The following is a 224,861-nucleotide window of genomic DNA, read 5'->3' as shown; positions in this document are numbered from 1 at the left end:
ATGCCAAGCCAGATGCACAATCACAGCACAAACATCCTGAGCCCCCGGTGAGAGATTTGACATCCATTAATGAAATGGCTTCCTCCAGCCAATACTGTTTTTGCTGGGTCTCAAAACGTATGCCGTGTTTCTTGTACCTTGTGCTATTATTTAGTAAATGGCTGTATCTGTGCTTCCAGCAGAGCTCGACTAATTTGGCTCTTTCAGTCTGGAGTAGCCAAATTATCTAGCAGCAGCAGTTTCTATGCAGGTGCTTGTACTGTTGTGCTTATCCTTTTTTATCTATTCTGCTTTTTGGTAGGAGAAAAAACCTGGCACAGAGGCTGTTGCACTGCTCTATCTCCTGCAGTTCATTGGTGTTATGCCCTCCAGAAAGAACAGCATCCCCACCCACAGAGGTAAACCTCAGTGAGGGATCATCCTGCAGCAAGGATGGCTTCCCAGCCCATACAGTCATACAATTATACAGTCAATAAGTAAACAAAGGTTAAACAGATGTTTTGTGTAAAAGATTATCATGACAGAAAGATAACCTACAGTAAACAGAAAATACTCACCAATGTTGAAGGTTCACAGTAAACTCCACAAAGGAGCAATCTCCAAAGAAAGAGATCCTACCTTAGCTGTGGTCAGCCCTTAAATGAGATCTGGGAGAGGTGAAGCCAAGCTCCACCCCTTCCGGTAGCACAGCTGAATTACCTCCACCTGTGCTCCCGCAGCTGATTCATTGCTTGCCTCAGGTGGTTAATCAGGCTGTGATCAGCAGTGATACACCAACCTTTTTCACATCCTCTAAGAAAAGCCCCCAGAATGCTCTCACAAAATCTGACTTAGCTCTAAAGAGCTGAAGAGTAGCCTGATGGGTCCCTCCATGTGAGCACATTCAGCTTTCTTTGGCTGGGATGAAGTAGGAGAGGAAAAACTTGTACTGAGGAACACAACCTCAACAGCAAATAGTAACGCAGGGTCTGGAAGTGAAGTGAGGAGATACAGCCAAAGTTTTGAAAGCAGACACTTGTTTAATGATCTGACATTAGCAGTGCTTGTTAAAGTCAGTCATTTGTATCTAATTTGCTTTGTTGCTGCAGTAGTTATCAAGTTTTCTCCTCATAAACAGTTTTAACATATAAGACTGCGTTGATAAAAGCCAACCACGTTTTCCTCTGACTATCAGCCACCTTCTCCAGCTGCTTTCTGATGTAAAAAGGAAGACAAGGGAGAGGATGAGCATACTTCTTTTATCAGAGTGACTGATACTGCCAGAGCTCTGCCTCTCCAGTTAACATGTGCTGCGTGTCAGAGCAGTTATCCTCATGGTGAAAGATTTGGTTCTAGAGGTTTGCCTAGAATAGAACTGTAGTTGATTACCTCACTTCAGTAACACTAAGACAGTACTTCTATTTCTAAGGTCAGTTCAAACAAAATGAAGTTACATCTTAAATGTTTCATCCTACAGTACTAACACGTTTAGAAATAAGACATTTATTCTTTCTTTTAAATGCTCAGGATCATGTAGCTGTTATGATGGTTTAGCTGTTAGTACTCCAGAGCTTTTGCTGTCTAATCCTTGAATTCGGAGCACTGAAAGAAAAAATTCCCAGAATCACAGTATCATTAAGACTGGAACAAAACACAGTGATCGCATAGTCCAACCACCATAAGAAATATGCTCCAGACCTCTCATCAGTTTCATTGCACTTCTCTGGACACGTTCCAGGGCCTCAGTGTCTTTGTTGTAGTGAAGGGCCCAAAACTGAACACAGCACTTGAGGTGTGGTCAAATTCAGCTGCATGGCTGCCTGCAGAGCAGCCCACCCGAGCAGCATGAAGCAAACTCCTCGGACACCTATTCCTCTGGTTCCTGGTGACTTATGTTAGCTACGTATGAAAGTTTGTGCTTGCAGAGGACTGGAAATGAAGATAAGTGAGCTGAAACCATCCAGCAGTGTGTTGAGTCTAATAAACCTCCATTAGCTGCCTCAGAAATGCGCTCTGCAGGCCACAGAGGGGAAGGCTTGAAGCCATGGCCAACCTGCATAGACATGGCCAGCAGCATGCTCCAGGCATGTATTGGTTTTAAATGTACAGATGGAAACAAAATGTACAGAAGGTATACAAGTGAATAAGTAAAGGAAAAACTCACCAATGGTGGTGCCTTGACTGAAGCAGCTGAGGCAGTCCTCCCTGGTGAGCGATCTCCAAGAGATACTGCTCCAGTGGGAGTCAGCCCTTAAATGAGGTCTCAGAGGGGATGGAGTCAAGCTCCACCCCTCCCGGGAGCACAGCTACATCACTCTCACCTGTGCTCCCACAGCTGACCCCATACTTGCCTCAGCTGATTAATCAGAGGTTCAGGCTGTGATTACCAATCTCCCATACAAGGCCCCACTTATGCCCCAGCAGCACGCACACAGCACTGCAGATTACTGCTAAAATTAAGAGAAGTTTTTTGTTTCTCCAGCTGATCTGTTCCATGCCGGAAGCACTGGCATCCCCTGCTTTCAGGCTCACTACCTAAGGAAGTTGGTTATTTTCCAAAACAGAGTGGCTGTGGCAGGAGGGTAGAGGGGGAAGCAGCTGCAGGAGGCAGGAATGAATGTGCTGGGACATGAGCAATTGATTGCTCATTCCTGGGCCGGGCTTGAGAGTCAGCTGAAGCCAAAGGTGCCAAATGACATCTAATTTCTGACTGAGTGGTATTAATAACCATGGAGACAAAGTACCTGGTATTTGGTAGAGAGAATTCAGATCCGCCCCAACTTCTCTGAATAAGAGTCAGCGCTGAGGAGACCCTCTGCCAAAGGAGAAGTGTGGCTGTCCCTAAACAGAAGTCACAGAGCAGTTGCTTCCACTTTTAAACAGCCCTCCCTTTGCTCACAGCTCGCCTGCCTAACCAGCACCTTCACACTTACCCAGTCCACAACACTGCCCTCCTCCATGTGCCTCTCCCCTTCCCCAGCCCCCAGCCCTTTCTCTAGGCACTGGACCTCGCACTCCCTTCCTGGTCCCAAGGGTGGGAGAGAGGCCCACACCCACCTGGGGCCTTTGCCTGCCAAACCTGTGCTCAGTTCTGAATGGATCTTTAATAACAAAAATGCATCCAGAAGACGATATTTAAGTAATAAAACTTAAGGAACACTTTTGATATTTACATTTCCACATAAAACTGAGCACCGCGGCCCCATGTTAAGAATATCAGTTCCTTTTAGAGTTGAAAAAAACAACATTAGAAAAAGAAACACAACTGTTTTCTTATTAATCTAACACATTTCCAAATGGAGACAAGTTACGTTTACCATCCAAAGGCATGATCCCAGTGTTTCACACCAACACATATTTCTGCATGGAAACAGAAGGCTCCTTCAAGACCACCACGTGCGTGTGTTAACAAAAACTCATTCTCCACAGCTCTTCAAACAGCAGTATTTAATCACTGTCACATCAAAAGCACTTTGTAGCTCACCAGCATTTTCTGTTTTTCTTTAAATATAAACCCAGACATTTCTGAAAGTAGCAGCTCACATCCACAGGTTTCATTCATAAGTGATCCCCTTTATAAAGGGAAAAGTCCACATACTGTGTAAAATTCTTTCTATTATAATGAAATGCAGTAAGCAGAAAAAACTTGTGTTGCTTTGAACTCTCTTATCCCATAATAATAAACTTGCAAAGCAAAACATTTTCACCAAATCTTATTCAATCTTCATTTACAGATACGTTGGACTTTTCACTTGGATTTATCAAGTGACAAGTTATCATCTCAAGGTATCATCAACAGGGGGGGAAAAAAATCAATGTGATTTGCTATTGAAAAACTCCTCTCCAACTTCATACGTGCATTTACAAGAAATGGAACGCTTCTTAGACGTCCCTTCCATGTCTGAGATACAACTCAGGAATTAGTGCTTTATTTACCATGATAGAATAGTTTCCTTTCTTCCTATGATGCAACTAGGAAGCTAGAACTGTTGCATAGATGCTTGCTGCAAATATAACACTACAAACACAACCAGAATTCCTTATTCTTTATCCTCATTTCCTCCTCTTCTACTCACTGCTATTGACCTCACAAACCTTTGTTGCCAGAAAGTTGTATTGGGACTATCACTCTGGGTATAAAGAAGTGATGTAATTATTTAGAAATGTTAAATAAGAGCATTTCAGTGATAAATATTTTATTAGTGCTTCTTATTTAAGAACACTGAGCAACATATTGGGAGTTTTTGAAGTATTCTCAAGTTTTATCATCAGATCTTTTAACCCCAGACACCACAGTTACAAAACAAGCACATGCTACAGTAGAAGATATGATCCCAATAGTGAGGTTCAGTATTGCCAGCTGAGTTCCATAAGGTAAGATTTGAGTATGGTGATGTGTGGGTTCTATACAGATGTGTAAGGAGATTACAGGAGCTCAGCCAGCCACGTAGGAACATGGTTGGCCAACAGAGAGTTACTTCTCAGCCAGCTCCCAGCAGGCAGGTTGGTCAGTTGTGATACAGGACACCCTGGATAGAGCCAATACCAGCATTTGTTGAGATGACAGAGCCTTTGAGTATTCTGTTGTGTTTCTGTCACTCTGCAGTATCAACAATATCACTCACCCACTCACTCTATGCTGTGCAAAAATATCCATGACCTTAAATGCTTTGTATAAACTCAACAGGGATTGCTGACAAGGGTATGAGAGGCTCCGCTGCTAGTAAAGAACACACAGAACCACTAACAGGAAACCAAAAGAAGTTATTTTGAAAGAATGGAAACAGAAACTGGAAGAAACAAAGCAAGCACCAGGCTCCACAAAATTAGGAACAGAAAGGCTCACTGCAAAGCAGGGCATAAGGTATCTCACTCCACATAACTCAATGGCAGAAAGCTTACAGTATAATGCAGCGAAGAGTACCACATAACTAGCAAATGAAACAATGTGACACGATGGAGAACCTTGTGCAGGAAATAATACAACTTTTTATTCATATTTTATAGTTTACTTTTATTTATTTTTGCTTTAATAATGCATATTCTGTTCACTCTGTGCAAAATTGGGGACGGAGGCTGGCGCTGAAATCATCTACTGGAAACCAAGCGGAGATAAACATTCAAAACCAAAGGGGAGGCTACTGAAAATGGGAAAGCTAAAAAGCCACAGCCGATGAAGACAGAGATGCTCTCAACTGTGCCACTGTCCCGCCACTTGGCAGGGACCCGGCTGTGTGCAGCAGCCAGCTGGACCCGGCGAGTGTGACCTCTACCGGACACCGGTGACGGGAGATGGGGGTAGCTACGTGACGGAGACCTGACCTGCAACCAGCTCCCGTCGGTGTGTGGCAAAGAAAGGCACAAATCATTGCAAAGACCAGATTCTTATTCTGTTGGTTTTCTTCTCCTAAATACATTACTGTACACCACGGTAAGTTTCATTGTAGGGAGTTGGGGGACATGAAATTGCATATTTAACAACTTAAAACCGTAACAAGAAGTAGGCTGTTCTATCTCGAAGCAAAAATAATCCCTCCAGCCCCAACGTTAACATTCATTCCTGGCTATATGCAGTACAAACATTTTAAAATCTGTGACAAAAGACAATTAAAAAACAAAAATCAAAATCATAAAGCTTGTAAACAGATAATCTGAAATACACTTTATTTATGGAAAAATATCATCAAAATAGTACCACTATGGACTAAACTGCCTGAGTTTTCATTTCACCTATGATCTTGAAGTAGAGAGCCTTTAGCACAAGAAGATCCATCTCAGTCACAACCGGTGCCACGCAGCACCGCTTCACGTGGAAGATTTTTCCTCACTGTTGGTATTTTTGTTGTGCTATCAAAAACGGTTGTGCTAATCCTTCGATAAAGGGATGCTGAGGCAATTCTTAAATCATTTGGCACAAAGTTATTTTGGCTGGGGCATAAATTTGAGTCTCAGTCATGTAGAATAATGCAACATTCCATCTATCAAGTATTCACTTTGATTGAAGAGCTTTCTTGATATCATTAACTTCCATCTGAAAGAAAGAAAAAAAATGTATTTTTGTTGAAATGTGATGTTTTAACAAACTTAAGGTAGGGTTGGTGCAGTTTGAAAAGCATGTATTTCATTTTGTCCACAGGTGTCAGCACTGGCTTTATATCACCCTTATTTCCAGACTTCACAAATTGAGGCGACCTCCTCAGCTGTACAAGGTGACTGGTCACAGCTTCCTCCCTTCACAGCTAGATAAGCACAGTCATTGAACATGTCCCCAAACCTCTCACACTCTCTCAGTTCTCAATGATGATTGTCATAGCCAGGAAATAACTCACTGATCAAGAACTGTGCCCATGCACCAGCTGCTGTACTTACAGCACAACTTAGCTGCCACTGACTGCGAACACCCATAGCTGATCAGCAAAACCTATTGGCTCTCTCCTACAGGAATGGTTCTTGCTGTGAGGGTGGTGGCCCTTTGCACCCATGAAGTCTGTGCCCAGGTACCCTAAGGGCTCTGATGGACATACAGCAGTTTGATAAAGCAGGTGGCTGAAGTTTCCATCACCCCCGGTTGTACATCTGGCCTCTCTGACAGAGGTTGGAAACCCTAAGGCAGGGGTGTGGATACACTCTCAGTGTTCAACTGCACCAAGTAACCAAGTAAAGCTTTCTTTAATACACGTGCTGAAACCTGTGCTACTTCTGGCTCTGGAAGTGCCGTTCAAATAACACAACTTTTGTTTGATAAGCTGCTCTTTTTTTTTTTTTTCCCACAAAACAGAAACCATCGTTGCAGGTCTGTGAGTAAAGATTTTGAACCATCCTTAGAGATGGAACACAGACTTCTGAAACTCTGGCCTGTTACTGTACATCACTGACTGCTATTCAAATATTCATCGATTCTATTCAAATAGACACATCTGGAATGCACCAGGCCCAGCGCTGCCACTGTGTGAGAGAAGGGTCTGGCTCTGCTCTGTGCTGCCTCACCTTCAGCACCGGGTGCAAGTTTGGGTGCCACAATGTAAGGAAATAAAGCAATTAAGAGAGCATCCAAAGGAGGAAACGAAGATGCTGAAGGGCCTAGAGGACAAGACGTATGAGGAGCGGCTGAGGAGCAGCTGGGGCCCCTGTGTTTGCTCAGCACAGAGCAGAGGAGCTGAGGGGAGGCCTGATGGCGGCTGCAGCTCCTGACAGGGAGCGGAGGGGCAGCGCTGAGCTCTGCTGTGTGTGACAGCGACAGGGCCCGAGGGAACGGCATGGAGCTGTGCCAGGGGAGGGGCAGCTGGGGGGCAGGGAAAGGGGCTGCACCACAGGGCGGTGGGCATGGAACAGGTTGTACTTCAGTGATCCTTTTAGGTCCCTTTCACCTTGAGATACACTTTGATTCTGTTTCAGTTTGAGCTGAACACGAATTGTGTGCTACTAGAAGCCTAGGTGGCTGCCTGCATAAAGTCCTTTACACAGCCTCGGAGCACAGACATTGATGACTCCCTGTTCCGCCACTCTTTGTCATCTTCCCAAGTTCCTCTAAGCAGGAACAGCCCAGTGAAATTACAATTCGATTTTCTATTCCTAGTACAAAGATAAAGTACAGTTGACCTATACCACAGAAATATAAGACATAATCAATACTAAAGCTCTTACCAAGTACATTACTCTTCAAAATCTGGAAAAGCAGATTCAAAGCCATTCCATACCAAAGCTGCACCGTCTATGACCCTAACAGAGGTGCAGCTGTGTTACCCTTACACAGGAAGGGCAGAACACTGCTTGGAAACACCAAATCAATATGATAACTTAGGTACTATACAAACAATGATAGCAGTAACTGGCTCTTAATCCTAAAGCCATCTTTTATATTATTTAAGATGCTTTAGTGAAGGCAACCTGAATTCAGTCTATAAAACAGACATGAAAATCTTGCAATGTGAAATATAAAATGCAAAATATAAAGCTTTGGGAGAGGGTAAATCATTTAAAAATGCACTATTCCACTTGTAGCAAAATCAAACCCCTAAAATTGAGACCAAAGAAATATCATGCTTGGAATCCTGTATTGTGTTCTTTTGCTTGGTATTTGTCTACTTGGGCTGATGAATTTTTAGATAATTATTAGGTGTTTTTTTCAGTAAGAATCCAAAACTGCAATACATGTGATGCAGATTGGCAATGCTATGAAGGGAATAGGTATCTCCTTCCAGAAATGTTAATAGCTTTCGATTCTCTGAGACCTAAGCATCTTATCAGAGTTTTATGTCCTGTACCTGGGGCTAAATCAAACCTACCAATATTTCCACAGCACTATAAATAAAGTACCTGCAATCGTAGACGGATCTTCTTTTCTTCATCCAATTCAGACAGCAACTGTTTAATCTCTTTTCTGTTAAAAGAATGCAATAAAAAACGTGGAGTAAAAAAAAACTAGTAAAACACAAAGGATCTCCTCCTGGAGACATATTTTTCCTTCCTTCACTAGTTATTCCTTTTTTATCGCCAAAGAACTAATTCAAGTTAGTACACTCATGTATTACATACCATAGAGAAGTAACACTATCTATAAAAGGGCCGTTTCTTCTCCTGCAAGTTAATAATATGAGCACTACATTTCCTTCTAACAGCCCTGCTTCCACAGCTTTTGCCCTTAGCTAGCTGTACCAACATTTTATCAGTACCCGGCTGCCTTTATCTCAAACAAAATGTAGATGGGCTGGTAACATGAATTCTCCCCATCCTGTAATGTATTTAAGCCAGTTAAAAGCTTCTTGTGCCAACAATACAATGTAAGCTTCAACTTCATTTATAAACCTTAATGACTCCTAAGCAGGGATTTGCTGTCACCCTTCCTGCACAGGAAGGGGAACACTGCAGTACTTACTTTTGCTGGTCTTTCATCGCTTCAATGATAGTTCTTAGCTCCTTAACTTGCGTTCTCAGCTCCTCCAGGGCAGTCTGACCTTGGCTCAAGTGTTCAGTCTTTGGCTTTCCTTCTGCACCAAGTAGGGATGGGGAATTTGACCTGTGGCCTGTTGTTCCCATAGCAATTGAATGAAATCCAGGTGATGGTGAAGGGGATAGAGATGGTTGTACATTACCGCCACTAGCCAAAGCGCCTGGTTTTGGAGGCAATGAAGTTTTATTATCAAATACCTGTCAGAAAATAAAAATTAAAGTTAAAAATGGTGCCAGGAGAAAGCTTTATGAAAACCAGACCTATAACAGATACTAAGTATTTTGCTGCTCTGTAGTAACGTTGAAAGTCCATAGTCAAAGCATGACAGATGCAACAATTAGGTAAATTATCTTTGTAGTTATACATCAGAGGGCGCCTAGCTGGGACCTGTTATTTCACACAGCTTCAGTGGGAGTTTCCACAGTTGGCTAAAACTAACCAGTAAAAACCATTCCCAAGATCTCAGATCCAGCAGTATGATGAAACAAGGACAGATATCCACTGTTTCTCACAGAAGATTGTAGGGCTACACCTGCATTCACCGAGGTCTCCTGCAAAGCACAACAGTGAGGCCAGAAATCCAAACTGCACTTTCTGCAGATTCCATTCATGGTTTTCAGTTAAGCACTGAAGGATTCTTCCATTTCTGACACTGTCTTAACATTAAAAAAGAATGCATTAAATGCCGCTGTTAGTATTACAAACATATCCAACCATTCCACAGATTTGCTTGGTGGTATCATATGAAAAGAAACACAAAATCCGATGACTTCAGAATGAAAATATATGAATACAAAAGAGAACAGTGGTATCATTTTATTTTCTGTCTTCGAGTAACCAAAGCATCTGTGAATCCTCATAACTACCAATGGCTCTTTATTCGTACAGGAACTTCAGAGAAAACTGCAACATTCATATGGTTACCCTGAACATTTCTGGCTTAGCTCAAAAGGATCCCATGCTTCTTGAACTGCAATACAGTGCCCTACTCAGTAGACAAGGTATAGGAAACAGCTACCGTATAAGATCCATTACTTCATGCATACACAGAACACTGTATAAGTACAATTGTCACGCTGGCAAGTGAGTCTTAATTGTTCATCATATTATTACTTGGTAATGCTGATGTGTGCATTATATGATACCTACCAGACCTAAGTAAGTTATGATTTTTGGGCCAGAATAAGAGAAAGAACAGACAGCCCTTTAATTCTCTCATGGGAAAAGAGATACTGAAACTGAACAGCAAATAAGATACTGAGAACAAACAGTATGCAAACATATATACGGTAAGTGAAGACTTGAGGACTAGGGCAGTGGTATTACCTCAACAAAATAACTGAGAGAAAAAATAGCAGTCAGATGACAACTAAGAGAAAACATGGTGGGGAGGGAAGAGCAGGATCTGTACCACCAAGTCCTGTAGAAAACTGTTTTCTCTACTACATGAGAGTGACTGAGTGCAGAACCTGCTTCAGACAAACACTGCATAGAGGGAAGTCCTCTGTGAAACAAATAGTGCGATCAGATACAGGAAAATGGCATTACAAATCACAAGGGAGATGAACAATTCTGGTGGCTTGAATGCTTGACTCTTGTGATCTTAATTATGCTCCTTTAACGTTCTATGCATGTGTATGTGTGTCTGAGCGGTATGTACTTGCAACCAGATCCTTCATGGATAATAAGCCCTCTATCAACCGATGCAAGTTTCCTTTGAACTGAAAAGGGATGTTAGGCAGCAAGCGAGCAAGGCACAACTGCAGCCGTCCACACTAAGCATGTTATGCCACAACTTATCTGCCCATCTGGATCAAAACGTCAGGCGGACACTTTCTGATAGCAGTCTTAGTGTTTTAGAGGAACAGCATCTACACTGTTGTCATGCCAGCATATCATTGACAGAAGTTGGCCCAAGAATATTCATTAATTCAAGCATACCCAGAAGAGGGAGCTATATAGCAAAACATTATCCTCGTAACTTGATCACAGAAGTGCATGACTGCATCTTTCAAACACTTTTTGAAATACAAGTAATATTCAGAAATATAAATACTACAATGTAATATTTTTATTAGTCAAGGTATCCTTATATACTATAGCAGCAAACTCTAAAGCCTGATCAAAATATTCCTTCTGTAGTATCGGATAATTTCAGTTTTCTACCAAGACAGAGTAAGAATGGCACAAGACAATATGAAAAACACAGTTATACCAGTATAAAAAGTGACCGTACTTGCAAATTCTAATTCATGCACTGTTAGATTGGCTCGCAGAGTTGTATTTATTTGCTCTGCTCACAGACACGTCTCATGGAAACTCAATTTACAGCTGCAAAAAAAGCCCTTTGTTTCTAACGTTTATTTCCCCGGCTTCTCTGATTCTACGAAGCGCAATTACACTAGAAGGATTTTTTTCATACTATGTGTACATACTATGCACAGAGTTAAAATGGGGGCATTTTAACTCTGCAACTCACTTCAGGCTTTTCAAACAGTGAACAGCCTCACCATTTTTACATTTCTTTAAAGGACTGGTTACAAAAGCTGCTGCTGTGTTAATACTAAAAGAAGTAACATTGAAAGTAACTATTTGAATAATGCTTTCAAAAATTAAAATACCCAAGCAGAATGGATGAACAGGCAACCCAATTAGCTCACCTGTGATATTGTAACAGTTCTTGATTTCCTCGACACTTCAACAGCTTTGTGTGTAATGGAAACATGTTCTTCTTTCTCTTCTTCAGGACTTGGTGAGTCAAAGAAATCTGGGCTTGAAAGGGATGACTATATAGAGAGAAGAAAAAAAAGTGGATATTTTCAGTGTATAAGGATTTAACACAGGAATAAGAAGAGCATCTACGTGGTGTTGGTTTGGTGGTTTTTTTGGTCATAATTTCTGAAGTAACAACCTGAAAACCAACACTTTCCCTCCTTCCTTTTGTTTTTGTGTGTGTGTGTGTTTTGTTTTACTTCCAAAGCTAGATGAAATGAGAAATTCTTAGAGATCTGGATTTGTCATGAATTTCCACCTTTGCGTTGCATTATGCTATAAGACTAAAGCATCTTCCTGTCTAATTGGCTAGGATGCTCTGCATGCTGTGGGGCGTCAGCTCTGCCACTGCTTTGCCTATAGCGCAGGTCTTGCTTCGCCGCTCTGTGGAGGAGTCACACTACTGCCTATGCTCACTGATGGCACAGTATAGGTCTGCCATAGGCCTCTTTGCAGAGGTGCAAACAAGAAAGGTTTTCTCTGTCCCTTGGATTTGACCCATGGGGAAGAAAAGCCTCTGAACTTCTTTCAGGTTTCTGTGTTTGTGCTCATAAACAAATTTAAAAGATTTTTTGTTTGTTTTTTATTAGTTTCACAACACTCCTTTTCGCTTCCTCCCACTTCCTTTTTCTTCAGCCTCACAAATGTGGCTATCATCAGGAGTTGATCTCATCCTCGTATTCCAGAATGCAGAACGTGTGGAAAAAACAAGCCCTGATCCCCACAGAAAAAAAGACTGAAAAACTGAGCAGCAGATTCCAAAGCAAGGTTTCTGAGACCAACTGGTCTAAAGATACTAGAAATTTAAGTCACCCCTTGTATGGGAGATTGGTAATCACAGCCTGAACCTCTGATTAATCAGCTGAGGCAAATGTGGGGTCAGCTGTGGGAGCACAGGTGAGAGTGATGTAGCTGTGCTCCGGGAAGGGGTGGAGCTCGACTCCATCCCCTCTGAGACCTCATTTAAGGGCTGACTCCCACTGAGGCAGCATCTCTTGGAGATTGCTCACCAGTGAGGACTGCCCCAGCTTCTTCAGCCAAGGCACCACCACTGGTGAGTTTTCCTTTGCTTATTCCTTCTGTACATTTGCTACCATCTGTATATTAACAACCAATACACCCCTTCATTTACAAGTGTGAGCCTAAGGCAAAGAAATGCACAATGGTTTGAGGAGAGCCGCTGAAGACCAAACAACAGTGTGTTGTCCTCAAACTCTGCTAACTGGCCCCAAGGGAAAATCCTTCCTTTGGGAAATGCTTTTAAAATCCCTGGTATTTAGCACAAACTAGTTTATCTCATAGAATTTTTTTTATAGAGCATTTTTCTGGCCTCAGCCATGGCTGGCAAGGAATACCTGGCAGCACCCAAAGGAGGGGGCACAAATCTCACAAGGGAGGGAATGTTTTAAACATTAACGTTCAAAACATTGGCAGCCTTTAGACACAAATTTTGCCGCATCTCTCTGCCCTGCTGTACGTGTGAAGGACTGGCTGTGTAAATGGATTAAAAGCATCAGGGAACAGAAACACAGAGAAGAAAAAGTTCAGGAAAATGATCTTTTTAAAATAAAAGGAAAATTACACTTACAGATGTGAAAGACTGGGAGGGCGGTCGCCTGCCAGTAGCTTTTGGTCTGGTTGTAGTTGGATGATTAAGCTTCTCAGCAATTGGTACTACAGAGTCAAAACCTTCCAAGTCTTAAAAATAAAACAGAATTGATTTGATTTTCTGGCAACTATTCAGAAAAGGGGAAAAAAATTGCTTTTTTCTTTTAATTTCAGAGAAATCGGATCCCGTTTTCCCCATTGTATTACAGTGTTCTGAGCACATTTAGACACCATGATGTCACTAAAAGAACCTGGAAGTCAGAGGCAGCTGTAATCCAGTTTCTCTTGCTATGTACAATGGCCCTCCACCTTAAACACAACAAAGGAGAGGGGAAATGAGCAGAGGAGCCTTTGGTTTTGTTTTGCATATTGAGAGCTAAATGACAACACGGGTCCTGTGGTTATGAACAGTTTCAAAACTTCCATCTTGCTATTCAAAGGATTAGTAGTATTTTTCCAAACACCTGGAGATAGAAGACAGCACACACACACGTTGTCTCACGTGCTGTACAGCCTGCGCTGCATCGGCAGCAGCACACACAATTGCTTCTCTGATCAGAGAATGAGAGTTCTGGAGCTGGAAGGCCTCTGCAGGTTCCTAGATGCCTGCAGCTGGAGGCAGCAGAGCTTCCAGAAGCTGCAGATGAGGGGATTATCTCCAGCAGTCCAGAGGTTACGATAAGCAAAAACTGCAGGCTCCAGAAGAGGTACAATGCCCACGACTGTTTTGTGGTTAATGAAATGCACTGGGGAGCTGCTTGCTGGACCTCACAGGGAACAGAGGGCAGCGTGTTTACGTGAAAGAACGATGCAGAGGCTGAAGGAATACTGCAGCTCGTGATTATGTGCCTGAACCAAATGGCTTAACACCTTTCATCTATTTTTATGGCTTATATCATTTTCGGTCACCTCAATTTCAGAATGCCCCATTGCGTATGTGAAACAAAATGATTGAGAAAACATACAAGAGATCCTCTAGGCATGAAAAATCCAAATTCTGTAAAATTTCTTTCAGGCATGAATCAAATGCTACAATATTTATTACTCAGGGACCATTTTTTGTTGCATACCTGCAGGAAATATAGTTTGCAATTTAACAGTGCTCTTAATTTTCCAAAGTGCTGCAGAACAAAGAGTGTCTGAAGTTCAAGCATTACCGCTGTGTTACAAAGATGGTACAAAATTGCATAAGGGAAAAACAAACCCGTGTTTGTGCAATAAACAATGCACACCGAAGGACACTTAAATGAATTCAAGTACTTCAAGCTAGGAAACAAATGGGATCAGACGTTCTTGATTCAGCAATATTTTTCCATCCACGGGAGATTTATAAAAAGGTTAAAAAAATAAAGAGAGACCTCTTTCAATAGCCCTGAAATAGTTTGAGGTTATTCATCTCTAAACATTACTCTATTTTTGGAGCAACTCTTCCTATATATAACCAGTGACAACACTGTCCTCTGCCAAGTATTTCTCTCACTGCTTCATTGTTGCCTGTTGCAGCCCATGCCATGGGGTATCAACACAGTCAGTCAACAGCAATTTGGTAAGCCAAAGCTTTGAATGAATGCGAGCATCAGGTGAACCTACAATGCTTTGAAAGGAATAATAAGCTGACCCAAACAGATCACACAAGACCTACAAGGAAGCACACAAACCTCCAGGGTTACAGGAGGAGAAATGGAAGTAAAAAACTTATTCTCTGCAAGAAACATCAGCCCAAAACATAGGAGTTGATTTCCACAATAGCCAGCTTGAAGCTGATGTGTGAGACAGCCAAACAACTTGCTTAAGACCACACAGCCAATCAACAATGTATTTGTATGCATCGTCTTGAAATGTCACGCACAATTTCTCTCTAAGTTAGAGAGTTCTACTGTCTCTTCCTCTGTTCTTACATAAGATAGATATCTACCCTAAAATGGGAATCATCAATGAAAAAACTAGTGACGGTATTAACAAAAACGTGTTTCTTTGGCTTAAATAAACTGTTACCTAGACTTCTATGTCTGATTTAAAAAAACAACAACAAAAAACCTTCATGTTTCCATTGCAAAATGTATTGATAACAGCAGCTGTTTTTGTTCAGAAGACCCAGAGGCACTCGCAGATGGAATGTACTGCACACCTTTTATTAATACCAAGATACACAAACATTTCTTTGCAAAGCTTCTACTAAGATGAAATAATGGGAAGAGATACGACAGTTCTCCATTTCTTCTACTTTTGAATGCATTTCTGATGGCCAGAAAAATAAACTAAAGCAGCCTATACATACAATTTTAAAAAGGGAGAGAAGCAGAGCAGAGGTCGAAAAGGTTCCACTGATAAAATCTACTGCCAAACTGGTAAAATCACAAGCCATTCAGCTGACACCATTAAGTGTAAGGGACAACACTTGGTACAACACTAAAATAGTAAACCCATCTCCAGTAGCTTCACCTGCTCCTTTACCATCTCCTCCTAGTTTGTTCTCCTTATCCTTTCTGCATCAAAGACAATCACCACCTTCCCTCGCCATCGCCACTCACAGAAATTCCCATCTACTGTACTGGTGAAGAAAATGAGGAACAAAACCACACAAAAGACCTCTGCCTTACTATCATCTATACTGCAGCTTCAGTAATTAACTCAGTTACAGAGGTTATTTGATTTTTTTTTTACTGCTAACAGAAAGCAAGGCTATTTGGGTCTGGCTACATTACACTTCCCAAAGCTACTAAGTGCATCCATCTGATCCTGAAGAGTATTTCTCCAGCCATCAGACATTGCAAGCTTAAATTTACAGACTGAGAACGGCCAAATGAGAGGCCATTAAAAGGCCATGCATTCACAGGCATATTAATTGTCGGTAAGGCAGTAACAGCATCCAACTGAATGGAAGGGTGCGTTGGTCCAGCTTTCTGCATCTGTTAATAGTAACCAGTAAAGAAGGCTCTCTTAGTCACACAGAAGACAGGAGACTCCCTTCAATTAACAGTGGTAATCTCTAATTAAAAAAAACCAAAAACCCTGATTAAAGAATAGGTGATAATTGTTGTACAAATAAACAGATGAACTGAGATTTATTACTGCCTTGGTGATCAAGCTGGCAATTCATGTACGCCAATGTGGTACACCCAACAAAACACCCGGCTTACTGAGCAAATCCAGCTATAGGAATACATTGGAGAAACACTGACTGTGCGAGAATTATTCCCTGGTATCTCTCTGTGACATTTAAGAACAGGATTTTTTTGCCATTCTCGTGTTTGCTTAGAGACACGGCCACGGTGTTTTCAAACAGTATCCGGATCCAGCAAAACAAATGTCTATTGGAGGAAAAAACTCTGAGCTGTTTAGATTTGTACCTTCCTGGAAAACAGCTTCCAATCCCTCTGGAAGAATTCCCAGGAAGGAACTAAATGGCTGCACTTCCTTCCCTGCTCCCCTCCTACACGCATTCATTTACTGTTCTAGCAAAAATTGTGCCTAGGCCCCAGGTTTTTTTTTTCAGTCTTTGGGCAAAGTCATTTCTACATAATGAAGACGGAAAGCTTTCGGAATTAGCAGAGAGATTTCACCTTGGGAAAAGCAAAATGGAAAGCGATGGATAATATCAGAATCAACATATTCAGAATGCTAATGGCAAGATTTCGGAGAAGAGAAATACAGCAGGGATGGAATAAATGAGGCCAAGGTGGCATTCAATTCATTTGAAGAAGATAATGTCACAAAAGTCACAGAGGTAAATTTCATTTCATTATCATATTCAATACATTCAGAGGATTGACAACAGGCTAGTTAAATGGTGTACTGTCTTCAAACACATTAATCCTGAAAGCTATCCTGCATCAAATGAGACGGATACGGCAAGTGAGATCTTCTGCATTAACGTCAGTTCAATACACGCTGCTAATTAAAAAGCAACTCAGCAGAGAATATGAATATTATTGGGAATTTTCACAAGCCCGGAATTGTTTTAACTACTTCAAGTACCCAGGTTCTGCTCATCTCTCCCTGCTGAGCAATATTCCGCCCTTAAAGGAACGCTGCTGTGCTTTCAGTCAGGGTCAGGCAACAGGATCACACCCAGGATAATCTTCTGACTCTTTTTCTTAGGATTTGGGTAATTCACTTTTAGCAGGAGGGTTCCCTGGCCACAGAGTTGCTCTATGTAAGACTGTCTGGGCAGCCTGCCCATATGGCTCTGTCCTTGGTGGAAAAACCTATGCTGGCTTGGGCTCCTTGGACAGCCATTGGACAGCCACCTTTCCTAAAGCATGCAATTTGATTTTCACATTTCAGCCCCAAGCTTTATTGGCTTAACAGCAGAACGTAGAAAGCTGCCATAACGATCTTAGCGAAGCACTTGCCAGTGTCCTCGTAAGGATTTTTATTTTTAACAATTCAGAAGATGCCAAGAAAGAGCTCAAAGGTCAAGAAAACTGAGCTTGAAGAAATGGATATGCTGTCTTCAGGCACCGCGGTTTGACAGACATGGAGAATGATTCAAATTTCTGTGCGACTGCTTTTTCTTCGGCACCCTCCAGGGCAAAAGACTTAATTAGTTTACGTAATGGACCATTACCATATCACTGATTACAATATTTATAATTCACACCTAGCTTTATGGGTAATTTGGATTCGGTGACTTTTGCAGTTCTGCTTTGCTATATTCAAATAAATATGAACAGCAGCATAGAAAGAAAGAATTGTTCTAGGCAGATCACAGTCTTCACTACAGCAGCTGTATTTTATCCCCCAATCCTTATATTCAGCAGTATTTCCCTCTTCCCAAATTTTACTCTGTATCTTCAGGCAACAATACTGTGCAGTGACCTGTGATTTAAGCACAAAAATCACAGAACCATAGAATGGTTTGGGTTGCTCCATTCTATAACTTTTTACTGGAAAAATTCTTTGCCTTTTTCCCCGGTGTGGGCCAAGCCTTATTAGATCACTTTATTCCAGTAGAGGCATAGTGATCATCTCTCAGCAAATACGAGCACTCATTTGTTAGCACGTGTTGAGTTCTGGAGCATTAGCAAATACAGCTCAAAGAAACTCTGAAGAAGTTGTTTGCTAGATAATTTCAAGTGGGGTATTTATAAGTACCTTTCCAGGCATGCTGGCACCAGGCTTAGGCGAGGGACAGAAAAAGAGAACAGCTGACAACAGGCCTTGAGTTGGTGCTCCATGATCCACCAGCAAATGCTCTGAGCAGCAGAGTCTGAGGAAATGCTGAAGAATGTACTCATGCCAACCAGCCTTAAGAAAAACTCTTAAAACTCATACCAACATCATACGTTTCGGCGGGAATCAATGAATACATGTGATTCTCCTGTTAGTACTGATGAAGATTATTAGCTGCTTTCATAAATACTATCCAATACATGTGAAGAGCCAGGAAAAATACTGGGAAGATTGTGTCCACTTGGCTCTATGTGGTAGGTATCTGTGCAGATCAGCCTCTTGCAAAGCGCAGAAACTGCTTCATGTGTGGAGTAGCTGAACATTCCCACAGCAGAGACACTGTTTTTATTTCTTTATGGCTTATTCTTTTAACCACTTTCCTTGAATCTGTGTTGCTATAAATAGTAGGTGGCATCAAAGCTATAATATAATATACAAGACTTGCTTCAGGGTTTCAATATTCTGCAGTGTGAGTGCATCTAGTTAAAAGAGTTGGGATCATCCTGATCCATAGAAAGAGCTCAATGCCAATAATTAATTGGAATAGTTCAGTAATATTCTGCAATCATTAGCGCCTGAGCCAGCAATCTATTACATGTGATAGCTGTTTCTTTTTGTCATTGCAATGGTTCTCAGAAGTAACAATTCTTTGTGTACATAGGAAAAAAAAGCATAATCTAAAATTCAAGTTGAGCAATAGGACATGAATTTAAACCAATTAAATCAATACAATTCTGCACAGAGACTGCTCTTGTGACAGCAAAAGAGAACTTACTTTCAGTGTAGCTTTTGTTGCCTCAGAAGCACTTGAAGTTCCAAAAGCTGCTGTCATTCTGCAACAGTAGTCCAGACATGAGATTTTACAACAGATCTAACTGTTGTGACTGAACTACAGGAATAACAGAGGCAAGTTTTGGGTGACATGTCTGTGCAAGATCCACCAAAAGTCAGTGAGTGCTTTTCCAATTTCTATGGCTTGTTTTTTTGTTGTTTCAGATGAGAAAACCATCTGAGTGGCAGCTAAATAACATTCTTTTTTTTGACATTTAAAGGCATCATATTGGGATTTATGCATTAAACTGGGATGACACCATCTGCCTGTAAGAACGTATTAATGAAACCACGGCACAGACAAACAGTGTATGCGTACTGTACACTTCACTTACGTCACTCAATGTTCTTACAGGAAAATACAGGAACTATAATGATTTCTCATTTCAGTGCTATGGTGCAAGACTTTCTGTCACAGTACATTCTATTTCAACTTTGAATCAAAAAAATACGTAACTGCCAAGTACACATCAGCTGTTCAACCAAGTATTTATGTTTGTTATGTGCTGTCAACCAAAGCAAACACGGGACAGGAAGGAAACAGAAAATAAAAGGCCTTACCCTCATGAAATGAAGAAGAATTACCCATGGCAAAGAGATGTGAATAGGAAAAGCTGGATGAAATATGTGTGGAAACTAAAGTAAAGGCATCACTGAAAACAGGGAGAAAGAAAAAAGAAGTGAGGAGGAATGGGGCATGGTTCCTTTTAAATATTATATTCTGAGGGCTAGATTTCCTGTGGCTTTTGGTAAGGAATGCGGAAAGAAGCAAAGGCATGAACGACAGTAGTAATAGCTGCCATTATATTTACAGTCAGCAGAGATATTGCTAACCAGGTCTTGCCTTTGTCAGTACAGCCTGCAAAATCGTAGTCAATGCTGTATTATCATCAATAGATTCAAATGTCAAGTCAGAATTCAGCAAAACATGCTAGTGAAACCAAGCCATGCGCTAGCATCTGCACAAAAATAACCTTTCATAAACGCAACTGACAGAATGTTATGTGCAGTATTACACATCACCTTAGCCTTACTCAAGCAGCTGTGGCCTTCTTGAGTAAAGCTGAGTGAGAACGTATCTAAACGTGATTTTAAAATCATGGGGCTTTCTGGTTAGGTAACACTGACCTACTGACACCCACATTTTTAGGGATTTGTTATTTCTTAGAAAACAGTAAGGTAACTTTTCCAAAGCAAGCAGTGTTTTGCTGCTGATCTGGAATAGGGGACTTAGATAAGCCTTGATCCTACATTCTTCAGTTCCCTTCTGTGTATTGTTTTGCAGCTACTGCTTACATTACCAGCTTTGTTGTTGCTCATCACTTAATTACTTGGATTTTGAGAGATGACATATGGAAGGACACTGTATGTTCTTATCCTTCCTCCTCTAGGAGGGCTTTTAACCAGCTATAGGATGTAAGTGTTGAGTAACTGACAGATACTGCCCAATTACCTCACTGTGACGAAGAAGTCATGAAAGCACTGTCTTATCCATTTGCAGACCACGGCTCATCCTTAACATCAAGCATAAGCATGATACAGGGTGAGGCAACTTGCAGCTAAGCACAGTTTTCACCCGTTTTCTCTACGAGAGCTGAAGGCATGCTGGAACTGTATCTGTATTCATGAAGAAATAGACAGCATCCCTGTCATCACAATGGGCAGATATCTGAGCTACTGTGGAGGCCACTTAACTTCAATCTTCTGCAAAGGCAGCAGCTAAGCCTGACCATGTCTGTCACAACGGTCCCCTCCGATTAACTGTGTGAAATTGGATTAATGAAAAGACATACAACAATTAGATTTAACCAGATGCATTTTGACTGGAAGGATGAACATGAAGAGGAACAGGCTGCCTTTCCCACAAAGTGAGTACACTGCAATTGGGCAACCAGTAACATATATTTCAGCCAGCTATTACCTGAGCTCTCACTGCCCAATCCACTACTGCTTAGGAAAATATTGGACACTATATGCAGTCATCCATTGTTTTTACTCATTACTCATCTAGCCAAGAGACTTCACCAGCCCACTGTTTTCTTGTAAATAAATGAAAGATCTAGCATGTTTATCATAAATCTTTGCAATTACAGTGCCCTGCACACTGTCCTTTCCTCAGAGTAAAAGACATTAACACACTGTAAATTGTTTTGGCTTATTGAGTTTTAATTTATCTCTCTATCCTCACTTCAAAGGTTATTTCTTCAGCAGTATTTTAACAGGAGCCATCAAAAACCTCCTGAAAATTCATATGGGTTACGACCTTCGGGTCAACATTTATTCTGGAATCATCACTTTTTTTCTTTTTCTCTTTTAATAAGATGTCTAACAGGCTAGAATGACATGACTTGCCCTTGTAAATGCCATTCTGGTTTGACCCCTATCAAGTTATACCTATCTAAGTATTCACACTATTCTATCCTTGGGCTCAATAGGTTTCCCCTTTAAGTGGTAACAGGAGGTCACAAGCCAAGCTCTTTGCAACATGTTGTATACGTGGTTTGGTTTATGGGCTCTTGTTATCTCCTTTTCTCCACTGAAAAACAAACAGCAACTAAGTTCTTGAAATGAACAAAAACCAGAAGAAATTCATTTTTCTGCCCACCTTTTTTATAGGTTGTTCAAAACCATAAAACAAAAGAAAGCACTGTATGCTTTTATCCTGATATCAATTCCAAAGTAACCAGCATGAGAACTATAAGAGTTAACTTCCATAGCACAGTTATTTGCTATTAGCAATCAGCTCTCTCCTTCAGGAACACAAAGGCTTGCAGAGGCTTTGAAGCAAATTTATAAACAGAGCTAGTAAGCATTAAATGGCAGAATGCGACCGCATTTCCATACCATGCTTTCATATTAATATCAACAATAAAGAATATTCATGCAATTTATCTCAAGCTTCTATCTTTCCATGTTTATTATGAAGACAAATCTAACAACACACACTACTTGGTTCGACAGAATGTTACCATCATAAACCATAGCAACAGCAGAAGGTTAAGAAAAAGTAAACTTATGGATGCTGGAATGCTCATAAATATGAAATTAAATTAATTTAGCATTTTATTTTTGCATCTCAAGTAAAAATCACAACTTTAAGCTATGCCTGCAAGCACGAAGAGAAGGCAGGTCTGGCTGTTGAAAAGTTACTGTTTTACGAAATGGTTACTAGTAAAGCAGTTTGTGTATAAACCTCCACACCAAAACAACATTTAATGCTGTCAGCAAAAGGTAGCAATGCTTACGCATTCGGGGTACCCTGCTTCTGCCTTTTACAAGATGGGTTTTCTCACGGCACAGCTGCGACTGCGGAGAGCGACAGCAGCAGCTGTCACCATTGCATTTCTCGGTGGAGGTGAAAATGGCTGTCATGGGTTTTGCTTACAGCCCTGGGACAGGAGGAGAGCACCTTGCTTCGGAGTGCCACTTACTGCAGCACTCTTCTCTGCAAACATCACCTGCACGGCAAACTTCAGGAAGAAGGTGGGAGAGAGATGGTGGAAAAACAGCCTATCTTTACTTCTTTCAAGGTGATTTCTTGATTAAACTGTTTGTGTGGTAGAAAAATTGGATACTGTCCTAAACAGAAATTCAGACTTCTCTTAATCAGTGTTTTCAGTAGAGTTGATTCAGATTGGCATGAATTTGATCTCTACTCCTCTGCATTAGAAAATGCAAAGATTACATCAAAAGCACCATTCTGCAATGTTAAAAATATGGCAAAACTAACATTATATCTGTTATGCAAATACGACATCTTTGGCCTCTTCACTTGTTTCACTTTTAAACAAAAACAACAGTTCTCCTACTCCATATAGCTCAGTGTGCGTTTCTATTTGTGTTTCTGAACAGCAACAAACAAACAAACAAACAAAACCTTTTAAAGTACACCAGACATGATTCCATAATTCTGCAACAAAATATTGACATAAATCACTCACGTTCATTGCCAAATTCTCGGTCTGCTTTATGGATCATAACAAAGTCTCTAAAAAGCAGAGATATACTGCACCATAAACTGCTTAGGCAAACTATTAAAAGCTCTATAACTTACCGATGTCATTGCTTCTTTCGGAGGAGTCTTTCTCCAGTGTGCTGGATACCGAACTCCCCACTAATTCCACTTTTGGACTATCACTCCTGCATTTGGATCAAGAAGACGACAGATTTTATTGGAGTTTGTGCATAGGTTACAGTAAATTGATAGCTAACTTGCAATTACTACCGAGAGAGGGAAATATTCTTCCTTTGTAGCAGCAGAGTAGCAGCAGTGTGTCAGAGAGAGCAATCTCCAGTAAGCAAACATACCGTATGGATTAACCTTATCTCATTTCTCCTTAACACCTGTCAAAAAAGCCTATTTTAGACACCGCAGCGACAAAATAATTCTCCAAATGTTCACAGCATCTCAACGTGAAGGAAATCTAAGGGCAAAGGGACAGCCTTCACTATCTTACTTGTAACTGTTTCTAATTAATTAGCTGAGTAAATGACAGCGATGGGTGATCCAAAGCATTGCAGACAGGGAGAACCTTCATGGAAGCGTTATATGTCCCAGCAGCTCCTACTCATAAATGCAGCTTCTCCAACAAAAGGAGAGTGTCATTTATTTTTGCACATTACCTATGAGACTAGACTATGAAAATGGTTTTCACAGATCCAATGGAACAAGATCACCTACTGTGCCTGAAAACGCCTTTGGAATAGCTAAGTGTCAAGAGCTTAGATACCTTGTGGAGATGAACCTTACAGAAATTCTGAGATCAAATGAGAGATCAAATATAAGTGACAAGGTTATCCTTTCTTCATAAAACTTTCTATTCCCACAGTTACTAAGTCTACTGAAATAACCTGACTATTGAAACAATTAAGAAAAAACGGAGCAGTAGTAGGTGAGCAGCACAGCACTGCACAGGTCTCACAGACAAATCCCTGTGGCATTTTCCTTGATAACAATGGTTCAGTTAATGCAGCAAATTGTATTTAACGTCATTAAATATCAGATGTTTTTCACAAACACCATATTTTTCTCTCCACAATAACTATTCCCAGCATAGCACTGTAACAATTAAGGTGAATGTAAGGTACCGGAATTATGGGTAAAAATATTGATCACCTCCGGAACAACCAAGGCAGACATGCATTTATATGAACAGCAATTGAAAGTAAAACACAGGTGAACTCCTAATAGTCTGATGGCAGACAGCCCGAACCTCCACTCATGACAGCAGTGCATGAGTGAAAAACAAGGCACCTAGAAACCCTGGAAGGCAATGGTAGATAAAGAGTCTAAACATTTGTTACAGATTAAGTGAATCTAATTAAACAAGATAGATGGGACGGCCAGCTTATGACCTGAAAAAGAACACCCTTGTTCAACACAACTATCAATTTGGCAGGCTGTCTGCAACAGGGAAGGAAGCAATACACTCCTGCAGCCACAAATTAATTGCTGAGATGATAAACAATGTGATCTACCTGATCAATTAATTTTCCTATCTTTTGGTCTTTCACCTATCAAAAAAAAGCATATGTATATATATAAACGCAGAAGAAACAACATAGTTTCTTGGCTCACACGACAACGAGCATCTGACTGCCTACTCTGCTTTGCACACATGTATTTCCCAGCAAATTGAGCGCAACATGTGAGTCAGAAGCACTCTAGGAAATGTGTGAGCACTCTTTTGGGGGAGACTCTTAAGATGTTGCGACTCAGGGCTGAAAACCACAGCATTTCCCATTTGACTACTGAAGATGGCAAGATGCATGACATCACCAAAAAAAACCCCAAATCTACTGCCAAAAAAAAATTCAACAGGCCTATTATGCTAATCTGCACCCATATGAATACAAAAGCCATTCCTTCTCATACACAGCATCTCCCTCTCTCTGCTCGTGCCCATGCAGATAGGCTGTCAGCTTGATGGGACATGTGATGAGCCTTGAAAGAAAGCCCACGTTAATAGAAGTCCCCTTGCAAAGTGATTAATTGCCATCTGGAGCAACTCCCTGACCCATATGGCTGCACAAACGCTGGTGCTAACATAAGGGAGGTGCAAGAATTGGCTGCCAGGAGAAAAAAAAAACCTGCCCCTTTCAGCAGCAGAGATTCAAGATTGGTTTAGACTGGTAGTGAAAATGCACTCGGTGAAGGTCTTTAGGGCTTGCCTTCTCAGGAGAATTGACTGATTCATCAGTAAATTGTGTAATCAGACACACATCTAAATAAGCTGCGAAGCCTTTGCAGCAAATTGACAGCTATTCTCCGTCTCACGTGTTTTTTCATCTCTCCATTGCCCTTGAAGTCCTAATCTGCCTTGAAGGGAGGAAAATACTGTTAAAAAGGAAAAACAATTATTACCACAAAAAGCCAGTGAGATGCATAAGACTGAAAGCACTCGGAACAGAAAAAACCCTCTTCTGCTAACCAGCAGCAATGGTAGTCTCAAGGGAATAACTTTATAAATCCACAGCACCTTTCCCCACTAGGTTCAGCAAAAATTCCGCTGCTTCTATTTTTATTCTAATAGCCTTAGGTCTTTCAGATTCTGGAAATAGATACCAGAGTGCCTGAAAAATCTATACTGTCTTATTAAACTGAACTGACTCAACACGCCTTTATTAAAGTGCCTTTCATCTGGAGTGTCGCATTTCTTTTTTATTCTGTTAACTTTCTGTCCTCATCCTGCAAGACACCCTTGCAAGCTAAAGCTTACTAGGCAGAACAGCTGTATGAGATAGATTCATTAATTTGGATTAGCTGATAAAGCAGGGCATAGTGAAAACGCTAGCACTATGTCCATAGGAACAGCATCATCATCACTCTAAAAAAATCACTTTTTCTTCTACTTTTGTAATCTATCTACTTTTAAAAGCAAAACTCTTTCAAATATAATGGTTCTAAATAAAGAGAATGAAGTATTTTTCTCTGTGCTGCAAACAGCAGTGTTTGGATAATAAAACAACAGGACTGCAGTTCAGATCTGCTGTCTCAATTAGGTAACCAGAAATCTCAACTACCTTTAAAAAATACGCAGTTTGTTTACTAACATAATTCTGTAGTTAGAAAACGGGAAAACGAAAGAGCAGTAAAACACCCACCCACACCTCGAGGTAAAACACTATTTAAAATCTTCCATGAAAAAGGCAGAACCAAATAAGAACTGCCCTGTTAGTTATCTAACCAGTGTAAAGCATGGTAGGATATGTACCGCTACTGGTCTTGCCGATAAGACATCACTTAGCTAAGTCTAAAGGCCATAGAAAAAACTGGGTTTTTCAAGCATGGCCAAGAAGCCAGCAGACCTGGGTCACGCTGTGGAAAATCTGGGCAAGCATGTCCAGAGCCAAGGAGACCAACAGAAGCTGTGGTAGCAGTACATGGCTAGTAGTACACAAAGCCGAGGCACTTCAGTGAGATGAAACCAGCAGCACAAGGCAAGCATCAGCTCTTTATTTTATGTGTCTCAGATTTCATGCTGAGAGCACTTGTTTAATGAAGCGTATGTGGAAGAATGAGGGGAATCGATGCCTAGGATTTTTATTTTATTCCATTCTACCCTACTCTCTATTCCGGTAGTTAATCCGCTGTCAATATATTTGAATTCCACTAGTTCCATGGCAGCAAATTATTATAACAGTTCAATAGTGAAGTTACTTCTGTGCCTGCCTGCAGTACTGTTTCTTCAATGCATCCAGTTTGCCAAATTTACACAATTGCTTTTTTTCTGGTTTTCATCTATTTCTGCGCACTTTGCATAAAGAAAGTCTGAAGTGCGGCGTCAAGAGCCTAGCAACTATGAGGGAGCCATCGAGACACAATCAGGATTATAGGTGGGGCCTCAGCTTTTCCCAGTGCGAGCACAGATGTGATACAAGCCCAGTTTTCCAGTGCTCCTTAAAAGGCTGTAACCACCTCTGATAAGGAGCATCATGTAACTACAGAATAACAACCAACATCAGAGATTAAATCACTTGACAGAAGAATTCCGAAGCAGCATCAGCTTAAAGGACATTCTGAGAAGACACGTGTACCATGCTAAAAATTGATCTACAATGATCAAGGGAAACAGACTGAAACCAAGCTGGCAGCGCTTGATACGTACATTGTCTAACACCATTCCTCATTCAGTACAATCCAAGCTTTGGCACCGATTTAATGCTCTGGCTAAGATGGAATAATTTAGGCAGACTAAGTAAACCAACAGCAGCACAACACGCTGTAGATATTTCTCACATATTCTGCAGTGGAAACGGTGACGTTTCTGTTCCACTACATTCATCAGTGGAGATGAACCAGTAACAACCTGGCTAAAGCTGCTGTTCTTGAGGAGACGGCTACAATGCAGCCAGATAACTAGAAAGATTATTTATTAACGTTATTTTTCTTTGCAAATGGTGGCATTAACTGCAATATCTAAATTCCATAAAGGTGCTTTTCCCTTTAATTCCAAAAGCACTGGACAGAGAACAAACAATACCTTGCATGAGTCGCAGGCACAACTGGTCTTTCTGGCCTTCTTGGAGGCAAGGTACCAGGTCTGTTCACAGGGTTTGCTTTGGGTGGCCGTGGTTTCTTCGGAGGTATTGCAGGGACTGAAGGCTTCTGCAAGTCTAACTGTTTTTGCTCTCTCTCTGATCTTTCTTTATATCAATTATTTCCAGAGAAAAAAGAACAAAGGTTATTAAGTGGAATTTATTTGTGCTACCACATCTATAACTGAACAGTAGCAATTCAAGAGCAGATAGATACATCACATACAAGGAATAATCTTATTTCCTTCTCATTTCTGTCCTAAATCATTCTTTACCTAAAATAAAATGTTTGCCACAAACCAGTCTGCACTGCCTGAACGTCGTGCATGTAATTCCTCGTGGCTGAAATGTGCACACATACAATGAATGGCATTTTCTTTTTTTAGTAACTCATTGGTTTCAGAGCGTATGTGAAAAATAAGAACAAGAAATTAAATATCATGTGGAAAAATTCCCCCCGAGTGCAACTCATATTAAATGCTTACAAAACCAACATTAAGTTAGAAGGTCAGAAAGATGATAATTCTGGATTTTTTATTGGACAAATAAGAGAAACAGGATTTCTGGGGAAAAAAACATTCAACCACATTTTAAATGAAAATATAAGCATTAAAATTCAGACATGTAGGGCAGGATGTAAAGCCCCTCTGAAAAATCAGACATTTTATCTAGACTTTGAAGCAGACATATTCTGATTTTTTCAGCTTCCCAGATGAAACCTAGATCACATGCAGCACAGACTGTTAGGAGTTGCCACAGCACTAAGACTCAATGCCATACATACAATGTATGTCAAACACATTACACACTAATAACTGTTAAAAATCATATGCTCTAAATTCACAATGCAAAACAAACATAGAAGAAACTAAACATATTTGCCACAGCATAGGAAATCTGATTCTTCTTGAGGATAGGACAAAACTTTCACTCCCAGTATCCTACTGTGTCCATACGCTATTTCCCTTGACAATACTGTCTGTGATGTGTTGCATATACTATTAAGTCTTTGTATACACCTGAGAGGTATTAAGAATATAAAAGTGTGTTTCTTGATGGGTTCTCTGTCAGTCTGAAGGTATCATGGAATATAAATCAATAGAAACTTCTCTTTTCTGAAAATGCTAGCAGAAATACTGAAATAAAATATTAGCAGAATGCAATTGACCGTGTTTATCTAATAAAGAAACAGCATTTGAACACCAGGATCAATTTATTGCTGTTCTTTTTAAGTTATCCAAACACTATCCACCATATGAATGAACTACACATGGTGTAGGAATACACAAGTGGACTATTATGTAATCTTACAAATACTTAAAAGTATGTGGCATCACATCCTACACTATCTACACATCTACACAGTCTACACTAGATTAGGAATAGCTCAGTATGTGATTATTATTCACAGGCACGTATCCCTTTTTCAGTACACTTTCTGTTGTCACAGTTATTGGGTCCTTTGTAACACCAAAGCTTTACGATTATTCTGTGTAATTTTTGCACATTTATTCCTATGACTATTTATACTGTGAAGGTGTCTAAGATTCTGAACTATGTACTAGAGATGGGCTAAGCAGAGCACCAGCATGCAGCACAGTTTCCCATGCTCATCCATACTGCCAAACTAAACAATTCCTGTCACTCCCTGGCATTTAAGAAATGTAGGCATGATTCCTATTGCCTCTTTTCAACATTTAGAAAAGTTACAGATATTTATGCCCTGGGACAGCAATATATTTGAACCTCTACCATTCTGACAGTTGGCTTTGCAAATCCAAAATGGAAAGCAAAGGGTTTCCATTCCATCTTTCTCCTAAGATAACCACAAGAAATAACACATATAACCAGAAGTAAAGCTATGCAGATAGAAGTGTTAAAACATCTGTCAGATTGCTAAGAATATTTATACAGAAACAGCTCTTGGTGCAAAGTCTGGATGTTCTGGCACTAAATTATAATTGCACGTTATACACTTAGTCATGTTCATACACGTGCCTGTTAAAAGACTGCAAATTCAAACACTTTGAAGTTAAGAAACCCATAATTAAACCTGTCTGTACAATCTAACAGTCCACTTAAAACATATGAAATGACACCATCTTCACTTAGATGATCAATATAACTATTTTCCCAAACTATTCAGAACACACCATGAATTTACACTGAAACTATAAAAGGTTTCATTCACTTGTCACTGCTCTGTGTGGTACTATATCTCATTTCTTGCAGTGTTCTAAACCTAGCTTTGAAGACTTTTTGTCTTATTTCTTCATAGGCTCCCCTGTGACATTTGTGGCTCCGATAATGGAATGATTCATAAGTGTTAATGACTATATCTTTGCAACTCCTCTCTGTGATGCATAAAAGGAGGATTGATGGTTTTCAACTAGAGAACCAATGCACACAGAAGTTAAGAAAAAAAAAATGCACTGATAAGAGGTATGATGCTTTACCCGGGTTTTACTGAGCACATAGCTTTAGAAAGTATTTTTTGTACTGAGGGCATATCTCCCTTGGACTTCAGCTAACGCTGAAATGACTTAACACCTTCAGAACGGTGCAACTGAAAGCACTGAACTTAGCTCAGAAATAACAGTGTGATCCTTTCCAAAATGTATATAATCAGAAGGCTAACAAACTAACAATATACTTAATGAAAAGTATCTATTGAGGGGTTAGGAAACAAGGGTGTGCACCAGCCTCAATAGCCCTGTCTGTCTGTGGAAGGTAAGCAGCAAGGTACATTTCATACCTTTTTCTTCTGTCCGATTAGGGAGACACTCTGGCCTTTCAGGAGGCACCTTTTTGACTTCCTGTTTTCGATCTGTGGTACCTGTCAAAGAATGGAGAACTTACAATTCCAACCAAGCCAACAAGCCATCGCAAAAGTCGACACGAGACACAATTTTGCAATTTCTAAGGCTTTTTACAAACTCCTACTTTGAAAGTTTCTTGCTAAAACTGACCATAAATCTAATTTCAAATATTTGCTTACACCGTCCAGGACACAATTACAGATTTTTAAATGTGGAGAGATTTTGTAGCCTTTCAACTTTGTTGATATACTTAAGCCAAGAGCAATTAAACAGAGAGAACAAACATTAGGATTAAACCAATTAATTGGGAATTTCCGCTAAGAAGATCCTTAACACGGATATAAAGTTTTATCGTACATTAAGTTACAAAAAAGCCTATTCTATTGTACCATCAACACCAGTTGTTCACTTCCACACATTAAAAGAATGGGAATAGAGTACCAACAGTATTCTGTGTGACTACTTTATGTGACAGCTTTTGGCCTAGAGGTGTAAGCCTCTGCCTTTTTCTGCCTCTATGTTAGAGACCCTGACACGCTGCCTTCTGTTGCCATAAGGAGCATGAGAACTAGTGGCAGCAACAACGGGAAGACTTTGCAAAAATTTCCTGGCATGTGCAAGATGCAATCTTCCAGTCCCCATATTACAAGAAATATTTTATTGGATATTGGCTTCATGGCGTTGGCTAACCACTAGGTGCTAATACCATTTCAACTTAGCAGTGCTGAAAAGCGCTTTAGGTAACACTCTTAGTATTCCAATAAAAATAGCAGTAAATGACATCCAAGAAAAGTAGAGGAGGCAGGGCAGGGAACACAAGGTTTTTTGTTGTTTTTTTTTTGCCTCAGTCTATTCAGCTCTACGTAGTTCTCAAGTAAATTTACATTTTCCGAATGTGCAGTCACAATTCTCTGCTGAAGATGGTTCCTAGAAATCAGCACTCAGTGCAGATTGCAATCAGTGGTGATTATCGGCCATTGTTTCTTTATATAACTGCGCTGTTGGACGGGCAACACTTGGATAACCTATCACATCAAAAAAATAATACTGATTTGCCATAGAACTACATCGCTCCTGAGAGGAAGAACTCTCCATAGAAACCAACTCAAGCATTTCCAAGCAAGGTTTATGCTAAGCACAAGTCATCTTCTTGATAATCTTATACATAGTAGTGGGTTTGAAGAGAAAAATCTCATAGGCCCAAGTTGTTAATTACAGTAAGATTAATGATCATCATCAACACACAGAAGGACATTCTCTGGTAGTATCTAAAACAATGGATCTACAAGCACTTATGCTTACAAGCACTTAGGCTCAGGTGTGCTTCCTGCTTGGGTTGTGACCCTGTTTTAACCAGCTGCCAGGCTCCATGACCCTAACTAAGCTGCCCAGAGATGGTTACCTAAAGGAAAGTCTAGAAAACTTCACACAAGGGACACCCTTTGGTTTAGGTACTTTAGTTTGGTTTAGGTGCTGCTTGTCCCAGAGACCCACTGAAATCCTGCTGCTTCTCAATGACTACTTAAAAAATGCCCACTTTTAACTTCAGTTGTCCAGTTTTCACCTTGTTTTGTAAATTATCTCAACATAGATAGCTCTGGCAGTCTATTGCTGAGTCCAACTTGGAAATGCAGCTAAACTTTTAGCCGTATCATAGTACAAATTAGATATTTCCTTTACACTTGTACTATAAAGACCAATTCTATATCTCTGCAATAGTTTTATCCTCTGTGCCAGAATATGTTTCTATTTCCTTATTTAGAACGCAACTGACAGTTCTCAATTTATTCATCATATTATGACTGTTTAACAATGCAGAAAACATAGTTGAACTTATCAACAGGAAAGCATGATGTGGGGATGTGGTAAAACACTGCATCATCTTGGTAAAGTGATTATCTGATAAAGTGATAGCAGAAGATGATTTCCACCTCTAAGTACACATCAGAAGAAAGTCATGTACATAATCTGTCAGGACTAGTCAAAGGCGTGGTATGAAAACAAAGAACAGCAGCAGCCTTGGTTACTTTCTTCATTTTTACTTCTGAAAGCAGGCACATGATGGTAACGTGGCTAATGTGTTGGATGTAAACATTTATAAGTAGGTCCAAATACTCAAAATAAATCAAGCAAATGTCAAACTTAATATTAAGTGAAATATTTAAGTTAAATACTGGGAGGAAGTTTTTCACTCAGAGGGTGGTGACGCACTGAACAGGTTGCCCAAGGAGGCTGTGGATGCCCCATCCCTGGAGGCATTCAAGGCCAGGCTGGATGTGGCTCTGGGCAGCCTGGTCTGGTGGTTGGCAACCCTGCATGTAGCAGGGGGGTTGAAACTGCATGATTATTGTGGGCCTTTTCAACCCAAGACATTCTATGATTCTGTGATTGATTCTATGATTTAAATAAATAAGTTGGTACATGCACAATAAATTTGAAGTATTATTTCCCAATTTTACATCAGAGAAATGAGACAATAGAAGAGCATAAATTGAAATAAATTTAACTGTTCTTGTAGCTCTTCCAAAAGGCTGTAACCTTCTCGTACATCTTTAATATGTAGCCACCACTAGATGGCAAAGTCACACTGCTCACCCTCGACACATTTGGATCAAAGATCTTGAAACCAAATATGCTTTTTGGTGACTCCAGACAGTGTGAACAACAAACCACAGTCGTCAATACGCAAACCAAATATTTATTGTCCTGATTCTCTAGTCAAAGAGCAGCATGACAGAATTAAATCATTTAAATTATAACCTATAGATTCTTGGCAAATTATACTCTGGTGTTAACTTGTTTATTCTATTAATGGATCAAGGCTGTAGGAGAGAGAAATATACTTTTGAAAGCACTGCGAGTGGGAACAGACCACCGTGACAGCAAATAAGATCCGCTGTGCTTGTTTTGTTTTTTCTAACATGCACCAACAGTGGGGAAAGTGGCGGAACCACTGCAGAACTCTAAGGAACTGGGTTACGGGATTAGGGGATTCCAGCCATAGTTATGCTTCCACCACAACTCCAACACCAATGAGAGCGCCTCATGCCCCGTGATTTGTGATTTAACATGAATGGAATAGGAATGCAGTTTCTGAGGTCAGAGTTGTCAAGTGTGCAGATATTTCAACTGTTTCTGAGCTCCACAGAACAAAATAAACCATGCAGATTTAAGAAATCATGCGGATTTTTGTATTGAGAGGTTATTTTAAAACTGCAAATAAAAGTGGTTCAACTCTCAATATTTAGACACGATTCAGTCTACCATAGTTCAAAAACAGCTTCACTAACACTCATACGTGTGTAAAATATAATCAGCACCTTCCTACATTTGCAACACAATTATCTACGTAGCCAGATTCAAGACAATTCCCTTCACTTTTACGTTTATCAAGTATTACAAAACAAGAATCCAACTATAACATAGAACCTGGAGACAAACAGCTGGCTCCAGCATTCATGCAGATCTGCAATACCAAGATTGCAACTTTGATGGGATCACTGAATTACAGCCAGATTCTCTAATACTGTCTTACTTATGGAAAAGACCTCCTTAGAATAGATAGATCTATAGGAAGAAGGGAAGATGGTTTCCTGCTGCATGCAATATTAGGCTCCAACATTTTTTGTCTCTACTGCAGACAAGCACACAGAATTTCTAATAACTGAAGTATCACACTTGCTAACAATTAACAAGGGACAAAATACATTATTTTTAAATGGTGCAGATGGTTGCCTGCAACACATTTAAAAAGCACATTGCAGTCTTTTGGGGTTACCTCATCCCTTTGCAATCTGATTCGGATTATTAGTTGTTGTCTGTACATTTCCTGCATATCAATTTTGATTCAGATGAATTCTTTTTAATTTGAATGCGTTGACTTAGATTGAGATGTCTTCACTGGCATGTGCTGCACAGAATCAGCTGTAACTTACCTAATCCTTGTTTGACAACAGGAGCTGATGGAGGTGGTGGTTTCTTCGGTCTCTAAAATTTAGTAACAGAAGAGGTCACTTCAAAATGCCTGTGAATCACATTCACTCAAAGGCTGGATGCAATCACACACTGCTTAGCATTAAGACTCACAAGACTTCAGAACAGAGACCTGTCACAGACTTCCCCGAAATGACTTCATAAAATGAACTTTAAGACAGAAAATATCCATAACAAATGAAATAGAATCTTTCTACTTTGGCAGTTGAAATGTCCTGCTGAAGGGAAAAAACAGCTGTTTATGCTCCAGATCAGAGAAAAGTATGAACTTCGGTTTACTGAAGAAACCTATTCCTGAGCTCACTACCTGAATCACCATCTGCATTCACTTTTTCTCTACACTCAGTTTCTTTACCCAGTTGGTTTATTCTCTCCCCTCTCCGTGTTCCCACTCAGTTGTTTTGTTTTCTTCCTGTCCTACCAGTCCCAGCTTCCTTTCTGGGGTTTTAGTTTTAGTCTGTTTCCATCACCTTCTCAGTTATCTTATCCAGCCACAGAGCCTTGCAATTCCTCCTTGCTTCTCCATGTTTCCTGAGCTGTTTCAGTGCTCCTTCACACTATCTCCCTCTCTGATGTTAGCCTGCCTTTTCAAAACAATACATTTCCCTCACCAGCTTCCAGCTGAAGCAACTTTGTCTACTGAGCCATTTTATCTGCTCTGCGGTATATCAACATGATTGTTTTAGTTTCAATTAGGAGAGAGCTTTGCAGTGAAACTTTCCCTCACCAGTTTCTTCTGACCGTACTTTGGTTCTCCTCAGAGATAAATTTCAGGGAGCATGACGTAGAATCTTTTCGGGTGAGAACTACCCGAAAGAGATGCTAAGGTGATCACCTCAAGTATTCCAACCACTAATGTTCAGACAGTCAGTGGGACCAGACCTGAACTAGTCTGGAATAAAACAGCAAAGTAGTGTTGAATCCTTAGAACCAGCCACTTCTCTTCACCATCATTATGAGCCAGCCCTCCCATCGGTGGAGGCTGGGACTGGGCAGCAAACACTGGGAGAAACGGCCACATGGGGTAAAGGAATGAAATGGAAAACTGGGAATGTGGAGATGGTGAAAGATCCCAGGCTTTTGTTCAACAAGCAGAACTACTGCAACACATATTGTTTCAGACTGTGGGATGGAATCCAAGGTTCCTGGATCATATCAGAAAATACCTGGCAAAACCACTGGAAAAGCATCCATTTCCTTCAATTTTAACACTGATTCAAGCAAAGAAAGGCAGTCTATAGTTCTAACAGACACACAGACTGGTCTGAGCCATTTCTAAAATCAACAAAATTTCATTCTCCATTTTTAAAGAAAAATCCAGCTGCAATTTCTCAGTGCCTGAATGCATGTGAACTCCACAATCTATAATCTAAAGAGTAAAAAAGATGTACAATGTATTGGTTTAGAAACACTGAATAATTTAACGACCAGAAAGGATGGATAAGAATGAAGATTTTCTTCTTCTAAAGTACAATTTGAATGCTCACTGTGTCTTAAGGTTTATAATTTCTGCCTCTTTTGAAAATTGCTTTTTTATTACTAGGCCTTAAGCCAGGATATACACCTCTGATACTGCATATTAAACTCCAGCAGTTTTTGCTGCTCTTCTACCTTCATTTTCAATAATTATTGTGTTAACTTCCGTGAGTTGTTTAATAGTTCTTCTATTAAGCTTTCCAAGTTATTTAATTATTGCCTCTGGCATCCAATTTTATTGCCAAAGATTGAAGCGGTGTGTCAGTAAGTCTTGGTTTTATCACAGAAGGCTTATATTGTCATTGTGAAACACTCATCAAAAGTCTGACTGCAAGCTCATAGTATCACACTGGTGACCAAAGGAGTTCCTAAAAATGGAATGGACTTTTGAGGGAAATAATCCACTACTTCATTGCAGGGAGCTGCAAGATTTCTAAGCATTGATTGGCAAATAATAACCATCTCTTTCAAATAACTAGAAGCTGAAAAAGCTGTTTTACACTTCCTTTCAAATAATTCTGAGAGAGTAAAGTAACATGTCTTGGAGATACCAAAAGCTCACTACTATCTTTCGGACCTCACAGCTAAAGTTTAAACCCCATCATACTTGAAGAGTGCATGACTGCTGGCAAAACAGGATGTTCTACCAAATAAACAAAAGAGAAAAGTTAATAATTCTGATCATCACTGCATCGCTTGACTTGGCAAACTGCACTGGGATCACCAGTTTTTCCCAAACTCAGGACACAGAGCAGAGGGTTGTCAGGACAATAAAGTGGAGACTGACAGACAGGACAGGTCAGTCATACACATGCTCTTCACTGACATTTTGTAACTGAGAAATTTGTTCTCTTATTTTTTTCTTTTACTTCTCACTGACAAGTATATTTTTGTCTAAATCATGTATCTAAAACAACATTTCAGCTCTATTTTAGCTCTGCTTTCTACAGCGAAACTGAAAGAACATACTGCTTACCTCTTTTTCAAAATCGGAAGGAAGAAGCTTGACGAAGTTATCTGGAAACACTCCTCGTCTGCCATTCAGTTCTCCTTCCCACCAACCCACATCAATACAGTCCTACAGAACAGTAAAATAACATGAACATTACAATGAATGTGCTTCTATGCTGAACAGATTCTTGTGCTGAAGTGCTCTTTTGCATAACACCCTGCCTTTTTGCTTGGACATAACAATTTACTGGAGTGCCAGGTTAACGTGGTAATCTACCAGATAAAAACTTCAGTAATTGCCCTGCATTATATGACCATATGGAACAGCTAGGAAAGAACAATAAGCATGCCATAAGAGCTCAAGAGCTTGCCTGTGTCTAAAGCAAAACACTACTTCAGCACTTGATCTGTTAAAAAAGCAAGCATTTGAACATTGTATGATATTACTTCTCTCTGACTTCATTTTAGAGACAGACAATAACTTAATTAAGCATCAGACATCCCTAGAGGTAATAAAGCTCATTCATTTGCCACACTTTCATGGAAACCTTCACACATAAGAATTACTTCTGAAATGACAAAATTTGATCACAGCCCAATTAAGAAGGCATTAAACACCTGATCATTGTAGAGAATCACCTTTTACCACAGCATTTTTTTCCAGCAACAATGCACTGTGAGTAGCAAAACAATTTGCAGCTAAACATTCGCAATTGAAAAAAAAAAAAAAAAAAGGACTCCTATATCAGTAATTTTAAGTAATGAAAAATCATAGAATCATAGAATTACCCAGGTTGGAAAAGACCTTGAAGATCATCAAGTCCAACCACAGCCTAACCATAGTACCCTAACTCTAACAACCCTCTGCTAAATCATATCCCTGAGCACCACATCCAAATGGCTCTTAAACACATCCAGGGACGTTGACTCGACCACCTCCCTGGGGAACCTATTCCAGTGTTTAACTACCCTTTCTGTAAAGAAGTGTTTCCTAACGTCTAACCTAAACTTACCTTGCCACAACTTGAGGCCATTTCCCCTCATCCTGTCACCTGTCACCAGTGAGAAGAGACCAACCCCACTCTCGCTGTAAGCACTGGAAGTGAGCAATCAGGTCTCCCCTCAGCCTCCTTTTCCCCACTAAACAGTCCCAGCTTCCTCAGCCTCTCCTCATATGGCTAATTTTCCAAGCCCTTCACAGGCCTCATTGCCCTTCTCTGGACCTGCTCCAGTACTCCATATCCTTTTTGTACTGAGGTGCCCAAAACTGAACACAGTACTCCAGGTGAGGCCTCACCAATGCCGAGTACAGGGGCAAGATGACTTCCCTAGTCCTGCTCACCACATCATTCCTGATACAAGCCAGGATGCCATTGGCCCTCTTGGCCGCCTGGGCACACTGCTGGCTCATATTCAGCCGACTGTCCATCAGCACACCAAGGTCCCTTTCCATCAGGCAGCTTTCCAGCCACTCCTCCCCCCAAGCCTGTAGGGTTGCCTGCAGTTGTTGTGACCAAAATGCAGGACCCGACACTAGGCACTGTTGAAACTCAAAATGAAGTACAACTAGCTTGGTAGTGAACAATGAGAGCCACAACCACCGTAGAGAAGGCTAAAATTGCTGCATTTGCTAAAGAGAATACTTTCAGTTCAGTTTTTCCACTCTTCTTTGAAAGCTCCAGCTGAACCCAGTCAGCTGTTTTCCAAAACACAGTTACAGGAAAGTCACCCATCCTCCTCTCAGTCCTGAAAACATTTCAGCCAGTTTTAACAATTGGCTCCTGACCAGGCTGGCCAACCTTTTCAGCCTCTCGAGCAGTAAACTTAAATCTTCTTGTGGCTCAGAGTCATGCAGTAAATACTACACATCTGAAAAAATGAGGGAAAGCTTGCAAACAGAGCACAGATTGGTTGTAAGTCACCAGGGATCCCCCCTGTCAAAGTAAGTAGGGCTGGATTTGCAGCTGGGATCCCACATCTGGTAAACATCAAGCTTAAGTAACCACTGTGGTCCCTCCCACAGCTTCAGATCTGGATATCTGCACCAGTATGGAACATCCAGCTGCCCTGGTAGCAGAGCCACACGGAGTTGCCCAGAGTTCAATATGTTGGATGCTCCTATGCTAACTTTTCTAATGAAGCCGTGTGGAAATTCCCCAAGATTTAATAAAGTGCCCTTGCTTTTCAGAAATCTACCACTGTTCCTAAGAAATCAGTAGAAACGTAGCAGCCGTGTTCTCTGAACACTCAGGGTTACTGATGTAGGTCTATCAGTCCTAACATGGAGCATGGTCACTGTTCTAGGTCAGCCTGTGGTGAGGACTTTCCATCACTTGCTGCTGCAGAAATGGAGTGGGTCTTTCCCTGTTAAGACTTAGTGTGGGCTGTGGAAAACAGTATGATGAGGTGCAAATCTGGCTCATTACAAAACAATCACACCCTCGCTTTTCCATAAAGTGAGAAAAAAGGAAAAAGCAGTGATTCTGGAACACTGGAACAGAAGAATAAGCAGAAACAGAAGAGTGTGGATATAAGAAAAGAAGGCAAGAAAAGGCAAGTAGTTAAGAAAAAGGGAAAGGCAACAACATGCAGTAAGGAATTAGATAGTTTTATTTAGAGAGAACAAAGGTAGAAAAAATGGACAGAAACAGAAGAAACAGGCCAAATTCTACAAGCCTCACATATGCTATGAGGAAATATCCCTCCAAATACAGCACTGGCACAAGACATCCAGAATCTTTTATGTTCTTGCAATCTAAGAACTGTAGAGACACAAATGGAAGTCATGGCGTGACACTTTACCTACACAATTTGTGAAGCCACATCTGTTGTGCAGTGCATATAAAAACTCAGGAGTTTAAAACGTCACTTGCTCAGATCAGTCATGGTCACAGCCAGATATAAAGGGTAACTGCATAATAAATATTAATTAAAAGACAGATCTGAATTTCTTTTTCAACTTGAGCACGCAGAATTAACACATACTTTAAAAAAAGTCTTTCTGATCTTCATCATCTGCCTAGGAAAACATCATAGTGGTCATTTACAAGGGTGAAAAGTTTTGATGGCAAGTGCTTAGAAGCACATACACACTACAAGAGCGGAGAAGGAGAAACTAAGAGGAAATGATTGACTCTTTGTGTAGGGGAAGTAAGCAGTAGTTTAAATAGATTCATTTTAAGAAATAAAAAAATGAATGGTGAATGATAGGTCTGTATGATAGCACATGCAAGCAAGACAGCCTTATCATCCCTGTATATCCAACGGAGTCATTTGGTACAGCTACTGCAGGGATGTCAAAAGAACACAAGTTAGCTTAATCAGGTATATTCAATAACATGAGCAGTCTTAAAAATGCTGTTCATAATAACTGTGCTGGCTGGCATTTTTCTCTCAGTTATAATCCTAGGATCATAGAAAATCCTTAGTTGGAACTCGGGATCACGTACTGAATACATAATGTTTGATGACATTTGAGAAACAAAATGATCAGCAATAAAGAAGAGCATAGCTTTTGTTTTCTCTTTTAAAATGATTTTTCTGTCTAGGTTTTTCATTTAGATTAATTAAATCACCTCATCCCCTGAGAATACATGCTGGTTAAATATGCAAGCTAAGTAACATCATTTTTGTATCACATTTGCTTAAGACAGGTGTATTTTTTTCCATAGTTTTATTTTTCACTCTGATGTGATACATTCCTGGTTTACAAATGTAGGCACTGAACAAACTTTCCATTCTGCTTCTGGTAGTTTTCCCTTGTGCTTAATCTGTGCTTTTCTCCTGCATCCTCCCTGTTCTTTAGCAGGGTGCCTGTCACTAAAGATGCACACTTTTTCCAGACCTCCCTGGGAGTTCTTTAGGAAACATTTACCAGTTTGCTTATGCCTTTGTTAGTGAACAAGGCTGATCCTCAACCTGCCCATGTTTTCACAGTATTATTTGCTGCATGAATGCAGCAGTCCACAAAGCCACAGATAATCAGCTAATCATGCATGGTACAGGCAGGCTCTGTGAGGGATCCTGTCCTTACCTCAGACAGCACCCCTCATTCCTGATGTGGACAAGCCCTCCTGCCTGGCTTTACCAGTTACCAGGAGCAGCTGAGCTCACCACTCGCTTGGCTGTGCATCACATGGTATGTTTTGTAATGCCCTCCACCACCTGCCACGCCATCCCGAAATTGCCAAAACATTACTGACCCAATTTAGATTTAAAAAAAAAAAAAAAAAAATCACAATATTTCAAGTTTCCAGAGATGAAAAGCTTGAGCTTCTACTGCCAGCACAGCTTAGTGCCAGCTGATTACCCTGCTGAATAATGCACATCACATACATTCTTTTTTAGGTCCGATGTTTCTTTATGCTCTTAGGAAACACAAACCTTACTCCCATGTCTTCGTTCTACTGGTACATATGCATTTTGTCTTTAAAGCCTAGTTGTTTTCATGAAGACAGGGCTTGCATTTCATGCTTGTTAATCCAGAACAGCTGCACATTTGCTTGTCTCTCCTCCCCTGCTTGTCACTCAGACTTACACAGCCTATCACCACAGACAAGTAAATTCCTTAACAGTTTCTCTTTAATTTCCTCATTTACTTTATTTGCCAGAGGAGGCTGCTGTGTCACTGAGCAAAAGGACAGAAAAGAGATCTGAAGGATTAAAAGCTGCACTTGAGATCAGGTGAATTATCTTGGCAGTGGCACCCTCCTCCTACCTACAACTGCAGGTCTGCTACGTTGCAGCAAGCTCTGCAAGTCCACTTATGATGCTGACTGCAGGAATGTCTTCATCACAGACAGACCCCCATATAAGGCCAGATGAGCTGGAGCTGAACAAGCTACCTCAGAAAGCAACAACTGACATTATAGCTCTGCAGTGCAGTGAAGGTGGTGTGACCAGAACCACACAGCAGGCTGTCACGATTGATTAAATGCTGACTCCATTAGTCCTACACAATTCTATTCATGCTTCTCATGCTTTTCTTTCTTCTTCTTCTTCTTCTTTCTACCAGAAAAGGAGAATGCAACTAGCTTCTGTCAACATGCTGCCAACCATTCTAAGAGCATACATGGAGGAACTAAAAACCACCAGTCATCTTCTTGACAAGAAGAACAGCAGGAGAAGACAGTCTTCATGCTATTAGAAGACATGCAAGCTGTGAATAAAACTGTAACAGATTCACCTGGGGAAAATCAACATTTTATTCCAGAAGGGAATTTTTCCTCTTTTGAGTGAAAAGATACTGGCATTGCTTGATCTCTTACCCATATGCTATGCTGTGTTAACAGGTTTGTTTAGCAGCAGAAAGACTGCTGTTGAACCAGAACAAACCTTGCACTGTTCCTTCCCCCAGTGGTCACTGTTAAGCCAACACAGATTGAACAGAAAGGCAGTGTAAGGCTCCTTAATACTGCATAACCTTACAAATACTCCACTCACTACACAGGAGCAGCTGTGTCTAGATACACACAACCAACAAGAGGCTGTCCCTGATCACCTGCTCAGTTGAAGAATACCAGCGGTTGCAGGACAAGGACGCAAATTGTCTTTCAGTCAGTTACTATCACCATTTCTCTTTGGTGTTCAAAAAGATGCAAAACGAGGTTGGTGAGACTGAGTTGGCAGTCCTCTGCTCACGCAATCTTCAATTTACTAGCTGAGACCATGTTCAAGACTACAAAATTAAAAGATGTGGATTCATGCCTACCAAGTCACAAGCCTCTTTTACAATAGAAGGACATGAAGCTATTAGAGTGTCCAAAGGAGGACTACTAAGATGGTGAAGATTCTGGAGGGCAGGATGTATGAGGAGCAGCTGGGGCCCCTGTGTTTGCTCAGCGCAGAGCAGAGGAGCTGATGGAGGCCTGATGGCGGCTGCAGCTCCTGACAGGGAGCGGAGGGGCAGCGCTGAGCTCTGCTGTGTGTGACAGCGACAGGGCCCGAGGGAACGGCATGGAGCTGTGCCAGGGGAGGGGTGGCTGGGGGGCAGGGAAAGGGGCTGCACCACAGGGCGGTGGGCATGGAACGGGATGCACAGGGCTGTGGGCACGGCCCCCAGTGCTGGAGTTCAACACTCTCAGATACAGGGTTTGATTTTGGGTTAGTCTTAGAAGCAGCAGTTCTGTCTGTGAATGTGCTCGTAATATAAACTCAAAATGGTTATTTTTGAAATTGTTTTGCTAGAAGTCAATAACACACTGTACTTGTAGTGTCAGACACTAGAACTATTTTTTCTTCCATGTACTATGATTGATTTTTCTTTTTCTCCACTTATAGCCACTCAAAGGAGAGTTACAGCGTGCTGTGTCCATTCTTAATCACCAAAATAAAAACCAGTAGCTACTTGGCTGCGTGCTCAGTCTTAATTATAATTTTCCTCTTGCCCGGGCTCAGAAGGACACTGGACTTGCATTTAGATCTCTGCTGAAGTTGTCTGCAAATGCTTCCAATGTTGCTCTTTCTGATGTCATCAGCTGCCTGACAGCTGAGCAACCCCTGAAGCTGTACCAAAATGAGAGCCTGAGCAAGTCTGGAAGGGGCTACCCACAAAATCTATTCAACCATTCCACAAAGTACAGCGCCACTATATGTGGTGGTGCATTGGGATGCACTGAAGGTTCATGAGAGGTGAAGGAACTCTCGTACTGTCAAGGCAGGCACCCACTGCCTCAACCATATTTTCCACTTATTTGAGGATGCAAAGATGATTCCTGTCTCTTTCTCAAGCTCTTCAATAAGGCATCATCTCCCTCCTCTCTCACCACCTTTGAATTGTCAAGATTTCAGGGAGTGCCACAGCCCTGAGTTCATCTCTCCCCTCCACAGTTTTTCTCCTGTGCTTAGCCAAGGAAAAATCTTTTGCTTGTAAAAGTAAATTAGAGGTCTTCCTTATTTCCCAAGGTCCCAAAGAAAAGTAACAATCAATGTATTTCTTTTCTCCCCTATGTACCCCTATAGCTGCAGCTGTGTAAACACATAAGGAAATAAATAAATAAATAAAGGATATCTTCAACCTTAAGCAAGACATTTATTTTATTCTATTTTCTTCTGAGGGAGCAAAACATTGCAGTTGGCCTGCTGAACAAACTGCTGCTTCGTAGTGCTGCTAAAACACGAAGCTATCATTTAAACATCACTTTATAACTGCTCAATATTTCAGCTTTTCTGATTAAAAGGTTTTAATAAAGAGACTTGTGGTTTCATCACTCTTGTCAGGATAGAAAATAGTTCCAAGTACAAATAGAGCAGGTCCTCAGAAAGGATAACTGCAAAGCTCCATGGTATGGGCACTCTGGGAATGCTCAGATAGATAGCAAGTTTTCTGCTTACACAAGTGCTCACACCTGCACTCACAGTCATCAGCTACAGACATCTAAAAAAAGTGACCTAATCATTACTTTCTCATAGATTCTTAGGCTTAAAATACGTAACTGGCAAGATAAGATTACAAGACAAAAATTAAAGATAATCCAGAATAGTGAGGGAGAGACAACACAAAGAGTGTAGTTCAATAAGCATAATTTTCACGGTAGGATATGAAAGCTTTACAGACATCTCCACCAGAATATGCAGTTCCTTGAACAAATAACTAAGTAAATATCCCAGCAGTTGGGAATTGTATTCGTCAAATGCCTGTTTTCCTTCTGCCTGTATATAGTTGGATCTCATCAAGAAGAATGCCGAGCTTGTAAAATCTCATTATTCAGAAAGCCATGAATACATCTTAAACTTGTACTGAGAGCTTTCATGTGTCAGCTCTGCTGTGCTGGCAACCACACATTATGCTATTACTGCCCTCACTGTAGGCATCTCTCCAGCAGCCTTTCCCACTATCGGTAGCCAAACTTATAATTTAAAGAAAAATAACATACATTTAAGGTTAAGGTGAGCAAGTATGTCTCCTCAACTTTTCAAAAGGCTATATATATATACATATATATATATATATAAAATGTACAACGGCTTCTGAATTTGAGAACTAAAGGCCTCATAGAAAGTCAAATCTCAGAGCCAAGTTGGCTGCCATTCCCTGCGCCCACGCAGAGCACCAGCAGCACAGCACTGCTGCAGGCCTCTGGGGACCAAAAGGTCCCAGCTCTCACAGGCCTGGAGAAGGCCACAGAAAGGGCTCTGTAAGTTTTAAAGCTGATGTCTGACATCACTGAGCAAAAACAATACTTTTAAGAATGGTTCTTTAAAATCTTACATTTCACTCTACAGTTATGATGCTGAAATGAAGCCATGTTACTCTCAAAATCCAACTTTATTCTGAAAAGTCAGAAAATAACCAATTTTGTAGTCTTCATAAAACTTGGTAAAATATCTGTGAGTGAAGGAAAGGTTTATCCAGAGTCTTACATTACATCCATCTTGTGCTGTTGCCTAAGACAGTATTCTCCACAATCCAACTCTGTTATTAGGCTCAGTTACAGGGAATGAGACCTTACGATCCTGCACAACAATTTGTTATATAGTTTTGAAGACCATGACTATGGTTTAAAGCATCTGGTTAGTAACTAAGTACTCCCAAACAGAAATATTGTTTTAAAATTTGGCTATATGGCAGAATTAATCTCTCAACAACTACCTAATCCAAGATCACTTAGATGAACAAGATAGCAAATTAATCTTCTGAGGCAGTCCTGGAGAGGCCTTGCTTCCCTTTTACGTGCTCTCTCCCCCAGATACTCATAATTTAGGAAATATCAGAGGAAAAGTATGAGAAGAAATATCCCAGTCTGGTCCATAATCCAGAGCAATTTATTCTGCTCAGGTCCACAACCTGTGCCCTGGAAGACTCAATTCCTGTGCTAATCTTTCACAGCTCTTGCCAGCTCTCCTGCCCGAGCAGTAGGGAAATGTACATGTGAGACACTCAATCGTATCTTTTAATGCTTAAGAACACAAATAGGCTTTTTTTTTCCCCCTGTATCCATAAGCTCTAAGGCTCTACTGAAAATTTATTGTGTCAACACTGTATGGAAGGAAACGAAAGAGACTGTCAGAATTTAGACATTATTTCAGCTGTGGTTACACTGTCTTTCCAGTTAGTGGTTTTTACTGGAAAGCATAACAAGAAAACACTTCTTTAGGAGACATATCCTGTCCAAGAACTGGTCCAAGTTCTTGGGCCTTGCAAAAAAGAAACTGGCTGAAAATAATGAATGACCTAAAATACACAGGGCCTCAGAGCAGAGAGGGTAACTGACCAGAGACAGTTTGGCTGTGAAATCTGTTTTAGGCCATGTCTAACCTTTCGACTTTAAACTCCGTGAGTAAATAGTTTAATCAGTAATGAAGCTGAATTGCTTTGATGAAATATTTGCGCAAACAGAGAAAATTACACTGCTCACTGAAGGAAACAATCTCTTCTGGGGATTCTCTCCACTTGTTCAGTCAGCAGAATATCGTGGAGAAATAAATAAGAGCCAAGTCATAAAATTCTAGCACTACAATAGATAGAATAAAACTAAATTAGCCAACACAGGCACAAAAGGTGGTGCTGGTAACAGACACGATGTATGTCTCTGATGAGCCAAAATACATTTTTTAATGATTTTTTTTTTTGCACTCAGAAAGATTATAGAATCATAGAAACATAGAATGAATCATTTGAAGAGTTAATTTAATGCCATTATTACTTACATAACTGACATTTTAGGAATAGGGTCCTAATTACAATAATTATCACTTGGCACTGTATGTGCATATTTCCCTTTAAATGGCTTTCCTTGCCCTGGCAAGGTTGGACTTAAGATAAAAGTCAGCAGGCAAACTCACTTCACAGAATGAAAGAAAGGATGAATCTAAGCAGCGAGTTTAATGCCTGCATTGTGAGCAATAATCACAGTTTTCCAGATGCCTTGGCATTTCAGCAATATCCTTTACATGCACAGGGCATAAAAAAAAACCCAACCTCACTCTTTTTATCTTAAAATATGTTATCTTTTAATGCAGCCAAGCTAATATAAAAAATGCTTACGAAAGTACCCTCTTTTTAGATGATGTTAATCTTGAAGCACTACATGCATGGGGGAACCTGTCACTTCACCTACATAGTTCAGCATGAACTTATTCCTAGGAACAATACAACCCCTTCCTTTGAAAACACTACTGTACCAACACAATCAGTGATAACAATGACAGGAAGAATGAACTTCAGTGCATATTTAAAGAAAAAGAATACCAACAAGAACTTCTAAGTGCTGGCTGCTCCTCTCCCTAGAAAAGAATCATTGCCTTGATAGTTTATTTACATATTCACCTCAATAAACAGTGTTTCAATCACGTTTCTAAGTCAGAATAATCAAGATTGGAAAAGACCTCCAAGATCACCCAGTCCAACCATCTGACTATCACCAATAGTTCTCACTAATCCATGTCCCTCAGTACAGCATCTAAATATTCCTTGAACACCTCCTGGGTCAGCAACTCCACCATTTCCCTGGGCAGCCTGTTCCAGAGCCTGACCACTCTCTCAGAGAAGTAGTATTTTCTAATGTCCCACCTGAATCATTCCTGGTGCAACTTGAGGCCATTCCCTCTCATCCTATTGCTGTTACCTGGGAGAAGAGGCCAACCCCCATCTCACCACAACCTCCCTTCAGGCAGTTGTAGAGAGCGATGTGGTCTCTCCTGAGCCCCCTCTTCTGCAGACTAAACAATCCCAGTTTTCTCAGCCGCTCCCCATAAGACTTGTGCTCCAGATGCATCACAGCTTCACTGCCCTTTAAAGGACATGTTCCAGGGCCTTAATGTCTTTCTTGTGCTGAGGAGCCGAAAACTGAACACAGTATTTGAGGTGCAGCCTGACCAGAGCTGAGTACAGAGGGATGATCACCTTGTTCTTTCTGGCTGCACTACTTCTGATACAAGCTAGGATGCCATTGGCCTTCTTGGCCACCTGGGCACACTGCTGGCTCATGTTCAACTGTTTCTACACAGACCTCACTCAATGCTCCATTTTTAAACACTGTGGCAAAAACAATCTGCTAGATATAAAAAAGCTAGATATAAAAAAGGGTTAAAAATTTACTTACAAATGTTTGAAAGTCTTGGTCAAGGACATGGTTCATACAAGAAGAGAACAATTACTCACATTCTGTTTTCCCTATAACTCACACAGTGTATCAAATTATTATAGCAATGAACATATTTATTCAATCACCACCATCCATACAAATTTTATATAGCTTACATGAGGAAACATTCATTCTTTCACATGATGACGTACTATCCCCAGGACACAAGCAGCGTGTCAGAAGGGTCTTATCCTGCAGGACCTAGTCCAGTTATCATCTTTCATGGCATCACAATGTGAAGCCTAGCAAAAATTTCAGACCTTCTTACACACATTAAACTAAAATCTTCAGGGAAAAGTTTCAGGTATGGGAAAAAAGTTTCATGCAAGAGCTAACCCCATCTCAAAAGGTAGCCATCCCATCTACCATAAAACCGATGCCAACTCATACACTTCTGCATGTCTAGTGACCATGCCAGCCAGATGCAAAGCCAGAGGAATGGAACAGACCCTCCCCTCCCAGCAGCAGTCTACCATTCATCATGCTAAGTTTCACACTCAGCATGCACACTTTACAAAATAATCTCTTGTGAGAAATGAGCAGCTTTGGTACAAGTAGATTTCTCAGTCAGCTGAGTGGCTGGGATGTCCAGAGGGAAAGCGGCACTGAACACAGCACAGAGGGCAAGGAAAAGAAAGCCCATTACGTTTGGCTATTAGGTCTGATAGAAGACATTTTGAACAATTCATTGTTATCTCAATAGAGAGAAAAAGGTCACCTTGTTCTCTCTGAGAACCCTATTTCTGAAGGTACGTAGTAAGTGGTTTTACATATTTTTATTGCTCACATGCTATCCTTCAAAGACATACAATCATAAAAGCTTTCTTAAAGCTAGACCTCATTTGATGTTCATTTACCTTATTCCTTTTGGTTTCTGTATGCAGGATTGTTGCAAAATGCTCGAAATATCTTGTACTAAAGCCTGAACTGAGGGCATCTGTGTGACCAGAAACTTAGCGCCAACAAAAATCCACTGTGCTGCTCTGATAGAAAGTCATTTTTATGAGTTTTATTAAACCAGATCATATATTTTTCCATGTGTAACCTAAGACTTTTTGCATTGATATATCAGTGAAGTAATTTCTGAAAAGGAGATGGGAGATTTTATCTGCCAATCAAAGACAAATAAGATTGATTATCTAAGTGACTACTTTGAGGCAGAACTGACTCCTTCCTTCCTTTAGAAAGGTACAGCTATAAGCAACTGGATGTTTTCAGCTTTGATATTTTCTTTCTTTTTGAATCAATCTTCAAATCTTATCACTTCTTGTTTTAAATGGAAAATACTGAAAATTTCATCTTAATATGGAAAAATAATTATTGCTATCCACTTGCCTACATTAAAAGAAAAACCACAAGTCTTCTTATTTGTACATATATTTCTACAACCACTGTCACGTATACGTGCTGTTTGCAATTAAAAGCATACAGAAAAATTTGGCAATGAAGAAAACAAAAAAAAATCCAAAACCAATACAAACCCAGGAAACAGGCAAGTTTCTACCCCAGAGACATCATAATATAGCGAAATGTTAAATTAAGTATCAACTATCACCCTCCTCTAGCACACTGTCCGGTTTCTGCTCCTTCCCCTGCTTATGGCCTCACTGAACTGGCAAGACTCTTGTAAATAGCACTTACTAATTTCATCCCTCCAGGAGCCTGCTGCATCCGTCAGAGCAGCTGTTTTCCCTCACAGCCCTACCCAGCCGAGTTATCCTTGGCAAACTCTCAGCTGAAGAAAGTGCTGTGGACAATTACCTCCTGGACAAGGATGAACATTTAAAGATGTTGCAAGGGACAAAACTGGGAGAATTTTTTTGGCAAAAGAGATACGCTTGGGAAACTGTCCATAAATACAGTGAGGGTGAAATTAAATGCCTGAAGACTACTCTAAGAATTGGAAAATGCCAAGTTCTCTGCTTAAGAGGAGACTCCATGCTCTAACATGGACAAACACACAAAGTAGCCACTGTAACAGTGAAAATGTGACACTGAGAAAGAGACTAGAAGGAATAAACTTAATTTCATTGTCTCCTTATACCCTTCTACTTATCTGTACTTAACGTGATTGTCTTAACACTTGATTGTATCTGGCTAGGGGCTGAGACTCACCAAGCATACAGCGTTTTTAACCACCAAACTTGCAGATCATTATCTGTCATTGTTGTGACAATAATGCAAATTACACCATCACCAAATGCAAATGCTATATTTGCAAAAACTGACTGCCATTATGCTAATTTTCAGAAACTAGGTTTCTGGCTCTTTTTTCCTCAACACAACACTAAGCACTACAAATTATATTGCCATTAAATGTGTAGACCAGAAGATTTGCCGTGAAAGTCCCTCACCAGTGATAGGCATTATCCCAATCTGTCTTTCACAATACCAATACACCAGCTTTCCCAGTAGTATCTGAAAATAATCAAAAAGATTTTGGAAGGCTGTAAGTCATTGTTGCTCTCTACCACCTCATCAGTTCTCCATACCATTCCACTGCTATGATAATCCACTGGAAGCCTGGACCCCCATGAAACTCGCCTCCTCAGAGAAGTCATTTTGCAAATGAGAAAGGCCTGAATTAGCAGAACTGCCATTCCTATGGTCCTCCACTTACTCCAGCTCTGATAATAAGGATTCAGGCAAGGATACCCTTCTACTGTTGTCAGCTTTCAATCTCGCAATGATCTTTGAAGTAGTTTATTTTATTTATCTATTTTCATTCCCGGGAACAAAGTAGTCTTTACTGCCTAGAGCTCAGACAAATTGACTAAGTGGAATGCAAACTTTCACAGTCTTGCAAATAAAACTGTCTTCAAATGAACGCTGAGCTGCCAGAGTGTACTTAAGGTTTTTACTTCAAAACTATTTAGCTGTTACTACCGATTTCTCACATAGGTTATTTTCTATATGCCGTTCAGATCTCATTCATTTTTTCAGAATTTATTATTGCTGCTAAGAAATCTACAGTCCATAAAGAGTCTCTATTAGGACTGGAAAACAGCCTACAGCAGCTACATCTAAAAGCGCTAGAATGAAAAATCCTACAAGGCTTCCAAGATGACAGTAGACAAAGTCATGCAAAACTTCTGTTGCTTAAAGGAACTCTGTTTATTACAAACACAACCTCAAAAATCAATACTTGACTGTCACAGAACACATAACACCCATTTGCCACCGTGCACAGTGCTGTCACTACCTATGATCTCATACTATCCAAATGCTGCCTAAACATTACAAACATTAGAGATTACAGAGAATAGTCTATAGTGTCAATCTCACGGCCTCTTACCATTGATGCCTCATCAGCTTATGAATGTATCATTAAACTGTGCAATAATCAAATTATTCTATTTTGCTTTTTGCTCTTTCTTCAAAAGGCACATTCTTCTTAGACCCCCTTGCTGCAAAGTGAAGGTTCCAAGTCTATACCATTTTCTTGCCAGCAGGACGAAGTTTTTGCCTTCCTCTAGAATTCTGAAGAATATTTTCTGACCTCTAATCTTAAAATATTTTGCACTAAGGAACAAAAGATTATTGCTTGGCCACCCTCACTTCCAATAATCAATCAATAAAACATTTCCTAAGCACATAAAAAGGCATTCACACAAAAAACTTTTCCATATATATTTCAAATACATTTACGAGAAGACATTAGTTTCTCCTTTTGCTCTTCTTATCTCTTTATTTTCACATATGAGGAAACAACCGTTACTACCATATGTTTGTACTCTATCCCATCGGGTATTTTTTGTATCATGTAGTCCTATTCAATTCACTGAAAAATGACTCGATGTGTTGATTAATTTGCAAGTGCTCCTGGCTATCAGTCAGGCATAATGGCATTCTTGCATTTGCATATCCCCAAATATACTACCTTTTGACCAGTAAATGATCAGACTTCTGACTCACGTATTTTAATAAAACTTATCAGCACATTCTTCAAATGACAATGGAAGTCACTTGTGATTCAGTAAATTGGTTCAAAAATGTTTACTGGCTACTTCACAAACTAATTCCAATTTCCCTATTGTGGAGGCCTGTACAGATCTTACCAGTTTTTAACTCAGCCTCTCAACATCCACCAAAAGAGCTAGAACTTAATATTGATCCTACAAACACCTGGACCAAAAAATAAAAAATAAAAACAAAAAAGATCAGTCTCTTCTTTACATTGCAGATCTTGAAAAGTGAGTTTTATAATTAATTTCACTGAAATTTCATCTACAGGGTGGGCTTTTAAAATAACAATATTCAATTTTGCGTTTACTGATACCATCCTTCTGTAATTCTCCCTGTAACATATTTTAAGATGAAGAATGGACTAACAGCTTCCTTGCATACATATGCTTATATGTGTATGCACAAGCACACAGGCTCTCCTGGTACCAAACCACTTAGCTCAATTAAGTCACTGCTCTTTCTCTTCATACATATTAAGTGCTATCTCATCTTCCCGTTTTTATGAGGCTTGCAATGCATTCTGAGAATTTTCACAGGATTTCTCTCCCATTCTGTTGTGATTCGCTTCCTATTACTTCTGCTCCTTTCACAAGTTCTCGCCAATGTTTTCATTTTCACATAAATGTAAATTCAACGCAAGTTAAAACTGTGAGCCTTCAACACTCCTCTCTGTCTGACTGTGTGAAAACATATTAGCTTTGTGAAGTACTTTTTATACTAAGAAGGATTTACCACTTTCTGGTTTTAGTGATCTCAACAAAACGACAACGTATCTGGGGTTTTAGGAAGTACTACTCCCACTGATTTCTTTAAAGTTAACCATCTTCTCTCTGTGAGTCTAAGTAATTGGAAAGAATAAACTCTGTCTAATGCTGTCTACCACAGGAAGCAAACAGTGGAAGTTTCTTTCTTGCAATTAGATCAAGAGAAACCCTGTCATCTGATGGCAATGTAAAACCATGGTAATAGTTTTTGAAGTGCTCCATACACTTCTATTTAGTTCCTCTCTTAATCAGTGTGAATCTCTAACTCTGCTTATGGAAAAGATGCCCTAAGCACGAGGCTCTGAGCTCTGGGTAAGAGGCAGCTCTCTGGCAGAAGCCACTTCTGGGCAGAAAGGTGAAGCTGTCTTTGTTGCTGATGACTGAGGTAAAAATGCTATGAAATCTGCTTGAGAAGCTCTAGACTACAATAAAATTATTGTTTTTAAACAGTAAAAGCACAGAGGAGACCCCATTGTTTTCAAAACTGTGTGGCAAAGACCTCGACTCCAAGTTCTGTTTTGCTTTTTTTTTTTTAAAAATTATGGATTAAAAATAGATGGGAAAAGAACAACAGCAAGGTCTGCAAACCATAAGAGTCTGCAAAGTGTCTTCTTGTTAAACATTGTGTCCTCAATATCTCAGATTAGTTCAGACGAAGCATAAAAAAGTACCCAAGGAGAAATGCCAAGCCTTCTTGCATTGAGATCCCCCACTCTCTAGAGGCATGGTTTTATGTAACTGTTCATGGACATGCAACATACCATAGAAAAGAGGGCAAAAAATATCTGCAGTGGCTTGAAATTATCTGATTTACTGAGTAAAAGGGCAGCAGGATATACTAAAAAACTGTACTCATCAACTCAGTCAAATCATGAGCTCAGTTACTATAGAAGACTATTAAGTTTCCACTGCTAGGACAGAGGTAGTGAGAAGAGAATTGGAAAAAGTAAGCAAATAAAACCTGGCACTGAAAATGCAGTAAAGCAACCATCTCTCTATCTGCGTGCAGTGAAGAACACTGCTCCACCTGGAGACCAGCCATTCCTGGGAATTAAATCAGCCAGGACAATAAAGTATAAAGTGGACAGGAACAACTTTTTAAAAGCCATTTCTGTGCTCAGAGATGCTGTTAAATTATTACATTAGAACATTTAAAATCATGCAAAGCCAAACAACTTTCAAGATAAGCTAAATAAAAAGTCACTGGGGGCAAGCGCTAGATTGTTTGGAAGCATGACAAAAATGTACTAAGAAAATGAAATAATAAAACATCAGGCTTTAAACAGCTTGAAACAACAGCTTTACACAGAAAACCGACTCATTTTAATTAACTTTAATCTACGTGAAACAAGAGAGGTGCCATTTTTATAACTAAAAATATCAAATCAGTTTGCACATAGAATGAATACTGGTATTCAGTATTCAGACTGACCACAGCATTTCTAGCTGTGTTGTTCAAAAACAACATCTCCTGTATTTTATATATCCAGTATTCTGGAATTTAAGGACAGTTAGACCAGACCCATTTGGCAACTGCACATTTTTCACAATCCTGATAAACACTTGAATGAAAAAAATAGCGGTGGGGAAAAAAACAGATGAGAAATGCGAGCACATACACATACATCCACACTGTAGACACACGAGAGTTTCTCAGTGTGAAGGTCTACTCTTTCCATCTAAGTGAATGTCACTGCAATGATGTTTGTAAGAAAGATGTTGATGCTTTTAGGCTTAAGTAGCCACTAACAGATATTTCATACAGGCAAGTTCTTTCAAATTTCCAATTTATTTTCCTACAAATGCCTTGTTATTTTTGCTTGGTTACATAGTGTATTGGTTGTTAATATACAGATGGTAGCAAATGTACAGAAGGAATAAGCAAAGGAAAACTCACCAATGGTGGTGCCTTGGCTGAAGAAGCTGGGGCAGCCCTCACTGATGAGCAACCTCCAAGAGATGCTGCCTCAGTGGGAGTCAGCCCTTAAATGAGGTCTCAGAGGGGATGGAGTCGAGCTCCACCCCTTCTGGGAGCACAGCTACATCACTCTCACCTGTGCTCCCACAGCTGACCCCACACTTGCCTCAGCTGATTAATCAGAGGTTCAGGCTGTGATTACCAATCTCCCATACACATAGATATTCTTCAGGACAAATACGATTTCCTCTGAGTTTGTAAACAGCTTAGTATATAGTGAACACTGTCACAGATATATTTCCCAAAATTCTAATTCACAGTTCCTACAATAAGGACAACACACAAACCCAACTTCAATTCTGCTGCTTTCTTGAGTCTTCTGTTTTATTCTCTAGCATTTTATGTTAGCTATAAGAACCATTTTAGAATTTATGTAGATCTGTTAATATATTTAAGTTAAAATTAATTATATAAACTTGTAAACTCAAGAGTTTTCTGTTTGCTGTTCTTAACCTTATGAAAATAAGGCTCTAATGCACAACAAGAAGGTCAATGTGTAGATCCTTCTGAAGTCTCTTTAGTGTTTCATAGCTAAAATAGCATTATTTTAAGATGGTTCAAGTATGGATTTCATGGTTACTAAGTTACGTCTATTTTAAAATCTGGATCCTTGTTTATAGGAGAAAAATATTGCTTTTACCTTACTGATAAGTGTGACGACATCACCTTCTCGGATTGTGAGTTCATCATCATTCTGTGCTTCATATGGAAATATCACTTTGCAATACTCCTTGGCTGAAAGAAGAATATTCAATGTGATAAATAAACTGCTTATCCAAGGGTGAAAATCTTCACAAAATGATCCAAAACTGTCTCTACATGCTGTTTCATTTTCTTGCCATTTTTTCTTTTGTATTATAGAACTTCATCAATTCTGTGAAATATTTAATGAACTCCACACTGATGAGAATTCCCATACATGTCAACCATGGAGTCAGACCTGTAACCCCTAGAACCATTATTTCCCATTATCGCCCTCCTTGTAGATCTTTAAAAGCCATCTGGTTGGTCCTGGGCACCCTGCTTTGGGTGCCCCTGCTTGATCAGTAGTTGGATCCATGATTACCTCAAAGAGAATTGCTCCTCACTGCAACCAGCCACAAACAATTTTCCTTGGAGGTGTCAGACCCGTGTCCGATGCTTGCTGCAATACCGCCACCAGTGCAGCCCTCAAACAGCTCACGTAAATTGGAAGCATAAAGGATCTAGTAGGCTAATATAGCTTATCTATCCCTGGTGTGCAAGAAAGCAAGCATTTCTGATTCTATACCAATGATAAAAAAAGGAATAATACATTAATACCTGTAAAGGCATTAATAACTAAGTCCTCTGTATACTCAGCACAAAGGAAGACTTGAATATTAGCTTAACGTTTCCTCTTCCCTTTCTGTTCTATAAATAAAAGCATCAACTTTCATCAAGAAAATAGAGCCAGCACTCCCATTCAGAAATCTTAAAAAGCAGTTACAACACGTTGCTGTGCAACAGACAAATACTCCTACATCAACGTGTCTAACAAATAGAAAGTGAATGTGCTTTCCAGCTATCAAATTATGTATACAATGTGATATTCTAAGACAGCAGGCTTGAAAAGACATTTCAAATACTCACAGGAATTACTGGACCCTTTGTAAAAAGTGTATGTTTCTTTGTAGAAGAGGTAAGCTCACACAAATGTCGCAGTTTTGATGGCCTCTCACCACTACATCACAACCCATTTCGGAAAATGGAAGGGATGTCTAACTGCTAGTTCACTGTGATATGGATAAAGGCTTTGGATCTTTCTTTGTGGACTCAGTTGCAATGTTTTACCTGCACACTACCTTGTCTGCCAGATAGTACAATAATACTGTATCTACAATACAGCGTTCCTTCAAGGACTAACTATACAGTTTTACAGTTTCCACATTAGGGGAGAATTGTAGCAAAACGTATGACTAAACAACGGAGAACAGCCAATAACCCACAGAACTGATGCTATCCTGAAAGGATGTCACTGGTACAGCTCTCACACAAGGTGTGAATGAATTTCACGCATCTGAAGTTAAAGAACAATTTCAACAGCAGTAGTCTAGTATTCATGTCTCCTGAATCCTACAATGGGCAAATCTTCATCAGTTCCTCCCTAATATCTAAGGATATCTGAATAAGGATGAAGACCTTGATCAACAGAGTGGACAGAAGGCCGTGATTTTAGTGTTGTAGAATGTCTGTTGATAATCAGGTAATTAATTGCTTTCTTTCTTCTTTTTTTTTAAATACTTCATCTAAAAGTATATAAAAACTTGGATTCCACAGTCAGTAGCTGTCAGAATGAGAAAGACTAACTGAAAAACTCCTGGTCTTTCATATATAGGAAACTGCTATGAATCTTCACCTTGTACATCTGGCATCGATAACACCGTTATCCCATGCCCTCTCTGCCCTCCACATCAAAATATTGATTATTTCTTTTTAATATTCAGATAGCTGGAATCAAGGAATTAAGCTAGAAGAAACGACTCTTCAGAAAGAAAGAAAAACAAACAAACAATAATTGTGACCAAAGGCAAATGCTGATGCACTGCACAGAGCCAGGAGACACTGCTGTGATAGGCATGAGGGAGAACTGAGGGTGGGACGAGAACACAGGATGAAGGCTCAGACATGTAAAAAAAGCCATGGTTTATGTACATTCTAATGTTGGATTCCTCCGGTGTGATTCACACTGACATACACTAAATCAATATGCTCCTCTGCCCAGTGAGGATCCTCTGGATCACAACGCAACAGAGCCAGGTCTCAAAAACACAGCTGGATTTGAGACAAAGTAAGTGATTGGATGAAGTCAGCTTTCAAGCTTCTATTATGAGAAAGGTAGTCTAGTGCTGATTTAAGTAAGCAAAACCAAAGTCAAACAGGAGTTAAAGTAGCATGAACCTCTAAATTCAGATTAATAAAAGCAGAAAAAAATCTAATAAGACATGGAACTTGTGTACTAGAATTGTCCTTACTCAGCAGAGCACAATATAGCAAAACAATGTAATAGAACATAATTTCCACAGTTATGTTTATATAGGAAGGAAAAAAAAGATAAAAGGCAATACTAATTGCAAACACAACACAGAAGAGAGCACACTGTAACTTGCTGAATTGGGGCTTTTTCTAAGTGAGGGGGGAGAGGCAGGTCAAAAGTAACACAAAGTAACATATCCAATTGCAAGCACGGTAAAATGGCTCAAGTCAAATTGAAGCTTCAGACTAAGATACCAATATTAAGCATCCCTTAACTGAGGGTGATAAATCTCCTTTTTACATTTTATATCCGAAGCTGGGTTTATAAATCACAGATGGTTTTCCCAGAAGCCTCTCTTTCTTTGCTCTGACCTGAAGATACATTTTAAAAATATAACTCTCCATGAGCCCCCAGCAATAAACATCTCGGAAACACTAAAGGAGGAAAAAAACATGATATTAACGAGATTTTCAGTCCTCACTTACTAATTCAACAACAGTCTACTCTTTCAGACCACAGTCTCTGCCTGTGTACTTGCAGCTGCTCCCAAGCAAAAGAAAACAACCTGTCATATACAATGGACGTTTCTCAGGGGATTGAGTGAGCAGATGAACCTTGCCATATGTCTTGAAACTCAAACAAGTCGGATCCAATGCAAGATGTTCAAATTCTTGCCTCATATGTTCTAAGCTGAGAGAGCACGGGCTAGGTACAATGCCATTAAAAAATATGCACCCCCAAGTACTTTCCATGATTTTTCAACCACAGAGTTTCAACTAGACAAGGAACAATGATGACACAACAAGAAGCATTTTATTTTCTCTGCCCACAACCCCTGCAATCCAGTCCTTCGAAATGAAGACCAAAGCCATTGCTCGGTTCTCTGACAGAGCCCCAAGAGCTTCCCAGAATCACTCTCATCAGCCAGAAGTTGCAGGAATAAATATCAGCAAGGAACTAGATACTTATAACAAGTTGCCTGTCATTGCCCATGTTACATTGAGGAAATAGTCTCAGAACTACTACCCCAAACAACAAATAAAGCTATCCTCTAATAAGAACTGGATGATTTAGGGGAATAGTTTACATGCATCTTCTTTCAACACCTTATGACCCACAGTCTGCCCTGCACTCAAAATATGGGCTATTTGATACAGCCTTAAGCCTCCAGGAAAACATTTCCGCAAAGAGGGAAAAAGGCAGCAACAGATGGCCTTCCTACAGAATACAGCTGCTGCATTATCTAGGCTGTCACGAGCACTGTATTTCACCCACAGAATCCAGTGGCTTGATGTACATTTATTTTGAGAGACTGGTTAAATACCGTACTGTCCAAACCAGAACGGAGCAAACTCAATTTACTGCATCAGCAGAACCTGCTCATTTTAAAAGGATGTCTCCTCTATCTGTTCTCCCTCCAGATTCTTGGAAAGAGTTGTGATATTCAAAACCACGGTCCTAAATTGCACAGGGGATACTCACTCTGGAATTTGCTTTTCTTAGGCTAGGAAGATACAGGTTCCTCTGCTTACTTCTGATGCTCTTTCTTTGTTGTTAGGCAACATCTGTTCTGCCTCAAAGGAAGATCTGCTCCCTCTCAGATGATCTAACTATTGGGCTCTGAATTTACCTTTCTGGCTTTTCAAAAATGGATAGTTACTTTTTAGTAAAGCAAGCAATCATCTGATATGGTTGATTTTTGAGGCTTAATTATTTCTCCCTCGATGAAGTCTAAATCATACGCAAATATTAAGTAAGAAAACAAGCAGCATTAAGTTAGTTATCCTTGCGTTTAAGCTTCTTCTTTTTAACCACTACTCAAATAAAAGCTTTCTGAAATCGAACAAAATCTACAATGTCTAGGGAAAAATTACATAATTGTTACCAAAAGCATTAAACAGATGGGAAAAGAAAACCAACAACCCAACAACGCACTCAGCAGAATTTGGTTTCATTATTAATCGCTGCCTTCAAGACTCATAAATGGATAGCACTAAAAAAATAATTTCATGGAACTGCAACAGACTCAAAGGATCAAAACACCACCTCATTAAACAAAACAAAACAAAAATATCCAGAACTAATTAGGGCCTCATTAATCCAGATCCAGCAACTCTTTTATACTCTTTCTATCATCATGCAAGAAGCTTAGTACTTGCTAGGATTTTGCAATTCCTATTATGTAACAGGTTAACGCAAACTGTTAATAATCAGTGAGTGGAGTAATCAAATTAAGTATCACGGTCAGTGCACTTTTTGACTTACTGTCTTTGCTTTTCTGCTGTCTGTGCACTTAACACTCCATTTTTGCAGTCTCAGTAAGCTGTAATGGTTCTGTCAGTCACTGTGAATACTTTGCTTTGCTGAATTCCAAAATCCAGCAGAGCTACTTGAAAATTGATATGTATTATCTACAAAACAGCCTTTCCGCTGCAAGACACTTAAACTAAAGGCAAGCTATTTCATGACAAAATAAATAATAAAATAAATAATCTCACCCCAGAGGTTTTTATATTTATACTTATACAGGAGTATAAATACACATAAGCCTGAGCCGCACATAAAACAGTTGAAAATTCAACAGCAGATTTATTCCCCTAGAAGACTATGCAGACACAAACCTAAAACAAACAGCTCTTTCCTCTTCTATTCAAAGATGTGCTCTTTCATTCTTAAAGCGTTAGTGGTATTTCCTTCCCCTTTCTGCTTTCCAAAGGACCACTTGAGCTCTCTAAGTCTTTGTGCTTTCACTGTACTATGTGTTTGAGCAAAAGCCATTCTGTCTTCTCATCGATTTTGATAATGATTAGCTATTTAATTCACAGAATCAAGGAATGGCCCAGTTTGGAAAGGACCTCCAGGGTCATGAAGCTCCAACCCCAGCTTCACAGGCAGGGCCATCAACTTCCATATCTAATACTAGACCAGGCTTCCCAGGGTCCTGTCCAACCTGGCCTTGAACACCTCCAGGGGCAGGGCATCCACAGTCTCTCTGGGCTGCCTGTGCCAGCACCTCACCATTCTTATGGTAAAGGACTGAAGATCTTCACAAAACTTTAATGTCATTTCTTAAGGAAAATCACATAGCAGGCTGCTGGGAGATGCACCTCTGGAACGAACTGTTGCCTTTGCTCTGACCTGATCACCCTACTTCAAAACTTGGGCCATGTTGTGCATACCAGGGGAGCAAATGGCATACACGTTCAAGTGACTTTCTGCCAACCACTCCCTCATCTCACTGGGACAGGTATAGGAAAAAGAGTAGACTCATCTATCAATATGTGGGTGAAGTCCACAACCAACACTCCTCAATGTAGCCCCCTGTGCAGAAAAGGAAGGTGGTGCTGCTCACTTTTTCCTGGCTTAGTAGGCTAGTCCACAGTGCAAGTACTTTTTTTATCCAGTAGAGAATAGGGAACAACAGCATCAGTCATGAAACGAAACAGGAGGAAAATGAAAAAAAAAAAGGTGTTACTACTGCTCTACCAATGCAATTTCTCTTGCTTCGAGCATAAATCTCTGTCAGCGATCAGAAGGGAATCCAAATCACATTGCTCCCTCTCCATACTAAGCTTATATTTCACACTACACCTTTGGAGAACCCCACAGTACCTTGTTCAGTTCAGCAATTAAAGGCTCCACGGACTCCTGGCACCCCTGCCATTCCAGGCATAAGTGAGAAAAGCTCAAGGCTAAGGGGGAGGGGTACAGTGTGTCACTGTGGAAGGTGCAGTTCTCCAGCCCTTGTTGGAGGCTTTGTTTATATGTGGTACAAGCATGAAGCTCCAGTACCATGAGACGTAAATTTTTAGCCAGTTTGAGCTGCCAGAAAAAAAGCATGAGTTAATGTGGAGAACGGTATTGAGCATTTCTTAGTCTGGCTCAACCTGCAAGCATTGTTGCTGCAGGTGGGAAAGAAGCCATAGGAGCACCCTTTCAGATGCTACCTACCTGTAAGCCAGCTTAACCTTCTCAAGCTGCAGAGTGAGAAAGGTATATCGAAAGCACATTCACTCTGGAGCCCTGCTCTACTGTACCAGCTTGCGCACTTTTCAATATTTAAAATCCTCACCTCCTCCGGGCAAATGAGTTATTGCAGTACTTCACATTAACAGCCTTACTTCACAAAGGGAACAAGATAAGAGGATGCAGAAAGTCAATTACCGTGGTCCAGTTAATGAACAGTAACAATAACTCACTAAGCTGTTTTAAGCTGCTTTTGCAGTTCTGAGCTGATAGCATGTGGTCTTTACTGCACACTTCTGCCAGATAGCTTCTATTGTCCTGCTACTCCTTGTCCTTGCCTTCCTCTGTTGGTATTTCAGTTCTGAGACAAAACACTATCTTTTAGCTATCTCAAAAGGCAAACACATCAGGGAAGGACTTAAAAACTCAATACCTTATATTATAATCCATTTCTTTTCTAATGTATGGCTATGTTCTCTTCCTTTTTATTGTATCCTATGAGTATCTGTAATATTTAGCTGTAACTTCATATGAGTTAAAGGATTTGGAACTGCACTGAGACCTTCCTAGAAGATTTAGTTATTCCTTTTTGCTCTACTAAGCATCTAAATAACCAAATAAAACCAAAGCTCGTTGACTCTGTACCACCCACACAAATATGTCTGCTACAGAAACAAAGGAAAAAGAGGAAAAAGTGAGAGGTGAGAGAACCAGAGATATTTTTCTACAACCTACCTACAAGTTACAACAGCTGAAGCTGGATCTCAACTAAACTCCGACATGTTCCAAAGCACCCTCCAGGCCAAAAGCTGATCGTGTAATTTAATTTGATTTCAGTGGCAGGAAACTCAAGGTAGGATTATCAAAGCAAAAACAAATTCAGAGGACTCCATGAAACAAAACATTCTGTCTGTGTACCACCCACTCAAAGTTTGTCCTAAATATATCCATCTGCATCCTTGCTTTTCATACATACAGGATACTCTTCTAGCCAAAACCAGAAAAACAACACTCAGTTAGCTTTTAAGAGGCTCAGCAGCACAAACTGCAAAGAAGTAAAAGCTATGAAACCTACTTTTTGTTCTGCTGTCCAGTTCCGTTTTTGTTGGCTCCTGACTTGCTGTGGCTGGAGGTACTTTCTTCCCAACACTCTGAAAAAAATATAGTTATTCTTTAAAATTGGTAGATTCAATCAGAAGTCAGATAACAAAAAGTATGTAGTGGAAATGGAAAATATAGGAATAGAAAAGAGACAGAGTAGAAACAGAGGCAAATTGAACTGCACAGAGATTTGTTTGTAGGACATTTGTCAGATTGTTGTTTTGTTTTTTTATTTTAAAAATGATGGTACAAGACCCGTAATAACTTGACCCCCATATCCTCCCTTGAAATATTGCTTACTAATAACTTTAACCATTAAATCCTTAGCACAGCTTTAGGGTATAGTCATAGAAGTTTCATTTGTGGATTTGATGCCAAAAATAAGGTTGAAAGAACTGAAAAAAATCCCTTGATTTCTTTCCATACCGGGAGTATTCATTTCAGTCATTTCAGACTGAATGTGACTTCTAAGTTGACATCTCTTTATGTGTTCCAAGTTTTTGTTTGCTTTAAGCAAAAATAACTATTTTACAGAGGATTATGATGATAAGCAATTATCAACCTCAACTATTCTGAAAGAATAGTAAAAAATATTATCTACCCACAGTGCAATAGAATTGTTGACATTCATCTTCAGGCATTTTAACCAACTTACATGCATGCCATCTCTTCTCTCCCTATCAGGAAAGCCATCTAGCTTGAAAATCCAGATGACATGTAGTTGACAACATAAGTAAAGGTATTATTTGTTTGCATGAATACTTACAAGCCCTAGCTATAGTTCAGCATCGTTTTCTAGTAAGCTATGTATTAACACAAGAAAAAGCATTCCATACTGCAGCGACTTTACAAGTAAGATTCAAGACAGATAATACTTAGTCTTGAAAACACTGACCATGAAGAAAATATTGGCAAACATGAGAAGCAATACGAGAACAGCAGTTTAAATAGGTGAAAAGCTTCAATGCACACCAAAAATATGAAGAGCTCCGTGTTAATAATTTTGTACATTGTTCCAAAGCTTTTCTATGGGAAAGAACGAACAAAGGTGATTTTGGCTGGCAAAATAAAGCACAGCTGGAAGAGAGGCTGTTTGGAGTGTTGTGCACAAGACATGGTCATTAAATATGTGTTGACATGCAAGACAAACTACAAATTGCCATCCCCACAAGTGTCTTATTGCTACTTCACTTGCAAGTGGCAATACAAACAACTGAAATTCTGACAGGCTTGCAACTCTGCTTGCAATCGTAAGTTTTTTAAGTGCTGGGAATGAGAGTAAAATTCTACAGAACCTCCTAACTTCTTTGCTGAGGTGCAAACGACAAAAGAGAAGCATTATCTGCAGCAGCAATCAGGCAGGTAACAGAACAACCAGAGATGTCAGTCACCTGCAAATCAGGAGACAACAGAATTCAAGGAAAGAGCATGGACTGGCTGTGCTGAAGAAACTAAGCCAAGAAGGAAGAGGATGAAGAGTCAACTCTGAGATCTAGCTGGAAAGCAATGAAAACTACAATGGAAGAGACGCAGGAAGAATCTGAAGCTACTAAGTGTTCATACAGAGACAGCACCTAATTCCTTTTGAATGAAACCCAAAATGAAGCCACCTTACTATAGCAAAAGCATCAAAGATAAAGGAGGAAGAAAGTAGTGTATCTCAGTAGAGCAGACAAGCTGCAGTGTAAAAGGAAATTTAAGACTTTTTTTATTTTATAGAAGCAAATGCAAGTTTAATGCTTGAATATATTCATTCATCTGCTTATACAATGCAGTGCAGGTGATGTACCAGCATGGGGAACCAAGTGACTCCTTGGGAGCAGAAAATGAAACACCACCCAAACAATGCTGCTGGTTTTTTAGAGTGAGGAGATAAATCAGAAAGCAGCATTTGTATCATGAACCAGAAGGCCCATAATAACACCCTCCTGAAAGAGTCCTAACCACCAGGCTGCAAATACAAGCAAATTTCTGCATTTTCTCTGTCTCTGTATACCTCGGATTCTTGGCTGCAGAGTGCTCTCAACATCAGCAAAGACAAAAGCAGATTCTCCTCTACCTTAGTATCCCTGGTCTAGTGCTTCAGAGACACTCCTTTCCCTCTATGCTCCTGCAGCATGCTGACTGCCATAAGTCTCCTTTCTAAGTGGTGGCAGTCAGCCAAGTTCAACCTACATTACTTTTATGTCTTGTCACACAAGAAACATGAGTTGGAAACTGAGTTCAGATGTCCTGATTCCACAGCCAGGTTAACTCCACAACACACACCAGAATGTAACAACAACAAGGACAGAATTTAATCTCACTATTTCTGCAAGGCAAGTGTAATTAGATTATGTGGCTGTCAGACACAAATCCTTCTAATCGCCTGGCAAGCAAATCCTAAAGATGAAAGGGGATGAGGATTCTTCTTGCTGCAGAAGCAGTTGATAAAAGCAAGAATAATGACCGTGATCTGGTGTACAGATATTCAGTGGGTTGAGAGAGATTTAAGCAGTAACTTGCCAGTCAAAAACCTGTTTGGTTTTACGAAGCCTATGCAAGGATAGTTGACCATTAAATCACAGGTTCTGTTTAATGGCAGAGGCCTTGATGGTGATGTGGTACACTGCAAATCCCTATCACTGCAGAGCAGTTTCCTCTGATACTGAATTAACAGTGATTACAGAAAAGATTGAGGTGGTAAACAAAGTCTCTCAGATGAGGTCACAGCATAATCCAAATTTTTTAATTTCCCTTCATTTATGTACTTTGGCTTATCAGCAATCCCTGTGACAGAGAGCAACACCAGAAAACTAAAGCACACAGCGGACAGTACATACGTGAATTTTTCTCATGTGAGGGCACTACTGCCCTTCCCTGCAACTATTCAACCCTGACCACAGGGAGAAAAGTAGACCCGTGCACAAGTTAACTCCTCCAGGATACTTTACAATTGTATTTCAGGGTTTTCTATCATTGTTGCTGGAAACTAACTTGTCTGTTTACTTTAGTTATGCAGGTCCTGTATCTCCAGAAGATTTCACCTGAAGATTCACATCAAAACATCAGTTAAGCACCAGCTAGGTCAACATGGAAGATTCTGCCCTACTTCTTCATACTAGAGGAACATACTCATCCTTTCGCCCTTCTTTAAACAAATACGGCTTTCTCCTATGAACAGCATACATACCCAGTAAGAAAGGGGAAAAAAATGGTTTACTCAGCATCAGGATTTATTTTGGAAGGTGTATTGAAGTCTTCATTCCAGATAAAATATTTTGGGACTGTTATTTGAAAATAAAACTCTGTGAAGATATTCTAAAGGAAGACATCGGATATTCATGGATTCATCTGTATGAGCTGGAAACACTGATGTTTATAAGCTTAACATCATTTGTCAGGCTGAATAGAGAAAATATAACAAAACGCACTGATGCTTTCATACAGAGGAAGAATAGGGTTACATATCTCAAGAAGCGTCAGAAAACCTCACTGCTTGGGTCAGGGGAATAAATGTGCCACGCTTCTTTGACCACAATACTTCCTTTAACATTCAACTACTAGTTCTGAATGTTGTTCACGTGCATCAGAATTTTCTTCACATATAGGTTTACGTGCAAACCTAAGGCCAGCCTTAGCAACAACATAAAAGCTTTATTCTTTATTGTAATCCTGATGCACCATTTGGTAACTGAGAGAATTTTTCTCACAAAGAAACAGAAGCAGACGCTAGATTCTTCCAGGCATGGATGAGCATATGTATAAATAAGCTTCTCACTGAATATATACAACATTGGTGTTTTAGGGGAGGAAGCCAAATTGGTTTGTTAGGTTTTTTTTTCCCCCCACAAAAATATTTTTCAAATATTTATGGTACATTATCAAGTCCTTTATCCTCCCTACCTGGACTACCCCAAATTCAGACAAATATAAGTGCACTAACATTAAAGAATCAGAAGGTTTTCAGATGTCAAAATGCCCTTCCTTTGTCAGACACTTGTAAAATAAGAGAAATGTCAGAGTTTCTTTCCCCCCCAAGATACCAACCTTCAGCTCTATGTGAAATACTTCCAGTGACAGTATGATCAAGTATTTACTATCCTGGGGTTTCCCAAAAGGACGGAGTTAAGTGTTTTCCACAAAGGTCACCACACAGCACTTCAAAACGGGTAATGGGAATTTTAAGAAGCCTTTATAGAGAAAATAAATATTCTTCAGGGACAGTGTGAATAAGCACCTGCCTGCATATTTGACTGACTTGGTTGTCTAGATAGCTTCTTCCTCCTGCCAACTTTCTACTTATCTATGCTTTGGTATAAATACCATCCACGTGCTTCTGAACTATAATTAGTAATGTTTTTAGTATCAGCTGGATATATACAGTCTGCTCAATGCATGCATAGCTAATATGGAGAGTTCCAGCTGCCCAAGCCACATGCATCCCTGTTGCCATCATCTATGAGGAAATTTCAATCACAACACAGGGTAATTTCCTTAAAACCTGGTTAGGTGAATGAACGAGGCAGGAAACAAGTGTTCATGAAGTCCTCAATTACAAACACACCGTCACAAGGATAGGCAAACAAAATAAATAGCTTTTATTCTTCTGCTCCAAGATTATGCTCTGAGCTTGCACGGAGGCAGGATGCAGCATGTCTCATAACTGCTGTGAGCAAGAGAGGGAGCTGCCCCAGTGTTGCCCAAGGCTATCTACCCAAGGTGGCCAACTGCACAGGAACCACCCTCAGTTACCAACCACCTCCTCTCTCTGTAGTGGCATTAGCCCCTCTGCAGTGGGAGATGAGAGAACTAACCTACGTTAAAATGTATTGTAGATGGGAAGAAAGAATAAAAGAGCTTGCAAGTTATCTGCTTCCCTCAACAGCTGCACAAACTACTGGTATAGAACTGAGGCATGAAAATTAGTGGACACAGGGGTAAGGTGAAAACAAGCAGCAGTGCTCATTTATACCAGCTCAGGTTCAATGGGAAAGCATGGAAAGCATCTCAGTGTGTTTCAGTAGCTCCAAAGGATCATACTCAAGGCAAATCAAGGAAAGGTTGCAACAATGCTGCCTTCTACATCAATCAAATGATGAAATATGAACCAGGTGATACTTCTATAAAGAGTGGGTGCTGTAACCACAGGATCAGGTGTGGTGCACATCCCCAGATGTTTACCAGCAGGATGATTGGCAAAGATTAAACAGAATACAGACAACAGTGCAATTAAAGTATGTTTAAATTTCCTATTACAGTTTCTTTGCATATGGGCCATACTAACATACATCGGGCAATCTGAAAATAACTCATTTTCACATTTAGCTCATATTCCAGAAGGTAAAGGTGCATTTCTTCCAACTGATGCCTATACTAGAGCACTTTTGAACTTGGATGAACAGCTCCTGAATGACAGCTACTTACACATCTCAAGAGCATCTTTGTAAAGAAATAAATCCTATGAAGTACTACCCATGTAAAAGTTATAAAACCTTGTATTTAGGTGCTGTGACAAGTGTGTGAACTGGTACCTTAATACTTCTCTGTCTCGTGAAAATAATCAAAATCATAATAAAAATGTCCCTTCAAGTAACATCTTGGTCTTACCCAAGAAAACAAAAGCAAAGACTTCATCCCACTGGATCTCCTTAAAGATCAGTGTAATTTCAGCCAGCAGCCTGACTCTTGGCACAGCGGGCAAGCTGTTTTTAGTCAGCAATCAATAGAGATTTGGGGTCCTGTAACCACTCATTGGTCTCTTCTGGACAGCACTGCGTTATTACAGAAAAGGAACGCTGACGCAGTCAACAACTATACCCTGCTCAAATGTAAAAGGCTTTTGAAATCAGGTTGCATATGCACAAAAAAAAAACAAACAACAAAAACCCTCAAGGTATGTGGGGAAAATGTTTTCTAGTATTCACACAGAAATTGATGCATTTCCTCCAATTACAAACATTATTTCTTGAACGCAAAAGAAGAACAAATAAATGGGGACTAAATTAGAATCTTAGTCTAAATTGTACTACTACGCCCTAATTCTCATTCCACAGAATAGTAAACAAGGTATGATTACATTATACCACACTCAATTCACTTGGTGCCCTAAAAATAGAGTACTGAGTGTGACAGCATCTTACAATTGCTGTATCTGGGATGCACTGACAGTCAGGACACTGGAATCTGAGCAGACAAGTAAGCAGGAAAGTAAACAAACCAAAGGAAATAGCACAAAGAATGGGTAAAGAACAAAGTGAGAGCAAAAAGCTGTAAATACTTCAAGAATAGTCACATTTGCTTCGATTAAAAACTACTACTTTCTTCAAAATAACTAACTTCTATAATATTTAATGAAATAATTTACCAGTGCTTTACTTAGTTGGGTTGAAAAGAATTTAGAAATGATATATGAAGAAGGCCTATAAAATCAATTACTGGGATAGATAGAAAATGATTTGTGTGATTCTGAATAGAATCAGAGGGGTTGGAAGGGACCTCTGGAGATCACCCTCCAGTCCAACCCCCTGCTAAAGCAGGTTCCCTACAGTAGGTTACATAGGAAAGCATCTGGGCAGGTTTTGAAGGAAACTCCCCAATCTCTCTGGGTCTCATGTCCATATGGAATTTCCTATGTTTCAGTTTGCGCCCGTTGCGCCTTTGTCCTGTCACTGGGCACCACTAAAAAGAGTCTGACCACATCCACTTGACTCACACCCTGAGATATTAATAAGCATGGATAACATCCCCTCTCAGCCTTCTCTTCTCCAGGCTGAACAGCCCCAGGTCTCTCAGCCTTTTCTCATACAGGAGATGCTCCAGGCCCCTCATCATCTCCGTGGCCCCTTCACGGGACTCTCACAAGAGGTTTCCTGTCCTTCTTATTTTAAGGCCAAGCACTAGGTGCTGCAATTCATTTTATTTGGTGTTAATATTTTTATCTTGTTTTAATTAAGTTTCATCTACTAACTAAACTAGTTGTGATTATTTATGATTGTAATGATAATTTACCTTAGCTATTTGAAAGTTTGCAAATCTCAGAATTTAGGGATTTCACAGGAATTCATGGAAGTTTTCTTTAAAATGTACAAATAAAAAGGTTGTTGTTCCAGTCCCCTGAAGAAGATTTAAGCTGTGACCCAACTCCAGACTGAAAAATGAAACTGAAATGTAGATCTGAAAGAGTTTACTATTCATCCTTATTTATTTATTTTTAAAGTATTAACTTGGATAGGTAAATGCTTAAAAGACAGGAAACAAAAGGCAAGATTTCATCACAGTGACAAGTGCAGTCCCCCAGGGATATGGATCAAGGCCCTTACTTTCCCCATGTTCACAGATGATGCAGAAAAGGGGAAAACCAGAAGTTATGCCTGTCATCAAAACACATTATAAATCCATTCAACACTGCAGTGTGCAGTTCTCATCTCCTTCCCTTGCACACATAACTCACCTCAGTTCCTAAAAGAATTGGAAAAACATAGAAAGCAAAGAATAATTAAACCTATGGAACAGATCCCTAATCCCATCCCCGACAATAAATATGGGTGATTAGGAAAGATCTCTAAAAATCTGGGAGAGTGTTTGTTGAGAAGGTGGTTATGGAGGATTCACTCATTATCTCTTCCAGTAATAGAAATAAAGGGTTATCAGATGAAATCAGCAGGTATGATGCTCAAAACAAAGGGAGGCACTCCTTCCCACATCAGGTAAGCAAGCTGAGCAGCACTCTTTTACAGCAAGTTACAGAGACCAAAAATTTATGAGAAATGAATATATGACTAGATCTTAAGAGGAAAAAAAAATCCATTAAGGTTATGAAACACAAGGTTAAAAATCAGTGGAGGCTGTAAACACTCACCATAAAAGCTCTCTATGTTTACCCTGATCTCATACATTTCCCCAGGCTTGCCAGTATTGAACTGTTTGGAGGTACAACAGGAGCCTAGGAATGATCTGAATTACAAATGTCTCAAGATCTTTTAATATCCTGGAAACCTCATTCTTTGAGCATATGGAAATGGAATACTGAATGTGGCACACTTCAGGAAGTAAATCTAAATAAAGCAAAGTGATATAAAAATGAAGTGATAACACAAGAGAAACTTCAAAGGCATACACCAGTTCTTCTGTTCCCCCAAACATTTTCAAACTAGCTTTTCAGTCAAAGACAAAATCAGCCCATAGGAAAAACAAAGATATATTGAACAAATCATTAGAAAACTCTCAAAAATCACAAAGCTGCAACTTTTGATTAATTTAAATCCACTGATTTGCAGGCCAATACAAACACTTCCTATTGAGAAATTACAGGGCTAAAAGGTGACATGGCATATATAAACCTGGTTCCTTGGTCCCTGTTCTGTAGGTCCCACAGGCCAGAAACCTCCTGTAAATCTAAAAGATTATAAAACCAAACTGTAATGAAAAAGAGAAATCCACAACACAGAACTGCATATTTCCTTTAGACATCTCAGTCTTTTCATGACCTGTAAGGTGAATGAGCTACACCACAACACAGTCAGAGAAGCATATATAACAAGTCACCTACCTGCTGAACAAATCAGGCTCTGTCAGGTAATCCTGACAAGGCTTAAAATGCCTCCAATTTTACTCTGATAAAGTGCTATAGACTTAAGGTGTCTTCAGAGACACAATAGGTGCAGTATTTCAATGTATGAATTCACACTACCCCCTCAGTGATGATACTGATGTTTTATGCTGAGCTGTAACTGTTTATGCCCTTCACATTCATGTAATTTATATTTCTGGAGAGTCCCAAATCTTCATAGTGCGCAAGACATCTAATTAGAGGGACTGTTTCACAGATTCCTAACTTCCCATTTGCAAATACAAAACAACTCTTCAGCAATTTCGGAACTGCTTAAATGGAAAATTACTGTAGTTCTTGTTTCCAGCTGTTGAGCTCCATTAAAAATGACCTAAGCCAAATGTCTCATCTAGTTATCCATGCACTAAAACTAGCAGGTGTTTAGCAGACCACCAGCAGTCCATAAAACACAGATGAAGACCATCTTCTTCAGCCTCATGCAAGTCCCTTGAGAAACATGTGCTATTTCAAATAACATTCAAACAAATAAGTAGGTAAAATACGAGTTGCAAATTGTTTTAACTTCTTGGATAAAAATGAGGTGTAGGAAGGACAGCTTCAATGAATACAAAAAAAGGAATCATAGAATCATAGGCTATCCCTGGTTAGGAGGAACCCACACTGTCATTTTCATGAAATCCCTGAGTAGCTCAGAGAGCAGAACAGGGTACATTTTGTTTTTTCCATCATTACTCTCCACTGGGTACCCACTCCATCTGCAGATGAGTTCAGACTCCGAAGCTTTAATAGCTCGGTATCCTGACAAATACTCAATTATGGACAAGGAAGGGAACAGATAAGATGTTTTCTCCTCTTATGTTTGAGCTGACAGGAGAGAAACCTATATATCTTAACTCACACTCTTTGTAAGATTCCTATTTCTTTTAAATTTGGACTCCTGACATTTGATGCTGCAAGTCATGCCAGTTTCAAACAGCTAATGAACTCATAATCTGCCTTCCAAAAAAGGCTAATATTGAGAAAGCCAATGGAAGAGCTTAGATTAGGCAGACACTGCTGAAACAAATGGAGCATGACATATTAGAATCACTAAGGAGTAAAAACACTTTAGGAAATAAAATTATATGAATAGAATAAAGCACAACTACAATGAAAACCACACAGTATGCTCCCGACTGCCTCACCCCAGTACTGAAAGGATGCATGTGGAATTGAGGAGTCTGGACAATCTCATTTTCTTTCCCTCTCAAGCCACAGATTTGGATGGTAGAAGGTAGAACTTTCTTTCACAAGGAAAGAAAGTTTTGTTTGTTTTTTTCCAATAGACGAGTCCTTTTTCTTCGGTGCTTTATTTATTTTTCATGTTCCCCTTTTACTGACTGTAGTTCATGCAAATGTAAGATGTCCCCCGGCACCCCTTGTCAGGAATTTTACCATTTGCAGGTTGCAAATCGCAATTAATTTCTGTCTCCTCTGGGAAGAATCCTGCAGTTAGGCTGCACTTAGTGAATGAAATCCCTTCGCGCTCTCCCAGGAGAGCCATGCCTGTCTAGATTGCAGCTGATAACCAGCATGATCCAGATTGTACCATCAGCAGAGAAACTGCTGTTATGAAACCTTCCCTTTTACAAAAATTAGCAAACCTTACAACTGCTACGTAGATCTACACTTCCTCTTGCAGCAGTGAGGGAAGCAGCTGAGCTACTTGCATTTCTTAAAGAAAAGTCTAAGAAAACAAAAATCAGTGAATGGCTCTTCATGGGCATCTTTCTTTTGAAAGCAGCAACAATGTTACTTTGCTCTCCCGAGAAAGCTAACAACTCTGACACCAAATTGAGGAGCAGATTGTATTGTCCAATTGTACTTTTCATATTCAGTTAAAAAAAGAAACCACACAAAACCATCACACATATCATTTAAATATCTCTTCCATGTTGACAGCACAGTTCTTCTTTCCAGATTATATTTCCTTTCTTTCCTTTCTAACCTTGTATCAACTGCAAAAATTACCCAGGCTGAGCAGGGTAATATTAGTAATGTTAATGTTAGTTAGTTAATGTTAATGTAATGTTAACTACGTTAACATTAATTAATGTAATGGTAACTAATGTAATGCAATGTAATGTAATGTTAGTCTGCAGTTCTTGCAGACTAAAATATGGAGAACCAAGTGACAAAGCAAAACACACGAGTATCACCATTCAGTTCTTTCAGCAGACTGGAATTTCAACTATTTTCCTTTGAACACATCTCAACAACTTGAAACACGAGTGGAAAATGACTAATATCATGTGTTTCAGCTTTTCTTTTCAGCAAGTGCTTTAGGTACAGAGCCTGCTTCTAAAGAAGCTGCCAGCTGGATGCATGCAGGTCTCCTGCTCTTTGGGTGGCCACTGAATGGCAAGTGGCCCAGCACCCAGCAGAAACCAGGCAGCAGTGCAATGCTCTTGGCCACAAGGCAGTGCTGCCTGGGGACGTCCCCCCAGGAGTTGAGTCCAATCACCCCTCCCTGAGTTCTACTGAGAAGTTTCTAGGAAGTGCTTAGTCAACTTTAATAATATAAGCTCAATAATGAATAACACGATGAATAATGTATTCATGGTATTTAAGAACTATTTTATAGAGATCAAAAGTCACTGACTTAATATAGAAACATGCAAAAAAGATGACAAAAAAGCAATTTAGAAATTGGCCTGCAGACTTTCAGTCCCCCAGAGTGTCTGGCTGCTCTGTGATTCTTTAACACTTCTCTTTTCCTCCTTCACCTTTTTCTTAAGGCAAAAGAAAGAAAGACACACAGAACACTGGAAAAGAAACAACTCAGAAAAACTGTAGCTTCATTCCCGCATACTCTACAGACTTGAGTTGTTAAACAAAGAGAATGTTTCTATCAAGAGAGCCCCTGTAAATAATTGAGTAGTTTATTTGGTGTCTCTCCCTTCAGCTTCCTATAAGATTTTACAAATGTCAGTTGACTCCAGTTTTCCTTGAAGGGATAATTCCCATTTAGATTTTATTATCCCAGTAAGATTTGCTTCAGAATAATTTCTATCAGTTTTCCTCATTCATACGAAAGACCCCAAATGTCGTCTTACACAGAAGAGGAACTAATAAAGCTCCTCCTCTTTTCTTCTGCCAAAAAGAAGCGGTTTTATTAGAACACTGGGGAAGGAAGGGAAAAAGGAGGGAGAGGGGATAATTTTTGTTTAGAAAGTAAATATTTGAAAGAACAACATATCCTAAAGACTGTGTAACTATTCTTGCTTAAATCCAAAGTTAGACTACTCTTTAGAGTAAGAAAACTGAAGCCAAATCTTATAGAAATAATAAAGAAACCCATCTGTGCAAGCTTAACGGCCAAACAGTCCAAAAGGAAAAAAACTTAAGTTAAACAGAGGCAGGACAGAATTCATTTTCATGCAGAAGAAACCCCCTATTTTAATACCTTCCTCTATGACAGACATGGACTTCAGGATCCCCAGTACTCTTTTTCTTTTTACCTACCCAGCATCAGCATCTACAAACTGTGCAGAACCACAATGGAGTCAAATTCTGTGCTTTCAGAATACATATATTACAAAAGAGTTTTAAATAGTGACGGAAAAAAAAAAAAACCAAAACACCCAACTAATTATAAAAGAAATACCTCCTCTCCCATTGTGAAGCCCAGCTGCCTTTCAGCAGCTCAGAGTGTCCAAGAAGAGCACTGGAGTCCTGCCCCTTCCTTGCATGAGCTCAGCCCAGCAAGGGTGGGAGCCCTGCCCTAGCACTGACTCACTCTTCAAGCCATCCCAGGGAAACAAAGGTTCCACTTGTTTATTTCACAGGAAATCTGGAGCTTTTCCTACCTCTGCTCACACTTGAGTTAGAAGTTTCCTCTCCTGACTTCATGAGACTGATAGCTGGGAAAGGTAATGTGAAAAGAGGATGTATGGACTTCTTGTGAGCAGTCCAGAAAATAAGTCTTGCAAATAACTACAGGAAAATGAGCTTCTGACAAATTCTGAATGTACACGTTTCTCTGCACTGGGGGGCAAGGTGGAAACGGTCAAAATCATACTTAGGCTTTTCTGACAGGCACTATCTTTTAAAGAAAGACAATCAAGAAACGGAAGCATCACTAAGATTATGCTTTGTTCCATGAAAGTATTTTAAGTCCTCAATGCTTCCTCCTCATGAGCATTCAAACTTAAAATGAACATAAAAGGGCAGAGGAGGACAGGAATCACATCATGAGCTGCTCAGATAAATTGGAAGAAATTAAATATATTTACACAAGCCACAACGTACTACACACTCGTGCTTCCATTTTTTCCTTAAGAACCGTTCGGTAACCTTCAGAAAAATGCTCACACATTTATAAACAAGCACATCTGCAATGTGCAAACATACGTACACTCTACACATTCCCTAAACACACACCCATCCTCTAAAAAGACAGTATTGTGGGAGTGGCAAAACAACGCTGGGACAAGGAAAAAGCCACTGTACTCATACACTGAATAGATAAAGCCAAAAGATGGTTCCTTGGTTTTGAGAAACAGAGTACAGAAGGACATGATAAACTGTGACAGTATGTAGATTTTAAAGAGGAGGCCAGATAATTGTTCAGTGTGGTGCCCACAGAACAGAACAAGAAAACAATGTAATCTGTAGAGCTGGGATATATATATACATATATATATATATATATATATATATATAGTATAATCTGTCTCTACAAGATGTCTTTTAAAAAGAACAAATAAACAAATAAATCAGACATCCTCCAAGGAAAAAAGGCAGGATATTTTAAAGGTAGGAAAAGACCAAGACGATTGGTCACATGAAAGGCAACATCCCTTGTAGCGCAACCTATGTGCCAGAACTATGCTGCAGAACAGGTTCAGAAATGACTCAGAGGAAAGTCTGAATGCCTCACGAGCCAGTCTGAAGTTATCTGTTTTCCAATTACAAATTAAAGCTGCATTACAATACATCATTATCTGTTCAAGAAAAACACACACACTAAAAGGTATCTATCTTTAGAGAGAAGAATAATCTGTAATATATTTTTAAGATATATACATATATTTGTGCATATATATTTATCAAATGTAAGTAAATATAAGCGGTGTGATCAAGTATGACCTTTTAAAAATAATCTCTCATAAGTGAAAATAAAAAATGGAAATCATTTAAGCAAAAATCCGCCAACTAATGAGTCCAAGTAGATAGCAAAAGATGAGTGCATCCATTTGACTTTCAGTACTGTTACGGGCTATAGGCAATCTGGTACCCATTCATAAATGTTTTCAATACCTCAGCAAACATGAACATCATTTAGGTAATTACCAAATTCTGAACGGCTATTTCATTTTTTTGCAGTATTTGTTCTTTAACTTTTAAAGTACATGAGCGCTAATAAGATTAAACATCAAATTTAAAGACCTAACTACTCATAAGCGGCAATTAAAAATCAAAGTTGCTTTAATCTGACACAGCCCAAGTGAAGCAAGAAAATGACTTCATTTTACCCAGAAATACAGCGACACTGTTTGTAAAATTATTTATTCCTAAAGTCTTGATTCGATGCATTGAAATGTTTTCTATCAACTTGTATCAGTTAGATTTTACTTGAGTAGATTTTAGTGTTAGACAGTTCAATACTTAAACTGAAGCCCAACAGCTGCATGGCAGCACTACTTTCTAAAGCATTTTCTCCATACTGAAGTTGAAATTCAGATTTTGTCTCCATCAAATCTCTCTGGACCTCAGGAAACAAGCTTTGTTTTAAACTGTTAAATCACAGTGTCTTTGTTGGTTTCTGGAGGATATATATATGTTTTATTTTTTTTTAATGATTATTCTTTTGAATACTTGTGGGGGTATAAAGCTTGGGAATGCAAAGATTTAATGGAAAAATGAGACCTTTCCTGTGATTTAGGAAACTGCTGGTCATCAACACACAACTGTGTTTGCAGCAATGTAGAATGCATATGCTTTTACTCTGTCCCTATTACGAAACAGAATTGCAACAGCTAAAACCTATGCATCCTGTTTTCCCAGAGAACCCTAAGAATTCCTAATCAAAACCATCAAAATCAGGAGAGCTGCCTGCCAGCGCCTCAAAGGGAGCTCCCTCTGGCAGAAGCCCAGAACTCTCCCTGGGAGAACAACATCTCCATGTCAGTTTTAGGAGCAACTTCCAGTACTAGCAATACTTTTATACTACTCTGCTTCTATTTTTAGCTGCTACTCAAGTAGCTCAAGTTAAACTATAAGTTGAAAGCTGTGTTCATGCACATGCTGGATACATTCATTACATAGGGGCAAATCCTTTCAGACATTAGCCCGCTGAGGCACAGACAACAGCTATCTTGCATTTATCTAGGGTCCAGTAGATGCTTTACTTAAAACATACTCTTTAAAAAGTCACAAGAAGCACAAAATACTGTGTAGCTAACTTCCTCTGCCAAAAACTGTTGTTGCAGGCTGGTGGGAAAGCTCAACTCTGCCACCAGTATCTGGCAACTCTGTTGAGCAGTCTGAATATTCTCCAAACTATTGTGAGAAAGCACCAAAGCAAAGCTAGCCCAGAAACACCAGACAGTATAAACAGAAGGCCAGGAGACACTAATCACTCAAGTATCATAGTTTGGTGACTCAGCAAAGACTCACTGCCAGCTCTAGGGTTATCAGATTGGTTCTTCTCTTCAAACACAAGTTTCCATTTCCTTTTCCATTCCCTTGTACCGAGAACTGTCATAGTCAGCCTCCTCAAGAGGCATGCTGCTTTCTGACTACCCCTCAGTTCAAGAACTGGCCACCTACCCTTCCTTCTTATTGCTGTGAATTGTTTACTCCCAAAAGGCTAATGATATTCCAAAGAACCATCCACAGTATACCACCACAGTATACCACCACAGTATACCACCACAGTATACCACCACAGTGCTCCACAAACATAATATTCCATTTGCAACCACGTGTTATTTCTGCATAACGAAATAAACATAAATTGTGCTTCCAGACAGAGCTCTCAGAATGAGGGGTCATACTGTTGGTGGAGGAACAAGGTTTGGCTGCGGGCAGCCGAGCTCTGGAGACAGCTGCCAGAGAAGCCAGGGCCTTCTTGCCTGGTGGCTCACAAGATGTCTCTGAACTAAGTGGTTAGGGCAGGGGTGCCAAACTACACAGACAGCAACTTCAAAGCTGAACACAAACACTGCTCAAACAGCTGAATGCTTCCCCTGTTCCTACACACAGTCTGACATGCTGCTGATGCTTGCTGTGACCGCTGCCATCTCCGATGGCTATTTCCGAATAAACTAATGCCAGAAACCAGTGCTTTCAAGTGCAAACTGCTACACACACTAGATATTCACACTGCATGCTTTCTGCCTTACTAGTGTTCATACTCAGCATGAGTGCCATCACTCACATTCTTTTTTTTTAAATTATCTCAGAATTCTGACCAATGCCTCCCACATCTTTGTGACCAGCACATGCAGCAGGAGCAGGCCTTGTACCCCTGAGATCAGGTACAACATAGGCTGAGCAAGGCCTCCAACTTGCATCTCTCAGACCTTTCATTTTTAAGTGACAACTGAATGGTGGAAATGCTCTGTACAAACAGCAAGGCAGGAACTGGCATAACTGGTGTGGAAAAGATGTGTCCAAAAAAAACCTCACCATCACAGACTCTGAGTCCCTAGGTCATGGCCTCAAAATAGAAACCCAGGTCTTACAGGTTTACTCTGAATTTACAACTTTCTGTCTTATCACAGAGGACAGGTAGATTCAATAATTGGCATCAGTTCTTAGCCCTTATAGCTGTTGTGTCTACTTTCATTATTTCTTCTCCATTTCCCCTCTCCTCAGTGTACTAAATACATGCAGAAATAAAAATTGCTAGGTGGTGTCGTGCAGTGAGAAGGATCCCTAATGAGCAGTTAACTAGTTGCTGGATCTAGAGCCACGATAGCCCCCCCTTTACATTACGTCATGGTGGTGGCTGCAATATTGCCCGATTTGCTGGTTGGATAGAATTTACATTCAGTTCTGGCAATCACTAATGTGACCTCACTGAACGCTGCTAATGAAATCCAGCTCTGCTCAAATTCACCAGTGCTGGCTCACTATGGAGATCTAAACAAAAGAAAAGGCAGTATGAATATGACATGAATATATCTCAAATGGAAAATGTAAGAGATTCTCTCAGTAGTCTCTTCAGAAGTAAGAACAGTTTTCAGAGAAAGATAAAAAAAGACTTCTTCATTTATATTCACCTGTTTTGGCCCCTAGTTCTTTCAGCTGAGATTTCAGTTCACTAACCAACATGACACAGTTAACTCAGACAAAGGAACGTATTGGTTGAATTAATTTTCCTATACTTCTAGAGATTTATTTTTAGATAGAGGAAAATGTGATAGCTTATTGGAACAATGGTAGCATATATAGAACATATTGGAAGAAAGTGCAACTTAGAAACGCAAGTTTTAGACAATGTACTACAAAATAAAGAAGGAAAAAAAGAACTAAACATGAACACTTGTGCAAATGTCTTGGTGACACACATGCAGAAAGAGGAAATGGGAATTCTTATTTGTCTGTAAAACTTTTCACTTTAACAATAATGCTATACTGCCTTTTCTAAGGAGACACACGATGCCTAAAAGCACGCTGTACTTCTATCAGAAATTCAGGTCAGCAAACTACAGCTTCAGTCAAATGTAGCACAGTCAATTAACTCACCTACACCTATCATTAATGGGAATTTGACAGAGCCAAGCCTCAGGAATCTGATTCTATTTTGACTGGAAAACAAATACAGCCAGTGGTAAATTCATCAATGCAAATAGAAAAGAAACCTACAAAGCAAAAGTGTGTGATTCTGCTAAAACACAGAAGAACAGCTTTGATGGCTTATGCTAAACTACAAACAACCACAACCGCATCATTAATTTCCCTAGGATAACGTTTTTGTGATTTTTAGAACAAAGAACAGCTAAGCAGTAAATTCCACACACCAGTAAAATCAATGGGCTTCCACACAATTCCTGAATTTTGTCCTTAGAGAGTTTACTGATGACCCTAAAAGACAAGGGTCACTCTGTTCTATGTTGTTAGCACTGGGCTAATACTTGGAACACAACAACCTGACTGATGATTTACAGCAGGGCGTAATGGAATCTCTTCCTGCTCTGCTGGCAGCAATCCTTTCTGTCCTCATACCCCTGCCAATATTTGTGTAAAAGCCTTCCCAACTTAACAAAACAATAATTCATATCACCCTGCTATGAAATATGATCTAAACTTATGGTTCATAACATAGAAAAACGTGACAGAACAGAATATAATAATGCCAACAAAATGAGACCAAGTCAGTTCTTCGGTAAATGGAACATCTTCCATGAGAACTACCTCATTATAAATAATGCCACATTATACAATCCATACTATAATTTCCTGATGCTTAAAAAATTCAACAGTTAATAGGAAATATTTAAAAGCAAACAGGTTAGATTATCACTACAGACACATACAAGATGTTTCATCAAAAATAATATAGAGAAGAGCCACCACGAAGAATGTGAAGATCTTCAAACTACAGAAATTTTGAAAAAAAAATGAAGAAATTGAGAGAAGTGTTGTTTCTGACTCTTATAAAGATTACAAGTTATTGGAAAGCTGAGGCTATTTCTTGCCAATGAGCAAGATACATACCAGGACAAAAATCCCTTTAAAACCTACATTCAAGACTCCGTATCATAAATCACAACATTTTTGACTCCCCAGATGCAGAGCTCTTGTGCCAAATATGACCTTTCTTGGTACTACAAACATGGTGGGATTCTCTCTCTCTCAGCCATCATTAAATAGCAAAGAATGCTGCAATGACAAGGGAGTAATTTCTAGCAGCCAGAAGAAAAGTATTCAGAGAAGTTAATATTTTACAGTTAAAATCTAGTATTTTGTCAGTGAATCAGGTGTTGGTGTTCTGAGAGGGCAAAGACAACAGTTCTCAAGCCTCTCAACAGTCCAGTTCAAAGGTTAACCGACCTGACCCTACCCAGGAAAAAAACAACAACAGCAACATCTTTCTTCTACTTATCTACATGCTTGAATATGAATAACCAACTATACTCGCAAGGATGAAGATATTATTTTCCACTAGCCATGCAACATTAGGGGAAATCTGAAGACACAGGAAGGAATGTCTATGGGCAGGATGAAAAAATTTCAAAATCTTCTGAATATTCTTGGTTCAATTTTTGGCTGGGCAATGAATCTTACTTACTTACACTGCTTATCTGGTTCTGGGAGAAACAAAGGCAAGATTTCTCACTATAATAAAGCAGAGCAATTTTCCCTCAGTGAACAAAGGGAACTTTCTAAGCATTTTGTGAGCACTTCATACTAAAACAATGGAGTCCAGAGTTTAAGGGGCACGTAATTTATTTTAATTAGTTCACATTTACTATTGCTACCATGTAGGTGGTGGTGCAGACACAAGAAATAATTCATGTGGCATAAACGGAGCCTTATCAGTTGAAAGTTCTATTCTGCCTGTATCTAACTTGAATCAGATTTTGAGCTACATCTGAATTCTGTCTACAGCCACCTTACCAGTGAACGTTTCTGTTGCATACCAACTATAAGTACCATTAGCATGTAAATTCTAAGTGTGTTTATCTTAGCAGATTGTCTGCAAATTTCCTTTACATAGCTACAAGAAGAAAATCAAGAACTTTAAATTCACGTCACGCATTATTAAAGTAGAAAGCTACAGAAAATAAAAATATTAAAATATGTAGCCACAGAACTTTTTGTCCCGAGTCCAGAGAAAAGGATTAAGTACAGCCAAGTATAATCTGAAGTCCATCTGCTTTCAAGTGCATCATATATAAAAAGGAATTTTCCTTACGTGGGACTTTTATGAACAAGATCTCAGGCAGCCACCTAATTATGAAAACAAACATATCCCCAATAGGTAAAAAAATAAAATAAAATAAATAAAATAATAATAATAAAAAAAATCTATTACTGAGTTTGTGTGTGTTCTCCTGAAAAACTATTTTAGCATCCCCACAAAACTCTCATAAAGCCCATTTTCACTTGAACCACCAGAGATCACCAGGGTCACAAATAAACTCACAGAAAAAAAGACATAACGATGGCTCCATGCAGAGCTGACTTCATTACCTCTCCACCTCTTTCCCTGAATCTGGCAAAAGAAAGCTCCTTAGTTAGCATTCTATGGGCTACAGCTATCTGCCAGTCCAGGTGGACTTCTTTGATGAGGTGCCTTTTAAACACAGTTCAGCTGGTTCTACTTCTTTGTATTAACAACCCTGTGCAAGAGTTAGTAAGTCCACCTAGAAACACATAGTAGAGAACTGCCAGACTTTGAAGAAGTCAGCAATGGAAATACAATCTAGGTTTTCCCTTAGATTATCCAGGCTCTACACTACATAGAATCCAAATTGCAATCTACTGTAAAATATCTACCAGTTATCTTGTAGCGTAACTAACTTCATTAGTTTCAACCATGCTTCTGCTTGACCTCTGTTTCTGCTGTACCACTATAACTTAGAGGGGAACTGGGGGTAGGAGCTGTACTATAAATTAGGTCATTTATATTATCTAGGTTAAAACCCAGAAGGTTTGAGGGCTAAAAGATGTAATTCCTGAAGCATCTGGTTCTACAGGCAAATGAACAAGCATGGGGCAGAATGTGAGAGGCTACAGCATCAGGGAGCAACAGCAGCTGCCCAGGAGCTTCTTAAAATCATCATGAAACCTAAGAAAAAGGCTGTCCAAACCTCTGAACACTTCTCAGAATATTAATACCTTTATGGCAGTCCAGTTGTTCACTTCAAGAAAGGATTTGCTAAGTGTTTTTTTGTTGTTGTTATTTGTATTGTTACTTTGTTAGGAAAGAATGTGCTTTTCTTGCTTTATTTCCCTAATGAATGTACTTTGAAATGATAAATACATTCATTTTTAAAAAGAAAAAATAAAAACAAACAAAAAAACACACCTCCCCCAATTATTAGGAACGTCTCATTTTGATTTCTAGTCTCTCTTTATGCAGTGACAGTTTTGGAGGTTAGAATACAAAGAACCCTCTCTATAAAGATGGCCTGCTTCAATCTGTCAGAAAATGAAAACAAGTGTTAATCTCAGTACTTCCTTTTTATGGCATGCTGAATAAACCTTAAAAATATATATTTTCCCTCTTAATATATCTTTTAAATTAAGATCAGGAGATTTTAAATGCACCTTTGAAATTAACAAACTGTTTCTAAATTGAGGCATTTAGCTATTCTCCAAAATATCCTTTTTAGAAAGCCAATGACACAATGACTATTTCCTGTTTAGTTTATGTAACAACTAGCAATTATCTTTTATCACAATGAAGTAATTGCAAATCTGAAAAAGCACAAGCCTCTCCAATCTTGCTGTCTAAGCTAATACATATATACATACTTAAAAGCACTCTTAGTAGACAGAAGAACAGATGAATAAAAGTTTAAGCAAAGTAATAATTCTTGCAGGCAGTTAACATCACTGGAATTCACCTTCCAGTGTACGGCAAAAGAAAAAGAACAGAAAGTAGTCCACAGAAAGACTAAGAAGTAATGACCACAGAGTTCTTGCCCATGACAGAATTTTGAACTTAAGGATGGAAACTTCTTTAAACCAACACCAAAGAGAAGAAATGATACATACCTTATCTACTGGGAGATAGTCAGTTTCAACCTCTATTGACCTTGGCCGTAGCTTTATAGGTTTGTCTTTGAAGATATCTCCAAAACCAACACCCTTGACCTTTTTGGGTTGGATTGTCGTGACTCCATTGGCTCCTTCTGATTTTGTGCTGCCAGAGTCACCACCATCACTCTCAGAGCCTGTAGTATCTTTCAGACCTAAGAGGGATAAAAGAATGAATATTAGGTGCAAAGATCTGTTTTCAAAAGGGACTGTGACCAGGGCCCTCCCACCAAGCTCTAAAGGAAAACAAATGATGAGAAACTGGTAGAAAAGTTCTCTGTGCCATGCGCTTGTTTTGGAGCTTTAAAAAGCACTTCAGTTTGTCACGCTGGTGTACTAGTTAGAGCTCATACCAGTTCACAAAGCATGCACACTCCAGCATCAGAAGTTCATTCATGAAGGCTCATTCCTAGAGTATCAAGGCAATCCTTCTTCCCTATACACAGATTATTTGCCAGATAACTCAATAAATGAAAGAGTTAAACTCAGTTCTGGGGCAGCTGTTTTTTAAAGCCACTTAACACCAACAGTCAGTCAGACCAGGAGCACTGTATCTTAAATCTGTATGACTCACATCAGGCCAATTATGCAAGTGATATCTAAAGTTACATTACCTAACAGGGAAACATAAAGCTGAAAGCTGTTTAAACAAATTTGCAATCAAATAAGCTGCATAATATGTTCCCTGCTGAGCATTAAATCTTTCTGCAGCACAGCCAGCCTCATAAGAAAAGCACCCATGCACACAATCCCCTAGGAATATAATAAATCAAAACCGCCATACTGATTTGCATTACTTCTCCCAGTGAATAGGAAAATTTATCCGTGCTTATCTGAAAATTTCCGCTGTTTGAATAGCACAGGCCATAGATCCAATATGGTGACGTCTCAGTCCTTTACAGGATGGTGCAGAGACACATCAAGGAGTAACTGGCAGCAGAAGGGACCCACTGAAGTTTCCTCCAATTGAAACAGTCCCCAGAATCACATAAAGCTTCCTTCCTACATTGCAGATTGACTTAAATATGTTTCCAGGAAAAACACAGCAGTTTATGCTACTAAATTGCTAATTCTGCCTAGTAATAACAATGATTTTCTGGGGCTTGGCTCACAGCATTTGGTTTCATTGGTCTCTGTGCAAGACCTTTCCGTCTTTCTGGTGAGCAGTAACTTGCTTTCAGGGAGACTTCTTGTATTCTTGGCAATTCACTATTAAGGTAGATAACTAGCGAGTAGAACACAATCTTCTTCTAGGTCTACTTTATGCTTCTCTGGTGAAGCACAGAATCCTTAACAAGTCCTCAGGCCTAAAGGCATAAATTCACAATCAAGGAAGCAAGAAGCTCGCACGTTAAAATTGGTTTAAACAGCATGATGCTGCAAGGAGAGGAATTCAAGAATTGTGTACTAGGACAGGAATTTTAGCAAGAATGCTAAGCAAATTATCATATACTGCTCTGTACTGAGATTTTCTATACCCAAAACATGAATACAGAATCAGAGAAACAAACAATCATTTAGAAACAAACAAAAAGGCAGAAGATAAGCAAAATGCTTTGGCTCTCTGGCCTCTGTTATTTTTACCTGTTGAATATATATACATATATGACATTTGGCTTAGATAGTACTGTACATGTTACTTGTCCCATAAACTGCCCAGGATTGGAATTAAAAGAATTCTTAATAATAATAATATTAACAATAATAATAATAATAATAATACAGCTCTCTTTTTTCAGATATTCTGAAGTCTCAATTGCTTTGCTTGGACTTTTTAATCTTCCCACCAAAGGCCTGGGCAAACACTTCAAAGCTGGTTTCACAGTTCTATCACAGAAGTTAAACAGACATCAGTAAAATAAATGCTATCAGTAAGGTAAATTCAATTCAAGGGTTGTGAAGGTAACAACAACAACAACAAAAGAAAAAGAAATCAAGCATTCACTGCAATCCTGCTCTGCACTGTGATGGCCATAGTGCTGGGGTCCTAACTGTAGCAGAGCCATTCCACCATAGTCTGAACAGAAGTGCTCAGAAGTGCAGGGTTACACTAATTAAGCCTGATAGATGAACATTTCTTCAGGCAACATGGCAAAGTCACCATCTTTTTCTTATTTCTGACCCTTGTTGTCACTTGAGCAGGAAAACGAATAATATTTCTGAAAGTAACCCTTTCCAACATAAAATTCACTGTGCTCATCCTCTCTCTGCTGAACAAAAGATCTTTTTCAGTCTGGGATAGGAAAATTATCCTCTGGCAGAGGTTCCTTCTTTCATCCTTGCCAGGATCTCCTAACTGAAAAAGTGTAAAGCTCTTCAAAGGACAAAAGCAGCACTGCAGAGACCTCCTTCCACAAGTAACTGGGTTTTAACTGATAGGACACATGACTTCTCTTAGTCACTCCCTGAATGGAAAACATTTCTTCTACATAAATCACTGAATATAGGTTTTCTGCATCACTAATTTTGGGAGGAGATGTACACCTAGACCCAGAGCTTGGCCAGTGGGTGGAAATAAAATATTGAAGTAATTATGGGAGTTACTCAACAGGTGCCATATGGACTTCCAGTTCTTTGAAGCCTGCATGAAAGAGAAATCAGAAACCTCAAGGGACTCAAACAAAATTAGGCTTTTGTTTATGGGTCAGCATTTGTTTTTCATTACGGTGTCTTCTGTTAGCATTCTTCTATAATGAGATAACACACCTCATATCAGCAGCCTCACCTCAGGCTTACAACAGACTTTCTTAACATCACTCATCTGTGATAACAATTGATGGTAATCCTTGAGTCATTTCATTCTCAGAGAGCTTTGTCTCCTTATACAGTCCTGATAATAAAAGCTACACAGGAGATAATATATTTTTAAACAGGACAGAATAGACTTGAACTGATATCTGTCCAAACTATAGCTGAGTGGTCAGATCCAGAAACCACCCTTACACAACTTCTTCAGAGTTAAAATAATACTTCCTCATGAAATGGGACTTAAAATAATTAAATGAAGTAGTAAATGAAGAATAAAGGCCCTATCTTTTCCAAGAACTAGTGTGTTCTTGTTTGCATCACTTTGTGACTGAGGGAAAGAAGAGGTGACAGCAAAGAAGGGCTATACTCAGTAAAAATTGAGAATATATTAGATGAAATGCAAACCTCCATAGTAACATGAAGAAACAATGCAGTCTAATGTGCTCTTACTCTTAATGACATGCTGATGGAAGCCCCTCTTTATCATCTTAATTCCTCTTAAGGTTTCTGAGATAGGTTACCCCATTCTTCCAATTTGGAGAGAGGAACAAAATTGAAGTCAAGGCTTTTCTTGCCTTCTAAAGGCTATTTGTTTTTACTCCACAATACAGATCCCTTCCAGTCTCTTAAAAATAATAATAATTTTTAAAAAGGGGATTCAAAAGACTCTATGACATTCTCTCATATGCAACTGGTAGAAGTGGCTACTTGGACCAGGTGGCCAAGAAAGCCAATGGCATCCTGGCCTGCATTAGAAATAGCATGGCCAGCAGGAGCAGAGAGGTAATCATCCCCCTGTACTCGGCACTGGTGAGGCCGCATCTCGAGTACTGCGTTCAGTTTTGGGCTCCTGACTACAAGAAAGACACTGAGGCCCTGGAACGTGTTCATAGAAGGACAACAAAGCTGGTGATGGGTCTGGAGCACAAGTCTGATGAGGAGAGGCTCAGGGAGCTGGGATTGTTTAGTCTGGAGAAGAGGAGGCTCAGGGGAGAACTCATTGCACTCTACAAGTTCCTGAAGGGAGGTTGTGATGAGGAGGGGCTTGGCCTCTTCTCCCAGGCAGTAAACGGGACACAAGGAAATGGCCACAAGTTGTACCAGAGGATGTTTAGATTAGACATAAGGAAAAACTTTTTCTCCCAGAGAGTGGTCAGGCACTGGAATGGCTGCCCAGGAGGTGGTGGAGTCGCCATCCCTGGCAGTGTTCAAGAGGCGTCTGGATGAGGAGCTATGAGAGATGGTTTAGTGGTTTGTGGTAGCAATGGTAAAAGGAGGACAGTTGGACAAAATGATCTTGTAGGCCCTTTCCAATCCTGTGATTCTATGATTTCTTCTATAACACTACTAGCCTTTTTCCTACTCTAAGCAAAGCAGTCCTAGTCTCCCTATCCCTACCTACATAGGGAAGTAATGTCTGAGGTTGTCCCTTCAACAAACTCTTTTTACCATCAGTTTTCAGTGGCCTTTTTCACCACTACTGCAAACAGCTCTGCAGGAGAACTGAACTGAGAAGATGGTTTCCTCAGGACTTCACATACCTGAGAACCGGATAAAAGCTACATTAAAAGAAATAGCCAGAGGCCTGACTAAACAGCAGATTTTCTAGAAAGCTGTCAACTCTCTGTCAGCATTTGGATGGCTGAGAAGCTAAGAATAAAAATGCAACGCAGTGATAGTATACTAATGTGCTTGCCATCCCACCGATTCTAATAGCATGAAACTTTTCCAGATCTTCACAGTTTCTCAGGAGGCAGTTAAGTCTCATTTGGGTGTCACTTCCCATTTCTGTTTGTAGAAACAAATATGCTCTGATATATAGTTGCCTAAACAATGCAGCACCACAAGGCAGAACTCACATCTCAGCGAGCTCCCCAAAGCCTGAACGAGGGTCACATCACTAAGTTAAAATTCCCAGGAGTCAGCCGCTCCCAACTGTTGGCTGGAACTAGACGAGGGACTCCTGGCATAAAGCTATTTAAAAAACATCCAGAGCTCTGAGATTCTCTGTTGCTTCGTGCTCCTCACAAATGTGAGATAATTTAGTATTCATGAGGATTAAATTCTCACAACACTGTCTGAAAGAATTTCGCACTTCACACACATTTTTCCTCTATGGGCATATAAGAGATATTGGCTTTCTCAAGACACTTCAAACATACCACACTGCTGCTATGCCAGCTACAGGCCTTTCGAGAGCAACATTCTGAAATGTACCAAAACAGAATAGCTCAAACAGGGATTAAAAAGCGACCACGACATCAGGCTTAATTCACCAACGTCCGCAGAGCTGCGCTGGCATCAAACCAAGATTCTAAAGCAGAAAGAGATTGGGGGATGATAAAGGGCTGTGTAAACTAAAGCTGTTAAAACAAAAATAAACAGTTGCGATAAAATTAACTCCATTCATAGCAGGAAAAGGATTGTTTTAAAATGACTTAAAAAGGCTGGGAAAAAATGCAATGCACTGTGTTTGTGTTTTACAAAGCTTTCTATTTTAAGGCATTATTTATGAGTTTAATTTTTGTTCTGTTTTCTGGACTGTTCTGTCTACAGAGATTTTATGGCACTGGGCAAATGACGACTGTGCCGGGTATGAGCCAATGATGCTTTGGCTCTCTGAGCTCTTCTTAGACCAGCTCTGTTAAACCACATAAAGGTCAGCCGTTCAGAGACACACACCTGAGACAATGCAAAGAATCTCCTGATTTGGTCTGGCAGCCAGAGAGAAACACTGCCAACTGTGTTTAATACAGTAAAGAAGTGTGTAAATGAAACTTATTGGGTTTTCTGCCTTTTATGGAAGGAAAGGAAGGCAAGGGGAAATGTGTTCTTTCCTTCTATTTAGAGAATGGCGGTGTGGAGATACTGAGTGACCGATCTGAATGATAAAGAAGATGCAGCTATACATGGTAACCACAGCAAATGAGACAGGAAGCGTCTTTCTTCCCTTTCTTCACACAGAAGCAAAGGCAGACCACACAAATACAGCCTATCAGGCATTTCTCTTCAGCTTACTGTCTATAAAAGTCCTGTACTTTGTTGAAACCATCTCTAACAACATTTTGTAGAGTCAATTAAAAAAAGCAAAGAAGAAAAGGGAATGTGATTTTAAAAATGACCATAGAACAAAGCTGTGATGCTCCTCCATAATTACAGGTTAGTAAATTCAATGTTACTAAATAAAAACTTTTTCTTCATAACCAACTGTGATTTTAACACAGGTCCCACCGAAAGTAATGCCTCCTATTTATTTCCATGGAAACAACAACCAACAGCACAAAAACAATATTTGATAGAGCAAATTCTCAGCTCCAAAACACTGCTTTTCAATGCAGTCATCACTGTTAGCCATGTATTTTCATCAGCAATGAACAAGAGTCTGCATGCTGTGCTCATAACAATCTGCACCAGCAAAGGTGACCCACTGTTGCTGTCACCATTGATGAAATGCACCACTCACCCCTCATTGTACTCACATCCCCTGTTGGTCTCCATAGATGTTCAGCATGCATCGATGAATGTCAATGGGTGCAATTTTTTCTGCATGGAGGAAATCAATTCTACCCTTCTGCTTAATCCACACTTCCACGTCAGACACCACTGTCTCAGAGTGCCCCTCAACTGTCACAAAGCAACAAAACATGGACATGGACCTGCTGGATCACATCCTGGGAAGGGCCACAAAAATAATCCAAGGGATGAAACCTGCTTCTACAAGGACAAGTTGAGAGAGCTTAAGGCTGTTCAGCCTGGAGAAGAGAAGGCTCACAGATGACCTGATAACAGCCTTTCAGTGTCTAAAGAGGAGCTACAGGAAAGAAAGGGACAGACTCTTCAGCAGGGTCTGTGGCAAAAGAACAGGGGGAAGGTTTCAAGCTTAAGGAGGGTAGAGTTAGGTTAGATATAGGAAAGAAGTCTTTTACAGTGAGGGTGGTGAGGCACTGGAACAGGTTGCCCAGGGATATGGTTGATGCCCCATTCCTGGAGACTTTCAAGGCCAGGCTGGATCAGGCCCTGGGCAACCTGACCTAGCTGTACATGTCCCTGTTCACTGCAGGGAAGCTGGACTAGATGGGCTTTAAAGGTTCCCTCCAACTCTAAGGATTCCATGATTCTACAAAACATAATGGGATACTGGTGGGAAGATTCAACCTCTACTTCCATACCACTACCCTCCACTCTGACATCATGGGCCAGAATAGTAAGAGAAAAGGCAGAGCAGCCCTTGTACATGTACAAATGGCTGGTGCAGACTATCTCAATATTAGTAATCATTTATTCTTCTCAGTTGCACTCTTTGAAGAAATGTAACCCAGTAACCCAAACACTGTCATTTACTTTCAGCACATTCAATTTCCTTAGCACAACAGCTCTCACCACATAACAAACAGCCCCAAATCTTTTACACTTTCACAATTAATCATGCAGGGACAAGGGGAGCAGTGTCCTGAACCACGTAGCAGCATGCATTATGGGCAATGCAGTGCAAGCATCTTCTGCAGCACAAACACAAGCCATCAATACAGAAATTGGTGGCTTCACCTCACCCCCAGCCATTTCCCCAAGTACCATAAAAACAAACAGAAACAGTCATTCATTCAGAACTTTTACTGTTGTACTATTGCATTCTTCATTTTAGAACATTTTTTTTCCCATTGCACTCGGTCTCACCAAGCACAGGAACAAGTTACTGCATGTAAAAGAACAGATAAGCAAACACAGCCAAAAGAATTCTTTGCCTGACACTCACCAAAAAGTGGTCTTTTGTGAGACTTATGGAAAATCACCTGCTGATGGGAGTCTGAATCTTTAAAATGATTTATTGTGTTTCACCCCAGCCAACATAATTGTTCCACCCACCAACCCGAGTCCACTGGAATCCATACATTTTTCTCCAGAAAACAGGAAGAACTTTCTTAATCAAAAGTTCTTCCCTTACCAATTTTTTCAATACTGTACTTTTCCAGATGTTATTTTTCACTGTAGCAGCTGCGTATTTAAGATATGCTCCTTTTTGTCATCAAGTTACAAGTTGAATTAAAAATTATAACTGCATTCTCTTCAGAGCCCTTAAAATCCACACTCTGGTTCCTTGTTTAACATTGCTCACAATCAGCCACTTTTAAATAGAGTTAATAATGTCATAAGTATATCAACCTTATATCAACCACACTGATTTCTCTGAGCCCTGGCCAGCCACCGTTCCTCAAGAATTAGGAAATAAACAAAAGTAGTCGAGCAATAGAAAACACAATTAAGATTTACTCACGAATACTTCTGTTTCAACGATCCTGTCTCATCTTCTTCCGTTATATCTAACATCTATTACTGACAGCATTGTGGGTCCATGTGTATGGAAAGAGAGGCAAATATTTGTCAAACCAGGCACTGAATCTGCCTTGTTCCTCAGCTGTTGCATTTTCAAAGGAAAAGAAAGTGAAGGAAGAAAGAAGAATTAAACGAGTAAAAATAAAATCCCTTAGAAATCTAAGAAGCAGGTTTTTTTTGTGGAGTGGCAGAAAGCTCTTGGATGTGAGAAGAAGGGCCGCGATCAATAACACTGCAAGTAATTCGTTGTTGTGTGTTCATCCAGCGTATGCAGCAGCAAAAAATTTCTGACAGCGGGTTAATGAGCAGAATGCCAAAGGAGTTAGAGCACACTGCTGAGTGGGGCTTGGCATCCTAATGATGAAAAAAGCCATGTCAGCTTATGAAGGCAACGCCAGCTGCTTATGCAGGAGACATTCTTGAATATTTCAGGGAAAATATCTCTAGAAGCAGCTACAAACAGATATTTAACAGCATTTAGCTATTCCAGGCCTTGACTATGTAAGAAAAATCCTTGCAAAATGGCTTTCAAAATAAAATTATTTTAGCACTAGGCATATGTGTGTAAAGTGAAAGCTCTATGCTTGCTTCAAAAGTTGAGCAATGAATGCTTCATGCAATGCAATACAGCGAATCAAAGCACCCTCTGGGTATAAGTCATCCAAAGCTGTGTACTGACTTAAGCTTAACTTATGGAGCAATCAGAAACCTGTGGGTTGTTTTAAAATGAAATTCCTAAATGAAAACAACCCTATGAGATGTCTCCTAATGATTTTCACTGGAGACATAATAAGCATGTGGGCATTTGCCTAGAAATAAAGTCCACAGATAAGACACAAAACAGAAATGGCTGGCTGCTCCCTCAGCATAAAATGAATGCGCAGGAAGAGAGCTGCCAGTAGATGCCACAGAAGGAAATATCCTTTTTGCATGTTAGTTTAGGAGATAAAATTTCTGTAAGTAGAGATGCCAACACTTGCTTTGTTTAAAACTGTCCCAGATGATCTGATTTTGCTTACTACCCATTTCAGTCCGTTCTAAGCCAGAAAGCAACAAATGGAGCACAAATGTTGCTGGACATCTGCCCTTCTAAGAGGTAGTTTTACTGAGAAATCAAGATACTTCAGTAGCATGATAAAACTTGCAATCAAGTGCCAAGGGAAGTAGTATTAAACAAGATATCTTTGGTTAGCTTGGAAAACAAAGTTCATATAGGTGTTTGTCCAGGGTTAACATGAGGCAACCTACTGTGGGTTAAGCTGTCTTGCAATTCTTAACAAGAATTCCTATCTAGCCATGCATGCTTCAGAATGTTTGATAAAATTTATTTGTGCAACATGGCATAGATAACGGGCAGTACTGTTATCAAGAACGAAACAAAGTGCTCTAGCACAACAGGAAAGGTGATTGAATTCTTCCTGATTTGGTTTAGGCTAATCCCACACAACTGGAGAAAAGAGGGAAGGCCAATTGGAATGGAAATGAAGAAGGGTAGGACACAAAGAGCATTTTCTGGCAAACTGTGGAAGGCAACACTGTCCAGAAAGATTAATCTTATGAAATCAGGGGTCCAAAGTCAGAGCTAGCATCTGATCTGAGGCTAGATTTTGAAATCAGAACTCAAATACACTGGAGATGTACGCTGTAGTTCCTTCTTATCTTTACCAGACAGGTAGATATCTTCTCAAAAACAGACGGGCTTTGAGGACACGATGGTTTAAAACTTTGAAAGAAGCATTCACGTTGAGTGAGGTAGTTAAGAAGACTGTAAGATGAGATGCAGCAAAAAAAAAATGTGAGGCCCACCCAGAGGAAGAGATTGGTTTGAAGATCAAGAAGGGCTGGAGAAAATAGAGGAGTTCTGGTAGAGAGAATATGGCACTCCTGTTTTTCTTCAAACAACAACATAAAGTGAAACTTATCAGCATAGAAGACTACCATTTCAACTGTTTTGCCCTTTGCTGTGAATATGAATAAAACAGAATTCCACAGAGACAGGAGAGCAAACGCTCTCACTCAAAAAAAAAAAGAGGAAGGGCAGTACAGCTTGGATAATCTGAACAGAAAGCTGTCTGTGATGAAATCAGAAGCCAAAGTTAGCACAACATCCTGTTCACCGGAGGGCAGGACTGAATGCTTTGTACTCAGTCACACTGAATGTGACTCAGAAGGATCTCCTTCTGCTAGATTTCTGGATGAGGAAGCAGGTGGAAGGACAGATTTCCATCTTCCTCACTTCCTCAGTCGTGCATCTGATAATCACCATCCTCTCTTCATCTGTATTAACAGAGTAGTAAAAGCACATGAAAAGCAGCATATGTTTCATGCTTCCAAAACGCAGAAGCCAAAAACCTGAACATGAGCTGAAAGTATCTTTGCATCTTTTACCTACTTCCTTGGCAGAAAAAAATCTATCAACCAAAATGCTGTGAGTAATAGCTGTCAAAGACAGAATGCCAAAAGAGGAGCATGCAGTAAATTAAAACAAAACAAAAAACACATCATTCTTCAAAAAAGCACAGCATACTTAATGAATTTAGCAATCATAATGAGAACTTTATTTGTAGAGCAGATGGAGTTTTAATTCAAAGATCTTTGATTATTACCAATAGTTTTCATGTTTCAGGTGGCAAAAATGGTAAGACCAGTCTTTATTTCAATCCATAGCAAACCCAAATATCCCATGTAATTCACAATTTATTGTGAGCTACACACATACATTATATGGACATATAACATACACATGCACAGAAGGACTGAGTGCATTCCCATTGCATTAATGCTAGGCAGCTCATCAGCAGCAAACTGACTTTAGCTTACAGACAGATATACACATGTAAAGTAGCCATAAGTGAGTAGCGGTGTAGGGAAACCAAACAAGTTCTTGGAACTAAAGCTATTGCTTGTTGATTTTGAAACACACTCACTGTTATAGCGTCTGTAGCTGTCAATCTTTGCCGGTGCCACTCTGTACAGAATTGTCCCTTCAAAGGCAGACTTTCCTGACAGCAAGCAAGAGAAAGAAAGAGGGAAAAAAAAAAGAGGAGGGGTGGGGTGGGGGTGAAAAGATCGAGTGATGGTAAAAAAGAAGGGAGAGGAAGAAGTTTTAATCTGTATTTTCAGTCTCTTGCATTTTTAAAGCCTCATTATAGCAAAACAACGAGAATATTAACAAAAGTATCTGATTGTACATGAAGTTAAAACATTCTTACTGCATGTCTATCAGATAAAGAATCTCATGATTTTGCTAAGGTTGTTCTTTACAATGTCCAACAGAATGCATTTTTTTCTTAGGTTTTATCTGTTGTCCATCATGTTGCAAGACTTGCAAACGTAACTATTTGCCTTATTCAGACTCTTTGTGGAGCACAGGGGAAGCCTGAAAGAAGTTAGTACTGCAATTATGTACTCACAGTGGCTCAAAAGTCCTGATGCAGATGCATTGAACAAGCACAGCTGAAAAAAAAGAGGGCACTGAAACACTCATATTTTTTTAATATACCAGGATCCTGTGAGCACCAGAAATATGCATTTTTCCAGGAGGACTATTTAGAATTGTTTTTGACTTGGGGCCTGGTCTTAAACAATGCTTAGCTAAACAGAACACCAAAACCCAAATAAAGCAGTTTTTCAGCCAGCATCTTAACCAGTTGTTTTAACTTGTCACAGTTTAATAAATATATATGTCCATACACATAAAAACTTAAAAACACAAAACCAAACTCCACCTCCCATTCAGATATTTAAGATAAAGTTTTCACCATCAAAAGCATGAATTTCTTCCTTTTTTCTTTGACAGCAGGACAACTCATGGTTTGACAATCGACACAAATTCAAGTGAAGGCAACAGGTACAAACACCTGAGGTGCTGTGTTGTTTCTTATTACATTAATCCCAAAGGTATCCAGGCAAGCCCAAGAATATACCAATGTCAGCTTGCTGCCAATATACCTTCAGATGAATTTTATAGCAAGACAGCGCACGCGAATTTTCTTAATACAGCATCTACACATTTTGGAAGCAAAAAATGTAGATTACCTTTTTCTTGCAAGTCATTCTGTTGGACTCTTCAAAAAAACAAAGGCTATACTTATTTATATATTGTAAAAAGCAGTTTCTTTGTTCTGTACTTGTAGTTCAATTGATGGCAAAATATCTTCCTTGTGTTATTTTTACAAAATAAGGAAGCCAAAATGCCACAAATTCATTTTCTCACTTCGCTTACACAAGACATCATTAAAAGAAAGCTATTAAAATATTCAAGCTACAATTAAGAAAATGCTAAGAGAAAGATATATTAAGCTTGGTGACAGTGAAGAGAGTCAGACAGACAGGAACAGATACCAGAAAATTTCAATTGAAAATACAGTAGGTTGCCTGACTGAAGCACCAGCTGCTGTCATTGGTTCTAGCTCCTGCAATCATGACTTCTCAGTGACCATCACTAAAAGGTTCTAAACTGAGTTGATACGGACTGTGACCTTACAGCTGGGAAAATATTTAAATTATGTGTGTATATATATTTTGATCTTGTAACAATCTCACTTTTGAATCTGCTAAGCACCTACCATCTATGTGAAAGCATAGGTTCCTGGCCCTTTTGGTTAAGGGGCTAATAAAACCCACTATATGTTTTCAGAAATATTTAGGCACTTCCAAAACTAGCAAAGGCATTAAAAAAACAAAACAAAACAACAAAAACAGCCACAGATTTTTGTTCTGAAGAATTTTCTGAGATTATTGACAGACACGGAAAGAAACCAAGATAATTCATTCTGGTCACTGGATCTGCTGTAAAATGTAAACGGACATAAAAACAGACAGCATCTTTTTCCCCATTAAATCTCTGGAGGACATACTAGAAGGAAAGAAAAATGTATATGTTTATTATCTTTGCTCCTAAAAAGCCAAGCTATACAATTTCACTCTATTACTTCCGTTGAGATCATCAACAATTATATCCGTGCTTCCAAAAATATTCTCTCTAGAGAAGGTCAGTGAAATGAAATTAAAACATTAAGTTTAACTAACACATTTACTACCAAGTTAGTAATATGCTTGTTTTTACACAGTGTCCTTCCTCCAAAGATCCCATGCTGCTCCGCCAAGCCTCGCAGTCCATTTTATTAGTTATGCTGAAGAGTTCAAGGCTGCTGCTCAAGATTGCAGAGCCGTACTCAAAACTGTTTTAGGACCCTCTAGGAGCTGTGTAAAACCTCAATGACCAGCCAAGGCTCTGTTTCAATGCACAGGTCCAGAAAAAATAACTTAAAAAACTAGAATTCATGTTCAAGATTTCTGCCTTATGCAGACCTATGATGGAGACAGATTCAAACAATGTCTCCCACAAAAAGAAATAAAAAAACAAAAACAAAAACAGGAGTTCTTGCGGATTTGATGTGCTATCATGTCTTGTAATTTAGGAGGAAGGAGTTGGTATAGGGGCATGAATGTATATCCTTATAAGATATTACCCAGAAAATTATGTTAGCCTTATGTCCAAACCTTTCAGAGTTTAGCTGCTTCTTATCTTGCAGTGTTTTAAGAATAGACACAGATGCTTGAAATGAGATTATCACTCCCAGTCATTTGCATAAACTTTCAGAGTTTTGTAATCTCATCATAGAGATTTTCAAATACAGTGAGGGTACCTGAATATATTCTCATAAAGCACCGTGTGTAATGAGTGTGACACCTATAAGAATTATATCAAGCATATAGAAAGTACTGAGCTGATGCATAATTAATTCCCTACTTCTCCTAGGGAAATGTGGTTCTTAAATTGGCGGTGTTACTTTAAGAAAAATAAATGAAAATAAAAAAGCAGTAAAGCCCCCGCAAGAACACCAGCACTTCTTGAATCTCTTTTTTTTCTCTTTGAAGGCTTACGAAATTCTTCTGATTTATGATGTTAGAAAATAGATATGAAAGAAAAATCATCTCTCAGATAAAATAGTTAAAGAGACAAAACCAGTATCTTTGTCGTTGGTATCTTTTCAGTACAAGTCTTACAAGTGATAGTTGGCAGTCACCACCAATAGTAAACAAATCTGACAGTACAAACTGAGTATATGTCAGTAGGGAGGTTGATGGAACAATCTAATGCTTTGTGTCTGCTGTTACGCTCTCCAGTGTGTTTTTATTAAAAGAGACTTTTAGGATGCTCATTATAAACAATTACCAAACTACCTGGGAAGGAAATGTTTATTCCTTCATACAGATAGAATTGAGGCATTCCATCCCTAACAGTACCACTTATCTTTTTCATTTTTAGGCTACCACTACAGAATCCAGAGCTAACACTATATCTAAACAATTAATTCTTCCAACACTTGTTGTTTTGATAATGAAACAAATTCATGACAGCATATACAAATTACAGGCAGCAGCTTGCAATCTTGCTGAAGTGTGCAGCTTCACTTAATGCCCGTCTTCGTTTTTCCTACATTCTAAGTTGTTAATTTTTTCATACACGCTTTCATTTGGATAAGAAACATTACTTGTAAACACCATTAGCACCACTGACCATGTAACTAGGTCACCTGTGCCACTACTTGTGAACAAGAACTCTATTTCAAAAACAATAGGAAATGTTTTCATCGTTGCATACACACAGGTTTTCTTAGAATCTTTGTGCGGCAGATTAAAGATGATAAAGTTGCCTTAAATGGAAAAATGAAAGACTAGAAAAGGTAATAAAAAAGAAACATTGTAATTTTCTGCCTCTCACTGGCAAAGTAAGCTACAGAGGCTTTGGTAAACTTGAGCTGAAATAAGCTCTCAGAGATCCTGGGAGCCCTTTCAATTTTGTCTGCCGCAGAGATCTCAGAAGAATACTACACAGCAATGAATATCCGCAGTGCTGAAAATAGTAATTGACTGCAAAGGAAGAACTTGGCAGGTAGATGTGGAATCATCCTGAAATACATCAATACAATTGACTTTTTTTTTTTTCACTAACAATTCCAAATCAATCACCGAATCAGGATGTAACAGACTGTCTGCTTGAAAAATAGAAGAAAAAAAAAAATAGAACATGAAGACCAACAAATATCCATTTCATAGAAATGCATACTTTTGGTTCAGGTAATTCTTCAAGGAAAGCTATAGAGAGGACAACCCACTACCATGCTTATACTATTGCAAACTTAATTACCAAACATGCTTTTCACCTGCAGCAGTACTGGCCCACTGTAAGTGAGAGAACAAAGTCCAAGTCCCACTTCTGGCCTTTTTCCCTTTGGCTGCTGGGGCAGTGGGTGGCGGAGGTGATAGTAACATGCTCAGCACCTGGAGGGAAAAAGTGCCGCATGTCCCACACCAATAATTATGAATCCTTGAGTCTACTGGAGTCATTAAAGAAGGAATGGCACTTTAATCCCTCATTTAAATAAGCACAGCCACTTTGAAAATGTTTGATTACTTTGCTCAATTTCCACATCTAAAGACAGGAAAAAGATCTTAATTCATTTGGAAAGACACAGCTGATAATCATCGCTGCCCTTCATGTCCTCGATCTGTTGCAGCCAGGCAAGTCTCAACACAACTCAAGTAGCATCGCCAATATTACAAACCAAGTAGCATTGCCGGTACTCACTTAGCATCATCACTTGATACTATCACAGTAGAAACAAAGAACAAAACATTCAAAAACACTTCCAAGAAAGTGATAAGAATGCACTACCCTCTCAGTGTGCATACAGAACATGAATAATGATTTCTTTGTCTTACTTGGCTTTACTTGCTCTTCCTGTGATATTCCAGCGTCATCAGAATCAGACAGTTCCTTTATGAAGTTGGAGGGAAACATGCCCGTCTTTCCATTAAGGATGCCTTCCCACCAGCCTTCTTCTACCTGCATCAGAAACAATTTTTTATTTATTTATTTTTTTAATTAAGAATGTTGCCACATCTCTTAAACATAAGTATCAGAAATCTACAGAGAATAAACAGCAATAATGCACATTTGACTCTAGAAAGACTTACAAGGAGCTACTGAAATAATTAATGACAGTATGATCAGAAAGAAAAAATACTTCCTAGTTGAATACCAAGAAAAAGTACTTAAAATTGACAAACTCTTTCCTGTGTAACCCATTCAGGATAGAGTGGCAGTGTCGAATAATGAAATGACAGCCCTTAGAAATCAGATGCCTGCAGGTTATAATGGGACGGCAAGAAATGACTTATTAGATGAATCAGCCTAAACACATCCTTGACAGATATATATTTTTCATCAGGCAGACACTGCTCATCCATCACAAAAATGACAGGGGAGGACAGCATCAGTCTGTGAAACATCAGGCTCCATGTTTGACCCATCTCTTTCCTGTCCCCCTTCAAAGAAGACTTATCAAAATAGAAAGTTACAATTCAAGTTGAGTGTGCTCACACGTACCGTCAGAAAACAAACCAACCCCACGACTTAAACAGAAGCTTATTTATACTGAAAAAAGCCAACTTTGTTTCATATCACTAATTAGCAAAAATACCGCATTCTCAGAAAATAAATGATACATGCCATTATATAACACAAGTAAAAAATTTCCTCAAACTACAGAGGAATGGTTGCATTTTTTTTCTACTCAGCTACACGTACAATTCTACTATAAAGGAAACAGTTGTTATTTCAGGAATACACCCTCTGTTTTTTCTGAAGCTTCATCTTTTTTAGCACATTTCTTCTTCATCTGGGTTGGTATTTTGTTTTAATTTGAAAGCAGTTCAGCCTAGCACAGCTATTTCATTTAATCTCAGTTACCTGCCCATGACAAATTTTCTCCTTTTATTTCCGACACATCAGTAATGTTAGTGAAGTCAAGCACAACTCTGGGAATAATAGCTATTATCTTGCTGATACTTCAGAGAGTACAGTACATATAAATCACCCGATGACTTGAATGGGGTGAAGGTTTTTTTACATGATAGTCTCAAAGTTTCTAAGCACAAATGTTTGCTTTTTCCCTCTACCAAATAAAAAACACAAGCAAAACTGAAACTGTATGATCCACAACACTTGGCAGTCTCTACAAATTATGTCTTTAAGTATCAATACATTTATTTATCTTTATAAAATAAACATGGCAGAGCCTCTTTGAGCTATAAAGTTTTTCTGATGCACTGTTCCCAGATGGCTCCATTGATCTGAACTAAACATTAAACAGTAACTGCATTAGCTGATTGACCAGAAGATTAAGCACTGTGGAATTACACAGTTCTCGAGACCCCTGCTTTGCAAGCTGTTGCAATTACTTAACATAAGGTGACCTATACCACTCACTTCCATTTTCACCTCAAGTAATTTTTCCCTGCTTACTTCTTCTAGAGTAACACTTCAGTTTTCCTGTAAATTAACATTAGCAACCTTACACAGTGTATTGATGAGTGTGCCCATATGCACATGTATAGAAATACACATACACAAAAAACCTAAAGATATCTAAATAGGATGTAAACAGATTCAGAGCGTCCAGTAGCTGACAAGCTTTCCAATTGATACAGGAATGAATAATCTGGAAACACCATATTGTATTTAATAATCTTACAGATTCAAAATATTATGAATCCAGAACCAGTTTCTTTCCAAATGGAAACATTGACAAGATACCCCAGGCCCAGATCAAACTGCACCTCCAGAAGATTTATTAGATTTATTTATTTTTTTTCAATAAAAACATCAGAAGCTGTAAGCATTTTTAAATGCTATAGCTACATGATAGAATCTTTTATCAGCCTCAGAGCACGCTAGCTAGAGATTAATCCATATAATAAAAAACCTACCGGAATACCCTCAGGATTTACTCATCCCAAATTGGGGCAATCCATTGCCATACGGTTTGAAATGTCACTATAATTCCTAGCCAATAAAATTTTACAAATGAAAATCCATTATTCATGGCGGTAATCCATCTGGAGGTACAAACACTCAATGAAATTTGTTACTGGACTATTATAACTAAGTGCTTTCGGGATTTATGCATCTAGGTCCTAATTTATGCTCAGCTTTCATGTGTTGAACCAAACAGGAAGATTTCAGTAATAAAGTGACTAAAGACACTAAACTGGAAAAGGTTTATAATTCATAATTTCACACACATCAAATATAAGCTCAGTTTGAATACAAAGTTTTTGTTTCAAAGTTAGAAAATCAATTTTTCCAACCTGCCCAATGTAAGTGGCTATAGCTAGAGATATTTTCAAGATGGATTTTCAGTGTGTTGTAGGTGCACACTGCCTGTTGGGAAGGCAGGGCATGTCCTCATCTTGCCAAGCCCCAAGGCTGCCAGCAGGGCTGTCACATTGCATTTTAAGAGCAGCAATACATGGGAACTTGTCTGAAGACACTTCCTTAGTCTGTTTGGTGTATTTAGGGAGCTAATACACACACTTGCCTGCAACACAATCAATGGTAAACGTGAGGCAGGGACAGATCCAGAAGCAGGCAGCTATATGCATTCCAATGACTGAAAGTGATTGAATGAGACATGAACTACAACATAAATAGAGAGTGGTGCATCGCTTCTCAAGAAACACTTCCCATTAAGAAGCCTCACGTTTTTTTGGTTTGAAAGGGAAATTTAGTCCACAAAATAATTATGCAACACAAATGTTCCATCAGTATCATTTGGATTTTATTTTTTTAAATTTTAAATGAAGGAAGTACAATTGTACCACATTTTTAATTGAGTTGCTCGTTTAGTAGATGCTGTTGGATGTAAAGGAAGCTATATTTTTGGAAGCTATATAAAAAAAATACAGTTGAAAAACTTTTAAATTTTAATGATTTACTTCATTAGAATCTGAGCGCGTAATCAAAATTGTGCTTACATAAGTAATAAATGATAATGAAATGCTCAAAATAGATACTGTGGAAATGGACAGAGGAAAATACCACGGAGAATTATATGGATGAGACATTCAGACACACAACAGGAAGTACTCAGAAGGGTATACACACGCTAGGACATTTAGCTTCTTGAAATCAACCTATTTCCATGTATAAAGTACAGAAAGAAAAGATAATGTGACAGCAGTTGAAGCCTTTAGGCTTCAGACTGTGAATAGTTTTGTTCTTCAATGTCATGTAACCAAAGAAAACAAAAGCACTTCAGTATGTCAACAGGACTCCAAGATTAAGCATTAACATTAAAATTTCCAAGAGGAAATGTTACTTCTTCGGGTTTTCTCTTCATAGCCAATATAATCATGTCAAACACCTCTCTTTAAAGAAAGGAATATCAGAGGCCACATCAGCCTGACCTGTAGTGCCCGGAATTTAGTTTTCACAAGCCTGGAAGCGCTCTTTCTTTCAAGAACTTGGCACCCATCTGGGATAGATCAGTCAAAAAGACCTGGAATGTTTTGGCCAACTATCAGTCTATGCTCATTGGAATATCTTGGGCTGGTACAACTATTGCTTCCACTTTGCTGTGTAACTAATAGACCACAGTTGTTAAACAATTAAAATGTTCAGCTCTCTGGAATCGCTGATTTGCTGCATGTTTCCAATAAACTGTATTCACCTGTTCCACAAGATTTTCCATAACCTTCAACTTTGCCCATTAGGGTTTAGCACTTAGATGACATGGCTCGCCCTAGGGCAAGCAAGGTGGAAGGCTCTGAGTCAGGGAAACTTTAAGGGGAATGAATGTTTCCCTGCATAAGAACTGAGTCTTTCTAGGCTGTTAAAACTAAAATACAGTCCCAGGAATAAAAGCAATGCCAGAGGCAGGTGATAGGAAGGATCAGAAGCCAAGGATCAACAAAACCTATTCTGCTTAGAGAGAAGCAGAACACAAAAAGCAGAGAATCAATCCTCCCTCATTTCCTAAATTCTGAATGAAGACCTTGAAGGACAGAAGTAAAGCTCCATTAAAAGGAAATTTATAAAAGATTTCCAACCAGTGAAATAAATTTAACATATTCAGAGCCAATGGGAGAAGCAGAACATGGTTCCTATGGTACCACTTGATGGCTTGCTCTGAGACTGCTTTCAGGAACAGTCATACACTTGAGATGTTGCTCAGCCTATAGGGTTCTGCTACTGCACAGCTTGAATCTGTTCAACAACACTGGTGCAAAAGGGAAGAACATCAAAATGTTCTGTGGCTTCTGTTTTGTTGTTATTCTGTTTGATTGATTATTTAACATCATTTTCTAAGTAAGAAGAAACTCAGGGACAGAGAAACCGACCATACCGAATGATCCTATGCAGAGTCAGAGATATTTGCACCCTTAGATCCACAGGAGAGCTGCCCACCACATAAACTTCCCAAACAAGAAATAGTCATACAAGTCCTTGTGAACTATCTACTGGGACATGATCAGAAAAAAATGCCTTACTGCACAATGTCTCAGGAAAGTAACCAAGAGACTTGGAACTTCAGCCTTCACTCCCAGCTGCTTTCTTTTAGTATTGCACAGCTCTGAAATTGTGGCACAGACTGTCTAGTGTCACTATTAAAAAATTCCCCTTTCAACTGTGCAGCTGTCAAAATACGCTAACTGTAGGGAGAGTCCAGCTCAATCCTCAGTATTCATTTTGCTCTTGGAAACGGGTCAAACTATTTTATGACATTTCAAAGAAAAAAACCACTCACCAACCTTGCCCAAAAAGGAGCACCTGATCTGTAAAAACTGAGTCTTCATTTTAATAATTTTAAATGAGGTTTTTTTTAAATAGAATTTTGTCATGTAAAATATAGCAACGTTCATTAAAAATCAAATAATAAGGTCTTGTATGTTACAGCACATCTCAATTAAAGACTTATTTGTGAGTTTTACACTTTGCCAATAGGCTCCCTTCTCTGCAAGATGAGGCCATGAGGTATAGATAGCAGAACAATGAAAGAAAAACTCCAAATGCAAGCAGTCTCTGCGCTGCTGAATGACATTCCAAATGTCCTTACTTGAATGCTACAGGTTAATTGTCTGGCATCTGTCAGAAATCTAAGGGTAAAGACAACTGGAATTCAGATATCTGCATTTAATGAGACAATTAATTAACAGTTGTATTTTCACACAACTGTAATTAGCCATAACTAATCAAGTAAGAAAACGAGTAACAAATAAAAAGCTATCAATCACTCACTAAATGTGAACATAAACAATAAAGAAAATCACAAACATAGACTGATTTAGGATGAAGGGGATCCTAGATTATCTGGTTCCAATCCCCTGCCATGGGCAGGGTTGCCAAACACCAGATTAGGCTGTCCCAGATCCCATTCAACCTGCCCTTGAATGCCTCCAGGGACAGGGCATCCATGGCCTCTCTGGGCAGCCTATGCCAGTTCCTCATCATCCTTTGAGTAAGGAATTTCTTCTTAACATCTAACCTAAATCTACACTGTTTCAGTTTAAAGTCACCCTCCCTTGTCCTATCACTATCTACCTGAGCAAAAATTCAGTCTCTGTCCTGCCTGTAAGCTCCTTTCAAGTACTGGAAGGTGGTTTCCTTGGAGCCTTCCCTTCTCTAAGCTAAACAAGCCCAGCTCCCTCACCCTTCCTTCGCACGATATGTGCTCCAGCTCTCTGATCATCCTTGTGGCCCTCCTCTAGACCCACTCCAACAGCTCTGCATCCTTCTTATGTTGGGGGCTCCAGATCTGGACACAGTATTCCTGGTCAGGCCTTACGAAGGCAGAGTAGAGGGGAACAATCACCTCCATCCCCCTACTTCTACCTTTCTTCTGATGCAGCCCAGGGTACTGTTGGCCATTTGGGCTGCAAGCATATACTGCTAATTCACCATGCTGTTACTGCCATGCCACTCTCTTACTGATGCAGCATGCTCTGTTTGCAGCAGTCCTGGGAGCTGTGCTCCTGAGAGGCTGCTTCTGTAACTGCAGGGTATGATGCCACTGCTCCTGGCCCCAATCCTGACACATCAGGGCCACTGCCATGCAAAAGGCAATGACGCCCAGCAGCTCCCTGCTGACAGGAACGCGGTTGCCCTGCTGTGGCAATTCCTTGCTTCAGTGCAGAGTGTGACTTTACCAGAGCTGTCTACCAGCAGAGAAGGACTGCTAGGGGTGGTTCTACCCCACCCCAGTGCTTCTGCCATTACTTTCAAATGTATTTTTTGTTTAAATCTGTTCATTAATGTCTCATGGGTATCGGTCTCCATAGTAACGGGAAGCTCTAGTTTAACAACAAACATTTTTATCTACTGTCATGAATGTTTGATCTTACTGTACTTAATTTCTGTCTACTAGAATAAATTAGAAGGAACTGTGAACATACAGCCTTCAAGGATATCTATCTGGTGACATCATAAACCTCAAAGCAAAACAGACATTGTTGTGTTTTATTTTAGCAATTCAAATACTCTCAGAATAATAAAAAGAATTGTCCAAACCAATTTTTAAATGTATACAAAAGTTAAGCCTAGATTCTCAAAACTGACTTGCTTTTGGTTCAATCCACTGTAAAGCCGCAAACCAGTTCTACCACAGTGGGAATTTCTAATAGTATCTACCACTACCCTAAGCATAAAAGCCCTTTAAAAAAGTATCTTATCCAACCTGTTGGCACCAGGAAGAATCACCTGCAGCAGCTTTAGAAGCTGCTACACCTCAGGTGCTTCATAGATCCTTGAAACAAATTTGGAAGAAAGAAAGCCATCCTCATGGCTAGAATGCCAACAAGTACTATCAGTGTAATCCATCCTCGCTGGGGGTTGCTGGGTAAAGTTGGGCACTGATGGAGCCAGCTGAGAAGAAGGCTTGCATTCAATTCTGCCAGCCCTCTTTTGTAAGTAGTAACCTTCAAGAGGAAAAAGGGAGAAAGCTAGATCTGAACACCTTACATTGCTAGGGAATCTCAGCTCCAAAAACTGCATATGGTAACAGCTAAGAATTCTCTCATCCCTTTTTTAACAAGTGTCTGAGCACAACCCTTTTCTTTAAATATGAAGCCAGATTAGCACACCACAACAGGAAACAGATTTTCTGTGCATGAGGGAAACTCTAATGGGTTGTCAACTGTAAGTGACATTTTAAACACATCTTTTGCTAAACAAGAGCATAAAGATACACAGACACGCTATTTTGATCTAAACAGTACTTGTTTTCGTTTGCCAAAAGTCAGTTAGGAATATAATCGATTCCAACTAAGCAGAAATCCACAGCAATCAGAAAAGACTATGTCCATTTAAAAGCGACTAATTCGACTGATACAGTTTTCTGAGGGAAACACCACAGCATGATTTGGGCCCCTGAAAAAAAATCTTAAGACATTTTTGTAACTCAGGAAGCTCTTTAAAAAAAATAAAATAAAATAAAAATCTCTCTCACATCACATAATGTATTTATCATTTGAAATAAGTAGCACTGGATGGCCATTTGAAAACACTGTGAATGACATTTCAATGCAATCATCCATTATACAGCATACCTATAAGCAGAAGCGCAAGCAATGAAACAAGTATACTGGCTGGTGCAACTTTTTATACATAAAAGGAAGTAACAACAAGGTATTCAACATCAACTGTTTATTACGAGCCACAAAGGAAAATAAAGCTCATATAATTATACTTCCTGAGGTAGTTAAAATCTTTTCTCTAAATTCCTTTCTTTTCCCTCTTCTACTTGTTGATCTAGTTCTACCCAAAAGAGCCAATATTATGAATTGTATGAACATAATAAACGATGCCTAAAGCACAGCGCCACCCAAAATCCAACCCTATGCATAAGAGTGTTGAACTCCGGCACTGGGGGCCGTGCCCACAGCCCTGTGCATCCCGTTCCATGCCCACCACCCTGTGGTGCAGCCCCTTTCCCTGCCCCCCAGCCGCCCCTCCCCTGGCACAGCTCCATGCCGTTCCCTCGGGCCCTGTCGCTGTCACACACAGCAGAGCTCAGCGCTGCCCCTCCACTCCCTGTCAGGAGCTGCAGCCGCCATCAGGCCTCCATCAGCTCCTCTGCTCTGAGCTGAGCAAACACAGGGACCTCAGGCTCTCCTCATACATGTATTCTCTTTAACCTCAGAATAAGCAAATTGTCAACGTTTTTTTTCAGTAGTAGCAACTCAAGGCACAATTATCAGTTTAAGACTGCCAAGTCCATAATCAGTAACCCAAAAAGCATGCCCTTAACTACAAGCACACACACTCGGGGAGAGGAATGTTTCACTTCCACGTTTCTACACCTTTCAATTATAACACCAATATTTGCAGTCTGATCTGGTTTTAAAGAAATGCTATTTATAGCAAGGTTGTTCAAATTTCCAAGAATACTAGAGATGCACTTCATAAGAGAAATCTAGTGTCTCACCTAATTTATTTAACCATATGAATAATTATTTTAAAATAATTCTAGATTGGATATGATGAAGTGGTTTTTATTCCGCTACTCTAGTTTTGAAAGATGTAGGCTTAAAACTTTTAAGTAAGGCAACTGAAGGAAGATACTTGTGTGGCTACGTGAGGTTGAATGCACTTTAAGTTGCATAATGAAAACAGCTCATGTGCTACCAGGAAGCTGATTATAACGTCAGGTTTATATTATCTTCAGATATGCTCTTAAGTATCTTACAATCTTGAGATGCTACATTACAGTCCTGCTCACTGACAGAATAAGGTTAGTTAGTGACACACAGTGCCTGGTTCCAGGAGAGCAATGTGCAGAGCTGGTGTGTGCAGCTGTGTTCAAGGGAAAACAGTGATCACCAAGGTTCACATTCAGATGTGCTAATTTACCTTCTCATACGAAAATACTCAGTATCATGAAGACTCAAGTATTATTTATATTCTTTTAGTACTGATTTACAAAATGGCAGAAGCAAAGAACAAAACTAATTACATATCCTTGACAAGAAAATAAATAGTGACTTATCAGCTGCTGAGTAACAGGGAAAAAAAAAAGTCCTACAAATAAACAGTGCAAGCTGAACCTCACCTGTTATCAGATGCTCGAATAGACTAAGCTTTCACATCTCTTTAAAGATAAGTAAATTAAGACTAGATAAGTATTGTGGTGCAAACCCCTGGGCATTCTGTGATCTCTGATCTCAGAATGTGCATCCACAGTGTTTTTGCCTTTGTGCAAGTGCAGTGAGCTGGGACGTTCAGGCACTCCCTGACCTTGTTCCCTGAATTTTAGACTGATCTGAGGTTGCATCAGGACTGTACAATCTGGGAGTACTGGAATTGTATGGTTGGTTGGAAGTTTCAGGGTTGCCTCACTCGGATTGCAGCCAGAATGGAAAGTTTTCTGACTCAATTATCTCACAGTCCTATAAATAATGGTCCTAAGCAAAGAGCCCTTTCAGCTCTCAGGATGGCAGCAGGCTATGATCCTTGATCTTCCCTGGGCTGGAACCATTATCTGGCATCTTGAGATTCACTGCTGACAGACATCAACAAAGCAGAGCGCTCCTTGGTGCACGCCCTGATCATCCGCTAAGAACCGGCAAAAGGGAAGGGTGAGTAGCTGACTGGTGTGGGGGGGAAGTCCTCAAGTTTAGAAATTCAGCTTAGAAACATACCTCCAATACTCTTTAGTAAGTCACATGTGAAATCTGCCACTCTTGAGTCTTCAAGTAAGTCACTGTATTGACTGTAGGAAATCCCACTGGATCACTGTGTTAAATCGGCTGATTAAGTGCCATGGGGAATTGCAAAATTTGGTTTCCCAATTTATCACAAAACAAATAATAAATAAATGATAAAATGAATAATGATTCCTAAATTGCTGCTAAACCAGAGTTGACTGAAAATCTATTTGTATGTATTGGCATTGTTGGCAGAATGGCAAGGAGTATCATCGATTACTTACAGAGACATGGTATGAAACGGAACCCCAGCTTCCAAGAAGAATGTACCCGGAATGATTGGTATGATAGAAAGAGGCAGAGAAGCAGCTGGATGCTGCAAATGGTTCTATAGAGATATGGAGATATTTGCAAAGGTTTATATCTAGAGGTTAACAAAAATTAAAAGAAGCAAGACCAAAAAATGGAAATAGAAGAACACAATTGAGTCATCATTATCTTCAAAGTTTAACAGCTACAAGAACAGTCACAGAAACAAAGGGAAGAATTGCAAGACCTGAAGTAAGACTGCATAGTGGTCAGAATGTATTAGATCTGCCTGCCCAAGCCAAAGCTTCTCAGTAAACAAATAATAGCCTATATTTATATAATTTTATATACATCTATGAATGCTATATATATTTAATTCTACTTTGTCCTTAAGTACTATGGGAAAGACTTTTCCATAAATACAAGAGCAAAAATGTTGACACAACCAGAAGCTGCAAAGCTGAATGTGTGATTCTGATGGCAGAGTTAAAATTATTAGTGTAGACAGAGCTAGTGTTATGTGTTAAACTGCTAAAATTAATTTCTGGCTCCCAGACGAGAAGCACATACAGGCTACTTGCTTTGCAACTATAAATTGTCATGAAAAATATTTCTGGTTTAGATGTTTTAAACAGATGACCGCAGTACCTTTTCCTTTGGTTAAAACACTGAACCCAACCCTGGTAAAAATAGGGAGGTATGGTGTGTACATTTTGCACAGTTCCTGTACTGCCTAATTCAGAATTATTAATGCATCGCAACATTCAGTTTCTGTTGCAGCACAGGGTGGTTTTTCTAAAGTCACAGCAAATTTGGAAAAATAATGTATTTTCTCTTTCATCCCCAGCTGTTCGTACTGCACATGAAGAGACACGTCAGGTGCTGCGGAGAGTCAGGAAGGATGGAGATTATTGATGGTGGGAAGTCCTGCTTGGATGGTCTTCTACAACAACGGAAGCATTGAACATAATGCTATATCTCATTGTAATTTTACTGCTTCTGGTTATATTTTGTTTGTTGTTAACTATTGCTTTACATATCAAGGTCTGGAGAATGGCTAGACAAGCTGTGCTGCTGAAAGGACTCCCTTAAGTGTTCTACATTCAACATTTCAATTTATATAATTGGTCATGTAAAAATAAAGAAATAAGCATCGTCCATTTACAGGCACAAAGACAAGAGGTGAGCACACCATCAGTCCAATGGAGAGAATGACTGACTTTAGTCAAGGGGTGGCCCGTGGCAGTGCAGAACATCTGCCATCTCCAGGTAAGCCTCAACAGTGCTTTTGCCTTTGTGCAAGTGCAATGGGCTGGGACATTCAGGCACTCCCTGATCACACCGGAAATACCTGCTCCTGGGTCAGGCCTGATCGGAGAGGAGCCAAGACTGTACAGACAGGGAGTACCAGAACTGTATATTTGGGAGAAATTTCCAGGATTGCCTCAGTTGGATTGTGGCCCGAAGGAAAAGTTTACTGACTAACATCAGTTATCTAGCAGCCCTATAAATAATGTAACTAATCAAAGAACCCCTTGAGCCCTCAGGTTGGCAGCAGCCCGTGATCCTTGATCTGGCTGGGACACACCTCAGGGCAGGCATTTTGAGGTTCACTGATGACAGATGCCAATGAAAGAAAGCCATCTCTGGGGCAGATCCCAATCATCCACTCTGAGCTGGTAAATGGAAAGGCTGAGTCGTTCAGTGGGGGACAGAAAGTCCTCAAATAAGCAGCTGAGTTGAAAACTGCCCTCTCCAACACTCTACAATTATTCTCGTGTGAACCTTGCCATTCTCAAATATTTAATTCAGACATTGTATTTGACTGTAGTGAATTTCATTGGATTACTGTGTTAAATTGGCTGATAATTAAGTGCTGATTAAGTGCCAGTAAAGATCATACAACCTAAACTTGTGATTTATTGTAGAAATATTAATAAATCCTAAACTGCTGCTAAACCAGTTGATGAAAAATCTATTCACAATGAGTTTGAATGCAATCTATTTAAGGGCTTCCCGTTAGCTTTTTTTTATTTTATTTTCACGCTATTATTCATGTCAACAACATATTTCTAAAATCTCTAATGAAACAAAAAAAGGGAAAATGAACAGCATTCCTTGATCCAGCAATAAAATTACTTTTTAGGAAAGTCATCCTGCCCCTGTACTTGGCATTGGTGAGGCCTCACCTCGAGTACTGTGTTCAGTTTTGGGCACCTCAGTATAAAAAGGACATTGAGGTGCTGGAGCAGCTCCAGAGAATGGCAGTGAGGCTTGTGAAGGGTTTGGAAAATCAGCCCTATGAGGAGAGGCTGAGGGAGCTGGGGCTGTTTAGTCTGGTGAAAAGGAGGCTGAGGGGGGACCTTACTGCTCTCTTCCAGTATCTGAAAGGTGCTTACAGTGAGAGCGGGTCTGGTCTCTTCTCACAAGTTAGGGTACTATGGTTAGGCTGAGGTTGAACTTGATGATCTTTGAGGTCTTTTCCAACCTGAGTAATTCTATGATTCTACTCCATGCACAGCAACTTTCTGAATCTCTATCCAAACATTCACAATTTGTTCCCAGTGCCTTTTAGAGGTATCCATTCATTTTCCATATCCACTTTCACTGAGAGTAAGTACATCTTGATTCTCTAAAGAATTCGTATTGTTGTTATTATTTTTTAGCTGATTACACCAAACTGCAATTGTTGAAATTTGCAGGCAAAGATGACAAAAGATGAATGTCATGGCTCAACTCCAGAGGGCTTCAAGTTTGTAATACATGTATAACTCAGTAAAGGTGCTTTTTCTCAGGGGCCGACTTACTAAAACTGAGAACTTTTTCTGCTATCTTCTTGTTCGTTAAATGTAGAAACTCAATATCCCTGTGGCACAACGTTTGAGCTTTTTCCCTGCATTGAATTCAGAAGCAATGGCTGATTGAGAAAAATTGGAAGAATTGCTAGAGCAGGAAAAAAAAAAAACCTTACAAAATCCGTAAGCAAACAACCACATCCCTTCACCCCAAATAGTAACCTGAAACTGATACGTAAGTGTGTCAGAGAAGAAAAACGTCTGGTTTAAATTACGTCTTTAAAACACATCACAATATCATACAAGCTTAGCAAACAGAAGATATGCTAGAACTGCATCTGTATATATATTTCTTTAAAAATCTGCTTACCTCTCCCACAACTTCAATGATGTCACCAACTTTTAATTCCAGTTCATCCTCATTTTGAGGCAAATAACTGAAAGCCACCTGACATCTTCTTCGTCTGTTCCTCTCTCCTAGTGAAAATTAAGGAAATGAGAAAATCATAAAATGAAAGCAAAATTTCATATCGGACACAAGCCATGCAAATTGATTCAAGACGAAAAATAATCATTATCATATGCAACACTATCATAATATCAAAATAATTTCAGCATTTGCAATACTTAAGTCTATCCATCTAGAATTAATTCATCAAAAGACAGTGGAGGAAAGCTTTCTGAGATTATTTATTTCGACTATTTTTATATGCTGAATCAATTAATAATGCCTCAACTGAGTGAAAACAAATTGTATTGTGGTTTTTTTTCTCCTTTCTGTGATATTACTGAACAGTCAAAATGTAACCAACAAGAATATAATTCCTTAGTGACAAAACGAGCAAACTTTATCCAGAGGATCTTTTCAGGTGCATTTGCTAAAATTGAGATTCTTGGCTATGGCTCTATACAAATGGTGCAGACAACTCCAGAAGCTGACTGGGTGGAGGAGAGACTGTAAGACCTTATGTGGCTTTTGTTCTTACAGAAATACAGTCTCAACAGATTGCTTCGTCTTGTATCTTTAGTTTTACATAATTCCTTCACAGGTGTACACGTATCCGACAAACCTTTTTTTTAAACAAAAACATATTGCTTTTTGTTCTTATATATGGGTATGTATGCATGTATATGTATTTATATGCATATTTATGAATTAATGTTGCCACAGAACCATACAACGCCTTGGATTGGAAGGGACCTCAAAGATCATCTAGTTCCAATTCCCTTGCTGTGGATGGGGTTGCCAGCTACAATATCAGACTGCTCAGAAAACCATCAAGCCTGGTTTTGAACATCTCCAGGGATGGGGCATCCATAGCATCTCTGGGGAGCCTGTGCCAGTGCCTCACCACCCTCTGAGTACAGAAAACACTAGGAAAGCTCATCCCAAAGCTCCCTTTCCCCCTAAAGAAGGGTTAGTGTGGTTAAGGTAGGCCAATATTGATAGTCAACTAGACACTGAAAACGGCTCTATCAGCCAGATTTCTCTCCAGATTAGATGTCCAGGCTCCCATGAGCAATCTCTGTATGGAAGGCTGCAGACAGGCTTGAATGCACAGCTCTGAATAAGAGTTAAAACCCCTGATTTGACCCCTGCGTCATCACAGTTTGAAGACATAAATGAAAAGATCAGTTACACAATATTGCTTGCCAAATCCACTGGCATACACTTAACTTATGGTTGTATGACTTGTAGCAAAGTGGAGACATACTGGAAAGAGTTCAACACACAACCATGAAGATACTGAAGGGATAGGAGCATCTCTCCTATGAGGAGAAGCTGTGAGGGCTGGGACTTTTCAGCCTGGAGAACAGGAGGGTCTGGGAGAGCTAATGAATGTGTATACATACTTGAAGGGAGAGTTCACAGAGGATGGATCTAGGTTTTTTTCAGTGATGCCCAGAGCAAGGACAGAGGCAATGGGCACAAACTGAACAAAGGAGGTTCCCTCTGCATACCAGTCAGCACTTCTGTGATGTGCAGATGATAGAGGACCAGCACAGGTTGCCCAAAGGCTTTGCAGTCTCCTCCGTGGAGACCTCCAAGAGCCAACTGGCTGTGGGTCTTTGACTAAGTGCACTATGACAGTAGTTTACACAGCTACTGAATTTCTGGATGAGTGGCAAGTTTTGAATGGTAAAATTATACACAGGATCATAGAATCTAGAGTTCGAAGAGACATTTAAAAGTCATCTAGTCCAACTCCCAATAAAAACAGCATTATGCAATGTAACCCAACCAGTTCAAATTGGCTTTTTTTCTCCACCTACAGAAGACTGATCATTCTTCACCATCTAAACTAGAATGGGCCTAAATTGACCACTTTACACAGCCACATTCAGAATAAGGAAAATAAAATAAATACCTTCCATACCAAGTGCTTCTTTTGTTGCGCAGAAGTAAGAAGGCATCTATTTTTCCTAAAGATAACATTCCCACTTTGATTTCTAACATCAAGCAAGGACCGTTGCCCAATGTGACAGATGTCAGTTGTCATACTATTTAATAATCAATACTGTGTCACTCTTGGAGAATACTTTTGAGCTCACTAAGAGCAAGAAATAAACAGTTCTGGAAGTTAATAACAGAACTGTATGAATCCTTCACCTTCCCACCCAGTAATTTTTATTTATTTTTTTTTATTACTGCTACAGAGAATCTTGAGAAAGTCTGCACTTATCTGTTAGCCTCCTGCTGTCTTGCTGCTCTCCCATTCCTCCTGAATCTTTCTTTAAAGAAATAGCTAAGTTGAAAGTAGTGCATCAACAAAAGGCTTTAGTACCAACCAGCTTCTCTCTTTGGTCTAAAGCAAGACATAGCACATCCAGCAGTGAATACCTTCAGGTTTAAGAAGGTGCTGTTGGGACCATGTGCCTGCTAACACTTGGGCACTGCAGTTCTTGAGCAGTGCAGGAATTGGATGAAGAAGCTCTACAGCAAAGAGTCATCTATTTTTATTTATACTGAAGCAACACCCGTAAAGAGAAAGGGTATGAGTTTTCTAAAATAGAGCTGATAGAAATAGAAGACTGAATAAATAGTGGAAATATAAAAACTGTTAGTAAAGAAAAACTCCCCTTTTGCAAATATACTATTCCCAGCTCAGCATCACAGATTTTCTATGTGTTTGTTTTTTTTTTTTTTCTTAACTAGCACGAAGTCTCCAAAGGCGGCGTGCTGAGGAAGCACAAAGGACCAACAGGGACAGCTAATAAGCAGCTTAGACTGAAAAACTGAAGTCTCAGCCGTCTCTTGGCGTTTTCCCTTCTTCTAATATTGCCACTTACTGCAGAGTATGTTACAGTTTAGTTTAAACTGTTAATCATCTGAGATCTAAACGATGCACTATAACATTGAAATGTAAGAAATTTGATCAACATAAATCGATTTAAAACTGTACAGGGCAGTAAATCTGCAATGAAGATCGTACATATTTTCTAATCTTACTTGTGTTTTTTTTCCTGATTTTTACATTAACGAAGATTTTTGCATCTTTCTCCACACTAGAGCATAAACTGAGTTACATGGTAGCAAAAAGTCACTGACTGATTAGAAGGCAGGCAATAAATCTAGTACTTTAAAATCAGCAAAGGTTGTTGCAAAGGCTTTTAGAAACTTTAAAAGGAGTAGAAAAAAAAAAAAAAGCTCAGTAAACTTTTACTGGAAAAGTATCACAATCTGTAGCAAGTAACCTGCTGCGGGCAAATACCACACTGTGCTCTTCCTGCTGGTTGCAGTACTAAACTTTTTAATTTCCTAACTGTAGCTCAACATCAAATGTGTTTGGAAAGCAAAATGTCTATGAGTTGCAGTTGGGAACTGTTCGGAACAAGCAGCCACACAGAAACAACATCTCTCCCCCTTTTGAAAAACATCGGTTTTCATTTACGCAGTTATAATAAACCTTGTAGAAAAAAAAAACCATGTACATGCCTAGTTTGTGCAGTCTGTTCTTAAAATACATTATGCTGCTAGAGAAGAACTTGCTGCAAAGCATACTGCATCTGAAGCAATGACACCAAGAGCTCAACCGCTGCAAAGCAGGTTGGGCTTTGCTCCGCTCCTTCTACGGGCTGCGTCGAAGCCACTGAACCTGGTACTGTGTAGGTCTACCAAGGGAGGAAAAAAAATGTACATTGGATACACTGCAAAAGGTGCAACGCGGTTGTCTACCTTGTTTGCAGCTAACTGCCAGCTCCTGCTCACCCTACCTGTGGTTACTGTCACTCTGCTCTGAGCAGTGATCAGCCTCTCCAATTATTCCCCGAAGAGTTTCACTCTGATCAAAACCTGTAGCTTAGAAGTGTAAGCACTAGACTTAAAGTAGCTCCATTTTTTCTTTATTCTAAGACTTGCATAGCTGTCCCCGAGGTGGATGTCTCAATCTGAGCCCATCACTCAGGAGCAGAGAGAACCTAATACCTCCAGAGGGCAGTTATTGTCACTGTAAAACAGATGACTCAAACACACCAGATGAACAACCCTCTGCAGAGGCCTTTTTCCACTGGTGTGGTGAGATGATGCTCCAGCTCAACCTTTAAAACGTCTAAAGCTAGGTCAAATGGAAAAAAGAATGAACACACGCTTAAAGACTTTGAGGGAGCAAATCTAGTTTGTTCAAAGTGATGTTTGATCACATTATAAGAACAGCGTGGTTGTCTCTTGTAGCAGGATACTGGGTCTTGATTCAAAAGAGCCTCTTCCAGTTGAGCGCATGCAGCAGTGGTTTCCAGAGAGCCTACTGCTTACTGATGCCAATGTCTTTGTACCTGTGCTGTTAGTGTCAGTGAAAACCACATGATGACTGTCACTAGCAGGTCCACCAACTGCACAAATGCCATTTATTCTATGACAAGAGAACAAGCTCAGCAACCTGTTCTGTGACACTGCCACAAGAAGCAAAACACCACAAAAACACTACAAAAACAGAACACACCCATGCAGCAAACATCTGTACCTCCTTCTTGACAAACTGTCAACCTAAATGGTTTATAGTCTCTTCACAACTAGGCCACAGAGTTTTGTAATTGGGTTTATTTTGAAAAGACACATATTGACACTGCTGCAGCTGAGACAATCCAACCAAACTGCTCCTGCTTCTCCTTTTGTTTTAAAGGTGTGTTGCTATGGAAATTGCATGGGTTATGCTGGGGACTGAGAAGCTTGAGTCAAGCTTTGCTGCATGTTGAGCCTAAAGACATTTCACCCACATCTAAATACTCCAAACGCATCAAGGCACACTACAGCCCCTGCAGGCCAACACACACTCCTCTCTGTCCTGGGCTCACTGGAGGGGAACCACTGGGGGATCCAGTGGAGCATATGTAAAGCAGATATGAAGTACTGAACACAGTACAACTGTGTGAGAAAGAAGGCCCTTTCTAGCAGGTCTATTGTGAGGAAAACTACAAGTTTGAGGAAAAGTTTCTTATCTTCTACTTCACATTCCCATGCATGCAGCAGTATCTGCTGATCAGTTGCACTTCCCATCCTTCCAGCTTGTAGAGATAAATCTGCAGCTGAGGGGAACTGCTTCAGGGTACAGTGTCTTCTGGTGAGGCACGCAAGAGTGTGATATGACTCAGCCAGAAACCAGTTCTAAATTTAATGTGCAAAGAGACGAAAGGCTACTACTGTACAACTAAGAGGACATGTATAATATGACAGCAGTTTTGGACTGCCAGTCTAGATGGTTACCAGCAGGTTTGTTTCTTTCCTTTGTTTAATTATAAATCACCAAATAGCGTATATTAATTGCAAATGTTAGGGAAAAGGTTGAGCTACAAGCTTACTTCTGGGAAAAGTTCTTCTTCAAAGCACTGCCCTGACTAGGTGCTTTTGAGAAACAGGCCTCACCTAATCAAGGGCAAACAGCTAGTTTAAATATATGCAAATATAAATATATAACATTTTTATAAAGCACATGGAAGATAGTGTTGAAGGACTTCAAAACCCTGATCACACTAAATGCTAATGTTGATTTCATCATTACCTTCCATAGTACAAAGACTTCATTTTAGACCCACTCAAAAGTAGAAGTACTATTCAGATTTTAAAAGATTTTAAACCAGGTTTGCTAATTTCCAATATTTTTTTCCTGGAGGATTTTGGCAGTGTTTTTCTGACCTGGGATGTGACATGTCAGTTCTAGTTCCCTCACCAACCACATGCTGTTAGAATGGTTTTGGCCAGATGACAAAATATCCTGACTGCAGACTGTTCCCTGTCTAGCAAAAAACAGAACTAAGCTGGGTGAGTGAATATTTTAAGAGGGAAAAAATGTATTTTGTTTTGCTTGTTTTTTATTTGTGAAACTATACCAGAAAACTGCAAGGAGGGGCAATGGGAGGAAGAATATTTTAGGTGCTTCCAGTACTCCAGAAAACATGTTATGTAAAACTGCTGTGCTTTTCTAAAAGTAGATGAACTGGAAAGTGCTCTGCTTTGATGTGTGCAGCTGAATCATGAAGATCGCAGGACTCCATTAAACACATTTAAGCTACAAGATAATGTGCCATCACTGTAAGTAATGTATTACTATGAGTGTATTGAAGCTTTACTGCTATTGAGGAGTTGTTGCTCTCCTCACAGAATCATTAAGGTTAGAAAAAAACTCAAAGAGTATCTAGTCCAGCTGTCTAACCATCACCAATATTGCCCACTAAACCATGTCCCTAAGAATTACATCTGTCCTTTCCTTGAACACCTCCAGGAATGGTGACTCCACCACCTCCCTAAGCAGTCTTTTCCAATACCTCACCACATTTTTAAAGAAGAAATACTTTGTAGTATCCAACTTGAACCACCCCTGGGGCCATTCCTTCCCATTCTATCGCTGTTACCTGAGAGAAGAGGCCAATCCCCACCTCACTACAACCTCCTTTCAGGCAGTTGTAGAGAGCGATGAGGTCTCCCCTGAGCCTCCTCTTCTCCTGACTGAACAATCCCAGTTCCCTCAGCTGCTGCCCATAAGACTTGTGCTCCAGACCCCTCACAATTTCAGTGCCCTTCTCTGGACACACTCCAGGGCCTCAAATTCTTTCTTCTCATGAAGAGCCCAAAACTAAACACAGTATTCGAGATGCAGCCCCATCAGAGCTGAGCACAGTAAGACAATCACCTCCCTGCTCCCGCTGGCCGCATTATTCTGACACAGGCCAGGATGCCATCGTTATCCTGACTGCCTGGACACACTGCTGGCCCATGTTCAGCTGAGCGTCAACCAAAATCCCCAGATTCTTTTCTTCCACACCACATGCCAGCCATCCTCCCCAAGGCTTTAGCACTGCCTAGGGTTGTGACCAAAGTGAAGGACCTGGCACTTGATCTTGTTGAATTTTATCCCATGGGCCTCAGCCTGTCAATCCAGCCTGTCCAGATCCCTCTGTAGGGCCTCCCAACCATCAGGAATATTGACTCTTCCCCCCACTTTGGTGTCATCTCTTTCTAGACTCCACAGCAGCACTTCCAGGTTCCAGACACTGGATTGCTTCTGTGAGTTTTATAACTAAGAATTGTTTGTAAGGAACATGAAAGCCTTGATGACATTGTAATGCCATCACATTTTAATACACACTCCCAGCCAGAAGACTATAAGACTTCATATCATTCAATAAATTCATTCTTCGTTTGAAAACATGCAGTCTTACATCAGGTATGAAGCTTTCACACAACAGCAGTAATTACTGGAAGTGACTTAGAGCAGCAACCTGGCACCAGTAGCTATATGCTTTTAAGAGAAAACCACTAATTGAGAACTGGGTCACTTCTGTATGCCACAGTGTGTGCCAGGCTTGTGCGTCAAACAGATAGAACTGAAATGCTGACGAAGCCATAATCATTATTGAAGTCCAACCTGAAGCAGAAGCAAATGGTATAGAAAAAATAACTGTAGACAATTCAAAAGATAGCTGCACAGTTTAAACATAAAAATCTACAACAGTTTTTTTTTTTCCTGAGTCTGAAATGTATTGTATGCATATATAAGGCATAGACACTTCTGTCAGTGTAATACCAAGAACGTGGTCAAAGTATCACACCATCATCAACAAAAAGTTGGACAAAGTGAGTCCAAATTTCAACAGGAACACTTGCCACACAGCCTGCATTATGATGCTCTGTCTTTTATAGGGAAAGCATAGAATACTGTATTAAACTACACATTAACCTAGACACATGCAGAAATGAAAATGTGCATGTTCATCTAAGCCACAAGTCTAAATTCTTTCTTTTAAGCTTCATACTGTTAGTGCCTAATTTGGATCAGCAGCCCATGTGAAACACTCCTTAATAAAATGAAAACTGGGACTTGCTGGCAGGGTTTCAGAAAAGGTTTTGAAACTGCAGTTAAAAAGCAGTTACACAGTTCTGATAAACACTGGACAAGCTCCCTTAGCTTGTCATCACTTCCAAAATCAACCATTCCTACAGATGGAAGAGATGCAACAACAGCCCTCAGCAGCAAAGGTTGGTTTGACAGCACCTTTTGTCAAACAAGCCATTACCTTACCCATTCTCAACAGTAAAAATCTGTTGCTTGTTTTAGTGTCTTTCATGAACTATGCAGCCCAAGAAGCAACAACTGTTTCTGTCCTCATTGTGATACTGGCAAGCCAAGGAATGTTTCAGCAGTGTGACTATGTGACTTCACTGCCACAAGCACAAGGTCCCATGCCTTGTAATAGGATCCACCATCATCCCCTATGCAGTTAACATCTGATAGAGATGAGGGTGCCTGTTACCAACACAAGATCTTGCACATTTTTATATTTGGTTTCTTTTCTCATATTCAAAACATTTTCAAGGATTAATTATAGAAACAGACTTTTAAACTAGCTAGCATATAATTCCTAAGAAACAACTCTACAAGGAGCTTCAAGAAATACTGCAGATAATATGATATCTGTGTCAATAAATTAGCATCTCTAAAGAGAGAGAGGCACACAAACTTGAAATACACTTTTGTGGATGACAGATGAAGTTTCAGAATGTTAGAATAGAAACAACACAAGATAAATCTTAATTGGCCCATAAAAGCCCTTTTCTCTTTCTATTGGCATTCCACAGATCTAAAGTTGTCACTGAATAATTCCAGTTATTCCCTCAGCCACATTTTGAGAACCAGTTGATTACTTAACTCATTACTGCTTCTTTGCATTGATCTCCTGAGAAAGTGTTTGAGTAAATCACATTTAAATGTGAATTGCTGCTGCACCTTGCTCACTACTCATGTTCCATCCCATAATCCACACCACTTAAATTGCCTGTAAATGGTAGCACTTCACAAAATAAAGGGAATGGGTGCAAACAGCTCTACTTGTGAAACCACTGTGCAATTCAGCTTGTGTTCTCCTCATTTTAAGGGATTCCAATCCAACTGAATGGATTTCTACACAGCAAACTCCAAAATTTCTAACTTCGTACTTGAAGACCGCTGTCTTGAAAAGTGACTTTTGTCCAACTTAAAAAAAAACCTCCAGAAGAGTTCTGAAAATTATGGCTTTTTTTTCTAAAAGAACGCAATAACTGAACTAGTTTATTCTCGTTGTTGGAGACCCTGCCCACAGCAGGGGGGGTTGAAAATAGATGATCTTTGAGGTCCTTTTCAACCCAGGCCATTCTGTGATTCTATGATTTTCAGCCACCAGACTACCAGTGCCTTTTAACAGGTCTTACACCTGTGTTAAGATATTACAGAGCAAGTCTTACTCTAACCTCTACTACACTAATACCAAGTAAGCCTTTATTATTATTATTATCAAGGGCTAAAAATCTATCATCAGGATTTAATTTGCAGTCCAACAGCTATCAGTATGCATCAAATACACCTCAAAAATGATGGACAGACACAACAAACAGAACAACTCATTTTAATTATGCTGCACAAAATGAGCTGTTACAAAATGAGCACCTGCAATAAAACACCACCACGCAACAAAAATCAAACATCTCTTTCATACTGGGCCCTTAGAACATCAGTCAGATTTTTAAGCTAGGCTCTCATTTTTCATTGTTTGGAAACAATTACGGGCAACAAAGTTCAATGAAAAAAAAAACAACAATCATAAATCCACAGAGAGAGCAGACATCACCTTCCTGTTCAGAGATATACTTAAATTCTAGGAAACTACTTTTGCCTTTATCTTTTGCCTTGGAATGCAAGCCTAGATAAATCCCAAATTCAAGGAAGCTTGTAGGTGAAACGAGGACATGCCCTGGTAAACTGGAGAAATTGCTTGCTTGATCCAATGAAATGGGCCTGATTCTTCAGCTCTAACATGGTGACAAGTCCTCACTTGAACAGAAACCCTATCATATGTATCTTCCACAGCAACTAGGCTGTGACATCCTCAACATGTAGCAGAGAACAGTGCTGCTCTCTGAGCCGGGGACACGCAGCAGCTCAGCAGGCGAGGTGATACAACGATCTGTCCTTCAGCTTAGCTAAAAGGAGAACGCACCAGGAGGAGCCCTCAATTGCACTCCTCATGTTAAGATTTGGTATTATTTCTCAGCTAACAGTGCGAAAATGCTATAATCCAAAATAACCTGCCATTTTAAAAAGCATGATATGCTGTGCTTTGCTATTTGTGGGTTGCCCAGGTGACTGGGAATACAAGTTCAAGAGACAAGGAAATAAACAGGATAAATAAATCACAGAATCACAGAAGCTTTGGGGTTGGAAGGGACCTCTAGAGATCATCAGGTCCAACACCCAGCTGAAGTAGGTTCCCTACAGTAGGTTGCACAGGAAAGAATTCAGGTGGGTTTTGAATATCTCCAGAGAGGGAGACACCACCACCTCTCTGTGCCTTTTCCGGTGCTCTTTCACCTTCACAACAGAGTTCCTCCTCACGTTTGTATGGAACTTCCCATGTTACAGTTTGTGCCCACTGACCCTTGTTCCGTTGCTGGGCATTGCTGAAAAGAGCCTGGCCTCATCCTCTAGACATCCGCCCTTCAGATATTTATAAGCATTGTTAAGATCCGCTCTTGGTTTTCTCTTCTCCCACGTCTCTCTGGTTTGCAAACTGAAGCCTTAGAAATGGTTAGCTTTATGAGAGCTAAGCAAAAAGCAGGTTTCCTAAAAGGTGTCATGGCACTGAAATTGAAGAGCAACAGTCAGTGTTCCCCATCTTCTTTGTAAATGAACAGTGCCACAGTATCCACACAAGATACTCCTTCAACAAGCACAGGAAGAGTATTTCTGTGTCAGCCAAATCAGACATGTATCACTATCCTCCAAAACTGAGCAACAGAAATGTGAAAACAGAACGGGAGGAAAAGGCTCTGTTTTGGCAAGTCACCAGCCCACATACACAGTGCAGGGGCATAACAAGCCTCTCCAAGCAGTGCTGGAGAAAGGGAGGCAAGTGTTTCACGATACCCACACCTTGCAAGCCATGCAGCATCTTCAACTTATGGTGGTGAGAAACTCTGAACGCCACCGAAATTCTTCCAGATTTTCTTGGTTGTTCCCATTATTTAAACAAAGCCCTGTGGTATTGATAAGCATCCCTTTTCACCAAATTAAACTGACAAAACAATCAAAAGAGACAGAAGGTATAACACTCAGCTTTTTCATGGCTGACTTGTACCTTAAGCTCTCATAGAGAGCAGGTCTTACACCTTAAAATCTGCTAGGTAGCATACACCCAGAGGCTTCCAGCCGTAATTGGAAGGGATTTGCTCAATTATTATCATTAATACCAAAGTAACAACACATAGGACCAGCAGCAAATCAAACCGTCAGCAGTGAATTGCACGTTTTCTTCAAGTGACAGAGAGAAAGGTATGGCAATGGGTGGACAAACCACTTCCAAAATCTAGTTTGGACATGCCGTGTAACTGTTATATGGTTGCACCCCAGATATTCATGTCAATCTCTGCTAACATTTTCTTTCTTGCTTCCAGGCATGCTTCACTTAATTCTCCCACCTTAACTTTCTGAGCTTATTTTCAGTACATCAATTCTTACATTAAAAAGTTCCTCTGGACAACTGAGGTCCTTTAAATACACCTCCTGCAATCACCTCAGGCAATCTCAGGCATCTGTGCTTCACTACGCAGTTCGGACAGAGAGAAGCCAGCCATACTACCACTGCTTTTAATGCATGAGTTTTATTACAAAAATACATACTAAGCACTACAGGCAAAAACTTTTAAATTATACCATGTTCACTGACTTATCTTCTGGATGCTAGTAAGTAGCCCGCGTTTTTCCGCATTATGCCTATTGCTTCACCTCACTGCATACACCTTTCACATGAATTATGTGCTGTTTCCTTGCCAAATATGTCAAGATTGTTGGGAGAAGAGTTAAGATGATAAAAACATATTAAAAAAAATAATTTAAAAAGAAAAAAAAAAAAAAAAAAAAGCATTTTTAATATACAGAACACCCAGGGCACTTAAGTAGTAGTTACAGTCACCTTCCAACAGCCTGTTATAAACTACTTGATCTCCCTTGCTGCATTTAGCATAAATGATTATCCCCTGGTTCCATTAGAGATTCTATTTGTCTATCCCTAGAGACCTAATCTGGCCATAATAGCCAACATAATTAAATGTTAACAACATGAGAGAGATTTGCAAGTATACTCAGATATTTTGGCACATAAAGGGTAAAGTTCACTCTAGAAGATCCTTGTTTCTGTATCTTTCAAATGCTTTGCAAAATCCAGTTAGATTTTTAACACTGGTGTGTTGTTATTGCAAAGCAAGTATCCAAGGCGCAAACACAAACTACACAATGGAATATTGTAATCATGAACTGCATTAAAAAAATATATATATAAGAGAGAGATAGGAATAAAAGGAATAACTCAACATCAAGGAAGAGGTGAGAGGGCCTACAAATATTTTAATTCTAATAAGCAGAATAGGAAAGTCACCCTGGATGTTAAGACAGGTGTAGTCAGGTGATCAGGGAACGGGAGCTGCTCTCGCATAAATGGGAAACAGAAAACTTGGAGCTTCTTCCGCCTTCAAGAAGAGATGCTAATATCAAAGTGATACAATAGTTGGCACCTACACACTAAATCCAAACATTCCTTCTTACATCTATGCAATATCCAACTGTTCCAGCCTTTTTGCACTATTCTCCTATTATTTTGATTTCTTACATGACAAATAAAAACTGAAATCCTATAGGGATGCAATTTTGTCTTAGCAAGAATGAAATAAAGTAACAGAAACAAGAACATGTAGATATATCCTGCAGACACCCTCTAGCTTTATTAGGATTGAAATATTTTGGGAGTGAGTCTGTGTAATTAATAGATCAATCATGTTACTCAAAAAGCCAATACAACAAAACCTTTTTTCTGTAGTTTCTTCCCCTTAATTAATGGCAACCACTACTGAAGCATGAAAACATAAATACACACAACTTGTCTTAATATGCTCCTGGCACTTCTTTACGCACAAGATTTACAATTACTTAGTAATTTGCCACCAACACATTTCCACCTCTGTATTCCTTAATACCATACAATATATAGACTAAGACAGTAGATAGGCACAGTCACAGGTTCAATATTATATTCCACCTTTATACAGGAACAGGAGCATATGATCAGTCCACACACCTCTCCCATCCGTTTGAAAGAATGAATACAAAAATGCTTCTTATTCCAACAGCTCACTTCTGTACCATCTAAATGTAAGCTGATGGACGTTTTGCCACCATGACAGACAACAGACAGTCCGTGACTTCAAACTTCCTATTATATATTTTACACAAAATGCGATATGCAAATATTTAATTTGCTGCATCAGTCACTGGAACCATTACTGTGTGTCAGTCCACTAGTTTCATTTCTTCAGAGAGTCCCAAATAAGTACATCAGCACTACTGCACACTGCTTCAAATGCTAAAGCCATGATTTTGGTAATTAGACTTACCTAGGGGGACTTCTTATTATAGAATAGAAAGGACACACAAAAATAAATAACCATGACAGTGATTGAAACCACGTATGCTCACAGGAAGAAAGTTGTTAATGACTCCTTCAGTACTCAGAGTCAAATACTTTTGAACACTCTTGTACTATGTGCAGAACCTGAATACTTGACGTACAAATATCCATTAAAAGTCTTGCTTTAGAACAAAGAAACAAAACAAAACAAAACAAAACCCAACACATTTGGTTCCCCTCTGATGCTGACGGTGAAGGGGAGCAGAAGGCATTCAGAGCTCCATAAGCCCTGGCAGAGCTGAGGAATCACGACGTGCTCACCAGCAGGCTGCCCTGGCTGCAGCCTCTCCAACATGCCTTGCACCTCCCAGCACTGCTGAAGCCACTGAGACTCCAGGCTAACATCCATATTTGTTCTCAGGGCTCAAAGTATTTCATATGCTTTGAGCAGAAAAAGCATGTTTCCTTGCAGAGCTACACCACATCCAGACACAGTGCTCTGCAAATATTAAATCACCTACCAATACCAGACCAAACACCCTCACAAAATGTAGCACCTGGGAACTAATAAGAATCATGCCTGTATTATAAAGCTTGCACTGCTCGCATTATTGAAAAATGTAGAGTAAGTGCATTCAGCAATATGGAGAGCCTTTAAACACAGAATATCAATACCTAAGATGGAAAAACGAACAGAAATAAGCAAAACCAGGACTTCTTATCTCAGGCAGCGCCACACAGTAGATACTTCATACCTATCTGCTGCAAGGATAAATTAATATAAATATATGTATACTATGATACTATGATGATGATATGTACAGCTTTTTCTTTTTTTCTTTTTTTTTTTCTTTTTTTTTTTGAAGATGCTGAAGCATCTGATAACTTATTTGCCTCTGAGGTAATTTATGTTATTTATTTACAGAAATACCTTTGTAAGTAACTTATGACTTAAATCAGTCTTTTTTGATCAAATTCATTTCCTTTTCTCCTTTCAGATCATTTATCTTGTTATGTTCCTATCTTGCACTGTTCACAGATGTTCGACATCCTAAAACCCATTAAGAGAGCTGAAGTCTCCACCGAATCTCCAATTTAAACAACCCTTTGTTATGACAAAGAATAAGAGAGCATTTACTCATGGGAAGAGTGCAGTAAGCGCAGATGGTGACGTGGTATTAACAGAAAGAAGCAAACACAACACTCTTCATCTCCTTTTTCAGCAGATTAACCAAAAGCACCAATGACAACAAGTCTGATGATCATTTGGCCTTAGTGCTAAGAGAAATGATGCATGGTCTTGCAAAACAAATTGCAGTGGATGTGTATGTGTGTAGAATGCCTCTGACCTCCAAATAATTTAGTGAACAAAGTCAAATTTATACATGGAAACAGAGAAAAACAGTAGCAAAGAGCTTTTCTAAAAGAAGACAACTTTCTAGAACAGACTACATCACTCAGTGCCAATATGACAGCCTCCAGATAAACCCAGAGAAAACACTGTCCTTGTTTTACAGCAAAGAGCGCTGGCAGTCACTGCACAACCATCAGTCCTTCATTTTCCACTTCAGTGCTTTCACTCAGCACAGAGATCCACGTGAATGATAAAATATTCACCAAGGTATCTAGCCTTCCTCTTAAAGCTGGAGTAAAAGAATATTCCCTTTCTGAGTCAGAATAATTACTTCACATCTGATTCTGTTCTCAACGTTTTTAAGTGCAGGAGCCTACAAAGAACAAACAGTCATGGCCAGTTTGGGTTGCAGTTTCCTGTAACAAGTCTCAAGTTCCACTGTCCTTTGGCCTTCAAATACACATCTGGATAGTTTGCAGTCTTTGAAGAGAACATATTAGAGCAAGACTCCCACCTATGAACAGTTCTGCAGAGAAATGGGCACTTATGCAAGCTGAAGAGACAGGCTGTCTTGAAGTATCTTTGAAAAATTCATGCAGCTAAAAATGACAAACAGCCAAATTTTGTTCCCATCGATAATCAAACAAATCTGCAAAGAGCACTATATTGGATGTATAGCACAACAGACGCCGAGTCTTCCTATTTCCCAAAGCCCAAACGACTTGCCAGTAACCAAAGGCTGAGTCACGTTGAACAAGAGCATATTACAGTCCAAACATAGAACTGCTTCTCCTTACTAAAATCAAGGAACCAGAAAGTTTGCACGCAGAGTCATTCATCAATAATAATAGCTCTTCTCAATTTTGAGATCCAATAAGCAATAAAGTAGAAGAGAACAAAAATACTTACAGGCTATCGGAATATCACTTTGCCTGTCCACTGTCCTGTGTTATTCCGTTGTGAATTCCTAATCTTTAAGACATCTGTTATCTCAGGCTGGCAAAGAAAATAATCTCAAGAAGAAAGCAAGCAAATGAGTCATTTATCATCTGCCCTCTCTCCTCCTGACTGCTGATTTCGAATGATACAAGAAACAGTTTATTTATAAAAGGCACCACTAATATCTAAATTTGAACATACCTTAACTGCCTGCTTTCTTCTATTCACACCGCCTATCACAGATCCCGGGACTTTATTTATCTCTTCTTAGTTACTTCACACATATTCATATTTGTATGTAGCTTTGGTCTACATACATGTATCCTTCATTTTAAAATACTCCTGTTAGTTAGAAATAAAGGAATATGTGTAGATACAGTTCACCGGTATCACGATTACCTGAAGAAATTTTTCAAGACAGGTATTTGAAAATGAAATTGTTCTGGGCCTGTCCACTGCAGGAGTGTCTGGGAAACTGTTGAACACAGACTGAACCTCTGATTGACCACCTGAGGCAAGCAGTGAGTCAGCAGCGGGAGCACACATGAAGACAATTCAGCTGTGCTACTGGAAGGGGTGGAGCTTGGCTCCACCTCTCCCAGATCTCATTTAAGGGCTGACCACCACTAAGGCAGGATCTCTTTCTCTGGAGATTGCTCCTTTGTGGAGTTTACTGCCAGCCTTCTACACTGGTGAGCATTTTCTGTTTATCATTCCATCATGATAATCTTTCATATGAAACATCTGTATAACCTCTGTTTACCTGTGAGAGCTATGTCTCTTAAAAGAAAAACAAGGCTGCAAAAGGTTCTCTGTTTAAAGCTACCAGTTAGAGGACACAGTGCCTATTAGGACCAACTGGCCACATGACAGCCATCAGAGCCATCTATGCCAGAGTTACTGCTCTAATAGGAGAGGACTAGCAGGAGAAGCAGACACGCTTTGGCAACTCTTGACCCAACATAATTACACTTACTTGACCTTTCTAGACTTTCATCATCTGCCAATGGGTCCATGGCCAACACTGCCTCAAGTCTGCTTTCTTAGCTCTGCTCTTACCCCATCCTCAATACATTCAGCTCAGGCTTTGCTGGCACTCCTCTATCCTTTTCATAGAATCACAGAATCACCAAGGTTGGAAAAGACCCACAAGGTCACTCAGTCCAACCATCCACCCATCACCAATAATTCTCACTAAACCACATATTTCAACACAATGACCAAACGTTCTTTGACCACCACCATGATCAGTAACTCCACCACTTTCCTGGGTAGCCCGTTCCACTGCCTGACCACTCTTTCAGAGAAGTAGTATCTTTCTCTTCCATACACAATGACACTCTCCTCAGCACTTCTCTCCAAAATGTCTTTGTAAATACAGAGTAGTGAGTTTTCATTTTGAGAAACTAGCCTGAAACATTTCTGCAGTAACACAGAACTCATACCTTGAAGCATGACTTGCATGCACTGAGACTACAAGTTCCTATCTGCACAGCGCTCTGCTATTTGTCAAGTAACTAGAAAAACAGGAAAGCAAGGGTCTCTCAGGACCAGGATCTTTAGTTATTACTGAAATATTCTCTACTGGGATGCTGGTCATACACTGGAGCAGGATGCCCAGAAAGGCTGTGGAATCAGCATTCTTGGAAACAGACGAAATTCAATCAGGCACTGTCCTGGGCAACTTCATCTGTGTGTTGCTGCTTGAGCTGGGTCTGGACTAGACCACCTCTAGGGTGGCCTTCCAACCTCAGGTATGCTGTAACTGCATTTTAAGCTCACTCTTTAACTCTCCCTGCCCCGCATGATTCTGTATCATTCCTCTGTTATTAATCTTCCTTGTCTGCACCTAGATTTCCAAAAGCCAAGTAAGCCGCTCGGAGGCAGTCTCCTTCCTGTGAGTCACCCTTTGACAGGCAAAGATGCTGAGAGCAAAGTATATTATTGTAACTAGGTGGGAGCTGTCAGCAAATCCACAGAAACTCGATTTCATGTATTTGATACCTTCCCTTGTTTACAAACCTCATGTTAGTATAACCCATTCTCCATCTTACCAGGCTGAAATGAACTCCCTTAGGATCTTATTTGCAGTTAATGCCACTTGGGATCAGACAGCAAATAGGAGAGCTGTGGGCTATGAGGAGTGGCACTTCCCCAGGGAGCTGCAGTCGGCCCCTCTTCAGCACTCTTTGTCTCTCTCTTGTAAACTACCAAGACTTCTGTTTAGATAACAGAAATACATGGGGAAATAAGTCTTCATTCTTATATTAAGAATCCTCCGGAGCTACTGTTTATTTATATTCTTAACCTCAAAGAAAAATCAAGATGATAAACTTCAACATTTTTGCTACTGGCTTGGGTCAAAGAGGAATTGCTTCATGTGCTTAGAAATACCTGAAACGTTTACATATATCTGCATATTACTAAGTTATTTAAAACTGGTATGTGGAGCAGGGCGGCCAAAAAACCTTGAAATGTTATTTCATAAGCAGCTGAATGAACAGAAACACCCAATGCCTTATGATTGCCCCATCTTCATGCCCACCATGCCCACCCTTGCCCCAGCTTCCGTTCCTACCCCATATCCGCATGGCTGGGAACATGCTAGGACGTGCTTGGAACTGTGGCAGAGCAATACTGACTGCCTGCCCAGTATACCAATGTGATCTGGCCACCGGTAGCTGCTTCTCAGCAGGGAGGTTTCCATTCAACTAGGAGCACTAGTTGTCATAATTCTCTATTCAGCTTTCAACTTAAAAGAACTATTGTGTTCCTAAAAATGCCTTAATGACCTCAACTCTTCTGTCAAATCTGGCCAGTATCACCTAGTTGGCTCAAAACAACCAAGGGAAGGGGGACAAATAAATAGAGGTTTTTGAAGCTCTCAGGAAAGATCTGTTAAGCAAACAGACTAAAGCAAAGGCTTCTAGATAGTCACAGAATGAAACTCTTTGCTGCGTGATTAGAATGTGTCTCTTTTCTCAAACGCAAATCAACATTTGAACCTAGCTGCTTCGCACTAAACTAAGAAAAGCAAGAAGAGGGTTGGACATATGACAATCATTTGCTGCAGATGACTTCCCTGGAGCAGCACCCAGAATAGCAAAACAGGGTTACGTTCCCCATTTCTGAATGCTATCTGCCCTCTGTGAACTGCAGTTGCCTTAGTCGTCAAACGTGGATAGCTGGAAGGCAGATATACGCCTCTCACCTCTTTCTGCCCTTATGCAGGCCTTTAGGGCAAGCAGAAATCCTCTCAGAATGAAGGGCTGTTAAACTGAACCGATTTAAAATTTGATTCAGAAAATAGTGTCAGAGCCTTGACACTCTGAAATGAGTTTTATAGTAGCTTTCCTGTGTGATCCAGAAGAGGAAGTTTTTATGAAGATACATGGCATATATGTGGAATCTGTTTATGACAAATGTCTTTTTCTCTCCAAAGACACTGTTATATTTTTGTTTTAAAATCAGTCCCATCTGCCACGCTACATTTACTACTAGACAAGGAAAAAATTGAACAAAACCTTCATAATGCCCTGCATTGTGCTCAGTGCAATCGCTGTTTTCCCTAAATCTATTTTAACGAGTGCTCTTTAGGGCAGTAGTAGTTTTTCTACATTGGTATTGAAATCTGGTATTGAAACTGAAAAGTTTAGATGGAAATCTAATGTAATTCTTAATACCTTACATAAGGAGACAGCTACTAGAAAGCTGCCTCCGCTATAGGGGGGAGACTGCAAAGGACAGAAAAAGCATCCACTTCCACATTAAATATCATTGGGTCCCAAAGATGTTGTAATAAGCTTCAGATTTCTAAATACACTTCAAATGACCACGTGGCTATTGTGCCACCCTTGCAAATAAAGCAATGAATTTCATCACACCAATGGTGGGGCATATCCAGAACAGAGCAAAGGCAGATATTTCAACCAAACAAGTGCCATTACTAATTGCTTTGCCCTCCTCCTGACTTGGACAGTTATGCTTGTATTCTCAGTTTCATGGCACAGAACTTCCTATAACCTGACTGCAGAACATGTGATTACTGGGTTTTGTGCCTTTATATTAAATGACTGCCCACCTTTTAATTTCCATGCCTTGTTTTTTGTATGTATGGCATCGTAACTTCCCATATAAGATTCAGAATAGTTAAGTCATTAAGAAATCAAGCATTCTGTCTCAGCCAAAGGACCTACCACCAACTATCTTGCTAATGATTTTAACTTAGCATTTTCAGATTTTTTTACTAGCTTTCAGTGGATTGTAAATTAGATGCTGAAATATTTCCATACAGAAATAACAGTCTTACTACACTGTACCAAATGCCAGCTTCTAAGCTGCACAGATACCAACTGTCACAAATTCTACGCACAAAACCCTCTGTCACCTCACTTATTGTAAACCTTTCTCATTCAGCAGCTATCGAAGACTTCCCTCCTCCACACACCTGGACATGTCATACTTGTGTGACACTTTACCTTACCAGCCTTTGGCTCTGCCTCTGGGGCCACAATCAGTTCTACTCCTGACAGTGTGCTGAATGGTGACAACTTCATATCAGTTCTGATCAGCAGCAAGGAAGAAACTCCTTGTCAGCGCAACTAGTTTCTGTAACACAGTTGCATAGCACACTCCTAGGTCTATCCAGAATGCATCTGCATCCAAGACTCCATGTTGAACCTGCCATCAAACCCTTTTCTTTTATTCCCACAGCAGCTTTCACACAACTTCTATACCAATGTCTCAGCACGGGCCTACCTCCACAGACTTCCAACTGGACATTGCCCAAGGCTCCTTACTGTCACATCAGTCAACAAACTGAAGCTGTTTAGGTAGAACAGATCACTTTCCTTCCATTTACTGGTTTGTGTTCTGTTTCCCTTAAACTGCTTTTTGGCTTTGGTAAAGTTATATATTCGCTTCTGAAACTAAGCTACCTTAATACACCAGGGAATTTCACCTGCCTGGCCTTTTTCCTTGATGGGTATGAAGTACTGTCTCTTTCATAAACAAAGGTTTTCCAAGATCTGCTTCACCAAACCTCTGCTCCCAGGCAAGGCAGTCAGGCTGATTCCATATCTCACCTTCCAGACAGCATCTGCACACCTGGCACCATATGACTGCTCCCTCTCCTGAGTTATACACAGTCTTCAAGGACAAACCCTGTGTCAGATGTTAGGATGATGCATTAGCACACTTATAAATATTTTCTTCTAGATTTAATAGGCCCAGTAGTTTGAGTTTTATTTTAGAAGTGGAAAAAGCATTATTTGAATAATTAAATTTTGCCATGAGACGGTTTATCTACTTACTACAATTACTGTAAGCTACAGAAATGAGGAAAAAGCCACTTCTGTTATCCTGCTGTTCAGTTTACGTTGTGCATTTGGAATCACTTTAGTAGTTTTCCTGATTTCCTGACATTTCCGGTTTCAGTCCTTCAGCGAGTCTCTCATTCAGTGGCACAGGAGATTATCAGTTGGAACAGAAAGAAAAGTGTAACTGGAGAACCGGTCAGACTGACAGAGCGAACGGGGAACAAAGAAACAGAAACTCCTTCACCTCAGAATGGAAAAAAATATATATATAATCTGTCTAGGCTTAAGATCTGCAATGTCTCTACATCTTTTCTAGTTTTGCTGAGATAAACACTACCCTTTCCTAAAAATAGCTGTTCCTCTTGCCTTTTCCATTACGCTCACCACACAAATTAGAAGTTACTTCCTCAAGTTAAAGTCTGTGACTAAATAAGCCTCTGGCTCATGTCAGCTGCCTGTGTAATGAAATCCACCAAAAATGTTCCGTGGTCATAAGAAGATGCAAGGCAGGAGAAAAGGGGCTGTTACACAACCGTGACGCTGGATCCATGGGACCTTGACCAAGCCCTACACCTCTCTAGCTCAAGACAAAAGCAGAGCGTAACAGGCCATTCGAACAGACAAGGCAGCATCTGCTTTCTTTAGATGTTTGAACCAATGACACAAACTGTCTTTTAAAAAGTTTGAGTAACCATCACTCTCTCAGAGTACTTTTACAACAACTTTCATTCACAAACAAATAAAAGGCAGCACTGCTGCTTCTTCAAGTTCCTGTTGTGCTCCTCTCAGTGATGCCATATGAAGGGCTTTTGACACAGTGTGGGGAGACAGGCAGTGAGCTGACCCTGCTATTACAAATAGCCTCTGCACATAGTTTAATGTTAACACTGATCATTCACTTAATTTTGCCTACCAAGCAGCCAAATGTCTGCACCAGTGCATGGAAAGAAGAAAACCAGAGGAATTATGGCTTTGGGATTTTTTTTTCTGTGGCCGTGCTGGCTTGACGTGGTTCTGAAACCACAGCCTCAGACTAACTTATCAATGTTTATATTTCCTAGAGACTTCCTGAGCATTTGTGAGTTCCCAGAACTAATGACAACCCATGTAATTCATGACAATGTTAAGCTGAGTCAGTAGACTAGCAAAGAACTCCAGTGTCTGAAAACAGTATCGAATCTTACTATTGTAGTTGCACAAATAAAGTAATAGTGGCTGACACTTCATCTTACAGCCTATTCACAGCTCGATACCGAACTGCAGACCAGGGACATCTGCAATCTGTCAGAAGTCTACACAAGGTGCCACATGAAGTAGGGAAATACAAAAAGACAGCACTTAAAAGTTACTTAAAATAAATGGTGCTGATGAATGAAGCTTGTCTGTGGGTATTTAAACTAGTTATTTTACCACTGCATCACCCCCAAGGACAGAAGATGTCAGCCAACAGGAAAATGCATGACTCTGCATAAAAAGAAACTGCTTAAATGTTTACAATGGGCATAGATTCAAGCTACTGGATACCTGAGACTCCTTCTGTACCCTGACTGATTGCTAAGCACAGTGTCACCTTGTCACCAACCACAGTATGCTGCTCAAGAAACCCAAGCAACGAACACACTGTCAGGCTGAACACTGGAGCTGGGCAAAGGCAGGCATCAAAAACTGATTCTGGAGCAGGCAAGTATTGCTGGTGGGGAACAGAGGTATCTCAGCCTGCTGTGGGTGACCTGGGGCCCTAGTGCTGCCCATATTCTGGAATGGGCCACAGAGCTTATTGGCAAATTTATGAAGACGTATCCCATAGTAATGCTGCAGTAAACAGCTACGAACGTACAGAGCTTCTCTGAGGCTACCCAGCTCATGCAGAGAACCACGCTGACAGCACTGCTCTGCCACTGACTTCAAATCTCATTGCAAGCTAACATTCTGCTTCTTGCCAGGAGGACCTCTGCCTTGCCTCTATTTCAGTTTCTAAATAAAGTAGGTGCTGAAGTTAGGAAATAATAGCTCTTGCTGTGTGACAGCTAATAATAATCTTTCATATAGCAGTTTTGTCCTTGGGGCCAAGAAGAAACAATCAGCTGCTTGTCAACACTTCCTTAAGTTCACCCCCTTGTCAAGCACAGCTACCCTACCAAGGAGCTCAGAAAATAACCATCATCAGCAACATGTCTTGAATTTCTGAAGCTCATAATACTATAAATTAACATCAAACAAGAAAGAGGCTCAAGTGTGCACTTCTAATTGAAAAGGAAATGCATAAAGATGGAGAGGAGAAACTACTACATCTAAACTGCTCATCTTAATTGTGACGTAGCATTAGAAAGCGGTGAGATAATCATAAAAAATACGGTAAGCAGGAGAGTACATCACAATGCACAGTGAACAGCAGCACAACTTGCCATGCTGGAGAAGATAATGCTGGAGTAGGCCGTATGGGAGGAAATTCTGAAATAAACATTTGTGAAATATTCAACGAATAAGAAGTAGGAAATATGCCAGTGGAAACAAGAAATATCCCTCTGCATGCATAGTATCGTGATGTTTAAATCATATAGAAATCTGAAAACTGAAAGCCTACGTAGCTCATGATGCCATCCTACACAAAACAATCCATGCCGTGCATTACCAGCACTGGCTGCTACTTCTGCAAGTTTTTCAAATCTAGTTACAGTAGAGCAAACTTCCCTAACTTCAAGGGCTTTTAACTAGATGAATCGAAGTATTTCATGCTGAGTATGAAGATAAACTAAAATTAATGTAGTGACAAGTTCATTCCAGGCACGTCACTTCATCAGAGGGAAGTTTTTAAAGCCTCTATCAATTGCTGGAAACAAAATGTTGTGCAGAATCTGTGACAGATCATAAATCAGCACAAACAACGTGCCTTAAGTATACCAGGCAATGCTTTCATGTTGTTTCTTGCAGCCAAAAGTAAAGTTTTGCTTAAAGCACTCTAATCATTATGTACCTGCACAGAGGAAAGGGAACTGGGGAAGAGGACAGGTGAAAAGTACTTGTGTGAAGTGCACTGCGCTGGGTCTGGCTAGGGGGGAGTTAACACAGCAGCCATACAGTACTGTGCTCTGCACTTGCAGTCAGAAATGCACTGGTATCGCACCCACATTTTGGTTATCACTGAGCAGTGCTGCCACAGTACCAAGGCTCTCTGTGAATCCCCAAAGGCAGTGGGGTGGGGACAAGGCCAGGGCAGCTGACCCAAGTGACCGCAGGGATACAGCATGCCATATGGCAACACACTTAGCAAGGAGAGCAGGGCAAGGGGAAAGAGATTACTGATGCCATTGCCTCCCAAGGCATAGCTGACCATCACTTGCTGATAGGAATTAGAGTAATGGTTTTCACCTTTCAGTTCTGCATGGCCTATGCTTGTTTCTATTTTCCATTAATCTAACTACTCCTTACCTCAATCCATGGAGCAATTTTTCATCCTCTTTTGTCCCCCTGTTCTTTTGAGAAAGGGGAGTGAGAGAGCAACATGGTGCAGCTGAGCTGCCCATCTGTTGTTAGAGCACCAAAGGCTTTCAGAGTTAACTCCCTCTCCAGCTCCCAACCAGAACTCAGGCTGGCAATTGATTCTGAGAGGTCCTGCATGGCACTTCCAAGTAGAACTCTGCTCAACTCTCCTAAAGCATCAAGACAGCGTTAAACTTTCCTAGCAGCAGCTACAAGGCCATTTTGATGAGTACATTCTCATCACTGCCTTCAGTAGTTCATTTGAACTTATGTCATTCCATCTGAAGGGAAAGCTCTCGAACCATAATTGTAGTTGCCTCTTTGTCCAAGTACACACAAGTCAAAACATTTACTGCACTGAAGTAATTCAACAGCAGCAAAACAAGGTACTCACTCTCAATACAGAGAACAGGTTTGGAGCTATTTCTGAAAAAATACTGGCACAGCAAAAAATATGAAGACATTTGTTTGCATTAAACTTTCATATACATCCAGAAATCATCTTTACAAAGGGGTGCTTCCAGGGTTAAGAAGATTATCATATCATTCATTTACACAAATTAATTATGTCTTCAGTTTGTATCTACACGTTGAACAGCTCCGCAATTTGAAGGAGACCCAAAGGAGCTCTTGACAGGCATTGCTTTTCACTTACAACCCCAGAAATCATTCAAAGGTTTTAAGGTTGTCACAGGAGCCAGGAGGCTCCAGCTTCCTGACTGTACTCATTAGTGCCCTAACTTGCAGTAACATGTCTGGCTCTTATCACTACCTACAGGCACCTACTGATGGGGGAAAGAAAATGTCACCAGTCACACGGACCTTGTTTCTACACAAGCAACACAGCACCACCTCAGCTATGATCCAAGAAACAAAGGTAAAATAGTTCTGAGCTACAGACCTGACAGTCAATGTGAGAGCACACTTAGATGGGTGTATTTAACTTAGCAGTCACAAATTCATTAAGATTATCTCCAGGAAAGACAGGCATCCTTGACCCAGTTCAAAGCACAATAGCAAAGCTTCAGAGCTCACGAAAAATAAATTAGTTTTACCTATTGACCCCAAATTTTAATTCCAGATAGGGTTGTTTTTTATTTTCTTCAAGAGCATCTCTGCATTGTTCCTTTTATTCATCTTCTCTAGCATATAACAGGAAGTCTGACTCTCTTCTATCACAACTGTGAGGTGCAGGTGGTCCTAGTCACTGGGGAGTGTACAGTGACACCCCCCTCTTCCCCAGTGACTCACTCAGTTTCACATGAGCCACTTTGCTCATCTGCTATTTCTTAATCATAGAAAGAGGAGGGGGGAGAAAGGTCAGCATGGCTAACCAAGTTAGCCATGAAAGTAGCACTACTCCTAAATGAAAGACTGAAGGAGAGGGACGTGAACTGCTGAGAGTGGGGCAGCAAGTCAAAGACAAAGCTCGAAGGGAGCTGAGTGCCGTGAGGCCAAGGACCACCTCCTACAGCAGCAATCAGGAAGGAACTGCTAGCTGTAAGGAGATGCTTTTCTACAGAAGCTTGGGAAAAGAAGTCTTTTTTGTGATAGGAAAACTTACTTTTAAGACAAGAGAAAGCCTCAGACTTCTTATTGCTGCTGTTGTTACCTTAACAAGGAAGGATCCAGCATTTAGTACTATTTTATTGTGTTTGGCTTGCGTTAGAAGAGATTTTGTGGGAACTGCTGATAACAAAACATTTTGAACCTGAACTTGCTAATGCAGTTAGTACCCTTGGATGATTCAGACACTACCTCTACTATCATCCCAGAGAAACAGATGCCTACAGACTGGCAATTCACATCTTCAGTTGTACACAGTATGATAGTATGATACAGAAACCAGCTAAGTTCAGAAGATAATGCAAGAGGAAACATCTTGCCAGGACAGGTAATGCCCTGCTGACCATTTGAGAACTTAGTGAAGATGGTATCATGCATCAAATATAGGAGTGTGCAAACTAAAACACATTTTACTCAAAACTCCAGCATTCTTCCACACACACACTCACACTGAACTGGAATCTTCCCAAGTGATTTTGCTCTTGTACACAGAAGTCTGTTTTTCATCATCCTAAAATCCACTCAGCCATCTCACTGTATTCTCAATTTCTACTTATGTTTTTTCTGAGGACTTTGCAGAAAAATTCTGCTATTAGTCTGAACTACTCTACAGACTTATTTACCCTCCTCCAGGTCTATCACACTTTTAGCTAAATCTTTATCCTCAAGCTACCTGAATCCCTCTCCAGCAATCCCAGCTTGTCCCCAGAGTTCACTTTTTGTGTTTCTCTCATTCTCTCTCCATTCAATGCCTTTTAAAAGAACGCTGCAGAACTATTTTGAGACTTCTCTCATGCTCACCTTGTCACAGACACAAATATAGGGGTGGGTTATTCAGCTTATAGCACTTCCATATGGGAAATCTATACTGTGTTCTCCTCATAGTCAAAGGACAATCACTTTCAGGATATGACTTCTTTGACCTAATATTGGATGAGAGCACAGCCTGTTTTTCTCTATAGGCCATATATATGGAGTTTAGTATGAGAAGCTCAGACACATATCTACACCATTCCTGCGTAGATTACTAGTGGCATCAGGGACAGCATTTGTGCACTGTGCAGAGGATGAAGAAGAAGCAGCTGAAAAGAAAGGGTAGTTACTAAGGTGAAAATAAGATGGGATATTGTGTATTAAATGACAAGAAAGTAAATAATCTCACTGCAATAAATGACTGGAATCTGGATAGGTAATGAGACTAACTGAAAACCAGGGTGGCAAATGACCAGAACACAGAAAAAAAGAGTTCATATTTTGAATAAATTACATCATTATTTAAATAGGAGTTGGAAACAAGATCTGCTTGAAAAGAGCAAGGAAGCACCTGTTCCACTGTTCCTAAATAGACATTGTTGAGATCTTTCTTCCAGACAAAACAACAAAAAAGTCAATGGACTCATCTGAAATTTATAACAGAGGCAATGCCTATCCCTGTATAGCAAAATGAGCCTATTTTAGTCAGAAAGAAACCCCAAAATAATTCTAAGACAAACAATACAATTATTTTAAATTGCACAATTTTGAGATGTTGCATGCTACATAAGTGTATTTATATAAAAATATTTATATAAGCTGAATCCAAAGGCATAGCCCCGGACTGCAAGGAACAATACCTGTGCATTAGGCAACTATCCTTCAGCTGAACACATCTGTTTCATCAGCTCCACAAGCTGTATTCTGCACACATTGTGACCCCTCAGTTTCACTACTGAGGATAATTTACATCAAAAGCATCTTCAAACTGAAATGGAGAGAGCTTCATTGTTTTCCCATGTACCAGCTACAGGTTGCACGTATTAAATAATGTGAACAGAACACCTCCTGAGTCCTAATGGGACTCCTTATAGTAATACCACTGTTCAAAAGTTGGAAGGGAACAAGTATAGATTTTTCCTCTGGGATGCAATGGAGCCTTCTTCACCTTCCTCCACAACAAATGCATCAATCCGATAAAGATCTCACATAGGCACACCTAAGAAGGAAGTTTCTTCCTGTCTGCCATCTACATCCTCAACAAAATCTGTTGTCTTCTCCTGCCTCTCTAAACTGAAAGTGGTGTCCTTCTATGTGGAGCTGCTTACCTGAGGCTAAAGATTATCCACATATTTATTTTCAAGAAACAATACTTTTAAGGGACATGTGGTATACAAATATTGTATTTAAACACAAAGAAAAATTACTTTGCTGAAATTGAGTTTTCTGTGTGATTAATTTTTTATGTCTCGTTTTGGGTTTATGTCATGTGTTGTGAGCATATTTTAACCTTAAGTGGCTGAGAAGTATGTTCTTGTGCCTAGTTGTACAAAGTGATTATGCACCAATTAGCTAACCTTAAAAACTAAAAGGAATTTTCTTCTCATGCTTCTTATCATTTCTCTGAAATTGGAAGTATTTGCAGGGGAGCACCACAGTCCGGGTGTCAGAAACACATAAACAGCAGAAGGATAATCCAATCAAAAGACAGATTAATGCCTTCTAGATTCCTGTGTTTGAAAGGAAAACCAAAGCTGAGCATACTGAGGGTCAGACACCTCATCAAACGTGACTGGCATGTGACAAAGGCACTTGGTTGCTCTAGGTTTATTAAGAAAAGATTTTATGACAGAAATTTTGAGGTTTGCCTTTTTGTTGAAAAAGATAACCAGATTAATAGCTTGCATGCATCCCTTTATTAAACGCATTATCCCTATCATTAAATGAAGCATTTTTCTTGTATCCTCTTCAGAATAGAATGGAAATTCTCTTGTATTATTTAAATGTAGAGTGGAAAGTAAAAATAACTAATTCTCAAGAGAAACTGAAAAAGCATTTTGTTGCTTTCAGTGTTTGGCTCTGATGAAGAACATGCAACACATGATAAGCTGTTCCAGATTTTCTGGCTTGAATAACCTCAGTGCTGACTGCATTTACAGTTTGTAGGGAACAAATACACCTGGCAAGGCAATGTGTCTTTTCCTTAAATATTATTACTTGTTTAACAATTGTTAATTTGCATGCAAAATACAGCCTATCAACGCCAGTTCTGCAACATGACCTACATATAGGCCAAATATATTATGCCCAGATACACAAAGTAATGCAGTACACACGGACAGTACTTAAAAATCGGAACACAACTGTCATAAAACAAGCCATAGTTGTTTAACAGTTAAGCTCATTACATGCAAACTTCCATTACATGTTTTTATAGACGGATGAAGATCTTACAGAATTTATGCAGATCTGAAATCATGGCACAAGTTAGGATCTAGTTTTGGATTTCGAAAGCTAACTTGGAAAGATGGAATTTCATCACGATGGAAAAAGAATTAAAGAGAAATCTTCCAGTGTTCTCCTGTTCCAACATCTGACTAATACTCTTATGATATTTTCAATAACAGTAACAATAGCAATAACATTACTTATGTTTTTCTTCACCAATCTAGAAATGCTCTCAGGGAAAATAAAAAGCTTTCCTAATCTGTTACTAACTGGGTACAAAAAATGTCAATTCTAACTAAATCCAAGGATATAAACTTTTTTTTTTAATTATTAATTTATTCAATTTTACAGAAGATTAAGAACAATAGTTCTGTATGACAAAATTAAGGAGCAGTGAAAAAATACAGTAAAGACCCACACCAGTTATATGAAGTTCAGGAAGAAGCAGAAGTGCTCCTTCACAGGTTCTGGAATAGCATACGTAAGAAAAGCACAGTTGACATTCAGGCAATTTCAGACAAGTCATTCAGTGCCATGGCCTTTTTCCTTAGATGGAGACTGATAGAGCAGCACCTGAAGCATTAAAACTAGCCTAGAGCTGTCGGGAGAAGCAAAAGGACATCTCAAATAGTTCTTTTTTGAGCTTTTCAAGATAGAGTACAAGCCCACTGGAATGCTATATTAAGATGCTCTGTTTTCCAGATGTTAATGATTATCACCACCATATCAGATTGCAACATAACCCAGGCATGTATTACTCAGGTTTTGCTGAAAAAGTCATCCTGAAGAAGAGATACCTGAAATATCTGGAAGTTACAAGTAATTTTAGATACACCACTGCAATTTATCAGAAAATAAAGCTGCCTATCTGAAAAAAAAAAAACAAAACACACATCAATACACATTAGCTGTATTGATGACCACAGCAGTCATTTCTACTGTACAGTTCTGTTAGGTCAATAGTATATGCAGGCAGTGAGAAACATTAAACAATGAGAAATATTCTGTTTTTACTTTTCTCTGTGAAAAGTAGACAAAATTAAACCCTTCCATCTTACCCCCATCCTTAACAAAGAGCTGAGTAACTGATAGCTGGTGACCTATCATTAACAATACCACACCCATTTGCCACCCTCAGTACATAATAGAAGTACTAACACAGTTGGCTACTACTCATGGCATTAAGCCAACTTGACTTTTTTCCTAGAATACATCACTAACCTACAAAAGCAATGTCCATGACTTACTTGATGACACAAGCCTTTAAAAGAAGTGCTTCAACTTTACATTGATTTTATTATAAGAATCCCTAACGCAGTTCTTAGCGATAACTAACATCAAGAAACAAGATACAAAGCTGGATCCGTAATGGCATTTTTATTCAAAGAACCCACTCTTTTCCTCTTAGCTACTCAGATGTTTCTTACAAATAATTTAGCTGTTTTCCTTGAATACCACTGCTGGACACTTGTCAATATTCCTCAAGGAAAAACTCTCCACAAGCCAACAGCCCAAGAGGCCAAGATTCTTCTGCTCTTAACTGCCTGCTCAAGTGCTGCCACTTATTTAAGTCCAACCAAGCAGCAAAACTATGCAATATAACAATCACAGCCATACAAAAGCACTTATCATCATCTTGGTAGCAGACACTGATGTGTCTGACACTGATGTGATACTTCATTCCTACCACCACCAGATCTGCTCTAAAGTTCCAAACAGCAAGATTACATTGCCCAAGCAAATAAATCAGACTAACCGCTATTTTCACTGCTGAACAGTAGTTACAGATATTTAGATCCCAGAATCAATAAGGTTGGAAGGGACCACTAAAACCATCTAATCCAATCCTCAAACCATCCCCACCATGTCTACTGAGCCATGTCACTCTGTGCCATATCTCTGTTTCTTGAACATCTCTATGAGGTGACTCCACAAATTCCCTGATAATTTTTCCCTGAAAATCCCTGCTGGATTTCCTATTTCTGGGACAGCACAAGTTAGTAGGAAGACTTTGATGGGATCTGCACAGATGCTCTACACTCATGTAGAGACCATCACTTCTCCAGAGCACAATTATCTATTGATATCACCTGCTCCAGTGCATCTTCTGCACACCTGCATGGACTAACAACCACAAAGAGCACCTTAAGCCTTCCAGTCTTTCAAAAGAAATAAAACAGCTTCCACTATCTTTTCCTCCATTTCCTGAGCTCTGTGATGATCAAATGACTGCATCTCCTGCCACTATTTTGAGCCAAAGGACTGCAGCAGATACATTCATCCCTTCTTTGCTTCCTCATAACAACAAGAACAAAAACCCTTCTTTTTCAGGTCAGGTCAGGTCACATTCTGTGATCAATAAACAGATTGAGATAGGGCTTAATAAAAAGCACAGCACACAGACACTTGAAGAAAAGAATCCCTGTGGCCTTCAGGTCTCGCTCTTCAGCAATGTATTACAGCTCTCTCAACAAGGGGGTCTGCCATATAGCTCTTAGAAAACTCTTGATTACTGCACACAACAATAGCTACTTGTGTACCTGTACTCACTTGAACAGGCTGGCTGTAGTACCATGCTCAAACTGACCCCAGAAAAAAAGTTCCTTTCATCTTGTTATGTTCAGTGCTATCATAGATTTTGGCACACTGTAACCATCTGCTTGGCAGCAATGGAAATAGCTACTGAGAAGCAGCCAAAACATTTACCAACCTCAACACTGCGTAGAGGTAGCCATGAAAATGCAGTCTCCACTAACGAATTTCAGTGCAGTAATATCCTAATATGAGATCTGCTAATTTCTACATCTAACCCCATCCTCAAGCTACAGATCTCAATGTGTCTTTCCTTGGTTGTCTATAAATAAATATGAAGTTTGTCTTCTCCAGAAGAAAAGAGACAAAGAGAACCTCCTTTATCTTCTGAATCTTTCAGTGTTTCTGAATTAGAGGGAAGAAAGAGGAGGACAAAGCCTCTGTTCTTTGCAGATTTGGAGTGTTGTCCCCTTACGACTGAACCAAATCTCTGCATCTGCCACAGCTATTAGCCTTCTCCAAATAGCAGCTGAAGCAATATGGAACGGGCTTAATCCCTAGGTAATTTCACAACTACTCATATGGTTCTGTATAGCAGCCATGAAAAAGAATCATTCTTGGTAATTTAATTCTTCTGTTGTTTGAAGAAACTATGACCCAAAGCAGGAATTTTGGATGGGTCTCCAGATTCAGGATAATAACATTGCAAACACAAAAAGACAAGGCTTCCTGAGATTGATTTCCCATTTTTTTAAGGGGACATTACTCCTAGCAAAGGTGGTAAAGATTAATCCTCCTTACATTTTAAAGGAAGCAGAAATTATTAACTCTTCCTCACTTGCACTTGCAAACCTTAAGGTCTAAGACCTCAAGTCAACCTGCCAGCTCATACAGTACACTCTTCACTCATATGTAAGAGTAAATTTCCATCTGCATAACCCTAACAGTACAGAAGGCAATGCCAAAATGGAAACTGCAATGATTAATGACAGCAGATTAGACTGTATAAGACAGTAAGCAAGAAACTGTCCTGGGAAAAATACAGGCCATCTCTTGCATGCAGACTGTTGTTCTCCCACAAATAAACTGACATATAAATGTAACCTAAAGAAAAATCAATCACATTATCTGTTATATTGCCAACTTCTTGTTTTGTTGATATTCCTGAGAGCGGGAGTGGGAGCTAGTGAAAGAGACAAAAGATCTGGAGGCTTTCCCTTAAACAGTTCAAAATCATACATAGGAATCTGCCATGGGATTCAAGCCAGGCATAGAGAGCACACAGTGCAATCTCAAATGCAAGACAGTGGTGGACAATTCCCAGGAAACTAATGTGTTAAGCTTCTTCTTCTTTTTCTTTTCTTCTAACATTCTCTGTCCCAAATAAGTACACAAATAACTGAATGTGGACTGACATAACTATGCAAAAAGCTTCATATATGCAAGCCGTTGATTCATTACTTTAGTAAGCTTTATTAATCTGTTCATATAGCTTTCCTTAATTAAGTGTATCTAGCAGGGATTTCTGTTAAGAAGAACGGGATGTCTGTGAAAATTAATGTGGAAATATTGGACATAATACATGCATCTGTATGCCATCCTAGAGGAGAATGAGAAAATTTTAATACTCTTGCTATGACTTTACACTTAAACTTTGGCTTTAGTTCTATAAACAAGGAAAGGTTACATTTCATTCTTTTAAAGGTCTGAATGCAATTCTACATTTAAGGTTCCATGTACTTTACCTTTTCTGTTGGTTCTAATAATTGTCTCAGACAACAGTAAAGAGCTTCCATTGCAAATTTCATTTATAGGCTTCTCTGGTGGTTTGTTGGCAATATTTTCCTTCTTCATGTCCTTCTTTATTTCCTGCATAAGGAAAGGCAGATGGAGAGGGAGAAGAAAAAGAAGTAAAAAAAAAAAAAAGAAAGAAAAGAAAAAAGATGCGTTACAGAATATTCTAAATCTTAAGGTCCCAAGATTTCTTATAAGCTCTATGTGTACACCCATCTATTCTAATGCTTCCCCAAAGAATCTATACAAGTAGAAATGCCACAAAATATAAGTAATTTTCAGTAACTCTTCCAACCATTACTATTTTTTTTTCTTCTTAAAGGGGCTAATCCCTTATTTAGGCATGAAAACTGTAGGACAACTTTGCAGTTCTATTACTGAAGATTACCAAAGCTGACTAGTGAAAAAGTTTCTGTTTATCCATCCATTAGCCGTACATTTGACACAAAGGGCAGAACGTGGTTCAGTGTTCCTTCTGCACAGACAGCAAAGTCTGCTTCCCCTATGTCAAGAAGCCCACAGAAACAACCATGGCAGGAAGAAAAATATGAAATAGGAAAATATGACAAATGTTTCCATAATTGGCAGAAGCATATAGAGCTGCTGTCAGAGCTGTTGCTAACCCTAGCACATTTTGCAACTGACAGCCTTTTAAGGTGATCATCCCCTTTGGCAGCACACAGAAAACATGTGGTGGAGCAATGTTTCATGAAAGTAAACCCATGGAAAGGGAACTGTCACATCAAAGAGGCTAACTCATTGGTCTACCATTATCTACCAAAAAAAAATATTAAAAAAATCAGGAAAAAAATTAGGTTTTGGCTCCAAGCTTTGCGCTAGGTCAGGAGGAGAGAACCCCTTGCAGTCTCTGCTCCATCCTCCAGCTCCAAGCAGGGAGCGCAGAAGCCCCCTTGGGTCAGACCAGGCTGCACACAGCTTTGGTCAGTTAGGTCTTAAAAAATCTCCAAAGACAGAAACTGCACAACTGCATGAGCCACCTGCTCCACTGCTTGACTGACTATGAAGAACACATTCCCTATAGCCAGCTTGAACCTCGCTTTTCTATTTCTGTCTGCTCTCTGGATAATGCCCAGCAGAACTTGCTTCAGTCTACTGATATTTTCCTGGTACTGATGGAATCAAAATTGGTTGCTGCTGTACTCTGGATGTAGAGTAACATGTGCCAGGTAAAGGAAAATACCAGTTCTCTCAATCTGCAGGCTGTGGGTCTGTTACGCAGCCCAGGAAACTGCTGGCAATGCTTGATGCCAAGACTGGCTCCTGCTCAGCAGGATTCACAGGCCCTTTTCAGCTGAGCTACTCTTAAACCCATAAGGCCCCAGTCTGTATCTCCACCAGAGATTCCTATTTTCCAGGGACAGGAGCTAGCATCTGCCCCTTCTGGGATTCTTAAGGGTCCTGTACAGGTCCCCCTGGGCTGCAGTTCTGACTTCAAGCATGTCAACTGACCCTCTCTATTTGGTATAATTTGATACGATCCTCTACACTGAACAGGCACTGGAGGCAGGTGGTGACTTCAGACAGACTCTTCCCTCAGTAAAATGAAAACTTCTACCCTGAGAGCTGTCTTTCAACTCTCACACATTTGCTGCTCTCCTCTACACCACAGTACAGTAGCAACTTCTATCATCCCATCATCAGTATGATGGATGTCCTTCAGGTTTCCAGCATAGCAGCCATTAGGAAACACTTTCTTACCATGAGGGTGGTTAGACACTAGAATAGTCTTCCTAGTAAGGTGGTTGATGTTTAAGCCCATCAGTGTTCAACAGGCATTTGGACAATTCCCTCAGTAACATGCTTTAACTTCTGGTTAGCCCTGACACGATCAGGCAGTTCCCTTCCAGCTTAACTATTCTACTCTATTCTGACTAGGACTTATGCACTGTTTCTTGGTGGTATTTTGATTACAGCAAATACAGTTGCTCTCTGACTAGCTACAACTCCCATCCTCTATGGGCCAATAAGTTCTTAAGTAGGCCAGTGGGGACTGGACAAGTACTTCAGGACACCCACAGCATCCAAGCCACACAGCAAGAACACCATGTAACAATACAAGTCAGACCAAACTCAGTGACCTTGAAAGCCCTTTCCAGAACTGTGGTCACCAGGCAAATATCCATGGAGAGCCCTGCATGGCCTGCCCTCAGGTACACTCTCACTGTGCTGATACCTTCATAAGTACCTCAAAACCTCTTGAGGCAGTGCCCAGTACAAACTTAATGAGTCAAAATGCTGCATTTCTTCTAGCCCAAGCAAAGATAATTGCAGGTTATTAGATCATTTTCCAGGGGCGATTCCTTGGGAACTTCTGAAGTAAGCAACCTCACATTTCAACCACTAAATATAAATCAGGTTCTCCGATGCCACAAACAACCTCCACAAATTCAGCCTCCATCTCCTGTGATGTGGGTTTAAGAGTGACTCCAACATGATAAACAGTTCTTTCTGGTAAGAAAGATCTTTTCTAATTGTATCCCAAACCATCATAAATCACAGAAAAAAAAAAAAAAAAAAAAAAAAGACGATCTCAATAAGCTTGTGAGCTTTTAGAATACTACAAATCATTGAATATTAAACAATAAATTCTATTCTGTGATAAAACTCCACCAGGTAACAAAATACAGCATAATACCTGTATATCTGTGCCCTATAAAATGACTATTTCAACTTAGGAAATCTAAACATTAAGAACTTTCCTCTTTTCCTAAGTATTTTCAAAATCTGTAACTCATTGACAGAGCAGTCTTCTAAATCTGGGGAGAGAAAAAGTGAACATAATAGTTCTCAAAGAGAGAAGTCTTCAACCCACCTGTAGTTTTTCAACTTCTTTGTAAGATTTAGGTTTGGTTTCAGAATGTCATCATTCATTACCTTTTGAGGAAAAACCGTTATCTGTGTGCCTGGCATACTGAAGCTTGTGCTCATGTATCAAAAGGTTTCCTTTAAACTGCAGTAAATTCTTGAATCGTGTCAGCCACAAGAGTTACAGTCAATATTTGTTATCAAGTACTTTCTGAAAGTCCAAGAACTTCTGCTATTTTCACTACATGAAAGCTTCAAGGTTTGTTTTTTTGTTTTTTTTTTTTACAGTTCTGACCTTTACAGGAAACTCAACCAAAGATATGTGAGGAAATTGCTGCAACCCTTTCCATGACAATAAGGGCAATGAAATGCTGTTCTAAGCTGATGCAGATATGAAGCGTTCCTTCCAGCCATTCATTCTCCGTATGTTTTAGAAGTTACAAAAAATTACAAGAAGATCACTACAATACTTCACAGTGACGTACATATGACTTCTGCATGCAAGGAGATTCTGCATTCTGGAGGTGAGAGGGTTCATCAAAATCACTCAAAACTTCTTGAAAACAAAACACATTCATTCTGAGAGTTAAAAGCTGAAAAATAATGATGCTTTCACAACTCGAATTTTCACAGCCTGTACATTGCTTGAAGCCAAATATGGAAGCAGGATTAAGAACTCAGAATCATGTGCAGCCCATGGGAAAACTACACAGCACGTTCAAATTATCAAAAGATGACAATGGAAATGTCAGAAGCTCTTTGACCCCTCCGACACATAGTGTGCAATGCCAGATCTTGAGAAGGCTTCTCCTTTAATCTCTTCTCTCAGAAACCATGCTTTGCACTTCAAGAGACAACTGCCACCATGACTTCCTTCAAAAAATATCTGCAACTTCAAATAGTATACAAATTCCATTACCCATTTATCCAGAAACCTCAAAATACAACTCTGCTGCAATGTTCAGCCTTCCCAAGTAATTTTCTTTGCTACTGTCACTAGTTAAGAGGTACTGAGTAATTACAAATGTACTTAGATATAAACGTAATTCCAATATTGAGAAAACTCTCGTAGTTTTACCACAAAATAAACAATGTAGCCGGAAAAAACCTTCCAGGCAACTGAACTAGCATCAATGTGAAAATTATTTTCAATCAGAAACATAGTAGAAGCACTAAAATCCAGCACATATCTTGAACTCTATAAACAGCAAAATTACTACTGTATCCTGGGCTGCATCTTAAGGAAGTGCATCCAGCTGGTCAGGGGTGGTGATCCTGCCTCTCTACCCTGTGCTGGTGAGGCCTCACCTGGAGTACTGCATCCAGATGTGGAGTCCTCAGTACAGGAGAGACATGGACCTGGTGGAGCACATCCAGAGGAGAGCCACAAAAATGATCCAAGAGATGGAACAACTCCTGTATGAGGACAGGCTGAGAGAGCTGAAGCTGTTCAGCCTGGAGAAGAGAAGGCTCTGGGGAGACCAGCCTTTCAGTATCTACAGGGGGGCTATAAGCAAGAAGGGGACAGACTCTGCAGCAGGGTCTTGTGTGACAGGACAAAGGGAAATGGTTTCTAACAAAAAGATGGGATATTTACATCAGATATAAGTTTTTATTTACAATGAAGGTGTTGAGGCAAAGGTTGCCCAACGTTGTGGTGGGTGCCCCGTTCCTGAAGATGCAGAAGGTCAGGCTGGGCAGGGCTCTAAGAATCCTGACTCAGCTGTAGGTTTCCCTATCCACTGCAAGGGAGATGGACAAGATGGCCTTTAACTGTCCCTTCCAACTCCTATGATTCTATGATTCTGTGATCTAAACTTAAAACCAACCAATGTAATGCTCTTGAACTAATAAGCAATGGTTCCCTACAGCAGGATTCCGTATCCTCTCTCCTCACTGTCTGCTTACCCCTAGTTTATAGTAAACACTTGCCCTGATGCCTGTCAAGCATGTCACGTGACAATCTTTAAATAAAGCTCCTGAGCCTCCTGCCTGTGCTAGTACCACCTCGTTCTGAGGTTATTTTGTAAACCACAGCCTCCTAAGCCTCTCTCAATGAGTTCTTTGGTTTCTGCATCTTGCCTTCAAAATCAAGTCTATTTCTGTGGCTCACATGATTTCTATCTGATTTAGGGCCTGATGGAGAAAAGCGTTATTTGTTGACTGAGTTTTACAGGCCAAACAGCCTCTCCACTCCAGCAGCAGCAGTATGCAGAACAAAGCATATTAAGGATGAAGGCTCTGGTATGCCTTACCCTCCTTTTTGTCTCGTTGTATCACATATAGACCAGCTTTTGTTTTGCTCCTTCCTGGTACAAATAAACTTGTGAAGCCCATCCACCCACAGTCAGAAGTGTATCCTACAAATTAATTACTACAAGCAGCGTATGCTACGCTAACTGCAAGCCTGCTATGGCAGAGTAAAACCAGTTTCTGCTTCAACTACTGGTGAATTCTCAGTGACCAACATCCTTGTTTAACACAGATGAAGATGGCAGTGTTAAGGTGCCTCCCAAGTGCAGATCCCAAGAGACTGTGCCCTTCCACACTCCAATCTCTCTGTTCCTCCCCTTTAAGTAAGTGCTGAGTACACTACAGCACACCAATTGCCCTCTTTTTTAAACAATTTCCACATTCTTCCTTTCCTGAAACAGCTTTGTTACATCTTTCATATTTCCTTCTGATAATTAAAGGTCTTTTGGATAGGACATGCACTTGCATATGCAGAAAGCCTTGTGCTTTTAGAAGGCTGAGTGTATTTTCTATAATAAACAAAACTCAGACTTGCCAAGCCTTATTGCAATCCTTCTACTCTGTTTCTATATGAATGTGAGGTTTTAACCTGTGTCCATTCATGTCAAGAAAATAGCCTTGTTCCATGCTGTCAACCTCAGTTTTCATTCTTCCTTTCAAAAGGAGACAGCTCATATTCTCATATACCATTTTTTTTCTTCCAGAAGTTAACAGAAAATAAAGAAATAAAAGAATAAAAGGGGGGGGGGGGGGGGGGAAGAGAGGATGAGAAACAGCAGGGAATAAAGTGGGAAGCACATGTTAAAAAATGTGTGCCAAATACACAACACAATGAGAGAAAGTCAGGAGTTAAAAAGAATACACTCTGCTCATTATGATTTGGGGTTTTTAGAAGTGCTTGCAGCAATGATTAGCTGCACTACCACCAGGACAAGCAATTTATTATACCTTAATGCACTTAACAAACCAAGGCTGAAAGTGGTAATTAGAACAAAAAAAAATAGGATAAGCATGCTATGCTGGGTGTTGGATGCAACTCCAAGCCACATCTTGACCCCTGTGCTGGCACCCTGAGCGATACAAAGTGGTCCAGGTCTTCTCTATCATGTACTCTAATGGCACCTATGGATGCCACACCATGGAGGCAAAATACCAAGTGCTCATTTCTGAGATGTTACAATCCAGGTGGAAGAAAAAGTACAACTGGTTAACAGAAACAGCAGCTGTCAGGAAGCATAGAGAAGCAGAACTGATCTGCATAGGCCAGGTGCATAAGCACTGAGCAGCATTTTATAAGTGCTACAGTAAGACACCTTTAAAGAAGACTATGAAAGAGAGTAAGTTTGCGGATTTTCATATGCAGGTTCCCCAGGGAGATGAAAAGTACAAAAGCAGAAGCTGGTTGTAAATTTATTTACCTAAGAGGTGCAGAAAACAGAAACTGTAACCAGAACAGGGGCACAGATTCCAGCCATGCATAGGTGAAGCACTGTGAATCAGAGAATGCCTTAGGTTGGAAGGAAGCTCAAAGCCAACCCAGACCCAATCCCTGCCATGGGCAGGGCTGCCCCCCACCAGCTCAGGCTGCCCAGGTCCCATCCAACCTGGCCTTGAGCACCTCCAGGGATGGGGCACCACCACCAACCTCTGAGGAAATATTTTTTTCCTAATGTCTAATCTAAATCTTCCCTCTTAGGTTTAAAGCCCTTGTCCTGTCACTATCAGACTGTGAAGATGGTGACCAAAACATTCTGAAAGTTAAAGAAGACAAGTTGTAAAATTGATCCGGGTTTTGCATTTTTGAAATCTTACAGAGGTTACAAGGTACCTTACAAGGTACAGAAGAGGTTGTACAGCTGCAGCAGGTTTTGTAATCTGCAGGTGAACTGGAAATGATATCCTTATTTCATACTGCTATTAAGCAAACTGCTAACATTTACCAGTGAACCGTGCAGCACGCACGCTCCTCCCCCGCTTACAGTCTGGGGCAGAGAGATTTTTCTGTTTTACATATTCATTGCTCTTTGTGAGTATTGGGGTTCAGGGCAGACAAGGCAATGCTGCAGCAAGAACTGCCAAGGGGAAGATGCTTGGCAGGCTGCCTCCCAGTTGGCAGCCTCTTCCTCCTCTTGCACTTCCATAACCTTCATGACAGTGGAAGGTCTGCCAGACCCTCATCAGCTTGGATCTTCTGCCTTTCAGCTGTGTTTGGCAATAACACAGCCCAATCTGCGTTTGCAGTGGTCTCAATGCAAACATGCATCTGTACATGTGCTTAGAAGCACACGTGTACTCAGTGCATCTGCGTGCACTGCATGAAGGCACAAGAGTGCTTCCCAGCCACTGTCCTTTCAGTCCAGCTCCAGCAGACAGAAGTTATTCAAGTAATTCCGCTTTTTAACAGAAGTAAATTTATTCTCATAACGACTCCATTTTCATTGAAATATCAGAAGTATCACTACTTTCATAGAATCATAGAACGGCTCAGGTTGGAAGGGACCTCAAGGATCACGAAGCCCCAACACCCCCACCACAGGCAGGGCCACCAAACTCCACATTTAATACTAGACCAGGCTGCCCAGGGCCCTATCCAACCTGGCCTTGAACACATCCAGGGACAGGGCATCCACAACCTCTCAGCAGCCTGTTCCAGCACCTAACCACCCTCATGGTAAAGAACTTCCCCCTGACATCCAACCTAAATCTTCCCTCCTTCAACTTAAAACCATTTCCCCTTGTCCTGCTATTATCTACACTTTCATAGAGTTGACTCCTCTCCTGTTTATAGGCTCCCTTTAGGAACAGAAAGGCTGCAATGAGGTCACCCCACAGCTGCCTTCTCTCCAGGCTGAACAAACTCAGCTCCCTCAGCCTGTCTTTATAGGGGAGGCACTCGAGCCCTCTGATCATCTTTGTGGCCTTTTCCTAGGATGTGCAATGTCATTTCTCATTCCTTCAGGGTGAGATATGCCAAAAGTTCACATGATAATATTACCCCCCCACCCCAGATACCTGGTCCTATGAAAAAGGCTTGCTGTTACAGATTACAGTTTTTAGATGGATATTTCTTGCTGCATATCTGCTGTCAGCATTAAAAGCCCTGTGCGTATCAACTCGTAAAGCAAAGCTGATAAGGTATATGAGATAATACTTGAATCCATGAATTTTCAGGTTTGTATCTCCGTTCCCTTCTCACAACCTTACAATCCGAAGCAGATTAACCAGTACAGAGTAAGAGACTATATATTGTCTTAGAAACAAGCAATAGCAGACATTATCACAAAATGTAATGTGTAGGATAACCAGATAAAACATCTCTGTAACACAGACAGATTCAGAGAGACAAAGTAGCACAAATCCCTTGTTCAGAATCCTATCACACACCAGATGATCCTTAACAGCAGGATTTTCTAATGAGAACATTAACTGACTCATTCAGTTGAGCCCTGCATTCTCTGTTTAAAATCATGTGGAAGATTCTTTCTTCTATGAAAGGATTTATCTTCTCTAAATGACATGTTTGGGGGGGGGGGGGGAGGGGGAACACAAAAAAACTGAACAAAAGTCATTGTGTTACACAAAAACAGAATACAGCTGCAGAATATCTCGGATTTTCATTTCAGCCCCACTTTAGAAAAAGCTCTGGTGATGGTCCAAACAGCCATTTTTCTCTCCAACTACCACATCATACAAATTCCTACCGAATTCTCTAATCACACAATTCTATGCTCCAGGATAAAGAACTGTGCCAGGAAACCGATTGGACAAATCACACTGATTGTTATTGTTCTTCGGTAGACCTGTCTTTCTGTTTGATCAACTCAACTCTTCAACCCTCAAGAGGTGTTATAAAGGCTCTACAGAGAAGTCCACTGAACCTAAACAGATACGACAAGCACAGTGTAATTCCAGTACATAAAAAATTACAACCTAGATTCCAGAAGGTGCCTCAGTATTTTAAAGAAACTCTCTCCTCAGACAGGCTGAAACTTTTTTCAATGGAAAAAAAAGGGTTCATGAAAATATTTACCTGGAAGGATAGTTACAGTGTTATGGACATTTTAGGGTTCTGTTTGTTTGTGTAATTGGTTGTATGAATGCTAGCAAGCATTAATGAAATAAGATCCTGGATTAAATCAGGGTTAATGAGATCAGGAGCAGACACATCATTATTCAAATCACATACCATGTGAGTAGCACGCGCTGCCAGACTTGTAAATCAGATATTAGAATTTAGCGCTCTTCTTTCTGCAGTCTGACAGCTTAGGGATAGAGGTCTCCTCATAAATATTGCTGGCATACACCTGCCATAGCTTCACAAGAAAACTATTATGGTTTCAGTTTTTCCAAGTGCTAAGCACCAGCAATTTCAAGAAGGTATAGATGGCAGAGGCAGTTCCTCAGTACTTCTGACAGCCATGTTCCTCAAGTCTTACAACCCTTGCAGCTGTCATGCCAAATTTGTTATTTAATTGTTTCCCTTCTTAATCTGGCCTTGCCTCCTGCAAACACTGAAGCAAGTACAGGTTAAGTCATGTGTGTTTGGAACAGGGCCATACCCCTTGCAAATCCCTTTTTTGTCTAGTACAGCCTTCTGACTTCCAACACATTGCAGATATGCTGATCTCCAGCGGCTTTTCTCTTTCCAGTATGTCTGGTATGCAAAGACTAACTAGGTCTGCTCTTATAAAAAAGAAACTGAAAAGAGCAAGATTTTTAATGACCTCCATTAAAAAGTGTCCCAGAGCCACAGAAATCCTTTTACAAGAAGCAGTCACGTGCCTCTTCAGAGGTACCAGACTTAACCCTGAAGACTTAATATTTAGTGAAGAATCCTATTCATAGAATCCTAGGAGTTGAGAAAACTGACCCAACCCTCAAACATTATGTTTCAAAAGTTTCCTGTCTAACACAGAGGAACACAGCAGCTGTCAAGCCTGTTACACTTCAGACTATTTTCTCTCAGTTGACTGCGTAGGCTGGAGGTCTCTGGGTGAAGCAACTCACCATAGACCCTCTACATCCTCTGTATGTTTTGTATGCTCTCTTAAAGCTGAAAAAAAGGGGCAAGCAAGTAAATGGACAAGGATGGGTCGATCTATTCAAAGAGAACAATGTCCTTCATTTTTGTCTTATGCAAGGAAAAAGAAGTATAAAAGAATGCAAACAGTAGAAATAACCTTGCTAAACACTGATCCAGAACAGCAAAGAGTGTTGCTCAAGACTAGAAAAGGTATTATCAGTGCTGGAACTGCTTGAAGAAGTTTGATCTATAAGTGGTATTTGTAGGAGAAGTGTAGTTCAGCATGTCAGATGAGAGAAGATTTGGCGATCATTATCCTCACCTCAAATTACTCAATCCCTTAATTGCTCAACGTTTGCAAAAGAGATTGGCATGTTACCTTTGAAGTAATGCATCATACTGAAACTCACCTTTGCAGTTTCTCAATCTAGTGTTTACTCTGCCTGCAGGAAACTTTAAACAGTCATGGATATCAGAGCCGCTTAAACTCAATAGCTTGTGTTAAAGGAAGAAAAAACACAGAGGACACATTATGGTCAAGTCCACATGACAAAAACTGATGTGTATCTGCCTAGCATGTTCAGCAGAATTCCTGTTTACAGACAAGAACCACGGCATGAGAAAGTATGATCTTTGTTTGGATTAGTCTCCTTTGAAACAGCAACAGGCATTTTATAATGCTTTCCAAAGTGACATGTGGTGCCAGCATGCATGAAGCTCACTGCTCTTAAAACTAATACAACTCTACAAATAAAGCAGGCAAAATAAAAGCACTAAATATATAGTCCTGCTAAGAGAAAAGAAAAGCTTAAAGATGAGTTAAAGGTAGCAAGCAGACAGCAGATACATGGAAGTCCCCAAGGATGAAGAAATGGTGCCACTTAGTCACATATAACAGCAATCTTTCAATAAAGATAGATTGGAACACTAGGAATGACTCCTATTGATCTGCCACCTTGAACAGCCAAACACAGACCAAGTCAGCAAGCAGAAAAATGAAGATTTCATTAACCACAAACTCATATGGATGTTGTCTTTAAGTATTTTTTCATGTACTTCATACCTAGGTCATTACCTTTTACATTTAAACAAAGAATCAAGAGAGAAAGTTTCAGATATAATAAGTGGATGGAATATGCAACTATTATCTAAGCTCTGCTAATTCATTTTAAATGTGCTTTTTGCTGATCAACCTACTGAGAAAAGAACATTTCATTTTGAAAGTTGATAAGCTCCTGGTCTGTGAGCACCGTACTCTAAGGGAAGACACTGAGTGTTAATCCTATATGTTGAAGAGTTTTTACCTACATTTCAAGCAAAGACTTCAGGGTAACCTTAACTACAAAACTTCTATGTCCTCAAACTATGTATATATATATGCTGAAACGAATTTCTGCTAAATATAAACTTGCAAGGACTCTCCAGACAGGAAACAATGATGAGGAACAACTTAACTTTTGTTCCCCTACAGCAGCCTATCTTGAAAGTAGTTTTTTGCTGTAGAAAATAAATGTCTGTGTATGCAAAGCACAAACCAGAAAAGACTAAGCCTTCAGAAATAGATCATTGGATAATAAACAGAAAAACAAATATATCTTGAAAAAAATAGGGAGGAATCTCACTTAGCAGAAGACAATAAACTTCAATTTATGATAAAGTACTTTCAAGCAATGCTAAGCAGTTTTCTCCCAAGCAATTCACAAGAGGATTCTCCAGTAATCCTGTACCCAAAATGTACTTTTTAATAAAAAGAAAGATCACACAGGACTTTTTCTCCCTGCTACTCTGACAGCCTCTAGAAATTAAATGATATCCCTGATTAGTTGGATTTCAACTCCTTCACTGCGAACACCTCCAAGTTCAGGTATCATTCTGTCAAAGGAATTTTTTTGTTGTTGTTTTTCTCTTTACAACATCAACTTTCACATTTCAGAGCAGAAATCAGAATTTCCTTTGGCTTCTCTAGGGGCCATCTTCATATGCTCTGATTCAGAAGTATGCACTGAGCCTAGGTATTCCTACTGAATTTAACAGGTCTTGTCATGGTATAAAACTTCTAGGCTTTTTACATAATGAAGCAACCTATGAAAGAACCTTGTCACGCTCAGTCTTCTGAGCATAACTTACGAGGAAAAAGTGTCTGGCTATTGACAAGCAATAGCAAAAATCACCCAATCTCACCACATAAAGATAAATGAAAATACAGAATCATGCATGCTTTTGGTTGCAGCTGTTAAGCCTTATGAAACCACCTTCTCACATTCTCCCTTTAAAAGCTGTATCTGGAGGTAGCTGGTACATGTCACATATCTGTATGTAAATACTCTCCACAGCCTGTATTAAAGTCTATTGCACATCCAAGCACTGGATACACACAAACACTCAACTTTATTTTGACCATCGGTTAAGACTTGTGTGATTAGAAAAAAAAATAAAAAAATTAAGCAAGCTAACTAGAACTAAAAATGAAAATAAATATCAAAGCTGATAAATTTCAGGCAGGCGGGAAGAAATACTTATGACACTCGTGCTTTAATAGATACTTCAAATTCCAACTCATATGAAGGATGCCACTCATAACTTTGGGTTGTAGGATTCCAACCATTTCTGTACTCCTCCTGACCCCCTGTGATTCAGGCTGGAGTGGAATATTGAAAGACATGAAAGTTGTCCAGGAGAACCTGCACAGCGGTATATTTTCAAAATAAAAAAGGATGGGGGAAAAAGAAAGGAAGAAAAAAAAATAAAAGAAAAAAATAATGTGAGTATGCTGTTTTATTAGCAGCATGTCTGTAACCACAAGCAAGCTGGGTAACATAAACTACTTCAGAAAGGTCACTGACTGCTCCAGACAAGACCTGTGACGGACACTTCCAGAATTCATATAGGACTTTGGATGTGTCTGCACTGTGCGTACAGTGTCCAAGTACTGGCATGCAAGGGTGACATTCACTAAACTATAAATACACAGACATGAAATGCAGGCAGTAGATCCTTAGTCTCCTGTGCACACCTGCTACTGATGAAAAGAACTTTAGGCATGTTATAGCTGGTACCCATTAAAGATGAACTTCATATGTGGCTATGACAGTGCCTCAATTCAGCCTTCAGTCCTTTAAAGAGAATTGGCTGTTCCTACATTTTGCTGCTGGTCATTTTTTCATACCTTATTCTTTGTTCCCCTGCCATACAAGTATTGCACAGCCAGTGAATGACTGGATCAAATTGCTATTTACAGATACCTTCAGACCAAGGCACTTTCATCAGCACACATTTCAGTACCTATCACTAAATTTAATTTGGCACAGACTACGAAACACGAGGAAATAGTTCATTTGATCTGCACTTCACCTTTAGCACAGGGCATGAGCAGTGATGAGAGTCGCAGCACGTGAGCCCTGTGAGGAGTTGAAGTGCTGAAGCACTGGCCCCCACCCACTGCAGGGAAAGGGAGGTAGCTGGTGAGCAAATTTATCTGGGCAGCAGCAGCCAGATTTCTAAGTCCTACCAGCTGCAGCAAGCTCCTAAAGCAGTAATTTTGGAGTATGCTAAGTCCTTATAAATCATGTTTATCATTACTACTTACAATGCCTTTTCAAGAAAATCACCCACTTCCTCAGCTAGATAAGTTTTATCTCCCACTCACTGTGGCCAGACCCACTCAAGTGAATCAACAGTAACTAGAAAAAGCCATGAAAAAAGGAAAAATAAAATAAAAATTGAGTCTAATAAGAGCTGTAATGATCAAGTACTGGTAAACTCCATGTTTCCAGAATTTTAAGACATTTATTAAATACAAACACAGATGGAAAGGAATTGACTTTTTCCCATTTATTTGCACAGTTAAATACTTAAACAGAACTCTGCGCTCCTTAACGTGAGCAACACTGACAGTTTAATTGGGAGTCGCAATAATTTGCCATTTGGATAACAAACAACAACACAGATAATAAAGTGTTTTCTATTCCCTCTCTTTACCACAGGGCATAGCATTCTGTAATTCTTCCACGTTCTCATAACACTGTTTTTGGCACAACCAGTGATGAAAAACAAAGCAGGTCAGTTGTCAATAATACAAATGTCCTTCTCATACTCCTCCTTTTTCTTTTATAAACCAATTTACAGTACATACACTTGCAGGACTCAGGAAACTTATGGATTCATTTATTTGTCTTAGTTTATCCCTGACGTTCTTCCCATTCAAAATTTAAATTTTAAAAGCCATTTTCTATGCAAATAAAATAAAATAAAATAAAATAAAATGCTTCTAAGGCCAGAATAAAAGACCGTCTTCATTTAGGTACTCGAGTTTCCTGCTAGATCAGTGGCTCCTCAAAATATTAACTCAGGATTCTGCAGTGTACAAGAAAAACTGGAAAAGCACACTACCTCTTCTTCACAAGTTCTGTCCTTTCCTTAGGACGTTTATTTTCATACACTCAAAATTTGTGCAGGTAAAGAACCCTTTGATAAAAATACTCTGTCTTCAAACTCAGCCCTTTCCCTTCCACCATCTGAAACTACTGAGGCTACCTGATAGGAAAACAAAAACAAGTCATTCCTGTTTATAAAAAGGAAATGCGTATACTGAATTAGATCCAACATTTAGCGAAAATGTCTGAAATTCAAGCCTAGCAAACTGGGAAAAAGCCTCAAAACAGCATAGCAATTGGACTAGGTAATATCAACCTTGTATCTCATGGAGCCTGATCAGCTTTTTCCCCGAGTGTGATGAGGTACTGATTATAAAATCACAGCTGGAATAATGAGAGTAACACTTCCAGAAAGGCTGGTGGTTGGGATGGGCTGCAAATCAGCCTTTCCATATTTCCTCCGACTACTGGAGAGGCCTAAAAACATACTTATAACAATCACAAAGCATGCATTTTAAGAATAAGAGGCAGTGCTGATGAAAGGAAAAGAAAGAGCTTGTCATCAAATCTTACTATTCCTGTCGCTATCAAGATCTCAGAGGAGAGAAAGTGGGGAAAAGAAGTAATGAAAAACCAGCTGGAGACTTTGATAAAAGGATTAATAATCCAGGAGGTTGACCATCCGTCCCAGTCAAAGACCTACTTGTGGGAAGGGAGACTCCTTCTCTCTCTTCCTTGAAAATCAAGTCCATCCAAAGACCTGGCTGCTAAATGCATGTTGCAACACAGCCAGAAGTCAGACAACCCAAATACTGGGTTTAGAAGAGCAGGAGCACAAGTCAGGGAGCAGAAGTAGATTAAAACCCAATGTATTACCTGCAATTGTTCGATAAAGTCAGAATTTTGGGGGAGAAGGGATTGAATATGCCAATTTCTATGAAAGATATATAAGATAAAAACTGCTGACTAGGGGTGAACTGTTCCATCACTACCTCTGCCCAGTCACCTTGCTGAGATACTGAGTCCTCACTCCTCAAGGACACCTCCAGCACAACCAAAATCTGCACCAACATTTTCTTGTGAAAAATTATTAGCCTCTACAAGTTTCTATACAAGGATTCTGAGTGGTAAAAAAGGAAAACTCAACTCCATTACAGTGCAGTATTGCAACCTGACAAAAGCCATATTCAAAGCATTTTCCTTTTAGGATTACATACAGATTATTCTCAATCTGATGCATAGGTAATTTCTGTAAGTGACTACAAAGATACCAAGAGATAGGAAGTACAGTAAGCAGTTACTTTCAGTGCGGCCAAGGAGTGCTGAAGATCTCCTCTGAGTTACCATTTCAGTAAGCTTACTATTTGAAAACAATGTTTCTTAGCACGCTTTCTTTTTAGCCCGAGCATTTCTTCTATCAGCACAGAATCCACTGTGCACTTTAGTCTAATTGCAACTAAGTGAATAACTACTTGTAATACTTAAACTGCCTTAGGAAAACTAATGTTAACATATTATCACCTTTTAAAACAGTATCACTAATGTAATTTCTCCCTTTTTATAGCACTATTCCACTTCAGTAACAGAAATGTAGCTCTCCTCAACAGACTTGTAAAATTGCACCTATAAACTCTAGTACGCACCTACCATTTTTCCCTCGTAGTTCAGGAAAGCAGAACATTATCCAAATGGAAGGATTTTGAGAATCATTAAGATGTTAACAGAACATTGCTGTGGACAACAACCCAGTGACTCTCACATGATGCAGTCAAAGAGTAGACATGATATTACGCTGTCCTCCTACACCATCAACCATCGCTATAGGTTTGTTATGTTCTACAGGTCCTCAAGACGATAATATTAGACACAATTCAGTGGTCAATCAATCCTCCTGAGTTACATCTAAATTATAAGCAATGTTACATTTAAATCAATTAGATTTTAATAACTAAATTCAAATTTAACAAAGAAAACAAGCAATAATAATAAAGAGAGGAGCTTGGAACTTCTTAAAAAAACTCACAGAGATTTTTTCTTGAGTAGAAGAAACCAAACGAAGACTCAGTAAGACCAGATCACCACCCAACTTAAACACCAAAAAGTGGAAGAGACAACACGTATTTATACTCAGCCATTCCATTGTGACTTCTAACAAAGCATAAGATGGGCACTGGAAGTACTTACTCAAAACACTTCTTCAGTATTCAAAGCATCAAGCCCAGAACCGCAAGTCTTATATAAAACAACAGTAACAAAATGCTTAAAGGGAATTTTATAATATTGCAAGAGGTAACAAGGACACTCCAGTAGAAGGGCCATTCAAAAGAGTCTACCACCTTTTCTCCACAACTATCCCTTAAATGTGAGCAAGGAAACAGGATACTGAACAAGACAGAGCAGCTCCTGCATCTTTGTATCCACATGGGAATAATGAATGCTGCATGCACTGGTCTGAACCAAGTAACCTCTACATTGTTTGGTTACAAGGCACTCATAGTTCTAATATGCTACCTCCCTAATGCAAGCCTCATAGAAAAACACAACGTTATCTGAGTATTTTCCCTTCTTTTGCCTCAGGCTTTTAACATGCAGGGCATTCTTCTGCTCTATAAAATGAGCTAGGAGATGTCAAAACTAAGATTGCTGTGATACATGGAATGGATACAATCCCTCCTATTAAACATAGATAGGATTTTTGATTGTCAAGAGAAAGAAAAACAAATGTATTTTTAACCATAGATTCTGCATTTAGATGTAATAGCTGTTGCCTTCTCCAGTTGCCTGAGCAATACAACAGATTAAATTAAAGCCATACACCTGGTTTTAAGCTTCCCTTCAAAATCTGCAGAGTAATTTCTAATTCCACTGTGCAAAAGCTCTCCAAACAAGCACACAGTTCACAGGAAAGCCCTGTCCTTCTCTCTTCCAGGAGGTACAAAGTAGATTCCAGTAGGCTCAAACTTGACCATGTCTGTGAAATAGGATGCTTTGGAATTTACCAGTAAGGCTGGAACACAGACAAAACAATGTACCAAATACTTTCTGCTGGTTTTTAAGCTACCCACAACCTACAAGCCATGGAACAAGTTTGGAGTTGGGTCCACTTTGGTCCACTCAGCAGTTTTGGGGCGTGGTGTTGTTTTTTGTTTTTCAGATTTTCATGACTATGTATGAAGGTTCAGAATCTGACACAAAGAAATTTCCACAATCTGCTAGAAAATGCACCCTAAGCTGCCCTACAGCACCAGGAATGGAGCTGTAAGGACAATCAAACCGCTAACACAGACCCAGGAACTCAATCCTACAGCTTAAAAAAATATGCTGATCTGGTGAAAGGCCGCTAGACGCCAGGGATCATTGTTAGCTGCTATGGTTACCAACAGAGTTTTAACTCTGCAGACTGTAAACAGTGCCAAGTATAGAGCCAGCTATACAGTTAATTATTTACAAAGCAAAGAAAAATATGTAGCATAGGCAGAAGGGGAATCTCACATGCAGAATCACCTTCAACTCAGCTTACATGGACTTTTCAGAGCCTTTCTGAAATAAGCATAGAGGACACCACGGTTATGGCTCAAGACATCCTTTTAAGCTGAAAATGTATTTCAGGACATTATCTCCAGATTCTTCTCCCTTCTATTAATGTACTTGGAATAATCTCTGAAGCACAAGAGGGGACATCCCACTACTTCTGGCTCATTATCCTGACAGCATTTAGCCATCTGAAAAATGCTTCTAAAAAAGCAATGTCCAGAGGGGAGCTGAAACGTAGTATGGGTGAAAGTGGAATTAAACAGGGAAATAAGATACTGGCATCATATTTTCAGAGATATCAAATAATTTAAAAGGTCAGCCAAAAGAAGATGTGTTTTAGTACTGATGCTCTTCACTATTAACTCATCGCAGCTTTGACGTATCTGACACATCTGCTCAGTGCTTTTGAGGCCATTCCATTTACTGTCAGCCTTGCTCAGGTGGGCCTTCTCCTTTGGAATTATTAGCAGAAATACCAGCAATCTGCCTAGAAGCTGAATCATGGATTCTTTCTACATGGTCTCAAAGTCTGGCAAATGAGTTTTCTATTAATCTTAATAAGTAAACAGACAACTCCATATATTTAGAAAAATATGTTTGTAAAAAGTGTGAAAATAGTTTTCTTCAGATATCCATATGCACATTCCATTATTATACACCATCTCTACTCAGGAATGGAGTTACCTTTTCTTCAAATTTCAAACAAAATACTTTAAATGACATGAATGTAGTATATTGGTGCTTAGACTGCAAAAACATTGTGAAAAAGAACAAAGCTTAAACAGTGCAGCTCTTGCTCTTTACCCTCTGCTCCAAATTGTGCAGTGTCAGAGCTCCCACAAGCAGTACCTTTGCTCAGAGTGTAGCAGAATAGATCCACATGCCAGCATGCCTGAAAGACATCAGCACGGCTGGCACTGATGAATGGCAGTTCAATTTTTGCATGTGCCATCAGCCCACAAGCACAGCCAGATCTCTGCAGAGATTGTCTGTTGCTGTCTAAGCCCTGCTGCTATCACCTGGGCAAGCTACGGTATTAAGAAGGGGAAAGTGAGCACAAGGCAGAAAGCACTTTATGAAACATCAACTACACAGAGATACTGGCTTTGCAGTGATCCTGAAAACCCACTGATCTCTGGCCAAACTGCCTTTTACAAACCAACTCCTTCCCAAATTACAGAGAGAGAAGAAAAGAAACTTGAGGGCAAGTGACTAATGTGTGCATGGCTGAAATATTAATCACTCCTTGCTTCATATTAGCTCTGACTTTGGCACATGTATCTAAAAATATTTGGAAATTAAAAACCTTATCTATCCTTCCAGTGACATTAGAGAATGGACAGAAACAATTATGCCTCTTCGGCACATATCACAAAGGAATCCTTTTGTGTACGTGTAACTTAGTAATAGTTTATATTGGTATTTTGCAACTTGTAGAAGTTATAGGTTGTTTTACTTTTAAATACACAGTAAATGTCCCTGTATAGAGCAGCATGCAATGGAATTAACCTGCCGGGTCAGAACATCAGCCTATACTACTTTAACATCAAAAAAAGTGATGACACAGCTATCTTGGTTTTCTTGCCAATTAAACTGGTATGCTAAGATTCCATATGGATTCTGAGTACTACTTCTGTTTTCAGTCTCCCTCATTACCAAGATATTTCATTGGATAGCCTCTCAGCTGTACAACCACACTACACAGAGAGTAACTCCTCTCCCCCATTTGGATAATGAGTTGTTTTCCTGAGCTATGAGAAAAAAAGATGGGAAGAAAACAGTGCAGGAGGAGACGGATACATCCTGAGACTCCTAAAAAACTGTAAGAACATGGAAATAGACATTACTGTTGTTTCCATGTGCAGAGAGAGAGCAACCACATTGTGAAATAACCCTGTGGCACTTTATTTATGGTGACTGAAATCCATTCACCATCTCAAGGGAAAAACAAGCCTCCTACAAACACCACAAGAAGCCAGTCCATCTCTTCCTCATCCTTTCCCCCTGCAGCTTGCACCATTTTGTTCTAATAATCTTGTGCAGGCTTTCACTGGGAGCAGCTCCCAGCTCAGTGAAGGATCCAGCAGTAACAACAGGTTGAGTGAAGGCACCACCCAAGACCTTGCTATTGCAAAGTCAGAGAACACATTTGCTGCAAAGGGAGAGAAAACTGAAAATGTGCCTTCATTTTCCAAAGGGGAAGCCACTTCATGAAGAAAAGACATGGAACTGTCTGCTTAACAGCCACACACTTACATGAAATAAAAAAGGTTCCGTTTTACAATGCAAGATAGCTTCCAAAGCACATAAAAACTCCTTGTTTTAGCTTTCACCACTTCAGTTGTTTGTAACATATTTAAACAGCCTGCGCCGAGGAGCAAATTGAAGCAGGATCTCTATAATGCAATTGCTACTGTCATAATAGTTTTGTGCTTCTAAATCTATTTAGTGGGCTCTGGAGCACAGCACAAATCTTGTAAGGGTGGCTCAGCATTTATGCCTGCCTAGCAGTGAGCAGATATTTCAGTTAATACTATATAGCTAATTGCAGCTTTATCCCTGTCTGCATCACCATTACCTCTTAACTACTGCTAGGCTATTTTTTGCCTCAAGAGATTTTATTTTCTGTTTTTCTTTTGGCATATAAGGAAATACATGTTGCTGTTTCACAATTCTTCTTCCTTCCTGAAAAAAAAAAAAAAATGTAATCCAGCATTAAAATCATCTGCACTTCAATCTGGAAACCTAGTCCTTGAGATCTACCAGTGTAACACACACATGATGCTGTACAAACTGGGGTAAAACACATTTGGAACAAGGACAAATAGTACAGTGCTTTTCAGTAATCAGTTTTCACTTAATTCACAGCAGGCAACAGAATATATTAAGAGAAAAAGATTCCTACGTAAAGTGAATTGTGATTAACCAAATACATTCTTCTCTTTGGTATGTGGACTTAGAGCATGCCCAGAGGCAGCCATGCCTGTCCCTAATTAGAAGTTTTATAACAGAAAGTGGTGAAACATAAGAATGGTATCTCCAGCTAAAAACCCAATTTATGTTTTTGTTGGTTGTATTTTGTATTTGGAAGCTATCCACATTTCTTCTTTACATTTATTGAAATTTATTATTCCATTTTCTGCATTATGGATTAAAACATTTCGTGCTTTTCAAATAGTTGCTAAAATTAAAGATAGGGAAACATCTACTTCGTATGAACAGTTATTTCTCTGGTTTTGTTTTAAAGCAAAAGACACATTCAACAACTAAACTGAACTGCTTTCTTTCCTTTGGAAATGTAACTTATCCTTGTACAAACCTCACGAGATCCGAGTAAGTACCCTCCAATATTGCAAGCTGGTTCCTATTCTAAATGCTCTCTTTATCTAGCTGTTCTCTTGAAAAACTTCTTTAAGAATCTGTATAATGAAATGACTGAGATTTGAAAGAGAAAAATAAACCAAAATCTTCCATTAACTTCTCTCATTTCTAACAGGAATCTATTTCTAGAAAACAGGCTTAAGACAATGTTGGTTTAACTACCTCAGAATCCCGAACCTTTGCAAAACACACAGAGGCACGTTTCAATATGACATACCTTTAAATATTACCATGAGTAATATAAAGAATGTGCTTTTGGGTATCCAAACAAAAATCTGACCAATGCAGTGAAAAATAATAACAATAATCACTCAAAACCAAAAAGGCTCACAATTGTCAGACTTAACAACAGTTGCTGAAATCTCTACGGATTTCAGCCTCACCGAACAAGTTGGAGACTCCGTCCAATCCTAACGCCAACCACGCTGCACATGCTGGGATACCTGAGAGCGCTTACTGCCAGACTGCAAAAACAAGGGCAGAATTTTCCTCTCCCAACAGCTCTCAGTTGTACCAGATGGTGATGGAGCCCAGTACAAAAACTTGCACCAAGACTAAGCCTAGTGCTTGCAGTGCTTCCATGTCAGCACTGTAGCAGGAGGAAATCATCACAGATCAATATGGGGAAACAAAAACACCAAGGGACGAGAAGCTAATATATTCAAGTATGGATTTGTCTGACAAACTTGTTGAAGAAGAAAACTGGGGCAGCCTAGAGGGTGAATCAGAGAATTTAGGATGACGATCTGCAATACAAGGAGGGAAGCAAACATAGAATCTGACAGAAGGAGGAGGAGACTGCAAAAGACACAAGCTTATGAAGCCTTCCAGGTGTGACCAGGGAAGGAGCAGTCATATTTAACATAGAAATAAGCACCAAAAGTGTGCTGCAGCCTGGGGGAAGAGCTAGGAAGAAAGGATGGAAAGCAACTGAAACAAGATAAGGAGCCTGAATAAAATAAAATGAAAATACAAAGCCTGGAGTAAGGCAGGAGCCTATTGGAAAAAGTCTCATTTCATGTAATTAAAGACTAAAGAAATATTAAGTCCTGGGTAAACTGACATTTCCTGTAGTACTTGCATACAGTTCTGCAGTAAAGAAAGGAATGATTACACTACTGGAGGTGAAATGAAGGACTGGGAGGAGGATCATTTGAAAGGATATGGGAAAACTTGAAAGAGGAAATCAAAATCACTTGGTTTGTTTGCTAGGTCTAAAATATATATGATTATTCTCTGTGAATATATCTAGAGAGAAGGAATGGTAAAATAATAGGAAAGAATGGAATCTCCCTGGGGACACTCAAGGTCAGGCTGCATGGGGCTCTGAGCACCCTGATGTAGCTGTAGGTGTCCCTGTTCACTGCAAGGGAGTTGGACTAGATGGCCTTTAAGGCTCCCTTCCAACTCTAAGGAACTCTGTTGACCTGATGAGACAAGCTCTGAGTTGTGTGCAACTGCCACAGACCCCTCACCTGGAGGACCTACACTTCCCTTCCCCATGTCAGGGATCTGGGATCCAGGAACATGCTCCAAGACAAAAGCCACATGTGATTCTACTCTCTGCCAGCTTTGCTTTTAGCCTCCTCACATCCAGCGGTGACAGCCAAAAGCGGGGAGCCAGCAAACTATGCTTTACTAGCAGGCAGACACACAAAGGCTGTGTTTTGGTGATCTTTGTCCTTCTTCTAAAGCTCTGTGCTCTGACTTCAAAGCATTAATAATGCTGCTTCTGGCAGCTCTGTGCACAACAGCTCCCACTCTAAGGAAAGCAGCATTAACTGAATGATTCTTGTAATATAAAAATACACTTCACTGAAAGACCTATAAACTGAAAACAGGATTTCTGGATTTATTCTGGGACCCAATGTAAGTCAAAAATAACATGCAAGCACATTATCTACTCTGAAAAGAAGCCCTCTTCTGTTTTTAAATGCAGTATAATCATCATCCTACTCACATTTAGAATAAATGTATTCATATTCAAGGGTGAAGTTTTATTTCCACTGCAGTCAATCAGGACTACAGTGTCCTTTTGAGTGGAGATGAGGATTCTACTCCAGACAAAAGATCTTTCTTAAAACTACAGAATGAGGTAGTTACAATCGGTGATTTTTTCCGTTCAGGAGAAAAGCTGGTACAAAACATCACAACTGACAACATTTCTTTTTTATTTCACCAGTGTGATTCCAAAGGAAATAGACTTTCCCCTTATGCAAAATAATCACAGAATCATAGAATGGCCTGGGTAAAAAAGGACCACAGTGATCATCTAGTTTCAACCCCCCTGCTATGTACAGGGTCACCAACCACCGGACCAGGCTTAACCACAAGTAATTCATCATTTTTCTGCTAGGAGGAAGACACGCAAATCTCCACAACTGAGAGCTCACCCAAAACAACTGGCTGATGGAACGTTTCATTCAGCAGTTACTTGGCATCTTTTAAGTGAAAAAAAGGCACAGAAGCACTCCACTGTTAAGTACATATATCATTCTGTGGATGTATCATAACAAACACTTTCAGCTTGCACAGTCATTTTCAAAAACCTCTCTATAAGACCCTTAATGAATATTTAATCCAGACTAGAAACTCCACCTAAATCATCTTCCTACACTGGCAGACCCTAGCACACTCATACACCTATCAGCTTTTTTGCCATTATTCTCGACTCCCTGACTTCAAGGATATTATATGCTATTTACACGGAAAATAAGAAATGCTTCAGGTTAAAGCCAGATTGTTCACAGATGTCATATAGTCCCCCAGAAAAGGGCTTTGGCTCTGATCACACCCAAATCTCAGTTTTTGTTTACAATGGATAATTCTATTCTTTCTCCTGCAAAGGGATCATCATAACCAGCTCTTTTGCCTGCCTACACATACGTACTCACTGGCAAAGCCTACTCCAAACCCATGCATCTCACTCATAAATAAGTATTAACTTGCACTAACATTGAAACCTTTCTAATACATCACTTCCACAAAGGCTTGAGGTTGAAGAAGCACATGGCAAGCACACCTAGAAGAGATCCTCCTCCATCACAGTGCTACTTCCACCTATTTTTCACTAACACTCTGAAGCCAAGTGAGCACTTAACTGCAAACACAAATGTATAAGAATAGTGAATGAATGACGTAAGCCAAGTCTTCCATACAATCCGAGTAACATAAAACCCTTTGAAATGACCCTAGCAGGAGTGCTTTGATTCTATACCCTAGAAGTACTATCTGTCTCTCCTTTCCCTCTTGCTGTAAAATATCCCTCCAGTAGAACACTCAGCTGACTAAAACCATCCTCAGTAGCTGCATTGTTGGCTCTTTTCCCTCTACACTTAAGTTTTTTTTCTTTCCAGCCGCATCAATACTTCAGAGCTGTATCTTTGCATCATCGATCAGGTTTTAATACAGCTTCTTCTGATCCAAAAGGCCCGCTCCCTGGTAACTGACAGACAATACATGCACTCAACCACACTAGCAGCTCAATGAAATTAGCTTGATTCGTCTGCAATATGACAAAAAAAATAATAATAAGCATAAGCATCCATGCTTTTCCAAAAGCACGATTCCATTTCAAACACAGCCTACTGACTGTTCCAAATCTAACTGTAGATTTATCCCTGTCTGCAACGCTATTCCCTCTTAACTACTGCAATGCTTTTTAAGAAAAAAAATGAAAATGTGCCTCAAGTAGGTAAATCATTAAATAAAATAAAATTTAAAACCCAATATATTGCTCTCCCATGGCAATTAATGTGTCTTGCCTTTGTGTAGATACTTGATACAACACAAAGTAGCATTTAATTGCTCCATTTCTCCCATGACAAATGTCAGGCTGTGTTTCCACTTTCTCATTACAGGTCAGGTTTGCAGCTGACAGGCAACCCATGCTGAGCAAAAGCTGGATGTAGGTATCTGCTCTGAGGGGGTTGCACACCACTGCCCAGCAGAGCAGTTTCTCTTCAGCAGAAAGGGAGGAGGAGGAAGTGAGAAGAGGAAGAAGCAAAAGACAAAGAAGTCTCATGGGTTACAAACGTGCAGATAAGACTCTAAGGGAATTTCTGCAAATTTTTTGAAGGAAGCTTTAGAAATTAGCACACCCAAAATAGCATGCTGAAAGGTGAAGGAGACACGGCAGTCGGTGCTTGCCACCACCCTACAACACCCTGCAAAGCCTACCAGGCCTGGGTTTACATCTCAGAGAAAGGCAACAAGAACAGAGAGCTCTGAGCACCCTTCTCACTTCTCTGTCTGCAGGGCCCCTTAACCAACACTGGTGTGGGCACACATGTGCAGGCAGGCAGTGTTGAAGCCCAGCAGAGTCCAAGGCAGTCAGGGCTCATCTAAATATTAATGTGCAAGTTAGATTTCTTGTGACAACATGCAGACATGCTGTCTGAGCATCCTGGTAGGTTTTTCCTCCCATGGAAAGAATTAAAAGCTCAAAAGTTCATTAGGCGGAAAAAAAAGACTTATTAATTTTTTTTTATACCTGGTCTTGGGGACAAGAATATCAGGCTAGACAGAGTACTGCTATTTTCACTGTGCCAAATCACACATAACATAGGTCACCCAACACGACTTCAGATTTACTGAGGCCTGCCATTACAGAAGATGCACCACACACACTGAAACACTTTAGGCATACCTGTTCATCCAAGGCAATCCCTCACTTGTAGCTATTTCACCTTACACAAACCCACATTTATGCTCTCTTTGCATTAAACATACCAACAGTTTCATTCAAGTCTGATCACAAGCCAACCTTGGGCTGCATGTTAAACACTTCAGACCCTCCAATCAGCCCATTACAACATCTCTGTGCCACGAATCTAAAATGTCTATCACTTCCTTATATGTAAGGAAAAAAAGGAACCCCTTCCTCTTGTAGGAACTGCATTCGCTAGCTGTAAATTACAGGGGTTACAAAAGGCTAGCCAAGCAAATTCACCCGTACCAATCACAGACAACACATGACCACTTTACAAAGACGCTTACGCAGCGTAAATTGTTGCATTTACTTTTAGTATGTAAAGTGGCTAGTCTTAAGTCATAAAACCAGGCAGGCATTTCTTACAATAAATTGCACCCTGAAGATCAGCTGTCACAAGTATGCTGTATAGTAATCATAGGTGTCAAGTTCTTTGAGGATTTCTTGAGACATCTATAGGTTACTTTTCTTTCTCCTTCTCCTCTGCATCCATCACAGAAGCTACTAGACAGAACTGACATTCAAAGCCACTCAACAGGGCAGACCAAACTTATTCTTACTTTTATCTTTCATGCCTGAATCTTTCACGTCTCTTCATTCACCTATATATATCTGATTTCTCTGATTTTCATTTGGAGATAAGTCATTTGGTCAATAATAATAAGTCCGCCTGTTACGTTTACACCAAAGGATTAGGTCACACAGCTGTTGACAACTTCAAAACAATTGGCCATTCATATAGCGATGTAATCATGCACATTTGCACAGCCTTTCTCCTACCAAGAACATCAGGGTTGCTGCCATGATGCAAATTAGAATTTTTCCAGGGTAGAATACGCTTTTCTGACAATATCACAGACCAAGGAGACTACATCCGTTATTACTTGATCTCTAAACTCCAACAGGTAATCTCTAGCTCCTCAGCACACTAAAAGCACGGTTTTAAACAGCAAATATTATCAAAAATATACTTTTCCCTAAATAAAAATTTTTGATGGTAAACTGAAGAACCCAAAGCAGTTCTAAAATACAACCTGTCCAGCTGCCTCCCATTGTTCCCTGCTAGTCTCAGGAGCTCAGCTATCAGCACCAAGTAACTTTCTGCAGCACCGCAGAGAGAAAGAGAAAAGAGTGACTCATCTGTGCCTCTTCCCAGATCGCTGAAGATCAGCTTCAGCTTGAACATGACAAGAGAACAGTCATTTTAAAAACAAGAAACTCACAACTCTAACTTCCTTCAGCTGCTACTCCGGAGTTAAAAAAGATTGGCCAAGGAACAAACAACTGTTTGAGTTCCTTGATCACAGACCGAAGCAGCCAGACTGGGGGAGAGACTGTGCCAAAACTGTTTGAGGTGTCCAAGATCTTGAAAGGATTACGTCTATCTAAGTGTAGTTACCAACATATGTTATGCCTCTTAATGGAACATCCTCTGAAAGGAAGATTTAAGAATAGCCGAGGACTTACAGATATTTGCCACTTCATTTGTGAAACTCTCTTTCAAACAACAAAGAGGCAAACAGGTGGTTTCCAGGATTCATGACATTTCTTAAATTATTAGTTATGGGCAAATTCACAAACTATTTAAGTAGCATTAGGCTTCCAAAACTATACATTCCAAGATCTCTTATTCACAACTGGTTTTAAAGAGTTTGAAAATAAGGAAAAATAAGTCCACAGTACTACATAGTAACTACCTGCAGTTCTTCCTCAATCTTCTGAATCAGAAGGGAGAGATTACTTTACTTCATCAATCTCTTACAACAAGTGCAATGGAATTCAAGATGAGTCTCTCTCATCTTTTCCCTTACTCCCAGGGATAAGAAACTCTAAACCTTGTTTATCTGATGTCTGAGTTGGCATCACAGGCACGACCAGAAACTAAAGCTTCCCGTTTTAGGTCCACAACATTGCTCACAACCACACAGAATCTTCACCATAAATGAGTTTAGGTTATTGGGATGGAAACATAATCTTTTGGGGAAATGGAGTAACAAGGACTCCTTCCTCATCCTGATCCCCATTATTTCAACCCAACCAATGTTTATTTTCCTTAGGGTGTAGGTATCACCTGTGACTCCATGCAAAAAAGAGCCCTGTGAAGGGTTCCAACCAGCTCTCAGGCAGACAGATAGATCCACTATGGTCTGCACTACTGGAGCTCATGACTGGACTGTGAGTGAGGTTGCTAGCCCTGCCTTTGGAGCAAATGCCTGTCCATCTTCAGAAGACTGAAACACACTCAGACTCAGCAAGTGAAAGCTAATGACAGGGTAACTGCTATCATTCTGCAGTGAGGACAAATTTCATAAGAACTATTATTTTCAGAAGTGAAAAACGCATGTTCACTGTTAGAAATAACACAAAATAAGACTTACTCTGCGTACCTATGTCATTCTCCTGCTAATACGTATACAGATACTTTCCATGAAAATAAGCAACTACTGAAACAATTTGGTGTTAAGAAATGTAATAAATACCCAATGTCTCTGCACATTCAAAAGCCATTTCTAAAAGTGGCAAAAAGCATGGAAATAAGGAGCCAGAATTACAAGTTTAAAAACTTCGACATCATTTCAGGAATTAATGAAAAAAAATTCCCCTAACACTTTCTCTCATTTCTTCAATATTGGTAAGATAAATTCATGAGGTATAAAACATTATAAATCCATTGAGACGAACATTCCCTGAGGTATGTACTGCATAACACTGGCATAGCTTCCACTATAGCTAACTAATTAAACTCATGCCTTAGGCTTTAGCGATGTCAGCTCATCTATTTCAGATTTACTCTGTTCTTAAAAAGTAAGCAGATAATTTTCTTTATGAACTCTATCGTATTTTTTTTAATAGAAGCTGATTACTTAACTAAAGATCTTTTTAATTAGAAATACACTGTGAAGCAGATGTATTTGAGATGGCAAGGTGTTATATTTGAATAAGCTCGTTAAAGTTACACACCTTAATGACTGCTGGTCATCTCATCTGATTAGGCAGAAGCTCTTCTTTTCCTTATGAAAAATGAAGGAGTCCCGAAAAGAGCTTTGCACTTGATAGATGGTACTTTATAAGTCTTCATACAGAAAACCAGATGCTCATACAATGATGAACATCTGTCTGATGAATCTCATTGCCTATAGAATTATCAGCATTACTACGCCAAACTGCACTACTTTGAGCTGTAAAAGCCCTCTGGGTTAGGTCATTGGTAACAGTAAACTACAGCAATGGTTGGCTCTTTCTGTTTTAGCAGAATAGCTATGAACTCATGTCAAACAGCTTCTATGATAAAACGCTGTAGCTCTCTACCTCACTCTTCTTGCTTTTGTCAGCATGTGGAAAGCAATTCTAGTTCATCATCAGAACAGAGTACTTGAAAAACAAAGAATTAATGATTTATCAGAATTCAATCTTACTGTACATGCAGAGGTGAACTGCAACGATTCTTTTTTTCCACAGTAAAATAGGGGTCAATCCTTTTTGCCTTACACTACCGCTGAGGCATCCAGTTCAACATTCTGAATTTAATATTAATCTCAGTTCAGGGAGTATGAGGAATGTATCCACAACAGCAGACCCAAAATTAAACCAATCAGGAGAGAGATTGGGATTCATCATTTGGGGTTAGAATATAAACGTAGATTGAAACTCTTTACTATCAGAGATAGCATCCAAAGGAGGGCTACAAAGACGGTGAAGGGCTTGGAGAACAAGACGTTTGAGGAGTGGCTGAGGCCTCTGTGTTTGCTCAGCACAGAGCAGAGGAGCTGAGGGGAGGACTGATGGCGGCTGCAGCTCCTCACAGGGAGCGGAGGGGCAGCGCTGAGCTCTGCTCTGTGTGACAGCGACAGGGCCCGAGGGAACGGCATGGAGCTGTGCCAGGGGAGGGGCAGCTGGGGGGCAGGGAAAGGGGCTGCACCACAGGGCGGTGGGCATGGAACGGGATGCACAGGGCTGTGGGCACGGCCCCCAGTGCTGGACTTCAAGGAGCGTCTGGACAGCGCTCTCAGACATAGGGTTTGGTTTGGGTGGTGCTGTGTGGAGCCAGGGGTTGGACTCTGTGATCCTTGTGGGTCCCTTCCAGTTCAAGATGTTCTATGGGTCTATGATACTAAAAAAAGTGAGCAACTATATTTCCTTTAACAGTTCTTGTTACACAGTTAGGGAGAAGGCAGTATAATAACAACACTGCCGTTTCAATTGCAGCAGAATTTGGTAAAGGAGTCCTTTCTGAGCTGCTAGTCATCCTAATTGTTGCAACTCACTTTAGAGGGTAAAATAATTTCCATGTTAAGTAGAAAATTATTTTTTACCAAAAGAGCTTCAGCTCACCCACAAACCCCTCTGATCACACTACTTATGTGATCATTTTAGAGACACTACACGCACACGAACAAGTTGCTGTTTAAAATCATTCATGTTTTATCTAAATAACCACCAAAAAAAACCTGAAAGTAAAATGAGAAACATATTGTCTTTAATTGGTTTTGCTTTTGATATGCTATTCTCAAAGAAAAAAAGAAAGACAGACAGCTGGATGTTGCTTTTTCTTGCATTAGATCAGGCTTGAATTTACGCAGCGTTCACAAAGAACTGAGCTGCTGTTTGTTGTCTGCACTGTTTGTTTATTTAAGATGCTCTATTTAGCATTTTTCATGCCCAAAGTGCTACCAAACAGTGTGCTGGACTGGTTAAATGCTGGCATCACAGAAGCTTCTACAGTAGCCATTACAAAGCTAGCAAAAGCTCAGATTGAATGTTCTACCTGAATGTTTGGATCTGTTTTGCTGTAAGTAGTTATCTGAGGTATCAATAGAGAATGTAGAGCCAAAGTTATATAAATGCATGACCAATTTTAAATAATAGTCATTAATTAGATATTAACTAGGTATTCATGTGAAAAAGAAGGTTATGCTAATGGAGGTGTTTGGTGCTTAGTATTCAGAGTGCTGGGAGCCCTAGGGCCCAAGTACTTATAATTAGCTGTAGAACAAAGGCACGTTGCATTGCTCCAATACAGAGATTCATCAGCTTGAACAGTAACTGTCTCTGGAAGGTTTCAAGGGAACCATTTGCAGAGAAGCCAGTTCAGAACTATAGTCAAAAGGAACCCTGATCCTTAGAGGTGACCAAGAAAGATGTAATAAATAACACTGTTGCTGCAGAGAGCAAAAAAAATAATATTCAGAATGACACTCAGCCTTTGCAGATGTAAGGATGATCTTCTGTCATCCCATTCTAACACAGAAAATTATGTTTTACTGATCTAGCCTTAAACCATTTGTCCTTAGTCAACTAGAATGAAATCAACATTAATAACATTTAAGAGTGAGATTTCAAAGGAAAAAAAAAAATGAACAGACCCCATAGAAATGCCATTTTCAGTCACGACATTGGCCCATGCAGCTTGCAGTATACTTTGCTGCTGCTCAAAGATTCCAGGAGAGCTCTGAGCAAGGTTTAGGCAAGAAATATACGTGTGTACAGAGCTGTACACTAACCTTTCAAAACAGAAACATAACTTGAAGCAAATGCATCATATTAATTGCGATGTGCAGTGCCGCCCAAAGGTCAATTGACTTGGTGAGCTTTGGGTCAAATCCATGAAGCTAATGCTACAAAATAATATTAATAAAAGATTCACAGAAAGCAGCTATACAAGTTAAATGTTGTGAGAATTTTGGAACATTTGTCGAAAGTGAAATGCTGAAAGGCAATCTGAAAAACAAAGACAAACTGATTTCAATTAGGCCGCTGACTGCAATTTTAGAGGAGGCTAACTAGATGAAATCAATATAAAATCATCTCAATGCATTTTAAAAGCCTACGGGACAAAGCCGTGCTGACATGTTGGTCTTTCTTTGTTAGTAGATGCCACAGAATACAATTCTTTTAATTGAAGTTCTCTTCAATGCTGTTTTCTGTACAAAGAGAAGCAGGGTCCTACTGGACAGTTCCTCAGAACCATTCTGCTTAACCTCAGTGCTCCAGTTCTCAACTCTCTATGCACACCCCAAATTTCTCCCTTTGCCACCCAGCCGTGTTACTAAGCCTTAGTAAGAAGTGGAGTAGAGGTGGCTTATTGCAGACACTGCTGAAAAAGCCATGGGGACATACTTATCATCAGGGAATGATGACTGAGGAAGAGAAGACAAGAAAATCCACTAAAAAAGCAAGAAAAGGGAGCACAGCAAAGGATGAATTTGGACATTACTCTGCATTTACTCCAGTCTACTTTCTTCTTACTGTTTTGGTTTGTGTTTTTTTTTTTTATAGCACTTATACTTCTCAGCATATTATCCTGGGTTATGGTGCCCTAACCCAGAATATTTTATCACTAATGCATATCTTTGCTCTCCACTCCCTTTCAGTCACCCTTCTCAGATTCAGTTCTTATTATTAATTCAAAGGCAACACCGTATGCAGTTCTTTTTGCGCCTTTCCTTTTTTTCTTTTCATCTATTTTAACATCAGTCATCAGTTTTGGCTGTCACAGTCATGACAAAATTATTCCTGGGTTGCAACACTGTAATTTCACTACTTCTCTTAAATTTTACAACTTAAGTCTAGTATCAACCTCATATCAGTTCCCTGCAAGCTCATCCTAGGTTTACGAGCAAGAGAGGCAGGTATTCCACTTCTAAGTGTAATCTAGATCAAAGTTCATCGTGGCTATGTCTCTGCCAAGTGTCCCCTGGGACTAAATTCTACTGTAAGATTTGTTTTCCATGCAGTCCTCACACATGTAAAACATATTCAGAATATGGTTGCTGAAAATAAACTTTACTTCAAGACAGAACAGGCTGCTCAAATGCTCCAATCTGGAAAGATCTTTTTCATACAGAGGTTTTTATCTTAGCAGAGCTCTCCATGAATGACAAAAGAAGAGGTATGATTCATTTGGCAGCCAAATTATTCTAATCACTCCACAAAGACATATAAAGCCCCATATACACTGCAATCTTTGTCTTCCACAATAATTTTTCTTTCCCCTTTCACTCAATCATTTTTATCTAAATTATTAAATCCTTCTTTCCTCTTGTTACAGCTGGAGAATTCTCTGACTACAGGAAGGACGGGTCTCATAAGAAAATGTTGTAGTTGGCAGTAAAAGAAAGAGGGTTGTACAAAAAAATGGCTCTACGGGAAGCACAAAATGGAGGCTATTCCAGGTAAATGAAAAAGCTAATGCTTATCTCCATATATGATGTCTTTAACAAAACTAATTCCAGCCTGCATCCTGCTTACTAGATAGTGTGCAGATGGTTCACTGCCTGACAGATTCAGTCCACATACACACACACAGTCACTGTTGGTAAAAAGCAGCATTGGAGGAAGAAACCCAGAATGTACATTGAGTAGCTAACGAGACGAGAGTAATCTTGATGGCATGGAAAAATACAAAGTAATCATAGATGCAGAGCTTTAAAAATTAATCTTGTAATGGGACACGTTTCAAGGAATGTTACATCAGTTCACATTATTTAGAAAAAGCCACTGAAATTTGTGATCTGTATTTCATAACAATTTGCAGATTTTGCCTCTCTTGTTTGAGTTCTTGTTTGCTTCTATTGTTTTGAGTCTATTTGATAAGTATAGGACCACGAACTGATTTACAGGCCACTGAAAACAAGAGGAAATGGTTAGATGAATAACAGATGAGTCAAAGTCAACATACATTACCATAGTGAGGCTTAATCTGGAATGCTACGTATATCATTCTTTATCAGGCCATTCCTATCCAGCACATGATCATACAACAGTATATCAAGCAAAGAAAGCGTCTTAAATGTCTGTTTAAAAACAAACAGGATTGATGATAGGACAAGAGGGAACGGATGTAAACTGGAGGAAGGGATGTTTAAATTGGATGTCAGTGGGAAGTTTTTACAGAGTGATGGAACAGTCTGCCCAGAGGGGCTGCAGATGCCCCATCCCTGGTGGTGTTTAACACCAGGTTGGGCAAGGCCCTGGGCAATTCGATCCAGTACTTAATCTAGCAGCTGGCTACCCTGTCTCTGGCAAGGGGGTTGGGGTTTGATCCCTGAGGTCCCTTCCAACCACATACATCATGTAGAAAGAAAGAAAAACCACCCTAACTCAAAGGAAAGAGCTTCCACAAAAGTGATAAAAAGTGGTCACTAATAAAGTGAAAGTACGCTACTCTATGAAAGTAAGGCTAAAGTGTAAAGGAATATTTCTAACAAAAGGGCAAAAATACTACTTTAAACACTGTCCTGGTTTTATCAGTATTCCTTAACACAACATCATGCGAAAGCCTGTGGGGTGCAGAGACACAGTGCACTGCGGAGCTGTGTTTCCTGTTTATCTCTAGCAGTCTCATGTGAATTCTGATTCTCCCAGGGGAAGTTACCCTGGGATGTACTGCATTTCTGAGGAGCCTTCAGAAGAATTCTAATGCCAGGTGACAGGGAAAGAGCTCTCTAGTCTTTTCTGGAAGGTGAGCAGTGGAGGGCCTGTCCATAAAGGTTCAGATGAGCTCTCTCTCCCTCCTCCAGTTTTATTTTTGGTTCATTTTGATTTACTACTCTTCATTGGAGGCAGAAATGGAGGGAGTCAGACAGATTCACATGCAACCTGCTTTGAATGCACAGTTCGGGGCAAAACAGCCCCAGACTCCTCCTCTGGCACATCCAGTTGGAGAGGAAGACAACAGCAATGAGAAACGGCAAACTGTCATGAGAAAGGCTAACAAAAGGAAGAAGCCTGCCCCAAAGCCTGAGAATGGCTCTGCAAAGCAACTTCATGGTTCTGCAGACTGAGAAGGAAAAAGTAACAGGTAAGTAATCAGAGATAAGTAAGGCAGCCAGACCAGCTCCCTGTTGCATAACAATTACCACAACAAAGAAAAAGTGAGCAATGATAGTGGTGGGTGATTCTCTTCTGAAGAGTACAGAGGCACCCATTTGTCATCCTGACCTGCTATCTAGAGAGGTCTGCTGCTTGCCAGGGGCCTGCATCAGGGATGGGATGCAGACGCTGCCAGACCTTGTATGCCCCACAGACCTACTGCACAATGCTGCTGTTTCATGTAGGCACCAGTGACACAGCTGTTAGCAACCTGAAGAATATCAAGAAGAATATCAAGAGCATCTATAAGAAGACATGGTGGGATAGCTCTCATAGCTGGAACATAGGAAGAGACAGGTTTTCTTTAACTCATCCTACATTCTTGCTTTCGCATTCATAAATAATTTGGTACAAACACATTTAGCAGACCTTTTTTTCATGTAAGTAATTCAAAGCTACTTAGAATAACATCTCTCAATTATGGTTGATTAATACTCTGGCATTTATACTTCCTTGTATACAATATTTTCTGGCGGTTCCTTCCAAACACTTTCCTCTGTTGATTCTTTTCCATCAGACAAGGCTTCTATTCAATCAAACAAATTGCTGTCCCTTGTGCAATGAAGATACCTCCTTGCTGTGTAGCTATCTACTTTCACAACAGGCTGCTTACAAACTGCAATTAGTTAACATCCCACCTTTTCACAGTTAAACATCACTCCAGAAGTTTTAGATACGGGTAGAAAGACGGATAGAGACAAAAGGATATTGCACAAAAGCACAGCAAAGCACTCAGGAAGCTAAGATAAAAGTGAAAAATACATAGAGGCATTGGAATGCACTCAGCCTATTCATATGCTTCAAGAATCACAATTTCATAATGTTACTAAATCTTCCTTTTTTATTCTTGGCATAGGTGCATGTGTGTAAGCAGTGGGAAAGGCATCATATTTTTAATTGGAGTGTGAAAAATTCTGCTCATTGAAGGAAAAAAAAAGAAAGTTATATATAGTTAGAAGTGGGAACTAAAACATGGGATTATACAGAAAAGGCATTCCTTGTTCACAAGACACAGCCTCTAGGTGGGCCCAGAGCCTTATCCTCCATATTTCAACTAGCACTCCAGTTACTAACTCATCTGTGAACTGTCTCCACAGAGCCAAAGTACAGTGATATAACTATTTTTTACAGACATACAGAATAGCTGGAGCAGGAGGGCACCTCTGGAAATGATCTAGTCCAACCTTCTGGCTCTGAGCATGGTCAGTTACTGCAGGATGCTCAATGCTGTGTCCAGTTGGGTTTTAAGGATGGGCACTCCATAATGTCTCCAGGCAACCTGTTTCACTGTTTGACCAGCTTTATTGTAAAATATTGCTTTTCATACATTTAAATGTGTTTTTCTGCAATTCATTTATGCCCCTTTTCACTCATCCTCTCACTGTGTACCAATGTGTAGATGGGCTCTAATGTGTAGATGGACTCCAACACATCAGGTATTCAGACACATTTTCAGGCCACACTCAGTCCTCTCATCTCCAGGCTAAAAAGTTCTATATCCCTCAGACTCTCCTATGTCAGACATTCCAGTCCTCCACTTATCTTCATGTCTCTTCATTGGACTCATTCTAGTGTGTCCCTGTCTCTCTCGTATGAGAGAACACAGAACCAGACACGGCACACCAGGTTTTTCCCAGCAGACTCAAGTATACGAAAAGGATCACCTCTCTCAGCCTGCTGGCAACACTCTGCCTAACACAGCTCAGGAAGCACATCTACCTGACTTATGTTCTTGGTGCCCATCAGGGTCACCAGATTCTTCTCACTGAAGTTGCTTGCTTAGCCAGTCAGTTCCAGCCTATACTGGTGCATGGGGTTATTCCTCTTGGGTGTGGGACTCACTATTTCCTGTTGCTCATAAGGATCCTGTCTGACCATTTTTTCTGGTCTGTTAAGGTTTCTCTGAAAGGCAGCTTAACCAGCTACTTTGTCAAAAACTCCTCTCCGTTTTGTATCATCTGCACTCTGTCCTATCATCCAAGGTCATTAGTGAAGATACTGAACAGGACTGGCTCCCATTACCTGCCACTAAGGAACACTGCCAGTAAAGCCTTCAGCTGGATATCATGCTGCTGATTAAAACACTAAGCTCCACAGTTCAGTCAGTTTTCAGTCCACCTCACTGAGCATTTAATAGTCTGCTCTTCAACAGTTTGTCAATGAAGACACTATGGGAGGGTGTCAAAAGCCTCCCTAAATTTAATATCAGCAAAGCCAACTTCTATCCCCTCCCTATAAAGTCAGTGATCTCATCATAGATGGCATTAAACCATTCAGATGTGGTGCTCAGGGACGTGATTTAGCAGAGGGTTGTTAGTTACCGTAGTATGGTTAGGTCATGGTTGGACTTGATGATCTTTAAGGTCTTTTCCAACCTCAGTGATTCTATGATTCAGGTTAACCAGATGTGATTCCAGCTTCATAACCACATGCTGATAATTCCACTTGTCCTTTATATGTTTGGAAATGTTGAGGCTGGTGTTCCCCAGATTCTTCTTCTGAAGGCACAAACTACATTTGTTTTCTATCTAGGCCTCAAGGACATTGTCCAAGTTTCTGGCAACAATGATTTTTCTTTTACAAAAAAATCTCCCTCCAAATTGTCTTCTGGGCTGTGGATTGTATCAGATCCATCTACTCTACCTTAAAAGATGTAGGAATTAAAATAATGCTTGTTTTTCAGATACCAGAATTGCAACAGTGATGGATAGGGAAGAGAATGCTTTACACTATGGAAGGGGCTATGAACTAGACTTACTGAATGAAACTTAACAGAATAAAATAGAACTCCCTAAACCAGAACACTGCAAATAAAACTACTTTTACTTTTGCAGTAAATCATGACACAGACCGAGTGTTCATATGAGGGAAAGAGAAAATGAAGTCATGTTAGACATAAATATTCAAAAGCAATTACAGACTGATTAGACAGTTGTGGTTAAGCAAACTGTCACCTTTCAGATTAAAATGTATGCTTCAGAATAGTCACATCCTGTAATGCAAGATTAAAAAAAAAGGGGGACCACGTATTATATATTTAGGAGGATCTATCTAACTTCTCTGAAGAGAACTTCATGGTAGAGCCCTTAGCAAGAACCAGTTATCTGTCTGCAAAAACCTGTAACATAAGCCAGTGTGGTAGAATGCATACCTACCTAAGAAGTTACCTTTCATAAATGCAGCTATGTTACATATGTACAAGTATGTACCACTTACGAGAACATTATCCAGCAGGGTAAGTGTCAGGAAAAAGAAGGAACTGCTACAGGCTACAAGCAAGATATCAGCAAAGTTTTGTAAAAGACTCCAAATAATGCACAATGTAGTCAGCAAATACTGGATCGCTGTTTTTCCTAACACTGTCAGAAGACCAGCATATAAACCCCCTGTCCTGTGCCCAATTTGTGCCATGTCTTTTGCTACTTTCTCTCTTTCCTGATCTAACCTGCGCTTCCTCACTTTGTCACAGCTTCACTGTTACAAGTCTTGTGAAAGCAACACAATACAAACTGCACACTCTTCTCTCTGCACATCAGCAGACACAGCAGAGAGAAGCTTTCAATGCAACACATCACTGAACACAACTTCAGGTTTATGTTAGCATAGCTACAACTTGTGTAGCACACAGAAGTGCTTCATTAATGTTTTAATCAATGTCACTGGGTGCCCTCCTTACATTTCCCACAACAGTCTTTACAGTGGATCTAGCTTACCATGGGTTAATTTTAAAGAAGCTTTTCCTGATACACCGTAGGTATTTCTTTCACCTAAAAACCCTACAAAACTCTAATAATAATACTAGTTAATCATTGCTTCCCAGTTCTCTCTCCTGTGAGCAGTAGAGTACAAAAGAAAAGCTGACGACAGCATTTTATGACATGCAATAGTTATCAGGATGTTAAATTCTGTCCAGTATCTTACACATCTGCCATTATCAGAGTATTCCTAATTCTTTCACTTGATAATAAAATCTGGATACAAACCATTCTGTTTTCTACTCACCCACAGAACTCAAAACATAAACTTCTCTGTCTTTCAAGAGTACAGAAAATGTATCAAGTAATGAGGCAAGTAGCTAATAAAGGTATTCAAGCTATCTAAAAGACACAGCATTAGAGGGAAAGGAAAACAAAAAAGAAAGACACTGCATTGCAAAAATAAGCTATGTATGTTAGAAGTAAACAACGAAGGGGATTCCCTAAAACTGTACCTGCTTTCAAACTTCTGCCAGCATAACTGCCTTTGGAAGATGGCACGTATGACTTGTAAAACTGAACCTGCAGAAGCCCCCACCACTTTCATAATGAAGCTAGCTAAACTGGTTTAACTGATAGAGCTTTTACTGGAATAGCCTGTTTGCTTGTTGTACATAGCTTTACTAAACGGCAATGCACAGCAGCAGCATTCTGGTAACACATTATACTAAGACTTAACACCATGAAAGAACAGTACATACAGAGCAAATGAGATGCAAGAAGCTACTGTAATGCATTTCCTCACCCATAACACTTACAAAGAACAGTTTGTTTTTGTATTTTCTTCTGCTATGTATTTTGCAGCAGATGTTCACATCACACTGTATGTTCTCATGAAAGGCGCACACAGCGTAAAAGAAGAAATACTGTAAGCGGTCATCGATAACGTCACAAAAATCAAGTTCTGTTTGTGGCACCAGATGTCTTTTCTGGACAATTGCTGCAGTGTTGATGTAATTTTGTACACCTAAAGAAGCATCTGTATTATTTTCACTGAATTAATACCTGTGGCACCTTTTTACAGTACACATTTATGAGCATTTCCCTAAAAGAATATCAGGAATGCAAAAAATTTTCTACTTTGAGGTGCAGTTCAATAACACAGATATTAGGATAATGGGAACGTAGCAGTAATCCTGCAGTTTCAATTTCAGGTCTACGTTTGCTCAAATGTTTCATGCTCTGATGATGTGAACTTCCCCTCTCTCGCAAGCAGACTAACCAGCTAATATTAATTAGCCTTAACTAAAAATAATTGCTTGTAACCAGTATTTATCTTCACTTTTGCTGCCTGTTGCCAGATCTGATGAGGGGATACTGAGTGTGGGAAAACTAGTCAATTTTGCCAACAGTGCAATCTAGTAAGAGACAGTAATTTAGCCTCTCCCTGCAAATCTTGTTTTCACATTATGAATGTCTGAAAACATCACTAGGAAACAAATGCATTTGTTAGCACTCATTAGGAACAGTGTTAATTGTTATAACTCAAATCCTGTCTCCCTGTCTGCCCCTCCACACCAATTTTTCAGTGATAGTTGGCAGCCCATTTTCATACAGACAGGCTCAGTAACATGACCCAGAAATCCTTCCCTGAGATAACCAGTCCTCTTTAAATAAAAAGCACTCTATACTCTATAATAAATACTTTCTCTCATTCTTTATAGCGCTCAGCCTCATCAGAGCTGCAGTTTGAAAGAAGAAAACAGGTTATCAGCATATTACAATCAACTCCTGGCATGAATAAGGAAGTACTGAAAGAGTTCTTCAGCCCCATAACTTGTACGCTATGAGCAATTAAAATCTATGCAGAAGCTGCAGAGTGAGTGGGAAGGGCAGCATCTAATGGAAATATAAGAACCACAGAAAACTACGGGGGAGTGGAATACACTCACTGTAAAAAGACCAAGCAAAAGTCATGCTTTTATAAATATCTGAAAACTCACTAATGAAATAATAAAAAGATAAAAAAATCTTAGCACAAAGATATGGGGGGAAGGGGGGTGTCAATACTGCACGGTGTCATTGCTGCTGTCCCCAAGCTTCACATGGGCAACCAACATACCTGCTTAAAAATCATTTCATCACTTTAACTTGTGAATATATTCTACATGTAGATATAATGTGTTTTTACACACCATGTGCGTTATGCCTGCATACGCATTATGCCTGTCCACTAGAGGTACACAAACGTATTGCTGAAAGTATTTTGGGTAGAGATAAGTTCAGTGGTTGAATGAGTCATTCTCCGCCCTTCACTTATTCAGAATTCTCCTCGGCAGTACACCTAGATCCTCTAAAACTTGTCTTATTAACTGAAAGGCTGCAGATGTTCAAACGACCCACTAAAAACACATGGGCTGACAATTTAGAAAATAGGTTTTCTACATACAACAACAGAACGATTAATGACTATGAAATACAATGCTCAGCCCTGCAAGAACCGGTATGTGTGAGTAGTTCAATCCTAGCCATTCCATCAGCTTCAGTGAACAATTTTTCCAGGGAAGTTGTTTCTGTACAAGGTTTTGGAAGGATGTGCCCTCAGTTTTGCAGTTCAGGAGTTCTCAAGCAGTTTTTCCTTCTTCAGGGAAAAATACAAGTGATGCCTCACAGCAGGTTAGCATCAGTCTTCACTGCTTCCGGGACTTCAATCATTTTATACTCTTAGAAAATAGCAGAAAAACAAGTTTTTGTTTTTGACTTATCCATCACTATTTGCGATAATCTGTTCATGAGAACTGATCAACACAAACTCACGACCATAGGATTTCAGTTTGAAAGCACAGGTCCCACAGAATCAAAGAAGGGTAAACACAAAACAAGTGCACCGTGGAGCATTAAGAATCAACTGAAGGCCACAAAGCAGTCTAGGAATAGAGGAAAACAACTAATCAAGTGCCCTACACATATGCCTGTATGTGTACAACAGGGCATTTCAGGTGGTTATGCTTTAAAATCCTTTTTTCATCAATTTCTTCGAAGAAAGAAACAAACCTCCCTGAAACCAAACTAAAGCATTACAAAATTTTTTGAAAGCTTCATTGAGATGCAGATGTAGTTTTTTTGATCTGTAAGTTTTATACATACATGTGTGTATATATATATATATACACACACACACACACATATATATATGTATTTAGTTGTTCACAGCAGTTAACATGTAATTCTAAGTTTCCTTATTGCAGGGCAGGGAAGCAAATAGCTCTTCCTAGAAAGACATATAAATAACAAATAGCTTAAAGTCTGTCTCTACGCCTAACAGTAAAATAAAACTGAGCCATAGGACATCAGAGAATTATGGACAGTTGTATTCTTTTTCTAACTAACTACAATTACTAGGAACTCAGGTGTGCCAGTGATTTGGCAATAGGGGAAGCCAATATACGAACCACAGATCCAACCTGCCATGGCCACATAAGGCAGAACTTGAGAGCAACATGATGGGGAAGATGGGCAGTTTGCAGGGTTGTAGAGGCAGCATAGCAAAGCAGCTCAGGGCAAGCTTCCAAAACAAAAACAAAGCAAACAAAAAACCCCACCTTCAAACACTCAAAAAGCCAGTAAACACAAAATGAAAGTTGGACAATATTACGTTCTTGTAGGAAGAGAGTAACTTCCAGTTAAAAGGGGGCTTTGTTTGTTTTGCACTATCAATTTCTAAGTAAACAGTAATTTACTTGGCAAATTACAGATAAAGCAGGCCACCTGAAACTCAACTAAGTGTGATAGAAAGGGAGAACAAGGCTTAGCTAAGCTGGCTATCATGAACCAGCCACAACAATAAGCAGTAACTATAAAGAATCATGACAGTTATCAAAGAAGTTTCTGTTCTTGAGAAGTTTTCTGCTGGCAGAAAAGTGGTTGTATAATGAGGGTTCTTGATATTACCGGCATTACTGGCCTATAGCCTCTGGACAGGCTGCAAGCTTTCTCAGAGAGCTCACATGTGAAATTAATCTTTCAATGGGAGCAGTAGGTCCCAGTGCAGCAAGCAACAGAGAAATCAAGGTTCTACTATGCAGCACATGCATATACTCAGTACTTGCACAGTCTTGAGCAACCTGTGGTGCATTTATGTCTCAACATTCCCAGCAAAAGCAACAATAAAAGTTGATGCTACCATCATCTCTCGTAATAACATCAGGTTTGCCTTGTTTCTTCACCCTGTGTGTGAGGCATATATGTTTAAAAATGTATGCTGTACAGGTTCTTCTCTTCCACCCTTCATCACCGCTTTCCATCTTGACCACTGACATTAAGTATCCATCACTGAACCGGGACTTTGAAGCAGAGTAAATAATTCATCATGTTACAAGGTGGTAGTTTACTTGCACTTTTGTCATCTCCAAGGACAACTGAATGAGTACACTGGCTATATATAAGGTAATAATATATATCATACAGCTGTAACAGAGCAAGGAAAAAAATGGATTAAGAGACTTAGTTACACTCATCTCTTTCCAGCTTTGAAGAGAACAACATTTGCTGATTATAAATCTAAACAGACCTGATATACTCTGACACACAGTAATTTTGCTAGCAGCACCAGTGAAATTCTAGTACAGAGTAAATAACTGGGTGATGGCAGGAGATGGTGGACCTTTTAAGGACCTGATCTCCAACATTACCTTGCCAGCTGCCCCTCCCAAAATCTAGGAAGGAAGCGCAACATTTGCAGACACTGTATACCCAGACAGCTGATGAGTGCCCCGCTTCTTCCAGTAACAAATAAAGGCACAGAGTTTGCCATTCCAGTTGACATGAACTTTAAGAAAAGCACAGAAACTGTTACATAAAAGCTATTAAAAGATCCACGCATGATACTCTGGGGGGAAAAACAGTATTTTTGTACATGGAATTAAATCAAAACTCAACAATAACCAACCAACCAAAAGAATAGCAGCACTAAACAACCCGCTCTCCAGCCACACGTACTTACTGTTCAGAAACTGCAGTGCTTGATAAGGACAAGAATATTCAGAAGCAAACCAAATAATTACAGTGGCTGATAGTTTCACAAGCCTCTACAACTTTCTTTTTCTACACGTCCTTATTAGTCTCTTCATTCTTAATGTCAGCATTACTTAATGCTTAAGTAAGACAAATTAAAGGTAACTGGTAGATGCAGTCAAGATATAGACTGGCGTAGTTCTAATGGAGTAAATGGAGCATTTGTCAGACTAAGATTCAATGCAAATACAACTCTTCCTAATTAATATGTGCCATAGCCTCACCACAGGCATTCAGAGTATTATTTCTCTTACATCCTTTTATGCAAACAGACATTAAAAGCAACAGAAACAGAATATGTTTCCTAAAGTTGAGTCAATCCATCTCAAGGCCATGCACTGAAATTACAAGAAAATGTGGAAGTGTCAGCAAGCATCTCATACTAGCTTCAAATAGCTTTGGGACTGAACTTCAGTTTCTAGGCGCTTGTGTTTTCTGCTACTATAAGAATTCTAATAGGGAGTTTTGTCCCATAGGAAAAAATCCAACAGACCATAAATCCAGAATTGCGGAACTATGTCTAATGATATTTCTATGCTCAAAAACACCTCTACAGATTCTTCTTACGAAGAAACGATTCTCATAACAGTCTGCTCTAGCAGCAAGAACAACTGCCAAGACAAGCGTAAAGAGAAATCAACCTAAAATGCATAACATATCCCACCCACACGTAAACAAGCTACAGAGAAAATAAAAACATCTGGAGCTTGGGAAGTTGCCAGAAAAATTACATATATTGGCTTCAAGAGAAAGAATAAGGTCTGGATGCCTCATCTTTGCTCCCAACTAGGACTAGGTTGAAGAAATGCCATCAGTTCTGTAAAACTTACAGAAATAAAGTGGTATTGCCAAAAAAACATTGAATTCCCTGCATGATACGCAGTTCCAAATAGTAGTGATATATACATAAGTTCAAAACAAACAGCAGTTGCTCTAAGTATGATATTACTGCTCCATCTCTGAAAAGACAGATTCTAGCTAGCACATTCTGTCCTTCTTTCAGGCTCTGATTAGGTTCTCTTCCTGCTTGTGGCTTGGAGCCTTGGGAAGCAAAAGGAGAAGGAAGGGGAAAAAAGTGCTTAGTTTCTTATTTTATATGAAGTAATAGTTCTTTCATAAAGCTACAAAACACGAACCTGAGCAAAACCAGGAAATAATTGAGTTTCCTTAATACATCAGTTTACACTACTGACACTGAACCGTCAGTGAAATATTATCAGGTATATTCATGTATATCCAAATAAATACATACATACATCCCAATATCAACAACAACACAGACTAAAGCAACACTGCCAAAAAGAATGAAGAGCAGTACATTCTGTTTCTAAACTCTGAAATTTACACTAGTTCTGCCAATTATATAATTACAACCAACACTACCAATCCATGAGGTTACTAATAACATACTGTAAAATAAAATACTATCCTCTAAAAGCCAGTAAGAGCATTAACACTAAAGCTTTGCATTACTGTGTGTCCAGCACATGACCACCGCACACATTTAAAATGCTTTTCCTTTTGCATGGTACATAAGATCTTCAAGGTGCTTCTCACAAAGCCCACAGCTGCTGACAGCCTCAAACAGCAACCCTGCCTCCCACTCCATTCCCCCTCCAGTACTCCCCTTCTCAAAGCCTAGCTCAAAGCTCAGTCAACAAACCAACAAACTCATCACCATGTCAGCCAACACCACACCTGCCCCCATGAGTAACATACGGGATCCATTCTGCTGATCTGCAATCAGCACCGCTGTCTTCCCCTCCAGCTGAGTCTCACCAGCTCCCTGTGACAGGGAATGGGAGCGAGCCTCTGCAACTGCCCAGGAGTCTCACATCATCTCCAGACCAAACAACCAGGGCAGCCTCCTCACCGGGAGCACTCCCACCTTCAGAAGCCAGATGAACAGGTTGAGGTGTGGCATTATTTGTATCACACCTGGAGCACCCAGCACAGCCCACAGGCAGTTTTGGTGCTGTGCTGCTGCTCTGAGCTGAATTCCCTTCGAAGAACTGAGCACTGCCAAGTCAATCCTCAACTGTATCCCCATGACACAAAACTGGCTCAGTGGATCTGTGCCTTTCAAAGCATGGGAACTGGAAGGAGAAAGACTTAACTAGTTTTGCTTTCACCACTGCTAAATGATAACAACAGCAACAATAAACAACATGACAGTGATGCTGTTTCTCTCCACAATGTCTTCACTGCCACTGACACAAAGAGTACTTTCATATGATGGAACCCATCTGAAGGGTTCTTTCACTATTTCTGTTATTTCGTGTTTCTCCATAACAATGCTCTTAATGGTTTAACAGGCTACAGTTGGAATTTGGAAGCAGGAGCTGGGAGGTCTGGCTTTCACCTTCAAGACAGCAAAACAGCCGGGACAACACAATCTAAACTATTACCTAAAGACAAATACACAGACAATACTTCCAGTAAAATTTCCAGTTAAAAAGAAACAACACAAACAAAAACCAAACACCTCAGTAACTGAATTGCAAATTCCTGCCAATTAAAAAACAAACAAACGAAAACCCCAAACATGCCCGTAAGAACTCACTGAGCCATAAAGGAAGTATCTTTGCAGGTACAGATTGAAATAATGCTGCTTCCTCTAGTCTGCATGTAACCTCAGTACCTCAGCAGATACAACAGCTTTCTCAAGTAGCTACTTCAGCAAGGCTGACTATGATGTCACTTAATTAATAGGTAATCAGAGCACTCAGGAGAGCAGCACCTGCAAAGGCTGGAGGAAAGGCATGCACAGTGGTAGCAGGGTGCAATGGCAAAGCAGGAGGGAGGAACAGGAGTCGCTGGGCTCTCTGATCTGGTGGGTACACGCAGCAGTCAGAAGGCTGGGAGCAGAAGGCAGAGAAGGGATAGAAGCATTCTGGGACATGGGAAACATTCTCCTTTCCTACAAGGAGCCCAACTATGGATTTAAAGGGCTCCTCCATGTACACAGGCCAAACGCTAAGGAAGCTGTTAGAAAGGTGTCAGGCAATACTAATAGGGATGGGTAGTACATTTTCCAGGAATGGAATGCATAGAGGTTAGAGGAGGAAGGTAAAACAAAAGCAGGCTTCTTGCAAGGAATTCCTCTTTGTTTCGCTTATGATCCTCTGGTTGTGAAGGTTAAAAAGAAAACAGAAGGAGAAGAAAATTAAATGACTATGAAGCAAGAGGTAAAGATCTCCCCTGTGTATCTATGATCCAATACAAACAACATCTCTGAAATTTCACAGCTGATTTGCAGTCTGGAAAGGTTACATTCTGCTTGTATAACCAACAAAGTCAGGTTGCCATTCCAACCATTCATCAGCACAGTTACACAAAGTCCCTGTCCTGTTTCATCGACTCTAAATACCTAGCTATACTCAACAACTTCAAAAACAACAACAACCACTATTGTCAATCTGACAAAAAAACAAATCCTTCCATCATCCCCCTCCCCCCCAGTTCTGGCAATATCTGCAGGTCCCCTGGTGTGTAGGCAAGACTGAAGGTTGTCACACGCAGCAGTTCAGTTTACCAGTGTAACACTATCTCATCCCACTTAGAAGTGGCTTTGTAAATTAAAACAGGCAGTCATGGCTCCGCACCACAGTTTCCTGCTTTCTACATCTCCATCTGCTATCAGCAAAATCTTAACTGTCTCAGCTGCTGTTGCACTCACAAATTCACTTTTACGCTTCAGTGGAAGCTTACACAAGGAACTGGTTAAACCAAGACCAAAAAACATCCCAACAGCCTCCCAACCACCTCCTAATGCCATTTCTTAAAGAAACACAAGAGAAAAACTAGTACAGTACGTATCATCCATATTTATTTTCTAGTTATAAAAGTACAGATTTTGGATTTCATGTTGAAGTTTTTAGTCTAGAAAGATGCAGAAAACCAACTTGAAACCGTACAAAAAAGCACGGTAATTACACCTTCTACCTCCTCTTTTTTGACTGTGTAATGAACAGTAAAGCAGATAACTAGGAACAACCTCCATTCATTCCTGCATACATTTCTCTACCCAAAAATATAAAGAAAGCAGAAAAGACAATGACCAGATGCATATTTCATACATTTCTTACAAATTCAGCATCAGTATCTCTAACAAAGACAAGGTATCTGTGACGGTAGTAAATTACACCATAAACAATTTGCTCAGATTTATACAAACTTCTCCCAGACAACCTTGCAGCTGACCATAGCTGCAGACTAATCAGCAATGAAAAGGGACAGAGAAAATAAGTCACAAATACCTTTTCTGTTCCGTCTTGCATATTGAACTGCAGAGCGTAAGAAGAGTATAAACCTGTACTTGTTCGGGTGTGTAAGTGTGTCTGTGTTAAAATTCAGAGCAGCTGTTTTGCAGATTTGAGAACAGGAAGCATCTCTGACAAAACTTCACAGTGAAAGTCCCCTGAAAAGCATTACTGCGTATGTCCTGCATACACATCGTTGCTACCTCCCCTTTCCTCTTTCTTTCCCATATCTATCTCTTAATTTGCATTTCGCTGTGAAATTTAAATACATTTCTGCTAAAGACAACTTCAAAAGCCTTTTCCATGCCAAACTGTAGCACTCTTGAAAAATGCATTTCTTTTTTCTTAAATAACATTTCATGTTAACTTGTTTTAATGTCATCTTTGATTTGTAGATCTTTTTCCCAAGCTGAATGAATGAATACATGGTAACCATGACCCTCTCAAGCCCCCTGACTGTGTTGACTGAGTGGTTTCAAATCAGCCCAAACATTCGATTTCTGAAAAACCCAACAGTTTCTGTGGAATGCTGTCATAAATTCATTCAAAAGGGAAGACCAATCACAGGAAGGAAAGAAAAGTTATTTTCCATAAGCAGTCATGCCTTTCACTTGAAAGCAGCATGTAAAATATCTCAAGAATTTCAGTACTGATATTTACCTCTAAATAATGTTCTCAAGCAACCGCTCTTACCACCAGTTCTGATAAGCAATGTAAACCTGGAGATGCGTTGAAGTCCACCACTCCTCCGTAGTGTCCCTTTTTGCCTGTCTCTCAACCACCTCCCCAGCACCACAGAATAGCTGGGGTTCCTTGCAATAAGCCATGAATTCATTACTAGTGAGCCCAACTGCACAGACTGATCACCACTCTGAGCACCCTCACCTATCTGTAGATGCCCCTGCTCACTGCAGAGGAGTTGGATTAGATAATGTTTAAAGGTCCTTTCCAACTCAAATGATTCTATGACAACCAAAAGAGAACGTTTGCCATTACTTGCAATCTTAATAGACAGAATGATTACATTCAGTAACTCTGTAACAGTAATGCTGTACGGCTGAATATAACTCCCCATGCTTAAGGATATTTCCATGAGAAAAAATGAAGGAAGATGAAGTTTTTCACTGGAGATATTCACAAACCACATTTTTAGGAAGTCCGTATTTTCTAACACGTTATCTAATTTAGAGAGGGAAAGATCAGCTACACAACAGTGACTTCGCATTCAAGCATGATACGAGAATGAGGAAGAACTTAATGTGGTTTTTAGTTCTTCAGAAAAAAAGCTCTCAGTGCTGACTTCAGAAAAAATTAAGAAAAGACTTAGAGGAAAAAAATGTACCGATACTGCATGTGAGCACAGAATACAAAACATGTATTGTTGTTTCAGAACTTCTGGCTGAAACCAAACTGTTTAGTTTTAATCATTTGACTGGGCACCACAGATTGAAGTCGTTTTGGAAAGAAGAGGCCGTAAAAAAATTAGGCATTAATAAAAAGAACTTGCCTTCATACATATGATATTTTCCATAAGAGAAATTCATAGGCCACATTTATTTAGGCCACTGAATTTAGTGCTCCTAAAATCAGCAGCAAATTTCAAATATCAGCCAGGAGAAAGCTTAGAGAAAGCTGCTTTCATTCCAGAGAACTTTTCAAGCGTCTTAGTTTCAGCTGGGACAGAACTGTTTTCTTCAGAGTGTTTGGTATGATGTTATGTATTGGTTCCAGGAGAAAAACAATGCTGATAACACATCAACTTTTATAGGTGTTGCTAAGTATTGCTGCACAGAGCCAAGGCCATTCTCAGCAAAGGAGCTGGAACGGAATTAGGACAGCTCACTGGAAAAGGATAATATCTATCTATATACAGCTAGATAGATTTGTCATAATTATTATCCTTACCCTTCTCTCTATCTTAGTAAACAGTAAATAGTTTTTATCTCAACTCATGAGTACTACTTTTTTTTTTCCCTGATTCTCTCCCACTGGGAAGAGGAGGAACTGAGTGAATGGCTGTGGTGCTTAGCCACCTTCTGGGTTAAACCACAACAGCAGTCTACCAAAACTAAATAAAAATATTATCAATACCTAATGAGTCCCAGAATTGTTTCTTTCCTCAACATGTGGATTTTCAGAGATTAGCAGGAAATGAGGTATCCATTTTTCACAGAGTGTTCGCAAGGGACCTTAAAGGTCATCCAGTTCCAACGCCCCTGCCTTGGGCAGGGTTGCCAGCCACTAAATCAGGCACTAGATCAGGCTGCCCACGGCCCATCCAACCAGGCCCTGAATACCTTCAAGTGAAGATGGAGCATCCTGAATCCCATTATCCAGGTCACTGATAAAGATGTGTGTAAACGTATCCAAACACACAAAGATGTTCAGTAAAAAAAGACATACATATTTATATTTTCATTTCTAAAACTTTGAATGGCTTTCCTAAAATCAGTATTACTTCAAGTTATTTGGTAGATTACATGAAATACCAAATAATGATAGATTTTGATAAGTCCCTTTTATTATTCCCAGCTAGTTCAGGCATGATTAAGTATTCTACAAATCTACAAAAACTGAGGAATTAATCTGGAGAAGAAGCAGCAACAGCTACAGAGATAAGATAGTACTGTAAACACCACAGAAGGGACCATAGACTGTTTTATTTCTTTTGACACATAGGTTGTTCTGGAATGATTAGTTTGCTCCCAGACGACACAGCCAGGCATAACAACTGAAAAGCAGAGAATGACAGGGATAGCTATTTTTACTTGCAGGATATTGATACTATATTGTCTTTACAACAAATCAATCCTTCCTTTCTAATGCAGCCACTGTGGAACACTATATTGCAATATATCAGTCTTGGATTGAAGAAATACGATATCAAGGCTGACAATCTGAACAGCACAGTACACAAAACATATACATACAACACAAGAACAGTTCCACTTTGTACTCACTCTTACAAAGTTGTCAGGGAACAAACCTCTTCTGCCTTTGAGCTGTCCTTCCCACCAGCCTCCATCATCTTTCTTGATATTGGTGATTATGTCACCTACAGTGATTGTCAGCTCATCATCATGTTGAGCTTTGTAGTCGAACTCCACAATCGCCTCCACTAAAAGAGAAAAAACACAGAGAAGAACATGTATTACAAAATCAGTCACTGCACAATCTATGTTTCTGCACCTTCAAAAGGAATAAGCAACACAAATCCAACCAGTGAAAGTAATATAATTTCTTTAGGCATGAAAGCAAATTAAATAGGCAACTGGTAACAGCAACATGTTGGTGAATCGCTGCTAAGTGAGGAGGCCAAAAAAAAAAAAGGAAAGCACACTAATACTAATCACAGCTAAGGCAACAAATGGCTTACATTTTTTCTGCACTGCTTAAAATAAATCAATTTGTGCAACTTCAGCATAACTACTCTCATAGCATTACAAGGTTTATTTCTTGGAAAACATTTCGCAATATTTCTTTGACTTCAGGAGCATTTTCTTTCTGGACAGGTTACAAAAGCATCCCAAGCCATTGCACCTACTTTGCTATATACATCCCTGATAAATTAAAGAGCATTTACCAAGTCTTTTTTTTTTTTTTTCCAGTGTAATGCTGAGTTCACTGTTATTTACACAGAAATGCAAAGCTTTGGTGCATGAACAATGTTCTCACAGGATTTCACCAATAGGAGAAAAATTTCCTTTCTGTGGCAATTCTTAATTAGAGGATGTGAAGATGAAATACTCCTGCTGCTCTGAATGCCTGCTATCAGAGGTGATATAAGCTCTCTACTATCACATGGTGAGTCATTTCTCTTCCTGGAAGGACCCCTGAAACCATACACACGAGGCAATACATACTGCAAAGTCGCTGCGGAGAATTAGGGAAGTAATAAAGACAGAAAAGAAAACCATTTTAAGAATCAAAAAGGACGGATTTGAGGTATTCAAATATAGTAGCAATGGTTATATTTAGCAATTCATCAAATATCTAGAAGGAGGGGCCTGACTGGCAAGGTCACAGATAGTCATATTCGTAATGCCTTCCCCCTGTTTTCTTCAGTGCAAAACCATGCCCCAGGATGTTCCACCAACCTTCACACTGCAACCACTGAAACAGAAACAGGAGAACAGTGGGTACGAGCTTTCTACAAGAATGACTGTGCTGCATAAATCCTGCAAGACCGGGCCATCAAACAGGCAACACAACTTACAAAGCAAAGCTAACAGACCACAGAAACGTTCTGCCTAACTACAGAAGCCCCAAGGACTGCACTGAATTAAGCTGACAGGAAAGCACAATTATTCCTTTCCACTCCCCCAAAATGTCACACAGACAATGCTGAATATCTTCTTTCCTCCCCCAGATCTTGCAAGTCATATCTAAAAGAGCATTCTGACTTACAGATACATCCCAAGCACAAAGCCACAGCTGATTATATTTATCCATTGCTTCTGTTGTGAAGCTCAAAAAACATACAATAACCACATACATGATGCTCACAAGAAGCCTGTTACCTACTAAACAAACAGCAGGAGACCAAGAGTGGCACCACATACATTACAAGATAACTTGCAAATGCAAATAGAACTGAAACTCAAGACATTCAGGCTGGGAGAGATCTCAGAGGGTACTTCTGAGAATTTCTTGTTCAGTTCAGGGCTAGCTCTGAAGTCAGACCTAACTGCTCTGGGTCCTTTGTACCACATGCTAGATGCATTAGTGCACAGACATTTCAGAGAAGCACCCAGCCATCCTGATTTTCCATAGAGAGAGCAAGACCTTTCCCAATAGTTCTGATGGGCACTTCCTTGTTTTTATATGGGCATGCTAGGGATGGGTTCCCTTCAGTTCTGTTTTGTTGATTACAGGGTCCCCACTGTTTTCATCACCCTATACAATTTGCTTGCCAACCTGGACAGTGGCAGGACAGTTTAAGGGTGACTCCACCAGCCTTTCCACAACATTCTAGACCCAAACTGCTAGCATGCAGCAAACCTCCACAGATGACAGTTCAGGTCAGCAGATGGAAGCCTCCAACTTCCACAGCAGAGAATTTCCCTACTAATACCACTTGCCACCCTCTCCTTGAGGCTCAGGTTTAGCTGGCTTGTGTGACTTGTTGGACCGAGCGCCCAGTCTTCTCATCAGCTACAAGAGCACTGAAACTACTCTGTAATTGTTTGTCCTGAAGTGCAACAGTAGCAAGAAATTATAAACTTCTAATAAACTTTAATGAACTTTTTATAAACTTGTTTTTATTAACAATTGTTGAACCCACCCAGTTGTCCTGCAGCATCTCAACACAACCACTGAGGCATTTCACGCTATCTTTGGTAGAGTTTCTGGATGTCTTCCATGCAAACTGCTAAATTAACTGGAGAATCTGTTGAGCCAACCACTATAGTTAGCACAACCCAGAGGTGGTCAAAGAGCTGTAATGATGAGGCAGAACAGAAGCAAGAACTGGGCTGGTTCAGACTACTAATTCTTCAAACACTCCTCAACATCCAGGCTGCAGCAAGACACACTGAAAGAAGACAAGCAATTCTCTCATTCTCTAAGTCCAGTGGTTTAAGTGTCCCAGTAGCTATGCCTGTTGCTGTCCTTGCAGTTTTCCCTTGCAGAGAAGACTGTAAAACTAACATGAGTCTTGACAGTTTCACTCTCATGATTCATGTTCTTTCTCTTATGAAAAGAGAACAGGTAGAAGACTGCTGTTGATTCAACACTACAGCTGTTTGGGTACGCTGGAAGCACCGGACTTATCTTTTTGAAGTCTGCCTGCCTTGTGCTAATTCTTAAGCAGACAGCTGCTCAGCCACTTTTGTTTTATTAGAAGTTTAATCAAAAAAGCAAAGAAACCTCTTCACTGTGCAGGCTCTTCTCTGTCTACAATTTTTTTTCTACTTATTGAGAAATGTAAATAAATATTTTTAAATGCTGTCTCTTCTCCGAGGATTTGATTACTGGAACGTAAGTGCATGTAAACCGACAGAGGCATACAAGTCACCAAAAAACAACCACACAATTAAGATGTTTGAAAACTCTACAAAGAAAATCAAGAGCACAGCTTGGAAAGAGTACACCTAGCAAATGTGCAGACTGTGACAAACTCATGGGAAGGTACTCATGAGATCACAGAGACTTCTCATTCAGCACACTACTGAAGCTTGCAGAGCATACAAAAGCCTCAAAGTGCTTCATAATTCACAGCCCCATAAAACTGCAGTTTTTAAATCAAGATCACTTTCTAAATCATGCTTAAAAACACCACCTTCTCAAACTGAGATTTGAGAAATTAATCCTGCCAGTTAAATTTAGTATTTTTTTGTTTCACTCAACGAGAAATTTTGTCTTTACAGAAGCTGGGTTAATATTGGAGGCAATACTGATCCAGGCAAGCTAAGGAGATCCCAGTTTTGCATCTGCAAGTAAATTGTACCTCATTTCCTGAAGCGTTGATCTTGACTTCTCCTCAGGAACTGGGCTAACAAAGTGCCCTGGCTTGCACAGTGATTTATGATGTGAGAAAACACATCATGGACAGTGAGCTCAAACTAGTTTTGTTTGTTAATCAACAAAGGCTGGTCGTAGGTATGGCTCTGCCAAGGTAAACAGCTTGTTACATTAACAGCCAAAAAAACAATCCCTTTTAAGCCAAAAAGCAAAACTGGAGGAGGAAGATCTTGCTTCTCTTTATGGTTCAGTTTGCTTAAAAATACTGTATCCCATCGTGCCTGGAAGAAAAATGTCTCAACTTACAAACTCAAGCTGTAAGACCTTTCCTACTGGAAGAAGGCATTTTTCAGTTTAAGAATCATTGAGATATCCAAATGTGAAATCCAAGATGAAAAGCTATTCAAGTTATTTTGATCTGAAAGGGGAATGCTCATCCTTACGCCAATAAAATCAGCTATTCCTAACATTATATTACCATCAATCCAGATTCTAATAGAAAACTTCATGAAACAAAGTCAAAACTAGTTATTATCAGCCCTGCTGTAGACTGGCACAATCCAACTCATTACTGCAATGTCAGGGACAAAGATTTGTATCTATATTTAATTTAATGCTTAGTGGTTTGGGCTTAAAATAATAAAATTGAAATATGAAAAGTTATGAAGCAGAAATTGAAATGGAACCTTTCAGTCATATTTTTTATTTTTTTTTTTTTATATATCTGGAAAAACTGTTGATAAAGGTGATTTATTCCCACCTTTTATTCCCTGAATTAGTCTTCTATACGCACATGGAATTCTTTTGTTGATAATTACAGAAGTTTTTCCACTACTTGCTTGTTTCTTTAGTGAAATCTCACCTCTCCAAACTGACGTAGTCAGAACAAGCATTTTTTAAGCAATGCCACCAAACTTTGAAGAGATAAATGTCTCCGCTTATGCTATTTTCAATTACTGTATGGTGGCTTTCCAAGCAAGAAATGAATCAAGAAAAGAAACAGAGATTTGCTACTGTGCAAGAGAAACTACATTATTAAATCAGCTCCTGCTCTTATCTGAAGTGTGTAGGCACAATGGAAATGTTATTAATGTCTTTGGCACACTTCCACCCAAGTAACAGCATCCATATGGCAGCACCACATTCTGCAGCAGCATGGTTTCACACATGATTGCAGTCCTTAATCCTAGTGTACACAGCAGTATACACAGCAGTCAAAGAGTTAAGAGTTTAACTCCTACAGGTTTACCAAAAAACAACACCAAAACAACTGAAAGTATTCTATATTGAAGTTTTAAATTAACGTTCCAATGATATTTCCTCAGAAGACAGTGCAACGACGCTTTCCTTTTTTGCATAAACCTAACTGTTCATAAGTAACAAGGACTAACAGCATAAACAGGCACCCTAGCACAGCCATACTGTTACACCACACTGCATAAGCGACTACAGAAAGATTCAAGTTCTCTACCAAATACAACAAATCGATTATCAAAAACTACTGATCAAAGAGTTTGAATGTGTTTCTCTTCTGCTATACACCATTTCCCTCATAAAGTAGTCACAAAGATTCATTTGGTAATAAATAATAGTTTATCAACATTTTCATTATAAACACATTTCATAACCAGTTACAATCTGGCCATCAAATTCCATCTGCCTTAAAACTTAGTAAACAAGGTCTTACTTCAAATATGCTGCTCTGTTTGACAAATCACAGTACAAGACAGTTAAAACAACATGCTTTTGTGTTTGCGGGCATACTTTAGAAACAAAACAAAATGTCCTTTTGATATACAAGTTGCAACAAAACTCGCACTAATATATAAGGAACCATTAGCTGGGAAAACGTTGGTATCTTTTGTTAGACCAAATGACACAGGATGACTTACATCTAGAGCTCAAGTGGAAAAAAAATACACACGCTATACTACACTCAGTAGTACTGTTCTCCTAGCCCATGCCTGGAGAGCCAGATGGCCTGAAGATCAAATGCAACCTACAGAGACGTTGTTTTCTGGACTCTGGGAACGGCAAGCAGTTGGCAGGCCAACCAAATGTAGGATGCTGTGGTACAAAGGTGTCCAAGGGAGAAGGACGCAGGTTGTATTACAGAGGACGCAGCGTGGATTAAATGGGAGTGCACTGGTACAGCCGTGGAATGCTCATGTGGGCTCCAAGAGTCCTTCTTAGCCCAAACCATTACAGCCACAGCAGGCATCATGCTATAACTTCTTGATAATTAGGGATGACTGTTACTCAATATATGTTAGTATCTGGCATGGAAAACGTGTGTGTGGCTCTCCTCCTTCAGAACAAAAAACACCTCTAGTTTGTAAAGACTCAACTCTCAATATTTTTGCACGTTATCATCCTAGCTAAAAGAGCCCCTGCCTCCCTTTGAGGCAACACTCTGGCAAGACAGAAATACCTACTCCCACTTGCTACCTGTGAAATGCACGTAAAAAAAAACAAATAATACCAATACACCATTAACTTGATAGTTTAAATGCAGGTGGCAATTGGGATTTTTAAGAAAGCCTGAGCTCTTAATTTTGCATCACATCTAAGACAGAAAAATCAGGGAGGAGCTAAAGGTCCTGGTCCTAAAATGCTACCTTCACTCAGTCACAAACAGCAGAGCAATCACAGAGGGAGCCATGTTAGTCACACAGCACGCAAATCTTTTTATGCCATAGTCATCAGTGGCAATTTTCTCTAGCGTTCAGGACAGAGGAATTAACCAGCTTCCAGTTGAGAGCTGCCTCAGCAGCCTCCCCTTGGTTCCCTGCCCAAATGCAAATCCTGTTGGCAATCGGTTCAGCCACCTGGCAATGCCTTCACAGCGATGCCAGGGGAAGCACCAGTCCCAGTCCCCTCCTGCAGGCCACAAACACCCCTCACACATTCTGGCAGCAGAAACACAGTAGCCAGACATGGAGCAGTTTGGACAGATGGAGAGTATCTGAGGGAAGGAAGCTCCACTGCGCAACTGACATGCCCACATGCATCCCAAAGAGCCACCTGAGCACCGGCTACTGTAAGAAGACAAAAGTAAGTCCCGTCAGAGAACCATGCTGCACCCCAATGCTCGCACTTATGGAGTAAGCAGCTTGTTACTGCCCTGCTTGAAACCCCTCTGCCTTACACTGAGGAGAGCACCAACCAAAATCTGATTTGGAGGAAAGTGTGTACGCTCCTTTGTGTGTACTTAGGGCTGTCCTGATATGACTTGTCCGGGCAGCAGCAGAGCTGAAGCCTCTCCAGCTTACATAAAGGCCTAGCTATCCCTCCAGGAAAAGAGGAGAGCTAGTTTTCTGTTTGTCAAAGAAGGATTAGTATGTTTGGTTCCAGTTTCTAAGAAAAAACAAACACTAAGTTATTCTAATGGAATTTACCCAGCAGGACAGGAAACACTTTATATTACGGTGTTAAGGCACTCGGTATGACCACAATCCATCACTGAATTAATTTACAGTTACAAAACGAAGAACAATAGTAAGTCAGTATTTGAGTATTTATATATGCCTGCAGTGAGTTTCCAAATAAAGCATTCATCTCATGGCAGTTCCTCAGTAAACAATTACAGACAAGGTACTTGTAATCAATGTTATGAATTCATTCTGCTGTTATTATTTATTATTATTTTTAGGCCTATCGTTGTAATATAATAAATAATAATTTATTATTGCCACGTTCCTATCTCTGATATTAAACTTTCAAACAATATGCCAAACTGCATCTGTTCATCAGAGCCATTGATGCGCAAGGTGCAAGCAAAGAAAGAAATGATCATTGCAGTAGTTCTAAATGGCAGCAGTTATACCTATGCTTCCAAAATCTCCCTAATATTCCAGGGTAAATCTAACAATAGGTGTTAGATCCAGATGGGCCAAGTCTCCATAAGACTTTTGATAGAGAGACTGCACAGAACATTTTTGACATGCATGTGGGTAACCATCTGGGAAGTGTCCGTATTCCATAAATTCATTTGTCCTTTCCTACATTGCACTGGTCAACAACTTCCTACAACTGCCTTGGTCAGCAAACTGCTAGAATCAGATCGTTGCCCCTATGCTTTTAGTTCCTTGGTTCAATCAACCAGAGGACTCCCCAAACAGCAGATGCCCTCAGTACTAGTACTCACATACAGGCTTACTTTGATTCACATGGTCATCAAGACTCTAATTGATTTCATTAACCTCTCACTGAAGGAATGCGGTGCTTCTTAGAAGTAAAATTGTCCTAAAGTTGATGGACTCATTTTAACATCATTGTTTACCTCAGATATTAGTGAGCAAACCAAGCCATCCCGAACAAGTGGAAGACTAATTACATTCAGAGCCACATTTAACATCATCACCTTAACATGAGTTCCTAGCTCCTCCAGTATCAATAAGAAGAAAATTCAAAGTCTGTAAAGGATTATACCCATTGCTGAAATCAATAGGAGATGAGAGAAGGATTGTGAGTTAAGCTATGCAAACAGAGACAAATTACTCCTATTTAACTGAAATTATATGTATTTGTAAAAACTCGTTAGTAATGCTACTCATGGTGTCTAAATCACATTTCCCAGATAATTGAGAAGTTAGGAAGGATATTATTTACTTCTTCAGAACAACAAGGGGAAAGATGACTCTACTTACAGCTAAATATAGATAGAACTATATATAAAATTACCATTCAGCTAAATTCAGGAGAATTGTCAGTAAATGAATGCATCGACATAAAAAGGAAGCAGGATTGAAAAGCTGATGCCATGAACATAACTGCTGTTTAAGATTACTCAGAAATACTAACCCAGCATAACCATCATTTGGTTCCGATCCTGTAGTTGCCTGGATCGTGTTTGTAGATGCTGACATATAAGTACTGAGATGGAAGGTCAAACCAAATCAAAGTATTTCCTGGACAGCAAGGTAAAATTATGTTCTCAGTGGTATGATGCGGCATCATCTAACTCCCGGTGTACTGGAAACTGGTAATCACAGCCTGAGCCTCTGATTAATCAGCTGAGGCAAGTGTTGGGTCAGCTGTGGGAGCACAGGTGAGGGTAATTCAGCTGTGCTCCCGGAAGGGGTAGAGCTTGACTCCACCTCTTCTAGACTTCATTTAAGGGCTGACCACCACTAAGGCAGCATCTCTAGGAGACTGCCTTAGTGTTTTCCAGCCAGACTGAAGGCTTCTGTACTGGTGAGGTTTTCCTATAGATAACCTTTTAGATATTTATTGCCATCCTTCTTGTAGTATTACCATCTTTGTATTATTTTCACCTTATACCTGAGAACAGGAAAAGAGGTGGTAATCAGCAATTTGTTCAGTCTTTATATTGTGTACTACATAAATTTCATTTGTTGCAATTTCATGCCTTCTGAAATAGCAATGTTCACCCAGCCTCATTAAAACCAGACTAGAAGCGTGTGTACAATCATGAACATGATCTCATTTGAGCTTGGAAGATTTTGCTATAGAGGCCTAAGCTGTTACTGCCATCACTCACCTTTGCCAAAAGCAGAAACCCTTTTCAGTGAGAATGGGGAAAAAACATATTCCTCTGAATCTCAGCTGTATTTTCTTGAAGTACTGATAAAGATGGATTTAAATTAAATGACCAGCCTGTAAAATGCTGCATAGATACATCCTGTTGTGGTATTCTTGTTGCTGGAGGTGGCAGTTTTTGCAGGAAGGGCTTCCTAGCAGCAGCAGTTGCTACAGTCCAAATCCTTGGACCATGTTATAGCCCTTCACCATGTAGTGCCAGCTGCAGACAAGCACTATGTCTTAAATTTAATTCGAAACTATGAGATTCTCATTTGGTTTAAAGGAATTCTACTATTTTTATGACGGCAGTTGTAAAATATTGAATCCAGCAGCATCTCTTCTGATAAGACCTGTAGAATACTAAGGTAGCAAATCAGTGATGTTTTAACTAATACATTCTAAACTGTCACAAACAGATGTGCTGCACAACAGCAAGGACTTGGATTTGATGTAGGAGAGAAACAATCAGAAGCTTTTTACCCTTTAACCCTCTTCTAGATAAATGCTAAGTTCTGTACAATCTATAGAACATAGCATTCAGAGAAAGATCAGGCTCTGTGTGCAATTTCTCAACAGTTTCATAATCTGTAAGCCAAATGAAAGGATGCTTTCCATAATGCTTCCATAGATAAGATTGTTAGGTGTCTTAAGACACTCCCTGAGGAAAAAAAGTTCCTTCTTAGACTGGACATAAGAAGGAACTGCTTTTTTCTCAGAGACTGGTCAGGCACTGGACTAGCCTGCCCAGGGAGTGGTGGAGTTGCCATCCCTGGCAGTGTTCAAGAGGCGTCTGCATATGGAGCTAGGAGAGATGGTTTAGGGGCTTTCTGTAGGTATGGTAAAGGGAGGATGGTTGGACTAGATAATCTTATAGGTCTTTTCCAACCTTGTGATTCTATGATTTTAAGAGCTACAAAAGCTATGTGTGTGCTAAGGTTCAGTGTCCTACAACAACAGGTAATCTGCATTTCACTCCTTACGGTCCCACACAAGATTTACATGCTAGCACCACATCCTCTCCGCTAGCCTTTATATTAAACTGAAATAACACACCAGAACTAATTCCTAAAACCTAATGTTTTATTAAAAAAGAATCCAACTTGATCAATTATATGAGAAACAACAAAAAGCACTTTGAAGGAGAACATATTGGATTAAAAGAACATCTTCACCACCCACCAATACAATATTTTTTCTTGACTAATAATGAAGGCTGGTGTTCATAATCCCTATCAGCCTTTCTGCATCAAATCCTTTCATTCTCCTTCAAAACTCCAGTAAGACTAGAAGTGCTGAAAAAAAAGAAATGCTGCTCTAGAAGTAGAAACTATTGCACACAAGCGTGTTTAGATTGATCTGCCCAAGGATTTTCTGAAAGGCAACTACTGTATCAGATTGTGTTGACTTTTCCCACTAAAAATCACTCAGATTTTAGAATTCAGGATGAAATTCAGGAGAAGGAAGTTTTAGATGGAACTTTTAATGCCTTTTCTGTCAGCTCACATCAGTACCAGCAGGTTAATTCCTTCTTTCCCGCAATATGGAGAAATCACAAACCAACTTAGTTTAGTTCTTCAGCTCTTGTGAATAAAAACATTCCCAGATCACAATCATTAACTTTTCTGCTTTGTTTTTATGATGCCTTCTAAAATCCGATGCACCAATGTCTGAGTGAGGGGGCACTTCCATTAACAATTGCTTTTTTACATTTTCTTTAACAGAAATTCAGTGGATTTAGAGGAAAGTGGATCATTCCAGGAAAAACAAAGCTAAAAGCAAAAACCAATGCAAACTGAACAAGTGCATCTGAAAGCTCGTCATAGACTTTCATTGCAAGCAACAACAGCTTGTGACCTGCTGATAGCATTGCTTCAAAAGAGAATCTAAGCCACAGTGTGCTGGTTGAATAAGAATGCTCAGCGGGGCTGAGTATGAACTGAAAACACAAACAATAGTCATCATTTAGGTGGAAGAGCCTGTGGAAGAGCCCATTGCTGCAGTGAGAATGCAGGAGCAAAGCGGAGAAAGCAGCAGTATGGAACTCTACGGAACCCACCCGAGCAAACATTAAGAGAAGCAATGGACCCTATTGTTTCACAAGCAGCTGTTCTTCTGGCAGCCTCCTCCTCCTCCCATCCGCTACCAGTTACCAGCACTGGTACTGTCTGGAACAGCACAAAGCATGCCATCAAAGAAACTACAGTAAGACAGATGCTACTCAAGATGAGCAGAACCTCCTTAAACACTGGTGTGGAATCTTTCTATAGTATCCAGAAGGCAGCATGCAGATTAAAACCATACCACCAAGAGAACAAGTTGTCGGGGCATAACTCGGAAGCAGCTCAGCACCACACAGCTGTTTGCTCACTCCCCCTCTCCAAGTGGAATGAGGAAGAGAACTGGAAAGAAAACAGAACTCACAGATTGGGATAAAAAGCATTTACTAACAGAAGAGAAAGCAAGAAACAAAACTGCAACAATAACAATATATATAGCTGCGCTGCAATCACTAGCCACCCACCAACTGATGCCCAGCACGGCTATGATGCCTGTCAGCACGAGGTCTCATCACCACTGACCAATGCCCCGCAATCCCTGAGCAGCGTCCATCCCCAGCCAACTGCCCACAATGTTATGGCCCTCCACATGGTGCTGTGTGGTGCAGAATGACCCCCAGCCTCGTTCAGGCACTGTCCTGTCCCCTCCCCACTCCCTACCCCATGCTGTCATGGAGGCTCAGCTGAGTCCCACCCAGCCCTGCTCCCATCACTCAGCAGCAACCAAACACAGTGTGTTAACAGCACTGTTCTGACTGAAAGCAAGGCATGAGAGCAGACAGAGAGTGCTATTACTCAGTATTATCTACCCTGATCACTTAAGGCTGCTTCCTCTATGAAAAAGATTCCTGGGCTCCATCCGTTTAAACAATCTCTTGTGATCCCCCTGGTTTTCAATGATCCGAGCTCTTGGAGCTAAAGAAACCAGGTGTTAAAACCAATTCTACATTTCAAAAAAACAAAACAGAAAAGGGCATCTCTTGCATTTAAGATCTCCACCCAGTAAGGCTGCATCCACATCAACCCTTGCTTTTGGTTTTAGAGCAAGGTATTGCCAGACTCAAACAGACAGGAACTGAAATTGTTCTTCAAACAGCAACATCCTGCTTTTCAGTTCTCCAAATTCAGAAACATCAGAACTTCAGCACTCAGCTTTGCCAACTTCTACAACGTGTTCTTGACACATCACAAAGGCACCAGTCTCTTGTCAGCTTACTTCACCTTTCTGAATCTGACAGTACCAGAAAGGCAACTAGGAATACATAGAGTGCAATAGAAACCACACCATTTACCTTCCAGGGTACTCTTCTGGCTCTGAGGAAAGTCAGTGGGCTAAAGCAACAATATGTAAAGGACAGTCAGCTCCTCTCCTTCCTGATATGGTATTCATAGGAAACAAGCTGAAGGCTTCTTTTCTCCCTAATTCTGTGGAAATAATTAAAGGAGCACCCACAAATGGACTGTCATCAGAATTCTGTGGGTCTTTACGTCTCCATATAGCGAGTTTTAAGACTACAAGTGAAGTACATAGGAAAGTTTCCTAAAAAGAGAAAAAGTAGCATGCTTGAAGGACAGATGAAGGAGAAGGAAAGATGAATTAGAAGGAAGAGCATACAAAAAGACAAGATGATGTAGCACCAGCTACCTGAAAAGAATGGGTGAAGTGCATCTTCCTGAAAAATAGGTGGGAATCGCTGATGCAGATTTAAAATATATTCAAAAATGTTCACAAGGGAAAGGAAGCATAAATGCATTTCCTCAGGTGATGGGAAGAGAAACTGCTTTCTGACAGAATGAGGTGAAGGAATAAGAAATGCACAGGAAGAAGCAGGCTACTTTGTTGTGTAGAAAACACTTGAATGCATACACATTAAGAGATCTCTCACACAGCCAGAATCAGCACATACAACTCTGAACTGTGAGGGGGTGGTTGATCATGAACTAGATGGCATCTCTGTTAACCTAATTGATAGGTTCTCTCTCTCTCTCTCTCACACACACACACACTGTAGTCTTTAAAATAAGTAGCATGCTTCAATTCATCAAAGCAAGCAATTCCAAGATGCAGGAGAAGGTGACAAAACACCCCTCAAATTGACCTCAATGGCCAAAGTGAAACTGACAGAAGTAGTTCAGGGGTTTAAAACACAGGCAAATAAAGGTCTTTGATGAATGAAATTATCTGTAGTTACAAGGGAGTAATGAAGTTTCATAGAAAACAAAGACATTTCCCATTTCACAAGAGATCATTGCCAGAAGAGTGGCCACAAACAGCAGCTGTGCAGGCAGATGAATATTAACAACAATTCTAACAAAAGAAGGCAGCAAGAAGATTTCTTTCCTATTTTAAGAGTTGCTTCGTGCATCTGAAAGAGCTGATCTTAGTCCTACAAATTACTTGGCTGTTGGACAGTGCTTTTTTTTTCATCACACAAGGAGCAACTTTAATCCTTCAGCAGCACCAAGTTAAGCAAGGAGGCAGACAGAGAAGCTGCCTTCATCTGCTCTATTAAGGCCTCCCATCAGCAAAATAGGCATTAACTATGCTGAAAGAGCTTCACTCAAAAATCCCTCCATTGAATACATGCTGCTCCTACGAAGTCAGGTAGCTAAACTGGACTTAATATAACCAACGGGAGTTTCCAATTGCTGCAAAGCCAGGAAAGCAACTGAGGAGTGAATAAAATGTCTAAGTTACCTAGTTAATACTCAACCAAGCCCCAAGCGGTTTGAGCCCTTTGTCATCTGGAAAATTGTTGTTAAAGCCATAAATAAATAAATATATATATATATATATATATATGCACAGTTCCAGTATTAAGAATACAGCAACAAGCTCTGAAATAAAAAACTAATCTAGTACCAAATTACGATTAATGACTGAACTAATTGTACGACTGAGTCAATGTAGTAAATCATTGAGAACCTTACAATGTGATCAAAGTTGCACATTACCCATTTCATTAAACAAACACAACAAAACAGACATACAAACTCACTGAACTCTAGTAGTCAAAGCCAGTTAATCACTTCCATACAGAAATTATATTGATGAAAGTTTGAATCTACTCTAGATTTTGAGAATTCTTACTGATCAACCTCCTCTTTCCTATAACCAAATTAAAAATACACACATAAGGAAGCAAAACTTCTAAAGCACCGAGCCAGTGCTTTCAACAAGTGTTAGCAAGTGTTAGTTCCCTTGAACCAGATGTTTTCTGGGGGAGTAGGTAGCATGAGGGCTCTATTTTCATTTTGCAGAGGGAGGGGTAGTAGTTGTTTTAACCTGATGGTGCAAATAGGGAAACTGGATATTTCTATTCAACACACCACAGTTCTGCAGTCTAGCTGAAACACAGTACATGGATTATCAGGAAGTCAGCATGGTTTTGCCTAGAGTGGGAGTTCCTGATGTAATATTGGTCCATAAAACCATTGATGACAACAAGGATAAATTCACAAGAAATAACAGACGAATCATAGAATGGCCTGGGTTGAAAAGGACACAACAATCATGTAGTTTCAACCTCCCTGCTATGTGCAGGGTCGCCAGCCACCAGACCAGGCTGCCCAGAGCCACATCCAGCCTGGCCTTGAATGCCTCCAGGGATGGCACATCCACAGACTCCTTGGGCAACCTGTGCCAGTGTGTCACCACTCTCTGAGTGAAAAACTTCTTCCTAATATCTAACCTAAACCTCCCCTGTCTCAGTTTAAAAGCATTCCCCCTTGTCCTATTGCTATCCACTCTCATAAACAACCGTTCCCCTTACTGCTTCTATGCCCTCTTCAAGTACTGGAATGCCACAGTGAGGTCTCCTCAGAGCCTTCTCTTCTCCAAGCTAAACAAGCCCTCAACCTTTCTCCACAGCAGAGGTGCTCCAGCTCCCATAAAACATTCAAGTATCTGTTTATAAATTAGCACCCTAGAAAACAAGTCACTAATCCTTACGTTTACAAACATAAGGGCAAACAGCATCTACGTGGATCACTTGATCCAGGTTTATAAATACCTGAGGTGTGGGAGCTATAGTGGCGAGGCTGGTCTCTTTTCAGTAGTGCGTGGGGACAGGACTAGGGGCAATGGGCTGAAACTCCAGCATAGGAAGTTCCGCACGAATGTGCGCAAGAACTTCTTTACAGTGAGGGTGACGGAGCACTGGAACAGGCTGCCCAGGGAGGTGGTGGAGTCTCCTTCTCTGGAGATATTCAAGACTCGCCTGGACGCCTACCTGTGCGACGTGGTGTAGGGAGCCTGCTTTGGCAGGGGGGTTGGACTCGATGATCTCTAGAGGTCCCTTCCAACCCCTATAATTCTGTGATTCTGTGATTCTGTGTAAATCCTGAATTTGGTATCGCCATAATGAAGTCCCACACTAAAGGCATATCGTTCTGACTGCGCTTTGGAATTTCTTGTGCCCTCTTACAGTGGGAAACAGATAGATGAGCATTCACAACTGCGTTAGTCCTCAGGGAGACATCACAGAAAGAACAGCAGTAATGAGAAAAACAGTGACAAATTAAGCTGTTTCACTGCTACTCGGTTTTCTATCTGTCACAAGGATAGCAAATTTTCAGTGCTGCAGAGGCATATCACACAGAGAGACAAAAAACTCACTCTGCCAAGATACTGGAGTATTAAAAATGCCTCTTGCCAGTGGTGAGGATGAATCAGCAACCACCGACAGATGACATACTCGATTTAAACGTGACATTGGGCTTTTCCACCAATAGTTTCATAATCTGGCTCAAAAACAAAAAGCTCTGGACATGGATATTAGTACTCTTATAGTTCCGCTACCTTTCACTAACACTTCTATAAACATAGCCATGTGGAAAGACGGTGCTACACACACAGAGCTGATATCAGTTAGCCGATCTAGCATGGAACAGCACCAGCAATTGCACTGACCTCCAAGACCTCCTTCTCACAAACAAACAAAAAAACCAGGAAAGCATCCTGGTATTATATTTGTGTGTGTTTGTGTGCAGATCTCATTATCGAAAACAAGCACGAACATGCTGCTCTGTCCATTAACAAGCAATTTCCTGGAAACTCCAACAAGAGGACACAGTGTATTACAGGGATTTTAATTTTCCTGATTGTTTTTAGAGAAGGCGGGTCACTCATTCACTTCTCACACGTTCCTTATGAGACACAGAGTACTTAATTTTAGATACAGGCAGGCTGGCTATTGAAAGCTAATTCAATATTGACAGATCAAGTTGGGCCTTGATTTGTAACACATACAATCAACCCATACTGAGGTTTTTGAACAAGTATTCGCTCCCGAGGCAGTTGCACGCCAGTACTGACTTTGGTCTCCATGCAGATGAACAGACTTGCATTGGTTTTGGTGTGAGCTAGACTTAATCATCAAAAACAGTTTAGCTGCGCAGGATGAAGAATCAAAGAGGAAATAAAGAAAGAGCAGCTCTTCCCACCTCCCCAATATTTCTAATGAAATTCAATAGCAGAGCTCAAAATGCATCTCTACACTGAAACTACAGATTAATTAGTTAATCTATTAATAAATCAGTTTTTCAGGCTGCATTATCCTTTTTGGCACAGACGTAATTCCTGATGCACAACTCTAGACAAACCTTTAGCCTAGACAAAAGCACAGCTTCTCAGTGATGCTCACATTGGAATACAGGCTGCAGTAAGAGTGAGAACAAAGACATCTCTTCCCCCAGTGCCCCACATCGTCCAGGACACTCCTTCTACTATGGCAAAGTTAGGTTAGGAACAAAGCATAGCTAAGACATCACAGCAGTCACCTTGCCATGCAACTTTTAAGTAGGCATCACCACTGTACTCCCAAGATTTGGTTACTATTGATGCTTCACAATTAGCAGCAAGAAAAAGGGAGGGAGGAGGGAAGTCAACTCCATTTGCTAACACAGTCCATGGCTACTGAACTGCAGCACTGCATATTCTCACAAACACGGGGACTTAAAGCTCTCCTTGCACTTCCCCTCTGTGTGAAGCAGATGAGCAGCAATTATTTTTACATTAGCTGAATTACAGAATCTTGATACTTAACTCCTCTCCCGCTCCCCTCCCCCTAATATATTCTTCCATCATATCTCAGTGCACGAACACAGATACACCCTACAGCTACCTCCTGCTTTTGCACCCAGGGAAAACATACACTCTTTGGTCCAGGATTCTACGATTTAAAACAAAAACGAAACCCGAAGATAGGAACCACACAAAAAATCTATCGTCATTTTGATGAGTTTGCTCTGTAGCAGCAGATTCGGAGAGAAACAGCAGATACCATCTATTGAGGCTGTTTTCTCCCCTTTGATCCCATCAGGGATGACCTGCTTTCAGCACTTCAGTGACCTCTACCATTTCAGACCTGGAATTTCAACTGCTCATTACACACTACCCATCTCTCCTTTTCCTCTCCCAGCACACACATCCCTTTCCCTTTAAGTGTGGAAGGAGTCGACACATTATCCACAAGGTCAATGCTGATTTCCTATATCAACTCTGATACACTGCTGGTAGAACAATTACGAGCTGTATTCTCAAAACAAAGCCCTGTAACATCCAGTGAATAGTAACTATAAAAGAAGAAATCTGAGTAACGTTAAATTGTACACGTTGTATTAGCAGCAGTTTAAACAGAAGCATATATACACACTCAGCATTAATGCCAAAATAACATTGCTCGACAAGGAAGTGCTGTGATGTTAAAGCACATTTCTTTATATGCAGACCAGGAAAGATGACTTTCAGATGCAGCTCTAATGTAACTCTCAACGTATGCATCTCTTGCTAGCACAAAGGGGAACAACAATTCTCCTGTTTCAAGAAATGCTATCTACTTTAAGCATTCTCCTCTTTATCACACCTTCGATCTAAAAGCAACAGTTAATATGAGCAACAAGTACAGTGGACCCTGCAAGAAACGAGCTACTAGAAAGGGGCAAGAAGAAGAGCACACAAAGTAGACTGTAAAATCAGAATCCTAAATACACACACATAAATATGGATTTTTTTATCCCTTGCTTTCACACCCGTATCTCAATCCACGCAGAAGGCAGCTCTGACCAAGTTCCGATGTACCGCCATTATCTCTCGGTTTCTCAGAGAAAAGCTTTCTGCCAGCCACTTCTGTATGAAAATCCATACAGGTTACTGAAAATAATTTATCAGTTTATGGAAACTCCACTCGAACTCTGACCTCAAAGACATTCACAGGCTGCATAAGTACGGTACCAAACAACTGGAGATGTGACCTTGAACACCTGTAACACAACAGCGTTGTGAGAAATGAACCTACCGACAACAGCAAAAGAATTACAATGATTCACATCTCCTACGAGGAGGAGAAATGAGATGTTTCTACAGTTTGAGAAAAGTTCTCACACGAGATTTCCTACATGAGCCACTTTACAGCTGCTTATAACCTCATTTGTAACATACTGAAGAGAAAAAAAAGCACTCAAACTGAAGAAACGTGTGGTAATCATCTTCCATATGACTCTCCCTTGTGTCCTGCTGAAACTGTACAACTGTTTTCAAGGGTAACGCTGCTGTATGACATGTGTCATTCCTATTTAGAAACGTCTTACAGCTATTTTGCTACAAGGCACCAAAATTCCCAACGCCTTGTAGGAGGAACTGTGAATTAATCCAAAAAGTCAACAACCACAGACATACCCACCTCCCTCCATGTGCAATTTACACAATTTCACTAAGCTCAACTCAAAAATGTTTCATTCGACACAGGACTGTAGAGCCGTTGGAGTTCACCAGCTGAACTCCCCATGCTTCCCCTTGCGGAGGGCATCCTCCAACACGCACCAAGGAGCTAAACACAAGCTTTGATGCAGGAGCATCTCTGACCGGAGGTCTGTGTGGCCCCACACACAGGAAATGTGCTCAGAGTGCTCCCTCTATTGATGCTTCGCTAAGAGAGGAAGGAAGAGGAAGTGGTACGTGTTCAATGTGGAAAGAAGTAGAGGGGAAAGACATACCAGGGCAGGGGCTTTCAGGAGGAAAGCAGGGCAGACTTGAAGGCAGGGGACAGAGGTGAACTGGGACCGGAGGAAAAAAAAGAATTAGGAAAGAGTTAGAAAAGGTGTTGCAATTAGGACAGAAAAATCAGTGGGTTGTTGGGTTTTTTTTTCTCTTCTATTTCCTCTTGGTGTAACTTTCCTCTGTTGTGTACAAAGTAGTTGTGGTATTTCACAGCAAAGTATCTTTCTCAACTGCTGTGTCAATCCACGCAGACAACGGCTGCCTGTGAGTGCTAATAATGTAACTGGCTCAAAGGCCACAAAGCTCTATGGGGACTTCAGACAAACAAAAGCAGCCTATCCTCTCTTTCCTGCTGTCATAGGGAAAGCTTTAAAAATACCCTGACAAACTATTAAGAGAAACAATTCTACAAGAAATATATATATATACACACACACATATATATATCTCAAACAGGCTACTTACTGAACCATTGAGAAGTGTGGTGATGAAACTGTGTATCTATCTATAAACAGGAATTTACACAAGCAAGATGGTGGAGGCTTCAGCTTACTCCCGTATCTCTGCTGTTACACAAGGCCCCTAACTAATGCATGAACCTGACTGAAAGATGAGCGAAACCAGCATAGCCAAATAAAAAAAGATCCCTGTTCGTTTACTGCAGAGGTTGGAAGGTGTGCGCCAACTGACACAAGGTGCTGCAAAACTTCAGCTGTTTTGGGATGACATTGGCTAAACACTGCTTTCTAGAATCATGCTGTACCTTTACATATTCTAAATTAAATAAGCAGGACATTTCCAAGCAGCTCTTCCCTGTGCACACCTCGTTCCTACTTTGCCTTCTGGACCTCCAACTTCATTCAGCAGGGCAAAGTGATAGATGAGCATGCAAACATCTCACAGATGAGACTGAGGAGTTCCCTAACCACACGCAATTCCTAACAATAAACAACAAACCCACACACACATATACCCATGAAACACCACCTTTTCAATTCTCAAATATTTACAGAAGGGGAATCGCGCTGTCTCTGCCCTGTCCCCCTCTTATGGTTTATCAACTAGCACCTTCAGTTGACTCAGTTCTCCTGACAAGTCCACTCCAAACATAAACTAATTTACTTGAAGATTTGCAACTCTAATGTCATAGAACAGCTCGTAAAACATCAATAAATGTGTATTTCTTCTAAGGTTTTGAGTACATGCTGTGAAAAAGCTTGAGGTTATACACTCATAATGCTTGCTGTAAAAGCTTGAGGTTATTACACGTGTAATATACACACATATACACAGGCTTGGAATCAACAGATCACAATGAATATCTCAAGTTGGAAGGGACCCACAAGGATCACGGAGTCCAACCCCTGACTCCACACAGCACCACCCAAACCAACCCCTATGTCTGAGAGCGCTGTCCAGACGCTCCTTGAACTCCAGCACTGGGGGCCGTGCCCACAGCCCTGTGCATCCCGTTCCATGCCCACCGCCCTGTGGTGCAGCCCCTTTCCCTGCCCCCCAGCTGCCCCTCCCCTGGCACAGCTCCATGCCGTTCCCTCAGGCCCTGTCGCTGTCACACACAGCAGAGCTCAGCGCTGCCCCTCCGCTCCCTGTGAGGAGCTGCAGCCGCCATCAGGCCTCCATCAGCTCCTCTGCTCTGCGCTGAGCAAACACAGGGGCCTCAGGCGCTCCTAACATGCTTTGCTTTCCAGACCCTTTAGTGGACACTCCCTGCTAGGTTTATGTCCTTCTTACACTGTAGCACCCAAACTCACACACATGCTCGAGGTGAGTCCACACAGCACAGAGCAGACAACTCCTCCCCTCACCCCATGGCAGCGCTGTGCTGGGTGCACCCCTGGGCACTGTTGGCCCCACTGGCTGCCGGGACACACTGCTGCCTCAGATTCAACTTGCCACCAACCAGAATCCCCACATTCCTTTCCCTGGTGCTGCTCCTGAGCCTCTAGACCTGCATTCTGCACACAGATCCAGGGAATAACAACACTATGCAGTGCCAAACACAGAATACAATTGATTGGTATGGAAGGCGCGAAAGTAATGCAAAAATAAAAGGCATCTCAATAATGTGCTACCTATAAAGAACGTGCCTATTCCTCCGCGCATCTAAATACCTCTGACAAATGAAAGAACCCGAAAAAATGCTTTTAATAAAACTGTTTCCATTTGGAATCTCCTAGGAAGATTTCACTTCCCTATTACTCATATCTTCCTCGTGTGCTTTTTCCACTTGTTTTTCGGTGTTTTTTTTCTGAAGCACAAGCATCACTTTGACTCCAAGGATGCGAACGACGGGAGCGTGCCTTCTCTCCGCTCTCATTTTGCAAAGACGGGTCTGGCTGAATCACAGCGAGTTGGGAAAGTCAATAGCAAAATCAGCATTAAGGAAGCCAGATGTGTACAATCATGGGAGGAGGGGGGCCAAGGGGGAGAGAATGGAAGGATAGAGAAAAAAGATGCTTTCGCTGCTCCCTAGGGCTCTATCAGGGCAAGTTATTTCAGTGCTCCCTGTATCACTTTCCTTAACCCATTGTACATGAAGCTACAAATAAATAAACAAATAAATAAAGCAGCTCAACGTTTGCACTGTGGATTAAGGAAACATTAAGGTCTCGTAGCGTCACAATACAACGTTAAAGAACGAAAAGACACCCTGAGGATAAGAAAACAAAACAAAACGCAAACAACCATGATTTCTTGTGTTATACCGCACAGATTTTGCTCCATCCCTCAGCGATCAACCCCACACTTGATTACAGCCACGGCATGTAAAGAAGTTCCGAGAGCGGCGTTGCCTAGCAGACACACCAACCCTAACAGCACCTTCTGCCATCCAATTACAGGCGGCCGCCCGGGGATGCCGGCCTACAGCCAGCAGCACCGGAGTTCGTTGGGATCAATGCAGCGGAATGAGCCGCAGATGGCTGAACGCCTCCCAGCCTCAGCTGGAGGACTAAGCTGAAAGTCCATAGCGAAAAGCTAGCGCTGAATCTCGCAAGGTACAGGTACAGCAGCTACGCGTCGCTCTGCGAGCGCTCCCTAAGAACAAAGAGAAGATTTTTCCTCGCTACATTCCCAGTGTCACTGCATGACAACAGGTAAAATTGGGTAAAATGTCTGCCCACCTAATGCGCTGTAGGCAATGGCTTTAGCAGTACAGTTCTCGGGCTGCCGGCAGCATTTCTGGCTCTGCGGGCACCAAGAGCCGCTCTCCGGGAGCACCCCCGGGCAGGAGTCGATCGGAGGGTGCACCCTGCCAGCACCCGGAGCTTTCTTTTGTTCCCTCCAACCCATCGCTCTCGGCCGGGCACCGTGTCGGGCAGCGGGCCGGCCCCGGGGCCGCAATCCCCCCTCGTCCCTCGCTGCCCACGGCCGCCTCCTTCCTCTCCGCACAGGTAGCGGGCGCTGCCCACCTCGGGCCGCCGCCGCCTCTTCCCGAAGTCCTCGGGAGCCACCTCACGGGCAGCGCCCGCCCGACGGCCCCACCGCCCGCAGCCGCTGTGGGTGTGCCCGGGGAAGGAGGAACGGCGCGGGACGGCTCGGCAGCCTCCTCAGCCCCCCGCCCGGGATCGCCCACCGCGGCAGCCCCGAGCGCCTCCGGCTGTCACATGAAAACAATTAGCGGGGCGCCCGGGGGAGGGGAGAAGTTAACAGCCGCGAGGCGGACGCTCCCACCCCGCCGCCCCTCGGCTCCCACTCACCCATCGATGTCGAGCGCGGCTCCGCCGGGCGCGGGCTGAAAGTTTGAAGGCGGCTGCGCCCGAAGCTGCCGACGGGGCTGGTCCCTCCTCCTGCGGCCGCCGCTCTCGGTCAGCAGCCGGGCTGCACGCCGCGTCCTGCGGGAGGCACCTCGCCTCGCCTCGGCATATGTGTGCGCGTGGATGCGGGAGGGAAAAAAATACAACGAAGCGAGGGCTCAGCCTTCGGCTCCCGCCAGCAGTCCCCGCTGCCGGGCGGAGCGCGGCCGAGCCCGGGTACCGGCTGCCGCCGAGCCGCGCCGATGGGCGTCTTCGCCGAGGGCCGGGGCGCGGAGCCGCGCTTCCCGACGCGGGCGCTGCTGCCGCCGCCGCTGCTGCTGCCGGAGCGAGCGGCGCCGCTCGGCTCAGCGTGGCGCTGCGGGAAGTGTCGCGAGACTGCGCCACAGCCGCTGCGCCGCCGGGAGAGCGGGAGGGAGGGCGGGGAGGAAGGAAGCGGAGCCGCGGTCCACGGCGGGGGCTGGGAAGGAGAGCGGGGCCGCGAGGCGGCCGGTACGCCTCGCCCCCTGGGGAAGGAGGCGGCCCGGGCCGGGAGGGAGGGGAAGAAGGTGAAAAGATGAGGTGGAGGCCGGGTTGGTACCGTTGGTGAGGTGGGGGTGGGGGGAGAGGAACGGAGTGGCCCGGGAAACGCTGCTGGTGGTGGCGGTGCTTTTCAGATGCTGTGCGAGGAGGGGAAAGGCGCGCCCCGGTAAAACGGAGCTGAGCGGTGACGCCCGCGGGCAGCAGAGCAGCGGCTGGATCGCCTCTGCGGGCGGGCGGACGGCGGCACAGGGGAAGCGCTAGAGAGGAAGCGTAGGTAACGCAGCTGTTAGCGCAACACCACCATGAACGGCTGAGAAAAGTTAAGCTAAAGGAGCTGCGCTAAGATCCGGTAGGTGGCGGGGGGGGGGGAAATAAAGCGAACCATCAAGGGCGCAAGCGGTAGGGGAGGCTTTCTGCAGAGCCGGGAGAGGTTATTTTGAAGGGCTGCTGGACGTTGGGAAAGCAGCAGGGAAAGGAAGGCTTCATGGGTACGTTGGAAAAGACCTGCAAGATCACCTAGTCCAGCTGTCCTCCTATCACTACCACTATGCTACTAAACCATCTCTCCTAGCTCCCTATCCAGACGCCTCTTGAACGCCGCCAGAGATGGCAACTCCACCACCTCCCTAAGCAGGCCAAGTAACATTGCAGCATATGTGGGTTCTTAGCGAGACATCACAGCATTTAGAAAAGAGCTGCTAGGGAATTACTTAGGGAAGACTGGGGTTTTACAAGAGGCACTGATGAAAAAATGCAACATCTAAGCTGACATGCACCACTAAACACAACCAGACACATGCACTGTTGAAGGGCAGCAACTGAGAACTGGGAAGCATCGCTATTGCATCCCCCATGAGTTACTGAAACACTTTTCTCCAAGCCAAGCAAAAAGAGGAACAGTACCCACCCCAACTTCTCTACACCGCCGTACAGTTACCACACAAAGGATTTTCACTTAATATTTCTTCAAGGCTGGTAACCAGATTGGGAGTTAAATAGACCTACACGTGGACTGGATTATGGCAAGTCAGTGTGAACAACAGGAGGTAAAGTTTTGTTTTCCAGAATAAAACAACATCTTATTTCTGTTCCTATTTGCTAGGGAAACCTAGTATTAAGAGATAACGTGGTTACTCTTATCTAGCACTGAGGTTGTATTACAGAAGTTCTTAGAACTGCACACTAGTTTACTGAATGTAACCTTTGGTGCAGTCAGCCAAGCAAGAGCTTGCCTCCATGCCCTCCCCAAGCTTCCATTCTGCATTACTACTGAAGGGAGATTCACATTCAACATCTGCAGGCAGAGAACTTCTTTTAGCCCCAAACTCTGTACCTAGAACGTAGATCAAAACTTCAAACTTCTGAAGTAATAACAGGTGAAACTAAGGAAGCAAGTGATTTCTGTAACATTCCAATGGCTACCCAGCTCATGTAAAATACACTGCAAAATGACGCTACATTTTAATGCACTACTGAATCAAACCACCGGATGTATTTATAAGTAGAAATTTTGTTACAACATTTATTGTCTGTAGAAACAATTTACATTGATTTTATAGAAACTATATTAAACATACATATAAACATACCTACATTTTAATATATACTTGTGAATGTGAGACCTAGGTATGGGATAACATTGTCAGAAGCACCATTGTGGACTCCAGAGACTACACACAAAATGTCTTTGCATTTAATATCATCTTCAGTAGTTTAGTAGTTTAAAAAAAAGATTACTTTTTTTTTGTTTAAATCCACGCTTAGGAATAATTCCATTAAAGGTTTCTGATCATATCATTTGTGCATATGTATACACACACACATATACACTCATTAGAAGGTCCTCGTGGAACAGGAAACTACAGCATAAATAAGGTGAACTTTAATATACTCCTTAGAAATGGGCATCAGTCCGCATCCTTATTCAGTTGTTAGTGAAGGAAGAAAACCTAGCCCTGCTATTATTAAAACAGCGAGGTGGGTTGTTTGGTTGTTTTTTTTAAACTCCATGAAAAGTGAACTGAGAAAAACTGACTGCTTCCCCTCTGTCTCTTCCTTCAACAATAAAGACACGAGGAGCCAGTCACCAAATAAACGCCATCTACTGCATTATTTACAGAAAATGAAATATTAAAAAGATGTGAGACTTTTGACAAAATTCCGAGCAGCAAATGGAAGAAAACCGTATTAAAGTGGCAGGCAGCATAAAACCATTAAACCACGGGGCTAAATAGCTGCTCAGAAAACCCTCCACCAATAAAAAAGCCATCGAGGCAAGGAATGGACAAGGAGGGGGCAGGTATCGCAACAACGGTTGCCTCAGATCTTAACACTGAAAGAATACGTTCACCAGGCTTAAAACAGAACACATTTAAACATTCGCTGCCATCCTCCGTATCTACAAAGGAGTTAAGCGTTACAAGTAGGCTTTCAACAATCTTGAAATGGCTTTTATTTCCTTCCCTTCCCTCCTGTAAGACGAACCTCTGACCTTCAAACCCTGCAGCAGGGGAATGAAGTCTGTCAAGGGCCAGATATGTGCAGAGACATCCAGTAGATTCTTTAGGATGCAAGTCTGAAGCCTTTCTTTTAGAGAACTCTCCTGTAGAGCATTTTGCAGGTGGCTGTTCAGATGCTTGAAGAAAAGCAAGAGGCATGTTTCTGAAGTGTGTGGGAAAAGACTTCTTCAGTAAAGAAGCTGAAGAACCTCCCTCTGCTTACAAAGTCTTCTAAGAGAGAGAAGGCTGAGAAACCAAATCTCCATAGCTTAATCTTTGCTAAAAATCTTTAATCATCCTCTCCAACCGATTCTCACCATCAGTTTCCTAGACTTGGCAGAGAGAGACCTTCTAAAGCACAAGAAACAACCATCTTTTGAGAACCCAGAGTTTCATAATGCCCAGAAGTGTGACTTTTACAATTTATTTTTCTTTTAAAGCAAGCAATTTCACACAAAGAAAAATCAGCATTTCACCCCAAGGCAGGGCCCTGTGAGAAAAGGCAGCAGGTAAGCCATTATCACAACTGGCTATCAGCTGAATTTGCTCCCACTCCGTGCTATTGGGTACTTGAGCTGAGACAGTCAGGTGGAGGTCTTAAGACCATCTGAATACATCAGATAAAGCGATTTGAAACATTTAAGTCATTACTGGAGTTAAGGCAGACTTACATATACCTTGTGATGTGTTGCATACTAGCCCCAGAATTTTCTTAACTTGATCATCACGTATAAGCTTGGAATTATAAAATGAGGACTTAATCAATCAATATAGAGATTGAACTGATCAGCAGCATAAACACTGAATTCATAACTTACAACACTTATGAGGAAGACTAATCATGTTCAATGACTGTATTTTCGATAGCCACGAAAAGAAAAAAAACATTTCACATGAACAACTGAGAACGTGACAAGCATTCAGTGGTCATTTCAAGTCAACTGGCAGAAAGGCAATTCACATTT

General features: G+C 40.2%; 1 protein-coding gene across 8 annotated transcripts; it reads right to left on the bottom strand.

Annotated features, from left to right (window-relative positions):
* Nucleotides 1-5,626: 5,626 nt before the first annotated feature.
* SH3KBP1 (SH3 domain containing kinase binding protein 1) lies at nt 5,627-220,960 on the bottom strand. Of its 8 annotated transcripts, none has more exons than XM_072330073.1 (19): nt 220,823-220,960; nt 198,002-198,159; nt 146,991-147,114; nt 113,303-113,409; nt 100,067-100,190; nt 95,263-95,337; nt 84,215-84,411; nt 62,921-62,996; nt 55,525-55,619; nt 37,118-37,219; nt 34,608-34,659; nt 30,609-30,689; nt 27,799-27,961; nt 23,370-23,455; nt 13,290-13,399; nt 11,590-11,715; nt 8,855-9,126; nt 8,296-8,359; nt 5,627-6,010 (listed from the first exon to the last, which is right to left on the bottom strand). In XM_072330073.1, exons 1-19 carry the CDS (start codon nt 220,824-220,826, stop codon nt 5,969-5,971), a joined length of 2,058 nt encoding a protein of 685 aa, XP_072186174.1. In that variant the 5' UTR covers nt 220,827-220,960; the 3' UTR covers nt 5,627-5,968. The 8 variants fall into 8 exon arrangements, with proteins under 8 accessions (XP_072186174.1, XP_072186190.1, XP_072186182.1 ...); XM_072330089.1 differs by having other exon boundaries at nt 198,028-198,159; XM_072330081.1 differs by lacking the exon at nt 95,263-95,337.
* Between the last annotated feature and the right edge of the window lie 3,901 nt (nt 220,961-224,861).

Source organism: Excalfactoria chinensis, chromosome 1, assembly GCF_039878825.1.
Source record: "Excalfactoria chinensis isolate bCotChi1 chromosome 1, bCotChi1.hap2, whole genome shotgun sequence".
NCBI lineage: Eukaryota > Metazoa > Chordata > Aves > Galliformes > Phasianidae > Excalfactoria > Excalfactoria chinensis.
This window is presented reverse-complemented; position numbering and strand designations above follow the sequence as displayed.

Excerpts from the sequence above, each read along its gene's own strand:
- SH3KBP1 (XM_072330073.1), bottom strand. Across the intron at positions 95,338-100,066 it reads GGAAGAGCAAGTAAAGCCAA|GAAAGTCTGCCTTTGAAGGG; the intron begins GTAAGACAAAGA and ends GCTTGCTGTCAG. Across the intron at positions 11,716-13,289 it reads CCTCCCAGTCTTTCACATCT|TCATCCCTTTCAAGCCCAGA; the intron begins GTAAGTGTAATT and ends CTCTCTATATAG.